At 35.5% G+C, this 288,358-nt stretch overlaps 12 protein-coding genes and 1 pseudogene across 13 annotated transcripts; 6 read left to right on the top strand and 7 right to left on the bottom strand.

The window, feature by feature from the left end:
- Window positions 1-3,192: 3,192 nt before the first annotated feature.
- On the bottom strand, window positions 3,193-16,013 carry LOC117334379 (double-stranded RNA-specific adenosine deaminase-like). Its single transcript, XM_033893971.1, has 13 exons — window positions 15,847-16,013; window positions 15,543-15,669; window positions 14,724-15,100; window positions 13,703-13,844; window positions 13,204-13,346; window positions 9,673-9,820; window positions 9,133-9,307; window positions 8,722-8,815; window positions 7,626-7,781; window positions 7,273-7,358; window positions 5,309-5,500; window positions 4,630-4,894; window positions 3,193-4,323 (listed from the first exon to the last, which is right to left on the bottom strand). Exons 1-13 carry the CDS (start codon window positions 15,969-15,971, stop codon window positions 4,071-4,073), a joined length of 2,283 nt encoding a protein of 760 aa, XP_033749862.1. The 5' UTR covers window positions 15,972-16,013; the 3' UTR covers window positions 3,193-4,070.
- Window positions 16,014-22,972: 6,959 nt separating this feature from the next.
- Window positions 22,973-26,091, top strand: LOC117334378 (double-stranded RNA-specific adenosine deaminase-like). Of its 2 annotated transcripts, XM_033893968.1 has the most exons (6): window positions 22,973-23,302; window positions 23,630-23,744; window positions 24,125-24,462; window positions 24,786-24,939; window positions 25,422-25,573; window positions 25,840-26,091. In XM_033893968.1, the coding sequence occupies exons 3-6, from the start codon at window positions 24,128-24,130 to the stop codon at window positions 26,042-26,044; spliced, it is 846 nt and encodes a 281-aa protein (XP_033749859.1). In that variant the 5' UTR covers window positions 22,973-23,302; window positions 23,630-23,744; window positions 24,125-24,127; the 3' UTR covers window positions 26,045-26,091. The 2 variants fall into 2 exon arrangements, with proteins under 2 accessions (XP_033749859.1, XP_033749861.1); XM_033893970.1 differs by lacking the exon at window positions 23,630-23,744.
- A 133-nt stretch (window positions 26,092-26,224) lies between these two features.
- On the top strand, window positions 26,225-33,782 carry LOC117334377 (double-stranded RNA-specific adenosine deaminase-like). The gene is made up of 7 exons (XM_033893967.1): window positions 26,225-26,423; window positions 26,902-26,995; window positions 27,212-27,367; window positions 28,233-28,330; window positions 28,817-29,008; window positions 29,594-29,852; window positions 30,028-33,782. The coding sequence occupies exons 1-7, from the start codon at window positions 26,255-26,257 to the stop codon at window positions 30,305-30,307; spliced, it is 1,248 nt and encodes a 415-aa protein (XP_033749858.1). The 5' UTR covers window positions 26,225-26,254; the 3' UTR covers window positions 30,308-33,782.
- Window positions 32,122-49,976, bottom strand: LOC117334376 (PWWP domain-containing DNA repair factor 3B-like). The gene is made up of 15 exons (XM_033893966.1): window positions 49,877-49,976; window positions 49,590-49,665; window positions 48,438-48,535; window positions 47,909-47,979; window positions 47,006-47,549; window positions 46,168-46,259; window positions 45,806-45,873; window positions 45,222-45,307; window positions 43,889-43,949; window positions 43,511-43,646; window positions 41,740-41,872; window positions 40,700-40,763; window positions 38,266-38,394; window positions 37,906-38,013; window positions 32,122-36,819 (listed from the first exon to the last, which is right to left on the bottom strand). Exons 2-15 carry the CDS (start codon window positions 49,662-49,664, stop codon window positions 36,562-36,564), a joined length of 1,923 nt encoding a protein of 640 aa, XP_033749857.1. The 5' UTR covers window position 49,665; window positions 49,877-49,976; the 3' UTR covers window positions 32,122-36,561.
- A 31,712-nt stretch (window positions 49,977-81,688) lies between these two features.
- On the bottom strand, window positions 81,689-89,959 carry LOC117334374 (zinc finger protein 474-like). Its single transcript, XM_033893964.1, has 6 exons — window positions 89,878-89,959; window positions 88,436-88,755; window positions 86,709-88,011; window positions 85,795-85,945; window positions 83,946-84,126; window positions 81,689-83,058 (listed from the first exon to the last, which is right to left on the bottom strand). Exons 2-6 carry the CDS (start codon window positions 88,749-88,751, stop codon window positions 82,901-82,903), a joined length of 2,109 nt encoding a protein of 702 aa, XP_033749855.1. The 5' UTR covers window positions 88,752-88,755; window positions 89,878-89,959; the 3' UTR covers window positions 81,689-82,900.
- Window positions 89,960-90,129: 170 nt separating this feature from the next.
- Window positions 90,130-102,809, top strand: LOC117334375 (serine/threonine-protein kinase ULK3-like). Its single transcript, XM_033893965.1, has 15 exons — window positions 90,130-90,279; window positions 90,777-90,917; window positions 92,162-92,282; window positions 92,672-92,776; window positions 93,398-93,541; window positions 94,449-94,531; window positions 95,088-95,243; window positions 96,258-96,363; window positions 97,221-97,261; window positions 97,608-97,713; window positions 99,377-99,444; window positions 99,877-99,952; window positions 100,700-100,740; window positions 101,523-101,634; window positions 102,126-102,809. Exons 1-15 carry the CDS (start codon window positions 90,169-90,171, stop codon window positions 102,143-102,145), a joined length of 1,431 nt encoding a protein of 476 aa, XP_033749856.1. The 5' UTR covers window positions 90,130-90,168; the 3' UTR covers window positions 102,146-102,809.
- A 3,337-nt stretch (window positions 102,810-106,146) lies between these two features.
- Window positions 106,147-125,070, bottom strand: LOC117334372 (m7GpppN-mRNA hydrolase-like). The gene is made up of 9 exons (XM_033893962.1): window positions 124,948-125,070; window positions 113,606-113,757; window positions 112,464-112,591; window positions 111,906-112,004; window positions 110,388-110,540; window positions 109,591-109,700; window positions 108,414-108,756; window positions 107,560-107,626; window positions 106,147-107,281 (listed from the first exon to the last, which is right to left on the bottom strand). The coding sequence occupies exons 1-9, from the start codon at window positions 125,022-125,024 to the stop codon at window positions 107,010-107,012; spliced, it is 1,401 nt and encodes a 466-aa protein (XP_033749853.1). The 5' UTR covers window positions 125,025-125,070; the 3' UTR covers window positions 106,147-107,009.
- A 198-nt stretch (window positions 125,071-125,268) lies between these two features.
- LOC117334373 lies at window positions 125,269-128,254 on the top strand. Its single transcript, XM_033893963.1, has 2 exons — window positions 125,269-125,465; window positions 127,012-128,254. The coding sequence occupies exons 1-2, from the start codon at window positions 125,317-125,319 to the stop codon at window positions 128,231-128,233; spliced, it is 1,371 nt and encodes a 456-aa protein (XP_033749854.1). The 5' UTR covers window positions 125,269-125,316; the 3' UTR covers window positions 128,234-128,254.
- A 3,017-nt stretch (window positions 128,255-131,271) lies between these two features.
- On the bottom strand, window positions 131,272-133,550 carry LOC117334075. The gene is made up of 3 exons (XM_033893513.1): window positions 132,754-133,550; window positions 132,356-132,498; window positions 131,272-131,546 (listed from the first exon to the last, which is right to left on the bottom strand). Exons 1-3 carry the CDS (start codon window positions 133,453-133,455, stop codon window positions 131,399-131,401), a joined length of 993 nt encoding a protein of 330 aa, XP_033749404.1. The 5' UTR covers window positions 133,456-133,550; the 3' UTR covers window positions 131,272-131,398.
- A 65-nt stretch (window positions 133,551-133,615) lies between these two features.
- On the top strand, window positions 133,616-143,974 carry LOC117334495. The gene is made up of 6 exons (XM_033894152.1): window positions 133,616-133,709; window positions 140,016-140,143; window positions 140,417-140,684; window positions 141,517-141,620; window positions 142,746-142,878; window positions 143,620-143,974. The coding sequence occupies exons 2-6, from the start codon at window positions 140,039-140,041 to the stop codon at window positions 143,796-143,798; spliced, it is 789 nt and encodes a 262-aa protein (XP_033750043.1). The 5' UTR covers window positions 133,616-133,709; window positions 140,016-140,038; the 3' UTR covers window positions 143,799-143,974.
- Window positions 143,975-146,466: 2,492 nt separating this feature from the next.
- LOC117334494 (BDNF/NT-3 growth factors receptor-like) lies at window positions 146,467-249,450 on the bottom strand. The gene is made up of 13 exons (XM_033894151.1): window positions 247,845-249,450; window positions 187,639-187,713; window positions 176,500-176,571; window positions 173,018-173,086; window positions 165,551-165,720; window positions 161,160-161,432; window positions 160,204-160,497; window positions 157,894-158,024; window positions 157,064-157,337; window positions 152,558-152,864; window positions 150,586-150,823; window positions 149,735-149,893; window positions 146,467-149,418 (listed from the first exon to the last, which is right to left on the bottom strand). The coding sequence occupies exons 1-13, from the start codon at window positions 248,057-248,059 to the stop codon at window positions 149,233-149,235; spliced, it is 2,463 nt and encodes an 820-aa protein (XP_033750042.1). The 5' UTR covers window positions 248,060-249,450; the 3' UTR covers window positions 146,467-149,232.
- A 10,456-nt stretch (window positions 249,451-259,906) lies between these two features.
- Window positions 259,907-270,086, bottom strand: LOC117335136 (heat shock 70 kDa protein 12B-like). The gene is made up of 4 exons (XM_033895071.1): window positions 269,763-270,086; window positions 264,569-264,784; window positions 264,185-264,344; window positions 259,907-262,396 (listed from the first exon to the last, which is right to left on the bottom strand). The coding sequence occupies exons 1-4, from the start codon at window positions 270,084-270,086 to the stop codon at window positions 261,306-261,308; spliced, it is 1,791 nt and encodes a 596-aa protein (XP_033750962.1). The 3' UTR covers window positions 259,907-261,305.
- A 12,262-nt stretch (window positions 270,087-282,348) lies between these two features.
- Window positions 282,349-286,294, top strand: LOC117335199 (annotated as a pseudogene).
- Window positions 286,295-288,358: the final 2,064 nt, after the last annotated feature.

Raw genomic sequence — 288,358 nt, 5'->3', positions numbered from 1 at the left:
CATATGATATAACAAGAATAGTCAGATTATAATTCATCATTATACAGTATTAAATAATATATAATAATCATATATAACAATATCTATCCAGTCCAGTTCATCAGAAATTAATATTTATATTATTGTTGTTTGATTATGATATACATCATGATATACAATTGTATAGTAGCGCTATGCTTTCACTCAAGTAGTAGCTGAGTGTCATTTTTAATATTTAAGTTTACGCTTAAGTTGTGAAGATTATTACACATCAAATTTTTCAGTAAGGTGTCGTTTTCATAATGCAAAATATATATCAAAGGGGGGGGGGGGGGTTGCCAATTCTGCGGCCCCTCAATGATAAGCATATTCTACTTTCATATCCGCTGCATACGGTATCCAAACCATCAGTTTTGTCTGGGCTCATAGAAAATTCAGGGTCAAAGTTCACAGGGTGTCAAATTCAAATAGGTGATAAAAATTCAATATTTGAGTAAAAATATTTTTTTAAGTTTCTGTTGAACAAAAGTTACGGGTTTAAAACAAATGTTAAAAAATGTCAAAATCTGCAAAAAAGTAGGTTATAATGCCCTTATCTAGTCCTGTCTGTTTTGGTCGCAAATACTTCAGAACAAAATAACCAAGCAATACTCATATACCACCCACTAGTAGCTTTGCAACTGTGATCATATTCCGCATTGGGGTCATAATCTGTATTGGAAAGTTACTGACCTTCCAGAGCCTTTGGCCTAATGGAGGGTCCCCAGAAGGGGCCATTTAGTGTATTTTTAGATTTAACAATATAATCTTTGTTCATGAGACCGCAAGTTTGATTTTAATCAAATAAGGTAACAATGTTTCCGGATAGATGCAGCTGCGAGTACATTCCCAGCAAACTGTTTAAACTCGATCCAAGGTGCCTTAGCGACGAGGAGACGGGATTACCTAGCGCATTTTCAAAAATGATCAACTTATCCCTGTATGTAAATAGTAACCAGATAGAAATATACCATATTCTTGCAATGATCTGTATTTTCATTTTTGCAGGTGTAATTATTTCTGTCAAAATGGACGAAGAAAAGAAAACCGAAGAACAGAAAGTGGTGCGCAGGAGGAAGTAGAAAAATTGAAAGACCAAGTAAGTCGCTTCTTTAGAGATAAACTACTTTATTCTTGGAAATACTCATGGTTAAAACAATGTCACATAGATAGTTTTTGCAGCGTGTTAAACATAAACTAGCAACGTTTTATTATAGAATGTACTTTACTACAACTCATAAAATATACAACACATTTAGGACAACCAGTATTCCTAATTAGGTATTTCAGGAACGAAACCAGAATTAGATCATGGTCATATAAAGCCTTGGACATTATTCCCGGGTTTAACAGTACTTGGTGCGTTAGCTGAGAGCTGGATACTAGTATTCGCAATGTGTTTACTGAGTAATTCAACTTCATCTTTGTCGATGAAAACCATAAAATCGAGACTTTGATTTCCGTGTCAGCAAAATTTCAGAAAATTTGAAAAAAAAAAATGTAACTGTAATGATATAATTATGATGTCAGTTTTAAGAGGAAGTTATCATAAAGTAAGATTATTTCATCTTCTTCGACCCAAGTAGTATTGATTGGTAGCATAAATACAGTGACAACGTGTTTACTACAAATTTTGAAGAAACGCTGGCAAAACTAGTCTTTTAATATCGGTTTGGAATAGAATAATACTTATAACAATAGGTAAAACAGTTGTTACAAAAACTCTGCTAATATCTCAATTCAGCCATTTGTTTATATCTCTTCCTAGTTCTGAAGATTCATTTATTCAACAAATAAACAAGCTACTGTACTGATTTAACAACCATTGGAATTTAGAAGCAGAAAAATGTCTGGCAAGCAATATATACAAGACAAGTGTTAGTCCAATATGGTTAAACAATGAAATACAAATAGATAGAATATATATATATAATAATGCATGGTACAAAAGGGGGTCATTTTTATCTATAACATTATTAAAACAGATTAATTTTTATACAGGTTTGAGAAAAGGTTGGTAAAAAATTCAACGTTCAATGCTAATTCATTTAGCTATACATCACCTTATTAGTAAGAACCGCCAAACTTTTATTTCAGAAAAATTATTACAATATCCTATTAATATATCAATCTTAAAAGGAGCCAAAATAATATATATATTGTTGATCAAAAATGAAGATAAACTCATCGCCCAAATATTAATGGAATCAACATTTCAATATTGATCAATAGGATTTCGTCTGATATTACATTTAAAACAGAATATATAGAAGTCAATTAGAATTATATCAATTCATTAAGTAATTTTCAAATATCAAAGTATGATGAAACTGATTAAAGTTTAGAATGCCAATCAGTTTAAAACATTAAACATTTGATAGCATTGCGAGATAGTAATCATTTTGAATGCATACATCATATAATGAAATTCAGTAGCAAGCTATTTGTAATACAGGCAATTTCCAATTGAGATATGTGGAAAACGACAGTATTTGTAAATTCTAGGACTATGATATATTTCTGGTTGCGTGCATATACATGTACATGTAACAGGTTTGGGGTATGCGAGCGTGGTATCTATTGTTGTTTTCTGTTTGTTAACAGGCTGAACTTGAAGGGTTACATAAATATCTACGATAGTTGGAAGAATGCTAGGGTGATCCAGATTTTGATGAAAGCATAAATGATTGACAGACGCGCGTGGAATGAAAAAAATGAACTTGTAATGCATCGTATTTATAAATTACATATCGTGTTCCTACCAGAATGTGTAACTAGTTTGTTGCCAATTGAACAGCATATTCCAGCTCGCATTTTGAACGGAATATTTAGCAAAACATGATGGAACGTTTACGTTTACATAAAATATTCAAATCGAATTTAATAAATAAAATCATACATGTGAATCAAATAGGTTGTTCCGTATTTAATTCCCAATTAACTCGAATTGGTAATTTTGAATCCGAGTTGTAGCAAAACAAGAGTGTACATCATACGTACATCAAAGTATTATGATGTATTCTATAAAATTAATGGCATTATATAATATAAATACACTGTATACGTCACGCAATAAATATTACGTACGAGAGCAAGATAACATTTTAAATAGAATTCACAGCACGTAATGCTTTTCTTAAAAATATATTATACTATTGCATAAACGTTTTATTTTTAAGATAGGAAATTCTTTTACATTATCCGATGTAACATATCAGAGATACAATTATATGAAATCGGGAGAACTGAAACAGATAGTTTATCAATTTATTGTAGCTTCTTGGTTCCTATCAATTTTGAAAGGATTGTACTTAAGCTAACATACTTTGAATGGGGTTAGGGGCCGAGAGTTGAATTCCAAATGTTCTTAACAAATACAAATCGATCTTATATCAAACTATAGAAATAGTCACGAAATATATTACATGTACTCCAAAACACATAAGGACTTTATTACAAAAAGCTTATTGGAAGACCGAAAAACTGGTATCTGCTAAAACAAATTGTTCAGAAATGTTTTCTATAATGTTTGAACAACCATAACGAACATTTATAATTATTATGTGCAGGACACACCATTAAAATCATTACATGCAGGATCATATTTCAATCGATACTGCACCATTAAATGTATGAAAAAGTATCAAAACGACTAATGAATTTGAGATATAACAAGGATGCTCCGATTGTTTTCCGCGAGAAATGCTGTTAAGAAAATATTATCCACAGAATAGTACTCTTTCAAAGTTTTCAAATGCACTGTCAACACTGAGAAGTAATAAGGTTTTCCAATTAAAATTTGTTTTTAATGAATATCGCATCTGTTTTTCTTAGATGACATCAATAGATAACAAAATGGTGTATTATATTACGAGTATGCGAGTACAATCTATGTCCAAGTAATGAATGAATAATGCTGTTCTGTAGCGCCGTTATAACCAACGACCTTCAACAATTGACGCCGTTTTAACGACGGCCACTAACTGACACAGCCACAATGCCTTTTACCAATGCGAATAATCAATCATTGTATTTTAATTTAGACCGATCAACTAGATGCCGCATACGACGGAAAGTGGTTGGGGAGACGTTGAAAATTCCTGACATTCTCTCGGAAGTCCTAACCATGTCCCATACCCCTGGCTGTGTAAGGCTGCATACAGGGATTTCTTGCAGCGCTGGTATTGCGTAGATGTTTTTTTAGTCTTAAGGTAGTCATTCTTGACAAGGGTCCGTATGCCTATATCCGTACAGATTTCCTTATAGGACCGCAACAGCTCTTGTTTACACAGTCTTGATTTGGTCCTGAAATTTTTAAATCAACAATAAAATATCACATACGTCTTCTGTCTCACCTACTGTTATCACAGTAGAACATTTTGCCTGTATAGTCAATCGAAACGGAGCTACCAACTCTTTCTTTATTTGAATAATTGGAAGTTGTAATGTCATATCTCCTATCTCATATCTAAAAGTCCGACATGTTTCACATTTAGCATTCGAAACATGCGCGTGACGATGCTAAACTTTATTTTATTCGTTTTATTAGATATCAGTTGATATTCAAAATTACAGAAATGGGTATCGTTACCATATTGAAATATGGCTTACTTAGTTAACGTTGTTCTTATAAATCCATTGTTGTGTAGTAGACCTGTTGTTCCATCAGTCATTTCAGGGCAATCGTCCGCACTATTCCAGTTAATGCTATGTGCAGTCGATTTCCCGACACTTCGCTTGGGGTCATCCTTCCGAGATACAGCACCAAGTAAGGGATGGTTTACCTTATAACCGTGCGGTAAAGATTCAATTGGACCGTTCTTTTCCAGCCTGCAACACATAGCTCTTGCCATGTGTCCGTGGTTGTAGAGAGTTCCTTTAAAATTAAATAACCTAAACGGTAATGCCTGCTTCTAAAGAAATTAAATGGAGTGTATTGCAAATGTGGTTACTTATCGAAATCGTATGAATGAAGTATCTGCATAATACGTTATATAAGTTGTGGAGTACGTTGGCATACCTCAAGAGATTTGCTGTGTATGAAAATTAAATGGAAATAACAAAACAAATTTAACAAAGAATAAGAAAATGCAAGTCACTTGTCGAAATCGGAAACAAAAATCTCTAGCATAAGTTATATAAGCTGTAGGGTATGTTAACATACCAAGAGCGATTTGTTGTATGTGAAACTTTAAAATGTATACCAAAACAAATTCAACCTTTACGTAGGCATACATACTATTGTTTGGTGAAAAGAATTAACATGAAGGATACATGTTTTCGTCTCTACCTAAGGTTATGGAGCTTAAGTACACAGGTTCCATCATATTGGCCAGAAGCGCTCCTTGCACTCCTAAAAAGTTCCACTTGCAGAGCTTGTCACTACAAGACATGACACGCAATCGTTCCCCACATCTTACTGCATCCATACTCTGGTACTGGTGACTCACTTGCTTCTTTTTGAATGGAATCTGTCCTTCGCCTACGCAACAAGGGATTATTCTTAAAATTTGGTTTAGCTTGGTTTATTTCGTTTAACGTCCTATTGACAGCTAGGGTCACTTAAAGACGTGTCAGTTTTTTTAAGTGGGAAAAGTCGGAGTACCCGGGGAAAAACCACCTACCTACGGTCAGTACCTGGCAACTGTCCCACGTAGGTTCGAACCCGCAACCCAGAGGTGGAAAGCTAGTGATAAAGTGTCGGGACACCTTAACAACTCGACCACCGCGGCCCCTTATTCTTAAAACAATACCAGAGGAATTAGTTTCCATTTTCTTTTATGCTATCGGAATTGAACTGCGCTGTCTTTATTCTAGAAACACGTCGTAATATAGTTCACATAGTGACATATGCTATATTAGTGCTTGCTCAAGGCAAAATACTGCTCCTGTTAAAGAACTATTACAGTAAAAATAATTGGTGTATTTCTGCAATTATCCGAAATATCGTAACATTTCTACAACATAAACGGTGTAACGTCACAGCATTTGCCAATTGTTGTTGCTTTTATTTATAATCCTTGCACTACTTTACTACTCTTGTTAAGAAGTCAGCCATGCCTCTTTTAAACTTCAAAAATTGTGGAAAATTTGCATGCATATAAATATATAAACAAGTATCCTCATCAATCCTTGTCTAAAACATAGTCATTGATTGAATATGAATTATGACATATGTTGAATGTTGATGGTGACCAATATCATGTGGTTGAATGTTAAAGAGGCTTGCCCGCAGAGAGATCAGAAAAGTTGGCTAATAGAAAAAGATTTTTTACACATGACAGATTGTTGGAATTGTTGAGTTTTTCATTTTATTTTCCTTATAAAACGCTGAAAAGTGATATTAAAACCTCATTTTTAATATTATTTATTTAATCGCAACCCGCAATAAGTCTAATTTGATTGACACATCAAAGAAACAAGCACGTGCACAGTGCCGCACAGTGATAACTTCAAAGGCAGCGGCGATTTACAAAGAAGATTTGCCGTTATATTCCATACATTTCCCTCTCAGGTTGAGTTTTAAAACGTCTTTTAAATACATATTCTGTAATTGTTTTCAAGAAATAAAGTCGGAAAGCCTCTAATATTGTCACATAGAAACGTGTACTGAAGTTTATTTAGTGATCGGAGATGTGCCGTTTACCGGTCCGTCTGCGGGTAAGCCTCTTTAATTAGTATACCACAACCTCGCTTATCAATACGGTACTTCCATTGAAGCTATGCTAATCCACTAGTCTCAGTGATGTGTATATACGTCTATAATTATATAACATTTGATTGGTTGATAAGTTGAACTTTGACCGGGACAACTTCTTCGCTGAAGTTTGTGTCTAAGATAAAATCAAAAGATTAAATGACTCTACTAAAACAAATACCATATAAAACACCTGTTCCATTAAATGTATGGGTGTTTTGTATTGAAATAAAAAAAAAATCACATGTTAAATTCTGCCAATATTCTTATCTTTCCGTCATCATTCAACATATGTAGGGCACGTAATGTACTATTGAAATATCGTCAGCTTATTCCAAAAATTGTCTTTCCTATCATAACTTCTCACTAGTGTATATATCTAACTTCTCTAACAATCTAGTACTTCTTGGAATACATTTATACTTTATCATCAGACACAGTTGTGTGTTCTTTAAAAACAATCTATCATATGTTGCTATCAAATTGATGTATATGTATTCCGCAAATGTTCCAACGTATACTATATATGCAAAGGATGAATACAATTCTGTTGTTACCTTGTTCGATTTTTGTCCGTAGTAGTCCCTGTTTGTCGTTATCGAATGTTGGGTTATGACCGTTTTCTTCTACTGACAGACCAGCACTGAAGTAGAATTGGCATATTAAACAGTCAATCTTTCTGAAGGCAACAGAGATTGGATGCGTAGGAAGAGGTGAAAAAATATTGCCAAACTCAAACATATGATCTTTTCTTAGATTAAATAATAGTAATAAAGTCAAATAGTATTTCTCATGCAACAATTTGACAATTTTTATCTCATACATTCCACAAAATACACAAGCGCCTGATAAATTACTTTATGAAAAAAGCTAATTCCATTGCATGATAGCTATTAATGTCAGTTGTTACCTCGGCGTGAATGTTGCCCCGTCTCCACAAGGTGCGGTAGATATGTACAGGTGAAACTCGATGCCAGATTGTAGCTCAGCCTTTCCCTGTCCACGTCTTTGAAGGACATTCGACTTTTGCCCCATGCAAAGCTTTTTTATATGGTGATAAAATAATCTGTATATAAAGATTGTTTTGATAAATATAATAACGAAAAAAATAATGATACATATAAATATATATGTTGAGTTAATATGTCACTACGTCGGGTTAGTATGTATTATGTTAGGTAAGAAAGTCAAGTTTTTGGGTTGATACGTTATGGTGTTTAATGGACATTTTTCTCGATCCCATCGGTTGCTGATCTGCCATGTCATTACGATGTGTGGCTACTAAGCATGATATGTTATTCAGGGGTTTCAATGTTTTTGTGATAGTGCTGAAAGCAGTGTCCTCCCTAAGACATGATTTGACCTGAAATAACCTGAATGGGTTTCAGATAACCACAGGCGCTTGCATAGAAAATGTGAATTTTAAATGTTTTTGATATGGCAGTGGTATGTGTATTGTGGAAAGTACAAGGCTAGCAACTCCTCCACGAGCGAAACGGCACTCAACCACACTTTAATCGACTAAAAAGCACATTTATTCACACTGACACGAAGAATACTATATACTATCATATATAGAAACATTCATCTTTAACCTACCATGTCCCTCAATACAAATTGTTACATCCAAAACACAATAACCCATGGAAACATCGCCTAATTCCTCCTTCGGTAGTATTCGTATGCGCCGTTTCAGTGTGGTGGGGTACCGTTACACTCGTACTATCTTCTTTTTTTTTTTAATCTTTTGGTGTTTTTTTTTTTGGAATTCATATTTTTATGCAAGCGCCTGTGTGCCAAACTGGGCGGACCTGAGCGGGATCTAGTGGACCTGAATGGGCTAGAACAGGTATACAACAAGCTAAGTTACTGCAATATATATTTCATGAAAGTTGTTATCTTACTTCTCTTTCAATTTATGTATGAAATGATATATTTCAAGGCTCTACATGCTTGTAGACTGAAGTTGTTTTCTGAAACTTGTTATATCTGCGTCTGAAACCAACCTCTTCATTCCCCGAGAAGCAAGGATCTCTGCGTGCGAGTCAACCAGCACTTGTCCGTCTGTTGTCAGTGCGTCTCCCCTGATGAAGCGATTCCCTGAATGAAAATATTTAACATTGAAAAGAATTATATAAAACAGGAATTATGCCATCTTCGCTGATGTACGAATGATACAGACGTTATCATTCCGGTGGATCATATTCTAAAGTTGACAAACAAGGCTTGCAAATTAATACAAAACAATCTTAAATTTTGTACATATATGTTCATTACGTTATTATGAAAAAAAAACATTGGTAACTAATGGGCGAAGAGAGGAGATGATGCTTTTTAAATTTAACAATTTAAACACTTTTCAAAATGAAATTTAAGGTACTGAAACATATATAAAGTATAGGGATAGGAAAACATACCAGATGCCAAACTGATAATTTCAAACGTCTTGTTACTTTTTGATTCCATGACGACTCCAGCTATAACCTTACGACCAGCAAGGTTATCAGGTATGTCTGCTACCACTGTGTCAAACTTTTCATGACAGAGTTTAGCGATTTTGTCATGGAAGGTTAATGGTTCACTCATTCTGAACTGTAATCATAACCATTACGCAACTAATGAAATCATACAATTGCAAGATATCTAAGAACCATTAACTCTTTTTCCAAGGTTCAAAATATTTTTGATGTTCATGCATGAAGTTCAGCTCATAAACGATTTTTTTTAATCGATCGAGACAATGATTTATCAGCAAAAATGAAAACGACATATTCGAATTAATTTACACACATGCACAAAAATAAACAGTATTTTTCCTTCTATTTCGGAAAAATGTTTTCCTGTAATACGCTTATTTCAAATGTTTACACAAATTCACTTGCATTTATTTAGTTTATGCGTTTAAAGAAAGATGTCGTTGAGTTAGGACTAACAGGGAACCAGCCCACACTATTTACCGTAGATAACCCAGGCTGGAAATTGTATAGCTTCTTCCGTTTCAATGACCTCAATGCGTTCCTGCATGCCTCTCGCTTTGCCTCTTTCTTTGTGCTCTCTGACGCTCTGGCATATTTCTTATTTCCAATCTTCGCTTGATATGTAAATCTACAGACAGAAATTGCTGATTAACAATCGCATTCAGATGGATATTAATGCTAACGTATTTGAAGTTTCACGGAGTGCTTATATCATTTTAAAACTATTCCTGATTCAATCAAAATTAATTTGAGTGTCTGGATACTGAATAATTAAATATTGCTTTGGACTACATAGGGCCGTGTATCCAAGGACTGGTCTCATTTGGTTAGTTTATATCGACGAGGTAGCATACAATAAAACTGAAGGGGAGTATGTTGGAAATAATAAAATATGCCCTGTAAAATTCAAATCCTTCAATATGAGACTCAGAACTTATCAGTCAGCTCTCGTATAATGTGTTTGATGTGTGTGTAAATTTGTCATATACATGTAGTTGCATTCTTTGAAATATGAATTGGCATGTTATGTACCCAACATTAAAGCATCTTCATTTAAGAAATATTGTTTTTAATTAAGAATCAGAAATTCAGTCCTTCTTTTCGACAAAATGATGGTTGATTCTTATAAAACAATGACACAAACACACAAACAAAAATAAAAAATAAAACTAACAAAAACTTACATAACTAGAAATTGTCATAAACAATTTGACGGGCTTTCACGACTTCCTTAATCTTGAAAGACAGTGATAAATTGTAACATACTTCGCAGCCCTTCTTCTTAGCATGCTACAGACTCATAATAGAGTATCTAGGCCTCTTGGTTTTTGTGAAGGTGTTATTTGAAAGTTTTTGGAATATTTGACCCCTGTGAACTTGGATTAAGGTCAAGGTCATTTATCCCAACAAACTTTGTAGCCCTATATCCCAGCATGTTACAGTCCAATTATCAGGTGTCTAGGCCCGTGGTTAGTGAGATGTCATTTAAAGGTTTAGACATATTTGACCCCTGTGACCTTAGATGAAGGTCAACGTTTGCCCTTTTGCACGTTTGACCCTCCATAGTTTTACAGAAAAATGTTTCCCAATAAAACTTTTCTATATGTTATTCTGCATAACATACATTAAACCGTTAACGAGTTATTAAAATAAAAACCGGAAATGAGGTAATAGCGGCCATTTTGTTTTTTCAATGATGAGGAAACTTGTATTAAGAGTTTAAGGGCAGCTTGGGAAACTTGTCTGTCACAATGGTTAAAATTTAAGTCATCCTGATTGACGTAATTCGACTTAAATATTTTTGGCGGGAACCAGAAAAGATCAAAGGAAATTTTCTAAATTTGCTTATTCGGTAACCGGAAGTGCTATTGAAAAACCAAAGGTACCAAAATGATCAGACGTAATTCGACTTAAATATTTTTGGCGGGAAACAGAAAAGATCAAAGGAAATTTTCAAAATTTGCTTATTCGGTAACCGGAAGTGCTATTGAAAAACCAAAGGTACCAAAATGATCAGAAAGACATAATGCATTCATATTTTAAATATTTTTTGAAAATAAATAAAAATTTAAAAAATCTAAAAATAGCAATTTTTGACCTCGGCTATGTTGGCCATCTTGGATTCCGGACCGATCCAAAAAATAACATAATTTAGTCAGGAATATCTGAGAATCATTTCAGCCAAAGTTCAGCTCAATCAAACTGATAGAACTCGAGAAAAAGTTTAAAACGTGTTTTTTAAGATGGCGGCTGCGGCATTCATGTTGGATTTCGGACCGATCCGAAAAATAATAACTCTTGATTAGAAATATCTTTGAATTAATTCTGGCAAGTTTTGGCTCAATCACACTGTTGAAGCTTGAAAAAAAGTTTGTTGAATAAAACAAGTTGAAAAATAACTCATTTGAACCCTGTGACCTTGAATGAAAATCAAGGTCATTTCTGTTAACATACTTTGTAGTCCTTTACGCAAGCTTGCTATAGACCAAATATCAGTTCTCTGGGCCTCTTGGTTCATGAGGAGTTGTCCTCTAAAGATTTAGCAATGATTGCGCAATCACTCAAACATTCAAGATGGCGTACTGCCTTAACCAGAAGAGATATGGAAACACAGAAGGTATGAAAATGATCGGATTGGCATACACCATTGATTTGTATAAAAAAAAAATTAAAAAAATTACAATGAAAAATGTTTAAAAATAGCATAACTTTGACCTCCAGCGAGCTTTTTTATTTGACCTCTAACCTCAAAGCCGTAATAATGTAAAAGTTAGGCCCAGGTGAATCCTACATGAATATACCTTTAACTATTTTTGACCTTATACCGTTTTTGAGTTGTGGCCATTTAGGCAAAATAAGCTTTGACGTCATGACGGCCATTTTGGATTTTCCGACCTACTTAATTCTTATTTCCTGCAACCCTTCAAATCATTCTATAATAAAGGCTGTAAAAGAAATCTGAATAACTTCAACCAGTTTGGCGTTACAGTTTCGACAAAATGAAATGCAGAAGATTAGGAAGAATAATAACATGAAGAAGAAACAGAACAAAAACAATAGGTCTTTTCACCACAAAGTGAAAAGCCCTAATTAAATCAAAGAAATACACATTATTACACTACGTATACAGTTAACAGGTCATCTTGACTTCACTAATTCATAAAACGACCATTCTAAGTAACATGTTTAAGTATGATATAAAAGATATATTGTTAGAGAACACTTAGATAGTATAAGGTATTTAACAGTTCTTGATATTAAGGGTTATCATGTAAAACAATTTTTTGTGTTCATAATTCAAACAAGTTTTTATACCCCAACAGAGTTAGTAAAAGGATACGTTTGTGTATTTCATGCCTTTAACGTTAGTATTGTTTATTTGTTTCATCAAACTACTCTGTCCTCCAAAAGTTCTGTTACACTTGGAACGTTTAAATCGAATGGCTAGCCAACAAAATTTGAGAAAAAGTGTTGTAATATCCGTAAGATAGTCCATTTGTAAGTGACCATTGTAAATTATTTGAAAAATACCTCACTTCTTTGAAATTGCAGGGAGAGGGAATGAAGGGTCCTATTTTCCATAATATTCAAAAATGAATAAAAAGATGGGGTTTTTTTACTGACACAAATAAAAGTAATTGGTTAAATGATTAGCAGTTAAACAATGTAAGAAATGCACTTTTTAAATTTATATCTAACAAAGAGGAAAATTTCCAGAATGTTGCATTTTGAGGATTTTCATTGTAACAAAACATATGCACTGTTGAAAAATGAACATGAACATTTGAAATCATGAACAAAAACATTCTAAGAAGTTATGATTCTAACAAATTGCAATAAAGACTAAGAGATTAACTTCGCTGTATTTTATGCGATAATTGTAACAGGACTTTTCGAGGGCAGTTGATATGGAGGATGAAATGTTGATACAACATCGCGGAAGTACAAAACTTTAATGTATCTGTATGACGTCGCCATCAAACGCAGTGATTTACATGTCTGTCAACATACATTCTTTCGTGATCTGGCCCAGTAACATCCGGATCAGGAAAACTCAACTCTAATCCCGACTTCTGAGCATACTCATTAAGGACACTGATTGGATCAAATCCAGGAGGACAGGGTCCGTCGTTCTTGTCGATGGGTTCTGGAGGCTTTTAAACACAGTAATGGGTCAGTTACAAATAACGCTAGTCATCGTAGAATATGTCAATACAAACAACGTAAACAGGCTACAATGCAACACATAACTGACTGATCACTAAGCAAAGGTATACTTCTCACATTACATTTTCATCTAAGATGTACCATATCTTGAACATTGTCAAGACGTTAAACGCTTGCTTTATACATCATAATTTAACATGCATATTGCTTACGGCGGTCATTCAAGATGAAATATGAGTACTGCAGACAGTAATGTTCTGCATGCAGTTTGTTTTAGCATATCTAATATTTACACACAACCAATCGTTAAAATATCGGTAATGCAACATATTTGTATTCTTACCGATATCCTCAAACATTTACGTGATGGTTGACCCTCTAACATATCAAGAGATGCCTCCGCGGCTTTCCTTTTCGCACCGTCTTTGCTGCCATCAGTCCCTTCAGCTAACATGCTGTCCCCTATATAAGCCCGCATTGTGTATCTGAGGCAGAATAGATCATATGTATCACAGCATTGACACCGTAATATAACATTGAATCCAACACATTGCGATCTCTAAAACATTGAAACACTAAGCTGATGTGGTAGAAAGTTACTATACTTCATGCGGTGATCGCGTGGTTGCTAGGAATGGGATAGATAGATCTAACAAGGGGTAGAGGAAGACACTAGGCACGCGCCGCTATGACGTTGATCACAATAGCGTAGAATCATCTTATCATTTGATGTAGCCTAACCATGTTATCGACTTTTGACGCAAGTTACATGGCACATTGATGGTGCAATAAAAAGGTTTCGCAACTTAAAAGCACCATGCAATTTGTTACGTTTTTAAGAATGTGAGAAAAACAATTAAGCGTGGGCAATTAACGTCGACAGAGATATCACAACCCTTGCGTAAGAGTTTACCTGCTAGCACTCGAAACAACTCGTGCTTGCCAACTGAACTCGTGCGTAGGGTTTAAGATATCCGTGTCCACGAACCAGGACCATGTAAGATTATATTAGTCCCATGTAATTACAATGCCATTCCTTATCCAAAAGCCAAAAATCGTTGATGCACTTAGGAATTTAGCGAAATTAAAACTCTCGCGAATATCAAAAACCATACAGTAACAGATATTATCATTTCTTCTTACACATGGAAATCCCATTTCGAATATTTTTTTATCGAATGAACATATCTTTTTCTTTATAAATGATTTCTATTTTATCCTAAAGTAGATAATGAATATGTTTATCTTATATCATAGTTAAATAATGGATTTAATTAGATGATCTAATCATCAACGGTGCTAGCTAAGTAAACTATAAATACATAAGATAGACAAAACTTTTTTGTGTGAAATGCTATACGTACGTCGGACAGTGTGGAGGGCCCAATTTGGCTTCCTCCTCAAATCTTGCAACTTTTCTACGAGCTTGTGCATATTCCATCAATGCACCGACGGGGTTTTTCATCACAGGTTGTTGATCGTCCCAGGCTGGGGTGACGGGGCGACGGGTCATTGGAGCGAATGAGGAATATTTAGCGACGGCATAAGTTGAATTTTTCGGTTCAGTTTCATACTCTTCCGAATCAGTTTCATGCTCCTCCGAATCAGTTTCATACTCCTCCGAATCAGTTTCATACTCCTTCGAATCAGTCTCATTTTCTTCAGTATCACTAGACCTCCTATGTTGTCTGGTGTATAAATCATCATCTCTTCTGGAAATCGGTAACGGATTCAGCGGATGCTGCAAGATTATTTTATTTATAAAGATCATCAAATCCACAAATTAGATCCTCACATCAAATCCATTTACTACAGCAAATATTGAACATATAGGACCAAAGTAAAAACATATATCGAAGTTAATGATGTGAGAAGCTTTTATTGAAATATCATAGAATTAGAAAAGTGTGTTTATGATAAATCATAGGTTATCAAACATTTCAAACGTCTGATCAATTTATATGTGCTGTTGTTGTTGTTGTTGTTGTTGTTGTTGTTGTTGTTGTTGTTGTTGATGTTGTTGCTGGTAATTTACTCATACTGAACTATTAAGTTATCAATCCATATATATCAATAAAATATCCACAAATATGTCATTAGTGTTACATTTAGAATATATGCGTCCGATGTCTAAATTAGAGATAAGATACTTATAACGTTGATTATTTGAATGAATATTCCACCTGTCTTCTCCCGCTGTCTTTATAAAGGAACCGAAGAGCCTGGTCCGCTGCCGCCTCTTTCGCTTCCTTTACCTTTCTCCCTGTCCCGCTTGCAATAAACTTCTTGAAACTTACGTCGCACCTAAACCTGAAATACCATAAATTGCCTCTCATATAGTTATTTTCAAAAGTATATTTACTCTCAGTTGTTCAAACAATCATTCAGTTATTGTTTAAAGTATATTGGGTGTCATTTATAAAGAATCGAATATTTTCTCTCTTAGCGACTAATAAAGCCTGATAATCGCTGGGTGTATACATTTACCCTCCATGGCTTGAAATTGTGTCCTTATATTCGACCTCTAATCCTCTTTTGGCGGCATATTCCTGAAGTCTACTGATACAATTTTTGTTCATATTTTCCAAACTTTCGCGCCACCTCTCTGCCATGACCACTGTTAGGAACGTTCACTTTACACTTTCTTCGATGATCCGTGCCTACAACAGAGCATACGGACGCTTAAGTCACATCGTAGTTTAAAATCAAAACCGACATAACGGGAGGGGGGATACTGTACGAACTAAACGACGTACAAGACTATTGAAAATATCATAACATAAAATGGACCCATTTAGAATTTCAAGTGCGACAGATATATAAAAGTATATTTTTATTGGTATAGGAGCAATATACATACCTAGCGGATTATGACTTTTGTTGTCCTATCGCAAACGGTGTTTGAGATAGTACCTTTAAAACAGTACCCTACGCCGTTTTCTGATCTTGATCAGTAGCGCGCCCACTCTGGCTTTTACTTTCCATAACATTAACCACATCAAGGTGCTTATTACCCTTTGCGGGATATTATTCCACTGCTCAATAAGGGCCTGTGTGAGTTGAGCGCCGTTAAATGGGACGATGAAGCGCTTCCTAACCCTCCTGTGTAGCTCGTCCCTCAAATGCTCGATTGACATATCTGTATTGTATGGCTCCCTATCAAAAATTAAAACGCTGTTTCGAGCCAGTAAGTCACGAAAAACGCTAGTAATATGTGGCCTGGCGTTGTCATGTTGCAACGTAATGATACGTTGATGGAAAAGAGGAAGACGTGTGGTCAAGACCTGATCCCGATATCTTGCTATAACATTACCATCGAAAAATACTGGCTGTGTTTTAACCCCTTGAGATATCCTTGCCCATACCGTAATGGACCCTCCACCGAATCTGTCTTTTTCCGTTATGCAAGCGTCAGGACATCGCTCACCACGACGTCGATAGACACGTTTTATACAGTGAGACTCGTTAGTGAACAACACGTGTCTCCAATTGGCCAAACAAAACCGATTAGGTGCATGTACAAGCAGCCACTACGTAAATGGTGGACAAACATAGAGACGTCGTGGCTTTAAATGAAACTCCCGGAACCGATTTCAAACCGTTCTTGTATACACTGGCCGACCATGTGTGCCGACTATTTGACTGGCCGTCTCCGTCGCCTTCTCAAATTGGTTACGGAGATGCGAGTGGCATATGCCTCTTTATTACATTTCTAACCAGTGAAATATCAAAAATTATTCATTCTATAATAAATACGCACTCGTGAAAAATATCAAAATATTAGCCCCCCTCGTGAAATATATTTGATATTACTGAAGACACTGTTAGATATCCTTTATATCTTGACGTAGCGACATAATGTGCTGGCATCCGCTCCTAAGACGGTCATCTAATCTCTCTGTGACTGTGAGACGCCCAACTTTATGAGATATTGTTGTTTCATGTAAAACACATTGCTGGGCTACATGACGTTGCGAATGCCACTGAATTATCAGAGCAATGGCCGTACGCCTTTCGACTTTAATCAAACGCGGAATTGCGCTGTGCAATCGCATCGAAGTAAAAATGTTGTGTAACTGATCAGTACTGTTTCAATGTTCGATTTGTGATAATTTACCAGTACATATGGTACAGGAGTACCCCAGATGCACGCTTTCTTAAAAAATCTAATGAAAGCATGCAGCATCAAGCGTCGACTAAATTTTAATTGAAGAACATTTTACATCCCATTTACAGATTATTTTATTGTGTTTAGACCACGTATCTTAACGTTATATTAGGAAAACTTAACTTGCGTTTCTTTTTTCCGCTAGTATATTTACCGCAGATACTGTCTGTTTACTTCCTGTTTATAAAACTTGCTTCTTTTAATAGCTGAAACGTTACTTCCTTCTCGTCGTTTCATGGAAAAAGAGGGAATTTTTCTCTGCTTCGCTTTCGTATATTTTTTTAATTGACTTCTGCCATGAAAGCAATCGTGCCAGTTCAATGCTTTCTTAAGCAATCAATCTTCTGTATACTTAGTTATGCATAGCTTCCCTTACTACATCTGCGAGACTCGTTTTACCTTTTATTAGAAAAATAATGATACATTTTGGTTTTGTTTTCCACTGGCGTCTAATGATCTAATCAGTGCCTAAAATTCGGACTGTTTCGGACAGTTGATACACATTATAGTGTGGGTTAGGAAAGATGGTCAGGAGTATTGTGTCGCACAGGTGTATAATTACCAACACATTAATCTGTATAAATATGCACACATGTATATGATTAAGACAAAACACGTTACACACTTACATAGAACTCCTTTAAAAGTTTGATATTTAAAAATTGTCAGCACTCAAACAAGACCAAATATTATATCAAGTTTGCTCAGTCCTAATATGTAGGTAACGTCTTAAAACGATGTGATTTACAGTTACTTCCCACGTCAATCTAAGAAAATGACTCTCTTTGTTTGTTTTTTTTTAATTATAATACATTTGTAATTTTTTATTGATATTTCTTTTTAACTATTTATTTTGGTTTGTGTTTTTTTATTATTATTACTATGCATATCCATCACAAGGACATTATATACTTTTAGTTAAATATATATAGATATTTTTTATTTTTTATTATTTTTATTTATTTATTTATTTGTTTGGAATGACATTGGAATTATTGATTTATCAATGAATATGGCAAATATACGGCAACTTTAGCCCCACGAAATTGTTCTTGATACTAAATACACTGGAAAACTCGTTCTTTTCTATGTAACCAGTGGTCAGTGTAATTTGATAGTCGTCGTTATATATCAACACTAGATAATGTTATCATACATAGATGACTGTGTCGTTAGTCCTGTTAACTTATCAATTGACAGATAACACACTATCGACATGAGCTGTCTGATAAACATATAAGTTGTTACACTTGTAACACTAATACTGTTAAAATCAAAATTGTTGTATCTCTGAACGCCAGCATTTAAAATTTTCATTGAGGGCAGGTTTTTGATAGGGATTCTTGTCCTTTTTCCGAAAATGAGTCCCCATTTCAACAGGTAAATTTACCTATAAAAGTCATCTATTAGCACATAGGTACAAGTACATGTATTACTAATATGAAATTTGATATATGTGCATTTTTCATTTTCTTATTTTTTTTATCTAAAGCTATAAACATAATACTATTGTACATATGTATGTAATTATTTAGAATAACTTTTATTACATTTAGTAGCTTATTTAAGTCAAAGTAAATTTTTTATTTACAATTTAACTTAACATATTTTCTTTCAGATATTCCATTCCTTTTATTATCTAATTTCCATTTTGATCTTTACCTTGTTTTCAGATGTGCTCAATTAATACTAACATGTATTTTATTTGATAATGAGCCTAAGTATACGCATTTGAACTTAATTAAGTACTTCAATTTTTTTTCATTAAATCTCGGTTGCCTACTCGGATACATAGCAGAACACAAAAAAGACAAAATGATGGGAAGTACACTATACATTATTAATATATTATTTATATGATTTACTATGATTTCAGTTATGTACATTTCGCTTTGAAAACACTTATGACGTCAGCATTTCATTTTTGTGTCTTAAATCAATGTTATATTTGGGCACACACGCTTCTGATTTGGATCAGGAAACGGGCTAGGATACCTTTGTTTTAACGGTATAATCACTCAAACACCGCTAGTGATAAGACAACAAAAATCATCAAAATATGTTCAGGAATGATGAAATAATCGAGACACCAACATCATAAACACATCATAAAATATAATATAATAACTATCGAAAATAAGCTCGCTTTTAAATACTTACCGTATTGGGAGATAATTTCTGTTTACTTTCGTTATATGAAACAAGTCTATCTTTTAATAGCTGAAACGTACATCCTTCTCAGTCGACATTTTGTGTCCACCTTCTTGTAACAATTAATGCTCTGTAATTCAAGCTATTTATATCTTATTATTTCCACGAAACCTTTTTCACATTTATTGGAAAAATAACGATGCATTTCGGTTTCGCTTTTCACTCGAATCTAATATCTAATCAGTGCCTAAGATTCTGTTTTATACATCAGATTGATACACCTTAAAGTGTGAGTAAGGAAAGTTGGTCAGGCGAATTTCGACACAGAGGTGTATAATTACCTATCCATTGATCTATATAAGTATACACATATGTATATGTTTAAACAACACATGTGACAAGCTTGCTTATCAACTGACAAATAGTACACTATCTGATATACCACAGGTACTCGGATCGCCCCTCGTCCGACAATACATCCAATATATAAAATTGATATTATACATTTGGTGTATGAATGGACGAGGAGAATACCTGTGGATAAACATAGATAGTTGTTACCACTGTTACACATCACAATATAGATTAGAATCGAATTAGTTAAAAATTAACAGATATCCATTATCTGTATTCTATAATCCTCGATTCTCCACTAGTTATGTTTACTTTGTTTTTCTTCGTCCGTCGCAGAGCTGAAAATTAGTCACTACCATCTTCTATGTAAAAATAAAAGACTAAATTTATCTATGTATGTCGAGATCATCAAATACCGTCATATAGTGGAAAATACCGTCAAATACCGTTAGATACGTCAAATATCGTTAAACACCGTCAAATACGTTAAATACCGTCAAATACCGTCAAAACGACCGACAAATCAAATGTCAGCTCGTGTGCCTAATCGTGTACCTTCGATTTTTACATAGTTTCCCGGGGATCAAAGAGCAAAAGTGAACTTAACCAGTGAATGTGAATATGTAGCATTACACTACAAATGCTGATCCAATATCAATAGCAGTTTTCATTTCACTACAATTTCAATCATTCTACTTACCTTTTCAATGTTGTCTCAACAATACAGCACAGAACGATACACCAGGATATCAGTCTGATGATTGCCTGTGATGCTTAATTACGTTATATCTTTGTTGACGGCTGATAAATGTGAACTTATGTTTATTCATATCTTTTATTATTTATTTATTATCATTACTTTTAGTATTTTCATATAGAACCCTTGATGATGATATTGAAAAGAGTTTAATATATTGCACGAAATCAGACCGGGATTCGAATTAGGGACATCCTGGCTCTAGAACGACACTCTAACGATTTGATGCACCTAGCCATCATCGCTCAACCCAACCCACGTCCACCTCATATCTCCCCCTTTCAACCACTTCGAGTCTGGGCCTAATTGAGGCTCCAGAAGGAGCAATGCAATTAAGTGTATTTTAGTGTGGGTGATGTTGCGAGTATATCAACACCAAACTGGCTAAACCCGACCCCAGGGGCCTGAGGGCTGAGATGACGGGTCACCGAGTGCGTTTTTAATATCAACCAACATATGATGCTGTTATTTTACCCCTCATTTGTAAGATATCAAATTTAAAATGTTGAAATTGCCACATAATGATATTGTCAACTTGGATAATATATTTAATTTGCTATATTATGGTTTTCCTGTATAGCTATTTGGACGGTACTACGCCACCACTGCACACTGGATCAGAACGAAGCCGATTTACACAGAATAGATTTACCAGTGTAAAAAATGAACGTGATCTGTGGCCGGTTTACAGAATTGATAGAATTAGGCAGAGTCCGCTGTAAGTTAGGACGGCGTTTCATAAATTTTGTAAGTATATAATACCTATGCCAGCCAAGCAACCAGTCATGCCCAATACCACCGACGGAGAGTTATGTGACACGATCTCATAACCCCTACCCCCGCACCACAGAATGTGTTGTTTTCTTGTCTTCTACAATGGAAACAAGGAAAGCTTTCGATTGATCATCTACTCGTATTCCAGCACAAGGTTCATTCCCCTTTTTTCTTTCCTGTCTACTAGGCTACCTTTGTTTTAACGGTATAATCACTCAAACACCGCTAGTGATAAGACAACAAAAACCATCAAAATATATTCAGTAATGATGAAATAATCGAGACACCCACATCATAAACACATCATCAAATATAATATGATAACTATCGAAAATAAGCTCGCTTTTAAATACTTACCGTATTGGGAGATAATTTCTGTTTACTTTCTTTATATGAAACAAGTCTATCTTTTAATAGCTGAAACGTACTTCCTTCTCAGTCGACATTTTGTGTACACCGTCTTGTAACAATTAATGCTCTGTAATTCAAGCTATTTATATCTTCCCTTATTATTTCCACGAAACCCTTTTTACATTTATTGGAAAAATAACGATGCATTTTGGTTTCGCTTTTCACTCGAATATAATATCTAATCAGTGCCTAAGATTCTGTTTTATACATCAGATTGATACACCTTAAAGTGTGAGTAAGGAAAGTTGGTCAGGCGAAATGTGACATACAGGTGTATAATTACCTATCCATTGATCTATATAAATATACACACATAGTTTAAACAACACATGTGACAAGCTTGCTTATCAACTGACAAATAGTACACTATCTGATATACCACAGGTACTCCCCTTAACAGCCACCCGTAGCTATTGGTGTCCCCTAAATAACAACCCGTAGCAATTGGTTTTCTGCTACACAACCATCCGTAGCTATTGATGTCCCCTACACAACCACCCGTAGCTATTGGTGTCCCCTACGAAACCACCCGTAGCTATTGATGTCCCCTACACAACCACCCGTAGCTATTGATGTCCCCTACGCAACCACTCGTAGTTATTGGTGTCCCCTACACAACCACCCGTAGCTATTGATGTCCCCTACGCAACCACTCGTAGTTATTGGTGTCCCCTACACAACTACCCGTAGCTATTGGTGTCCCTTTTATAACTATCCGTATCTATTGATGTCCCCTTAATAACTACCCGAAACTATTGGTGTCCCCTACACAACCAGCAGTAGCTGTAGCTAGTGTATTAAAAAGATGCATTTATAATCCTATTAAATTGTTAGCATGGCCATCCGTGTCATAACAGGAATTGTAATAGTATAGAGAATCAGTCTTGCTCTGATTGTTTACAGTTACTAATACTTTTAACGTTATAATATAAAGTAAACAATTCAGCTATGCTATAAATAGAACAGATGCATAGCTGAGAGTTGACTTACTACATTCTACCTTGTGTGTACAATGTTCACCTGGAGTCAGTACAGTGTATCAAATATCACTAATCACCCGTCACACATATAATGTTGCCCGGGCAGGCTCCATAACGTCGCGCTGTAGGTTACAACCCCATTCAGTCTAGTGTATGTATCCTTCATTACTTCAAGCTTCAACTTTGAGTGCACAAACATTTTAACATTGACCAGTGTTAGATGATGGCAGATGGATGGCGAGAAAGCTAGGATAATATAAACAAAAATTGCATAAGCACACTTCAAGAGTATGCTGCAAAAAGGGGATTGGGCATCCGGTATGAGGAAACAGTTCCAGAAAATGGGAGGTAGTATGCTTTTATTGATATTTCAAGTTAGTGCAAAGAGGATATTTACTTACATTTGTATACACTCTGGTTTGTATGTTAGGGCATCAGCTAATGTGTTGTTTATAGAAAAATAATGCAGCCACAATGTTCAATTATAAATATGCACAGAGTATTTAACGATTCCAATGTATTTGTTCAATTGATTTTACTCTCACTTTTGGTTACATACGTGTATAAAAATGACATAGTAGTATATCAGTTTACTTTACGCCTGACTTTTTAATTACTTTTAAATATATTCGTAATTCGTATTTCGTAATGAGAACCAATAACTTCCATTATCAGGTTTGGTTATGAAGTATACCTTGTCAGATTAATTGCAACTGGAAGCGGATGTAGGAAAAAGGAAGCAAAAGAAGCGACAGCGGACCGTGCTCTCCGGACTATCTATAGTGCTAATGTAAATAATAAGGCTAAAATGAAATCGTGTTGGAAGTGATATCATTAGGCCTAATGCAATTCCGGGGAATATTTAGCTCATCAAGCAAAATCTGTGCTTTTAACCAGATGGCTGTACCATAAACTATATTCCAACAGTTTTGTAACCTACTTCTTTAAAATAATACATGTTAAACCACATGTTTGCATACGGAATCATTTCTAGGATGAAATGAAATTATGAGATAATGCATGAAAACACATTGAATGAGCAAATAGTTTGAAATATACATGTATTATGTTAGATACATACACATGTGATATGTGATGTGCACAAAAATTTAGAAAGAAAGAAAAATAAATAAAAAAAAATATTTGTCAATAATCTGATAACATTTTCAGTCAATGTTACAAGACCAGCAACTGAACGACTACACAACCCTTGGTTCCCAAGACACCTATCATGGTTTTGATGACAGGACAGATTCGAGCATCTTGACGCATAGCATTGATACATCGCCATGCCCCCTTACGAGAGAGGACAATGCAAATCCTTTTGTGGGTCATCCTGCCTCATTAATGTCCGTCTGTGAAACCACTTCAAATTGTCATAACAGCACTGCTTCTGTGGTTCCCGAGGGTAAAAACCCAATCAGTGAGTTTATGGAATATGCACAAGCCAACGGAAAAGTAGGAAGATTTGAGGAGCAAGCAAAGTCTGGTCCACCTCATCGACCAACGTATGTATGATGTTGCACATTGTCTCAAAATAGAACGCGAAACAGATTAAATAATTATTTGGAAATGTAATGAACGTCATAAAATAGCATTAGCTATAGTCTGTTATCGTAAATACATTTAAAGTGACGAAAATTACATTTACATTGAAGAACAAAAAGCATGCTTTAGCACATGCTAATGTTTCATATAAATCTTTCAGAAGTAAAATCGAGAAATATTTTCCTGCCTACAAGTATGTATATGTCAAGTGGGTCAATATCATACAATACAGATATGGCCAGTAAATATGTGCCCTTACAACGTACATGTATTTTGTGTTCAGATTTATTGTTTGTGCCTACATGGGGACTAGCAAATTAGGGCAAGGGACGAGTGGAAACAAAAAGGCGGCTAAAAGACAGGCAGCAGAAAATTCACTCAAGATGTTGTCCATGTCTAATTGCTCCACCACAGCTTCGGCATTCGGGGCGACTTTGGTATGATAATATCTAAACAATATGACGTTATATAAGTGGGAAATTAGCATTATTGATTTGTATTATACAAACAAAAAGTGACAGTCTGACAGAAATATGAAAACGATCGGAATACATATTCATTCAAGCAAAATTATCACAATTTATATATAGAGGGTTGAACAGGATATGTTGTTCTCCATTTTACTCAGATATCGCCATAAAAACAGGTTTATATACATGTACATTTTCATCTTTATACCTATGACAACCTGTTATGGGACATACTGAGTACTGCGGTAGCCGAGTCGTTAAGGTGTCCCGACAAGGTATCACTTTTACTCGAGTTTCATACCAACATTGGGCAGTTGTCTGGTACTGTCCGGCTTTCCTCCACCTTCGAAACCTGACACGTCCTTAAATGACCCTAGTTGTTAATATGACGTTAAACAAAATTAACCAACATACTGAGTTACAGATAAGAAACTATTGTTTATTCCTAGACCACGCATTCACGAACTACGACAGACAAGAACGCTGGAATCTGTCCCGCCGGTGCTGATCCAATAAGTATCCTCAATGAGTATGCGCAGAAATCTGGAGTTGAGTTAACATTTCCAAATCCTGATGTTAGTGGAGCGGACCACCAAAGACAGTACGATTGCAACTCCTCTTGAAGAAATAAGCGAACGCATAACGAGATAATTAGCTTTATTAACAAAAAAAAGTTCACACAAATATTTTCAAATCTCCCGGAAAACTTTAATGCTTTTCAATTATGTTACTTACCATCAGAAACGACATCGTATTATCACATCCAATTCAACTCTGGGTGTTCCAACGCAACCAACGTACACTGTTTGTGATATGCCAGAAAGAGAGAGTCCGATGGTTCATCGTTGTTTTCCCTTACTTTTATAGGTTTACGCTGAGTGCGATGATAGGAACAACCAGCTTTCCAAGAGCTACAGCCAGCACAATACAAGAGGCCAAGCGTGAGGCATCGCGGGAAGCATTGAAACAGTTAAAACAAAACAAACAGTATACGCCCGGACTCTCTAAGGCATACACTACTTACCAAAACATATTTACATGTTCAGTTTTTATAATAATGACTATTAAATAATTGTATATGTTATCGTCAGGAATTTTATAAATGCATTGTTAGATATTTTTCCAAATTCTCTAAACAAGATTTAATTTTATAACCGATTTATTATTGTTTTTTTTTTATTGAAGGATTGTAGAAAAAAAAACAAATTTAGAGTTGATAGAGTTGATATATTGACCAATATTGCATTTAAGATTCTTATTTCTTATTTAATTGCAGTTCACTATGAGTGAGCCATTAACCTTCCAGGACAGAATCGCTAAACTCTGTCATGAGAAGTTTGACACAGTTGTAGCAGACATACCTGATAACCTTGCTGGTCGTAAGGTTATAGCGGGAGTCGTCATGGAATCAAAAGCTAATCAGAAATTTGACGTTATCAGTTTAGCATCTGGTAGAGTCCCTTAATGGTTTGGAACTATATAAAAACATCATATGTAAACGAAATGAGATGTAGAAGTAATATGTGTTTTGTGAACACTAGGCGAAATTCTAGAGATGAAGGAGTAATTATGTTTTGTAAGCACTACGCAAAATTCTAGGGAAGTGGAAATAATATAATTTTTATGAACGATACGCGAAATTCTACCTGTTTTGCTATAATGTTTTTCAAACTAAATATTTACATTGTTAGAGACATTTGTATCTCTCGCTCATTTGTAGGACGACCTATTAAGTTGTTAAACAATAAGATCAGATATATTATAAAAGGAAGCAACAATAAAATTTGGCTTCAAGGAAATATATTAGTGTTAGTAATTAGTAAATCCATGCTGGTCCAAAGATATAATGTAAAATCAGATGTCTATGACTGTCTTAATATGATGAACACATGTAGACAGTTATATGATAACAGTACTTTCACATTGAAGGAAACCGCTTTATCAAAGGCAATATGTTGACAACAAACGGACAAGTGCTGGTAGACTCGCATGCTGAGATCCTAGCAAATCGGGGAATGCGAAGGTTTGTGTTGGTGCATGCGTGAATAACCTCACCGAAATATATTAGTATGATAACCTAGATGGTATTTCACAATGACATGCTTCATTTGGTAGCACTGGTGTAACAAACACATATTTCTTATTGTAATATAAATATTGTACAATTTCTTTTAATCATAAAACGTTTGCGATAACAAAATTCCCAAATCGCCAATTAACGGTTTATGTAAATTTACAGGTTTATTTACTGCCAACTAAAAAAACTTTGGAAGGGAGAAGAGACTAGTGTATTCCAGAAATGTGAGAAAGGGAAGGCCGCGGTAATCCCGGATGTCAAGTTTCATCGGTACATATCCACCGCGCCGTGTGGTGATGGAGCAATATTCACACATAGGTACACTTGTAGCTACGGACAGTTACCGTACCAATGAGTTTTACTGATTGAGTACATTGTACAGGGGTTGATACTAACTTAAACGCCTTGGCAGACCACTGGGCTGCTAGATTTTGAAATAATGCAGTACGGGACATCAGCGGTGAAGCCCCTCTTGGGGGGATATGGGGACACGTCCTTCCCGTCCCTAACCCCATTACTGACGAAAAAAATGAATTCTACATGGAGTTTCCTACATTTTTGTTCATTCTGAATTAGATATTACACCAGAGGGTTTCAGAAATAGAATTCTGAAAAATACAATTTTAAAGGTAAATAAAGAAATCTTGAAAAAGCTAGACATCTTACATTTTGATGAAAATGTTGGCAACCCACAGGGCTGCTGATCTGGACATTTTGGCTGCTCGACGTGATTCCTGGCAGCTCAGGATTGCCTGGTTACTGTTAGTGTCGATCCCTGTAACGGATGTGTCGAATTAACACGTTTCCCTTCGAACAAAAAGCCGTTGAATTTTCAGTAAGGCATATGTAATCGTAACTTTAAGGTGTTACAAAGTCACAAAACGCACAAAATGATTGGACCATATTATCTATGCAACGCCATCTATTTTACGAAAAGCAATTTCAGATAAAGATGCCGTTTCTTGACTAGATCTTGGATACATTTTATGTATAGCAAAATTCGAATGATTTATAATTTTGATTACTGAAATTTGTATCATAGACGAGTTCATTGGTCGATGAAGTATAATGAAATTTGTTTTGTATTGTTTTAAACTTTCCTACGCACTAAATATTGCTTTTGTGTCCAAGTTACCTTTTATTTTATTCGAATTCATATATCGTTTTCACATGTAACATTCAGCACTGGAACTTCCTCAGCCTTACACGACGGACATCATCATCATCATCCAATATTTGACGATACCAAACAGGGACTTCTCAGAACCAAGGTTGAGCAAGGTAACTTCAGATATATATGATATAGGATCAAGGTAGCAGTTCCGTTCAGTAAAATATACTCGATACATCGAGGAGCAAACAAACGTGGTGGATATTGATAAATCAATACATGTCCCCCACGGGCCCCCGCTAAAAAATAGTAACATTAACCTTGACCCAAAATTCCTTAAACTCGAAGTCGATCTGTAGCTACTTCTTCTTAATTTGCATATCAACTTTCACCAACATAACTTTGAGCATGGCTGAGAAAATTGTGAAAAATTGAGTGGACGGACAGATGGGCAGGGAGGAAACCTATAGTAACCCCGGTTTCACTAGTAGGGGACAAATAAGGGGATACGATTATACAATGAGGAAACAAATTATTTATAGAAGTATATGTGATGTTAATTAACATTGGTGTAAATACTCAAACTTATACATTTTATTCAATGTAGAGAACAGATGTTCTAGTCATGTTGATCAGGTTGCAAATCTGTTTAATAGGTGAGGGTCAGATCCCATTCAAAGGCGTGGACGGGGTCGTCAGTTACCAGGGCCTGGATGTAGTGAGGCCAGGGGAACGGTTACGCGTCATGTCATGTAGTGACAAGATCTGTAAGTGGAACCTCCTGGGAATGCAGGGTGCTCTCCTGGCCAATCTCATGGAACCTGTATACTATACCTCCATCACGCTAGGTACGGAGCTTACAGTCATTGTATAATAACCGCGGGACTGTTTGAAGGACAGCACATTATCTATTTTGACAAGTTCTTTTTCGATAAATGCGTCATTCGAGAGGGGACACGCATTTTTCTTTTACGGAGCTCTTTTTTATCTTGTCAATTCTATTCTGTCTTCTGATCAGGGATAACTAAAAGCTAAGAAACCAAAATTGGTCTGCCATCCCGGTCCAACCCATCGTCTACTCTTTTCTCTTTTTTGTGCTCCACTTTTGGTGCCCATTTACACGTCAGACTTCATGTGATCGTCTATTGTGAGGATGTGACACTCTACACAAACTCATCGAAACCAACAAAGTTCTCATGACTTCATTTTCAGTTCACTTTACCTTCGTTCTGCTATTCACATAATGGCTCGCAGCAATCATTTATCTTGTTTGATTGAAATGAAAGCATTCATAATTAGATATCAAAGAAATATTTGACTTCAACATAGTTCGAAACTTTCTAGACTTATCTTCAAACACAGACAGTTCCATTACAAATTGAATAGAATAATGCCGTTGTTTCAAATTAATTGACTAGGATTACATTTTATAGGAACCCTCTACAGCCATGGACACATGGCTCGGGCAATGTGTTGTAGACTGGAAAAGTCCAGTAAAATTGAATCTTTACCACACGGTCATAAGGTAAACCATCCCTTACTTGGTGCTGTATCTCGGAAGGATGACCCCAAGCGAAGCGTCGAGAAATCGACGGCACATAGCATTAACTGGAATAGTGCGGACGATTGCCCTGAAATGACGGATGGAACAACAGGTCTACTACACAACAGTGGATTTATCAGAACGGATAGGTAAGCATCCGCGAGATATATGATTAATAGGTAATTAAAGAAGTATATTGAGTTAATCAATTAAAGTATTTCATTTAAACAATGATATACATATTGTAAATATCACCATTTTTTCGACGGACTCGTTAAGATTCATTGTTTTATATGCCTATATATACGTTACACTGGTTTTCAGAACTAAGTCAAGACTGTGTAAGGAAGAGTTGCTGAAATCCTTCAAGGAAAACTGTGCAAATGCAGGCTTATTGAACCTTGTCAAGGATGATTATCTAAAAACTAAACAAACATCTACAACATACCAAACCTGCAAGATTATCCTGTATGCAATCCTCAATAGTCAGGGGTATGGCACTTGGCTGGGGTTGCCTAGAGAATGCCAGGAATTCGGTACTTCGACCACACCCGCTGTAGGTAGACCACAGAGCTACTCCCAAGTGGTCCTAAAGAAACACTAAGACAGCGCAATAAATACTTCAGCCATATAAATGATTAAATCAGCATATGACTCCTAAAGGGTTTGTTCATATGATGTTCCACATCCCTAACAAGATTGCATCTACACAGGATTGTGGTTTAAAAGTTCTGCAAGAAATGCGTGCCATTTGTGTAATGCCAAATGGCCCCATGAAAACTGCTTTGTCATTCTACAACTGCATATACATGTAAGATACAATCGGATATCATACATTCTCCTGGACGTAAACCGTCCGATAGAGCTTTTGTCAGTTTCACATACATGTATATCCTCGCTCTCAACCTATATGAATTTTTCAACGACCATTCACATATGCATTTCCTCAATGGTAATGAGTAAAAATTTTAAGAAATTAATTCCTCCATTCAGAAAATGTGCGACCATTTTGTCAATTGATATGTATATATTTCGCGCTGTTGACAACAGGCATGAACGTCAAAAGACCTTTGAGTGTTCGCGCGATAGAAGGCACGACTGTTTTGGAATGAGGCACGGAAATTGCAGGTGATTTAATGATTTGTCTGGTTATATGTAAGAAAGGTGTTTTTCAGAGAAAACGTCAGGATGTTGGTGAAATAATCGACAAAACCAGTACGTTGCGAACAGCCAATAATTGTTTGTTGTTACCACCTGGGATGGGTTCATTGGAAGCACTACGGACTTTCACCAAGACGACTGCAGGTCAATTTCACGATCTGACAGCACATCATCGATATGTGTACATTGTAAAAAGCATTGTAAAAAGCTTTGTTTCCGATAAATGCGTCAGTTGTAAGGGGTCACAGTTTGTTCCTCTAAGGAGCATTTTTTAGAAAATCTGTTAATTTTATTTCACATTGCATTTGGGGTCAATGCAAATCGTAAGATTTTATTCTGTCTTCTTAGCAGAGATAGTTAAGAGACAAAAATTGGTCTGCCATCACGGTTCAACCCATCATCTACTCTTTCTTTTCTGTGCTCCTCTATTGGTACCGCTTTGCACGTCAGACCTCATGTGGTCGGCTATTGTGAAGATGTGCAACTCTAAACATTAAACACATCGAAAACCAACAAAGTTCTCACGACTTCGGTACAGTTCACTGTGTCTTTTTTTATTTTTATTTCTGCCAGAAGCAAACTCGGAAAGTCACGGTAAATCAATAATTAGTTGAAGACTAGCAAGCACTCCTGACTTTCACAAAGACGACTGGAGGTCAATCTCTCAATCGGAGTCGAATGATTGTTGCTACCTTTCCGACATGAGTTTTCTTCTGTGACTCTGGATCCACTACAAATTTCTTACAAGCTTACGATGATATATATAGCCCAGAAGGATGAAAGGGTTAATACACATTCTACGTTGACCGGGACACGAGGTGGATAATTGATTTAAAAAACTGATATACTGTTTTTGTTTTTGTTTTTTGTTTGTATTTCAAACGTGTCCTCATTTGATTAACATAAACATGTATGATTTTGTCGAGTTCTCAGTACTCTTGGCAAGGGGCCAAGTGGTTAAGGTGTCCCGACACTTTATCACTAGCCCCCAACCTCTGAGTTGCGAGTTAATCACGAAATCCACGTGGGGCAGTTCCCTGGTACTGATTGTAGGCCGGTGGTTTTTCTCCGGCTTTCATACACCTCCAAAACCTGGCACGTCCTTAAATGACCCTGGCTGTTAATGGGACGTTAACCAAAATAAACCAAACCAAAGTACTCTTGGCAAGGATGGTGTTCATAGTACAGTAAGATGGCATATCTTCTAAAGCCAAGAACTAACTGCAACACTCGTCATATAAACGAAGACAAAGGAAATCTGATGCTGTTTTTTTTTTTATTTAATATCAGTATGTGAATATAACTTTCTTATGGTAATTGTCTACAAATTCGCCAATATTTTCTTTACAAAATTACCTGTACAAGTTGTCATGAACAAAAAAAAATGTAACGATAAAATACTGTAACTCGCTCATGATCTTCACTGAATATCTATACGTGACAATTCTTCCATCAAAATATATGAAATACAAGACAACGTATCGAGTAAGAAAGATATGTCCCAACATTTCCATGATTCCTCAGAAATAAATAACAAGCTAAGCTAGTAGCTAAATACGAATAATCATAATTCGCAAAACAATCTCGTATCCATTTTGATGAAACAATCTGAACTATAACATACCCGATAAAGCTGGAGGGTAGAAATATCCTATAGAATGTTACCATTGTAAAATATGTGCAGTATATATTAAAATAAAGAAACTCTTGTACTCTACGTGTATTAGCAACTTTTCTTCAATTTTTTTTTATTATTTTATCACAAAAATAATCTAAAATTAAAACACGTTATACCGAATCAACGAGATCTTCGCGTCCATCCCCCACCATTGCATGACCTACCTTCATTTTTTCTTTGTAGTTTTAAACAAGTTATAGGAACCTGCACCTTAAAACTTCACCATTAATGCAAAATCTGTTTACCTTCCCTTATGATGTTTCTGGCTATGTTTAGTTCAAATCCGTTCAGTACTTTGCGACAAGAAGTGATTTATAGGACATCTTATTTCCCTTAGTGGGTCCCGCCCCTCTGGCGCCAGGGGGTCGGAGTTCCCATTTCTTTCAAATCTGTTTTCCCTTCCCTTTATGTTTCTCACCAAATTTGTGTCCATTTTCTATTCAGTGCTTTGTAACAATTAGCGATTTAAAGGACTTGCCCCCATTTCCCCTATTGGACACCGCCCTTCTGGCCCAAGGGGGGTCAGTGTCCCCAATTATGCAAAATTTGTTTCTGTTCTTTTATGATATTTCTAATAATGTTTGGTTCAAATCCGTTCAGTACTTTGTGACTTAAGTGATTTTTAGGGCAAACTCTCTTTCCCCTATTGGGTTCCGCCCCAGTTATGCAAAACCTGCTCCTTCTTCGCCTAAGGATGTTTCCCTTACACTAATGATGTTTCTCATCAAAGGTAGGGTCCAGCGCCTATGGAGATTTAACATTAGCGCAGACCCCCACTTCAATTTATTTTTTTAGTTTTTTCACCATATGCAGATACATCAAAAAGAACTATACATGTAATTGCATAAATGATAAGTTATTATATAATGAATTAACCGATATTCATGGTAGGACCGCCTTGCATAATAACAGGTTGAATGAGGGGATACCCTTACAAAATGGTAAATAATTTTCACAGGCTAATGCAGATTTGAAAATCAATTATAACATTTTACAGTTTATAGATTTACTATATACTAAATATTCACAAAATTTTAAATAATTTCAACATTGTCAACTTGAATTAGTATAGTAGTAATCAGTCTATATTTCATACTCCTTAAAAAACTTTCCTTTATATATACTTCCTACAGAATCTATTTGAGGACATTTTAAAACTGGTAAATTACATGCATATTTGTGAGATAGTATCGCTGCATATAACTCAAAATCATATATAAGATAATGCACTTTGTTTTGTTAAAAAAAAATAAAAATATATCAGTATTTCAAAAAAAAAAAAAACAAAAAAAAAACAATGATAATCAAAATATATTCATGATTATGAGAAATTATGCATTGGAATTGTTTGACATTCTGCTAAAAATTGTAATTTCCTGGTTTCCAAATAGACTGTATAATTCAAGTTGACAATGTTGGATACATTTTAATTTTTGTGAAATCGTTGCATGTTTGTTTCTAATTCAATGTATCACGACGCTTACTTCATCAATGCCAATATGACATATTTGGCATCAAAACAACAAAATAATCCTTCCAAAATCATCCAAAGTATCATGCTATCAGATATGACCTCAGCATGTACAAAGTTCGTGTATTTTGCTGAATACAATATTTTCAAGATTTAAAAAAACAAATAAAACAAAACCTGAGTTTTCCTAATTAAGACTAAAAAATATGCACATTTTGATCCATTTATATGAAATTAAAATGAAGTGAGTAGGGGTTGAAATAGAACAGAGTTGATTTAGACAGTATAGCTTGCCTATTGGTGACATATTTCTTGAACACTAAACCATTAATCAAAGATGTATACTCATCAGAATCTGCAGTCTAATGAAATAATTTAGACAGTATAGCTTGCCTATTGGTGACATATTTCTTGAACACTAAACCATTAATCAAAGATGTATACTCATCAGAATCTGCAGTCTAATGAAATAACAAGTGCAATCAATGATCGTGAAACTCACTGGCAGAAGCCATTGCAAAACATCTCTATGCCACATAGCCCAAGTTTCCTCTGGCCCCGACACCATGACTGGTCAGGGCCAGAGGAAACTCGCGCTATATGCCACATCAATGCATTTTATAAAGTCGCAAACAGCAGATATCTATGTGGAGTTGAATCAAGTCCAAAAGTAATCCTAACTTTAGATTTGATGTCCAACCATAAAATATAAAAGTCAAAATTTCCAAATCTCCATTGTCATTTTACCACACCTAGACCTATATTGATTACATACATGAGAGGAGTGTGGGGTATATACTTTTGGACTTAAAAGCCTTTAAAAAACTTAAAATTTTCAAAAATTCCAAAACATAATAAAATTTGAAAAAAATCAAAATATCTATATATCTATTTATGTATGTTGGAAGATTGTGGGTGTATACTGATGAACTTAATACTGTATAAGCTTTTCAAAAACCACTCGCTCTGGGGCAACAGCATTAGCTTACTGGTCACACTCACTCTGGGGCAACAGCATTAGTTTATAATTACTGGTCACACATAACTGGTAAGCTAAAAACATGTTGAAAACACATCAAAACTCCTCCTAAGAAAGAAAAACAACATTTCACAATGCTAAATGAATCACAAATCCCAAAACTCCCCTCATATCCAATATCAGCATCCAAGTTTACATAATACTAAACAATTTTTTATCAATATATGTAACAGTCAGAGAGCATTTAAATACCAAGTGGAAATGAAACGTTCACCTGGTAAATGCTGACACTAGGTTGATTATTTTAAAAGCTTACTTATTCTTTGAATGGGCGAGCTGAAAAGAATGTTGAACAACAAAAAATAAACAGCTATCTGACTTATATTAGATTTAATCATCCTTATTAAATGTTGCTGTAAAAATTCTCTGATATACAGCGAGACAAAAGATACTTAATATAATCAATGAACTTTGAGCTCTAATACTTGCAGTTAAACACTAAAACATAGGTGTTTTTTTTAATTTATATACAACCCAATTAAGATGTATTTACAATTTATAATTGTATAATGTACAATACTTTTATCTACAATTATTGCACATGTATCTGTGCAAATAAAATTTGGTACAATAGCAAATGTACAAATTGATATTTGTGAACTAAAAGACAATACACAATACCGAATGTCATTCTTTAGTAATAACAAGAGGCCAAATGGGCTTGTATCACTCTGCTACCAATGCAATTTGAAAACAGATTTATGTCATTTACAGATGTTGCTGCTAAGATCAATATACCTTTTCCTTCCAATATGAGGAAAATGTATTCATTTTGGTAATATTGTATAGCCCTTCAACCCAGCAGTTTGACACATTCGTTTAAACAAGAGACCTCAAAAGGATCTTGGTATTCATCTTAAAGTTTGAATTACTTTTATCGAATCAATGTAATACTGATCTTTTTCTCTCTTTTTCCCATCTTTTCTCTTGATATAAAATTTAAGAAAGGTCAGTGTAGAACTTTCTGAGAAATAGAGAAACTTTCACTATCAAATTCCAGTGGTCCATCAAGAACTTTTTGAAAATAGCAATGCCAATTTTAACAATTTTTAACAGTCAAATTGATAATAGCCACCATCTTATTGTCTATAAGCCTCAAAAAAAAGAAAGTCTAAAAAGAGATCTGAATCAGACATTTAATGTCATAATTCAAATGGACGTCTGTTTCCCATTTTTTCTGATCAGTCTTGAAATGCAATATGCACAACAAGACAACAAGAGACTAGGGGGGAGAGGGGGAGAGGGGTGTATATATGAAATTTGAGAATGATCAATGAGTGGATGACACACATATAACGGAGAGATCACAGACCACAGATAAAGGCCAATTTAAAAAGCATACAATTTGTGTTATCGTTGATGGCCACTTCATCGACCATTACATTCATGATTCCTCATAATAAATCATGCAAATCAACCTTGCCATTTCTCCAAACACTTAACCTTTAGTTTTTCAACAAATGTTTCACCGAATGAACAAACACTGTCAAACCACAAAGCCTTATTATTTTAAGGGTGAAACTGCTGTAGCTTGACAACTTTTGCTGGTCTTCGGCTCGGTACATTGACTCCCATTTCCTTCAACTGAATGTTCCTTTTTTCTTCATGGTTGATCCAATCTTCCCTGGAGATATGTTTGGCGCTTTCTATCAGCGACCGATGAACTCTCTCCTTTTCTCCTTTGGAAAGAATGACTCCTTTAGCAAATTTCTCTGTTGCTTTTCCACGCATGTATCCCTTGGCTTTAATGAGCCCTTGAATAATAGCCTGGTCAGAAAAAAAGGATATTGACATTTTTAATACACTCGTTATTTTCACAAGAAAATGACCTATTATAGAGAAAAACTGGCTGGGAAATACATTGGAAAGTTGTGGCAAAACGTCCAAGATCCAATGCCCTTCCCTGAGATCCCCTACCCCTTCCCCAAGATCCCCACCCCTTGCCCAAGATCCCCTCCCTTCCCCTGAGATCGCCATCCCCTTCCCCAAGATTGCCATCCCTTCCCTGAGATCCCTATCCCTGAGATCCCCACCCCTTCCCCAAGATCCCCTACCCCTTCCCTGAGATCCCCATCCCCTTCCCCTGAGATTCCCATCCCTTCCCCAAGATCCCCACCCCTTCCCTAAGATCCCCACCCCTTCCCCAAGATCCCCTACCCCTTCCCTGAGATCCCCAACCCTTCCTCTCAGAACCCCACCCCTTCCCCAAGATCCCCATCCCTTCCCCGAGATCTGCACCCCTTCCCCAAGATCCCCACCCCTTCCCCAAGATCCCCATCCCCTTCCTCTGAGAACCCCATCCCTTCCCTGAGATCCCCATCCCTGAGATCCCCACCCCTTCCCCAAGATCCCCTACCCCTTCCCTGAGATCCCCATCCCCTTCCCCTGAGATTCCCATCCCTTCCCCAAGATCCCCACCCCTTCCCTAAGATCCCCACCCCTTCCCCAAGATCCCCTACCCCTTCCCTGAGATCCCCAACCCTTCCTCTCAGAACCCCACCCCTTCCCCAAGATCCCCAACCCTTCCTCTCAGAACCCCACCCCTTCCCCAAGATCCCCATCCCTTCCCTGAGATCTGCACCCCTTCCCCAAGATCCCCACCCCTTCCCCAAGATCCCCATCCCCTTCCTCTGAGAACCCCACCCCTTCCTCTGAGATCCCCACCCCTTCCCCAAACCCCACCCCTTCCCCAAGATCCCCATCCCTTCCCTGAGATCCCCATCCCCTTCCCTGAGATCCCAATCCCCTTCCCTGAGAACCCACCCCTTCCCCAAGATCCCCATCCCATGAAATTGTTACTTTCAGTATCCATACATTTCCTACAGAGATATATAATTCTATGAAAATCGTTACCTCCGGTATCCATACATCCATAACATAGTCATAGTTAGGTAACTCATCAGGCGTCTGGCCTTGGACTTCTTGGTGCCACTTAATTAAGGTGGTGATGATATCGTCTTGCTTGAAACGAAAATAAACAAATCTTGAAAGTCACATTTTTTTAAATGTCATATTTTGACATATTGATTGAAGAAAAACAATGGGAGAATGAAGACCTATCCTTAAGAGAATTTTTTTTTAAAAAGTGGGGCTAAATTTGTTTTTAAAAGAGGGCTGAATAAAGTACCTAAGTGTAGCTTAAATTTTATTTATGAGGATCAAATCTTCTTTCTAAGTGAGGTGAATTTTCAGGAAATAGCATATATAACAAACCTGTTCTTCATCAGCAATCGGTCCAAAACCAGCATGTCTGATAGAAGCCTTCTCTTTTGTTCTAGAGCTGTGATACTTGGTGTGTCGTTCACTCCTTTTCTTTCCGTGGTATATCTGTTCTAGGTAATTCTATAGAATAGTGAAAATTTACAAAATCTTGAAATTTTTGGAAAACTAATGAATTTCTTTTTGCCCTGGATTTGACGCGACAGGTGGCGTTACTGGTCAAGATGAAGTATGTGATTGGTTAATGTAGCCATAAATGCAAAATGCAGATACAGTATGCAGTTAAAAAACGAAACAAAGTTCAGATTGAATGCAAGCTAAATAAGTGGATGTATCGTTCCAAGTGATATATTATAATAACAAGAGGCCCAGGGGCCTTAACGGTCATCTGACTCTAAATTAAAACCCTTATATTATTGTAGTATGCATTCTCTGTAGCAAGTATATATAGTGGCACTGTTGGCCATGGTGGCCATCTTGGAGTTCTGACCGACCCAATAAATAATAACACTTGATCTGGACCATCTAAGGATAATTTCTGGTAAGTAAGAGCTGAATCCCACCGGTGGAATTTGAAAAGAAGTTTGAAAAAGGTGTTGTTCATGAAAACCATGATTGCGCAATCATGTTACAAAATGGCCGTCATTGCTGCCATGTCAAAGTTTTTACGAGGGCGAAAAAAACAACAACACTTTGTTGGCCCTCCTTCCTTAACATCCTCACCAATTTCCAGCTCAATGGCACCAGTGGAACTGGAGAAGAAGTTTAAAATGTGTTTTTTAAGATTGCGGATATGGCGGCCATCTTGGATTTCAGACCAATCTAAAAAATAACAACACTTGGTCGGGATCATCTCAGGAACATTTCAGGCAAGTTTCAGCCCAACAGCACTGGTGGAACCTGAGAAGAAGTTTAAAATGTGTTTTTGAAGATGGTGGTTATGGTGGCCATCTTGGATTTCGGACCAACCCGAAAAATAACAACACTTGGTCGGGATCATATCAGGATCATTTCAGGCAAGTTTCAGCTCAATAGCACTGGTGGAACTTGAGAAGAAGTTTAAAATGTGTTTTTCAAGATGGCGGCTATGGCGGCCATCTTGGATTTCGGACCGACCCGAAAAATAACAACACTTGGTCGGGATCATCTCAGGATCATTTCAGGCAAGTTTCAGCCCAACAGCACTGGTGGAACTTGAGAAGAAGTTTAAAATGTGTTTTTCAAGATGGCGGCTATGGCGGCCATCTTGGATTTCAGACCGACCCGAAAAATAACAACACTTGGTCAGGATCATCTCAGGATCATTTCTGGCAAGTTTCAGCCCAACAGCACTGGTGGAACTTGAGAAGTTTAAAATGCGTTTTTCAAGATGGCGGCTATGGCGGCCATCTTGGATTTCGGACCGACCCAAAAAATAACAACACTTGGTCGCGATTATATCAGGATCATTTCAGGCAAGTTTCAGCTCAATAGCACTGGTTGAACTTGAGAAGAAGTTTAAAATGTGTTTTTCAAGATGGCGGCTATAGCGGCCATCTTGGATTTCAGACCGACCCGAAAAATAACAACACTTGGTCGGGATCATCTCAGGATCATTTCAGGCAAGTTTCAGCCCAACAGCACTGTTGGAACTTGAGAAGAAGTTTAAAATGTGTTTTTGAAGATGGCGGCTATGGCGGCCATCTTGGATTTCGGACCGACCCGAAAAATAACAACACTTGGTCAGGATCATCTCAGGATCATTTCAGGCAAGTTTCAGCTCAATAGCACTGGTTGAACTTGAGAAGAAGTTTAAAATGTGTTTTTCAAGATGGCGGCTATGGTGGCCATCTTGGAATTCGGACCGACCCAAAAAATAACAACACTTGGTCGAGATCATCTCGGGATCATTTCTGGCAAGTTTCAGCCCAACAGCACTGGTGGAACTTGAGAAGAAGTTTAAAATGTGTTTTCAAAATGGCGGCTATGACGGCCATCTTGGATTTCAGACTGACCCGAAAAATAACAACACTTGGTCAGGACCATCTCAGGATCATTTCCGGCAAGTTTCAGCTTAATCCCACTGGTGGAACTTGAGAAGAAGATTGAAATGTGAAAAGTTTACGCACGGCGCACGGCGCACGACGACGGACGAAGCATGATGACTATAGGTCATCCTGACCCTTCAGGTCAGATGACCTGATAATAAGATTATATTCATGATTCAAATACAGTCTTATTATCACCAAAAATGATTCAAACTGATATCATTTTGTTATCCATGCTGAAACGCATTAGTTCGTTAATTTATTTCACCAGCAGTTTTAACCACCAGCATTAAAACTACCGTTTTCTCTTTTTAAAAGATATTTCTTGATTATTATTAATATATTTTATTTCTATGTCAGTCTGATTTGTTACCAGTGTAGCTATAAATATTGATACTTACTTTCATTTCTTCTGATTTTATATATGCTATCAGATTCTCATTCCTTCTTTTCATTTTCTCATACCTGAAAATTACATAATGTATATAAAGTAGATTTGTAATTCTCAACATACATGTACCAGCTAGAGGGTACAGTATAAATTAATAAACTCAGATATTAATTAAACAATTTTTTAAAAATTGAATTATTTATTAATATTACTTGCAACATGTGATAAAGTTTAGCCAACTAATCTGATCAATTAGAGACTTACACAAGAAATTGTTATTTTAGATACACTCTATAATACTGTATATCAGTTATTTTTGCAAGGTGCAATCTGTTTATGAAAATCAAAAAAAAAATTTCATGATTTTTTTTTTTTACAACTTCAATATTTCATATTTCAGAAGACATTAAAAAGTTCACTTGTAATTCACACCGGAATCAATTGATTATGAGGTCTGGTTAATTTACAACCTGATGATCACACACTTGCACAGTCAATAACTGCTATCAACCTCAAAGTTGTCAGGGACATGTCTGATTTCAGATTTTCATAAATCCTAAGCGAGCTGCTCTATAACTGGGCATACCTACTGCTACTGCTGTTAAATAGGCTATTGTTTGATAGCCGGAAGAGATTTTACTTTGAAATACATGTACAAACTTTAAGGAAGAAAGTCCTACAGACAACCAGCAGTGTCAAATTTAAAGGTATTTCTAATTATTTTCCACTATTTTGATAGGTTTGCCAAATTTTCAAAAGAAAGTTGCAAAAATTAAAAAAATAAATAGACTACATGTGGTATTGTAGAATGCAAACAGATCTAAACTTGTTAGCAAACTAAGGATTGGTCAGTTTTTGTATATATAACAAAACCATTTTCTAATTATTATATATAGTGATTTATATAGTATAATGCTGCTATATTGCTGCATTGTGATTACCAAAACTGCTCATACATCCTTTCATATTAGGAAAATTTCAGTATAATGAAGACGACAGAATTCGTAGAGAAATCTACATGTTTCGTATTTTGCATCTGATGGAACTTACCGTTCCTGTTCTTTAGGGTTAGTGAGATCATCTAGAGGCTGTAGATCTCCCCTTGCTGAGGAACATTCACTCATGCTGTCAGACAGAGCAGGTCCATAGTCCTCAAAGTCGGGGATCTTTCCATCTTCAGAATCTGTTTGGCATAAAAAAGAACTTTACAACTAGGCAAAGTGAGTAAGACTGAATTTTGGTTACCATATCAATATTTCTGGAAAGTATATTTAGTCTACAGTAAAAGAATCGCCTATGATGAGATGAGAGCACAAATGAATTGTCTAGTTAACCTCAATTTTAATCCGGTTCTGATGACAGCTCGCCTGAGTCATAACTTGTTAACAACTCTCTGCATTTAAATTCTGAACTAAGGAAGAACAGCCGTATTTAACCCGAGTTTTCTAATGAAACCTTTTGTATACTATCAAATCCACAGTAGATTTCAACAGTTTCTAGCTTGAGGGACTTTGCATCCAACCCCCAAAGCATTAAACTGGAAAAGGTTGAAGGGTTCATGCGATACCAAATTCACAATGCTTTTATTTCAAAGCTGGTAGGTATGACCTGCAACTTTCGACACCATTAACTTCACTGATGCTATATAGCTACAAGACCATGAATACCCTTACCAGATTCACACATATCTGGGTGACCAGGAATACCTGTACCAGATTCACACATATCTGGATGACCATGAATACCCTTACCACATTCAAACATATCTAGGTGACCATGAATACCCTTACCAGATACACATATCTGTGTGACCATGAATACCCTTACCAGATTCACACATCTAGGTGACCATGAATACCCTTACCAGATTCACACATATCTGGGTGACCAGGAATACCCTTACCAGATTCACACATATCTAGGTGACCATGAATACCTGTACCAGATTCACACATATCTATATATAGCTAGGTGACCATATCTTGGTGACCAGGAATACCCTTACCAGATTCATACAAATATGGGAGACATTAAGGAATACCCTTACCAAATTCCCACATATCTGGGTGACCATGAATACCCTTACCAGATTCACACATATCTAGGTGACCATAAATACCCTTACCAGATACACATATCTAGGTGACCATGAATACCCTTACCAGATTCACACATATCTAGGTGACCATGAATACCCTTACCAGATTCACACATATCTGGGTGACCATGAATACCTGTACCAGATTCACACATATCTAGGTGACCATGAATACCCTTACCAGATTCACACATATCTAGGTGACCATGAATACCTGTACCAGATTCACACATATCTGGGTGACCAGGAATACCCTTACCAGATTCACACATATCTGGGTGACCATGATACCCTTATCAGATTCACACATATCTGGGTGACCATGAATACCCTTACCAGATACACATATCTGTGTGACCAGGAATACCCTTACCAGATTCACACATATCTGGGTGACCATGAATACCCTTACCAGATTCAAACATATCTGGGTGACCAGGAATACCCTTACCAGATTCACACATATCTGGGTGACCATGATACCCTTATCAGATTCACACATATCTGGGTGACCATGAATACCCTTACCAGATTCACACATATCTGTGTGACCAGGAATACCCTTACCAGATTCACACATATCTGGGTGACCAGGAATACCCTTACCAGATTCAAACACATCTGGGTGACCATGAATACCCTTACCAGATTCAAACATATCTGGGTGACCATGAATACCCTTACCAGATTCAAACATATCTGGGTGACCAGGAATACCCTTACCAGATTCACACATATTTAGGTGACCAGGAATACCCTTCTTCCAGCGTCCTAATACTCTTTTATCCAGGTAGTCTTCTGCAACCTCACATGCCATGGAAAACTGTTTACTGTTCTCTTCCTGAAGATTGTCTAGGATCTGAAATGATTTAATTAAATGTGGACATATTTAACTGAAAGTAAAAAGCTGGCTGAAAGAAAAACGTAGTTTATAATAGGCATATAAATTAATAATTTTCTCGAACAACTACGGTATGTTCCATGTTTTTTGTGGCGATATTGCTATCACTTTTGTTTTATCATAGATTATCACTTAATGAAGAGGAATAATCATTTTATGCAATTGTTTTGCTATCTTCATTTTCTAATCTAATAATTTACCTTTTTCTTCTCATGTTCATTGAAAGGGAGAGCAGTTTTTCTTTTGTATCGCATTGTTATCCTAGAAAAGAAAAAAATCAATATAATAGCAAAACTAAAATATACAGGAGACATGGTGGTCTAGGGAAGGATGTAAAGGGCCACCACTTCAAGACCAATATCACAACAAGAGGTCCAGTCAATATGGGCCATAACAGTCATCTGCTTTCCATTATTACTGCTTTCAACTTAACTAAAAATATAAAATATGTAATAGACAGAAATACATAATCTGTCGATTATAGTTAGGGTGTTATTCTGTATTAGTTGATTTGTTGCTGTTTTATACACAAATAAATTCTGCCACTAGATGGGGTAGGAGTTAACTTACATAGGGTCACAATTGCCAATGCCTAAACTATAATTCTAAATAAACTACGGAGTAAATCAAACTTTACCTCATCCTCAAGACTAACAAACTGGGGAGAGCAGTATAGCTCTGAATTTCACAATTTTTATAAACCCCATTAATCAACTCCTAGTTATCTAAGCATATTAGAACTGCCTTCTTTAGACAATGTGGAGCAAATGGAAATATATAAATATGGGTTACAATAAATATGCCTGTTTTCCAATAGGTGATAACCCAAAATATTGTATCACATAATTCTGATAAAGCACCGTTAGACCTTTCCATTTCTGAACAGTAATTATACATATCCCTTGTACCACTGTTGTCATGGATATAGGTAAAGGTTTGGTTTGGTTTGGTTTATTTTTTTTAACGTCCTATTAACAGCTAAGGTCATTTAAGGACGGCCTCCCGTGCGTGCGACATGCATGTGTGTGGTGAGTGCATATGTGTGTTTTGGGAGGCTGCAGTATGTTTGTGTGAAGTCTCCTTGTGGTAGGCCGGAACTTTTGCCGATTTATAGTGCTACCTCACTGGAACATACTGCCGAAGACACCCAGCAGGACACCCCACCCGGTCACATTATACTGACAACGGGCGAACCAGTCGTCCCACTCCTTATATGCTGAGCGCTTAGCTGAAGTAGCAACTACCATTTTCAAAGACTGTGGTATGTCTCGGCCAGGAGACAGAACCCAAAGCCTTCCTCACAGGGGCGAACGCTCAACTAAAGGCCAAAAGTGAGGCATTGTCAAGGGAGACATTAAGAAGAAGAAAGTTTGCAAGAAGGAGAAAAGATAAGATCCCAAATTCAGTCGCCTCTTACTATCATGCAATGGGGGCAGCAGGTACAATTCTTACGCCCTACCTGCAGGGTACATAGGTAAAGGGTCATAGCAACAGGCCCTGATAACGAGAACTAGACAACAAGTCAATACTCACTTTTCAACAGGTGTATTTTCCATTGGCTTTATAAAGATCACTGAAATTCTCAAGACCTGTTGTCTTTTCCAGTAGATTTTCTTTACCTGATGAAATAAATATGAAAATGTGCATGGTTTCTTTTGTTAGAATTTTATATTTAGTGTAATCCTGATTAGCCCTGCAAGCATGTACCAACTTACAGTGGTACACATGACGAATGTGTGCAGTCAGGAATGTTTTTCAAGATGAAATTATTTCATTCTACATTAAAAAGACCACATTGGATCATTGAATTAGGTGGATTATCTGGCTGCAGTGATTTATTAAGTGTTCATATAGTGTAAGGTAAGCTGATACAGAATTAACAATAGGAAGCTGGGATAGAATATAGGCCATTCTTTATATCCACTATCCCAGCCTCTTATTGTTTTTATTCAATATTCCTCCTGTTTGGTTTTTTATTCAGTTCAAGCACCAATTGGGCAGGCACACACTTTACATTTCAAATTATAAAAGAGCATTTTGAATTGCAATATCTGTTATTAAAACAAGTCGAAATAGAAAATGAACAAAGATGTCAACACAACACTTTCAAAACTTACATAAGCAGGCCAGAATGGGTACCTTTTCCATCTGATCAATATAATATCCTTTTCGGAAAAAGGTGGACCTAAATGAAGAAGAAAAAATGAAAACAAAATAATTTATAAATTACAGTCCACCACTAGATGTGAAATTATATGCAAAGCATGCACTGATGATGAATTAAGATAAAAATACACATATTGTAGGTCAGAGTGACCTACTTTTGATACATGATACACTGCCTCACTAAGGTTAACCCATATCCCAAGTATTAAGTTCTACTGACAAAAATTGCAATTTTTAGTCTTATTTTCCAATCAATAATTATGTCAATTAGTTAAGTCAAGATTCTCATAGGCTGCTTTCCATCATTCTATACCTCCTACGATCGGGGATAGTCCATCAGGAAGTTCGATATCACTGTCTGATGAATCACACATGTCTTTCTGTAAATTAGGATCAAAGGAGAGTCTGAAATTGAAACAAAAACAAAGGATTATTTTTAGTATGTATCTACAAAAACAAATACAAGATTTAATTGTTAAAAAATTCTCCTACAACCATTATTCTGAAATTGCGGCAATTCCTGGATCAGTAACGGTGTGGCTTCTTTGAATGATTTCCACTTTAAACATACAAAATTTGTTATCAAAATAATTGTATATGAAAAGATAATTACAGCAAATTATTCAAATGATGCTACATTACTGGTAAATAGAGCTGTGTATCACAAGGTGGATAGCGATACGATCTGTATCGCTATACAGGGGTCACGATATGATATACGTATCATGATATATGAGAAGCTCATGACCCACCAGATATCTGGTATTCAATCGTACAGTAGTCATGTCTTGTATGTGGTATTTCTGGAATATTTGTCTACATTCATTACCAAAAATATTTTTCCCACAAAGCATTCTCGAATTTAGATAATTTGGATTTGAAATAACTTTAAACAGGCAGCTACATGTACATAAGCTGCTAAAACTGCATTCTAAGTCATGTTGTTTACTACAAAGCATAAGCTTAAATTCGTCAAGGGAAATAACTACAAATTTTGAAGTATCATGATGCAAATCAAGGATAGACAATTTATTGATGCACCACTCTGCGATCCAGTACATTGATGCATCGGTTAATCGCTACCTCACTACTGGTAAATATTTAACAATACAACATAATCAACACATGAGAGTCTACAATATCAGATTTACCTGTTACTGACAGACCCACTGCGGTCCGCTGGTGTCGGTGTGGGTAAGTCAAAGGAACAGCTGTCAAGCAGATGTGACATTGGTGACAAAGGAAAAGTTGGAGACGAGCTATAATCACTGGTGTAAAATGGCAAAGACTCTCTCAAAGGAGTTGTGCTGCCCCCACATCTCTCTATTGAAGATTCATCAAGGCATTTTAATTTCACACTTTTCTGAATGGATTTTTTAATTGTTAATTTTGTCTGTCCTGTTTTCAAACTTTTAGAAGATGGTTCGGTGTTAACTTCAGGCGACACATCTGGAGAACTGTCAGATTCAAAGTTAGGTAATACATTTATTTTTCTACTTGGAGTTGCACCAGGAAAACGTTTCTGTGTTTTGTTTGAAATGTTCTGTCTTCTTTTGCTCTCATCTCTATCAGCATCCTTCCTCTTATTGGTGCACTTTCTGTTTTGCTCTCTGGGAAGTAAAGAAATGCCACATTCTTTCTCAGCCAACTCCACAGCAGCCCTGAAGGCTTCTGAGTAGGATTTTTTAGACAATCCTGAAAAACATATTACAAAAATTGTTATCCAGGTGTAAAACAAGCAAATAGAAAATATTACCACAGCAACATTTCTTTCTTGCTTAGGATTTTCTTTCATTTGGTGATTTAGAAGTGATTTACAACATTTGTAGTTTTTTTAATAAATCACGAGATCTATGCAAATCTACAAATATATAATTATTCAACAGTATTTCCGGTGAACATTATCTTCCAAAATTTGCATGTCACTCTAGAATAATTCCAGAAAGACTTCAGATTTTGGGTTATTTCTTCTTTTATTACAACGCAAATACTGCGAAAACAAATGCTACAATGTAAGGAGATATATGAAGAATTGTTCCCAGATTCAAAACTACCTTTATTGGTCAACAGCTTTCCATCTGGGCAATCCAGTCTCTGTATTGACTTCAAATCTGTGATATCATCACTACAAAAAAAGACCAGTAAATCATCATGAAAACATATAAAGTCAACTTTCATTATCTTTAACTCTGATAACGTCAATTCACGAAGTACAAATTCAATTATGACAGTAAAACTTAGTAAATTTTTAAGATATTTCGAATACCTAGGATATTTCACACCTTCTTTATGACTCCAATGATTTTGAGATAAATTAATGATGTTCAAGTTTTATAAAGATTTGCAGTCATAATTCCAAAGAAAGACTTGAAGAAACTAATATTGTTTCTATTAAAATACCATTGTAACAGGATATGGCTGGAAAAATCCTGAGACCTGTAGATTGATTAAATACCTCTTATCATGGTAAACTGTTCAGTTGATGTTTGTAAATTCTCAACCCACCCCAATTGCGTAAGCTGCTAATTATATGTCTTATATCAAGTATCTGTGAACTGACATTCAATGCAATTTAAAACTTACAAGGATATTTCATTCAAAAACTTCACATGAGCCAAAGTTCTCTTTTTCTTTGCACTGACAGGACTGTGATAAACAACACATTCCTCTTCTGGGATAACCTAAAATGAATATTATTATTAATGTAAATTGTAGATACATGTACACTAATAATGTAGGAAAGACAATTTGTATATGATGTAGAACTGTCAAGCATATATCCAATTAATGAATTATTAATCAGACATGAAGAAAACTGACCATGAGAACGCATCAAGTTATCGAAACGTCATTTACACTGGGCTTAATCTTTCCGATAAGTGAACTCTTCGACATTTAACAATTTCAAAATTCAAACATGAAGGGTAAAATGAATCTAGATCGTTTCGCGCTACTTCATCCTAGGTTGTTTTGCCCTAAACACAAATTTTAGGGTAAGTCATTGTTTAGTATTTTCTTTTCATTTCAGATACTTTATAAGTCATGATCACATATTATTGAACTTTCATCACAATCAATTTAATGTTTTGTTTTCTTGATAATGTAGTGATAAGGGGAGGGGGGATTGTAATTCCTTTGGAACTTGCTCGGCACACGAGCTGGAGGGTACGCTCCTTCTATATAATCTTGGTGACGGAGAGCTCTTTTATCCTGAACTCCAACTACCAGCAGATGTGCAACGCGAGTATATACCTACATCATTGTATTATTTGTGTTTTGGGATACAGGATCCCCTGGAGCTGTCATAAATCTTCTAGAGAAGGCTGGTGACACAACACACCAGTTTTCTCTGCAATATTAGACCTATAATGTGTCCGTTCTCGGCTTCAGTGTAATAACTTGTTTAATAATTTGTACAAGAACGACCCGTCACCAGGTCAATCGGGGCGAATTAAGCATAACAGTATATATATATATGTCCTTACAAAAACATGTCACAAAGTTAAACAGCGTAATTATAAAATATAAGTGTGGGTTGGTGTCAAAAGCATACTCTCATGGATCAAATGACTGATTGTCATAGACATATACTATATGGCGGAAACCTAATGTAGGCCTAGTAGGTATTTTTGTTTGTGACCAGAAACATTTTTGTTTACATTTATATATATATATAAATATGAAGTTAGCTCTATGAGAACTTACAAATGTTTACAGTTATTGAGAAAGAATTACCTGAGCTGGCCACCATGGGCAGCTGCGAATCTTCACCCAAACATAATCGCCTGGTTTATATGGACATTCCTCCATTCTGTAAACATATAAAATTGTTCTTGTTTGAATATGACAGCAGGTATACACTATATTATACCTCTACTCAGTACTACGTACTGAATCGAGTACAAATCATTAGGGTATACCGAAAGTACAGATTAAAATCACAAACAAATATTGCAATCAAACTGCAAAAATCGCTATACACAGCTGCACATACATATAAATATCTAAATCCATACACTTACGCTAAAGTCCGAATATATGGAATTCCATGTCCCTTAGAAGAAACACATTACATTTCACTCTAGCGACTGTACAGACGCTTACTACGAACTAACTGGAACGGAAATGACTCCTGGAGCATGCGCACTCGACACGAAACTGATACCTGTACAGTAGAGTAGCTGAGTAGCTCCCAGCTGTGGCACTGACATCTCACACAGGTGACTGTGATTTGAGGTGTCAGATTTACTGATGAGTATAATAGCATACTAACTGGTTAATCAATTATTGAGTATCTGTCAAAAAGAAAATATTGCACAGAACCTATAGGCCGAGTCACAGACCATAATTGATTTGTAGAATACAACAAACAGTACATGTACATGCAAGTCTTATTAGGTCTTTTAACCTATTTATTTTATTTCAATACCAAGTCAAGCATATGATAAGAGACTTGATTCAAATTCAAAACAAATCTAGCAAATCTAACAACTGCTTCCTAAATAATAGAAGTTCAAAAGGGGAAACAATCCAAATATTTCCAACTGTAGCGAAATCTGCGGAACTGTCGAATTCGGAGTCCCGTAGCCCTTGGTAGGTATCTTCGTGCAGGGTTAGTTTAGTTAGTTTAAACATATTTTTATTGAAATATTCAACTTATATATCGTCCTTAGGGTTAGTACGGGCCTTGAGAAAGCCTTGAATTTCACTTTGGGCCTTAAAAAGCCTTGAATATAGGTTTACAGCCTTGGAAAATACTTGAATATTAAGGTCTCATAAGGAGAACTGAAACCCTGGCCAATAATCATTTGCATTCAACTTTGTCTGTGACACCTTCCCTAAAAACGTTACTGTTTTAATAAATGTTTATAAGAATAATTACCATATCAAGTTGTATTTTGATCAAGTGGATAGTTATAAGTTGCTTTTTTGTTCTCTTGTTCCCTCTCAAGATGACCTAGATGACGGGTAAAATGGGCCTTGGATATATATTTAATTCAGACATTGAAAAGCCTTGAAAAGGCCTTGAATTTGGTTTGTTATAATCCGTATGAACCCTGTCGTGGTAGCGTCAGACACCCGTCACAATACCTGAGTTTAGAGAAAAGGTAGAGTGGTTCGTCGAGAAAACACAATTCAACACAATAGTGCAGTTCCAGGCTATCTATATTCAGCTACATCAGCTGATAAAAATGGCATCGTGACAGTTTACAGAGTAACTCGCAACACCGCTTCCGCATTTAAGAACATTTATAGGCAGTAAAGCTAGAACGCCCCCCCCCCCCCCCCCCCCCCCCCCTCTCGCTCTCGCTCTCATCCCTTTTTAATACAGAAACCCGCACCCGCAGGAGTTCCAGTAAAGCCGAATTGAATTGAATATACATGAATCTTTCAACAGTACCGGTGGTCATAACATAGCACGACATGTGTTCTAGAGTTAAGTTAAAAGTTGGAATTATAACGATTATCATTATACTCAGATAGGGGTTGATTGACGAGGATTAATTATCCTTGCTCCGGTTATAGCCGAGCCTAGGACGATCTCTCAGGGGTCAGAGTTCAGGAGCTTAACTACCAGGGAACTGTGTTCAAACCACACTTGGTCCCGTTTGGAGACGTTGATCCAACTATTTAGCAGTCTTCATATATAAGGCAAAACATTCGTGACAGTGTTGGTGTGCAAACCTAATGATTTAAAAATACATTAATTTACTAATTTCATTGAAGATCAGACAAAGGGTACATATATGATATCAAAATCTGTACATTTGAAAATTAGAGTTCTGTGTCTATCTGCGTTCAGAAAGCTGTGTTTCATTATATTTGATAACATTCCTAAGCATACATATAGTAACGCTACCCAACGTTTGAAAGCAAACGATTTCCTTAAAAGTATTGATTCATTTCTGCATCTTACCAACTGTCATGTAGTGAGGAAAATTCCAATAGTGAATTTTGTTTCCGGTTGTAAGTATTCCTTTATAGGAATGGCAACAAAGAGAGGATGGTGGGCTAGATCAGACCCCAGAAAAAAATTAAATGTTACTATGCCCAAATTTTAAATCATATTTAAATGAGCAATTTAAATATGTAAATGAGATATTATCTCGAATTTTCACTATTCGCTCATTCACTACATGTACGTTTAACAATAGATGATATAGGCGCTTATTTTATTTTTCTTAATTAAGAAAGTATCAGATTATTTTTTCTACAAGTGTCATGCAATTTGTGCCGAAATACACACACACATATTTGAAAAAAAAAGTTTTTTCTCGTTGTGTATAATTGTTATACTGGAATGAGTTAAATTATAATACTATGTTTTATTGTGTTTCGGCATATTATCGTGATAACATATCTTATATAAGAATTATATTTTAAATTATATTATACATGCATGCCATACAGTCATCCTGTGTTCCACCATCTCAACTCATCTAAACATATATTAGTATCTAAATTTTCTTCTCCTCTCTATTCATTCTTTCTTTCCTTGTCTTTATTTCTCTTCCTTTCATAGTCAATACAATGTACTGATGATTAATTAAACAGTTAAAGATAAATCAATAATGTTGCTGAAATTAAATTTTTAAAAAAGAACCCTTTTTTCCTGTTATTATTATTTTTTTCTTTTTGTCTCCTTTCTTCTTGTATAATGTCTCTAGTGTCCTTTTATAAGTTATGTGGATACTAAAATACTGATGTTTATAACATATTTGATGGATATATTTATTGTATACATTAATTATAAAACATTGATATATTTCCTAATATATTGTGTATGTATATATGTAGTTACTCTACAACATTGATATGTCTTCTAGCATATTTTGTATGTATGTATGGAACTATGTGTAACATTGATATGTTTCCTAGCATATGTGTATATATATATATATATATATACAGTGTATGTGTGTATATGTAGTTATTCTAACATATTTTGTATGTATGTATGGAGTAATGTGTAACATTGATATGTTTCCTACTAGCATATTGTGTATGTGTGTATGTAGTTATTCTAACATATTTTGTATGTATGGAGTAATGTGTAACATTGATATGTCTTCCAGCATATTTTGTATGTATGGAGTGAGGTGTTACATTGATATGTTTCCTACTAGCATATTGTGTATGTGTGTATGTAGTTATTCTAACATATTTTGTATGTATGGAGTAATGTGTAACATTGATATGTCTTCCAGCATATTTTGTATGTATGGAGTGAGGTGTTACATTGATATGTTTTTCAGCTTAGTGTATGTTTGTATAGAGTGTGAAACATTGATATGTTTTCCTGCATATTTTTATGTGTGTATGGAGCGATGTGTACAGGATTGTTATGATTTCTAGCAAACTTTGTATGTATGTATGGAGTGATGTGTATAAGATTGACATGATTTCTAGCATATATTGTGCATGTGTATATGGAATGATGTGGAAAATAGTGATATGTTTTCTAGCATATTTGTATGCATGTATGGAGTGACGTGTATAGTTATAATGGATGATAAAATGACATGTATTACAGATATTGGAAACATGAATGTTTTTTATAGCAAAGTGTTTGAGGGTGGGTGGGTGCATTTATGTGATGCAGTGTGTGATTGATTTTGCAGTAACTGACTTGGTTTAGATGTGTAGAATTGAACAGTAAATATGAGCAAGTCATATATATAATGTATGTACATTGTATTGCTTAAAAACTGAATAAAAAGTAAATTATAAAAAAAATTAAAAAAAAAAAAAAAATTCTACAAGTGTCATGCAATTTGTTCCGAAATACACACACACATATTTGAAAAAAAAAAGTTTTTTCTCGTTGTGTATGATTGTTATACTGGAATGAGTTAAATTATAATACTATGTTGTATTGTGTTTCGGCATATTATCGTGATAACATATCTTATATAAGATAATACATTTTAAGGGATAGTAGATCTAAAAATGCTATATAGCTTACATTCAGCACGAATCTTAATATAGCTGTTAGATTGTCTGACATGCGTAAAAGAGCTTTCAGATACCCCTTTTCCTCGCGGAATCAATTGAAATCTACTAGTACTTTAGAATCGATTATAAAGCTCTTTAAAAAAAAAACTTTTCTGGTTGTTATAATATTATAACAACCACAAACGGTGTTTTTTTTTAAATAGCTTTATAATCGATTCCAATGTTGTATCGGTGCATAAATAGACAAGAAATGATGTTACAAATTAAAATTAGACAATTCCATTATAACTTTAGTCCCTGACCCAATGTACCTGTGGAAAAAAGCAATAAATTAAGCGACGAGTAAATGTTGACCCTGTGTGATATAGATATGGACATCGCAGGAGTCCCCAAGATTGCTGTACCTATCTACATTAGATAATAGGATTGGAAGGCGATAAAGTCTCTCTAACAGGGGGCAATACAACTGAAGGGGAGCCATGCGGACGATTAGTGCCACGGCCGTGAAAAATTAATTACTTCACGGATTAACGGCCCGGCGTGTTCCCCATCTATTTCCAAATGCTACATAGCATATAGGATTCCAAGATACACATATCATATAACAATTCAGGCATGCAACAGACAGATGCGCTATTAAAATACATACAACAACAGAGACCTATATTAAGTATTAAGTATAAAGGTCTCTGACAACAATAAGTGTATAGAATGATAGAAAAATACTACAAGAATATAGAAAAAATACTACACAACATTCAATTGTCATTTTATCTATACACATGTAATTAATTATATCATGGATTTTGAGCAGAGACGTATACCTCTCATCATATAATCTGTGTGATATATACGTCTCTAGAGGAGCATGGTTGAAAACTAATGGACTCATGAGCATTTGAAAAGAACTTTTTAAAAGTGAGTTTTGATGCAAAAAGTCCAGTCCAAAACGGTAAAAAAGAAAACAAATCCAATTGAAATCAAATCAATTAACATCTTCTCCGGCCTAGACTTAAAATGAATGTGCAGGCATTTATGAAAGTGGAAAAGTGTGAGTTGTAAACTTCTGAAATTAGAAGTCTTCCAATTTACATGTTATCTCGGCCTGGTATCATGACTAGATTAATTAATTATCAGTAATATACATGTGTGATGTTTTATTTATATTATATATATACTTCCCGGATGTGATAACATAAACATGATTATTTAAGATATTTTCAATTATTTACCCTCAAACATCAATATAAAACTTTTTGATTATTAAGGTTGGTCACATATGCTTGCCACAAATTCGAAAGCCGCGGTCAATATATCTCTCTGATTACATTGTATGGATCGTGGGTAGGGAGTTTGTACGGAAGCGTATAGGGGACACGACATACTTATTTATAATACTTTATGTATAGTTATCATATCCCGTTTTACACACATATTTACTGTTATCTTGAGATAGATATGTCGACATAACATACTTTATCTTCACATTTTACAGTTAAATAATCCAACTTATACATATAAAATCATCTATCTAGAGTAAACATATGTCGATATACAAAATGTCATTATAAGTCCTTATAACACTATCTTGAATTATCCATATACTTAGTTATTTCAATATCTAATTTGTTGTATTAGAGCCTTGTACTTTCACATTTTAACTTAATGTTTGTGGTTTTTATAGTTTTTTTTCATATCTCAAAATACTATAACTCGTGTTTACGAAATATATCTTGCCATCCCAAGAAAAAAACCCGGTAAGAATAAGGTATAACATTTGAACACGATTTATATTATCTCGAATTTTAAGTTTGAAAGTTCATGTTCGACGTAGGTGTTGTTGAGATATTAACTTATACTCGGCTACATTTAGGTAAACTTCTCGACATGGCAAGTTAAATCTTAATTGCTTAATTGTAGTAAAAAGATTTGTCTGGTTATTACAATATCTCATAATGATGTATTTCGATTTAGTACTGTTGATGTTTTCCTCTACAAAAGCACAATAAAATTAATAAGATACAAGGGCATTTGCATGGCGTTGGAAGAAGGGAGAGCTGCTACTATTGAGTGTGGACGTACAACAATAATTTTGGAATATGCTGCCACTGAAGCAGGTAAATATAATAAGCAATAATTATTATATTTTTTAAATTATCACGGCACATGATTCTGCCTTGGATAACCTCTGAAAAATCTTGGAAGTTAGAGGATCAAATTGAGACTAAACAACAGAGTTGCTGAATCAGTACTTTATACCGGTTTGGCCTCTCAGTTAATGGGTGAAAAGAAAAGTGGGCTAAAATAGATGGTATCATACAAAAGACCGGCTGATTCAAGGGCGAATCTAAGACTGGGGAAAAAGGATTTTGATGGCCGAGAGCGAAAATAACACTGGACGAAATTTCCTTCAATTGCATTAAATTTATTTGTATAATCGAGAAATGCTAATGAATTATTTTCCGTAATGCATATCCAATGCATAGACATTGGTATCAATTTTAATTATTCTAAATAAAGAAAACTTACTGGAATGTTATTATAAATAATAAGAACAATAAGTGTCTTTTACCGAGATGTTGAAGTTTTCAAGAAGATCCATTGCGAAACATGTTTACACCAATTGTTATTTGAGATAGTATTGTGGTCATTTTGTATTTTACAGATTGTACTGGTGTTGTCAATCTTCCTTGTGGTGGCAGTAAACGGCGCAGATGACCCTGACATATTCATAAATGATGATTCAAATCTGGACGAAATGGTCACGTTTTACTTCAATGATGGTTATACGTATTATGAAATCCTTGGATTTCTTTTGATCCATCATGATGTTGTTTTGAGTTTACGGCAGCTAAAAAGAATACTTCGTAGACAACGACTGCGTCGTTCTAACGCAGGAGCCCCCGCTCGAGATGTCATACGGGGAATCCGAAGACTCCGGGATGCAGGTCTAATTGACGTCGGGTACAGAACGGTATGGAAACTGCTGAATACTAGGTGTGGATTGCGTGTTACACAGTTAATGATTCGACATGCACTACGACTAATTGACAATGAAGGCGTAAATAACCGCAGAAGTCACAGACTACGGAGACGGTTATACTACAATAAGGGACCGAATTTCCTGATGCACATCGATGGGTTCGATAAGCTTAAACCTTAAGGTATTGCGATACATGGTTCAATCGACGGATTTTCGCGACGAATTGTTTGGTTGAAAGCTTGATTCACCAACAACAACCCACGATATAATGCACGATTTTATATAGATGAGGTTTTACGAACCATGACTGTTCCTAGATGTATTCGTTCTGATAACGGTACAGAAAATGTAATAATCGAAGACTTGCATAAAACTCTGCGATCACGTCATCCGGATGCAGTAGCAGGCCAGCCCGTATTTCTGAAAGGACGTTCCACAGCCAATCAAAGGATCGAAATGTTTTGGGGTTTCCTTAACAGCCTTGTAATACAGTTTTGGAAGTCACTTTTCAAAGACCTGAGGGATTCTGGGATACTGCAAGATACATATCCTAATTATATTGAGTGCGTAATATTCTCTTTTATTGGCGCAATATAGAGACAGCTTGATGAGTTTAGATACATGTGGAACAGGCACCGCTTACGACAACAGCATTTAAGTGACTGTTACTGTGGAATACCAAATGTACTGTATTTCCAACCAGAATTATTTGGTTCAATTAACTATTCTCTCCCTGTTCCCTTTGAACAACAAGACGTGGAACGTGTTGCTGATATTTATACCGTCCCATTTCCAAAGTTTGACTGCAATGACGATTTTCTGCAAATTGTGGAATTACTTTCAGATACAAATCGCGACGAGCTTGTGCAACCAAGGACGGCCAATGAAGCAATAAGAATGTTTACAGCTTCACTAGACGTTTTGAAGTAATATTGTCTCCCAAAGTCTAGACTAATGAAACTGTGGTAACGAGTGACTATTTGTACATACTAGTACATGGATAAGTACAATGTCGCGATACTATTTAGTACTACAAAGTGTTTACTTGTATACATTGTGTATATTGCATTAAAATGAAACAAAATAAACTCTGTTTCAAATGCGGTGTTGTTTTTAACATTGTGCTTTGACCATTCTGCTGAAAATATCTTTGTTAACGCCTAATTTAAAAATCTTAACAGTAGGTACAAATGTACTGCCTAATTTCACCTTTGGTTAATAATATAGAAATGAACATTTCAATAACATTGTACATCAATGTTCGTCGCCGCTATTAACTGATCTGACACCGCATGTGAGCAAGATATTTGGCTTATCGACCTAAATTATCCTTTGAATAATCACTGAGAAAAATGAATTTAAAGAAAACCGGACACTTTATCATAATTATCATATTATAACGACAATAAAACACACACACTTTGTCCAAAAATCACACTGATGAAATCATTACATTTTCTAAAAATTCATCATTGTTGCATTGTACATATCTTATAGCCGATATGCTGATGTGCTTTTGAAGCAGAGCCCATGCACAGGGTAATAAACTGCTCAAGATGGTTAATGTTCAAAAACAATGGTATGATTAGATCATACATATTTTTTCAATATATCATTAAAGATATAGAATACCTCACTAAAACACTATCGCAGGAAGGCTTTTGCACTAATATACGGGTCCGCCGGATGTAAAACATAAACCTAAATTCATAGACTATAGATATGCTCCGATTTTCCTCAATTCTCATTGGCGAAATCCTAGTCATGTAGATGTCGATATTTTGATATCTAAAATATTGACTTCGGGCTTCGCTCTCGGCTAATATTTCACTCTACTAGGTCGGTATAACACTATATTGACCTCATCATAGACTGATATATCATTTCCAAACTCAATAGCTACCATGGCCTATAGTTCAACTATAGGTTAGTAATAGTTGACATCATCATTATTACGACGTTATAATTGTAACGTTGGAGACCACATACCCTGATGGACGATGGCTGTTCCAACTGCACAATCACAAATGATAAAAAAAAAAATAAAAAAAAATGCAGTGATTTTTTTATGTGATGAACATATTGCAAAAATTGTAAATATAAGCATTGTTCTTGATTCGTTGGATTTGCCTTTGTCTAGTTGGCATTCATATACCCATTAATGGCAACTGAATGCAGTTCAATGCTTAAGCAACTACTGTTTAATATAATGAAGCCCACTTGCTAATTAAATACTTATGAAAATATACTGAAAAATAGCAACTGGAAAGACCTGTCCGCATGGTCACACTCACTATTACCAATTCTGTCAAGTCTCTAATGAGGTTTAAATACCGATGTTTCACTGAATTAAATTGATATGTTGTATTGCTGGGCTCTTCATCTTATTTGGAAATTTTCTATACCATTTCGTTATTTGAAGGGATAAGATTTTAAATATGCTCATAAGATCCCCATGATTTATACATGTCTAGGACATTAACTTGGGCATGAACAAGATTTATATGACGGTAAACTCGGTAGAACCTTTCAACATGATTCATAAGTGAATTTACATGGTTATCTGCCCTTGTTTATGCATCCCCATACCTGGCACATTTCCCCCATTCGAGCATGTTTAGCAACACTGCGCTGAAGATATATGTAGTCTACTAGTAACATTTAAAAAGCTTTTGTTTTTGAATTGCCGTTTGTAGAATGTACACTGTACAGCTTAAAATGTAGCCCATACTTTACCCCGTACAGTGATTGTTTTGTTGAAATTATCACACATGATGGTTTTATGGAAGCAATGTTATTACTTCGATTCAATCTGTACTCAAGTTCTCGTCGAATAGATAAAATTACTGGGCGTTTCTCGGGATTCTAATATGCAGACATTTAGCCTCTTACTGGCTTTAGCCTTTCAATTTTACCGGCCAAAACTATAGCCATCTCACTACCAGGATCATACACCTCCAATACTCTTTTGTAAAGCGTTCTTGCATCAGGAATTCCCTGACTTATCCTCCGACTATCTTGTTTGGAAACTGCTAAGGTTAGATGATATTAAGAAAAATATTCATGATTTTCAGAGGGGCGGAGCTGGGCGTCTGTCAGTTTGACACAATTAGAAACTTTTATTCCGACACTGAATTTATCGGCATTTAGAACTGATAATGCTCAAGTATCGAGGAATTCCGAACGCTTTAGGCCCGCGTTATCGTCGGAGGATGTGGCTAAAAAACACATTGACAGGATTCGAAAGAAAACAAGATCAAATACTAAATTGTGTGTTTCGATATGGAACGACTGGGTGGTTCACCGGAAAACGTTGCCGGAAACATATAATGAACAGTACGCACTTTCCTTTGATTTGAGTATGACCGATACAAAAGCATTAGATTTCTGGCTGTCCAGATTATTATCGAAATAATGAGGAAAGACGGAACGCCGTACCCTCCCAACACTCTAGCTCAGATTGGATCTGGAATTTAGAGACATTTGCGCGACGAATTGAATCGTCAGGAAATACATTTGTTTCAGCGTAACAGTGCTACATTTGATAACTTCAGAAAATCACTGGATTCCCGTATGAAAGAGCTTACTTCTTTTGGAATTGGTGTACACGTTAAAACAAAGGATTCTGTGTTACCTGGAGAGGAGAATACATTCTGGGAATCAGGAGTGTTTAATTTCAATACGGCGGAAGGTTTATCAAATGCAGTATTTTTTTTACAACTGGAAGGCATTCGGAATTAGAGGCATAGAGGAGCACAAAAACTTGGAAGCGGAACAGTTCAAAATTGAAACGGATCGTGAAAACGGACAGGAATGCATTCTTTACGAATCCAGAGTAACCAAAAATACTGAAGGGGGACTGAACCACCGGAAAGTAGCACCAAAAAAGGTAAAACATTTTGCTAGTCAAGAAAATCCTAGGTGTTTGGTAAAATTGTACTCATTATACCTGTCCCTTATTCCTGGAAAAAGGAAACTTTTACAAGAAACCATTACCATTGTCTGACAAATACAAATATCCTCGATTTGGTGCCGCAGATATTTCCGAGAAAGACATGAGAAATAGGATGAAAAAATTCTACAATGAGGCCGGTATTGATACAAGTGGTAGATATATTTCCAATCATAGCGGACGTGTCACATGTTGTACTACACTCTATAACCAGGGGTTTGATGATAAAGCTGTAACTTCAAGATCCTGGCACCGCAGCTCTGCTGTAAATCTATACAAGCGCGAACTCACGCATATGCTCAAGGATATCAGTAACTCTCTGAATCCCCCTGTTAGAAACACAGAAACCAGAATATTGAAAACTCTGTTGCTTTACAATCAAGTTCAAGTACAGGTGCTACCCCTAGTTACTCCTCAGCGATAAAGAACCCGGACGACGGATCTAAGGAAAATATGTTTGAAAATGCAGTGCCAGTGAACTCGAACGACTCTTTAACCATTCATGTTCCGGACAGTGTCGGTATGGTCATCGTCGTAAAGAACGGCAAAAAGGTTAAGATTGAAATTTAAGTGTATGTATTTGTAAAATAAAGTTGACCTGTGTGAAAAAAAGTTTTTGTGTATTTTTATCGTCATGATTAAGATTTGTTTTAAATGTGGAAACCCTTTTCATACGAAAGAAATCCCAGGGACTTGGCGCGATTTCTTAGCCTACAATATTGTTTTAACACGAATGTATGGATCGTAAGCTGGGAAATTAGTCCCTGTGAAAGAAATCTGAGCGTCTACTCGACTGTGATTGGGCTTTTACATCAGCCAATCACAATCGAGAACTCCACCTTTGTATGAAGAAGTTTCCTCATGGTTAAGACTAATCTTCGTCATGAAGATCACTTTCTATAAGATTATGTTTGGACCAATACTTGGCTCCGATTGGCTAATATACCAGCAATTTTCCAAATCGCCGTCTAAACCTAGCTACAAATGTATATAAAGAACGCCAGGTAATCTTCTCGACATACATTACAGTACATATATTATTCCCGTATTATTTTATATTTTGTGTCTGTTTAATGAATTTGACTTACGTCAACTCAACTTGTCATGATGTTGTAGAATTTCTCGAAATGTCAAACTCGAATTGTTGATATAGTTGTTGTAAAAACGATTCCACGTTACTCGAATAGCCATATTGCAAGACGATTTCTCGACATCACACATCTTGATAAAACTAAATATGTCACGAAAACTCGATAAAAAGATTCAACTTCAGGGAAAATATATATACAGGTCGATTTCGGTAAAATTAACATATTAGATATAATGCAACAAGTCAAGATAGTGTTATAAGGACTTATAATGACATTATGTATATCGATATATGTTTACTCTAGATAGATGCTTTTATACATTATTGTATGTACAAGTTGGATTATTTAACTGTAAAATGTGAAGATAAAGTATGCTATGTCGACATATCTATCTCAAGATAACAGTAAATATGTGTGTAAAACGGGATATGATAACTATACATAAAGTATTATAAATAAGTATGTCGTGTCCCCTATACGCTTCCGTAAGTTTGTATGGTGGCATGGATCTGCCATCACATAACGAAATAATTTTGTCAACATAGCGAGATAAATATACCATATAGCGAGATAATAAAACGACATAGCGAGATAAAACAACCGACATAGCGAGATAATTTAATGCGTTTACGAAGTCGCTATCTCGACATCTCGCCGATTTTTTTTCTTATCAACGTCACTTGACCCCCATTCGGAAGTTCAGCGCGCCAGTGCACACGAGACTTGGACAGGGAAGCTGAACGGCCCAGCACCTACACCAAACAGGTAAACTAAGCATGTTAGATACCTATGGCAAATGTTACGATACTTCCGAATGGAGGTCACGTGACGTTGACAAGAAAAAAATCCATGTCAGTAGTACTAGTAGCATCTAATGCGGCGAGATGTCGAGATAGCGACTTCATAAACGCATTAATTTATCTCGCTATGTCGGTTGTTTTATCTCGCTATGTCGTTTTATTATCTCGCTATATGGTATCTTTATCTCGCTATGTTGACTGCAGGTAGGGCGTAAGAATTGTACCTGCTGCCCCCATTGCATGGTCGTAAGAGGCGACTAAATTTGGGATCTTATATTTTCTCTTCTTAACAACTTTCTTCTTCCTAATGTCTCCCTTGACAATGCCTCACTTTTGGCCTTCAGTTGAGCGTTCGCCCCTGTGAGGAAGGCTTTGGGTTCTGTCCCCTAGCCAAGACATACCAGAGTCTTTAAAAATGGTAGTTGCTACTCCTGCTTAGCGCTCAGCATATTTGGAGTGGGACGACTGGTTCGCCCGTTGTCAGTATAATGTGACCGGGTGGGGTGTGCTGCTGGGTGTCTTCGGCAGTATGCCTCAGTGAGGTAGCACTATAAATCGGCAAAAGTCCCGGCCTATCACAAGGAGACTTAACACGAACATACCGCAGCCTCCCAAAACACACATACGCACTCACCACACGCATGCATGTCGCACGCACGGGAGGCCGTCCTTAAATGACCTTAGCTGTTAATAGGACGTTAAACAAAATAAACCAAAGTAACCAAACCAAACCAAAATGATCTCGTTATGTGATGGCAGATCCATGCCACCATAAGTTTGCACATGCAATGTCGTATTAATTATTTTAATATGTCTCAAAAGATAAGTTGTCAATACGTTATAAAATTGATTGATAGGGTTTAACGTTCGCAATTACGGCCTTAGTCTTTCAGCTGGCGAGTTGTGTATAGCAGTCTAGATTACGTAATCTAATCCGCGTCCTTTTGATCAGTCAATAGGTACCTGTCAATCACATGTGTAGTGGGATGTTCTTGCATTTGATTGGTGGGTGTTCCTATCAATGCTCCACATGCACTTGGTACGAGATGTATCAGACAGGCGTGACATATTTATTTATTTATTTAACGGGTTTACGTCCGGACGTAAAACCCGTTAAATAAATAGATAAATAAATATTGTACAGTCATTTGCCACACCCGTCGTCAGCTGAAAGGTCGTAAGGCCGGTAATATAGCGGACGTAAAACCAACTAATAAATAAACTCCAAAGAAGAATTAAGAAATCTGATTTATATATCTATAGGCAAACATAAAAAATAGATTATGGAAAAACAACCCGTTATTTAGGAATGGCATTCATTAAAAAAAAATGACTTTATTGTGATTTAAACATATCTTATTGTCAAAAATGCCAAAATATAAGAGACAAGTTCTTCAAATTACGAGCCATTCTCCATAAATGCAAAATACATAATTGAATTTACATCACGTGATATACATTGGTTGTATTAACAAACAATAACAGATATATTTTGTTTTTAAATCCATTTTGAAAATTGTTTCAGGAGAAAATAAATGAGAGATAGGAATTAGAACATAATCTAAGGGAGAGAGAGAAAACGCATTAAGGTACATTGAGGTATACATTCAGGTATCAAAACGATTTGTTACACGTAGAAACGTTTGTACAGATTTGACAATACCAGTGTTTGTTCCGTTTGTATAACTGTCACCATTTCCCCAGAAAATAACTTCAAAATTGAAGTTTACATTTACATTATGTAAGGTATGAACAGAACTCGCCTATGGTTAACGAAACTGGACATAGAAAAAGATAGCGGTACGCATCTTCAACATACGCCATTGATCTAACCAGTTCTATAGACATTGTAATTCGTGATGGTTTTTATAAAGAGAGAGATTGATCGCATGCAAAAAGTCTGACAAATATTTCTTTTGATCATCGAGGTCATCTTCTTCGCTAGCCAAGACTTCTGATTACGTTACACTCCACTAACGAAGATGCGAGGTCATCTATATTTAAAAAAAAAAAAAAAAAAAAAAATAACAGGGACCCAAGTACAGAACCCTGGAGAACTCATGCGGAAACTGAAAAAGATGAGACGCTATATATAACTGATTGTTATCTGATACTTAAATGATTTGACAACCATGGTAGAAGTTCACACCATGTCCCTATTTTGTCATCTTCGCTAGCCAAGGCTTCTGATTACGTTCGTTCGTTACGTTCGTGGAATGTAACGTAATCAGAAGCCTTGGCTAGCGAAGATGCTATTTTGTTAGTAGGATGTTAAACAAAATAGAACAATCACCCCCTATGCCATAATGATTAAGTTTGAATAATAAGCCTCTATGCCAGACCTTGACACAATGCGAGTATATTTGTTTCTATAAAAACTTTTTTTTGATTTCCCACACTTTTCAGTTTTGGCGGATGTTTGCTTTTTAGTTATTTTGTCTTTTCGCCTGCAGCTGGGTTCTTTTCGTTTCGTTGCCCGCGAAATGGCAGACTAAGTCAACAGAATTTAAAACCACATCGGATCTTATGTTTAAGTGTTGAATTTTCATTTGAAGCACATTTTGATTTCTTTATTTTCATCCATAGTACAGTGGTGACCTATTATAATATGCCCTGTAAGTATGGCGATAAAACAGTTTCTGCTCTTGCTTAGCGCTCATCATTTTAGGCGTGGGACGACTGGTTCGCCCGCTGTCAGTATAATGTGACCGGGTGGAGTGTCCTATTGGATGTCTTCGGCATTATATGCTTCAGTGAGGCGGCACTATAAAGTTAACACCAGTTTCACGCGCAAATATGCAGCAGCCTCCCAAAACTTACGGGTCGGCACTTCATTGTATATGTTTTTAACTATTCAAAACTGTTGTGAATCTATATTGAGCCCCGTCGCGGGAAGAACTTGATATTGACTACGTTTTTCCGCGAAACCACATACTGTTACTTACCGTGACTTAGTTTCCCATAGCGACCGTTGTTATTTAATCTTGTACCAAAGTCATTATTATTATCGTTCTGTTTACAGACGTATTCAGTCATAGTCCTTGTGTAGATGTTATAGCTATTAGCATCGCGTTATATTAAGACGTCTTGTCTGCTTATCGTAAGCCTATTCGTTCTGTTTTGATAGTTTGTCACTTCCGGTTTAAGATATATGACGTCATAGTTTGGGAACGACTAAAGTCAGTTGGAATTAGAACGGAGACTGGAGAAGGTGAGTCCTAAGTGGCAACTAGCCATACGGTCTCTACTGAGGTACCGGCACTAAATATTATTGTAGGTTAGGTAGTAATTGTATAAATAGTATTGTTAGGTTAGCTAACGATTATACAACTATTAGGATATTAATATTCACAGGTTTTTCCGGTATATTATCGCTATTTTTCATAGGTTAGAATCCGTACGAAGTACGACTCATTACTATTTAATTCTACGTTTTGTAACTTGTAAGCTTGACGCAATATTTCATTATGTATATATTGTACCTTTGTAATTGATATAACTTGCTTGCCAAAGTAATAAATATCTTAATTGCATTATATTCAACTCTGCCGTGATTTCTTATATAAGTTTTCGGAGTATAAACTACATTCGTAATACTGGTGGCAGCGCTATTTTTGTATTTTTAATACATTTTTATTAGAACCCAACTCAACGCGTTACTAAATATGATATGCATGTTTGACTAAACATGATAGGCATTTTTGACTAAATGTGTTAGACATTTTTGACTATTTTTACAGAGCATTATTTTGTTGAATACCATTATGTCATAAAATCTTAGAAATAGGAATGTTCCATTATCACTGAATTTTGTTAGGGGGAATGTTGGGGAAGATGGCCCTATAACAGAGGAAATTTCCATATCTAATTCAAATACAATCTACGGTAACAGTTACTTCCGGACAAGATTCTATTTCTGAAATGTCTACTGGTAGTACAGCGAATTCAAATTCTACGGTAACAGTTAGTTCCGGACAAGATTCTATATGTAGTTACTTTAACTCTCATGTTGGGGACAGGTTTGTAGAACATTCAGGCATATCCTCTCGTAGTTTGAGATCACAGGAGATGGAACATGAGCCAGATACGGACATGTCTAATTTTAGATCACAACCTAGGGGATTTCCTTACAATGACGTAAATTCGGCAAGTGATTTTCGTTGTGGGTCTGGTTTTGTATCACAAGGTAGGAATACCGGGGACGGGGATAGAGTAGATTTGCTCCAAAGGCAGATAGCGGAGTTGAGGCAATCCCTGGAGGAGGAACGACAGAGGAATCGACCTGTTACGGATGAACACCAGGGAAGATATCAACAGCAGGATATGCAGGACATGCACTCAACGCAATACGGATATCCACAACTGGCCGATTATTTTTCAAACAGACTCCCGCGGGACGCACGGAACCGTTACGAAGGTAATTTTCATCATGACAACAGATCACTACGATCGAACAGTTTCCCACATTCAAGCGGTAGCAACTCGGATGAACCAAAACCTCGTTTACCAGTTTTTAATGGTAAAGGTGATTTTAACGCATTCTGGATGCAATTTCAGGCGATAGCGAGAAGGTACGTATGGGATCAAAACTGGCAATCAGAACAGATGCTATTCTGTCTAAAGGACGACGCTTTGAATTACGTGGCGGAACTTCCGGTAATGGTCAGAAACAACATGGATAAGTTATATACAGCGTTATTCCAGCGGTTTGGCGATCATATGTTACCAGAGACATATCGGGCGGATCTTGGAAATATTAGAAAGAACACCAAGGAGACTGTTCAGGAGTACGCGTCACGGGTAAGTTTACAGGTTCGTATATATAAGTCTTATCCAGGTCTTGTAAACACACAATTATTTCGGGACATTTGCATAGAACACATGCTTAATGGTTTGTCAGATCAGAGGGTCGCCTACGACGTGTTAACGAAAAAACCACAAACTATTGAAGAGGCAATAAACTTGGTAAATTGGCATACCTCATGTAAGAATGGATTGGTGAAACGGAAAAATGTGGTAAGACATGTTACAGTATCTGATTTTGAACAAGACACGGACACAGAAACACCGGATCTTAGACGGGTTAATCAGAAAAGATTCGTTACAGAAGAACGACTGCAACAATTTGGCAGAGAATTAAAAGATTCTATTGTCAGTGACATCAAAGAGGTACTGGAAGAAAAGAAGCCCGATCGAAGTAGTCAGTCGTACACATCACAGTCACAGGCACAGCGACCGTCTAGTAAAAGGAATCTGAAATGTTTCAACTGCAATAATGAAGGTCATTTCAGCCGGGATTGTCCAGTTCCACGTCAGCAAAAGAGTGATGGAAAACAGGGATCAAACTCTCATCGAAACGTCGGTGGTCAACAACAGACAGCTTCAAACTTACCTGGTTCTAGACAACTTGCCAAGAATCATTTAAACATGTAGGGGCTGTAACTGTTGACCAAGGAACAGCCCAGGAGATACAGAACACTGTTGTTTTATCAGAGAAACATACAACAACCGAATGTCATTCTAGTGTGGAAAATGTTTATTGTTGCGCTGATTCGGGAGAACGTATGAACTCAGGAATGGAGTATTCTACGGAGACTGTAGAACTTATGAGGACCATGGACCATGATGATCTTGAGCAAACGGCTGGGACATCGGATGCTAAAGGGGATAGTAGTGCTGAACCGGAAGAAGAAGAATCAATGATTGAGATTGAGATCAACCGGGTAAGAGCAGTGACTATCAAGGCGCCAGTTATGGTAGAAGGTCAGGAAGTACAAGCAGTGGTGGATACAGGAGCTGAGGTCACCGTCATCAGTGAAAGGTAATATAAGCAGATTCCAGTGGAACAACGTCCGGCTCTCCGACAAGCAGATCGTGGATTGGTGGTGGCGGAAGCTGGAAAGAAAATGAAAACCGAGGGAGTTATTGACTTGAATATGAAGATAGCAGATAAAATCATAACTTGGCTTGTTTCGTTGCACCTATTAGAGATTGCATACTTTTGGGATGTGACATTATTGATGAACTTGATATAACCATTAACACTAGAAGAGGTTTACAAATCGAGGGTACTTGGTTGGAATGTCATGTGACAAGAGCTTTGGATAAGATAGCTAGGCTAACCTTACAGGAGACAATAACTATACCTGCTAATTCTGAGATGTATCTGTCAGGCCAACCAGTCAATCCGGAACTCATAGACACACGTTTTTCGTTGGTGGAACCGACAGTGGAGGACAATCGAGGTTTTATCATAGCAAGAGCCATGGTGGATCCATTTAAACAGACTGTACCTGTTCGTGTAGTCAACACAGGGATGTCTCCAATTAAATTGAAAAAGGGATATCCACTGGGGGAATTGCAACCAGTCGAAAATTTTGAGGAAATTCCGGACACGTTAAAAGACGAAATGAACAGGGAATCTCAAGTGTTTAGTACACACCATTGTCAGGAAAAAACGACGAAAGGAAGCAGACTTCCAAATATTCCTGAAGAATGGTCAGCGGATCTTAGAAACAGAAAGCTTAGACAGGTTAACACAGTTAATCACAGCGGAGATCATAACGAGAATATACCAACACATCTCCAGGAGGTATATACGGATACCTGTAGCACTCTAATGAAAGAGGAAGACAAACAAAAGTTTGCGGATTTACTTATTAGGAACCAATGTGCATTTGCTGCAAGTAAAACAGAAGTAAGTACCTGCAGTATAATCAAACACAAGATTGACACGGCTGGAGCAGCACCCATTCGACAACCGCTAAGACGGACACCTCAAGGGTTTGAAGCGGAAGAAGAAAAGTATCTTAAGGAAATGGGAGTAATTCAACCGTCTAAATCAGCGTGGAGTTCTAATGTTGTTTTAGTTAGGAAGAAGGATGGGTCAGTGAGATGGTGTTTAGATACAAGGAAACTCAATGATGTGACAATTAAGGATGCATATCCATTACCAAGGATCGACATGTGTATTGATTGTTTAGCATCGTCTACTTTATTCACAACCCTTGATCTTCAAAGTGGATACTGGCAGTTGCAACTGGAGGATAAAGACATGGAGAAAACAGCCTTCATAACCAAATATGGTTTATTTGAATACACCAAGATGCCGTTTGGTCTGTGCAACGCGCCTAGCACATTTCAACGATGTATGGAACTCATATTTCGGGGTCTTCAATGGAAAATTCTTTTAATCTATTTGGACGACATCATAATCTATAGTCGCAACACCGAGGATCACTTTGCGAGACTGGAAGAAGTATTTCACCGTCTACAGAATGCAGAATTGAAACTGAAACCATCAAAATGCCACTTTCTGCAATCAGAAGTACTATATTTGGGACACGTAGTAGGACGCGATGGTGTACGACCGAATCCGACGACATTAGATGCAATTGCAAAATGGAAACCGCCAGCAAACGTAAAAGAAGTACAACAATTCGTGGGTCTTTGTAACTACTACCGGCAATTCATTTATAAATTCAGCGAGATAGCCGCACCACTGAACACTCTGACCGGAAAAGATGTAGTCTTCAAATGGACAGATGATTGTCAGAACGCATTCCTACGTTTAAAGGAAGCACTTACCTCACCACCTGTACTTGCATTTCCATTTAGAACAGAAACATTCATTCTTGATACTGATGCATCCAACATAGGAGTTGGTGGTGTCCTGTCGCAAGTACAAGAAGGAAAGGAACGGCCGATCGCATTCGCATCGAAAAAGTTGGACAAGCACCAGCAACGTTACAGTGTAACGCGTCGTGAACTACTCGCAGTAGTAACTTTCGTTCATCAATTTCGACATTATCTATTAGGGAGGAGGTTTTTATTGAGAACAGACCACAATTCTCTGAGGTGGATGTTTGATTTTAAGGATCCACAAGGTCAGCTCGCAAGGTGGTTGGAAACTTTGTCACAGTACGACTTTGAAATTCAGCACCGGGAAGGGAGGAAACACATAAATGCTGACGCTCTTTCGCGAGAACCAATAGACGATGATTGGAAGACATTTCAGAATGAAATTGATGATGTAGCGAATCTCAATGACAAACTTCACGACAGAATAAGAGCCATAACGCGGAGAACAGTCGTTGAAACCAGTGCGGACCCAGGTTGTGGATGGCTGAAGGGATACAAATTCAAGGAAGTAGAACAACTTCAAAAAGACGACGAAGACATTGGTCCGATACACAATGGAAGGATCAGGAACATTGTCCAAATAGGGACGAAATATCAAGTTACAGTCCAGCAACAAGGAAGCTTTGGCTAAATTGGGAGAATCTTGTCAGACACCATGGAGTGCTGTATCAAACTAAACTTCATTCTGATAAATCCACAAAGAAACAACTTTTAATCCCTAAATGTCTAAGGAAGGAAGTACTGCGTTTATGTCACAATAGCATTCTGTCTGCACATTTCGGGATACTGAAAACATCACAAAGAATCAAGGAGCGATTCTATTGGTATAGGATGAAAGAGGACGTGGAATCACATATATCTCTATGCGAAATCTGCAACAAATGTAGACATCCTTCAAAACGCCCTCAAGCGCCACTGACTGACTATCGCGTGGGATACCCCATGGATCGTCTAGGTATCGACGTAATCGGACCATTACCGAGGAGCAAACGTCACAACCAATACATTCTGGTGATTGGTGATCATTTCACAAGATGGATGGAGGCCTACGCCATTCCTAATCAGAAGACAGAGAAGGTACTTGCTAAATTGGTACATGAGTTTATTGCAAGATTTGGAATTCCACTTGAAATTCATACGGATCAAGGGACAAACTTTGAGAGTGACCTGTTTAAGGCAATCTGCAAGGAACTCGAAATCCACAAGACGAGGACTACACCATACCACTCGCCTTCCAATGGACTCATAGAAAGATTCAATCAGACCTTGGAAAAGATGCTGAAAGGATTCGTTAATGAAAACAAGACAGATTGGGACTGCTACTTAAGCCTTCTGCTATCTGCTTATCGGAGCACCCCTCACCCTGCTACAGGATTTTCACCCAATATGTTAATGTTTGGGAGGGAAGTTAATAGGCCAGAAACTGTATTATTCCCATTACCCCATACCACATCCGATAGGTCTAAAGAGCCAGAGTACGTAGCTGAACTCAGGGATAGATTAGAAATGTGTTATCATGCTGCTAGAGAACATCTCAAACAATCTGCTAGACGGCAAAAACGTGACTATGATACTAGGATGTCAGAACAAATTTTTGAAAAGGGTTCTTTGGTTTTTAGAAGAAACCCTATGGCTAGAAAATTAGAATCTCCCTGGTCAGGCCCATTTGTTGTTGTTAAAGCTTTGTCAAAGTCTGTCTACAAAATCAGAAACAAGCGTAAGATTATCAATATTCACCATGACCATCTCAAACCGTTTACATCTGAAGTAGTTCCAGATTGGGTTAACAAAGTCAGGATGAAATATCCCAAAACTAAAAAGTTATTGTATAAACAATAGGGTGTATGTATTTACATATTACAGCTAACCATGTCGCACACCCAACAGTTCGAATGTACTCATTGTGGGAAAAGATCGACGAATAAAAGAGGTGCCATCTCGCACGTGTTAAAAAGCCATGCAGATGACGAGGAAGTGCCATTCAGATGCAGATTGTGTGGTTTCCGAGCGCAGCGACTACCAGTCTGGAGGAAACACTTAAGCAGCTATTCGTAATACTGTTTCACTTAATATTTACGTAAACCAAGTACACTATTTTACCTTACACATGCACTTATTATCTACATCAAAATCACACACTCATCTTGTATTTTTTCAGATACTATAAATTGTAGCAAAAGATAGCACAGTTTCATGTGGCTACCCAAGAAAAGGTCAGCAAAGAGCATTTAAAAGCCCACACAGAGTAAAAATGCAGACAAATTATATATTTTGTAATAATTGGCGATAATGAAGTTCCCCAGTTCATACAAAGCCATTACACAAGACAATACAATAACTTATGTAGACTGCAGGTTAGACTTTGTACTCTTTGTCTTACTTAGATTCTTATAAATAAGTGAGTTTACATCTTAATGTGCACTACTACCTTTTGTGACCATCTTCGTCCGCCATCTTGAAAAGATATTCTCTGACAGGTACACGACAGTGGTAGTGAAAAATTGTTTACGAAGTCACCTTTAAGTATAGCTACTTGTAAGCGAAATATTGCAATTTCCGGCTCATTATTTAAGAAAATGAGTTAACTCGTGATGAATAAAAACAAGGAAGAAATCTACCAAAATATAGATTTACACGAATACCATTGAAAAAGTACAGGGGTTAAAAGACTAGATACCCGGATGAATGAGAACCGAGGTTTGTTTGTCTTCTTGGTTTATCGTCCCCTAACAACCAGGGTCATTTTGGGTCCGGTCTCGTTGTAGTAGTTGGTGACTACCTCACTGAACAACATACAGGGGGACCGTCGCATGCCATCCACAGCAATAAGGATAAGGTGTCTTACCCAAGGACACAACCACGACAGCACAGATCGATCTTTATCTCAGCTTCCTGAGAAACTCAAACCGACACGGACAAGGAGCGTCGAGTTGCCTAATTACTATGACCTCTAATTTAGGTTCCAGCTGATAACTAATTATTCATAAATCGATTTACACGGAATGTAGTCATCCATTCACAAGCTGAGGTCAAATGTCAAGTTCAAATGTCAAGGTCATTAGACCCAAAAATCAGGTCAAATTTTGTATCTTTGATTTAATAAATATTTTTGTTATGATATTCTGAAGCAAAGTTGGCTGAAATTATACAAGGAGTCGATTGACCAAAGATCACTGTCACTTGGTCAAAGGTCAAGGACAAATTGATCTCTGACAATGACTCTGGTTGTTAGTTAGTGGCGGCGATAAAGGCTTATAAATTACAACTATGACGGTATTTCCCTTTCCGTTAGCCCACAAAATATGTAAGCGGATAGCCCGAGTTTCCTCTGGCCCTGACACCATTGCATGTCTAGTGTAGGAATGGTGCATGTCAGGGCCAGAGGAAGCTCGGGCTAGTAGGCGGAAGGAAACACGAGTCACATCATATTGCATGTACATTGTGTATAATGCATATTTTACTTCCTTATGATTGTTTATTAAGTGCAAATAACAAAAGTCAACCTTAACAATATGGCCTCTCGACGAGGATAAATAACCACACAACAGGGCCCTGGCTGACCTGTCGGTTTTCTATATGTTCTTTTCGTGGCGATGGATCAGATATAAGTTACCCAACTTTTAAAGTGAATTCAATGCATCATGTTCTCGGTTTTGCTACTCTCTGGTGTAATCTTGACGAATCCATACGTGTCCCGAAATTCACATGATATGCACACCTTTGAACATGATATCATTATAAGTACATTTCTATGGATTAAAATTATCCTCGATATATGAAGGATCGAGGATAATTTTAACTCTGGTGTTAATTACCACATGCAAGTGCCTATGGTTGAAACTACAATCCTTTATAACTTTCAGCCTTACTGCCAATACGTATAAAAACCTTATCCCTCCGCATTCAGTACAGGCCTTATATCGGCACGGATTCCAATCTCACGGTCCATATATATTGGCACGAATTCCAAGCCCATGGTCCATATATATTGGCACGAATTCCGAGCCCATGGTCCATATATATTGGCACGAATTCTAAGCCCATTGTCCATATATATTGGCACGGATTCCAATCTCACGGTCCATATATATAGGCACGAATTCCCAACCCACGGTCCATATATATTGGACGAATTCCCATCCCACGGTCCATATATATTGGACGAATTCCCATCCCACGGTCCATATATATTGGCACGCATTCCCATCCCACGGTCCATATATATTGGACGAATTCCCATCCCACGGTCCATATATATTGGTATGAATTCCCAACCCACGGTCCATATATATTGGACGAATTCCCAACCCACGGTCCATATATATTGGACGAATTCCCAACCCACGGTCCATATATATAGGCACGAATTCCCAACCCACGGTCCATATATATTGGACGAATTCCCATCCCACGGTCCATATATATTGGACGAATTCCCATCCCACGGTCCATATATATTGGCACGCATTCCCATCCCACGGTCCATATATATTGGACGAATTCCCATCCCACGGTCCATATATATATATTGGTATGAATTCCCAACCCACGGTCCATATATATTGGACGAATTCCCATCCCACGGTCCATATATATTGGTATGAATTCCCAACCCACAGTCCATATATATTGGTATGAATTCCCAACCCACAGTCCATATATATTGGACGAATTCCCATCCCACAGTCCATATATATTGGTATGAATTCCCAACCCACAGTCCATATATATTGGCACGAATTCCCAACCCACAGTCCATATATATTGACAACCCAACCCACAGTCCATATATATTGGCACGAATTCCCAACCCACAGTCCATATATATTGGTATGAATTCCCATCCAACGGTCCATATATATATTAGGACGAATTCCAAGCCCACAGTCCATATATATTGGCACGAATTCCCAACCCACAGTCCATATATATTGGCACGAATTCCCAACCCACAGTCCATATATATTGACAACCCAACCCACAGTCCATATATATTGGTATGAATTCCCAACCCACAGTCCATATATATTGGCACGAATTCCCAACCCACAGTCCATATATATTGGCACGAATTCCCAACCCACAGTCCATATATATTGGCACGAATTCCCAACCCACGGTCCATATATATTGGACGAATTCCCAACCCACAGTCCATATATATTGGCACGAATTCCCAACCCACAGTCCATATATATTGGCACGAATTCCCAACCCACAGTCCATATATATTGGCACGAATTCCCAACCCACAGTCCATATATATTGGCACGAATTCCCAACCCACAGTCCATATATATTGGCACGAATTCCCAACCCACGGTCCATATAAATTGGACGAATTCCCAACCCACAGTCCATATATATATTAGGACGAATTCCAAGCCCACTGTCCATATATATTGGACGAATTCCCAACCCATGGTTCATAATACATGGGACATGGATTGGATTGAATGTTGTACCAATTTGTGTAGCGGATCTGGCCCCTGTTTAATCACAGGCATCTGCCTCTGGTTAGTACTACGTAATTTAAAAAGAAAAAGAAAAAGACCCTTATTCATACTAATCATAGTAAGGTAGGGGCTAATAACCCCCCCCCCCCCCCCCCCCATAAATACTTATACCAGAAGCAGACCTCTGTCTAAAACAATGTTCCTTAAGTCAGGTGAATATCTTAACATGAAATTTCCCCTTGGAAAGCATTTCAGAGTATAAGAAAGGTTCTTCAGCTAGGAAGCGCTCTTTAAATTTTGTATGGAAATTTTCATGTGCCGAGATTTCCTTTTGTTAAGGAACGTTGATGCATAGGTGCTCTACACGTTTATAAGTCAAAGACTCATCCTCATCATCATCATCATATCATCATCATCATCATCATCATCATCATCAAACAAATTAAAACAAAACGAAAATAAGGAATTGTGTGCTGTTTTATTTCAATTTCTTAAGTGGATTCTACAATCTATTATGTTTTTTATTTATCTAACTATTTCTTTTTTCAAACTGGAATTGTGATAAAGACCTAACAGATATTGCTATTCAATCTTGATTTCAAGGAGGTGAGAAACCAATATACTATATATAGGATCATACACTTGTGGCTATGTCATTTGGAATTAAACAAGTTCAATAATACGTTTTCAGGCTGGTGGCATTGATAATCATTTATCAAGTTTTCTTACATTGTATTAAATAAATTATATATGGTATAGCCACAAGTGTAAGTTTCTCTTTGTCACATATTTATAAAAGTGATTTCTTTATAAGATAGGTGACAACCAAGTGACATTATCTATTCATTGTGACCTTAAAAATTATTGATGACGTCACAATTGTTATTATGTGACCTTCAATATTCATGGCTGAATTACATGGTAGAACAAATCAATGACGTAATAATAGGAAATTAGGTTTATAGAATCAAATGGAGCCATAACACACATTTCAGCCCTAGAATTGCATCTCAAAACTTGTATGCATTTCGTTATTGGGCTCATCCTCAAAACTCCAGGGGTTACGATCAGAAAGGTATATGACCGTAACACATGGAGTATTGTAGATAGGTAATGCTGTGTACATCCATTGCAGCCCAAGTTTCCTCTGACCCTGTTACCGTGTCTTGTGTAGGGGTCCTACACCAAACACGGTGTCAGGGCCAGAGGAAACTCGGGCTACATCCATTGTTGTGTCTTTTATTAAAATTCAGAGCTGGAGTTATCCGTGTCTCCCTACAAACAAAAAGTCACTACCTGTAAACAATGGACAGAGTCTCTAATAATTAATTGCTGATAATTGTAATAATTAAGTAGTGAACAGTAAGAAAACATTTATTTAAACAAATTGTACATCAATTTAAGAAAAAAACAGTTAATACTATGTAATACAAATAGAACTCACACAGAAATTGGGCTATTTATTGTGAAAATTTCAAACTGAATACAAAATTGCAGATCTAGACAATATTTTCTGGCTTACAAAATGAGCGTGAGATCATCTAATACCTAAATACTAATAACTGAGATAGGTTTCGTCCTTTTCTCTATGTGGTAATTGGTGGTCATCATGAAAGGTCATTCTGGTCAGTTATAAACATACTTTCCATCTTCCTGTGCTTTCATCCTTTATTTCGAAGTTTACAGCAGACTCTCCTTCAGTACTACATCTAGTTTAACTTGCTTAGTGATATTTAAATTCTACGGATACTTTTAAACTTGACACACACTATTCAATTTCTAACATGAACAGTCTAAATAAAAAGAAGTGAATTTTCCATGGGGCAGAAATACTTTCATAAAAGTTTATATCTTGTAGATTTTTATTTGTCGGATAACTCGATATGTTCAAGATTTTGTAATACATTACACAATATTAATAGTAACACACAAAATAAAATATTGACTAAATAGCACCGTCAATAGTTTTCAAAATATCCCCAAGATTGCTATACATGTACCCTAAAACTGATGTTTGCAGAGCTAATGTTCTGATTATTGTTTTTACTTTAACTTATAAGAATCTTTGAAAACTGTTGCTTTTAAATAACATGTTTGGTAGATACAGGTCACTACCGGACTTAGTCTGGAAAGAAAATAGATATGTAGATACATTTATACCAGAATTTAAATGTACGAAAAATTCATTTTTTTTTTTTTTTTTTTTTTTACAGTAACATGTACAACAAATAAGTTTCCAACAGTTTTAATTCAATTTTGTTCAATAATTTAAGCATAATTTGTACTGAAAATTTAAATTCAACACCATGGAGGAAGAACAAAAATTACAGTAGCAATTTAACTAATATATAAAACTCTGTTCTGTTATTAATAATGATTAAGATTTAGTTGTAATAATGTGAGTAGCGTACAATTAAAATCATTCTGATTAATCAGAGTTATTTCCCTTTATTTCACTCTTGCGAGTTGTCAGTGTACAGGTAATGCAACTCACTGATGTTGACATTATACCATTAATCTGAGAATACCTCGGTACTATTGGAATTATAGATAAAGCTTAACTACCAATGGGGGCTGAAACTGATTTCAAGGAGGAAACATGGTATTTCACTTCATACAATAAAAAAAGTGTTTCTTATTTCATCATCGCTGTATACATAAAGTTTGCTTTCTTACAGTTTTCAATTTGTAGACAATATCAATTCAATATAAATAAATTCAACAGTGGTTTTTAGGGAACATATTACAAGTTAAGATCAGATGATACAAAATTGGTGGGGTATTCAAAGTGGATTAATTATACACTAAAATATCACTTTATACTACAAAAATCATCTCCAATAATATTAAAGATTTATCACAGTTTAAAAAACTAAACTTTTTTTTTTTACAATACATTTGTATATTATAATCAAGCACACAGTATAACAATATAATGTAAACAATAAATATTAATTTCAACATGATAACTTGGGTAAAATTAACAACATATAGTCATATATATGTACAATAAATTAAGTGGATAACATATCCAAAATTTACTACTTTCATTAGAAAAGTGTAGTAAATTGTATTTCATTTTTTCTTTTCTTTTTTTTTGGGGGGGGGGGGTGGGGGTGTTAAGATTTTGCAAGTAGCAAGTATCTTATATACAAATTGTAGCTGATTTCAGGTCAGTAATATGGAGGCCGAGGGACACATGTCAGACTATGATTCACAAAAGTCAGGCCTATAATTTTGTCCATGCATTGTGATGCATTGAAGATCAGATCCTTCCTTAAATGGTCAGGTCAAGGTCAATCTTATGTCAAGTCATGGCTAATCTAGGAAAGATTTGTCAATCTAAGGTCAGGTCATGGTCAATCTACAAAGAGGTCAAGGTCAACCTAAAGCTGGGTTATATCTAATATAGAAACAGGTCAAAGGTCAATCTAATGTCAAGTTATGGCTAATCTAGGAAAAATTTGTCAATCTAAGGTCAGGTCATGGTCAATCTACAAAGAGGTCAAGGTCGACCTAAAGCCAGGTTATGGCTAATCTAAGAACAAGTCAAGGTCAATCTGAGGTCAGATCAATTTTTGGTTGATTATCGGGTATTCATTTATTAATTTTCTTTTTAAATTTCAAATATTTCATTTCACATAAACTTTAACTTTCATGTTCAACAAAAACAATTGATAAAACCCTGTCAGATCAAATGAAATGTAAATAACATCTTGCAAAAATAATATGATACAATTTTCAAATGACTGTCAGAACATGCAGGTACAGAAACTAGATTTAAGAACAAAGGCTTTAACATATAAAATATACAGACATTATAACAATTAAATTCAACAATAGGTTTAATTTACTCAAAAACAAAAAAATGTATATCACATTTTAACATTTCACAGAAATTATGTCATGACTAATTTCATTGTCAACATAGCTGAAAGATAGGGTATATCTTCTAGTATATATTTGATACAGCCAAGATATAATTACTGCTGGTCGTATATATATGTTGAACATACTGTAAACGTGATTATTTTCATGGGGGTGAGGGGTGGGGGTGTTAATTTCGCAACTTCAATATGTAAACTATATGCGTGGGGGTAGTTCAGGATTACGCAAATTGGTATCAAAATAATATACGTGGGGAGAGTTTTCGCAAACAAAAGGAGACCATGTAATTAGCGTAAATTTCCCCCTCGCGTAAATTTCACCATTTACAGTAGTTGCTATACCTGGGACATCCAGTAGATCCTTGAGAGTATGTTAATGACTCCCAAAATCAGATTTGACTCTTGGGTTTGAAGGAATGTTTTGACCCTTCAGATTTCTGAGGAACAGTGATTTGACCTCTGAAATTGCTAAAAAGTCAAGGGTCGACTGGATGCCCTTATACTAGAGAGTTCCAGGCTGCATATACAGATGTATAGACTCTCGATAGTCGCTTAATACTACAGAGATCCAGATGGCATATACAGATGTACTTTCAAAATTTGCTACGCAACAGAGATCTAGGCAGCATATATATACAGACATATTTTTATTCTCGACTATTTTAGCACTCCAATAATATAAGATTATTACAAACCTTTCAGAAAAACTTAATTATTTGAGCAATGACATGTTGTCAATTAACATTCAAAAATATCTTATACCAAGGTCAAAAATCATGGCCATTTTGACCTTCAATAACCATGTTCACCTGTATGGGGAACTTACAAGTGTAATACTCAGTAATGATGATATCATGATTGCTTCACAAAGAGAAAGGAATTGTCAAACGGAATATATATATATATATATATATATATACACATGTATAGTACATCTCTAATTTGAAGATGTCATGAAAAGTTAATTTATTTTACATTTTTTTCATATGCACCACTTAGAAATATTGTTTCCAGTAATTTTGTAGGATATATAGGGTGAAGAAATTAGATGAACACAAACACTGCTCATATGTGAGTGGATGCTTTGGGAAGCTCCCTTCTTGATAATGAGTGAACCAGGAACAAATTGAAGTGGGCAATTAAAGGAAAGACATTTATCAAACTTCAAAGCAGAAATTTGAGTATAGATATAAAGCACTAAGATTCAAACTGATGATAAGTTATGAGATTGTGTATGGTGGCAAGGTAATTTCAAAGAAAAATTTCATGACTTTGTTACACAATTTGTGAATTATATATACATTGTATTTTAAGATAATAACTTTTTATATTATGTGAAGGACTTTGAAAAATAGAAAATAACTTCAAAACAAATATGTATATATCAACCACTTTTCCAGCTGTCCAAATGCTGAAGAGCAGCATTTGAATAGCTATGAAAGGCTTAAGCACCACCATTTAAACACATACCAAAGTTCTTGGGATATTAGCAGATTTGTTTTGAAGTTATTTTTTTCTGATAAATAAATGTACATGTATATAATTTATATACAGGTACCATGTATAACCATATAAGTTACTATCAACGTGATATTGCTTGTTTTAAGAGTTTTCATCTACTAACTGATAATAATTAAATCACATATGATAGAACAGTATTCTCAGCATTGAAGGTAGACAGTTAAGACAGCATATAAGATAATTTAAGCACTTTAACCAAGCTTATAACCAAGCACTTCAACCAAGCACTTTGGAAGAATTTGAACCAGCCGAATGTTGGATCATCGAGCTACATTATGAATTAAAAAAAGTTCAGATATCATTTTGCACATATGCATATATTTACCATTGTATGGCACTGCCACTAAAATATATAACCCTACCAATTCAGTTGCGAGTTCACCAGCTTATAAACTGCCAACTGAAATTTGAATTTGAAAATTTCAAAAAAAAAATTGCACGACAAATAAAAAATCGCAGATGGTAAATCTAAGCATTGAACGGCTTTCAGTTGGCATTCATAGTCAATATGAATGTCAACTGAAAGCCGTTCAATGCTTAAGTAACTCTTAGAACTGAGACCATGGCAGCACATTGTACTCTACATACCAAAGGATGGACACACCAAACATACTGTAGACTGGCCCCTTTATATTCTAGAATATTGAAATCATAAAATATACTTTATTTTTCTGATTTTAATCTCTAATTTCTGATTTTGTGATGCTTTTCTGATTTTGTGATGCAAAGTTTCAATCTAGGGGGAGATAATCTAGTATTAGAATTTAGCTGAGCAATTCCTCACAAAACACTTCGGGGTTGGTGGCCAGTGTACAAAGTGTAGTACATCTAGTTTAAGAAGTGACGGTATGATTTCATGTAGAAATGATGGTACATTTGTATCATTAAATTGGCTGATGTTTTCTATGTAAATTTCTTTTGTATTCTGAAAAGTAAATCTCAGGTTTGTGTATATTTCATTCAATTTTTAAAAATACACTGTACAACTTATTGATAATTATAATTAATTACTGCGTGATTGCATAGTTGTAATGTTGGCGATATATAGACGAGCGTGAACAATAGAAATATAACTTTTCTTAACCAATAAATATAAAGATTCCTGTTAAAAATTAACTACGATGTACAGTTTAAGACTGAGAGAATTATCACAATAGGTAGCTAATTATTGTAACACTAGACATCAATCAGACTGCAGTCTCGTGTAACTTACAGCTGTACGTATATGTACATTGTGGATTACTTATATTTACAATTAACTGATATGTATACATTTTCAGAGATTTCTAAATTGCAGATCATCTTCCTAAGTTTTACAAATATACAAATTTCTATCCGTCAACAAAATTTTTAAACAATCAGTTGAAAAAGGAATTTATATTTATTTCATCATAGATTTATTAACATTGTACTATGTAAACATAGTAAAAACTTGATGTCACTTGTCCATTTTTAATGCCCTTTTTCATATTCTGGAAATATTTCTGTAACATTGATTAATTATATCAGTAAAGTTACATTTGTCAATCCTCAACAATTGTTACAATGCTCATGTAGTTACGTAACATCGTACATCTATTTTATTACATTACATTAACTACATGATATCTGTTTCTTCAATGCCAACAGCAGCTACAGTCATGTTAAATTATAGTACCCATCAGGTTATTTGAAATTCAAAAATCTTATCCAATCATTTATGCAAAATCTGTTATTCAGACCCTTTATGCCTCTTCCTCAAATCAAATTCTCTGTTACTTCAGTCATCCTTCGGTGGCTTGGGCTTACAGCTTCTCTGATGGACAGTGAGGCGATCTGGCATGAACGTACGTCCACAGTTATCACAGGGGACAAGCTGAGCCTGAGCACTCTCCCACGCAGCTTGGTTAAAATCTTCAATGTTATATGATCCAGTACCTAGATGATAGAGATTGGTAATAGATATACAGATGTACATTTATTATATATAAGTTACTATATATATATGTCTTTTTTTTTCTCAATTATTTAGTCATTGACTATGGTATGTCTAAAACATTTCCCCAGAGGTATGTTGAATTCCTTTAAATTTTAAGATAAGTCCAAAACCTTTCATGTATTTTTTCCAACAGTTCCTCAATTTCATAGAATTTTCACAGCAGATTTGTTAAAAAAAATATGCAAAATGTTATGACCATATCCAAATTCTCATCAGAGTAAAGAGAGAGAAAAAAAACCCCACCTATAACACCTTTTCCTATTACTATTATATTATGGATAAGAAAGAAATTCAAATTTTATTTGTTTGTTTATTTGCTTGGTTAATCTCCCATGAACAGCCAGGGTCATTTTGAGGTGAAGTCTCCTTGTAGTAGTTGGTGACTACCTCAATTAGAACAACAGACGAGGCGCCCGTTGCATGCGATCCTAAACAATTAGGGTAAAGCGTCTTTCCCAAGGACACAACCACAACATCACAGACTGGCCTATTTCTCAGTTTCTGAGAAGCTTTAAAATGACACGGATCTTCACCTGAGGTTATGTGGCGGCACTCTTAGTCAAACTGAGCTATCGTGGCACCAGAAACTCAAAGAGCTAGTCTAGATTGAATTGATGTTACAGCGGTCAAAATTACAATCATGGTGAAATCTGGGGCAGCATTACAGGTAATATATTTAATGTGAGTAGTTAGTACTAGTTACCGTAAAAACTCTTGTATTTTGCACAGTTTTTTTTGTACTGAAATAAAGTTTATAGTTGAGGGTGCGCAAATTATACAGGTAGAGACGTTTTCAAGTTTTTTTAAGTAAAATAATGTTACATACCTGAAACATTTTGTACTTCTGGTTTCTTGGGTAATGGTCTCTGTTGGTGTCTAGGCAGCTTGCTATTCTCAATAGACCATTTCTGTAGACACTGGGGTTCGTGTATAGAGATGGACTTACTACCAAAGTCACGGCCACAGATATAACACACCATGAAGTTAGGTTTACGAGGAGGTGCAGCCTGTAATTAAGATAACTAATAAAATTAATCATTAATATCTAAGGCCAATATAATTTTATCACAACATAAATATGAAAACTATGAATTTCAATCAGGATTTTACATAGCAATTATTCAATTAATGTACTAAGCTGTGAAATGCTGAATCAAATCATGAAAAAGAATCCTAAACATATATTATATAAATTTTTCAATTTAGAATATACATTAGCATTGAAAACATTCAAATATAAATTGAACAAGAATATTCCATAGCAATTAATTAATCTACTAAGCTCTAAACTTTATCAAATTATGAAAATGAATCTTAGACATATAACATTATATCAAAGTTTTCACTTGAAAATATACATTAATATTAAAAATAATAAAAAATAAATTTAATCAGAATTTTACATAGCAATTCATGCCCTAAGCTCAGGTAATCTTGCTGGTAACAATATGCATGTCAAGCTGGGGATAAGTTTATAAGATTTTGATAATGGTATTAAAATAATGAATTTAGCCTACCTACAAAAAACAACATCTACCATCATACTTTTTTTTATGTATTAATATTGTGGAGGATTAACAATGCTTATACCACATTACCCAAGACATCATCATCAGAAGTGTACTTTGGTATAAATATTTTTCATAACTGAAATTGTGATTAAATTCCTCAGGAATAATCACCTTCCATTTTGATTACATATAGAACCAGGGTTAAAGGGACATCACGGTAAAAACGTTGTAATTTTCAATGAATGTACGTGTTTTGTTCCTTTCCAGTTATGTTTCTGTGCTGTCCCAATGTTCACAGTCGATCCTCATGTCCAGCTTGACCATTTGATTTAGTTAGGAATCCCCCTCTAAATTTAGCGCGGAAATTATTTTTAAATCATCACGTAACTGTTTTGAAGTCGAGGCAACACAAACACACGATAGTTTACAAGGCGAATTGGATTAGTTGGACAACGATATTATACAGTGGTTTAAATGTTAAAGAACACGTTCTGTATATATTCCGGCACATATATTTATGTGTAAATAAGTGTAAACACCGTACATATAGTATAGTGACAGTAGCGATGTACTGGTACAGACTGTATAAATATTACCGAGTTTGTGTAAATATTACCGAGATTGTCATGACCTACTATCCAGCAATCAAGCAGAATACGAGCAGCGTCCGTATTACTGCTGTTTTCATGTTTGAACTGTATTGTACTGCTTCCCCAGTTTAATTCTAGGATTGTGTTTGACCCATTTTCCAATTATTCTCTTCATTGCGGAAGCTGTTATCGTTTTCAACCGCAGTTGATTCACATTGGAAGCCATTTTTGTTTTCAGGTGTTTTAGTGTGTTGTGCGCATGCGTGTTATCGTATATGTCACAAAATTTGCATATTCAGACTATTGATCAACGAATTGTGATAACCTTTTTATAATTAATAATTGATGTTTTTTATATACATATATCATCAAATTCGAATGGTTATTGTTCATAAGGATACTTTTTTAAAGATATACCCAATAATATGAAAAAATACAAAATAAAAATTGGTTTACCGTGATGTCCCTTTAATAAATATGGTAAAATGTTCTGTTTCAGTGAAAACTCCAGACAACACATTGTGTCCTTTTATACACTGAAGTTTTCCATTGACTTGGAGGATGAATCGTGTACCTGTTTCATTGGTTTAGGTGGACTCCCATCCTTAGGTTTACACGATCTCTGATGAACATCCAATCTGTCTGTGGCAAATCGGCGTCCACAATTTTCACATGGAATCAACTGAGCTTTGGCATTTTCCCATGCTGCATCATTCATCTGCTCTCTGTGTAAACAAATGGAACCTCAATAATTATATATCTTACAATAAGCATCTCTATTTTGTATCTTAATCTTATTTTAAAAGGAATTTTCTATCTTATAATAAGCATCTCTATTTGTATCATAATCTTATTTTAAAAGGAATTTTCTATCTTATAATAAGCATCTCTATTTGTATCTTAATCTTATTTGAAAAGGAATTTTCTATCTTATAATAAGCATATCTATTTTGTATCTTAATCTTATTTTAAAAAGGAATTTTCTATCTTACAATATGCATCTCTATTTTGTATCTTAATCTTATTTAAAAAAAAGGAATTGTCTATCTTACAATAAGCATCTCTATTTTGTATCTTAATCTTATTTTAAAAAGGAATTGTCTATCTTAAAATAAGCATCTCTATTTCGTATCTTAATCTTATTTTAAAAAGGAATTGTCTATCTTACAATAAGTATCTCTATTTTATATCTTACAATAAGCATCTCTATTTTATATCTTAATCTTATTTTAAAAAGGAATTGTCTATCTTACAATAAGCATCTCTATTTTGTATCTTAATCTAATTTTAAAAAGGAATTGTCTATCTTACAATAAGCATCTCTATATTATATCTTACAATAAGCATCTCTATTTTATATCTTACAATAAGCATCTCTATTTTATATCTTACAATCAGCATCTCTATTTTATATCTTACAATAAGCATCTCTATTTTGTATCTTAATCTTATTTTAAAAAGGAATTGTCTATCTTACAATAAGCATACTTTGTCAGTGGGGCTCCATCCTCACTTGTTGGTTTCTTGGGAATCGGACGTCTTCGTTCCTTTGGAAGTTTGTTGTTTTCTGTCTTCCATTTCTCCAAACACTGAGGCTCATGGATTGGTAGAGACTTGGTTCCAAACTCTCTCCCACAGATGTAACAAACCACAGTTCTCGGTCCTCCTTTAGGGGGTGAAGATCCCCCAGGGTTTCCGCCCATCATCCCACCGGAGGTCTGGCTAAGGGGTGCAGAGGTAGGAGAGGCATCCGTCCTTGCTGCCCCACCCTTGGGCTTACAACTTCGTTGGTGAACAGAAAGACGGTCTGGTGCAAATGTTCGTCCACAGTTTCCACAAGGTATCAGTTGGGACTGTGCACTGTCCCAGGCTGCATTATTCATGGCCTCATAATCATAGCTTCCCCCAGCAGTTTTCAACACTTCGGGCTTCTTTGGGACTGGACGTCTCTGTTCTTTTGGTAATTGGTCATTTTCAATTTTCCACTTTCTAAGGCATTGAGGCTCGTGGATATCTATGGATTTTGTTCCAAACTTTCCACTACATATGTAACACAATACGAAGTGAGGACCAGCTGGCCCACCTTTGGGTTTAGTTGGTGACTTTTGTCCACCAGAGCTCCCAGTGGATGATCCACTACTTCCTCCCCCAGAAGATGCTGACTGTTTTGCGGCTCCTGGTGGTGCTTTACAGGCTCTCTGGTGAACTGTGAGACGGTCTGGGGCAAAAGTGCGGCCGCATCGGTCACAAGGAATAAGTTGGCTCTGAGCACTCTGCCAGGCAGCTTCATTCATAGCTTCGGCGTCATAGCTACCTCCAGCTCCAGCTAAAATCTCTGGTTTTTTCGGTGGTTTACGACGTTGGGATTTTGGCAGTTGATCATTCTCTATCTTCCATTTTTCAAGGCACTGAGGTTCATGGATTGCAACAGACTTTGATCCAAATTTCCTTCCACAGATATAGCATAAAACAAAGCCGGGAGCTGGAGGAGAAGCCTTGGTCTTTGGAGGTTTCTGATTTGGTGACGTGTACGTTCCCTCGCGTTGTAGGCCAGGACCTGCGGGTGTTGGAGTACCAGTGTCTTCAGAAGATGGTGGACTGGTGCTTCTCCTCTGCTGAGGAACAGTGTTGTCTCTTGTCGACTGTTTCTCCAGATCTACAGCATTTGTTTTATGCAAGACTTTTGGGGCAGAGAGTTTGACAGTTTTGGGGCGAATCAGGTCATCTGAATTAGAACCATTCTTGTTAGATCCTGAGCCACCTGGTTTAACTTTCAACTGCATTGGGTTATCTGTAAAATTACCATAAATTAATAAGAGTATTTGAAGAAAAAATTTAGTGTTTTTTTTTATGTTATGATTTTCTTCATTGCAACTAGAACACTGATGTAAATAAAAAAGGTTCATATAATATATCTTCACAGAGTCCTTGCTGTTGTTTTGCAACCTTGTTAACCAACAGAAACAAGGAGTTTATTCTACTTTCTGAATCCCCTGGCAGCTTTGCTAATTTGTCAATCTAATACATGCTATCACTACCTGTAACCATGGGGGTACCGTAATATCAAGAATCCAGCTGTAATATCACTGCATCATACTGTGAGGGAGAGGTGTCATAGTTTATATATGAACAAATTTATACAAATTAACATTGAAATAAGAAATGTATAATCCCATGAAACTCACATATCAGTACATGTATAAGAACTAAGATACCTGTTTTGCATCCCTTTTGGTGGATTGGCAGTCTGTCTGGAGCAAAGGTTCGGCCGCAGTTTTCACATGGCAGCAACTGTGATTGTGCACTCTGCCAGGCTGCTTCATTGAAACGCTCCCTGTCATTCGCATCACTTCCAATGGATGGTAAAAACTCTGGTTTAACTGGTGGTTTTCTCCTCTGGCTTTTAGGCAATTTGTTGTTATCGGCATGCCATTTCTTCAAGCATTGAGGTTCATGAATGGAAACCGAAGAAGACCCAAACTCTCTACCACAAATGTAGCAGACCACAGTCTTCTTCACAACACCTGGCATATTTCTGTAAAAGGGAAAAAATATAAATAAATAAATAAAAACATAACATTAGAAAAAAAATGTGCTTTCACCACTAAAAATGGAATTTTCAAAATTGTATTAACAATATTGACAAGTTGAATTAACCGTCTCCAGATAATGTTTTAATTACATTTTAATTTCTGGACATCATAATCATAAAGAAAATATGTTAATGTTGATTAACGCTCTTTCATGGATAAAAAGTATAGGACAGGACTGTTTATTTCCAATTTTATAGCAAAACTTTAACCAAAACACATGACAACCTCATATTGTTTGAAAAAATTGAATTACAGAAACCCATACACTAGTAGTAGCTCTTTTAATGCAAGAGTTGCCTGCCTTTATATATTAGTATTTAATTGTTTGGTCTCTGTCTCTCAGCTGAAAGATGCTGTTTTGACTCGGTTCATATGACATATAGCCAGGAATTATCAGGCAAGAGACTCTGGTTTAATTTCTGTCGGGCTGGCCCGGGCTCAGTAATCAAGTTTTCTCCTGCATTCTTTCATACTGCCATCAAACGAACCATCAATATGGTGTTAAACTATGTACATAATTATGTATAATGTGATGGTACTAGATTCTATATGGGTTGGCGGCTGCCTTCTACGTAATGTATACAGTCTCTATAGCTGTCACTTGTTTAGGAACTTTTACTCAATATTTGGCTAATTCAATGTCATTTATATCATTAACATACATCAGCGTATTATGATATCATAAGAAGAAATATTTCTATTGTAGAATTACTGCCAACATGTACATGTATTTTAATTCAACTAGTATATAATGAAAGTGTTTTTCAAGTTCTCGAAAAGCTGAGGTGCAACATTTATGATATTCTTCAAACGTACCGATGGGAATTTGGTATATAAGACACTGAAACTTGTATAGCCTCTACGTGGTAGATATTTTATTGATGATGTGCCAAATTTGACAGGTGTCTGGTGAGAAAATCGAAATGTATTTGGTAGCCTAATTTTGATTAGAAGAATGTATTGGGCAAGTCCCCATATTCATTTATAAACACACTCATCAACGTTATATTTAGCATCATATGGTTATGTGTCAAGTCAAAGATAAATAAGTTTGATTCACTTACAAAACAGGCGATGTAAACAACTTTCCCTAGTTACAATGCCAACCTTTGCCGCCATTTTTAAACAATATTTCTGAAATCTCGTTTAGACGAGTGGTGCAAATTTATATTAATTTTTGATGAAATTTTTAAAGGTTGTAAAATACATGGATATACCATGAAATTGGGAAGTTTTGTTTTGTTTTGTAAAAGAAAACACGTCGTAATGTGTAAACGAACATTGAACGAGCACCTGTTGCGGAAATCTTCAGTATTGGAGATAATAAAATCGAATCGAAAATAACAACATGGAGAATGGCTCGACCGATGTCAGCTTCCATTTCGCAACCTAAGCTGAACGGATACGTCTTTACCGAGAAGCTTGGCAGTGGTTCCTATGCTACAGTGTATAAAGCTTACAAGAAGGTACCTTCACCATTTTGATTTCAAGTGTACATGAAAGAAATTAGTGTTGTCTGTTGACTCATCGTCACCTGTCAATGTTGCCGATAACTTGCATCGTCTGCATTGCCATTAGTTAATTGGTCGTTGAATTTATCAAAAACGATTTTGCCAAGAACATCAAGAAGAAACTTGCTTGTTTGATATTATTTTCTTATATACATTTACGTCTCTGGATACCTTAATTAAATATATTAAGACAATTCTGATAGATAAATTTGCAAAAAGTGTCATGCGATGAAATCAACCGCCCAAAACTTCAGAAATATAAAACGAGCTATGTCAGCGAATTCTTAGGCTTGATTCATGATCGGATTTACATAAGACATTTAACAATTGTAAATCAGTTAAAACTTGTAGTTTGCATTAACAAGTCATGGGCCAAAGAAATATTGACTTTATACATGTATTTAGGTTTTTATTTTATTAAATTAAACTATAAATATTAAATATTTTTGCAGCATGGTTCCAGGGAGGTTGTAGCAGTAAAGTGTGTTTTGAGGTCGTCTTTGAACAAGGCATCATCAGAGAACTTACTGCGAGAAATAGAACTTTTGAAAAAACTTAAACATGACAACATCGTGGAACTCAAGGATTTTCAGGTATGTATTTGGTCTTGATTTCAAAACAACTTAATTCTATGTCTATGTCAGTCTGTTGATTTAATTTGTTGCACATCTTTTTTTTTCAAATTTTGCCTGAAAAGTGAAATTTTTAATAATCAAGACATTAAGTAACTACTTATTTCAATTGATATTATCATAGTTAAAATAATAATGTCTTCAGTTATGCTTTATTTAAACCTCTCACTATCCTCGTGTCATTTCACAAACAAAATTGGTTCAGCAAAGTTAGCAATAATTGTCATACTCAGTTTGAAGGGATATCCCGTCAAACTGAAATAAATCAGTGTTAATTATAAAATTGACAAGAAATAAGCCTAAATCTATGATCCACTACCCTTAAAGTAGACCGACCCTTCTGTGACGTCACAGACATGAGTCTGGCGATCCGGTGTCCGGCGATCCGGGCCCTTGATGATATTCATGAATAGTTACATCTGGTTTAATTTTCAAGTCAGCTGGGAGATAAATGTTTAGGCCTACAACAGGATGCGGTCAAGAGGTAAAGGGGGTCAGTTTTGTAAAACTAAAAGACTAGGTAAGGCTGATGCTTTCAATGAAGTGAGAACATAAAGATGGTCCATTGAAAACCAGGACAGCGCCGATGTATCACATAATTTCTCAATCTACTATGCAAGCATTCTAATTTCATTATTGGCTATGGATATTCTATCCCATTTTGCTTGCCCCATCAGACCACAGGAAATATGTTTTTATATATGCTGACAAAAACTTTAAATGTCATTAATAGATAAAGAAATAAAGAACAGCTGGAAATTTTCCAACTTGTAGGGAATATCCCTTTAATGACATCACAACTATACATTTTTATACTTATATTTTACTCAAAAATTAGAAAATTCATGGAATATAGGTAAATATATGATAATATATGCAGTGAGTGGGGATAATTCTGATGTAAGAGCTTTGTCGGATACCCACGGTCTATTCACTGCTACACTACACTTATCAGTGGGTGACAAGTATAGCGTACTAGCGGTAGCACAATCAACCGTTGGGTCTGATGACAGTGTAGGAGGGAATTTTACACCTTTATGTTTTTTGCTGAAAATCTTGTTAAAATTCTCAGAATATATTATATAGGAAAATCTCTCCCAAAACATTACTGTACTCAACTTAGATTTATCCCTGTCTAACAGTAGTATTGGATGTTTAATTAATGCTGTCAAAGCATTCATGTTCATTGTTTTCCATTGTTTCAGTGGGATGATAAGTGTATCTACCTTATCATGGAGTACTACAGTGGAGGAGACTTATCCCATTTCGTACGCTCCAAAAGGGCCCTGCCCGAATATATCGTCAAACGCTTTCTTCAGCAAATTGGTAAGTAACTGTTTGTAGCTCTCAGCTAGTGTAAATGTTAAAATGCTAGAAATGTTACACAGGTTACTAAAGTAATCTAGAGGCAGTCATTTTGTGTTACATGTATTTGATAGAATTCCTGCTATACAATGTACATATTAAGGATACATATCACTTATCAGAAAAATGATATTGTTGCTGCATGGGAAAAGTTAATTTTTCAAAATGTGAGTACTTTCCTGAAAAATATTACTACATTTTGTACTTTCCTTCTCCATACATTTTGTTCCATATATACACACATTGATTGGAGAAAATATCTCTCTGAATATTACAAAAAGAATTTAAATTATAATATTTGTAATTGATTATCATACATTAGACTGGTAAATATTTGTTTCAATTTTCAGTCAGAGCTATGAGGTACCTGAGGGAACACAATGTAGCACACATGGATCTAAAACCACAAAACATCCTATTATCTTCACCTACAAACCCATCCCTCAAAATTGCAGGTGAGAATTTTTTTCACTTCAAGACACAATCGCAGTCCATATTTAGGTAATGGGCCACATATTTCATACTAATGCACAGTGCAGTGTAACGAGTGTACAATATAAGTTTACAATCCTTTCTTTTATAATAATGTATGATATATACATTGTGTATGTTATAAAACATTCTTTTATTTGACTTGTGTTTAGAGAGTTGGCCACTTAGTCTCAGGTGTAGACCCAAGGTGTGTGGTTCCACGCTCCCTACCATTGTAGGCTATTGTTTCTCGGGAAGCTGAGAAACAGGCCGCTTTGTGCTATTGTGGTTGTGTCCATTGGCAAGACACTTTACCCTAATTGCTCTAGATGGCATGTGGTAGGCCTCCTGTATGTTGTTCAGTGAGGTAGTCATCAACTACTACAAGAAGTCCCCATCTCAATTTGACCCTGGCTGTTCATGGGCTATTAAACCCAGGAAAATAACAAAGACTTGTGTATTGTAAGGAAATTCTCTCACATGTAAGGATACAGTACAATACTATGTATATAGCCCCAGAATAAATAATCCTGTACTTTTTCTATGTAATTAATTCATGTTGCCTTAAATATAATTCTATAAGTTCACATAAATTTATATTTTAGATTTTGGTTTCGCAAAGCACATGTTCCATGGTGATGAGCTACATGCAATGAGAGGTTCACCTCTGTATATGGCTCCCGAGATTATCTGTAAAGGAATTTATGATGCTCGCGTCGACATCTGGTCTATAGGAGTCATAATGTACGGTAAGCATGAGAAATGATGTACAACCACAGGCATCTATAGTAAGAGTAGGGTCTATTTTTTTTTTCTATCAGTACTAACCAGAAGCAGGTGCCTGTGGTACAGCTATAACATTAGTGTTTTCTATCTCCATAATGGATCCCAGATCATTTTCTGAGTGTTTTCTATCTCCATAATGGATCCCAGATCCACTTTTCACTTAAAAAATGTTTATATTTCCAGACTAATCTATTTCAAACAACAAACTTAGTCTTACCTTCACCTATTTATTATTAAAAAAAAAAATTTATGGGATGCATATAATGTAATTACCATTACCAATTAAAATGTGGGTTAATGTATGTAATTATAAGTTTGGGTAATTAATTTAGAAACCTTAACCAATACAAGTATTGTTTGTAATTGTTATGTTTTATGTTGTTGGTGTTTTTTTTGTGTTTTTTTTTTTTTTTTTTGAGATTCAGTTTGATTTAAAATATCCAACTAAACAATGAAATTACATGATTTCACATTTGACTTGTTACACAATTTTGAAAAATGAAATTGTTTTTCTACATGTTTTGAAAAGTGAAATTGTTTTTTCTACATGACAGGAATAGATCCAAAATTAGTGTTCTTAAAACATTTTTTGCTAGTGTTGACATTTAGTAATCCAGTGTGCCCATTTAACAAGGTAACATTATTTGTATCCTGAAAATATATGATGTTAACACTTGATTATCTGCAGTATATATTCAGTAATTTAAGCTAGGTCATGTTAACTTTGGTCGTAGAACATAACACAGGGCTTTGTAAAATTATTTCAGTGATACTGTTTTTGGTAAATTTGGAAAATACATTACATCATTTATACTGTTGCATATAAATTATATAGAAAAAAAATACATTTAGGTCAAATTTTATTAACAGAATGTCTATTCGGACGGGCACCTTTTGCCTCGAAAAACTTGAAGGAACTTGAGGTGAAGATCTGGGATTCAAAACCAGTAGAGGTTTGTATATATTATCTTACCTCATTTTTTGATTCGTTAGTCCTAGGTCTTTGTAAGATGTATCTATTTATAAAAGATACCAGTAGAAAGCAGTAAGCTTTCAACATCCACACTTTCACATACAGGGGCGTAGCTGGGTCCTTGATTAAATGAATTCACAAGTGCCGTAGGAAAGTTTTGAAAATATTAAAATGGAGTTAAAACAAAGTCGATGGTCCTGCTTTTTCCCCAGTAAACTTTAATTTTCATTTCTGTTCCCGATGTGTCAGTGTCACTATATGGTTCTACTATGTATACAAGGTGCATTTGACTTCATATTGATACATTTTTTTTTTTTAAGAAAATTTAAGTGGATTCACCAGCGTACTTGCGTACAGGCAGCTATATATGCGCCTGACATACAGTGTATGTATTGCTCCTTCATAATCATACAAGTACAACCTATAATATTTCGTATTACTTGATTGATATGATATTTGATTTTCAATTAATTTTCTTTAATACTTCCTTTGATATTTTTTTCCAATTTTTCGAGCCTGGTGTTGATGTTTTTCAGCTTCCATATGGTGTGACAGTTTCAGACTCATGTAGAGATATTCTGCTTCGGATGCTGAAGAGGGATCCCGATGAGAGAATAAGCTTTGACGACTTCTTTAATCATCCATTTGTTGATCTTGACCACATGCCTAGCAACCAATCCTTAGATAAAGCAGTAAGTTAGAAAAATTCTACAGCCAACTTTGTTAACGGTGAATACAACATAAGATATACTTTGGTTTCTCAACAAGATGCTTTAATTATACAGTTCATTGAGTGGGATTCAGTTAATATTGAAATATATTTACAATATGATTCTATATTTGTAATATTGTAGTGTATTCAAAGGTATAGAATTCTGATGAAGGGTTCTGTGATTTCAGCAGTAGCTGTGCTTGTAAAACTATACATATGTGGCTGTGTTATGATTTACTTACAGGTAGCTGTAGTGTGGGTTGCTGTAATATACTGTATTATAATCCACTTACAGGTAGCTGTAGTGCAGGATGCTGTAATATACTGTATTATAATCCACTTACAGGTAGCTGTAGTGTGGGTCCTGTAATATACTGTATTATAATCCACTTACTGGTAGCTGTAGTGTGGATCCTGTAATATACTGTATTATAATCCACTAACAGGTAGCTGTAGTGTGGGTCCTAGTAATATACTGTATTATAATCTACTTACAGGTAGCTGTAGTGTGGGTCCTGTAATATACTGTATTATAATCCACTTACTGGTAGCTGTAGTGTGGGTCCTGTAATATACTGTATTATAATCCACTAACAGGTAGCTGTAGTGTGGGTCCTGTAATATACTGTATTATAATCCACTTACATGTAGCTGTAGTGTGGGTCCTGTAATATACTGTATTATAATCCACTAACAGGTAGCTGTAGTGTGGGTCCTGTAATATACTGTATTATAATCCACTAACAGGTAGCTGTAGTGTGGGTCCTGTAATATACTGTATTATAATCCACTTACAGGTAGCTGTAGTGTGGGTCCTGTAATATACTGTATTACTATATTTGTAATATTGTAGTGTATTCAAAGGTATGCAGGGTTCTATGATTTCAGCAGTAGCTGTGCTTGTATAACTATACATATGTGGCTGTGTTATAATTCACTTACAGGTAGCTGTAGTGTGGGTCCTGTAATATACTGTATTATAATCCATTTACAGGTAGCTGTAGTGCGGGATGCTGTACTTTCAGACCAGAAAGGAGATTATCCTGATGCAATAAAACACTACTGTAATTCTCTCTCTCACTTCATTCCAGCCATCCACCGTGAGTATGATAAATTAAAAATCAATTCTATCATAAGGAAAAATAAATAATTAGCAAACATATGTAGCAACAGTCATTAGAAATGTGTTTCTTTTAGGTTTAGTCTAGTTTTGTTGTTATTTAAGGGTTAACTGTAATTCGCGGTTTATTCAGAGTACACCCCAGTTTTTTGTGTTATTGCTCAATAACGTATATTACAGTTAACCCTTATAATTTAATTAACAACGATAAGAAACATTTTCATTAAGTTAAACATGTTTATTTTGCTCCAGATATTTAAAAACACATCGATAAATACAAAATCCTGTGAACAACGATTACTCCGCTACTTCCGGTATAACTGAAAGTACATGTAGTTCCTTTTATTTTTTTTATGTTATGAGATGATAACATAATTTTTTGAGCCAATGAAAATGCTTGTTACAAGCACAATTAAATTATAAAATAGCCACTAGCAAATATTTTTGGACTTAAATTTTGGTACTGTAACATTTGATTTGTTACTGCTCTTCCTCAGAAACTACAAAGCGACTGAAAATGAAGCTTTGTCAGGTCATTTAACCAATCTTTACAAGTATTAATTGATAAATTCATTGACAAGTAAGTATGAATATATATCCCTGTGTTGATATCTAGGCTAATGATTTTTCTGTAAAACTATTTGTATTCATAATGATAAATGCTACAATCACAATTTTTTGTAAAATTATTCAAGTTAAAATGAAGCTGAATTTACTACAGCATTTTTTTTTTTCATTTGAATAAAAAGTTTGAAAGTTCTTTTCATTTGATTATTGAAATAATAAAAATGATGCACGGATGTAACATTTTCTGTTTTAATTTTTTACTGTCTTCAGATGAAAAAGACAGGGAAAAGAAAGAAGTACTGAGAAGAAAGGTAAGCATGTTTTCCTAATTTATACACACAGCCTGTTGTTATACTTCAAAACCAATAAAATATTTGTAAACAAAGTGATGTCTGACTTTTATGAATTCAAGTTCAATTAGATATTTACCATATAGCATTTTGCCTCTGGTTGGTCCAAACTTCTTAAATTGAATCAGACACCTTTCCTCTCTACGACTGTTTCTGTATAATTATGTCAACTTGGCATTTTAAAGAAGCATTATCATGGAAAAAATACTGAAATACCTCCAGCTCAGTCTGTCACATCAGTCTTCTTGCTTATGGTATCTTAGACTACTTGATCAGAAATATGTGATTATTTCTTACAATTTCTAAGGTTAAAGAGTACATGGATAGAGCTGAAGAATTAAAGACATTGATGAAGCCAAAAAAGAATGAAGTTCTGAAAAGGTCTTGTTCTACAGATCCACTGCAACAACTTTGTAAGTCCAACCCACACCAATTACTTTTGTAAATTATGTGACCTTCAACCAACCTACACCAATTACTTTTGTAAATTATGTGACCTTCAACCAACCCACACCAATTACTTTTGTAAATTATGTGACCTTCAACCAACCCACACCAATTACTTTTGTAAATCATGTGACCTTCAACCAACCCACAGCAATGACTCTTATAAATCATGTGACCTGAGACCAGCACACACCAATGACTTTTATAAATCATGTGACCTTCAACCAACCAACAAACACTAATTTTGTATATCAAGTGACTTTTAACCAACCCACAACCATGACTTTTATAAATCATGTGACCAGAGACCAGGACACTTCATAACAAACTATGAAACAAATTATGCGAGTCTCATCTAACTGTGACCTCTAATGATGGCTTCCAAGTTCCATCTAAGGGTCTCTCGTTTCATTAAACCTCATCACTTTAATTGTTTCTATAACTGCATGCCATGATTTGTGATAGTTGATAGGAAACAAAAATAATTGCAGCAAAATAGCTGGATTTTGAATGTTAAGTTTTAATTAATTTCTCACCTCAAATAAGGATTACATGAGGAACTGCTGCAGGGACTAAAACTTACGATGTATAATAACATGATTCCCATACTCCTCCACAGCTATTTTATTATGCAGAGATATAGTATTGTCAGTGCCAGTTTGGTATTTCCCATTGCAAAGGGGGCCATGGTGGCCGAGTGGTTAAGGTGTACCGACACTTTAACACTAGCCCTCCACCACTGGGTTTTTCTCCGGGTACTCCGGCTTTCCTCCACCTCCAAATCCTGGCACGTCCTTATATGACCCTGGCTGTTAATAGGACGTTAAACAAAAAACAAACAAACAAACAAACAATGTCCCATTGCATCTTGTCCAGTTCCATGTCAGTCCCTTACAGAAATGAATCGCCTCTGGCATATACACGTAGTTGCAGCAATATTGCTGCTTTTGGTAGATTTTATATTATGCTAATTAGCATTGCGGCGCTAAGGTTGTTGCACGATAGTTGAACAATAGTAGCACATTACTGCACCACAGCTGCAAACTTAAGATTTATGGACTGCCTTTTGGACAAATATTAAGAAATGTCAGACACTACATTGTATGTCCAATTAGTTCAATACTTTTGCAATGTTTAGACATGTACTTATCATATATTTTGAGCAATTATGTATTGCCTATATTGAAAGTGACATCAAATTACATATAGCCATATGATGCAGAATGCTGATTTATTGTATATAGCAATATGGATTGTGTCATATCTTGAGAATGGTCAGAGAACTCCTCAAAAGGTCATTGATCAAACTTAAATGGTAAAAAGGGATGCAATGTTTCATAGGAGTGGGGGTATTATGTCTTCATTTTACAAGTTGACACCTGCATTATGTACAATGTTTGAGAAATTAAGAGAAAAGCACCGGAATACCAGCAATCAATAAACAACGGTTTGAGTGATGTTTCAGTAGCGACACCAAAGTGACTCTCTTCGAGTTCCCCTAATTAATTTGTATGCTGTCTGGTGGTGTTTCGCAGGTGTAGTTTGAGTGAAGTATCAATTTACATATGGATTGCTTGATATTAATTTGCATTAGGTTAGTTGTCTTAAATAAAACATTTATTCTTGCAGTGAAGATGTATGAAAACACTGATGAAATAACAGCAGCATTAAAGGTGATAAAAGGAGCTGAGATCGAGGTATTAATCATCCTTCCTCTCATTAATTAGTCAAGATTACATTGTGAACACCTCCATCAACTGATTTTGTTCGTGTCCAAATCATAGTGACATTATTTTAGTGTTACCACCTGCTTAAATTTTGGCAGTGATCGGTCAAGGCTAAAAAGGTCAAATGTCACTCTTTTAAAATAACCACTTTTGGAAAAATGATAACCGGTAATCAAAAGTATACATATTGTGACATCACAAAATGACACTCAAAGATATTTTTTGGTATAACTTTTCAAAATAAAAAGAGATTGTTATCATTTAATGAATAATTCTTCTAGATCTAACAACTAAATTGTGTTTTGACATATTCTATAAATCTTCATTTTAACATTTGATCCTCCTGCTAAAGACTTATATCTTGTTTCACACAACCCATTACTTGTTTTGTTTTGATTTTAGCATGCTGCAGAAGATTATGAATCAGCACTGGGTCACTATGAGTTGGGCTTGAGAACTGTAATTCATGCCCTGAAAGGTATATCAAAATTATTCATTCTTGCTTTGATAAAACATCTTTAATTTTATTCGGTCAAACACTGAAATAGGTTGTTATGGTGACATTTGGTCTGACAAATTAATCACAGAAATAAGTTGCCATGGTGACATTTGGTTAAACAGAAATAGGTTGCCATGGTGACATTTGGTCAAACAGAAATAGGTTGCTATGGTGACATTTGGTCAGACAAACAAAAATAGGCTGCCATGGTGACATTTGGACAGACGAACACAGAAATAGGTTGCCATGGTGACATTTGGTCAGACAAACACAGAAATAAGTTACCATGGTGACATTTGGTCAGACAAACACAGAAATAAGTTACCATGGTGACATTTGTGCAGACAAACACAGATATAGGATGCCATGGTATGTGACATTCTGTCAAACACAGAAACAGAAATATGCACTCAATACTGCTTAATCTTAAAAATAGTCATTCAAAAGATTACTTAAGTTGTTTTTTTTGATAATTTATGCATGTACTGTTATTAGAACTCATAATATAGGTTGCATATACAGGTACATGTATACATATTATTCTAATTGGTGTATTTCATGTCTCGGATAATTAGATATTCAAATATGGTACAAGTGCATTGAAAATGTTCTCTGTTGAAACATACTGGTAGGTTCTGTGCTGTAACTTCTTGTGGCCATATGAAATTGAGAGAAAGAAAATACTGCAGGGATAGTGGAGAATAAATGTTTCATATTTTCTTGCAGAAGAATCAAAAGGGAAAAGAAAAGACCTTTTAGGGAAACAGGTAAAAAAAACTTAATTCATAGTTATTAGAAGCTCCCCTGCCCAAAGAGCAATTAAGCTTATGCTGTCGTGCCCTGTTTGTCATCCTCCAGGCATCAACCATACTCTTTAAACAACATCTTCTCAATAACCAAGAGACTTGATATTGGACATAACGTAGCATGCTGGGTTGAGGGGCTACCATGCATGTTTATATAGATAACCTTGACTTACATTCAAGGTAACAGGGGTCAAGTATGCTGAAATCTTTTAAATAACTTTTCCTCAATAACCAAGAGATGCAGAGACCTGATATTGGGCCAGCACTATGCTGGGAAAGGGCATCACAATTTGTTTAAATGAATACACCTAGCCTACACTTATATTTGAATTAAGTGGTAATCAGCTTAGAATAGATCAACTAAGTTGCATTAGAATCAGATTAGCGGTATAGGCCCATTGGGCCTCTTGTTTAATTACCCGGTAAGCCAAACTACAAATTACAAGGAGACTTATTATTGTCTTGTACACAAATGATGATATATTGAGCTTTCATGTTTCACAAAAATGTTTCCACTGTTTCACTTTGTACAAATAGGAGCTGGAAGAAAATCCTTTTGGGAAGGTAGGGATGAAAAAACCTCATCTTCAAAAGTCATGTGGAGCATGGAGATGTCGACTGATTTTTTTCAAAAAATTAATTTCATTTTAGCTTTGAGAATCAGCATGTAAATCAAAGCAAAAATATAAGTGTTGCTTAATAATGTATATCGTTGATAAGGAATTTATTAATATTTTGAGCAGACTCGTCTTTGGATGGAAGAAGCAGAAAAGATCAAGACATTCCTGTCTGTTAAAAAACTCAATACAGCAGACACGTCAACACAAGAGGAAGAAACGGACAATAAATATCTCGGTAAGATGAAATGTTATCACTGCTAGTAATTGATAGATTGTTAAACAAAAAATTACTGTCAGAATGTCAATGATTGATTTGTACATGTTTGCAAAATATTAGTCTAAGAACACTCTTCAAATAGATGGAGGGAGAGGAGAGTTATATCTAATGTGTCATTTATGGTATTGTTTACTAATTTGAAACAGCCTTAATTAGTTATTAACCATTTCACCCCTACTGATCATATTGGACTTCAAATGATAATTGAATGGAAGAGTCCACTAAAGTTTCTTAGGGTTGAAAGGGTTAAAATGAATATTTTTTGTTTCATCTTTTTTTCTTCATAAAAATGAAATTCATTTATTAATAAATTGAATATTTAATGAAGGTTTTTGCACAGAATATTAACTGATATTTCGATGATATCAAACATTTGAAATGCTATCAAAATAGGGCAGATTAAGTTATTGCTTAGACATTTGGATAAAACATGTATTTTTCAATTTCAGGGCAATGTTCAATTCAGTGAGAACATCCATGTCATGACCGTCTGCCAGAAAACTTCAAAGTAGTATAATCTATTCAAGAATTAATTTTGTGGAAAAGTGGTGAGAAGGAAGCATTATTTTGTTGAAGAATGATTGTCATATCTCTGTAACGATGCCTCATAATACTATTTCATTAAGTTTAATTTGTACTTGTTTATAAAATTATATATGTATACTGCCAGTCAGTTTTTGTACGATATTGTGATCCGTGCTATTGTCGTGTGAGAATGATCAGGGATACTTTTTACAGTCAAAATATCTGCCCATGTTATATAAAGCATGATAAAAAAAAGATTTTGAAATGTGTTTCATTAGACAATATATTGACGGAACAAGAATTACTCATTTGAAATGTTGAAGTGTTTAACACAAAGCAGGCTGTGGTGTCTTGAATAAATTCAATTCAATATAAATCTTGTAGAAATATACTGTAAGTTTTTCGAAACCATTGCCATTTTCTATTTTTAGTATCTTCTTCAAACCTTGCTTTTCTGAATTGGGAATCTTTTGATTATATACAGTGTGTAAATCTAAAATGTTGTGTAAATGAAAAAAATACAAATTCAATATAAGTACTGTATATACAAATACATATCTTTGTTTATTCCTCTTGTACGAAGTTATTAAACTTTCTTTTTGCTTTCATGATAATTGTTGGTATTATTTTGAAATTTTAGAAATATAAACATGCCTTTCAGAATTATTACAGTACTGTACATAGTACGCTGTGACTACCATTATGTTGTATCATAGTCTGTAAATGTATTCAGCTGATCCCATCGGCAGCTGGTAGTTGTGATTTTATTTTCGGTTGATGCCCAGGACTGTAGATGTTAGATAGTCCATGTTACATGTAAACCATGACATTTCCATTGAGCTAAACCTGAAACTGCAAGGTTTTTTCACAGTCTACTTTGTATGCTTGTTCAACAATTAATACAATATACCATTCTAGTTTTGTGATGATTCCATTTATTCAGTTTTTTTGATGGAGCTGTTTAAAGTATAAACTTTTTTTTTGCAGTTAATCATGCACTAGCAACAGTTTTCCATGATAAAAGATCATCAGAAATTAATTTGTTAATTGGTAGACTGGAAATTGTTGGCCACAAAAAACATACCAACAAAATATACATTATTGCTTATGACATTTACCTTTCCATAATTGTATGTTAATTTCTGCAGTTCTGGTTGGATTTTTAAGATATCTAACTCACATTATAATTGTCATAATCACATTGATATTGCATAATCTTATTATTTATGTTTATATTTTCTGTCCGATTTTCAGTATTCGTTGGAATTTTAAATATCATAACCGTACTGATTTAATCCTGCGATGGTTCAGTAAGTGCCAAGATTACATTTTGTTAGTGCCAAAAATGTTTTTTGAGGTGCCAATTTTTTCCCAAATACTGTTAGCATATTAATTTTGGCGAACTTAAGTTTTAACATTATTTGCTATTATAGAAATGACAAAAAGAAAGTGTACTTATATTATACCATACAGCTGTAAATTCTTATGGTCAGATTTTTGTAAGTCGGAATAATGGCAGAACGACAATTTCATTTAAATATAGGGATTTCAAAGTATATTTGTGTAAAATGATTGCCCTAATTAAATCAAGATTAATTGTTTTTTCGTCATAGCCGTATAATTTTCTTTTGGCCCCAGATATTGATGTGACAGGTGGCGTTACTGGCCAAGATTAAGTATTTGATTGGCCAATGTAGCGGTAAATGCAAAATGCAGATATGCAGTTAAAAACAAGCTGAATAAGTGGATGTACCTTTTCAAATGACACATTAATAAAATTATATTCCTGATAAAGATGCAGTCTTATTATCACCAAAAATGATTCAAACTGTTATCCGTGCTGAAACGTATTAGTTCGTTAACTTATTTCACCAGCAGTTTTACATTTTAATCACCAACATTAAAACTATGCCGTTTATCTTTTTTAAAGATATTTCTTGTTTGAAATCATAATAGACCCTATTCTGTATACTGTACCTGTACAATATCTGTATCTGTCTTTAAATACCATTAAATATATCCTGTCATACAAAGATGTACATAATTTATATAATTGGTAATAACATGTAATTGGGCTTTTTTTATTTTGTTCCGTTTTTATTTTGAGATCTTTTATTCTTTGAAAACCCACCAAAACATCATGTTAGTAAATATAATATAGTATCATAATTGCAATAAGAACAGTATATAACACCTGTCCATTGTCTACTTTCCTTCCAAATGCCTTTACTCCTCTGAAACTAAAGTTATCTTTGGTCTGGGTCATAACTAAGCTCAACAACATTGAACTTAATGTTTTTAAGCGAAGGTTGTGCCCTTCCCCAACACCTCGCCATTCCTGAAGGACAATTTGGATGGATAAAGTGAGAAAACTAAATGATTAAGATATGATATAAGTACTGAAAATTCCTGTTTGCCTTTGGAGCATTATTACAAATTGGGAAAAGAGATATGTCCTATTTTGGTCAATAATATACACATGTAGTTGTAAAGTTGCATAAATTGATGGATGGCTCAATGCAAGAAGAGGCATATCAGAAAGAGGTAATTATTCCACTTCCTACTCTTGATCAGGAGCATATTGAATCAATGTACATTATTTTTGTACCTTGGTAATCACCATGTATAAGGAGATTGTACCGCAAGGGTATATTTAGAGGGCCAGATCCCTCTGTTCAAATACAGTACAAGAATTTTTGTGCGTGAAAAGGTGGTCTGATTTTTTTGTTGACAAAGATTATTTTGCTTTGTGAGGAAGCGTTGCTGAGTTTGATATGTGATGTTTCATCAGAAATATTTGGATTAACTGCAAGGATGCCTTGCTATCAGTCTGTTCTTCCTTTACCACAAAGGTACTGTAACAGTACTTTAAATTTGCCATCAATCAGCCTATGAGGGCTTTTTCTGGGGGCTCTTTGGGGCCGTTAATGAGCAAAATATATTTGTCAATCCCCTAGCACTATGTCTTGAAATATTTTCATTAACATCACATTCTGCATGGCTAGTTCAATGAGGGTACATTACGTTTATGCTTATTCTCTTTTGGTTCTTATTGTACTGTTATGATGTTAAATGTACCATATTTGATACACGAGTTGCTTATTTAAAAGAATGATATGCTATTGAGGCCATTGGTGTAAAGTTGTTGAATATTTGAATGGAAGAATGTATGTATCGTTATAAATAAACAAACAATTTTTTCATTAAATTGAAAATTATTTTCAGTCTTCTGTCTTGATCTATTAATTATTAACTGTTCTGTTTAAAGGACCTGATCTATGAGCAGAAATAGATTCTATGGTTCGACAGACAGTCATATACTACACTCAAATGAACATGTGGGTTTTCTCCTACATGAAAAGTCTCATGTGCTTCTATCAATGTCAGCTATAGCAGAGTGATATAAATAGAAGTGAAATAGCTTATTTCACAATGGATGTATAATACATTAAAAGATAAAAGTGCAGTTGCACTGAAGAAAAAAAATAACTGCATAATTATCATGTGGATAAAAGGTGTGGCTTCTACTCCCGATAGATTGACGACAAAATCGACAATATTGACGTTCCGATGTCAGCTGTGAGGGATGAAAACCCATGTATGCGCTGTTGGTAATACAGCATTTTAAACGGGCTACGTATACATGCTTTCTAATTACAACTTGCAACAGCACCTGCTGCATCGGGAGAATAAAATCCCTGGGGCATTTCTGATGATTGAATAGTGGATTCATAAATTTAGCATTTTGGGTTTTTTCTTCAGAATTATTGCCTAGACTGTTGAGCTCTCCATTCTCGATCTGTTGATGCTGATGAATTAACTGTATGAGTAATTAACTGCTTTCAGTTAATTGTAGTTATAATATGCAGTGTTATATATGCACCACATTGAATAATAAATATTTTTTTACTTCAGTAGTGTATACACTGGAACACAAATACCATGTCAAAGGTTTTGAGATTTATTTATTCCTTGTATCTACAGACAGGAAAACGTAACTTTTTCATTATAAACATTGTACTGATATGGACAACAGTGCTAACTTAAAAACACTGACTGAGAAATGATGGAGACTGCTCATTAAGCAAATTTTATTTTAAATACAATGTATTTTTATCTGAATAATGCCAGTACATGTACATATAAGCATCTTATATTTGATATGCTGCCGAAAATTATTCAGATAAAATATGTACTAAATTTCTTTACAAATTACAAAGAATATCAAAGATTTGTTCCTTACCTACATTACTGAGAATATCGGAGATACTCTCTTCACACACTGTGTATCTATGAACACCATCATTACTAAATTACCAGAGTATGATAAATACTTTAAAGTCTAGCTTTCATCAAGTCTATCAAATTTGCCACATTCCTTCGTGTCTAGAGTTGTATTAACTTTATTCCTTTAATGATAATTAATGTACAGAATATCGAACACACCATACATACTACCAATAATATCTGTCCAATACTATCATTCTTTACATTTATGCTACTATCATAAATGTCACATACACTATCTAGCGCTATACACTTTTAGGAATGCTATCATGGTTGATTATTACTTTCTTCAAGTATCATATTATATCAAGAATGCCATCATGGTAGATACCGGTAATTATTTTCTTCAAGTTTTATAGTACAGGAATGTCAAATTTATATTTTCTTTATCCACTCATAACTGTTACATAGACATAATTGTCCTGTTTGTCCATATTTTCAGCAGCAATCTGGCTCACATTATCACAATCAATGTCGTTTTGAAGTGAGGTCGAACAACCTTTTTACACACTCACAGCACTTTACTGAATACATGACATAATGGCCGACATATCAAAATGAAAGTTAAGCCAAGTCTCCGACCCAAGACCATCAGGGTCTGTTATTTTGATATATTTGTTCTTCTTTTGGGTGAATTGTCCTTTACTATGAGGAGAGTTCGTGTTATGAGAATTATTGGAGTTCGTCCTTTCGTGCTGGGATTTCACAGGGAGGCTAGGTGGAGGTTGTGTTCTATCAAATACTACAGTCGGAAGTCTGCTTCTGTTATCATATGGCTGTCCCTGTTTTTGACCTGTGAAAAATCTATAGTTAGTTTTTGATATATCATTGACAATTTTTTTTTTTAAACAGAGAAGTGTATACAGTTTATATATTTGTATGGACACAGAACAAAATACTGTAATGTATATGTCATGTTTGAAAGCATGCAATAAGTTTGTACATTGATATAGATTATTTTTGTGTAAATATAAATAATTTTGTACATAGAGTATAACATGTATATACATTTCAAATACCAGTTATTTATGATTGTGATAACATGGACATCTATGAATGATAAATCATTACCTGGACTGTTTTCAAACTGTGGATTTAAACTTCTTCTGGAAGATCCACTTATCGTACCATCCCGATTCTGAAATGTAGATTCAGATTATTCATATATTTCATAAAACATATGTTTTAAATGTTGAAAAGAGAAATTTTCTTTCAAATATTTCATGACTTTTTTTTACTTGGGCCAGCACCAGACGACAGCTCCTTTTTCTTCAAATTATCACAATTACTACTGTAGACTAAGAGTAGCTCTCACAAGCTTTCTTGAAATGATTGTGACTATATAATGATAATAGTTTGCCAAACTATTTTGGAGTTTTGTATACTGCTATATCACAGCCGTGTCAATGTGTGTTGGGCCTTAACAACCAGCCAATGTCTTTCTGAACTCCCTTGGGAGCATAAAGCCAGAACTGCCATTTTGGCGCTAACATCTTACACACATCATTTCTTGCACTGCCCTACCACTTGCTGATCTACAGCCAAGTCAACTGGAACACAGAGGAGTAAAGTATCTTGTTCAATGATACAACACAGGATCTGTGCGGGATGCAAACTAGCGACCCATTTAGCCACGTACATAGCCCTGCGTTCTACTAGACCACTGTGCCTCCATAATACCATAAGGCTGATTTATTCATTGACAAGTAGTACCAGGTATACCGGGGAGGTTTCATGAAAATCCAACAATTCCTTGTAAAGTGCAAGATAAGGTAATCATGTTAATTATGTAGTTGGTATTTCATGACTTTTCCTTTTTGTTAGACATCTACCTCAAACTCAAATCCAGTCTAAAATGTACTTCATCAAAGAAAACATTAACGTAAAAAAACTAATTAAAAGGAAAATGACAACATAAAACAAACCATGATATGATATCCTTTTTTGCCTTGGGGTGGTTCACTATTTTCCAGATGTCTTCCCTTGTTATAAGGCTCCTTGCGTGGCGATTCTGAGCGTGATTTCATATCTTTATTAGCGGACTCTGCCCTGGACTTTGGATCATTTTCCTTTAACTGCAAGTAATCCTCATACTCCTGCTGGTTTTGCTGGGCAAAGAACTGCTGTAGTTTCTGTTTCTGTTTTTCACGATGGTGTCGCACATCACTACCTCCACCTTTCTGTGTTTTGTGTTGTGTGGAGGTGCTGTACTCATTAAGGTCAACATCTAACAGGTTCGGTCTCCCAGCAAGCCATTTCCTAAGTGGTCTAAATAAAAGAAATTGACACATAATCATTTTTAAGTTTATTTCTTTTAAATCCTTTAACATTAAAAAAAAATCCTTTTAAATCTTTTAACGTTCTATATCTGTTGGAGCCATTACATGTTCAATCTAAAAACAACAAATGATATATTGTCTTTTTTGTTTTTATTTCTTTAATATTCTTCATGACCCTGCAGTTGGCTAACATTTATTGAAAGCCACAAACTTTAATGTTCAATTTTGATATGAAGATTGATATCGTATACATATATAACTGACTTTCAATCATTTTGTCATATCCAATCAAATTTAAAACGTATGACTCTAAATATGCAACAGAAAGTGTTGGGTTCTAAAAATCTAGTCATCTATATAAACTATTAATGTGAGGGACATGCTGATTAATCTGCCTCAACTGATTTACAAGTTACCACAGTTGGTACCCTGAAAACAGCAAGATCTACCAGATTCTTTTATCAATTTAATGTCAATAATGCAAAGTCACTGGACATATAAACAATTTTCGTTTTTCGAGAGTATTTTTTCCCACTGTAACAAAACAAGATTATGACTGGTATGTAAAAAGTGTGCCAATATAGTAACAGGTATTTCTTCCATAAAATTGAAACTCTAATATTCTAGTTCAGTCCCTTACATCAGAGGTCATTCTACTGTGACAAACAATCAACAGTTTCTTATCATTCTAATAAATACATTCAACAATATCCGATTACTTAATTCTGATATCTCTTTTGTTTTTGTTTCATTTTTCCTTTCTCATATTTTCATGTTTACACTTCCTTACATAAAAATAAAATATATATTTCATACAACTTACTTGATGAATGGAATGACCATGAAGAAGTTGTTTGGATTATAGCCTAGTTGTTTTGGGGTCTGGTCATGTTTGTGAGCTGGAAGAGCTTCGATTGGAAACCACTGCAAACTCTGGAAATCAATTTGGTTGCTCAATGAAAATTTGTTTTCTTAGAAGCACTGACAGGGTCTTTTATGAAAAGACATTGTAATACAAATGATGTATAATGCTTTCATAAAACGGGCCATATCAAGCAGTTTCCAGTCCCCAACACCTGGTACAAAGATAGTGGCCAAATTAGAAACATGTAGACAAATTTCACAAAATGTCTTTGTTGTGTTGAGTTGCCTTTTTGCTGTAAAGAATTTCTGTTGAATCCTTTAAATGAATCCATCTGAGGATACAACTGCAAAATGCTACATTAGGAGTGTTGGATCACCCTTTATCTTTTTATTTCTTTTTTTTTTCTTTTTATTAAATTTAAAGATTGTAATTATGTAACTACAACACTAACATAGGTCAAGATTGACAAGCTGTCTAAATTATAAACAATATAGTCTATGAATCAATGTGCTGATGTTCCTAATTACCTTAAAGTTTCCATTTTTACCTTTTTAATTTTCCACACACACCCCCCCTCTCCTTTTTATGTCCCATTCCCTTTTTCTTTTCTTTTTATTTGCCATCCCCTTTTTCTTTTTTTATGTCCCATCCCCTTTTCTTTTCTTTTTTTTTTATTTCTCGTCCCCTTTTTCTTATATTTCCCATCCCCTTTTTCTTATATTTCCCATCCCCTTAGGTAAAATTCCACTCCATACCTTGATTTCCTTTCGTGTCTTTGGCTGGAACTTTGTGTTAAGTGGAACTCCTGGGACAATATATAAGCGTGTTAGCTGATCATTAAAGTGGTTCTCTAGGAAGGCATTCTTGTCTATCAGTCTTACTATATCAAATCCAGTTTCCTCCTCAACCTGCAATGAAAGAGTCCAATATATATATCTATACAAGAAACCACAATAAAGATGTCATAGAGGGTTGGCAAGAAAGTCAGAATATACATATATATGTACTATCAAGCAGTCTCTTATTAATTAATTTTTTAGGTTTTTTTCAGTAGGTTTTTAGTACAAACTTGAGCTTAATATACGGTAGGTATATGAATCAGTAAGAATCAAAGAGAGCAGTACTTAGGCAGTCGATTAAAACAACACACGTTGACGGACAGATTGGGGTGTGAAGATTGATTACAGGGGATCTGAGAAGTCAGTCTAGATGCTGACAGCATGACAAAGAGCAACCAATGGTGATGAATCACCTGGTTGGGGTTGAAAGATATAGCAAACAGGTGTCCCTCCAAAGCTAGCAGGTTTATCAGTCAACATGATAAGGAACAATAACAGTTATTAAAACTAGGAGGATGAGTAGAATAAGACTACTCGCACATGCAATTGGATAATCATATGCACAGTGGGCATGACGGAACAAGGAAGTGGGCATGACAGAACAAGGAAGTGGGCATGACGGAACAAGGAAGTGGGCATGACGGAACAAGGAAGTGGGCATGACGGAACAAGGAAGTGGGCATGACGGAACAAGGGGAAGCAAACAACTATAAATTATATTGAAATGTCAAGGGAAAATGTAAAATAAGATAGATAGCTAAAGTTACACTGGCCTACGGAAGGAAATAACTCTCCTAGAAGGGAAAAAGGGAACTCCCATGACAGAGTATAGGGGAACTCTCATGGATTGGAGATACAGAACTCTAATTTACAGGGAACAAAGTACCTTAATGAGAGTAATGTAAAGAGAGAGTGAAGGGAGAACAACATTGTGGAGAGATGGACGAGGTGAGGGATTTTATATAGCTATGATATGTTTATAACAAAAAGTAGTAATAAACTGTCAAGCAAATTCACATCCACATCAATCATATAGTACATCATAATAGAAACTGAAAAAAGTATCGTACTTCAAGGGGAAAATGCTGTTGAAATTTGTTCAAGAGTAAGCCTCGCACCAATCAAGGCAAATCTAGTCGACAAATAATTTCATAAAGAGAAGTACAATGTATCAAAATTACTGGTGACACTTGAGTTTGTTGCGATTAATGCCTTCTGTTTATATACATGTACATGTATATATGAATGGAGTTTTGTTACAAGTAGCTATAGCTTTAATGTAATAGATAGGTAGCCTTCGTACAACAGTTCATTTACTGGGACTTAGTATGAACTGAATTATGATCACAACCGAAACAAGTGGCCTAGATCTTTTTTGGACAGGTATCTGTTACATAGGCATATTTGTACACTCTTGCAGGCAATTGCAATTACCTCTCTCACAGCACAGTCGTGCGGGGACTCCTCCTCGTTCACTTTGCCCTTAGGGAAACCCCAGCTACTCTTCGTCCAGAATCCTTGTACTAAAAGGACCTAAAATAGTAATAGATTACTTAACATGCTGTGTTCTGATGTCTTTCTCAAATACATGTACATGTATACTGTACGCTTATAGTAAACTGAAATGTATATCTAAATATCAAAAAAAAATATATATAAATGTATGACATTTTAACCATTTCTCAGAGGAAAATAGGTATCAATAACATTCGGCTATTTACCACATTGTTAAATTCCTCTTTTTTCATACAATAATTTACACAAAGTTAGGAAAATAATTGCACAGAACAAAATTGAAAAAAAAAATCTCTACCTGTACTTTACAAGAGATCCCAGCGGGATCTTGGTGTCCAACCTTCCAATTGTTCTCAAGAAATAGTATCAACAAGGGCTGTTGACTTACAAATGGGCCACAAGTGATGGCAGGTGGGCAAAACAATCAAGGTAAAGGAATACCCTAAGAAGTTCTACCCTGATGAAATATATACTCACATATTTTAGTTCTGGATCCAACATGATAGCACCATATGTAGGAACACTCATCTTATAGGACCGCCAATTCTCAAGGATCTTGTCCACTTCACCTGCATGACCACTCAAAAATGGACAATGCTTGAACAGTAGAATGGCTAAGGAAACAAGCTATGATATATATATGATACTTAACAAAATTCTGTCTGTTTTTATGAGTATTGACAATTTTGAAAGTAGGGCAAAGGCCAGGGTCAAGGCCATCAGGTCAACAAATGTTAGGTGGCCATCCGGTAAACAAATGTAGTTCCAATGGAAAAGTCTTGTCACCAGGAACATACGTCAATTATGAAAGCCCTATCTAGATCTCTTATGGTTTATTATATACTGTGGTGCATGAACAAAGTTAAAGTTTTCAAAAGTAGGTCATAGTTCACCGCCAAAGTCAGCATGCCGGTCTGCAAAGGACTTACACAAGGAGACACATCAAAGATAAAAGCCCTATGTCATAATTAAGGTTAACATACTGTGGCCACGGTTGAAGTTTTTAAGCAGGTCAAAGGTCAGGGTCAAGATCAGCAAGTCCACAAATGTAGTACCATTTGAAAGGTCTTGTCACAAGGAATACATGTGTAAAACACCTAAGCTGTCCTGTTAATAATGTTTTATAAAAACTTTAACCTTGCAGTGTACGGACACTGTTGGCACTGCAATACATTTAGTAGTGTAACAAAAAGTTTCTAGGTTGACAAAGCTTTCAGAAAAACATATTTTAGTGAAACACTATATATTTACCTTGTCCTTAATTAAATCGCCAATAAATAAAATATTTCAAAATTTAGTGATTAATCAATTTTGTCGAATTAGCGTATTATACTCAAGTTGGAGTTTTCCCCAACCTGATAACGATGTGGACCTATATGGTTATATACCAACCTGGTTGAATCAAATTTTGACCACCGGCAATCTAACCACTAGGTCATGATCAGTATATATATATATATATATGTAACTCCCTACTGTCCTCACCAAAGGTCTTTAATTAATAAATACATATATTAAATGTTCTTTTTTATGTGAGGATATAGTGTTTCCAACCAGGTGATTTATAATGCAACAGGCTTTATGGTTATAAACAGTTCATTTGGTATTTGAAAGGATATCTTGTGCAGAGAAGTCTTTTATTCCACATGATCGGAGTTCCTGGTTTTCTGCACAATAAAAATCCAGATAAAACCAGTGTGCCAGCTCTATCTGGAAGAATATCCGGATTAGGTCCTGTCTTTCTTCATCGGGGATGTTGATTATAAATCGACTGTGAAAATCAATCAAAATATTAAATCACAGATATAATTCATACTATACACAGCAGAGCCTTATGTTTTATTTGGGTTGGGGTATTTACCGAAACGGACCGAAACGGAGATGGAATTACCGAAACGGAGGAAAATGGGGCTTAAATAAGCATTCTTTTCAGAGAACGGACCCGAATATATGTTCTACAGTGCCTAACTGTGTCATATGTAAAATATCGGGGGTTTATTTGACCGAGAAGTATTTTAATTCGATTTTTTAAACATTCGCGATTAGCGGCCCGATTGTCGTCCGGGTTGCATTACCGAAATGGCCGATAATGGACCCGAAATCGATATTTTTACAAGAGAATGGACCCAATAGAATAATATTTGGTGTGTATAGATGTCAGAGGTAAAATATTTTTTATTTCTTTTGCCTAAAAGTATTTTAAAATAATTATCAAAATATCCGATCCACGACCCCATTGCCGTCATTGTTGAATTACCGAAATGGCCGATAATGGACCCGAAACCGATATTTTTACGGGATAATGGAGCCAATTAAGTATTCTTTGGTATATACAGAAGTCATATGAAAAATATTTTTGATATGTTTTCTCTAGAAGTATTTTAAAATAATTATCCAAAAACCCGATCCACGACCTAATTTTCGTTTACGCATTGGTCATGAATAAAAAAGGAGCCGGAAAACAGAAATCCGGATATATTAAAAACGAATCGGACAGCTTCTTTATTAAAAAACAACAACAACAAAAACAACAACTTCCACCTGCTTTATGACATGATTTGGACTTCAACATTTTTGTGTTATTGAAGATATCTGAGATTTTTTAGCTATGTATGAATGATGTCAGTTCAGGGTGAGTAACACAAATTAATTCCATCAAGTACAGTACACAATATAAATCTTATTTATCCAATATTTTAATTATTAATTGACAAACATTTGAGGGAGAAGTTATGTTTTTTTACAACAGTTCTTGGCCTACAGAACATTTGATGAGATTATTATGATATACATTGTATATTGTGTTGTCGTTCTATACTTATTGGGAAATTGGTAAGGCTTTATTATCAAATTATGTTTCCATGAAAAAAATTGATTTGACCATTTTTGCAGTCTACTGCACATTGTTTATTTCAGTATTTGACTTTTGTCTGGAGACCTCCAACATGTTTCAAATGATTTCTTTAAAACTTTTAAATATTTAACTTTGTAGTGTAATTAAAGGTGAGGGTTACAACCACTCATAAGAATTTCAATGCAACATTATATGACATCAGATGTGTGCCATCCCTTGCTACTCTTGATGTCAGTACAAAAGCTTCTCATCTCTGTATGGTTCCGATGTTTATAGTTTATGCAGATAGATTCAGCAGCCACGTCGGTCAAACGTGCCATAATAATTGTGTTGGAGATATCAATATGACATTCATAATTATAAATCTTGTCGCTTTCATTCCCATGATGATAACTAGAAGACATTGTTGTTCAGACCTATCTTTGGTAAAAATTTTGATTCAAATTCTTAAACAGTTTTCATTAATGAAATGAAACATGAAGCATAATACATGAGCATTTATGTTTTTAATTATCTTTTGAAAACAAAATTAAACTTCGTGCTTTAACCATTGTTTATAATTCAAATAATTGAAACCTCAACAAGATAAGACAAATAATTACTTTTCACATTTTATTGAGCACAAAGGCAAAGACATGAAATAAACAGTTGGCAATATGAAACAAGTCAAAGTTATAGAATAAATGTTTCCCTTGTGAGATATCATTTTTTGAAAACTTCACCCACTAATGGAAAATCACTCAAATAAATCTTTAGTGTAAACAGATAATAAAATATGTGTTCTATAACTAATGAATTTAGCACTGTAATACTGCAAATTTAAAGCAAGCACTGTATTTTGCATAAAACCCCATAATTGGAATAATAAAAAGGAGACTTCCATAATTATTTTACAAAGTCATGTATTCACTGCAAAAAAGGTAGCATATTACAAACAGGTATATTTTTAAGTAAAATGAAAAATACAAAGATTAAATTTTAATAAAAAAGAAAATGAGAAAACAAATGTGCAATATAATATCAGTTGTATAGGTATGCATGGACAAAGTGATAAGCACAAAGAGAAAAAGTTATAATGTAAATTTCATTGGAATATATATAACAGTTACACAAGAAAACAATGCTTCTAACATGCAGTTAGCCTTATATAGTTAACATAGGATGATAGAAAATATTCCCCTCAAAATATGTTAAAAGCTTAAACACTTATGAAAAAAATAAATCAACTTTTTGTGTGAACAAATAATGTAATATATATTGTATAACTGATTTTAAAACAAGCACAGTTAAAGCATAAAACCCATAATTGGAATAAAATACAACAGAGATTTCAAAAAAATATTTCACGCAAACATGTCTGTATACTCATATTTCACTGCAAATGTAATATACCAACAAGCACTTTAAAAAAATGAATTAAATTAAAAAGATCTATCAACAATTAAAAAAAAATCAGCAGCTCTATTTCCTCTGCTCTTGCTTGTTGTTCTTTAACAGAGATTCCTGGTAATCCCAGTATTCTGAAATAAAATGTTGTTACTTAATTATCTGACATATAGTGTTATTCTAATAAGATAACAAGATCCGAGAGGGATCTTGGCACCCACTATTGAATAGTATTTATTGGTTCAATAGCAGACGGATCTTATCTCTTCTTTTCCCTTCTTTCCCTCTTAATGTCTCTTCTTTTCCCTTCTTTCCCTCTTAATAATAAGATAACAGAAACAAGTGGAACCTACATGTGAAGTTTGAGGAACATCCTCCACTTCTTTTCAAGTAATAGTGATGACAATCTTAAATTCTCCAAAATCAAGATGGCTGCTTGTCAATTTTTTTTGTTTTTCTTACCACAAATCTTTACTGAATTTGCACAATTAACTAATCACCAAGGGGAACCTACTAATCACCTTTGAGAAATAATTCTCCAGTACCTATCAATAATAATCTATAATTGCCATTTATTACAATATATGTTTAAGTGAATGCTGGTTTTTCGAAAAAGATGAATTTTATTAGGTCACCTGAGACGAAGTCTCAGTTGACCTATTGCAATCGCCTTTTGTCCGGCGTCGTGCGTCGTCCATCGTGCGTCGTAAACAATTTACATTTTCAACTTCTTCTTAAAAACTGCTGAACCAAATTCAATGAAATTTTACAGGAAGCTTCCATGGCTGAGGGTGAACCAAAATTGTGAATTATATGGTCCCCACCCCCCAGGGGCCTGAGGGGCGGGGCCAAAAAGGGTCAAATTGACTAAAACTTCAAAAATCTTCTTCTCTACTCTCAGATAAGGTGGAATCAAACACTCTTCATAGATGAAAGGGTCTTAAGGTGCTTTACCAAAATTGTGAATTTCCTAGCCCTGGGGTCTCGCGTTTGCCCCATGGGAGGGGATAAACTTTACTATAGTTATAGGGAAATCACATTTTTGACTATCATTTGTTTTATTTGTTTTTAAATTCATTCTTTCATTCAAATTTACTGAAATATTTCAAAAATCAGGTGACCGTTAAGGCCCATGGGCCTCTTGTTTAAATGGTTATTGTAAATATGTATTCCCAAGGAAAACTGGTTTTGATGAAAGTAATGTAATCTTCTATAAAACTGCTAAAAAGTAAGATGTCTTTAGTTGAAAATATACATGTAGCATAATGGTAAAAATTTGAAGAAAATCTAAAACATAGCTAGTTTGTGGTTTGCTATTTTGCACCTGAAATCAGTGTTTTCTCCAAAAATAGCAAATTTTGCAAGATTCCATAACAAGTTATAAATCAAATATTAATGTGTACATAACTGGAGATTTCAATGCCAGAACTTATACCAGACCTGATATGATGGTTTGGTTACTACTCAGAATATAAATGAAATGAATAATTTAGGAAAATATCTGACACTTAGTTAAAAATATTGTACTTGAATTGTTGAATGTATATTTCAGTTTATCATAGGTAATAAGATAAAAAAAAATTGCTTCTCTTCGTTGTATCTGTCTTTTTTTTCCCGAACTGCTCGGTTAATGGAAATTATGTAATATTCTATGAATCAAAGGGGGTAGATATGTACTTTACAAGGATGTAATATTCAATGGGGGTAGATATGTAGGATGTGTAATAATCAATTGGGGTAGATATGTACTTTACAAGGATGTAATATTCAATGGGGGTTAGATATGTACTTTACAAGGGTGTAATTATCAATGGGGGCAGATATTTTGAGAAAGATCCCTTCTGTACTTATGATGATTTCTGAAATAGCGACAAAAAGAATTGTTTATTGAGGGCCAGATTTCTAAACTCCCAAGTTTCGACAAACAATAGTTTTTCTGTTAGAGAATTATGAGTTTATTTGTCCATATACTTTAGAAGTTTAGAAACTTAAGCATAGACAGGCAATTAAATTATAGTTTTAGATTTTAATAGTTGTTAAATTATCATAAATAACTTATACATGTAATAACTGAAATATCTTACACCTAGTACAATGTAACATGTAGAATCTTTATTTGTAGAGATAATGTAGGTATGAAGGATGGCTCAGATATTTAGTAAAATTTTGCAATTCTGTTTGATGCATTCAGAACAAAAAACTCTGATATTATGAAATATAGAATTGTGTCATTTCTTCAGTTAAATGACTACAAAAGGCCTTATTTCCTTCATTCTTACATGTAGAACATAAATATGTAAAGATATCAAGGATATTTAAGATATTCAGTAAAATGTTACAATTCATCATCGAATAAATATCAAATTCTTAATTGCTTTGGGGTTTAATTGACTCAAGAAATTCCAGCAAATGGTCTTATTTTCTTTGTTCTTTTATGCTCAATATGTAAAAGTGATAAGGACTACTCATACATTTAGTTAAAGTTTTGAATCCATATTTTTTCTGTTTTACACAAGGGCTATATATTGTCCAGGTTTTTTTTTTGTCCGTACCCCATCCCCAGGGGTCACTCTATGATTGCCATCCCCTTATGATGTTTCAGTACAAAATTTGGTTGTAATCCACTAAGCACTTTAGGAGGAGTAGGGTTTTAAAGCAAAATAACAGCAAAGTTTCCCTTTTGGGGCCTTAAACCTCTAGCCTCATTTATATAAAAGATAACTGTCCTTCCCCAATGGTGTTTCTGGAAATAAAACACTTTGGGGTTAAGGAGGAGTAGGGTTTTGAAAGAAAAAGTCTAACGGTGGACCATGGATTGAGCATGATACATGCCATAGGTCATCCTGACCTGACCTAAAAACTATAACTTATATCATATGTTATGAAACACTCTGATTTCTTTATTCCTTATATATGGTAGATATCTACAAATTGTCTTACTTTCTTTGCTATTACATGCAGAAAATACAGAGGTAAAGATATCCAAGAAAATCAGTAAATTCTATCATATCAAATTTATCATATGAAATGCTCATTTCTATAGCCATAGGATTTGTATCCCCCTAACTTCTGTAAGATATGCCCAATATATATATATTTACCGTAGCTGTAGAATTTGTATACCCCCTTCATTATGTAAGATATGCTCATTCTACAGCCATTAAGGATTTGTATCCCTCTACTTTATGGAAGAAGAAGAAAAAGAAGTCAAGAAGAAGAAAAAAAAGAAGAAGAAGAATTTCCTTTCCTCTGTCCAATATTAGCAGTTAAAAGTCTAATATTTATGGGATTATGAGTGAAAAATTCTAAATTTAATAAATGGCATGATCAATCCAATATTAGGAGTTAAGTATGTCTAGGATTTAAGGTTTTCTGATTTGGTGACAGGATCCTTCCAACGTTAGGAGTATATAAGTGCCTAAGGAAGTAAGAGTTTGAATTTTTGATCATCAAATGATGATGTTTGATTTTTTTTTTAAACATTCAGGAATTTAATAAATAGTATGATCAACCTATAAGATGTTTTGCAGCAGATTCCATGACTGTTATTTCTTCTACACCTGCATCATCAGTCTATTTTGTTTAAGATTTAAGAATTTAAGTGTCTGAAAATTAAGAATTTTAATCATAAATCATCAAGTGATGACATTTGAATTTCCTCATCATCAAATGAGTATGTTTGAATAATCTTAAAATATCAGGATTTTGACTATTAACATTTTATTTGACTTAATGATAATTTATGATATATTTGTACAATTATCATTACATTTTGTGGTATCTGAATTTTCTTTAAATATTCACGAATTAAAACAATATGTTCATTAATTTAGATATTGAGGCATCTCAAATATGGAACTAAAATTTTAAAAGTTTAACAAGTTAAAAATTAAGGTCTATGGGTTCAAGAATTAGGATTTTTTACTTATTGGTAAAGATTTGTGAAGAATTGGGTTTTGAATGCAGGATCCATCCAATATTTAAGGACTTTGATATGCATACTATTTAAGAGTTTAAGAGTCTGGGAATAAAGAGTTGTAATTTTCTCATCATCAAATGAGTATGTTTGAATTACAGTGTATATCAAAATATTCAGGATTATAACTAATATCATTTTACTTGACTAAGTGATAATTTATGATATATTTGTACAATTATCATTACATTCTGTACCATATAATAAAAAATGTGTTTCTTTGGTCCGACTAAAATATCTCTTAAATATTGACGAAAGCTTCACTTCAGGAGTTTATTATAAATGAACTAAAAGTGTTCATTTATGCTGTAAATTTTTCTTATGCGTGTATATTTTTGCTTAATAATCAGTTTTAATATCATAACAAACACAAAACTGATCTTTTAAAAACTTATGGATATTTATGTTTTATTTCAGTTAATTATAGAAAAGGTCTGAATATTATAAGTAATTGAGGCAAAATGCAATCTCTCAAATAAAATTGAATAAAATTCATGTATTGAATATTGTGTTCGCTTTGATTTTATTTTGTATTTAGATGATTGGTTTGGTTTGGTTTATTTTGTTTAACGTCCTATTAACATCTAAGGTCATTTAAGGACGGCCTCCTGTGCGTGTGGTATGTATGCGTGTGGTGAGTGTGTTATGGGAGGCTGTGGTATGTTCGTGTTAAGTCTCCTTGTAATAGGCCGGAACTTTTGCAGATTTAAAGTGCTATCTCACTGAAGCATATGACATGCCTACTTCACAAGGAAAAAGCATATTAATAATGGAAAACATTAAACATACATGTTTAGTACACTTGAAGTAGAATCTCTTGAAGTTTTCTTATGAATTCAAACCACCTAATGGACCATAATTTTAATCATATCTTCACTGTGGCAAATTTGAAATTTAGAAGCCCATCTGAATACACAACTGATGGTCTTTTTTAGGGCCTCCATGGAATATACATAAAATATTTTGCTTATATGACGCCCTCTTATCAGTTTTTTATTTCTTTTTTTTAAATTAAAATATTTTGGAATATTGTGGTTTATTATACAGTATATATATAATCTAAGGTTTATCATGGGTTTATAAGATATATTCTTATTTTGGTAAAATGTGCCATAATCAAAATAACATATGTTTTTAATATTGCTTATGTAATATTTTAATGTTATTATTGAATATTTAATGTACTTAATATTAATTGCACAAGGCACAAAAGAAGAGTAACAAGCTCAGTACCTGATACAATATTTTTAATTCATACTCAACTTTTGAGTTTTATACTGATGTTTAATGAACAGTTTAAGATTTAATTTATAACTGTTATATTTAAATCTTAGGAAATTAACTCTTAAATATATCTCGCAGGTGAAAAAAAGAGGTTATAGGACCCCCCCCCCCCCCCCCCCCCAATCTCTCTCTCTCTCTCCACCTTCAACACAGGTGTGTTACACCTGGACAGTTCAGTTATAGCCTAAGGGGATCTTTCAATACACTGGTCAATTAGTGTAAGTTACACAGGCGTGTCAATCATCTCCCAAGGTGTGAAAAATTAATCTTCAAATATTTAGAAATAACTTTCATATCTGAAAGTATTAGTTGGCTAAAAGGGTGATGTGGAGTAATATGTAAAATTTACGTATCGCAAATTCATATTGTCAAGTAAGTAATTCATACAGAAATTGGATCCAATTAAGTAGTTAACTATATAATGTTCATAATCATATACTCTTCACCAAGTTAAGGTAATAATATATAGCAATGTCATAAAAATGGAAATGATCATAATCTTCTTTGTCCTGCACTCGCTATTTCTGGCATATTGGGTAATAGGTATTATCATGCAATGTAAATTCTTATTTTTGCATTATACAATTTCATGTGTGTGAATTTGCTCATCATAATGAGAATGTTGGAATTATGAAACATCAACATGGTAATTATAAGGAGGTACGGACAAAAACATCATAATTTATTGTACAAACTTAAAGAGATTTTGTTTTCAATGATAAGCTTTCCTGATTTTTTTCTACACTCAATTATAAAGTATCTTAATTATGAAATGTGTGTGAATGAAAGTTTATAAGATTTCTAAAAGCCAAAAGGTTTTCAATTCAATTCAATTCAACAACTTTTTTGTTGATTACTGAATTTTAAAGCAGCACAGTATACATGTTTTATAAGGAAATAATTAAAATAATGTGTTTGGTTGCTAGGTTTCCAATGTTTCTAACAATATCTGCATGATCCTACAGAGTATACGTACACGCCTTTCTGAAAATGACAAGTAAATATTAAAAATCTTTACAACAAGATTAAGGGTTGTACAAATGACACAAGATATTTATATCTTTCAAAATAAATTAAGATATAGATACAGTATAGCAAAAATCAATTATAATTGTTTTGTCCTAATTAAGACACCTGAATGATTCTCAGGGACTTAAAGTGATTAAAAGGACCCGAAAGCGACCAAAAAACTGATATCAGATCATCTTATGTAAAACAACTAGTTAATCAAGTATATCTAATCATCATATCATCACTACTTATATACTTAGTTAGAAGTAGCTAAATATTTCCTATAACTTAAAAAAGACAGAATGTTTTAAGTAATTTATTCATACAAAAAAGAAAACCTACAGAATAAAGATTTTTGCTCACCATCATCAGATGGAAGTACATAAACAATTCCTTATAATTCCCATTTTTTGAAAAGTACTGCCTAACAAATTCCCTTGATCCCTACTTTTACCTATTTATCTTTGAGTCTGATCAGGAAAACAAAATGTCTTAAAGGCAGTATCGATAGTTAAATCTGTTATTGATACTTTTCCAAAAGTTTTTCTTAAGATCTAACTTAGACTTCATATGTAGGTTTCCCATATAATTAAAAGAATTAAAGTAAGAGGGGAAAGAATGGAAAAGTAGAAAAGAGATCAATCTCAATGGTGGATGCGTAGATCCCTCTGGGATCTCTTGTTATACATACATGTATACAGCTGATGGATTATGAATATTCTGTTGATTTTTTTAGAATAGATATTATTCATGGATCTGATTTTTAACAATAATGAATTTTTACTGAAGTTACACTGACATGTTGATTTCATTTAGAATTCAATTATAATAATCCACTTATTGTTCTTGATGAGTCTTAATCTAAATTTGATAACATTCGATCATTCTAAAGTTATAAGAAAAAAGATCTGTTCATATAACAGTAATATGCATATGTACCACTATCCACTGACATGATTGGGATTACTGTATACTACACTCGCTTTTTTTGACAGGCTATCATATTTTTATGTTAAATTTTGATTTTAGAATTATAATGGAAATTTTGTGACAGCATGGCACAAAAAGTCATCTGGACACTTTTTTGCAGTTTATTAAAAAAATAATAAGAAAAAATATTAATTCATTGCCTTGACTCAATTCAATTAATTAATTACTTCAAGTTTGAAATATGGATTGGTGAGAATAAAAAATTACTATTTTTATAAGTTGTTAAAATAAATTGTTTTAAAAAATACCAAAGGTTCCACAACAATTTTACTTAGAGAATCAAACACGGTATTTCTATAGTTAAAAAACCTATAAAGAACAACTTAGAGAATAAAACACGGTATTTCTATAGTTAAAAAACCTATAAAGAACAAGAAATCCTTTTATTAATTATAACTAAATTTATAAGTATTTTTGCATGTGTTTACATAATCCGGATTTCCGTTTTCCGGCTCTTTCTTTTACTCACGCCCTATGCGAGCGACTCTGTGAAATCCGAATGTGAAATCGCGAGTTTTAAAAAAAATAAATTAAAACATTTCCAGATCACATAAACCCCTAATATTTCATACATTATTCAATTATCTACTGAAGAATAATATTTTGGGCCCTTTCTCTTCAAAAACAGAAAATTTCAGGTAAATTTAATTCCATTTCGGTAGTTCGTCTCAATCGAAAATTGGGCCATCAATCGGGTATTTTAATAATTATTTTTAAATACTTCTAGGCAAAAGAAATAAAACATATTTTACCTCTGACATCTATACACACCAAATATTATTCTATTGGGTCCATTCTCTTGTAAAAATATCGATTTCGGGTCCATTATCGGCCATTTCGGTAATGCAACCCGGACGACAATCGGGCCGCTAATCGCGAATGATTAAAAAATCGAATTAAAATACTTCTCGGTCAAATAAACCCCCGATATTTTACATATGACACAGTTAGGCACTGTAGAACATATATTCGGGTCCGTTCTCTGAAAAGAATGCTAATTTAAGCCCCATTTTCCTCCGTTTCGGTAATTCCATCTCCGTTTCGGTCCGTTTCGGTAAATACCCCAACCGCCATTATCGGCCATTTCGGTAATGCAACCCGGACGACAATCGGGCCGCTAATTGCGAATGTTTAAAAAATCGAATTAAAATACTTCTCGGTCAAATAAACCCCCGATATTTTACATATGACACAGTTAGGCACTGTAGAACATATATTCGGGTCCGTTCTCTGAAAAGAATGCTAATTTAAGCCCCATTTTCCTCCGTTTCGGTAATTCCATCTCCGTTTCGGTCCGTTTCGGTAAATACCCCAACCGGTTTTATTTACGTCTGTGAAGAGAAACAACTGCAGAATCCATGTGAATGACAAAAGGAGTTTGCCCAAATATGAGATCTAGAAATTATAATGTTACCTTCATATGAGAAAATTTATAAGTTTGGTAAAAAATGAGACCAAACCTGCATAGATCATCCAGAACATAAAGAGGAATTTGAAAACCCGATGTTGGTGTTGACTTCGCTGTGTTGGTGTCCATCTTGGTATATTATAAATTTTGAGGCAGAATATTCGGAACGTCTACTATAACCGGACCAGCCACTGTATATATAATATCCAGATATTAATACTATATACAATGCCGTGTGTGCATATATATATATGTAGAATATGTTAAACCTTAAAAATATTGGATGTTCATGGATCAAATACTAGTACAGAATCAAAGAAATGCTAAACATAAGCTGTATCAATAAATAAAACCGGAATTTATATTCCGGCTCCCTTTCGTTGTTTATCGCCACAGCATAACATCCGTCCGATTCCTCAGCATGTTGAGGTTGAAGCCTTTGGTGTGCTGTAACCAAATATCTCGTTTCGTTGTCAACATTTCCATCCGCAATAACCACAAATGGTTTGAAGATGATGAATTCCTTCTTGATGAAGAGCCAGAACTACCGACTCGTGCTGACATTACCAGGTATGAGAAGATTTTCGCCCTTTTCAGGGGAAATAACTCGTACTATGCATAGGAATTTTGCCTAAAATAGCATTGTTAGCATAGCTATCATTATTTTGAATAAATTTAACAAAATAGGCTTGAAATAAAGCAAATCATACATGTCTTCATGTAGGCATTATGCTGAAAATTTAATAAAAATGAACAAACTATGGTGATAATGTTACAAAATTACTTAAAATATACAGTACTATGACAATCTGTAACTATCAAGCATAAAACATTTATTAATTTTACCAGAGACCTATATAATATAGGTCTCTGATTTTACCAAGTGAATAAGACAGGACAGTTTCTTAAACAAAAGTCAATCATGACCTGTGTTATGCGTTTGAATTTGAATGATAAAATTGAAGTTAATGGTTTCTCATCCCATGCAGCTTCAAGTTCACACATTCCTAAAACAAATCTCAGTTTATGTTATTCTTAATCAATGCTTTCAACATTCTTAAAGGTATGTTGTTGAAAGTTGTCATGTAACAGTGTGAGTAGCTACAAGTCGAGTTTGAGTTTCAAGGTTTTTGGGTCAATGTCAAGGTCAAAGTCACTATTTTTAGTGGAGTTTGGTAGGGGACATGTAATGCTTTAGCAATACATAGCATATTCATGCTTGTTTCAAATAGATCTAGAGATATCTATATATAAGTATTACATATGTATGAAAATACAGGAATCTCTAATTATAACGCCTAATTTAGTAATGGGGTTACTGGTATATATATAGTAATCACATTGTATGTCCATCTGTCGATGCTGCTGTCTGATAACCATGCATATATGTGGATATCTCTATTAATGAACCCCTGGACAGATTTACATGTACATTTATGTAGTTCATAAGTTAACACGATAGCATCACACCATCAAGCTCTGCAGCTGATTATATTTTATTGTTATATGGTCATTGGTCAAGGTCAATGTTCAAGGGCCACTCTTGAACACTTTCAAAGATTAAGCTTGTTCACATGATAGTTCATGAACTCCTGGACATGCAGTTTTATTTTATTGATGATTCATGAAAGAGGTAGGGGTATATCTATGCAAAACCCTGATCACTTAGCATTTATTCAGATACGAATACACATCTGTATTTATGTATGAAAACTTCAAAAAGAGATATCTGCAAATACGAATACACATCAGTATTTATGTATGAAAAAGAGATATCTGCATTATAAATATGTATAAAGATATATGAGTTAAATATTAATGGGTTACAACCAGAATGGCTTGCCATACAAAATGTATGTATAGCAATATTGCAAAATATAATCTATCCGTTACTGCAGATACTGTTTACATCCTCAAGTCTTTGTACAATTTTAAATTTTAAAAATTTCAATAAGAATGTCCACTAGCTAGGACCACATAAAATACAAAGGACATGTTTAACAGCCTCCGGAAATGAGATGAAAGCATGGAATTTGACATGTAAACATCAACTTTAAGACATTTTAGACATCTATCAATTTCTGAAAAGTTATGAATTATCGCTCATATATTTCAGAATGCAGAAACAAAACAGACAATTTGTAAAGCAGAAAATCATACAGAAGAAGAATTTTCCGATGCCAAAGGAAGCATTTGTATTGACCTGGGAGGCTATGGAACAGATGAGGTTCCTCAATAAAGAATTCCCAGAGGAATGGACATTAGACAGAATCACTGAAAGTTTTCCTGTTAGTCGACACGCAGCTGTACGAATTCTTAAAACAAGACGGAGTAAACCTACAGAGGCTGACATAATTAAACATAACTCCATAGTAAAGATGAATTTGGAAGCTCTGAAGAGTGGTGATGTAGATGGGAATGAACTTTTGGCAAATACCTTAAGATCTTTGACGGAGGACAACAGACTGTCGCTATTGAGTAACTCTGGGGGAGTGAAAGGTCTTCCCATGCCAACTAGTGAACAGTCTTATCCAAATATTGACGAAGAGCTTTCTTTTGAGGAACAAGTGGCACAGTTGAGAGTGAGGCCTTTCACTAGCATTCTGGCGAAGTATAATCGCTTGATACCTGATACGTCTTCAAAGCAGCAGAGTAAAGATGCTAAAGTAATGCTACCCTCAACTACGACACAAAATAAGGGGAAAAAAAGGAATAATTTTGATAAAAATTCAAAATCAGAAAATTTACAAAGATCAAACTCATGTGATTCCTCAAGGTCAGATTACAGAAAAACATCAAGGTCAAAGTCTGATAACTTACCTGGGGAATTAAACTTTGCTGATTTGCCAAGAACAAAATCTAGTGATTCACCAAAGTCAAAATTTGATGACTTACCTAGACTAGAATATGGGGATTTACCAAGGAGAGAATATGGCTCTTCATCGCAAGTGAGGTTAAGTAATTCATCAAAGTCACCGCATGAAGATTCACCAAAATCAGAATCTAATTTAAGTCCTAGGACAGAAGATTCACTGAGGTCAAGGTCCCATGTTTCTTCAAGATCCAAGTCTCATTTTCAAGAAAACTTGTCGTATGATGATATTGTTTCAGAACTCCCTTCATTAAGAGATATTGGGTCTGACAGCATGGAAAGTCTTTACAGTAAACAGGAGGATGACAATGTAGTGAATTATGAAAACAGAAGTAGCTCTAACAAAAAATATCTCAGTAGGAAAGAGAAAAAGGAACTGCAAAAAACAAAAATCCAACAGTTGCCTAGTTCTAAGACATGGGATGAGATGGCTTTGTATGGTACAGGAAAAAAACTCGGAAATTAAATATGTAAGGTGTTAAAAGTGTTTTAGTTTTGTTTCCATTGATTTTCTGTTTATTTAAAGCTGTAATCATGTTCTTACTCAGAATAAAATAAGTATACAATAATGATAGTCAGAATGTAATATTTTGACCTCGTACCACTGGAAGTACTAGTATGTAATATTTTGACCTGGCGTGACAGGAAGTATATGACCTTTAGACCTGGTGTACATGTGTCAGGAAGTATGTTATATTTTGACCTGGTGTGACAGGAAGTATATGACCTTTAGACCTGGTGTACATGTGACAGGAAGTATGTAATATTTCGACCTGGTGTGACAGGAAGTATGTTATATTTTGACCTGGTGTGACAGGATTGAAGTATGCAGTATTTTGACCTGGTGTAACAGAAAGTAAGTAATATTTTGACCTGGTGTGACAGGAATCATGTGATATTTCTACCTGCTGTGACAGGAAGTATATAATATTCTGACCTGGTGTGACGGGAAGTATATAATATTCTGACCTGGTGTGACAGGAAGTATATGTAATATTTTGACCTGGTGTGACAGGAAGTATGTAATATTTTGACCTGGTGTGACAGGAAGTATGTAATATTCTGACCTGATGTGACAGGAAGTATGTAATATTCTGACCTGGTGTGACAGGCAGTATGTAATACTTTTACCTGGTGTGACAGGATTGAAGTATGCAGTATTTTGACCTGGTGTAACAGAAAGTAAGTAATATTTTGACCTGGTGTGACAGGAATCATGTGATATTTCTACCTGGTGTGACAGGAAGTATATAATATTCTGACCTGGTGTGACAGGAAGTATTTACTATTCTGACCTGGTGTGACAGGAAGTATATAATATTCTGACCTGGTGTGACAGGAAGTATATGTAATATTTTGACCTGGTGTGACAGGAAGTATGTAATATTTTGACCTGGTGTGACAGGAAGTATGCAATATTCTGACCTGGTGTGACAGGAAGTATGTAATATTCTGACCTGGTGTGACAGGCAGTATGTAATACTTTTACCTGGTGTGACAGGCAGTATGTAATATTTTGACATGGTATGACCACAGGTGCCTGACTCGTTTTATAAAATAATAACATATAGAGTACATATAAATGAGATATATGTACTCTATATATGTTATTATTTTATAAAACGAGTCAGGCACCTGTGGTATGACTTGAAGTACGCAATACATACCTGTTGACTTTTTAGATTATGAGCAACGTTAAAGCAACTTTAAATGTATATTTCTTAATCATTAAACGATTATTTCTACTTGTAATTATGAATAATGAAACAGGTTTAAGATATAGTGATATACAAGCCCATACATGATGCATGGAGAATTGTCAAATAGAGGATTCAATTGATTATTAGCGTGAATAAAAGAGCTCTGATATATATCAATTGTGTTAGCTGAATGGATTAGCTGAATTGTACGTTAGAATTTCCTTCCTAACGCTAACCTAGGAAAATTACCCACACAATTTAAATCAAAGTGCAAATGAGCTGATCCCATGGTGCGTCGTCAGCCGTCCATATCACAACACAACATCTGCGTTTTCCTTAAAACGAATTCTCCTCAATAGCCAAAAGGTATAGAATAATGCTATTTTGCTGGTAGGTTATTCACAAAAATAATGTTATTGGGATAAAGTATAATATAACTGTTAGTATGTGAAAAGATAAGGTTCAAGGTCACAGGGCTGAATTGTTGTCTAGGGGCTTGTTCGTTTATGCGGACAAACCGGTTCGTCAGTTTTTAAACGTAATATTTCTAATATATATCTTCACGGACCTGCAAATGTTAACGCAGGTCTTGGAAGTCTTTGTCAAGGCTCGTCTAAAAACAATATAAAATCATTAGGTCCGTCTTTATTCCATCAACAAACAACACAGGTCTGTCCGTTTGGACCGCAAACTCGAAAACGGCCTAGGACTCGTGATTAGATGAAACGAAATGACCTTAATTGACTCTTATATTACTCAAGTTACTAGAGTGGGTTTTTTTCTATTAACTGAAAGGCTGAGAAACTTCAGAATCGCGAAAACGATGTTCACGATTGCTTAAATCATTTTTTTTTATTCCTTGTCGCATTTGTATATAGACTTGTCCACTTTCAGTCTCGTAAGGGAACATTGCCACTACAAACAATGGAAGATGATGTGTGGTTATTTAAGAAATAATTAACGATGATTCGTGTATTATTGCAGGATATACAACGAGGACAAGGATATTTTGCAATTAAATTAATAACGAAGGCCGCAGGCCTGAGTTATTAATTAAAATTGCAAAATACCCGAGTCCGAGTTGTATATCCTGCAACAATACATGAGTCAAAGTTGATTATTTCTATTCTACCATGTACTGTTTAATCCTGAGATCGACCTCTTTCTAATAGAAAAACAGCAAAGAAACCCCGGGAAAACCTTGTAATTTATTTCTTGAGTATTGCATTATTTGTTGATGAAATATACAGGCAATACAGTACTACGATCAAGAGCATCTATCATATGGCATTGATTTTGAAAATTTAAAAAAAGGAGAAAAAAAAAGAAAAAAAAGTGGGGGCCTCCGTAGGATTCGAACTCGCGTCGTGATAGCAAACATGGTAGAATTCGAGTTTTATAAACTACAAGCAGCTCTAATTTTCATGCCGCTCGTTCAAACGTGAAAAAAGTACTCGGTTCCAAGTTCTAAATTTCACACGGAATCCCAATAACTTCGCTAAATTAGTGTAAATATGACAAATATGTTAGCACGAAAAAGATGTAGAAAGAAAAAACTTGTATTCTTTGTTATTTTCGAAACTTTTCATCCTGGAGATCTTTGATATTATATTGCAGGAAAACCGTGTTTGCTGTTTTAAAGGGATTCCACAAATCGCTAATATTTGATAAAAAAGGATGAAGACGATATATAACTGATGACGTCAGTTCTAGATCATGGAAGCGGTGACTGGATTTACCATAAGTAAGATATCAGTCAAACTAATTTAGAGAGAAAAAAACAAACAAAAAACGCATGTACACGAGAAAACAATAGAATCAAATTATTTTAATTGATCAATATATGGAAAAAGCGGCGTATACTTAGTAATTCTTTAAAGATATTCGGTATCATTCAACCTACATGTATATGATTCATAAATGTTGAAAATTTAACTCTGTTCCTGCCCTGAATCTGCTTCATCTGGGGGAGGACTGCGAGGGCTACTTGGTATTCTTTGGAAGAAAAATTCTCCTGATTTGCCCGTCATTCCCGGATGTTCTTGGTCATATTCTGCCGGCGATCGGGACAATTTCTCTCTGAATGATGGAAATTATTTCTTATTAATATTCATGCATATAGTTAGAAGCTTCAAAAATCATTTTATTTCAATAGAAGAAAAGAAAGAAAGATCTTGATTTCAATTCAAGCGCGTGGCCTTGGAAAGGCATTGAATAATTACACAGAAGAAACCAATTAAGGTGATGAGTCGGAGAGGCCAACGGCCTAAATAAAATATGACATCGACGACAGGTAACGGGCAACAGAAAATGAGCATGGAGAATCTAATTAAAATCATATGGTGTTCTTCTTTACCGATTCCTTCCGCTACGTAGTTTACGAAACAGAAGCGTTAATCAAAATAGGTTTTTAAGTTAATCCAAATTGGAAGAGCGACACTTTTTTTTTTGAAAATTCGAGTCCGTAAATTCAAAGCTGGTCGCTCAAAGGAGAACTGATTATGTCTCAAAATATAGACCACAGGAAAGGACAAATGGATAGTTTGTTTGCTGGGTTGATCGCTCCGTCAACATTTTGAGACGAGGCCTCCTTGTAGTAGTTGGTGACTACCCCACTGAACAACATACGGGATCGAGGCCCGTCGCATGCCGGAGCAAATTAAGGTTACGTTACTTGCTTAAGGACACCCAACACATCATCACAGATCGGCCCGTTCCTCAGCTTTCCGAGAAATACAGTCCGACACGTGCACGGTAAGTGGGCATCTAACCCCGCACCTCAGATCTTCACCTGAGGTTACCTGGACGGCGCTCTAGGGCCTGAGCTATCGGATTGCGTGGTTGTTTATCTAAGAAGAGTTGTTACCGGTCTTAGTATGGTTTGTTACCTTTTCTTTGGGACAGGAGATCTGATGAGGGTCGGGTCGATCGGACGATCGCCCTCATGGAGGTCAGGGATGAAGTCCTCGAGAGAAGATTCGGACGACGAGTGTTTCGCCTCGCGCCACCACGTACCATCATTGCTATCATCCTTTTGGAAAAAAAATAGAAGAAACACGTATTTATTATATGTACAAAGTCTTGCAGATTACAAAGCTTGAATTCTGAAAAAAAAACATTCCAAATGCTGAAAAAAAAAGTTTGGCGGGATTACAATCTAAACTATAAAACAATGACCAATGTTACTACAATCAGAGTTAAAATACACAGTGTCATATAAATACAAGTTCAGCACGATTTTTCTAAGAGTTTCCATAATACGCGAACACAAAAGATTTCGACCTACCGTATCAAACCAAAAGCTCGCGGATATTTCTAGAGAGTGACTGATATTAACATCCCCATGTGACCTTCCCGCCATCGGATCCAGCAGCTGACTCGCCTCTTCCAGTTCCACATCCTCAGCTATCGGCCGGAAACGGGGATGATCCGAATGGATACTATGTTGGCTGGTTTCCTCGGCGATTTCTATGCAACAATTATCATTTTTCTCTGTTCTTAACCATGTCAATCTTCTCTTGCGAAGACGCCTTGCTGATTCGGTTCTGGTCATGCAACTGCGCACGCCGGTCTGGTTTAGGGCCACTTCGCTATCTTCACCTTTCCCGAAGAATTGAAATGGCGAAAGACGTATATCATGCCCGTTTTTATTTTCTATTTTGTCTAAGGTGGTTCCTAAGAAATTAAATGGTGATGGAGACCCCCCGGAATCTAGACCTGTATCCATAGTATCCGACAGATTTTCTACACCAGCTTGTAGCCCCTGTCCCACTGTTGTATCCGACTCGGCCATGGTTTCTGACTTGCTGTCACCAGTTCGCTTCCTGTTCTTTCCCCGATTATTACTTGTCTTATGCAGCCATTCTCTTGAATCTTTTTTGTACCTCCGGCCGTTCGTTAAAATTGGGAATTTCGCATCTTCGGATTTATCGATGAATATTGGTACTTTTCCGTCAACAAAACACCAAATTGGCTTGTTTCCATTCATTTCCCTCCGGAACAAATGTAATTTCGACCATCAACGTTAAGTTTTTAAGATCCAACTCAATTGTAGACCTAACATCGATGGTTACTAATGAGGCAAATGCTGTATTATGACTGTTTTGAATTGTGACGTCATTCCATTTACTACGTAACAAAGACACTATGACGTCACACATCTTCATTGTTGCCGGGGAAATCTCCATAGTATCTCTGGGAATCAACAATATGGCGGAAGTAAGCGCGCTTCATAGCCACGAGGTAAGATTTTATTTATCTTTTCTATTTATTGTCTGTACATGTATCGGTAATGTACAGTTTCTGAAAGTAGTTTCCCTGTCGTTGTTGAGTATTTGCATGATTTGTACACACTATATATTTTCTATCCCATTTAAAAGGATCACATAGAATTTAGTTACTAGTTTACCACCTATAAATTTATATGACTCCGTCTGTGGCTGTATGTTTCGTGTCGATAAAAGAAGATCTCGCTAGGACGAAGCTAGAAGCCGAACATACAATCAAACCCCGTCTCAGAAGAAAGGAAAAGAACGTGTAATTCCCATTCTCATTGACAATATTTTCCCATTGTCCGAATTGAATTCATGTACTGTGTTCAGGGACCGGCGAAAAGCTACGAAGTATATTATTCCATGATGATACTCTCAGCTATTTATTCCCGTATGGGGTTACGCTGGCAAAACGGCTTCTAATAAATCTAAATAAAAAAGTGACCATCCCTTGTCCGGATACAAGTTGCCAGCCATATAGAGGTTTGGTTCTCTATTGCAGTTATTTGTAAGGACGGCTACCCATGTGTAAAGGATTCATGCGTGTGGTTTTAGCGTGTTAAGTTTATTCCGGCGTGATTCGTACCGTATATGTACATATGCAGTATACAACACTGATAGTATAGTATACGTATAGTCTGTTAAATTTCGTTGAGTTAGACTAACAGGCAAATTGAGAATGTGGTCGTATGAATTATAAGCCAGGTCTTGGCGTGTATGTTTTCGGGGTCTGCGGTATATAGAGAATACATGGTCAGTGTCTTAAAATATAAGCTGTATTTTGGCGAGGGTAAAGAAAGACAAAAGTGGCGAGCCTTGGCGCGCCACTTTTGTCTTTCTGTCCCGAGCCAAAAATATATATTTATAATAGTAAAACGGCGCCCCATAAAAATACAGCTTATATTTTAAGACACTGACCATGTATTCTATTTATCCTGCAACAGTCATCAAAATAATCATCAAAAATAATCATTTTGAAGTGAAACGGTGTCAAAAATGACAGAAATATGTTCGCCTTTCAAACGTAGTTTCACTTTGAAGTAGGTCAGTCGAACTGACACACGTGCTTAGATTCCAACATACAGCTGTTTTCCGTCACTGCCGCATACAGCTAAAATATATACGGTGGGTGTATTCCGACAATGCGGTGGCAGTTGCAGGATAAATGTGTGTTCGTGTAGGTGAATGTCTTCTTAGCTGGACGTAGCACGGATCGGATGCCGACTTACTGCAAAAACACCCAGCAGGACACCCCACCCGGTCAACCGGCTAGTCGTCGTACATCCAAAAATGATGAGCGCTAAGCAAGAGTATCAACCATATTTTATGGATATTGGTGTTTCTTGCACGGGACAGAACACAAAGCCTTTCTCCCAAGGTCAAACGCTCAACAATAAGTGAGGCATTGTCAAGGGAGACATCAAAGGATAAAATAAGAATAGAAGGAGGAAAAAATGATAAGGTCCCAAATTTAGTCGCCTCTTATGAATCGTGCAGTAGCGGCAACATGTAGATGACTCCAGGGACTATAAATATTGAATAGTTATGTGGTCTCCCTATAGTAGCAACCATTGAGGCCATAAGTAGGGCTCACAGGGACCCGGTTATTTGTTACAATTTATACGCATTTGGACATATTCGAGTATGTTGTCTATAAAACGTTTATGATGTCTGCCGCTATTAACTAGGATTGGTTGGTACGGGATGGACATGGACCTAATACAAAAAATATGATATTTGGTAATGTGTTATACCGTATACATAAACATATAGTTTTTGTTTGTTTTTTTGTTTTTTTGTTTTGTTTTGCTTTTTTTTTTTTTTTTTTAATTTATTTTGTTTTGTGTGCTATTTCAGTTAATGATAGAAGGTAAAACTTTAGAAATTGAGAAAACGCTCTCAATACTTCAAACCGTAACAAGTAAGTTAAAAAATACGAGTCACCTCCCTTTATACAGATGATATCATAAAGTAGCAATATCCCCACATCCAACATCTACCCCAAACCCCGCCGGAGTATATGTTTCAGTGCTGCATGAAAGGTTCGCAAATGGACTATGAAAGGAGGAAGAACGGAGGGATCAGGACGAGGTCTGGAAACCCCAAGCTTGGAGCAAAGGATGGGATGCCTTTCGATTAGGATTTACTGTCGGGTCTTATATATTGTTGGATGTCTTGCAGTTCTCAAATTAGTCGTGCCTTGATTCTACTTTTTTTTCTGGAATATGATTGATTGGTAATATTGTCTTCTGGTTTTGAGTAATAGCAGGGCCAGCTCTTTAGCATCCTTGACCCATGCCTCGAACCTTCGTCTCTGGCATTGTGATACTCCATCATCCATGCTTATAGGGCACTTGCACACCAAATGTGAATGCTTTTTAGCTTTGTTATTTATGTATAATGATTCGAATAAATCGCCACGTACTCAATGAACGATCTAACAATAACTACCGGTATGCTATTCTACTTTATATGGCACAGAATTTCCTCGTAGGAATCCCAGCGTTGAACTAGCTTTTTATACTTGGTGATGTGCTTTTCTATTTGAGCTCGAAGATTTGTAATTCCTGTCATATATTTGATCAACATGGTCGTTCAATGTGTGGGTTTTTTATACTGAGTATTTCAACAGATTCCGGCAATGAAACACATTTCCAATGTTGGTGCCCATGTTTCCAATCTCTAAATAATTCTGAAGTGTTGAGTGCTCTTAGTAATTGTTAATCTATCCCTTGTGCAGCAAACATGCCTAGTCGTCATTAAAACGTGCGGATTTTACTGTTCCTGGTGTGTTGTTTATATGACACAGGGAAGGTGTTGGACTTATCCATCCTGTTCTCTGTGGCACCCAGCAGTCAACAGTAGCCTCATCGTGGTGTTCCTCTACTAATGCCACAATATCCGCTTTGTCGTGCGGCTTCCGGCATTTTATACTTAACACAGAAGGAAGGGCTTCACGCTATTATTGACGAGTAATCTATTCCGGTTTTCATGTTTATTACATTACTTTTAGTAGTGTTATTTTTTTTCTTTCAGTCTAGGGACTGCGCGCGTTGGCAGTGGTTAGTGGTTACGGTGTCCCGAAACTATAACTAGCCCTCCACCTCTGGGTTGCGAGTTCGAAACCTACGTGGGGCAGTTGTCTGGTACTGTGACCATAGATCGGTGTTTTTTCCACCTCCAGATTCTGGCACGTTCTTAAATGATAGGACGTTAAACAAAATAAACCGAATAGGATGACTCGATTTGCAGTGATATTATTGTCCTGACTACTGTGTAGTAGTTCGTTGTTTTTTTTCAAGGTGTTGTTGATATCGTACCGTTTGCATTCATTTCTTTTATTCCATGTTTTATATTATTTAGGCATTGAACTGCTTTCACTTGGCAGTTATGGGCTGATAATGCCAGCTGGACAAAGGCAAGCGAGTTAGCACTTCATGTTAAATTTGTTTTTGTCCAGTTGGCATTATCGGCCCATAACTGCCAACTGAAAGTGGTTCAATCCTTATACATATATACCATTTGCGATTTTAAAACACAAATCACTTAAACAAATGGAATTCTGGGTATCGTTTCACAAAGCTTCGTAACTTACGAAGTTTTCCGTACATGGAGGTTGATGATGACTCTATAACAGTAACACAAGGTTTCCGTACATGGAGGTTGATGAAGACTATATACTAGTAACACAAGGTTTCCCCCGTACATGGAGGTTGATGAAGACTATATAACAGGGCACTAATTAAACAGTGGAATAGACGAAATATAACTCCGATAGGTAGAGTAACCGTAATAAAAACACTGCTACTACCAATACTTACACACTTATTTATAGGATTACCATCACCTAACCAATCTACTATGAAAGAGATTCAAAATATGTTCAATGAATACCTATGGGGAAGTCCAATAGCAAAGGTCAAAGGAGATATTATTGTGAAATGTTATGAAGAAGGTGGCTTGAAAATGGTTAATATCCAACATTTTGAAATGGCCTTAAAATCAACATGGATTAGAAATTTTTGTCTTAAAAGTTCAAATTGGCAGACACTTCTTTTTACAAAAATTAATAGAAATAAGTTTTTAACGTTAGGAAATAGATATATTGAATATAATATCAAAAATGTACTTCATAACAAATTTTGGATTGATGTTTTTAATGCGTGGAATATATTAAGAGGGAAAATTGAAATATTTATGCCAGAACAAATATTATCTCTACCAATTTGGTATAATGATTTAATAAAAATAGGTAATAATACTGTATATTATAAGCAATGGTTTGATAAAGGTGTGATTTTTATAAATGATTTACTTAAAGAAGATGGCAGCTTTCTTCAACAGAATGAATTTAATGAAGCTTTTAATTTAAATACTAACTTCCTTGATTATAATGGTATTATATTGGCAGTCAAACGATTAGGATGGAATTTTGAAAAAAAACTTACATTACCATTGATACCACTGTATATTGATATTGTTATTAAAAGTAAAAAAGGTACAAGAGATATGTATAATGTATTGAATAAAAATAATGTATTGCCTACAGGCCAAGCAAAGTGGGACACCATATTTGGAAATATAACTATTGAGGAATGGAAAAAAATATACAGATTGCCTTTTGACACAAATAAAAATTCAAAACTACAATGGATGCAATTTAGAATTAATCATCATGTCTTAGCTACAAACACTTATTTGAAAAAGATTCATTTTGTTCAGTCTGATTTGTGTAATTTCTGCTTCATAGAAAAAGAAACAATACAGCATGTACTTTGGGAATGTAATAAAGTCCAAAATTTAATTATGGCTTTCCAAATTTGGTTGCAAGCTACTTGTAATGAGACATTTAATGTATGTAAAAAAGATTTCATTTTTGGTAAAATAGCACAAAACCCACACCAAAATAACAGAGCAGAAAATATTATAATACTAAATATGAAGCACTATATTTATTGTCAAAAGTGTTTAGGTAAAGCTCTGTACTTACCCACTCTAATTAGTAACCTTAAAACTTCATATAACATCGAGAGATACTTAGCAAAAAAATGTGACAAGGAAGCTACTTTTATTGAGGATTTCAGTGCTTACCATTCAGCTTTTAGAAAATAAATATAACCATTACATTAAGGTAGTGTCTTTCATTATGAAATAGATTTCAATCTACCAACGTAATTAATTTTTATATTTTTTCAATTTGCTTGTGTTTTTGTTGGACTCGTTTCTTTTCCATTAAATATTTTTATTAGCAATAGTCAGTTATTTTTTTGTCACCCTTTCAGAAATTGCCTTTGCTTTCGTCGGAAATCTCGTTCCCTCTTCTCTTCTTCCTTTTATGTTTCCTTTCTCTCTTATCTTTGTATTTCCTTTTCAAAATCAGCTTCTACTTTTTATCCAAACTATCCCCCAATCCCATTTTTCAATTAGCTCCAGGCAATATATTTATTGGTTGATTGTTTTCAGTTCTACATACACTATACTGCCCAATAATTAAGAATGTAATAGTAGATAAATAGATTTAAAATACACCAAAAATGTAGGAGTATTCATAAAAATTGATTACATGTACATAATTAAGAGAGTATTGATGTATATGTTTGTCTGGAACTAATAAAAAAAAGAAAAAAAAGACTATATAACAGTAACACAAGGTTTCCGTAGATGGAGGTTGATGAAGACTATATAACAGTAACACAAGGTTTCCGTAGATGGAGGTTGATGAAGACTATATAACAGTAACACAAGGTTTCCGTAGATGGAGGTTGATGAAGAATACAGGAAAGTTTTATGGTTGACATCGTGCTCTCATTAGGAAATATTCCTTTTTCTTTGCGATATGGAGTAAGACGCAATAGATGCTTGTCGATATACCTTGATATTCCGCTGTCACCACCCTAGTTGAGAATATGACTTAAACTGGATGTTTCCTAGATTTGTATGACGGGTGTCGTCGTGACCTAGATTTGTATGACGGGTGTCGTCGTGACCTATATTTGTATGACGGGTGTCGTCGTGACCTAGATTTGTGTGACGCGTGTCGTCGATGAAGCAGAAGACGCTTACTCTTCCGGATCACATGGTCTTATTTATCATTCTTGTACTTTTTTAAGGGTCTCCATGAACCCTTATACTGTCCCCTGTTTCTGCCCGTTATTACTTTTTATCTTTTGAGAAGCCACGGAAGTGACGGAAATATGGAGGGTATTTTATCCGTTTTGCTTATGTATTTTTGTGTTGTTTGATAATGTTAATATGAATTTTGACATTATAATTCCAGTCAGGGAACCAAACATAGATTTTATGTCGCTAAACGATAACTTTAACGCCATAGAGGGCCAGAGATCGGAATCGTTTGTAGAAGCAGCTCTTTCCCAGGTCTCTTTCATGGAACTCGAAAATGTAGAGGTGAGTTGAACAGTTTTAAGATAAACGCGCTAACGCAGACCATGTAACTTTCCTTAACCTGATAGATTACCCGATCAAGTCAGCAACATCCTTGCCTGTTTCAAGTACATTTGTACAAAGTTCACAAGTGTTCACTTTACTGAATTTGATTAATCAAAGAAGGTATTTGTTGATGCAAATGGTTTGAGTATTTATTACCTTGGTAATTAGGCTGCTCATAAGTTTTTAGAAACATCATGTGTATTAAAACGTATATGCTCTCTTTTCATGAAGGAGATCGGCCGACCTGTTTCGGTCCATGATATATGTGCCAACACGGACGTATCGCGACCCACAGAGCCCGAAGCCATGGGAAGGAGGGGTGACGTGTTCGATTCCGAGGGAGAGGAGGAGGATGACGAGGGCGAAGTGATCGTTAGGTCTATACAGATAGACGTGTCAGAACAGTCCCACTCCACAATGGAACCAATACTAGAGGAAGAACTCTTCACATCTGTTGAGATCGATCGCCGAGCTTCCCATCAAGAAATTGCGGCCAATGGTAAAGCTAACCTAATGTTTATAGGTTTCTGGAGCATATCAAAAACAGAATCATCCTTAAAAAATGTAATAAAATATGTCAAACTGAGATTATGACTTAACACACACACCAATAAAGCAATTGTATACTTATTTCCTGCTGATGCGGGAAATAGTCTGAAATATTTAATTCTGGGTGTGCAGACCAAACCAACGTAACATTGCCTGAAGTCGAACCTTCGGCCGCGGCAAATACGATTTGGATTCAGGTGCAAGAACCCCTGAATGTTATTAACACTTCCAGTGAATTTTTGATAACTTACATCATGCATTACGAAGGCAAACCATTTTAAGTCTGATAATGAACTGTGAATTTGATATACAACTTTAATGACTAGATGAAATGAAAATTTTAAAAGGCATCACAGAGTTTGATAGGGAAGTGGATATCAGTTTCGTTAAACTGAATTACTATCAACCCCTCTACTATCCACGTTTCAATATCAGCTGATCGCCTTCATTTTGACCAAAATGGTACACGCTCGACCTACTGTTGCAAAGAAAATTCAGTTAGAGTAAAAAGCCTTGAATGGTAATTTCAATAAACAAAAAATAAGTCGGTTTGATGGCATACCTAGATCACATGGTCTGTATTTGTAAGCATCGGAATCCTTTTGTTTTCGCTTACAATCGTGACGTGTTCGTTGCATCGGTATCTAGAACTACTGTTTCGTTAGCGACAGTTGTGCTTTTGTAGCCCACGGATTCTTCAGCTAGATTCATCTTATTATGACGTGAAAGATGGGGAATAGGGAACTCTTTATTTCTTTGGACATGTATCTTTATGTTTTTAGGTCCGGAAGACGGTGCAAGACGACTTGCCTTACCCAGAGCAGCCAGTCACAGTGGAGTGGGCACTTCTAGTTCCGTACAGAAATTCATCCAGAAGTTGTCGTGGGTAAGTAGTAACACAGTTCATGTACCTAATATCCGACCGCTCTCAGCTACAGAGGGGTCTGAACAAGTACTCGTTTGAGTAGAGAGGCTTATTACATGAGGATCCAGTGCTTTTGCAGCCAGCGTTACACATGTCTTTTGATATGAAGCATTTTCTTCGGTTGGTACATATGTACTGTATATGAATAGACTTTCGCACATCACAACCAGTATTGTATTGAATAAGTGACCTTTAGATTTGGTTTTGGTTTCGCCCGGTTACATTATGAATCATAATGATAACGGGTGAACCAACCGTCCTACTCTCAAACATGTTACACGCTAAGCAGAGAAGCAACGGTCAGCGAAAGAGACCAAAGCCTTCCTCACCCTCACAAGGACCAACACTTAACTAGAGACAAAAAGTGAAGGAGTGTCAAGCGATACACGAGGTAGAGGAAAGTTGTTTAGAAAGAGGAGAAAACATGATATCTCAAGCTATATCCCTCATACGATCGTTGTGCTCTTTCTATAGGACGACCATCTTCATTAGACAAATGACGTCACACACGGACGTTTATTTACATACATATCAAAAAATGAATGTTATTTAGCTTGCTGTTAATTTTGAAGCAAAAAACAATAAAACAAAAAACAAAACAAGAACCAAATGTGTAGCGTTTCTTTATTGCGGTGCCTCCCGACGTCTTATTTTTCTATTGACATATACAAAAAATTGCAACCGTTACGTAGGTTAAACTCAGTCTTTCTTTAATGAGAACGTGCTTTATTTCTTCCCATTTGCCTGCATACTCATTTGAAAGAATAACATTTTTAATCAAATTTATTTCTGTGATTGATTCACACCTTATCTGACACTCAGTTCAATGCGTTGTCGTGATGAAGATCAGCGTAGCGCCAAAATGTCTTCATAATAACGCAATTGTTCTCTATCGTAATCCTCGCAGTTCGGTTCATCTATAGCACAGTGTGAAGCATTTCTCTGACATCTGCCTGCTCATAGAGGCAGTCCAGATTAAAAAAATAGATGATGAGAGACTGCTTAGCCAAATGTAGATATAGTATATTCGACTAACCTTTACGAACCATGAAAACTTATTTATATCCGATAACTTGTCTTCAATAGAAACGACGCACAAAGTCCGATACAAATAGTCCAGGAGACATGCCCACCCTGGACGAGGAGGCGCCGAAACCAGAACAGCAAAAGAGACCAGAGCGGAAAGGGTTATTTGGGCGCAGAAAGCAGAAGGATCGAAGTTTGTATTATATTCCGATATATCAAATTACACACTCTGTGTTATTATTGATTTAGTTTTTGTTTTTGAAAAATTATAATTTTTTCTTCACGTGTAATTGCAATACATTTCAAGATCATACACGGAACAGCAGATCGGGAATGATAACTCTTTATTGTCGTGAGTTAGGTCATTTGGATCGGTGTCCAAAGGCGTAAAAAGACTAGATGTCATGCGTAGAAATCTGTCAAGCTGACGTGCATCCGCCTTCCTAAAAGTATAAAACCTTGATTTTGTGTATCCGACCGGTATATCAGAGAGAACACGCACAGAGCTAACTGCACTGTACATATAATATGTTAGTCTTCTTATTTCTGAGATTCATATACATTCGAAGTTTTTTGGATCTTTATTATGAATGAACAAATAATCATTCGTGGACTAATGAGTATTCATGTCTGTTTAAGTGTGGAGTGAAGTGAACGAAATGTAGGAACGTACGCATTCGTAAGGAATGGAATATTTTACAAAAGTCTACAAATGACTTTCCGTGTACAACTAAACAAATCCCTACCATCAACGTTAGAATAACTACAAGGGTCGGATATGTCAATCAATTATGTGGTGTTCGCTCTAACATATATTTTGGGAAGACTGGGCATGGTATCCGACTATCATCAAGCAATTATGTATATGACCCGACGAAGGAAACGTTTTTGTGAGTGTCTGATTGATTCTATTTGCAATTGTGTTGTATTTCAGGCCGCCAAACGGAAGCACAACCAGCAACGCCTAATGCACATCTCACAAGTGGTGAGACAGCCCCTGCCATGACTCCAAAAGTGTTCCAGTCTTACTTTCATAATGCTCTAGACGGAAAAGTGGATACTCCAGTCACCACCGAGGATGACACCATTGACTATTCAGCATATATCTTATAATTCATATTAAAATCTCTAGGGAGGCTTATACAACTTATTATAATCCCGTCAGTTGTCAGTGTCAGACTGTTTACATGCAGATTATACATATTAAGATTTGTTTGTATCAAATATTCGAACTTATTTTTGTATGAGTTCACTCGTACGTTGTATCATATGAATACACATTATGATGATTTTTTTATTTGTTTTAACTTCATAAGATTTTCCTCAAGGGTGAAGTCATGTGACAAGAGAAGTTAATGACGATTGGCCAGCTCGTTGGGTACCATATGGTGTCTCCATAGTATACAATGCACATACATGTACTTTACAATTCTCATTTGAAGACAGAAAAAATCCTATTATCACTTATTTTCTGTAAGGCTTTTGAAACAACTCTAAGCTTTATTTGCTGAGCATGGCGCACGTTTGGTTTGGTTTATTTCGTTTAACGTCCTATTAACAGCCAGGGTCATTTAACAACGGAACAGGGTTTGAAGGTGAAGGAGAACCGGAGTCCCCGGAGAAAAACCACCGGCCTACGGTCAGTACCAGGTATCTGCCCCACGTGGGTTTCGAACTCGGATCCAGAGGTGGAGGGCTAGTGATAAAGTGTCAGAACACTTTCACCACTCGGCCAACGCGGCCCCTTATACCGATATGTGCAAGTGAGAAGTTATGATAAGAAAGAAAGACACTCGTACTCCAACTCAATACGCAGATGTCGTTTCAACTAGGGAGTACAATTAAATCTTTATCTTAATGTTGCCTTCATCCACCTGGGAACCAAGTAATCTACCGGTAAACCACTGAGTCAAGGTCAATAAAAGAATTAGCTGAAGGACCACGCCATCAATCACATTGTTCACGCCGACACTTGTTATTTGTCTTCTGTCTATCGGATTTTGTTTGACTGTTAACGTGTGTGTACGATGACAGATCGGTAATAAATATACCGTATTCCCGACATCTATAAAAACGCATGACTGTCGAAACCTCATTAGGGGTATTCTTTATTTTAAACGCCGCAAAATCACTACTCAGCTAATGGTATACTGTGTGTCTATAAACCGGGGATGAATTGCCTTTGTCTGTTTCTAGTGCACCATCTGATTATGGTGGGCTTTGTCCGTAGTCTGTTCGTAAGCAATGCTAATAACCGCGGTTTCGTAAGAAATACATTTATTTGTATTTATTGAATATCGAATGACTTGTTCGTATTAAATAGTAAGATCATTAGAACAAAAAACAAAAAAAAAAAAAAAAAAAAAAAAAAAAAAACCGAAATAAACAACAGGCGGTTTATTTAGAATTTGACTATCGAAGTTTCATTGATCTTTTACAAATTCCATATCTTGCCCCATCTTGCCATAGAGTAAGCTGGTCAAGAAATAAAATTGTTCGATAGGTAACCAACTTGTATATTCTAAGGTGAACGTTGCTACCGGGCATTTTCTCGGAAAGTACTTTTTATATATTTAACTTTACTTTGTAGGCTATTCGTATGTAGCTAGGGAAATGTGGAGCCTATCAGAAGAATAATAACACAGTTATCTTGTCAATACAACATGTCAGTAGAACAGATTCTGCTGTGTGTACGTGGGAAGACGAAGAAAAAGTGGAGAAAAAATCAAGCTTGCCTTTAAGCTATCAAATAATTAGACGGTTGACATCATCCATTTTATTGCTTATATTTGTCTTCCCGGCCAGTAACATGGAATATTTGCTGTAGACCTACTTGTATATATGTTCGTGCTTATTCTGGTTGTATATGAAGATATAACATGAAGAGATAATACCTTTTCTCTGGGAACAAAAAGTGGCGGCTTCCTTCTGGGTCTTTCTGTTTTTTCATATTTTATGATGTTTTATACGACTAGTTGTATATGAAGATATAATATGAAGAGATAATGCCCTTTCTCTGAGAACAAAAACATGGCGGCTTCCTTCCGGATCTTTTTATTTTTTCATATTTGATGCTGTTTTATACAACTGAATGTCGACATATGTCTATAATGTATCGGATGTAATTCCATTATGAGAGTATTTGTCGATTTTAATTACAATGGCTGATTCGTTAGCTGTCATCATACTGTAATATATGTCGCGAAATCATTACATCATTATCATGCGTAACACAGATGTTTATTAGATGTTAGGACGAATATCTGTAGATATATTTTGTCTCCTCGGTAGCAGTGATATGATATTATCAGATTAAACTGTGATGTATGTCGCATATTTTTGCAAAAAAATGTTGTAGGAAAGTAGATACTTACGTAGATCTATAGTGTAAATTGAGTTAGTGGTCATATAAGTATAATTCAAACACTGTTGCTGGCTTTTCTCGTCTTGTTGGAGGTTTCGGATCTCTATGTTCCAAAACAGAATTGAAAAAGATATGATGATAAAAATTACCTTTCCGAGGGGACGAGACATCTGTATGGTGTAGTTTTATATACAATATGTCACCGAATTAATATTCAAAGACGCTATACTCTTGCATGTGTTTTGCGCTTTTTTCTTTTCTTTTTTTTTTGTGTGTGTGTGATCCAAAACGATGATTTGAGATATTTATCAACTGTATGTTTAATGTGATCCAGGTACGAATGCCGATTACGTATGATTGTCGTTTCTTGTTCACCAAAGACAGATAGGACTGATATGAAAAAAGATACTAATAAAATAAATAACAAAACAAATTTAATATAAACCTCCACTTTATCACAATAACATAACAATGATTCAACAACACGGACATGTATAACTTCACAACGTAGATGTATACGTCAGTGAAATCACACAATAAAGAACAAAACAATTCATGAAGTCAGACATGAGTCATGCACGTCAGACACCATTCATGAACTTCTGACACCATTCATGAACGTCAGACACGAGTCATGAACGTCAGACACCAGTCATGAACGTCGGACACCATTCATGAACTTCTGACACCAGTCATGAACGTCTGACACGAGTTATGAACTTCTGACACCAGTCATAAACGTCTGACACCATTCATGAACGTCAGACACGAGTCATGAACGTCAGACACCAGTCATGAACGTCAGACACCAGTCATGAACGTCGGACACCAGTTATGAACTTCTGACACCAGTCATGAACGTCTGACACCAATCATGAACGTCTGACACCAGTTTTCTGCCGTATCAACAAGTTTCCCCAACTCAGATTTGATTGGATAATTCTGTACAGTGAGTGGATGCTTAACAATGAGATGATGGTTTGGACAACGACTGAATGTTTTGGAAAATGAAAGAATGAATGACAGCCTATGGGAGGATTGTTTCAATTGTGAGGGGATGATTTCGACAATGAGTGGACTCATTCGAAAATGAGTGGATTCTTTCGACAATAACTTCGCACTAACAATAACAAATATTTATTTCAACCCACGCCATACACCCTTCCTTTTCATCATCATCGTCGTAGGCGGGATACCAATCGGTGCTGATTAGTCATTCGTACTAGACAAACCAACCCTTTGTCATAACACAATAGATCACGATGTTGCTATAACCAATATCATTCCCTTTGGTATTGCTTTCAAACATGACCTTAAAAAACTTCCTTGTTTGTTGAAACCTTCTTGTTTCTACTAATTGCTTGAATGTCGTAGTAACAAAATATTACCTTTACGCAAAATCGCAATCTAATTAGAATTAGACTTGTTATTACCACACCTCTACGATACTTAACGATACACTGCAACACAAGATCTAACAATATCCCTTATATTGCAATGTATCGTAGAGTATCATAGAGGAGCGGAATATTACAAGTCTAATTTTAAGTAGACTAACAGGATCGTGAATAGAAACCTCTGTTAAACACTAAATCTAACAAAGTAAACTGATGAAAATATAACTCTATCGTTCTAAGTTCAATTAATCAAACGCTCTGATATCAAGATATTTTTTTGTTTAAAACAAATCAGCCCTTAATTACATATATAAGTACATGGATCGGTGGTTGATATTACTTTCAGCAGTTGCTGTGCTACGAAAGCGGTTTCCACGCTTCACGCAGGACTAGTTTTCAAGGATATTCAATATATCACAGCCATTTATTATAAATAATGGTATACTTCGACACTAAACGATATATATCAACACTCAATGGATCAAAGAACCGATTTCTACAAAAGTGTCGAAATAAAGTTTGACATGCAATTTTTTTCTTTGAAGAGTGAAAATACCATAAAATACAGAACATAACGCCCTCAGCCTAATGTCAGAGATGTGTACATATCGTCCCCTGTGTATACCCTATATTTAGTTGTTCAATCGCATCATTTCATATCTAATAAATACCCAATAAATAAAACTACCATTCGCCAAAAGCTTACCAAAATGCAATCTTACATGAAATGGAAACCCATGCATCATCATGTATATAGACAATTGAAGGGCTAATTCTTTATTTGCTATCTATGAAAACACTCGAAACATCAACGATCAGACATGCAAAACATATTCACTGTATACACACGTCTTTGGATATCATCAATGTCCTATTCAGTAAAACTTTTGTGAACAGTTTTGCCATCACTTGAGAGGTAACGACAATTTAATCTTCGGAAATATCGAAATTACAAAATAATGAAACGAGATATTCCATCAATTGTTATCCGATTCTCTTATATATGTATCTATATAAAGGTTTTGTTCAACTCATTAACATTTTGCGGTAGAAATAAAAAAGAAAACGACTAACCAAAGTATCAAAACATCCACTATTTACCAAACCGATCTAATATAGGAGGATATCTGTATTAGCAGTTTATCATCTCTTTAGGCCTATTGTAATTTCCCTAGCCACTTTGCTGGCCAATGACATACTAGTTTCACTGACGAGTCTTAGAATGACGCAACAGTTTAATTATTCACTTATATATTCATTACTCGGTATTATATATCGTCTACAATTGATTTCAAGCTTAGAAGACGACTCGTTCTATTCACCTATTTGTAGTCAGTGAAATCCTAACGTTTACTCCAGCTGGGTTTCACAGCGGTTTCACCTCTTCATTAAAACAAATGCCCGTGAAGTGCACCAATGACGTTGATTGAATTATATCACGTGACCAGATTGACATACACATATATATGGTAACCAGGATCATATAGCACAACCAGTGAAGCGAATTTAGTTCGATGACTAGTACAATATGTACTGTCATTTGACAACAACCCACCATTGGTGACCTAGTACGTACAATAACATGTGAACATGTACGAAATAACAATTGAATGGAAAATCGAGGTCAACCGAGACAGATGTTATCCAGGTTCAACTATGTCATCGCCCACTCATTTACAGGAAATCCTGTCCATTGGAAACTATGTTTCCTAGTAACGGTAGGCTTTACAACTCTTTTGGTATATTTATCCCTTCAAATATATCCTCCATTCTTCACATACGCAGATCAAGCTATTAAGTCAAGGTAGGTTGGCTGACTCATACATAATTTGTCCAACCTATTTTTGATATCTTTCATACACAGGCGATCGTGAGGCTGGCGCTCCCAGCATCCCTGCATGATGCCGTAAACCTCATCCGTGCACGTGCTAGGATTCTCCAGAAGACTCCCGTCCGTAATATGGCGGATAACCTGCCAAATATGCATAACACCATTAAAAACTGAAACAATGATGACGATGATGATGATGTATTTTAACCCTTTAATTGTACTTAAATTGGTATTTAAGAGAGCAATTTTATTTTAGACGAATGTCGTTGCAAATCCGCTCTAATAAAATCTATGACCAAGTTAGTTTTCTAGTCAATTCAGCGACCCTTTTTAACGTTTTCCATTATTTGTATGTAAGGTGCGGATGAGACAGCAAAATGTATCTGCTGTTTTTCATGAATACTTATATAGCCAGAAAGCATAATGATTAGATAGTATTCGGATACACTACTCTTACCTCATGATTGGAGAGTTCATACCAAGGTTGTCTCCCATATGTAAATATTTCCCATAACACAACTCCGAAACTCCAAACGTCGGACTCCACCGTAAAGGTTCTGTATAGTAATGACTCCGGAGGCATCCACCGGACAGGTAACATCGCCGAACCACCGACCTGTTATTGATAAACAAATTTAAATATTGATTTCACGATTCCTCGTTAATTTACTTTAACTTCATGATATTCTTGTGGTTTGACACGTGTAGCTTTAATACAAATGTATACTCTCAAGAATTTACTCCCGAGACAGAAAGTGAGAGATTTGTAATGCACTGTTGATAGTCATGAGAAGGAATAATATATTAAACATATCATTCTATCCTTGAACTATTTTTGTAACGCCATCCCGATAAATGACGTCTTAATATCAACTGTGTAAAAGGTATTCCGATCAAATGCGTCAACAAAGATAATAATCTGTATTCTAAAAACTTCAAGGCATTCCGCTAAAATGCGTCCTTATGCGAACCCGGTACCAGTCTGTCTGTATTGTAAACGTCCCAAGGGAATCTGATTAGTATATACATAATTATATCTACCCTGTAATAATCTATGCTGTAAACGTCTCGAGGCAATCCGATTTTATACATCATTATACAAAACCTGAAATAGTGTGTATTGGAAAAGTGCCGAGACATTCCGATTATTATATACATCATTATATTGACCCTTTGATAATTTGTGCTGAAAACGTCCGGCAGCAATCTGATTTTATACATGATTATGCAAAACCTAAATAGTATATATTGCGTAAGTGCCAAGAAATTCCGATTATTATATAAATCATTATTATAAAATACACTGACCCTATAATAATCTGTACTGTAAACGTCCCGAGACATTCCGAAGTCGCCTATTTTCACGACAAGCTTGTCCCCAACCAGGCAATTGCGAGTGGCTAGGTCTCGATGGACGAAGTGTTGTGACGCCAGGTATTCCATGCCAGTGGCTATCTGGTTAGATATATGAAGTAGTTCTGTTTTGGATAAGGTATCTATACTTCCTGATCGCTTCGACATTAACTTTGCGTCTGGTCCGTGACTCCTAAAATAAAAAGGTATATTACAAATGATATCTAAATTACGAAGTACCATAGCAGATGAGACAAAGAAAAAAAAGACATCTGATTTGAAAACCAATCAAATTATATTTTTGCTATAATTCAAGATACTGTAAACGTGGTTATTTTGGTAATTTAGCGATTTCGATATGTAAACAATACGCGTTGGGGTAATTTTTGCGATCGATCCAACAATTTGTAGTTCGAGATTACACTTACCGATATCCAAATAATACGCGAAGGGGAAATTTACGCGATCAAAAAGACTCCGCGGAATTAGCGTAAATTTTTCCCTCGCGTAAATTTCCACGTTTACATTGAGGAATAATATCGATTTCAATTCTACAAAAATGTAATACCTGTTTGACGACGTCAAAGCAAAAGTTTTAAATTGTATTGATTTTACTTTGATAGATATTTATAATTAAGGGTCTTGAATGATGTAAAACAAAACTTGACATTTTTCAAGTCATTCTGTTGTTGCAAAAGTTTACAATAAGGATAAACTCATCAATGTATTTAAGTTTGATCTTGGTGATTTCAACACTTATAAATAAGCAAACCTTGTTATGATGTCTTTTCGCCGTAAACCGACATATTCTCATCAAATCGAATGTTTCTTTAGTTTCACTATCATTGATTTAACCTTAATGCCGATTAAATGTCACAGAAGGCTAATACAGCTGATGGAGTTATTTATAATACACTCCGTTTTTGTGTCATTGCTCAATAACATGAATATATTAATGTTAATCCTTATAATTTAATTTACTATACACAATCCCTGTTGTGGAAAACCATTTTTATAGACTTTGGTTTGGTTTGTTTTTGTTTAACGTCCTATTAACAGCCAGGGTCATTTAAGGACGTGCCAGGTTTTGGAGGTGGAGGAAAGCCGGAGTACGGAGAAAAACCACCGGCCTACGGTCAGTACCTGGCAACTGCCCCACGTAGGTTTCGAACTCGCAACCCAGTGGTGGAGGGCTAGTGATAAAGTGTCGGTACACCTTAACCACTCGGCCACCGCGGCCCCCCTCCTTTTTTTTTTTTTTTTTTTGACGGGCCCTTTTCACTTAAACATTATTGTTACAAGCAAGATTGAATTATTCAGTATTTAAAATTCAAATTTAAAGATGCTTTTTACCTGCGTGTATATTGCAAACTCCTTTAGCACCTTAATGACTATGAAAAAACGACTTCACTAAACAAGTCAGGAGAAGGCCTATGGGTGCCTTTAACTTTTTAAAGACTCTGACGTAATCAAGATATTATTTTTATGTGTCTCACTGTAAGTTTTAAAAGAGTCTGACGTAATTCAGACATTAATCTATAAGTTGTTTTTGTTGTTTATTTGTTTTATTCCCAAATTCTCGCACGAAGACGGTATTTAAAGATGATGATGACACCATGGAGACCCATGAAAGGCTCAATTGAAGCCTCGTCATACTGAAATGTGACACTGTGGACACGTTGTATGTACATGTACCGGGCCACCTTAAGCAGATAACAGGCTAATTACTCCTCATTTCAAAGCTGAACGTCATTGAACAATGATTAATAATGTTACAAACTTTGGTGTCGGTTTGAGTATCATATCATTGCTTTGACAGACACATAATACTTGAACACGAAAACCCGTATCCATACCTGTAGATATAAAACGAAAACAAAAACTAAAGAACGAAACAAAATAAAAGTGTACTGAAAGTTTGACATACCTGAGGTAATTGTTTAAATCTCCATTTTCCATGTACTCGAAAATCATCATGAAGTTATCTCCTTCACAACATACTCCGTAAAACATAACGATGTTTTCATGCAAAATATTAGTCAGCAACTCTGCCTCGCGGTCAAAATTGGCTTTGCAGTCTTCAACCGATGTATCCTTAAGTGTCTTAATAGCTACTGTGGTCACTTCGGCGTCCGCTGTCAGATTGAGACACGTGCCAAGAAATACACGTCCGAAGGCACCTTCACCAAGTTCATGTAGAAACGATAAATTATCCAGACGTATGTGTCGAATAGCTGAAAAAAGTTAAAACGAGACGATAGAAAAAATCAAAGACATCTTAATGGTGTCATGGTAATAAAAATCATGATAAAAGTATTATGGCTACCATGTCTTGGTAATAGTGTAATGGTCACAGAGTCATGATAATATTGTCGTGGTAATGGTGTCATGGCAATGGTGTCATGGTAATGGTGTCATGGTAATGGTATCATGGTAATGGTGTCTTCGTACGCAAACGCATTTGAAATGTGTGGGTTTTTTGTTTGTTTTTTGTGTTTTTTTTGTTTTTTTTTTTGTTTTTTTGTTTTTTTTGCTTTATTTGTTTTCCCAGTTTTGTCTTAAAGGGCAAACCAATATAGCATACGGAAATGATGGAATGTTTCTTTAACAGCCAATGCAAAAATTGTCATGCACGTAGCTTCATTATATAAACATTTGCTCTGCATTGTCATTGTATAACACTACCAAGGCAAGCACTGTGTTATGAGACAATAACACAGGGAAAGTAATAAGTAAACTACGTGATGGTATTAGCAAAGCTTTCTCTTTTTCTCCAAGAAAAAACGGCAAAACTTTTGTTATCATATGACAGAAAGAATAAATATTTATTATTGATTGATTAAATATTAGAAATGATATATCAGTGTCTTTGTCTTTTTTCAGGCACTAGATTGTTTTGCAAAGGAAGTCATGAGACAAAATTCCATCGGCAATTCCGTTGGCTGTTGAATTCAAGAGTTACTTCCAAACTATAATTCGAATGTTAAAAAAAATATCTAAAAGGTACATAAGCATTCTGTTCAATGTTATGGTGCTATAACACGGAGCAGGATTGTAGACAAATATTGCTAACACGCGTTATTGAATTTGTCTGCAGTCCCGTTCCGTGTTATAGGACCATAATACGGAACAGAATGCTGTTTAATACTTGAATATATTTCATCTGTATTGCTCTTTGACTGATTGCAAGTTTAAACTTTAAAAAATGGTTTTGGCTTTATCATGTTATCTGTTTTTTTTCTCTGAATGATGTAATTGTACTTAATTTAAGAAGTAATTGAATATACATCGAAAAATAAATTCTGTTCCAAATGCCTGTTTGTGTGGTAATTTTGGCATGACAACAAAAATTGAACTACTAATAGTTATATCATTTTTTTTAAATGTAATCACCTGAATTGTACTTTTATTTTTTTGATGAACAAATTGAATATAACATGAAACAAAACTAGACATTTGTATCGCTTCAATATTCACGATAGGGCATTTGTTTTTCATTTATATATTACATTCAACACGTTCAGGATATGCAATTTTTTTTTTGCTTAATACATGATAATGTTAATTTGTTTTTTTGTTTTTATTGCTGTGAAAAAGAGCATTCTATTACTATCTAGATAAGTGCTGTCGTTACTATTACTTTTTAAAAACAATCATATAGATTCTGTCATATAGATTGTGCCGGGATGTGTACTTTAGTCGCTTCCTATACTTCTCTCATACACTTAAACAATAGCATAACATGAAAATAGCTATAAGATTAGCTTTGCCACTATATCGTTTTGTGATATAAATCTTCTTCTACTTCTCTTCTACACTTGAAATTCATTATGACATGACATCAACTCTGAAATTAACTATGCCATCACTTCTAAGGAAGACACGACCGTGTAGCATTGATACTTCCAATCATTCAAAGTAGAATTGGAATCTCTGGAAACATTAACAAAACCAGAACGTGTTCCAGGCTATGTTTTGCAGATATATTGTTTGCGTCCAACGGCAATTTGTCAATGAGATGTCAATATCCCAGAGGTAAAGTACATGTTATATATTGATATCGAGTGTAGAACATTTTGAATACAGAAATGCTGATTTCTATATGAAAGCCAAATCATGAATGCCCTCCATACCTAAAACGCTGCAGTACAAGATATAAAGCAGATCTTATATAGCTTTTTATTCAACCTGTCTGTGAGGACGACCTACAGCAAACCACGTTCTCACTAAATTAGATAAAAGACTTGAAATATCACCCAGAAATATCACTGATTTATTCACTCCATTTGAATTTTAGTGATGTTTACATTTGCCATAAGATAAGATAATATACATATATACCTAATTCGAAATGTGATTATGGATACTCATTGGGGAAAATTGAACAAACATTCTGTTAAAATGGTCCATGACTTAATGTCATGCAAATGAAAGCTAGGTTTATATCGTTTTCAGTTCCATGCGTTATTTCTTTTAAAAGAAAACGACATATTTCAATTATTTGTCAATTTGGATTTCCCATCCAGTGTGTACCGTGTTTCATCAGAAATGAAGTATATTTGTTTGAAAATACACACTTTCGTTTTAATGATTAAAGAAAACGAGCAATACTTTGTTTCAGAGGCACTGATAAGTAGCCTGAATGAACAGTGTGATCAATATAAGAGTTGGACAATAGTTTATATATATTTATATACATATATAAATTTCAAAATGTTTGCATGTATAGAAATCTACAATATGAGGGGTACGTGTGTATATTTTTGACGTATGTATGGATGTATACAATTATGCACATACTGAATCATATCAGTGATAGCCATCTTCATCTCTCTCCCGCCCCCTTCCTCTCTCTCCCAACCCCTTCCTCTCTCTCCCTTCCTCTCTTTCCCCCTCCTACTTTCTTTTTCTCTTCTCCTTTTCCTCTTTACTTCCTGTATTAAAATTGTTTCATACCTCATTGTTATATTCCTTTACATTCTTTGTTTTTGTTATCATGTCTGCAAAATGAGAGGAGCTTATGAGTTTGTATATAAAATTTAGATAGACTTCATAAGGTGTCCAATTAGTTTGGTTATTTGCAATAAAATATAATCTGTTGTTATCATTCAAAGAGAATAATCATTTTCTTAAATCACAAAAATATTTTTTTACGAGATCCTACTTTCATTTTCATGCATTCTGTGAAAAAGTACCTCATATATCCACGATGTAATTAGGATAAAGACGTGAACTTGAACTTGAGTAGTAACACTAACGATTTTAAGTACAAGGTTGACAACAATATGATTGCATTTCACTTTATGGTATGATTTGTCTGAGATTGTATATCGTGCCATATCATGTTTAATCTCTCCACTAATGACAAATCATTATAGTGTGTGTGTCCATTTTCCTCAATCATGTATGATCTATTTCAGTTCACGATTAATCAGCGCTTGACATTACTTTTGTCGTTTGTAAATTGTTTTATCTCAACTAGAGAATGGATAAGAAATTATGTTAGGTTCACACAAAACCATGCAATTTATTTTAGACATGCAATGCGGCTTAAAAAAGATCATATGAAAATGTCATTAACGACCTAATGATCTCATTTGGGTTTCATCTTTTGCAATATGAAGTTAGACATGTTTGATGCCTTTTGATACACGTATTGGTCCCATCAATAGGAGACAAATTGTGGAAGAGAAGCAATCATAATGGGTCTTCACAAATGCCATACTCAAGGGTAGGTGCATAAACACTGTATTTTTCCTATTTTTTTTTTATCTTAGAAAAATATATCACATTTAATTGTGTTTAAATGAGTATAAAATATGTTTATTCTGAACTGATTTCACTTTTCTTAAACGTGACGTTCAGGGCAACGGCACACCTCAGGATGTCACAGACAGAACCTACCACCAAATTATCCAAACAGACCGTCAAAGTACATACTAGATGAGTAATTAAAGGGTTATTCCGCCGTGGCCTTTCACTTGCTAAAATATCAATGTTATCTTTAATAAGTTCATCTTTTTTGAGATGAAAATATATTCTAACATATGGGATAGGAGGATACGCGAAAAATCATGCCGGTCGTCATCAAAACTATCACGACAGATGTAGATTGTATTTTGTGGTAAAACAGTTTGATTTACCTTGCATTTCTTATACACGATACTATTTCAAGGAAGAAATGTCGTAGTGTGCCCATAATTATCGACCAATCAGACTGTCTGTTTTAAAACGGCTCTAAGATAGACACCATACTTTCGTTCTATAGTCGGTGCAACATCTAATCGTTGAGTGTTAAACCTAATTGATATAGTAGAAGTATGGGTTAATGTTTTTTTCATCTATAAACTTACCAGGTGAAGGCCCCGTGTATAGTCAAAACACTTTTTCTCAATCTAACAATTTAGTAAATATATATATAAATATAACGTACATGATTCATTTTTAAGCCTCACGTTCTTCTGACCATAATGGGGATTTTCTACAACTGTATGTGCCCGGATTGGCATGGACTCCTGTGCAACCACGCGTGTGTGTTGGTAGCTCTGGTTCGTTGTTTGTAGCAATGGTCGGCGGGATCCATTGGAGGCGAACTGTGTTTCCGTCGTCTGCCGAGTCAACTTCCGCCGGAAATTACGTATGATGAATACAACGATAACAACAAGAACAGATACCGCCAGCAGTGCTGATCCAGTTCCGATGTAAATCTGTTGACAACAATAATGAAAAGTTAGTTAAAAGCTAGACAAAGATAGCGTTTTATAACATTTTACCTGGGAAATATCGGAAATTATTCTTTCTATAAAAGTTATATTTTTCGCTTTTTCTGATTTGACAAATCAAAACACTGCTGATGAAAATAAAAAGCTGACTAGATATATTTTGCTATGAAATGTAATAAAAAGAACATTTAACAGTATCTTCAGAAGAACTAAATATATCTCGTATATGTCGTGGGGCGAATCCTTTTTAAAAAATAATTTTTACGAGTGAGCAACACGAATGAAAAACATCAAAATATTAGCCCACTCGTGAAATGTATTTGGTATTACTGAAGACACTGTTATATATCCTCTATATCTTATCTTATTGAACGTATAATCTATATACCTATTACACTCTGTAGTTCATTGTATATTAGCACTTTTCAATTAGTTCATCGACAATGTGCTGAAAATGCTTACATAAACACAAAATAAATAAAAAAGACTATTTTGGAAAAAAAATTTTCGTACATTAAAAAATATCTATGGATATACATACAATAAGTGTATCGTTGCTGGCCGTTTCCAGTTGAGGCCCGTTCTGGATTTCTTTGTCGTTATAGCTATCAGTTTGTGGCGGCTTCATGTTTAACGGCGGAATACCTTTGTAGGCGCCGCCATGTTTGGACCCTGAAAAACGATAATCCCAATAGAACAATAGTTAAAAGTACACTTTATATTGTCAACAACTCTATGTTAAGTATAAGCATTGAATAATAAGAGCGATGTCAATTTATGGCAGGTTCTAACCTTGACCCTGGCTACTAGTCTGATGAAAAACAAATTTGATATTCTTTGCCTTATATTCATTCGTTCGCCTCATTGGTTCCACGATTCCATATGTGTTCTCCAATCTTCCTAATAAAGCACTTATATCACGTTTCGTCAATAGGAATATAACACCGGAACTGGGTCACACAGTAGGAAGCACCGTAATTACAATTTCCCTATGTAATGTGCTAAAGATTAATATATTATTACTTTTTATTATTCTTTAAAAAAGTGATAATTTTTTTAATCTATATCAGCAATACTATCAGTACAAAGACAGTTGCAATTCCACCAACAGGGACTTAGCACGAATTTATTATCCAAGGTCTGTACGTTATATGTATAATGGGTATCATACATTTACATGCACCGTGGGTTGAAATTCATGTCAAATCCCTGTGCTTCAGTCAGGGGAACCTAATACCTTAGATAATGAAACATATTGTTTCCATAGTAAAGAACATGCCGTGTTGAATACCGTACCCGGTTCTCGCAAATTCAAAATAAAAATTCATCAAATACAACACATATTCCTTCACCTTGAATACAGTTTTTCAATTATTGCGTTTTGACGTTTCAGACTAAATTTTATCCTCAGAGCTGTCTATTTTGCACACATAAATGAGGACCAATTACAGCAAAACACGTCCTTACAAGCATTCTAGAAAAGATGACAGAGTTGGAAAGCAACCAGACAGATTTAATTACTGTTTCAGACAAAACGGAATTACCTAGGGCAAAATGGCGGAAATCATTGATAAATATACGACTGACCTTTCATTAAGGAGCCTCGGAGAAAAACGACAAATTATGTGGGGGCTGGATATACTGACTTATTTTTATATAAGAAGCTCTAATTAAGAAAAAAATATATTCAATTATCCGAATTATAAATGTTTTGATGAATGTCCGGGCTATTTTGGACTCACCATGCCCAAAAAAGTCCCAATTTCTCACATTCATTGGCAAAACAATGAATAAGATGGTAATAATAGGATACATTAGACCACAAAGTGCTATTATTTATGATGTTTCATTGTCCCCATTTAGATGCATACGTGCCAAATTACGGATATCATAAAGGATTCATACAATAAAATGTCTTTGTGAAACTCCAAAATAAGATATGGACGTGCTAAAGAACCCGGTTGACATGTCATTATCACGCTAACAGATTACAATTTGGAAACATAATGACGTAGATGTGATTTTTTCAAGCTAAATAGTGTCAAAATAGCAAATCTATATAAAGATAAAATTATGAATTTATCAAGAACATGTGTCGTTCTAAATTATCACTTGACAATACATTTTCAACATTTTGTTTTATTACAAAATGTTTGGATACTTATGTTTGGATACTTATGTTTGGATACTTATGTTTGCCCGTCTTGTCGTTGACATTGATTGGTTCTTGTGTTAGTGTACAGGTCTAAGATTTGAATGTATACTATGAGAATGATTAACAATTAAACACTTGTAGCGTCATTACACATCTACAATGGACGTTTGTGTCGATGCCAAAAAGCCAGGAAAACCTTTTCGTTTATCACCCAGTGTCTCTCGAAATAGGATGGTACTTTTAAGATTTTCGAATTTATGCTTCGTCGACTTTCTGCCTAAATCGCACAAGATACTTTTTTTTTTAATTTTGGAATTAATGTTTCGCCGACTTGCTGTCACATCGCACAAGGTACTTTTAAGATTTTAGAAATTTTGTTTTGCCGATTGCTGTCTAAATCGAACACAAGCTACATGTAGTTATAAGATTTTAGAATTCATGTTTTGCCGACTTGCTACCTAAAAATGGCACAAGGTACTTTTTTAGATTTTGGAATTCTTGTTTCGGCGACCTGCCGCCTAAATTGCACAAGGTACTTTTTAAAGATTTTTTTAATTTATTTTTCGCCAACTTGCCATGTCGCTACATTTAAGTTCTTCCAAGTTTCTTTTTACCTTATAGAACCATTATCTATCCATAGTGTTTGGAGTCCAGAAAACCCACAACGAATTTGTTTGTATTATTTTTTACACTTACCTCCAAACTGGAAGTCAGCATCGATGTGTCGGGAATCTTCTCCAAATTCATTGGTTGCTTTTAATGTATACCGTCCGTTGTTTTGAGGAGCTATCATCGTGAACGTTAAACAACCAGTGATGTTCTTCATACTGTTCATATTTTTATTATCATCAAACCTATTGTCTGTCATGACGAGTTTTTTTCCTCCGTGAAACCATTCCACTTTCGGTCTGGGATATCCTATGATTTCGTATTTTATACAGTAGTAGAAATTGTGTTTTGGTTGTGTAAGCTTCGTGATTTTTGGAGCAGCTGAAATATCAAAAAATAAATACGCTTATTATGGTGTTTGATAAAACAAAACAAAACAAAAAACCCGAACATCTCCACTTATTTCATTATTGGAAGCGTTCTTATCATATATATATATATAGCTTGATGTAATTTTGTTAAACTATTTAGTTATATTATCTATTTACTTTCACCATCTGTACACCACCTAAGATGTTTTCTAATTAATTATGATAGGCCCTCGGTGAATTAATTATCGACCGAGGGGATCGTTTTCACAACATAACGACATAACGATATTTTTCGTTGTTTATACTCACGATATTTGTGTAACTGTTCCATGTTCTATGTCTATATGCGATCGTTTATAATTTACCTGGGTCTTGATAAAGGGGCAGATTGTCTCGAAAATTCGACAATTTACTTGTCTATACTATCGTTACTACTACTTGACAAATAATATATAGCTTGATACATGTATGCATATAACTTGATCATCCAACTGTTTGTGCTGTATGCAAGTTATAATCAGGGGCTGGTTTTATTCACTGTTATTAATTGAGTCGTATTTACTACATTGTGATACGTTGTTATTCAATCGAGAAGTCAGAAAATTGCGAGCAATCCGAATCAGTCAACCTCGGATAACCTTCTGTACCAACACGCAATACTGACAAACGTACAATTGACTTTGAATCTCATTTCCACTGTGACTTTTCCCGCCACATTTCTTGAACTGCACGGTATGCCCCCAGTGTCCAATGGATTTGCAGACAATATTGTCAGGTTCTGGATATGTCCGTCTTCTGACGTCTGAACAGTATAGTTGGATTTAAGGCGTGACATGTCCCATTCCACAATCGGTTGAGGCTGACCTTCACCTCGACAAGTCACGTGTACAGAATCACTCGTGTTTACAATAATGAGTGACTGAGATATATCAACCTTTGGCAGATCTGTCAAAAATATATAAATAAATAAATAAATAAATAATGATAGATTATTTATGGACAATGGAATATCATATATATATACATGCGTGAAGTCATACAGAGTTAATACATTTATTCTTAAAGCATTAAATTATGATAAATGCGTATTTTCAATTAAAGTCTCCTTGAGCTGTATCTGACTATTGTATAAGGGAACAACCAACCAATTGAAACAATATATTTTTGAAACAGCCCCTGTGTATAGAAAGTTGAGCCAAGGATAAAATGTCTGGCAGCCACTGATTGGCCAGTATGTTACTAAGCGAGAAAATAGATATGTAGCCTGATAGGCAACTATCAATAAGAAATGTTGATATAAATTTCGTAATTCCGATTGATTTTTTCCCCAAAAGTTCAGGTAATAATAACTAACAGGTAAACATTTAAGATTTTTGAGAATTTTTACTGCGAAATTCGTCCCATTTTCAAAATGGCTACCCTGGATAAAATTTGAGCTGAAGGACACAACTTGTTTTTTGATTAGGTGTTATATGAGACCCTAAACTCTTGTTATAAACCATACTTGTCATATTGAATTCAAGAGTTTGAATGAAATACTCCAAAACGTTAACACTAAAGTCTACGGGAAAACAATTGGTTGGTTGGGCCCTATAAGGAAGCATATATTAAATACAGTACTTTTAAGCCGACTTTGTCGGAGAACAATGCACCTTTATGCTATTCATACAATAATGCTATTAAGGAATTGTGTGAGAAACCATGTATTTCATCACCATGTCAACACGAGCCCAATACAGCTAATCCGTAATACAAGGGTGATGCAGATATAATTTCTAAATTAGGCATAACTGTCAGCTCTTAATGGTGTGGTATTTGTTTTGAAAGTGTTTTTAAATAATCTGCTTCCTGAATGACATGACGTCAACATTTGTTCAATGTGTACTTGTATCATGAGCTGATCAAATGTATCAAAATCTTCGTATGTGTGGGTAGTTGTGCGTATAAATTGAAAAACATACTTCATTTGCTGCATTAAACAATCAATAAGATATTTTTGGTTCTACAAGTGTATTAGTTCTCTCTGTTATATGTCCCATGGATTCCATTAGTTTCTGGCCACGTTTGTTTATTTATGTAGCATAAAATGTCCATCTCCCTATAACTCACACTCACGACAACAATCATGTTTAGGAAAGATGAAAAATAATATGAAATGTGTTTAACGTTTCTAAACAAACGTTTAATTATAATAGAATGTCATCTTCTTATTGTATATAACTGAATGTTGTATGGGACTTGTGATTTAAGAATACCGCATCCCTGTTACAAAGATGTACAATATCAATTTTATGTGTCTAAGGTATACGCATAAACTATAATTTGAATTATTGCATTGCTAAAATGAACGGTCAAGTGCGAACTATTGAACACCGCGTGAAGTTTCGGGATTTAGTCCCACTCTTTCAAAGTTATAAGTCTCTCAGATATCAACACTGCCAGACGACAGTCATGGTGACCTCTTGGCCCATAAGAACGTCGACATTTCAGTGGTTTCAGTGTGTTTTAGTGATTATGTATTAAAACAAGTATAGTAAAAAAAAACATTGGTCGAGTATCAGTACCGTTGGGTCAAATACTTTGGACTATTACAAAGACATCCATACTGTAACTTTTTATACTATGACTCCTACAATGTACTTGTTATATATATATTGCAATGTGTATAATCTCCTCGAATTCATAAAATACCTGTTGGCTCAGATAGATACTACCCTTTCCTTCACCACTCCTTAGTTTCATGAACAACGATAATTTCAATTCATGCTCTGACATGTGGAGGGAATCTTACTAGAAAGGTCTTTATAAAACGATGGAAATTGATGTCAACCAGTTACGGGATCGGAAGACGTGGAACGGTTTAAACTCATGATACGAATGTCTTACCATATAATTATCTGATGGGAAATCCACGTACAAATTATATCTTGTTTAGACCCACCGATTATCTATCGATAAGGCTTCGAACGTAAATATCGAAAACCATTGCGTTTTTTGTTGTTGTTATCTCCTGTTTAAGTCTTAATAGACAATATGGGTACTCTGTCGGAAGATTTTCCGAGTAGTATTAAGTCACGGGGAAGAGAGGGGGGTGTACCTTCCCTCAGCTAGGCATTTCATGGTATGTTCTCAACTATCCAATACCGTTGTATGAATACAAAACATATATATCTAAACATTCATCATTTTCGACATACCTGACCGTACAGACATATATGTTAACATACATAAACATACCAATCGACTCATTATATAATCCTAATACGAGTTTCGAAACAATTCGCGGCAATAGTTGTAAAGTGAACCACGTGATCAAAGTCTCAATGAAATTATTTTCAATCACGAGGAATGACACTGTGTCACGCGAGATCTCGTCAGGTCACATGAACGCAGTCATTACACAAATGGTTGTTAATTATTTGAAAACTTGGAGAAGTAGAACTTTGCATCTAGAAACATATTACCTTATATATAAATACTGTTCCACATTGGCTCGTTCTTGGCTTTTACAACTTATCGTAAATTAATTAAAAATCTATTGCAGTATTGTACGCGTCCGTTTGATTTCTTACGACACCGTTTCCCTGTCTGTTTTCAACAATCAAAGCCTGAATAATTTTACTCGGGTGGTGACCTGAAATGAATCTACCCACACATCAAGCCCCATTTTAACTTGATTGGGTAAACGTCAGTAATTGCATATGTTTAGTGTTTGTGAAACTATGATATTTCTGAAATTTAAAATGAATACAATTAGAGTTTTTAACGTGGTTGTGTGTCTAGACAAATATTTTAAATGGCGTTTTGAACAAGACATGTTGTGAAATTTAAATAACGTTCTAGAGAGAAAGCAACTAGCCAATTATCGTAGCATCCTGCACTAATTATGGAAACGTCAGCATTCTGTCGGCGAAACAGACTAAAAACATGTGGAATAGGTGTTGTTGTGCGGATGTCAAATTTTGAAACGTGAAATGGACGGGAAAATCTGCCCCGCTGGAAAACAATGATGAGAACCTGAGTGACAACATCAACGTGTTACACAACCGAGAGAAGATACCATACAACAGCCTATTTGTGATTAAACTAATATACAATACAAAACAAACTGAGCATTGTACTTATTGAACCATCTTTGAAAAGGTAGAAACAGATTTGATCGTACACAGAGCAATTCATCTGACATTATACTTCTATGGTTTCTTTGTCCTTTTGCGATAACGACTTGCTTGAATCAATGACGTCTCAATCTCCAACTCAAGCTCAGCCAACCAATGACGTCATTCTTGGAAATCATGTGCAGAATTTCATGACGCTATTTTTGATTGGTTGAGCTTGAGTTTTGAGTTGAGTCGCTTCAAACCCAGACCCAAGCTCAACTCTCAGCTAAACCAATGAAAACTGCCAAGAGATCCTTTTCTTGTCATCTTTACCAAGGGAGTCTTCAGTCAACGGTAATTTGGAGCATACCAGACTTCTCATACTGTTGGCAATGCCGTAAAGAGAAACCAACTTTCCTCAAAAAACTAGTTTGCTTTCTGGATACAAGTGTATGTAAGTTTAATACAACACAGCGGTAGAAAAAAAAATAAAACAAAAAACTTTAAACACGAAATGTGTTCGATGACTTGTTTCTGAACAATATATTTCAACTGAACAAAGTAATTTTCTGAACAATCAATACCATCCAACCTCCTTTCGTCCAAACCCACGGTGTTTTTAACTATCTTTAAGTCTGGAATGACTTTCTTACAAAGCACAGCATAAGAAACTTGTACACAAAATGTATTTGAGAATATCCATTAACATATTTGTATTGTTTGTATTGACGAATTTTGTCTTGTAAAAATTGTTTGAACCAAACATTTGATTTACTAAACGAAAAACCCCAAAATAACTTATTTAAAGCTTAACCGGGTATTCTTGTTTAAACAAAACTGACACAGCAAAAACTCAATTTTGAAATGTGTTTAACTCTTTGTGCACTTGCTTTAAGAATTCATAATCACGGTTGTATTTCTGTGATATAATACGTTGATTAATCCTATGACGTATACACTCACCACAACCGGTGATGTCTGCCTTTGAGAGATCCATTTCTGTCAGCACGTTGTCTCTATTCTCAATACACGTGATGGAGTTGCCAGTGGAAACCAAAGCAGACTTTCTATTCAATAGAAATTGTAGCCAGATACTTGTGCAATTACAGGGCAGGGGATTGCCATCCACAATCCTGCAATCAAATAAAACACATTGGTCATTATGGATATACCAGGAAACATAATTCCTACGCAAATTCTGTAGTCATAAATGTATTGGTTATTCTAAGGCAGACACAAGTTAATACCCATAATAATAAGTCCAATACACAATCCCGGAATAAAGTTCCAACCTCAGTCGTTCGTCAATCTGTGCAAGTCATGGCGACCTCTATAACTTATCCAAGTCATGGCGATCTCTATAACTTATCCAAGTCACCGCTTGGATTGCGAGTGTATAACATTCTAGGCTTATTGGCTATGCATATATATATGCTTTCCGTTTCTTTGAATCTAAAAATTAAAAGAAGGGGTTTTATTCAGGAAGTCATTTAATTGTTTAGGATAATAACCTGGTAGTGACTATATGAACAATATAACATGTACGTTATTGATATATCGAACTTACAACTACTGCTCGACAATTTTTTAATGTTTAAAATTTGATAATAGATTAATAGAATTTATTGTAATCAACGTGTTTCAGGCCTTCACTCTGGCTACAAGAACAAGAAAATACTCAACGTAAACCATGTATTTTATATATAGCGTAATGTCATAAGTAATTCTTATACTAATTATCAAAGACTTAAAAAGCCCTAGCACTTGTTTGTTATGCACAACAATACCTGCTATAAGGCTATATTATATCTTACGGAAGCACACATAACGTAACATTCTGATAGCATGGACTTACTTTGCTCTGTTAATGCCAGAACCTAGTTGTTCAAAGGGTGATTATCTTAATTGATTGATTAGTGAAAATCTCATTTCCTTTACTTCAAAACCCGAGTGTGTATAATCCTTAAAATAGATAGGAAGAAAGTGACTGACAAGTGTTGTATTCTTATAGGTTTTGTCAAGTTAGTTTAACGAGAAATGATTTTATCATAATGTTAAATTTTTGTTAAACTGTTAGAGTTGTTAATCTGTGATTAGCCTAATTACCTTTGAACACCTGGGCACAGGTTGCGAGGCGGTTGATACCCCAAAGTCAGTGTTAATATATCATATCGCTGATGTAACAACAGTCTGTCATCTGCAGTTAGTGTTGAAGGCATGTAACACGCACTGAATTTAGCATGTAGTTAATTAGGGTGAGAGGAGTAGTATGTAGGAGGGATGTAGGATGTTGATATGTAAATGTATCTTCCTACCGCTAGACACACGGGATTTTAGTTATGGCCAATGTGCCTAGAGCGTTTCTTATAAAGGTATTATTATGAAATATTGATTCTTAGAAACTGGAAATCGGTTGAAATTTGAGCGGATTGTCTGTTGAACAACTGTACTTACTATCTGAAGACAAAAAATGAGACGAGCTTTATGTTTCGTTTTTTATAAGTTCATATTAAGCAACATAGCACCACGTACAGTTGCAAAGTGAATGACACCGTCAAATCTGATAAGGGATATGAAAGAGGAACAAGGACCATAAAACACCTACAATGGGTCCCGACAAATACGGAACGGGAAATGCATGTGTTTCTGGGGAGTAATATACCTGTGATACACACTTTGTATCCATGTCGATACATCGTATGTCTAGCTCAAAAACGTCCAACGTCTTAGCTACAGCCGGGGTAAATTGGGATTTGATGTCTTTAGGGACACCATCAGCAGGAAACGAACGCGGACAAAAATTTACAAAAAAAGAATTCTAAGTGAATGCCGTTGTGACAGCAGATATATTTGTCTACTAATTAGAAGAAAAAAAAGGGAGAAAAAGCCAGCCCCAAGAGGGACAGAAAAGGCATTCACCTTACATCAATAACGTCTGCTTTTAAACAATCTAAAGAACTTTTGACAAAAGAAATATCTTGATGCTTCACTAAGTAAATCTGATTTGATATCCCCTGTTTATTCGTACTAAACGTAACTGATAGGTAGACGCAGTTTTTTCTATCAGTAACGTGTTTTCTTGACACATGGGATACTGCGATGTACTCATCCAGTACATATGATCGCCAGTGAATTCGGTGGTTTTTGACAGGAGTCGGTATTCGTGTATTTGGACGAGTTCCATGTGCTGGCACTAATGGAAACTAACGATGAACGATTCATATACATTGGTGCCATGGTCTTCAACATATACTATTGCTATTTCTGACTAACGTAATAAGCTGCCGTCGGACTTTATGTTAGATTATCTTAGTGAGTTAAATTATATTAAACAACACTTGGCTGTTCAGTGAATGAAACTCGTAGCAAAGCATTGCACAATCACTATCACTGACATCAAACGCTTACATGATCAAACACTGTTTCCGAAGTCCCGCATTGAACATTGAATTTATCAGTGCGTTCCAACGGTGTACAGCGAACATGCTACTATCACAGTGATAAGGTCAAGTGGATTTACAACTATTGCGGTTTGTAAGATGGACACTGGTCTGTATACCACAAATACATATCTGTGTAACGGTGTCCTGAATAACTGTGTCCGATTATATTTTCCCGTGAGGAAATAATCACACTGAAGATTTTTAAAGCTTTAGGACATGCTCACACTTATCTTATCAACTTAATTTCACGTGTTGATAATGATATATAATCATTAAAAGAGAAACACTTCTGTACCGTGGCCAGATAAAAGGGCTTTCTCCGTTAAATGTGACACAGAAAAACGAGTCTACAACTACATGGCAGGCTATACTTTGACGATAGAAACGATATCTAATTATAGGTAGGTGTTTAGATATCTATCTAATTATAGGTAGGTGTTTAGATATCTATCTAATTATAGGTACGTATTTAGATATCTATCTAATTATAGGTACGTATATAGATATCTATCTAATTATAAGTACGTATTTAGATATCTATCTAATTATAGGTACGTATTTATATATCTATCTAATTATAGGTACATATTTAGATATCTATCTAATTATAGGTACGTGTTTAGATATCTATCTTATTATAGGTACGTGTTTAGATATCTATCTAATTATAGGTACGTATTTAGATATCGATCTAATTATAGGTACGTATTTAGATATATATCTAAGTATAGGTACGTATTTAGATATCTATATAATTATAGGTACGTATTAAGATATCTATCTAATTATATGTACGTATTTAGATATCTATCTAATTATAGGTACGTATTTAGATAATTATCTAATTATAGGTACGTATTTAGATATATATCTAATTATAGGTACGTATTTAGATATCTATCTAATTGTAGGTACGTATTTAGATATCTATCTAATTATAGTTACGTTTTTATATATCTATCTAATTGTAGGTACGTATTGAGATAGCTATCTAATTATAGGTACGTGTTTAGATATCTATCTAATTATAGGTACGTATTTAGATATCTATCTAATTATAGGTACGTATATATATGTATATCTAATTATAGGTACGTGTTTAGATATCTATCTACTTATAGGTACGTATATAGATGTATAACTAATTAAAGGTACGTATTTAGATATCTATCTAATTATAGGTACGTATATAGATGTATATCTAATTATAGGTACGTATTTAGATATCTATCTAATTATAGGTACGTATATAGATGTATATCTAATTATAGGTACGTATTTAGATATCTATCTAATTATAGGTACGTATTTAGATATATATCTAATTATAGGTACGTATTTAGATATCTATCTAATTGCAGGTACGTATATAGATGATATCTAATTATAGGTACGTGTTTAGATATCTATCTAATTATGGGTACGTATATAGATGTATATCTAATTATAGGTACGTATATAGATGTATATCTAATTATAGGTACGTGTTTAGATATCTATCTAATTATAGGTACGTATTTAGATATCTATCTGATTATAGGTACGAATATAGATGTATATCTAATTATAGGTACGTATATAGATATCTATCTAATTATAGGTACGTATTTAGATATCTATCTAATTATAGGTACGCGTTTAGATATCAATCTAATTATAGGTACGTATTTAGATATCTATCTAATTATAGGTACGCGTTTAGATATCAATCTAATTATAGGTACGGGTTTAGATATCTATCTAATTATAGGTACGTGTTTAGATATCTATCTAATTATAGGTACGTATTTAGATATCTATCTAATTATAGGTACGTATTTAGATATCTATCTAATTATAGGTACGTATATAGATATCTATCTAATTATAAGTACGTATTTAGATATCTATCTAATTATAGGTACGTATATGGATATCTATCTAATTATAGGTACATATTTAGATATCTATCTAATTATAGGTACGTGTTTAGCTATCTATCTTATTATAGGTACGTGTTTAGATATCTATCTAATTATAGGTACGTATTTAGATATCTATCTAATTATAGGTACGTATTTAGATATATATCTAAGTATAGGTACGTATTTAGATATCTATATAATTATAGGTACGTATTAAGATATCTATCTAATTATATGTACGTATTTAGATATCTATCTAATTATAGGTACGTATTTAGATAATTATCTAATTATAGGTACGTATTTAGATATATATCTAATTATAGGTACGTATTTATATATCTATCTAATTGTAGGTACGTATTTAGATATCTATCTAATTATAGTTACGTTTTTATATATCTATCTAATTGTAGGTACGTATTTAGATAGCTATCTAATTATAGGTACGTGTTTAGATATCTATCTAATTATAGGTACGTATTTAGATATCTATCTAATTATAGGTACGTATATATATGTATATCTAATTATAGGTACGTGTTTAGATATCTATCTACTTATAGGTACGTATATAGATGTATAACTAATTAAAGGTACGTATTTAGATATCTATCTAATTATAGGTACGTATATAGATGTATATCTAATTATAGGTACGTATTTAGATATCTATCTAATTATAGGTACGTATATAGATGTATATCTAATTATAGGTACGTATTTAGATATCTATCTAATTATAGGTACGTATTTAGATATATATCTAAGTATAGGTACGTATTTAGATATCTATATAATTTAGGTACGTGTTTAGATATATATCTAATTATAGGTACGTATTTAGATATCTATCTAATTATAGTTACGTATTTAGATATCTATCTAATTGCAGGTACGTATATAGATGATATCTAATTATAGGTACGTGTTTAGATATCTATCTAATTATGGGTACGTATATAGATGTATATCTAATTATAGGTACGTATATAGATGTATATCTAATTATAGGTACGTGTTTAGATATCTATCTAATTATAGGTACGTATTTAGATATCTATCTGATTATAGGTACGAATATAGATGTATATCGAATTATAGGTACGTATATAGATATCTATCTAATTATAGGTACGTATTTAGATATCTATCTAATTATAGGTACGGGTTTAGATATCAATCTAATTATAGGTACGGGTTTAGATATCTATCTAATTATAGGTACGTGTTTAGATATCTATCTAATTATAGGTACGTATTTAGATATCTATCTAATTATAGGTACGTATTTAGATATCTATCTAATTATAGTTACGTTTTTATATATCTATCTCATTGTAGGTACGTATTTAGATATCTATCTAATTATAGGTACGTATTTAGATATCTATCTAATTATAGGTACGTATTTAGATATCTATCTAATTATAGGTATACGTATATATATGTATATCTAATTATAGGTACGTGTTTAGATATCTATCTACTTATAGGTACGTATATAGATGTATAACTAATTAAAGGTACGTATTTAGATATCTATCTAATTATAGGTACGTATATAGATGTATATCTAATTATAGGTACGTATTTAGATATCTATCTAATTATAGGTACGTATATAGATGTATATCTAATTATAGGTACGTATTTAGATATATATCTAAGTATAGGTACGTATTTAGATATCTATATAATTTAGGTACCTGTTTAGATATATATCTAATTATAGGTACGTATTTAGATATCTATCTAATTATAGTTACGTATTTAGATATCTATCTAATTGCAGGTACGTATATAGATGATATCTAATTATAGGTACGTGTTTAGATATCTATCTAATTATGGGTACGTATATAGATGTATATCTAATTATAGGTACGTATATAGATGTATATCTAATTATAGGTACGTGTTTAGATATCTATCTAATTATAGGTACGTATTTAGATATCTATCTGATTATAGGTACGAATATAGATGTATATCTAATTATAGGTACGTATATAGATATCTATCTAATTATAGGTACGTATTTAGATATCTATCTAATTATAGGTACGGGTTTAGATATCAATCTAATTATAGGTACGGGTTTAGATATCTATCTAATTATAGGTACGTGTTTAGATATTTATCTAATTATAGGTACGTATTTAGATATATATCTAATTATAGGTACGTTTTTAGATATCTAACTAATTAAAGGTACGTATTTAGATATCTATCTAATTGTAGGTACGTATTTAGATATCTATCTGATTATAGGTACGTTTTTAGATATCTATCTGATTATAGGTAAGTATTTAATATTTAGATATCTATCTAATTATAGGTACGTATTTAGATATTTATCTAATTATAGGTACGTATTTACTATTTAGATATCTTTCTAATTATAGGTACGTATTTAGATATCTATCAATTAAATGTATCTTTTTAATTATAGATACGTGTTTGCCATTAGTTTCATTATATGTCACCAACGATGGCCATTTTAAATTTCTATACATATTCAATTTCTATATATATTTCGTTATTTTCTGTTTGCAGGAATTGAAAGGAAGATGATCTAAAACCTTAATTTATGCTTACGAAAACTAAGAAATAACAAATGATACCGATTAAAGTTTGATATTTTTTCTGGCTGAAAGTAATTCTTGTTAAGTTCATACATGTGTTTTCTACAATTTACAGTGTAAGCTCCCTTGATAATATACATATGTCGTTAAAAAGAAAGTAACCAATTTTGGACAATTGATTGGTTATTTTCTTATTGAATGTTAAAAGATCTTCCCGCATGAGCACAATTAAGCTTCACTAAAGACAAAAGTCTTGGTCGAAACATAAGGAGTAAGGTATAAAACGGTTATTCCTGTAACATACTTGTGTAAATTTTATTAAGATTCTAATCAATGTGATGTCTTTGAACTATGCCATGGGCATCATTAAATGTCACCAAAGATAACCATTTACAATGTATATATATATATATTGTGTTATATTTAAGTTGGTAAAGCATCAATAACATCAAACTATATAGGCATACTTCGACACAAGGATACGTCACTACTTACAACTGATGAACGTGTGGGCCGTCAATAATTTCCCAGGAAAGAGATTCAATCTTATTTCTCCTGAGCGATCTGAAAATTTCCAAAATAATGCACTATTAACTATTGCAACAACAACATTGCCAAACACTTGTACGACAGTGGAAGATTTAAGAACATAATTGTAGCGCAAAATCAAAGCTGACGAAGTTTTAAAATGTGAACAATATTCTACGACTGTTTATTATCGCAAGGATAAAAATGCACTTCAGGCCAACGAAATTGGCTACTTTAGCATACTATTTAGCCAAAACCATTTCTGAATAGGAACCTGGACAAAATAAAACGTATTCAAAACAAAGAACATTTGGCAGTAAGTTAAACGTAGCTATTTAAGTCGTTTATCTGTAGGTAAGGCGTCAGAATAGTACCTACTGTCCCCATTGCATTTTTTCGTAAGAGCTTGTTGACTTAATTTAGAACCTTTTCTTTCTTATTTTTTTCTTTTCGTTTTGAAATATTTATATTTCTTCTAATGTGTAACTATAATCTCCATATTTGGCCTGAAGTAGGGCGTTCCAACTGGGAAGATGGAGGATGGGATCCGTTCTCTGGCAGAGGTATACCATAGTCTATATGATTGGTAATTCTAATTACCTGCTTAAAGTTCAACATAAAATCAACGACAGGGAGTGATTCATCGATTGTCAGTATAATGTGACGGATGTAGTTTCCAGCTATCATGTCAGGATGTGGTATTTCAGTATGATGGCACTATAAAGTGTCCGTCTGTGTCTCTGTCATTAGTAGACACTGGCATTATATGTTTTGTGTCAATAGAGGGTCAATAGAGGGCAACCCGTTAATCTATTACAGTTACACTTTTTGTTAATGATAATTGTATACATAGATAATTCATTTCAGTACTGGTAATCAGGGGGAAATATTATCTAATTAATTATTAACCTAAAACGGTTAAAACACAAAATGCAACCCCGTCTTCCTTTGCTAAACAAAATGCATGCAAGATTAAAAAAGATTCATAACCATAGTGGAAAACCAGATATTTCCAATATCTAAATTCCTTCATTGAACCCCAAATAGACATCAGCTTTAAATATCATTAACTGAACTCCCTCTAAGCATCCGTGCTATCAAAAATTTGTGATCAGTTTCCTTAATGGTATTGTAATTGTGATGCATGCATATTCAAGTGTTACGACTGAAAAGGCACCGTGATAGGACTCATTAAACACATTACTACCATTAAACGTACTCTCATTGGGTCCTTAAATGACATAACCATTAAAAGCTATTGATATTGATGCTTCATCGTTATTCCTTGAAATAACGAAATATTTACAACAGTCGACAACCTGGAAATGTTTTGGACTTCTTGTCGTAAGAAGAAAACGATTCTCTTTCCGAACCAATTGCTTTACCTACACATATTTATCGACAATAAGGGAAGCTGGTGCAGGCAAGTGAAAATTGCGACCAAAACAACTTCTGTTTTATTGAAAAATCGTTATTTAATGCCAAAATACCAGTCTTAACAAAGCCGTTTCTAATCCATAGATAAATATTTCATCTTTCCACATTATGTTACGTAACTCACAACAGATTTCGATCGGAAGCTGTCGCCATGCAATAGTAGAAGGCGTGAACCTAAGCTGATGTAATTAGTCTGTATAGCATCGGGATTGAGGGCCACCAATATGGTAAAAGGATAACGGAACGATTTGGAAACATGAACCGAGTATGGGGTATGTATTTCCTTTATATAAGTCATAGAAATACTGCAGCTAGTGACGAAAGTTGTTTGGAATCAAATCAAATGATACTGAATTTCTATATTTAATTTAAAAAAAAAAAATGCAAATTTGCACAATTCAGTTGAGTAACTTTCCCGTGGTGGCCCCCTTATATCGCAATGTAGCTCATTCTTTTGGATTGACACGAAAGACCATCCCGGGTAAATAATTGATACCATTGGAACAAAAAACAGCGACTTCCTAATGGCATCGAGTTGGACGTGTCTACTGTGACGTAGGAACGATTTTCGAAATATGTACTGATCTGTCTGTATAGTACTGTGTTAGTAGCGAGTTCCTGTTCAATGTTGTAATGAAACTACAAAAATATATTTTTTTGTGAATCTGTTTAGTTGTGTGAATATATAAATAAGGATATTGATATAAGTAAACAAGTTTGTAAAAATAGCTTTATCGTGTGTATATTACAAAGTAACAAGTTTGTAAAATAACTTTATTGTGTGTAGGTTACAAAGTAACAAGTTTGTAAAATAGCTTTGTTGTGTGTATATTACAAAGTAACAAGTTTGTAAAATAGCTTTGTTGTGTGTGTGTTTTTATGTAACAAAGAAATAATTTCTGATTCGTTTTGGTTGTTGTATATCACAATGTAATACATTGTGAATCTGTTTGGTTTATACATACTACAAAGTAATAAGTTTGAGATTATATTTGGCGCATATTACAAAGTAATAAATTTGTAATTATAATGGGTTTTGTTTGTAACAAAGTAATAAATTTGTGATTATATTGGGTTTTGTATGTTACAAAGTAATAAATTTGTAATTATATTTTGCTTTTGTATGTTACAAAGTAATACATCTGTGATTATATTGGGTTTTGTATGTTACAAAGCAATACATTTGTGATGTTTGGTTTATATACATGTATGTCACAAAGTAATGAATTTGTAATTATATTTGGCTTCTGTATGTTACAAAGTAATAACTTTGTGATTATATTGGGTTTTGTATGTTACAAAGTAATAAATTTGTGATTATATTGGGTTTTGTATGTTACAAAGTAATAAATTTGTAATTATATTTTGCTTTTGTATGTTACAAAGTAATACATCTGTGATTATATTGGGTTTTGTATGTTACAAAGCAATATATTTGTGATGTTTGGTTTATGCATTTTACAAAGTAATCAATTTGTAATTATATTTGGCCTTTGTTTGTTACAGAGTAACTATTTTGTGAAATTGCTGTGATGTGTGTATGTTACAATGCCATTTCGTTTTGATGTACGTAAGGGACACCAAGGACAATATCAAACAGACATAAACTAAACTATACATATCATTATACTATATTAATTATATGTACCTTCATAAAACACTTGCAACTATACAAGACTTGATGTTCCGAAAGTTTAAGCTCAATTGGTTACATTAACGATACCACAATGAAGAATCAAGGCCAAATATATCTGATGACGCATTACCTTCTTCCCGAAAACTTTGTTCGGGTGATTAAACCTAGGGCTGAATACCCAAAACACATATCTATACTGTAGGCATGTTCACTTATTTCCTAGAAAAATATATAACAATCTATGCTAGGGAACAATCTATTATATAAAATTGATTAGGGAATGCTGTTAAGAACTTCAATTGAATCCTATTGGTTAGAAAACCTGGCACGGTTATCAAATGGTAAAATGACGGTTATGGTATAATTGTTTACTTACATACTCCTGAGTTCCTTGTTCCGTTTAAGAGCCTCCGGTGATATATACTGCAGCCCAGAGTTTTCAATTGTTCTGCAAAAATTAAAAAAAGAGACATAACATGCATTTATTTACAGAAGTTTGTGTGTACATGGTAAAGTTATAGTAAGGACAGCTAATGCACTCCAGTGTTGTCATTAAAGCTTATGTATTCCAATAAACATGAAAATGGAGGAAATCGTTAAAGTAATTGTTTGTGCATCTAACAACCTTTTAAGACTTGCCAGACATTTCTGAACCTTCTCACGTTCCCAGAACATATGCACGATTGTCTCCCTTTCTCTATCATAAAATTTGCAGTTATATAATTTTGTAATTAATTCGCGTAAGAGATAGTTGTTAGAAAATCACCCTCATCCTCTCTCTCACTACCCTCTCCCTCACTCCATCACCCTCTCCATTCCACTTTCTCACCCTCTCATTGCTCCCTCTCACTTTTTCCCTTCCTCTCCCTCAACATATCTTTAACTCCTTCCCTATCACTTACTCAACTCCCCCCTCCCTCTCCCTCTTCCTCTCTATCACCCCCTCTCTCTCACACACACACACACACACACACACACACACACACTCTCTCACGTACCCTCTCCCTCTCTTCCTCTCCCTCGCTATCTCGCCGTCTCTCCCATCCTCATATCTCTTAGGACATCTCCAATAAAAATGAAAGCATAACTGCTATCAGCAAAGAATATCCAAACAGAGGTGCAATACTACCAAAATAGGAACCTTCGATGATGGAATGTTGTAGCAGTAGTGTGCTCATTCAAAGAAGCATTTGCATATGTAGATGAAAGTGTAGTGTTAGTACACTGTATCAACCTATATTCGCACAGGGGCAAACATACGGGAAGGCCAATACGGGCTTAGGGGACCTTTGGTTACACAGCGGTACATATTCGCACCCGTGTTTGAAAATCAAAACGCATTCTGACTTGCAAAAACCTACCACTTTATACCAAATTAAATTAATTTTCCTATCTTTACATTTTTTTCCCACATCGATTTTGTGTATCGCTACAACCGATTCCTGTTTAACAGCTTAAAAACGTTTCAGAGTATTCTAAACATAAACATAATAATCTTGTTTTAAAATTTTAAAGTTAAGCAGGCTATGCATTTTATTTCAATTAATTTCTAGGTAAGCATGCCTGAGGAAACTCTTGATTTGTCTCCTCAGGTAGAATGCAGTACAGTTCACCCCTCCCCAGTACCGCTACTAATCCCTCTCTTAGCGAGCAGCACTAATCCCGGGAATCATCACCGCCGGACAATCCTATCGCCAAAGTAAATGATGACAAAATACCATTAGTACTCGATGTACACGAAGTATTGATTATTCCTATGTTCTACAGTTTCAATTTCATATCAATTTGAATTTTCATGTTAACTACAACTAGAAAAGATAGGGAGACATCTATAAATAATCTACACTATGTTAAAAATAATACATTTCCGGTACATATCTCGTAAAAACCCCGTATACATGTACACTTACTTACATAAGGAAATGACATTAATGCTGTTGATGTATCTTGTGCAAAAACTTTTACTTTTGTCAAAAAAGATAAGCGCCTTTTGAGATAAGCATGCTTTAACACAACCATCCAAATCCTCTGTTAAATAATGATATCGCGTCATTGTAACATGCACCAGCTATTTTATTAAAATTTCCAATACGCGATAAAGACTCAGGTGAGGATCACGCAAAAATACAACGGGGTCATAAACATTGCACTTTGCATTCGCTGGGAAATACATGGCGATAACTCTCAGGGTAAGTTCGATCAGAAACTAGAGCTCACTTTAGTGTTATGTAGAGCGCATGCGTAGAGTAACAGGTAATAAAGACGAGCATGTCTAGACGACTATGGGGTTGATCGATACCACCTGTTTCTGTCTGTTATTTTTATTCAATGTTGTTTAGTTTAAACTGGTCATATACATGTATAATCATATTCGTATTTCTGTTGTGCACAATCGATCATAGATATTTGGGGCATTGCTAAGGATGTCTATAAATAGCGGATGCACGTGTAATTTCGGTAGACGACGTGTTACGGTACCTACGGCATCGTGCCACTAAGGAAAGCTGAAGTATATTACGTTTGTTTTTTTGTGACTCGTCAAATCCCCACAGGGCGTATAAATGTTTTATTGCATGTGTACTTTTTTTTTTATTCAATTATCTTTTAATGCTAGAGAATACTGAATACAGGACCTGGGTTAATCATACTTATATCACGAACCATAGTTCAGGCAGCCACCTGTTACGACTTCTACTACAGAATAGAACTGCAAGCAACAGGGCCACAAAGAGCAACAAGACATCTGCGCATGCGTCTTCCTTTGGAACCATGGCGGTGGCTGGCTTTGATTTATCGGTATATTTGTCATCAAATTACGGTGAACCGAATGTTTTGAAATAGTAAAGGTCGGTCAAACGCTTTTGTACGTCTGTTTCATGTTCGAGTTAACTATCGACAAAATCAAATTCACTCTAATGCTTGATGTACAATAAAAACCACCCTTGTATTTGAAATAGGGACACATTCAAAGTCTCTCATGGTATTTTGTTTTTAATGTTTTTCACAATAGGTGTTTACGCTTGGTAAAATGGAACACATAACGCAGTTAATTGTGTTAGTCTCAGCAAAACATATCGAAATACATATTGTGTCATACAACAACTATTTACTCACATATGTTGTTAAAAGTTTTAAAAGAATAGCATTGCATAGTAAATGATATATACGAATGGAAATACTAGTCCGTATAATTATTATCTTGTTGCAGAAGAAAATATGTAGGGTATGGGCGTATCTTGTTCAAATCAAATCAGTCAAATACCACATCGGTATCTTGCAGATTGAAGCAAAGCAAGACTTCGTTACTTGTGACACAACATGTAGAACAATTAGTTCACAAAGAGGCTCTAACGAATATGTTGCCTTGAGAATAATCAATGGGGTTGTTGAGCACTCGTGCTGTGAGTTTTATGTCAAATTCTACCAATGCCGATGCATTAAATCAAGGTTAGTTGTTATCGCTGTGCGTCATATGACCATTATTATAGGCCAGCTTCTGTTTGTTTAAGGCTTGACGTCCTTGCAACGACCAAGGTCATATTTGGACGGTAAACACAAATGGCAATTCGTGGCCAATAGAAACGAGCAAATCAGGCCGAATACGACGATGTTAAATTCACTGATCAAAATACTGCTTCAATGCCGCAATTCCAGGGCCATTAAAGGGAAATTATCAGCGTTGAACAAGTTGATTGTCGCAATGAAACAAGTTGTCTAGTTTGATGTACAAACTCCACAAAGGTCTTTTTTATTTGCTTCACTTGATAAAATGTCAAAGTGATAGCGTGAAAATCTCGTCTGTATTATTCCATCATTAAGTTGTCGAATCAGTTTGTAAATGTTGACAAGGAAATCCTCGTCTTCTTTCGAGACATACAACCATCAGGACAACCTTTTATACAGTAACACCACACAACAACGCTCAAATTGAACTAATAAGGCGGTCGAGTCTAGGACGTCTACCTGATTTACATATTATACACGGAATCAAGACGACGGCAGAATTCCATACGTCTGTCAATGTATAAATTTGGTGTCAAGCACCTAATCTATATAAATGCCAAATGTCACTCAGATTGTGTTAGCGTCTACGCTTTCACCAGTATGGTGAGGGCACCTAACACACGACCTACTTCGATCCTTCTGAGGGGGATACATTAACCAAATGAATTAAATAAATTCCGTGACCACTTTCTTATGTTTTATTTAAAACAACCCAGGAGCAATATTTTTACACTGTTTTGTTTTACTATTAAAAAAACATCCGTTTGAAACTGAATACATGTACTTCTAAAAATGTAAATTATATCTATTTTAGGGAAAAAAAGGGAAATAAGTTATTAGATATTCATTCATATACATCACTTGTTAAGCCCTGAACTAACGAAGGGATCTTTGTGTTAGAAGAAACCAGAGTACCCCAGGGAAAACCTGCGTGGTCGGACAGGTGAACGAATACCTTTTCACGTCCGATCGAGGAATCGAACTCCGGTCGCCTAGATAAAAGGCACCCGACCACCCAAATACGTCTAAAAGGAAGATAAACTGCTGACAGAATACTGTACACAGCGTATAATTGGTTTGTATAGTGATGTAATTTTGAGCTTGGTTATGGTATTTGTATTGTATGATGTAGGTGTGATCTGATTGTTTGTATAGTCTTTAACGTCCTCGCAAGCAACAGTCGGGGGTCGAAACATATTCGCTTTAGTATCATATCACCACTGTGTCCTATATCAATCACACAACAAAATGTTTGCCTGTGGAATCCAGATTAAAAAGCGAGTTTTGGCTGTATATGTTAATGATTTGAAATACATTATTTAAAAGAAACCATTATAGTTATACGAAATCGGGTTAGAAACATGGTGACCATGACCATGCCTGCATCTCCTGTGTGATCCGTACACTCGACAGAGGTAACTGTTTCTTTCTTTGTACATCCCGCACATCTAGAACAGTGTCGCCTTACGTGCTGCCTGTAACCACCATGATAATATTTCATCCCATAGCAGTTCCTAATTATAGTTATATTATTATTATTGTCAACATATTTTCATCATTTGCTTTTTGTCGACGATCTCAGTCATTAAGAGCCAGCCAGCTTTAGTAAAGACGCTCATCAAACTGGAAAGCAACGAACTCGAACTAAAAAAGTGCGAAATTTTAACAGGATATTTGTTTAGCAAATTAACTGTAGTACATTCTTGAGTTGTTATATAATCATTTGTTTAACATGATCAGAACGATTATATAGCGATGCTAATTTTTTATCGGTATCTTATTTAATATCTGATAGTGAGAAGGATGTGAACCTACCTCGTTTTTATTGAATTCCTAAACTTCATAAAAATCCAAAGGCTTATAAATTAATCTAATGCCCGGATGTGTAGTTGTTTAACTAAACATCTACTTTAAACAAAATGTGGAGCGATAGGCATCATGCTTAGAGACTTTGGATCTGCCATACCTCGACCAGGGTAAAGAACCCAAAGTCCTTACAAAGGCGAACGCAACTTAAGGCCAAATGTGAAACAATGTCATGGGAAATATCAGAAAACGAAATCTAGTTGGAGAGAAAATTATCCCCCCGAATAGAGTTCATGAAATTTGGGTACCACATACCCCTATATGCAGAGCAGGCAATTCACAGGGTCTGTATAACAGGGAGGGATGACATTCAAACGTGCTTGCGACATTGCATTTGAGTTTATGGTCACTTATATTGGCCAAATGAAAGCGGGTATCGGCCTTTAAAACATAATGTTAAAAACAACTATCTAGCCAATACTTTAAATTAGCTGTCATGCAACCCAAGTCACCGCTTTACTTCCACATAAACAAATAAATAGGCCCTGATAACCTTTTGACCCAAATAACTTGCACTGTTTTGTTTTATGTCAGCTCGAAGGGATCCTGCGATCATCTGATAACGGTAAATTATCAGATAAAGAAAACTAAGGAGATGTTAGTATCTTCTTAAGGATTTTGAAGTTGGCGTCTTTGTATACAATTTTGTCGATTATTGGATTCAGACAACCAATTAAGCATTTAGAAATCAAGCGTTTTAAGCTAACTGGAGTTGTATCGGATGCAATTTAGTTTTGTTCCGCATAGAAAAATATCGGTCAGGAAACAACAGCTAATCTGTGAGAACAGTCACGTCAAGGAATACTTCCTCTTCACGTCGTCTGTGATAATCCTTTACTAGCTTAATGATGTTGATGTAGGTCAAGCACAGGCTTAAATGAATCGAGGAAAATATAGGACACTTGACATTCTCGTAACAGCCAAAATATATCGCAATTGAGCATCAATTATACCAATAAAGCACCTCTGTAAATAATGCAACATTCAAATTGGATTTGGGACCAAAAGTCGAAGCACCGGCCCACTATACCAATCCATTAGTGGGGAAGTCATATATACATACATTTCGTCATTATGAGAATATGTGCGTCTAGAACCTTCTCTTCGTCAAGCAATACACAGAAAAAGGCATAAGCAATATTTTCATTAAAGCCAATGTAATCCATCAACAAAGAGCTTTAACGAACAAATTCCATAGTGCATGAAATGTACTATTGGAAACTATATTAAATGTTATGTTGCTTTTTCCAGACTTTGTTCTAACCGATATTTCGTAGAGCGCAGGATTGAGAAAGGCTCTGCTAAGTAGTGCATCGCCACAGTGCAGGTGATAATCACAAGGGGATCGTCACTCAATAATATATTGTCACGGACATAATCAGATTAGTATAAGGATATATCGCCTCCTCGCCCACACACAGCTAGACGGAAGTTCATTATACTAGAGGAGGTTTCCTGTGGTGATATAGACACGCAATGATAACGAGATTGGCGTACATATATAGATTGTAGATATATCCGAAAGGTAAGTATATTACTACAGGTCTGTGCCACGCTTGGACTGGTATCATGATAATATGTACATATCATTAAGTTTAATGATCAAACATACTACATATTAAGCCAACTTTGCGACCATTGTGTCATATATTTATGACTGTATAAATAAACTGACATCAATGCTCTTTTGTTTAAAATTGACCAACTGGAAAATTGCAAAATTTTAAATTTGAGAACCGAACAACAATTCCAATAGTTCTGATATTTAAAATCTATACAGATTGTTTTCTCTCTCTTAAACTTGAAGATATCAATAACAGTGTTAAAAATCAGTAAAAATGTCCATTAATATGTAACATATTTATTTAAGACTGATTCTAGCAACTATTAGTCTAACCTAGGAAATCGAGGACATTTTAGCACATATAGGACTGTTTTGAGCCCTTGGGCTTTACACCTCTGCCTCATTGCAGTCGGTCAGGACCGATATGTGCATTACCACACAACTACCATTCCATACTGATAATTATGATCAAAAATAAATCAATTCAAATCGAAATTCAATAAACGACAGTCGAAAAATGAAATGGATTAATATAAACTTGTTTATAAAACCCTCTTAAAATTTAACTTCATAATTTTATATGCATATTCATGATTAAATGCAAAAATAACAAACAAACAAAAAATATATATATTGTTCAAACTAAGCTATAACAAATTTACCCCATTGCCATGCAATTCCCAAATTTGATAAATCGCCTAAATATAATTCAATCTATTTAATTCTACTGCATCTGAATAATATGGCCAATTTTAGTTCTGACATATTCATACTATCGAACTGCCATCACACACTGATAATTCTTACCAAGTTTATATAAAAAAAAAAAAATATCTAAAATAACGTATCCTATAGAAATTATACTAGAAGTTAAGTTTATTCCCTCCCCGAAACGGGAAACCGGACATCCAAGGGTCATGAGGAATCAAAAATATCGTAAAGCACCTTACGATCCTTCAATCCACGACGAGTATATATGATTCATAGGCAATATCAACCCCCTCGCTTTGTATTGCCCTTAACTGCCGTCAATTTGCCAATATTATGCAAACGTGACAATTTGCCTGTTCATGGCATATATTCACATCATCCATACCCTTATTTGTCCAGTTTGACTGCGGCTTATGGTCATAAAAACATTACGAGTAAGGCGACTGACACACGTTAATTCGAGCTGATATGAGAATGTTCATGTGGCAAGCGTACATGAATGCATGCCCTTTAAAAGGCTGAGCGAAATATGAAAATTCAGATTTGCCCATAGAACAATATTAAATGAAACAGACAATTTATCAGGTAGATAAAAACAGGTACAATATGTATTCTATTATTTGACATTTCTGATATGATTTACTGGTAAGTGTACTTGTTATATCAGATATTACGATACCGTAAACGTACATATTTTGACGGTAATATTATTTTAGCGATTTTTTGCACTAATTGTAGTTTATCTATATTGTTATAAATGGCAACCTTTGTTGCTGCGGTAATTCATCATTTCGCTTATCTATTTCAATTTGATTTTGTGCTTAAATTTGAGCTCGCCAAAATAAGCACGTTCACAGTATATAAACGATCGCTTGAACTGACAACCTGAATATCGAGTTGGTGTAATTGTATACGGCAATAAACCGTAAATCAAAAAAAAATAACGGGTTTAACTATTTCTAATCAATCAAAGGTCCTTACTAGTTTCCTGGATCAGATGACTGAATACGAATAATAACTATTTCATTAAAGTAAGCTTAAGCTGTCTTCTTTGCCGGTGTACAGTAAAACGATATTTTACCACCGCCGACAACATATCAATTGATTGTTACAAAAGTGCACAATATGCAGTCAATGGTATGGAAATATAACACACATAGGATCCCATGGTATAGAAATGCATCTAGTTAACATCCATAGAGCCGGAAAATGATTGAGTATCTCAAGGATATTATTAGTTTTATAGCTTGTTAGTGACATGATACGGACAAAAAATTGGGTCTAAAAAATGTATCAGGTTCTTGTGCCGGGTAAAGCGAAACAATATCGGTATCCGGTATTTCACTATATGAAATAAAAATTTAACAAAGTATTTTTGATTTCGAACCGTCTGCCTTCCGCGCGTCAACATAAAAATGCCACAACATTTCCGCCAACCTCACCCCATCAAACGTTTCAAACATAGTTTCATGATTAAATATTCTTGCCGCTTTGTCATTGCATTTTACAATATTTTCCGAATTACTTTTAAGCGTTTCTCGGCCAATTCATCGTCTGTTGTGTCGCCGAAGCGTTTATGATGAGCAGCCATGATTATTATTGAATGGAGAGTTCTTTCAGGAACGATAAAGATTTCAAGTGACGTGATACAGATTTTTAATAACCCGATACGGGATCATCCAGGACATCATGTGATGTTGTTTCAACGAATTGGGGTGGTGAGATTTTTGGCATCAACGACATAAAATTTATTATTTCTTTCGAATTCACGTCGAGTTTAAAAGAGAACCTGACTGTTTTTGAGTTGGTTATCGCGTAACGTTTATATTTTTTAGCATTGTGTGAATATCTAAACAATATGTTCCTGTTTTCATGTTTCATTGTTATTTTGGAGGGGGGCAAACATCGTCTAGATATTTTGAAATTCAGTACGTCGGCCACTCATATATAAGATTTCAATGGATTCCAAGAAAAGCACTAGGATGGCGTTATGGATTGAATACATCCTTGGCACATATATTGGAGTGACGGACAGTAATAAAGTTGTTTCTAAAATTGAACACAATCAGCTACATCATTCACCCCGAGAGAAATTCGATGGTGGTTGTTTACAGTACAGAGTCTGATAAAGTACGTTCATTGACACTAGATGGTTCTATAGCTGGACGAACATTGGATGTTATTTAATCATCTCATTTCTAGACAGACAAATACATGTAGACGTAAATATATAACAGCTAGCCATCACGAAATCGTTCAGAAAGAATTTAGAAAATATTTATGTATTCTCTTGTATATTTGTGTGTGCTTTGGAAATAAATGCAAAAAGACAACGTTTGGTAACGGAATAACACCAATTAAAACGCGTTACATTTACAAGAATTTAATTTAAAAAAACCCATTGTGGATAGAAGTGCATTTATTGTAATCAAAGAAATCAAAAAAATGGTTGTGTAAAGTTTCACGTAATCTGTGATATATATAAAGTAATACATTGTAAACTGCATACCGACATAAGTCCTATTTGCAGTCTCGGACTTGACCAACATTTGAACATTAGAAAAAAACGTGAATATACATCTTTACTCTCATCCTCGATAGTCGCTCGCTGCATCCCTCTAAGTAGGATATTACAAGGGAGCGACATCAAAGTAAAAAACCAGCCAATATACAACTAACGGTATGACATTCGTTTGATGTAAATCAAAGGATTAATGTTGTCTTCTAGTTTTATCCTCAAGGTCGCGATGTCTGAGCCTTCGAATTTGCAATGACATATCCAAGGGATGCAGAAAGCGGAAGTGAATGCTAACCCTTGGGAATCGAGAATGACCATAACTGGACGTTAACATCAACTCAATTAAATTGTTTTGAATGTTTTACAACAAAAATTGCATTTATGGAAGGAGATGCGTAAATGTGTGGGTATATACGGACATTTGTATCTATGTTGTAATCTGTTCAAGGAATGCTGTTGTTAATATGTCTAACTATCCCCCCCCCCCCCCCCCCCCCCCCTTTTTTTTTTTACATTCACAACCAATATTTTACAGCGTCTATCGTCTGGAGGAAATTTAATTATTGGAATGTTTATACAACTGTACGGACACATACATCTAGAGAGTATACAATACCCTACAGACCATTGTAATAAGTGGGGGACTGAATAGAATTAGCTTATCTGCAGTAATATATATACACTGTAACACTGTAACGTAATTGTGGCAACGTCAGCTAATTCGTTTTGGCCAATCATGACACTTACTTCGACAGAAATCGATTGCATCTGTACAACTTAAGGACTTGGAAAATTGACTAAACTTACACAGCAATAAACGGCTGTGTGGTAGCCGTCGTAAATAAATTTACATGTATTAGTTTAGCGAGTTCCTTCTCCTTCAGAAAGGAACATGTTTTTAAAATGGTTTTGCATTTTTAGCATGCTACCGCACGATCATTATTATTCATCTTAAGACAGCTTCGCCATTTGCTTTTGGAAGCAGACACTAAAACCTATAGTGCATGACTATTTTTTAGATCAGGCCTTAATTAGTTGTATGCACATGTATTTATACGATTGGTGTCCTTTTGTGCATTTTGGTGACAAGAAATGTTTCGCTGTCGATACTGTTGCAAATGCAAGAATGCTTGATTTAAAAGCGGACTGCAGACGTGTTGATCAAAATAGTTATGGCAGCATTAAGTTTTTGTTCCGCCAGGCGTGGACACACAAACCACGCCCTTTGATATACGAACTATTTAAAATTCTAGAATGTCAAGTAAGAAAAAGTTGACAACTAAACGATTATTCTTTTCTTTTTGTCTGGAGGATTATTAATGGCATTTGGAAAAAAAGAGATGGTTACTTACAATTTCTGTAGGTTTGGGTAAAACTGCAAGGAGGCATTGGTCAATTCTGTGAGCTTTGCTTGGTCCTCAATTATCCTGAAAAGAATGAAACAATTGATACAATAAATCAGAATATATAACTATAATAAAAATTTAAAAACAAAAACAAAAACAAAAACAAACATGAAATCAACAAAATGCACCCAAAGACATCAACGGAGATTGTAATATAAGGGACCATTTGGTCAAAAAATAAATGATAAACATTAAGTAAATGACTGACGCAGGCAAAACATATGCCTCCATGTCCATATCTTTAGAATTATGGGTATGAAATTGATGATTAAAGTATCTTAACTTGTAATTGCAATCATTGGGTTATTAGATTATATTTTTTTATGAGTATAAATTTAAATCATATTCCTGCTCATTTCAATTAAAGTTATTCGTTGGTTTAGGTTGACGCACAATTCCCCTACTCCATAGTGGTTCCCGAACTCGACAGATGAGATTTTATGTTTCTTCCTTTTCCTTCGTTCTTGCTTCATTATTATTGTCTATTGTTTATTTCTATCCTCTGCCTATTCTAAAGAACACACGCACTCATGTTTTGAAGTAACAGGGAAATGAGATGTTAACTAACCAATCACAGATCACTTCCAAAGAATAGTCATAGTTAGTTACATAATGTTGACTTAACATCAATTTTGTATGATATCTTATGCATACACATTTTCAACTAGAGATTCAAAAGAATTAAGATGCTTATTAATTTGAATTTCAATCATATAAAGAATATTTCATTCCGCATATACCGAAAAGAGCCAGTTTCATAACGCCAAGTGTAAAGCTGGTTTGCTATTGCTATACGTACTATCTACACGATAAGTTCCCTTAAGGACGATGTTTATGAATGGACTTTAATTAAATGTGGAATTCATAAGAAATTAATAAACGTCTAACATTGTGAATTCAGCTTTTGGAACTTCTTCAGAAAACCTCCGTTGAGGAGACGATCAATAACATCGCAACTATTATTGATATGGCTAAAGTTAATGTATATATATATATAGTATATATAAATATATATATAGTATATACCATCGAATACTTAACTTTTCCGCCGTGGATCATGAAAATGTATATGTGAACTGTCTCTACATTGCATATAAACGAGAACCAATGCAATTAAACTCTAACCCAATGGGGTCCGAACATTACATTCATATATATGTTTTTCTGACAAATATTTATTTCTTTGACCTTGATGAATAAGTACGTGACTGTGCTCGAACACGCCATGTTTCTCGTTTTAACTGTACATGGATACCGCTTTTTTATACCCCAGACTGTCTCCGGGAGAGCACCACCGCTATTCGTTGCTCTAGCAGACAATCTATAACTCTTTCATATCCTAGTAATTTTGGCGTCTCTAGACTTGTTCAGTTAAATGATATTCACTTCCGCGCCAATTCTGTTTGTGACGCTTTTGTCTTCGTTATCGTGTAAAAAACATCACTCTAAGGGAAATATTTATTACTTCGATAATTGCGCTGGTGTTTTTAGTGATTTTGATCATGGACATTCTGGGAATGAACAGACTATTCGCTAATCGTAGTTATCATGTATTTTTAGGGTTGTGTAGTTGATAGTTTGCAGTGATTGTACAAGCAATTACTTCAATTTTCTGAAGTTATGGAAGTAACTTCAACTTCGCAACAAATTCAGAAATGTTATGTTATGAAAATGTTATATGTAACATTTTATTATTTATTTACAATATTTTTTATTTATTTATTTTATTTTATTTTTGTTTTTGTTTTATTTTTTGTCCTTTTTATTTTTTGAATGTTTTTTGTTTTTTTCATTTCAGGCAGGCTAATATGAACGTTATTTGGCTTGTGTTTGATTTACGAAAAATAAATCAAAATAAATTTCTATTCTCAAAATACAGATAGATTAACAGGAAGGAGAACGATTATTTTAAATAGCGACTGAAAAAAGATCATATCTTTATTTTTCATTCCTTAACTTATTTTGTCACTAGAGGGAAATACTGGTATGTGAATAAAAACATTTGCGAAGCAAGTTATATTAACTTATATTAATCATGTTTGTTAGCCCCATGGAATTTGGTTAGTTTTGTTTAGCGTCCTATTTACAACAAGGGTCATTTAAGGACGTGCCAGGTTTTGGAGGTGGAGGAAAACCGGAGTACCCGGAGAAAAACCACCGGCCTACGGTCAGAACATGGCAACTGCCCCACGTAGGTTTCAAACTCGCAACCCAGAGGTGGAGGGCTAGTGATAAAGTGTCGGAACACCCCATGGAAGCGCGTGAGGGTTTTTAGTGTGGAAGGAAACCGGAATACCCTGAGAAACCTCACGTGGTCGGACAGATGACCACTAACATTTTCACGTCCAGTCGGAGAATCGAGCCCAGACCGCCCTGAGGAAAAGCAAATGTGTTACCACTCTCCCTTCAAACTGGAAGCTCGCAGTTAACACACAGAAAACCAAAGATATTGATAAAATGGAAAAGCAGTAAAGGCAGTCGTCTTCTCTATTTGGAAGAGCTGAACTTGAAAAAGAAGATATACTAATGCACTTTGGACTAATAAGAAAATAACGGCAAATACAACAGGCACCACAACCATTTAAGTTATTTGCAGCACGTAGCAACAAAATTAGTTTTATAATATATGGTGCAGATATATAATAATTCAATTAATTATAGTCAATTGAAATGATTCACTTACAGTTTTGTTAGAAGCTGTAAAATCATTTTTCAAAAGAAACAAATAACACTCGCTAATATTCACGTTTTTTAACTAAAAAACACTCTTAATTGAGTGAGATATCCAACAACCGTCCGTTATGTAACATCTATGTACATGATTATACATTTGATTGTGAACAGTTTGTATAAATGTAATGCTGATTATGACTTTGTACAAACGAATGCGTAGGTGATACTCGTGTTTTATTTTTGTCAATTCTAATCCTAACCAGAAGTTTTCCTCCTCTGCATATGTATCAATACTATGACACTCTCTATCTCTGTGTGAACTGTGGCTTAACACATGGTGACGTCATGACAACGCATGATAAACATGCACGAGGAGTTTCTCTTTAAGAAAATAATATGATTACCTCATCCTTTTTCGATGCATCATTGCGGCAAAAACAGACCTTAGAGCCAGACGCAGTTTTCTGCATTGTGAATCAATTAAAACTGATTGCCAATGTGCAATGTTCCGACTTTAACATAGTCTGTTTCCGCTCATTGTCAATGTTGCAGGTCTACCAACTACATCCACATAGTTAAATCACCTGACAGGTTCTCCAACAAAGCTACTGGAGATAGGATGATCAATGTTTACTTGATTAGGCCTTATACTTTTTAATAATTGCCGTGACAGTCCTTTTACTCAGTATAGATCCCCGGAAGAGAGCTCTGACTGGTTACTAAAAGCCCTTCCCATTCGCGTCACTGTTTGTATGGCATTAGCTTGAAGACGTTATTTTCTTCATGTTAAACAGACAACCGGAAAACATCGTTTGAATCCTTTTCGTGTAAAGAAAATTACAACGCTGAGAACTGTGAATCTTTTAAGAGCAAGGCATATCACAATATTGACAACTGTACTTTTAAGAACACAAAATTTCACAACGCTAAAACTATATATGAACATCTTTTTACACAACGGAATGTCACCATATCGAGAATTTTATATCTTCTTGAGCAAGAAATATTACAACATTGACAACTATTAAAAGCAAGCCATCACAATATTGGCAATTGTGATTCATTTTAGAGCAACGAAAATCAAAAGATTAGCAAATGTAAATCTTTTTAGAGCAACGAATATCGCAACATTGACAACTGTACTTCTTTTAGAGCAAGACATATCACAACACTGACAACTTCCATCTTTTTATATCAAGGAATAACACAATATTGGCAACTGTAAATCCTTTTAGAACTAGGGATATTACAACAGTGAAAACGATACATCTTTTTAGAACCAGGGATATCACAACAGTGAAAACTATACATCTTTTTAGAACCAGGGATATCACAACAGTGAAAACGATACATCTTTTTAGAACCAGGGATATCACAACAGTGAAAACTATACATCTTTTTAGAACCAGGGATATCACAACAGTGAAAACGATACATCTTTTTAGAACCAGGGATATCACAACAGTGAAAACTATACATCTATTTAGAACCAGGGATATCACAACAATGAAAAATATACATCTTTGTAAAAACGGGATATCACAACAGTTTGAGAACAAGGACTTTCAGAACATTGAATAATGTTCAGTTTTTAGAGCAAGGAATATCAGAATACTGACATCTGTACATCTTTTTTAGAACAAGGGATATCACAACAGTGAAAACTATAATATTTTTAAGGCAATGAGTATCATATAATTGAAAAATGTACATCTTTTTAGAGCAAGGAGTATCTCAACATTTACAATGTTGATTAAGGTTTGCATTCTCTTTTGAATTTCTATACTTCGATAGTTTGATATTGTTACTGTCGTAGTACAATAAGGTAAGTTAGGACGGTTTAACGTATAGTCGAGCTACTGGTGGATGTCCTCAAAGTGCTACCCACTGAAATGCCACACCTCACCTGGTGACGTACTACTGACAATGCAACGGGTAAACTTATCCTTAGATCCAATTTTGAAACCGCATATAAAGCGGAGAGCTACAATTATCAGAACATATAACCTCTCTGACATGAACGAATACTCATCTAAAGGCTAGAAGCTGGATAGCGTCTTAGGAGATATTGGACAGGAACTGTTTTTTTTTAAATGAAGCAAGTATATGTTAGATTTAGCCGGCTCTTGCATCCCTTGGTGTTAACAGGTGCAATTCATTTTTGCTTCGTACACACGACATACATACTTGTTATTTATTTGATGCTAACCTCTTTGCCTTTGTGAAAACTATAAATGACTTATATTGATTAAGTAACACTTCCCTTAGGCGGTGGTGTCGTTTTTGTCTTTTATAAAGTCTTTGATGTGCCGACAACATGCAATTTGATAATTAATGGATTTTGAAAGTTCACGAAGAAACTATACCATAATCTTCAATTCCAAATGATTTCTTCTTTAGGAGTAAACGAGGAAAACAACCTTCTATACCAATTCCTAAATGCCTCTGTTCATCGTATATTGTAAGCTTCGACAGAGCATGCGCAGAAAGAAATTCCCGTTTCACAACCGTTTTTGAAGTTATGGACAACCATTTCTCATATCAAAAGACAATCATATCAGCTAAAATTACTACATTATATTCTTTTTAAAAATGCTCTCTTTTTTTCTAAATCATCGAATTATTTTATTTCCGGTAGATTTTTTGTTGAATTGTCATATCATATTAATGGAGATTTAGTAATGAGGTGGCTTATTGGAAAACAAATTTATAGTTGATGATTATTCATGCTCATCAAAGCAAGTTGGTATATAATTTGCTATCTCGTTAAATTATCCTTAAAATATATCGGGATCTTATGCCGTTTGTTAAATTAATAAACGTTTTAACGGAACTAGCATAGAAGTTGTAGTTTCCAGGTCTTGTTCAATATGCTGACGTTAAAACACTGAAAAAGGCCATCTGTAGGAAAAGTCGAGATCAATATTGGCAGTATTTAGTTTTTTAGTTTTGACTCAAATGCGACGATATAAATCATTCGATAATATATAAAGAATAAAGAAAAAACAAAAAGAAAACACACACACACACATATAACATTGTCACTGTACACTGGGGAAATATCTACATGTATAAATAACTCGTTTCTTATTTCTTTGAGGTTTAGCAGCCGATCGATAGCTGAGATCGGTTATAGACAAAAGCAGTGTTTTTTGTAAGAACACGGCTGTGGCCTAAAAATGCTTAAATTCTATATAGGAGGCCGTGTGTCTATATACCTGTTTGTGATAGCGTTATATCTATATCAGTGTTTCACAAATGGATTACAATTGGTGTCGCAGACATTTCTTGATTCAATCCTTCATTATACTTTGCTTTGCTCTAGATACTCTCGTTACCTAATGCCTCCATATATCACTAACTGGTAATTGACATAGTATATTGTATCTATATTCCTATACAGGCGCCATATCCCATATGAGCAATAACAGTAAGCCTACGTGTTCTGAAAACAAATATTGTTTCTCATCAACGCATTAATAAACGCCAAAGCATTGCACCAAGTACTCGAGTGTCAGCTTCGGGCAATATTGACATCCGGAAAATAATTATTGAGATTGGGAATAGGATGTTTTCACATTTTTATTTATTTTTTTACTTTTCTATTCAGCTCATTTGGCAGCTGGCAACACCAGAGGTCAAAATAAACGATACATTATTTATAATACAGCACTGTCATGACTGTAATTGCACAACAATTGATGAGACGGAATTAAACACTTTTCATCTAGTGTTATTGAATAATTGTTTTTTTTTGTCAATTGTTTTAGATGAAAGTGACTTGATCCTATACAAAGCCTGCCTACAGGTTGTCTACATTTGTGTTTCCCATATATGTTTATAAGTCCACGGGTTGTTTGTCTGACGAAAGCCAACAAGGACAGCGACACTTATGTTTCTTTGTGATTTAATGTCATTTTGATAACTAGGGTCATATGCGGACTGATTTCTCGAGGGGGGCCCCAACAGCAAGAAGGCAAAACACAGAGGAAAAATTGAAACTGGTTTTCCTAATTATTAGCACAATTAGGAAAGTTTCAGTTGCCTCCTAGGTGTCAACACATCAGGCACTGCGCATCACTGACGAGTCCTACAAGGACAAAGCAGCGTAATGATGCTTCTTAATTCATTTGAGGACTCTAGCATTGAATTTGTTTTGAAATGTGCCATTGTCTTGATGTGTTTTCTACGTTCTTTTGTTTCACAGTTCGTCCCTTTGAGTGTTAAGCTACTCTCATTTTAACGATTACAGAATGTTGTGTTCTGTGCACAGAAGCCGTAGTCTTCTACGAAGTGGCGAACGCTAAACAAATAGTCAAAAGTGGGGACGCTATGACAGAAATATTAGGGAATCAGGGTGACAAGAGATCAGGATTCCAAAATGAGTTGTCTCTTCTTAATGAATCATTTCGGTACAACAGGTAAAATTATTCGTTCACGCTACAGTAACAAAGATACAGAATAAGCATTTAAGAGAAAGAAATCACAGCAAATATATTAGGTCTTGTAATATGGTATGTTTAACGTTTACCGAAGCAGAGGGCAGAAGAAAACCACCGAATCCGTGGGACTTTGGTTTGGGTTTGGTGCTCGTCTTAATAACACCACTGTATGAGTTAAGGCCCAGGAATAATGTGGCATCTGACCTACTCTTATAAAGTACAATACGAGAAGAGATAGCTGTTGTTCTGAACAGAAATGCAACGTGTGGGCATTGGTTTGGTTAAGGACATTTAACGTCCTATTAACGCGGACTGGATGCTGAACGTATAGTGCTGCCTCACTGAAAAGACAACTGTTTCTTGTACTTGATGGTGCACAATTTAACCAAGACATCTTCGGAAACAATCATTGCATCATTCAGAAGACATATTCACTCGGACATTACCGAAGCATCAATTAGGAGCCTATCAACCCATATAATATCACAACATCATTCAGTAGCCCATATTAACCCGGATAATATCGAGGCATCATTCAGGAGCCGTATAAACCCAAATGATATATAAACATCATTCCGGATGCCATATAAACACGGACAATATAAAGGCATCATTCGTGAGACCATATACACCTTGAGACTATCGAAGCATCATTCAGGAGCCATATTTACAATTATATCTTTACTGGGATTTTAGCCGTTGGCGGGAAGCAACCTTCTTCCTCTCCAAAACCCGAACAGTAATAGAAACAATGTAATAAGTTGTGTCTTTACATTAACTGATTCTGATAAATTGGTTATACTCTTGCAGTATTATTACTTTTTTTTTTTTTTATTCTTAAAGTTGTTACTATTTGTTGACAACTTCTTTAACATGAGAAGTAATGAACTTTTACTTCCGTTAATAGCCTCTATAAAACGGTTAAAGTACAGCCACCTCACGAACATCTGTAAAGACTTCGTAGTTGAGTTGTTTACCAATGATAACGACAAATCGACCGGTCTGTCAAGTGGCTTCGTTATTCCTATTTCCGTTTTTACGTCAGGTATTTTGTATCGTAAATCAGTCTATAACACGTTTCAACATCACTTTTAAAAACACGCGACTCGTTTTTCTAACAAAACATAATTGATTTTTCGCGCGCCAAACATCTTAATCATTTTGAAAAAAAGAAAAGAAAAATGCTGATCTTACGAACAAAATCATCAAGTTTCATATTTTCATCAGCTGTGATTTAGCAGCCGTTTCTTTAATTATTTCGGATTTTTTCTCACTATGATTTTATTTATTCTGGGTTTAACGCACTTGCCAGCCAGTCGAGTCATAAAAGGCCGAATACCCCGAAGAAAAGTTTAAGAAAATGGTCAGATGCTAGAGGCTTGCGATGTCCAAGAGAGACATTCCAGTGAGGCAACACTGAGAGCACCGTATCCCTACTATAATGACCTGATAATGTTAAAGTCGGTCGTCGCCCACGTTATACACTATCGGTTTACCTCCGATTGTCCTTTCCTACTTTCACCGACTTTTTCATTAGACAGTCTAGTGTCCAGCATTCTATGAATTCTATTCCCGGATATCCGGAAGACGAATCCGGTCAAGTTCAAGTTCTCGAAGTGAGATGTGTATTGAAAACGGAAACATCAAACACCACATAACAGACACACAAACAAAATGGATTTTTTTAATTTGATCATGAAATCGAGTCTTGTGTTGTCAAGACCTTAATTATCGAACCATCTTGAAGGTTTGTTTGTTTTCAATACGAGGCTGAGTACATGGGCTGACGAGAACAACATATTATCAGATGCCCAATTTGGTTTCCGTTCAGGTATGGGAACAGTCGACGCAATATTTGCGTTGCACTCTATTATTAACAAATTTATTAGTAATGAAAAAACGACATATTGTTTTAACGTCCTATTAACAGCCAGGGTCATTTAAGGACGTGCCAGGATTTGGAGGTGGAGGAAAGCCGGAGTACCCGGAGAAAAACCACCGACCTACGGTCAGTACCTGGCAACTGCCCCACATAGGTTTCGAACTCGCAACCCAGAAGTGGAGGGCTAGTGATAAAGTGTCGGGACTGCAGGACCAGATTACAAATATTTTTCCGGTAACATGACACCAATATTCGTGGACGTCTAATCTGAGGACTTAGCCTAATCGACATTTACATTCCATTTGATGGTTATTGGATGGTGTTCAATTTTATATTTGTCTTGCTTCAGTGACGGGACCGCCACTGTATTTATGTGAAAATTACACGTATGTGAATTATGTGATACGGAGTTGATGAGCTTTTTATACCTCAAACTATAGTGAGTTACCAGTATTGCTTAATTATAGATTAAACACGAAACTTAATACAATAACAATAAAACGGATATGATATATAGAAGTAACGTATTTGATAATTAAAAAGGGAACATCATGTAGAGGCCTTTCCAGATTGTGGAATGCGCAGTTTCGTTTCTGTAGGCCTATTGAGATCTTCTGAAATTAAGCGTTTCGAGTTATATGCATATAAACGCCCAATGCGTAACAGGGAAAAAAAAACGTTTTTATGTAATTTTCATGTAATACAGTTGTCGTTCATATGTCTATGACCCGAAATGGAATATAGCTCAATGCTTAAAATATCAATACAGAATGATTTTTACAAAATGGTAACAGGCCGTCGGCACAATAGAATTCAAGCATGTTATCTTCTTCGGCGTGTTCGACTTAAAGGTAACTTTACTGAAATGTTATATAAGCCAAAATCATGTCACAACTGCATTTTTATGGCATATATGATTGTTCAATATACTGACACCTCAAGTGCCATAAGCGTTTCTTGCCCAGTGCTGAACTTCGGAGAGGGAATATCAAGTAACATTTGTGATAACCTTTCTATGCCAAGACCATCTTTCTCAAGGGAGCAGGACGTGAGTAGGAATTATAACCAAATCCCTCATTGCAAGGTTTGTCCTGAAGTAGAGAGTAGATTTGGGATATTTGTCGCCTTTATTTTTCCTTAATGACATATTCTTCATTAGAACGTTTGCGCTTACTTCATTGGTACTCAATATCTTTCAAGCGGAAGACTTCAGTAAAACACTAAAATTACCTACATAATAACGAAATTGAAATTCCAACTCAGAGTCGATATAACGAGGACAAAATCAACGGAAAAATCCGACATTGTAACGAAATCGTAAATTTAACTAAAAATCGATAAAACTATTACAAATTATGACGAAAAACATAGATTTTCATAAAAAAAAACCTGTTACAGTAGAGTAAGTATCTAATGTCTCACCGGCAACATCTACGAAACAATTCTAGGTCAAATAAAGGTTACGTCACTTTCTCAAAATGACTACTAGGGTGGTGACAACGGAACCACTAGGCATATCTGGGTATTTGCTGAAGCAATACATATCTTCCATCCCCTCGCCCCCTTAAAAAAAGATAACAATGAAATTGACCTTAATCCAAAAAATCGTATGAAGTTAAATGAAAATCTCTTGAGGAATGAAGCCGCTTGACAAACTTTGGCTTTACCCACGTGAATACTAAGTTCGTTCGTGCATACATACATCCCCCCAGTATAACCGGTAGGGGACTAACAAGCATTGAACTTCATATCGCATAACGAAATAGAACTTTCACGTGGTCTTCATCAAACTGCATCTCTCGAAGCCTTGCGTTGTTAATTTCTCCGCCAGAAGTCTACTCCTGTCACGTACATCGTGATAATGGGAGGACCAGGTAAAGCAGAAGTAATCCGCAGGGTTTAATTGGTGATCGCACGATTAAGATGAATTTGTCTTCCCAAGGTCTTGCCTGGCATGAACAAAAATCTGGATTTATTTATTTCTGGTATAATATATTTCAGCACACCTTTGCCAATTATACTTTAACGCCAAGGCGATGTCGACGACAGATTTAATTTCCCTCAAGATTTAATTTTTCCATCGTTGGGCATATCATGTTTATTTTAAAGATAAAACTGTTTATTGCTGTTTGGTCTAAATTGGTAATTTATGGTAAAGTGTATAAATAGATTAGCTTCGCGAAAGTTATATTTTTTCGCAGCAAGCATCAAGGTTGTGTTGAAATTAAAACTGATTTCCTCGCAAATGAGTACAGACATTATGCGTTCCAGAAATATATACTGAAAGAACATTAACTTCAACTACATATTCGACACTGCTTATGGCGGTTTATATAAGCTAACATACTAAATCTAACACCTACACTATCATTTGGATAGTGTAATAAAAAGTCACAATAATAGCAATTCAACAAAAAAAACCCACTATAACAGTAGACAGATTGAAATTACCACGCTACTTAATTCCACCATGTAAATGACACAGCTAGAATAAATGTCCCCACCTAGTATGCACTGTATATATTACAAAGTCTTAATCAACTTACCTACATTAAATCTGCATTGTTAATCTAACACAGTTTGATTGAACCTTTCTACCCCAAACTTCAATGTATATATGACACAGTTCGATTTCACTTTCTTTCCCCAACCTGCACTGCATGTATTACACAGTTTGAAATCAATTTGAGCCAAATTACGCTCAAAGACATGTAGGTGAACAACCATGAATGTCTCATCCATTGCCTTCCACTATCATTCCTCCTGATTTTCAACCAATCAAAAAATACTTTTTTCTATCTTCGCTATATTCCCGCATAGTGCCACAAATATGAAATGACATTGTTCGCTCACATTGTGACTGTCACACGACTATAAAAGTCGAACCAACACGTTTATGTTCCCGCATTGGCATTAACACTGTATTATCCGCAATAATAAACCAACTGCGTCTTCGCGCTCACACGCTGTGTAGTGTGTTAGGAGAACGCATGGCGACAATTTTTCTTCATAAAACAAGTTTAAATGGTATAATTCATACATATCAGAAACCCTTGATGTCACAGGAACCGTAATGGCTGCCTGGGAACGCCAATATTGAGTTATTAGTTTGTGGAAGTAAATTCTGATGTGAGAAAGTAGACTTCATCGCCAATTCCAGTATCACTGGGACAAACTCATGGCGCTTTAATCAAATAATTTTTCATCTTTAAAAGTATATATTTCTTCGTTAAACATGCATATCTTTCAAATTTTAGCATCTTTGATCAACTGATATACATTTCAAAATCAGTCATAGAAATATAAGGAACCGTAAAAAATCTTGTGGGCCGCCTGATATAATTTGATAATGTGAAATGGAGGTCATAAGAATTAGTTTCGAAACACACATAAGCCTCGCAACATTACAAGTCTTATTGAAACGGTTCCACGGATGGCCGGGAAACTAACAGTATTTAATATTGCCTCCAGCAGGAAAATGTTTCAGCTAGGCCAACTGGATGAAGGTTATTTCACGTTTGTGATATAATTTATATTGTGATAAGAAAATGTCAAACGCGGAAACTGCAAAAAATGTGCGTAAATTGAAAAATGATTCCAAGATTTCCTAAAGCAGAAATTAATAAAGAAACTGATTTCCGTGTAAAATCTCTGTCCTATTAATAATTTCAGTCCTAATGAATGGTAGTTTTATTTTAAACACATGTAATGAACCGAGATTCCATCTGGGCCAAGATATTGGAATGCTGCAATACTTCAGTCTAAGGTATATGGATATTTCCTATCAGAAAAAAAATATTTTCGAGATAGTATGGATTTGGATACAAACCAGTATTAGTGCCCAATATGAAGTGTGCTTTGTTGAATTAAAACAAACCTCAACACTCTTTCTTCTGAATGTTTTAATAAAGTCATTGTTCTCTTTCTATACAACTCTTTTATTCCTTTAGTACCAGTTGCAAGAAACTATTTGTAATCACCGAACTACCGTGAATTCAGTTCCTACACGTCACACTATGATAATATATGAACTATATTTGAATGGTTATAACCATGTCAAAAGCAAATACGTGTAGCTCAATTTGAGTATTTAGGTTATTGTTCTTATTAGTCCAAAATACGCAGTACCTCTAAATTAATTTTCTTGGTATTATCAAAGCTGTCAGAACTGTCAAACCCATTTCAGAGGCATTTTCCAAACCTGCCTTTTTATTGTTTTCCACAAGTTTAAGAGAGTACTTTTGCGAGCAAATGCCTATCATGCTAATGTTGACACGAAATGATAATTCTGTTGGGTTATCCTAGTACGTGAAACGTTTTACTGAAGCCGTTAATGTTATTAATCTACAGAATTATTGCAAACTTTTGACAAATAGCGGTACTGAAGTACATAACTGCAGGGAAAGGCGATTCCTAGCTTGGATTTGAGAAAAATATAAGTTGGGAATTATCTTATTCCAATTAACTTAATCTAAATTTAATCAGAAACATGGTTACATAAATCAAAGGCCGGAAGCTTCGGTTGAAATATCGTTGTGTTATTAAACCAATGAAAATTGTCCAGTAGTTGCAATGCGTGACCGCAGATTATCATTGATGCTGAAAAGAAAATTAAGCGTTGGTATTCGTAGTCAGACGCATTTGTATTCAGAACGCGTCCATATTTTCCAATATTTTAATTAAAATAACCGTCGGCCTTTAGGGATGATTATATTTCAGTTCGGTTGCGTACGTATAAAATGCAAATGACAATGGTTAACAACATGCAGCTGCTTAATATCTATTAAATACGTGCTGTCAAAATTTTAAATTGAATTAAATGGACGTTTCTCCGAGGAGATCTATTGACATATCAAATGCATTTGTTTCATGCATAATTTGTCAACAGGCTTCTGGGAAAAAGTTCTTAAGGTTGGTCCCAATACCGAGGCGACATTCTATTTAATGTTGACACTGATATTGATGACATGAAAAATATATATTTACATGAGTAACCCAAAATAATCAGATATAGCCCATTTAAATAATAAAATAGGAATAACCTAGTTGAATATATCCTAAAACCGCCCTGAAGCAGCAAAACTGTTAAGTGGCTATCGATATCAAAAAGATGCTTTATTATAACCATTTGAATGCTTGGCGCGTCAGATATTAAACGTCAGCGTTTGATTGCATGCTATGATTTCCTAGCTATTTTCCTGGGAATTAGTTGAAAATACTTTATTTACATTTACATAGAGAATCGGATAACAATAAATATTACTCACAACAAATTAATTCAGCATGAAATGCTAGCCGGGATGTGTACGTTTAGAGAATAGGCATGGTGTGCCTAGGTTGACATCGTAATAGATGATTGTCTGCGGGGCCGGATCCTTAATGCTTTCTCCAATTGTTTACGTTTACGTAACACTGAGCAGCCTAGCATTAGTGTACTCTGGTTTCTGTTATTTACCTAGGAATCATCTAGGTGACTTACCTCCGACTGCTGCCATGGCATAACTTCTCTCCATATCCCCCCCCCCCCCCCGCCTGTTTTTTGCTGTCTTTTATTTTGCTCTCCTCCTAGACATCCAACTCAACAACAAAGGCGTTCGCATTGTACCTCATACTATTTTAAAATAGGTCATTTTTCTTCGTCATATCTTCATCGGCACTGCCGTTCAGACATTGGAATATATTTGCAGCTCAATATGTCAGGAAGGGAAGCCAAAATATCTTTGATTTTAGCTCAGTAAACCTGCTTCTGGTATGTTCTAAAGGAATTGTCATTATGAAGGTTATTTTCAGGATACATTCATGGATTGTATGAAATGCTAGAGAAGAGACAAAAAAAAGGGGGGGGGGGGGGGAGGAGAGAGAAAGAAAGAAAGAAAGAAAGGGAAATAGCATCATTTATTTAAAAATAGAAATGACCGGCAAAAAAATAATAAATAAAAAAAGAGGGGGGGGGGGGGGGGGGGGGGGGGGGGGGGGGGGGGGGGGGGGGGGGGGGGGGGGGGGGGGGTCATTGAGTTAAATGTATTTTTTAATAAAAATAATAATAACAAAACAAATAGATAACTCAACATATGAGATTTTTGTGTTAAATGCTATCCGCCACCAAAAATCAAGGAAATTGAAATGTCGCCGTCCGTGAAAAGGATATAGACTTTGCACTTTGAAGTCTCTACTTTACACTCAACTTGAATTGTTGATTGTTACCTTTCGACGATGCTATTACTTGAATGTGGCGAACAAGGATGTGATGGACCATTGTCAGCGTGAGAGGGGTTGTGATGTCATGATACCAGGAGCAGATATGACGTCATAATGTTTCCTTCCCTAAAGAGTCCTTGAGGGCCCCTTCACCCGCTGACAATATCCTTATATTTGTTAGAACCCAAGAATATCCAGATACATCACAGAAGTAAATAACGCCAATCAGGTACTTTTAATCAAATTTACGACTAAGAATCCAGCCAAACATTTTTTTGTACTTTCTCATTACTAAAAACGTCCCCATGTCTTTGATCTCAGAAAATCATGATGCTTCCACTTGCGTGAATCGATTTATATGTTCGCAATCTAAATCAAGTCCCGTTATGTTCCCGCTATTAATCTCACAGGGCTAAAGACATACGGTACGACAAAATACAGGGATGCGTGTAAGGCAGCGCGATGTCGACAAAAGCTAAAAACCTGTTCATTCAATTATTTCTCTTACAGACAACTAGGTAAAATGCATTGAACAGAATATAGTGATGGATAATGTCACTTTACGAACGTCACATTTATATTAGAGCGATCTGAAGATTCTCTAGACAATTTGCAATGTTCGAATAATTTCCTGTCAGCAGGGAAAATATAATTGTGGTCATTTACCATCTTCCATTAATCATTTTCCTATGCGGTTGATCGAAGTGGATTTTTGTCTTTTCCAATGATGGAAACGTACGTTAAATTAGCTTTCGGATCACAGTTGATATGAAATGCCGTATCCGAAGTTAGTATTTAATGTTTAATAGAAAGGATATCTTCAACCAGCATTTTTGGCATCGGTGATTTTTTTTATAAATATGATGTGCATAAGCATTAATCACTTGTAAGGATTATATCATATTTGTTATCTACGATATTATTCTACTAGACAATAAAGGGATACAAAACAAGAGCGTTATTACCATATAATGCTCGTGTAGGGGTTTTTCATATTGACCATAGTATTGCAATCTCTACTCATGTTTACATCATCGGTTGGGGTAGCGTGTCAAATGTTTGATTTGTCCACATAAAAACGTATATGACATATAACTATACCAATCGTCGACGACAAAGTATATAATATCTATATGAATCGCCATTTTGTTTTCATTCTGTTGCGTTGTTCATTTTGTAGTATACTGATGAAATATATTCCACTTGTAGATTAATTTGTTAGTCTTTTATTTATATATTGCAAAATTGTCCTGCATCGAGGGTGTAAGACACAAACCTGCTGCCCTCATTGCATGCTTGATAAGATGCATCTTTATTTGTGATCTCATCCATTCCTCTCTTTGTAAACAACATTGTTCTTCTCTGTTGACAATGCCTTTTGAACTTCAGTTCAGCGTTCGCCCCAATCAGGAGGGTAATGGTTTTATACCCTCGCAAAGACATGCCGGTCTATATTTTGGTAACTTATGATGTGCGTTTTAACTTAAATTTTGCGGTAACGACCGGTAAGCTTGATGTCAGTACAAATATTACCGGTGCGACATTACAATGGGAAGCTATTGTGTTTGGTCCGTTCCTTCTTGGACACAGTCACTATATGTAGTACTTATAGTATATAAATCAATCTAAGCCAAGCCTAGACATAACCAGACCTATACCAATCTAAACCAAACCGAAATCAATCGAAACCAAACCAAAACAAACCAGGCTGAACCAAACCAAATCAAACCAAACCAAACCAAACCAAACTAAACACTTCAAAAACAAACCAAACCAAAACCACATCAAACCAAACAATACCAAAACAAGCCAGGCTAAACTAAACCAAACCAAACCAAAGCTAAATCAAACCAAACATAGACTAAACCAAACCAAACCAAGCCAAGCCATACTAAACTAAACCAAACCAAACCAAAGCTAAATCAAACCAAACATAGACTAAACCAAACCAAACCAAGCCAAGCCATACTAAACTAAACCAAACCAAACCAAAGCTGAATCAAACCAAACCTAAAACCAAACCAAACCAAACCAAACCAAACCTAAATCAAACATAAACCAAACCAAACCAAAGCTAAACCACCCCAAACCTAAACCAAACCAAAGCTAAACCAAACCTAAACCAAACCAAACCAAAGCTTAACCAAACCAAACCTAAACCAAACCAAACCAAGCTAAACCAGGTCATGTCAAACCAAAATCAGTAAAGAAAGGAAACCAGTCAAGTTACATTAATGTAGAAAACGAAGAAACTGATTAAAACCATACACGCACAAAACCTGTCCAAAAGATTTCGTTCGGGGCGCATGTTCGATTGCATCAAGATATTTTATACTTAATTATAAATATGCATGCATGTTTGTCACTTAGATGGCTTACATTAAACAACAGCCTCTGTTATAATGTCTCGGATGATTCACCATGACTGCAGCATAGCAGTTAATAAAACAAACGATTTCATCGCATACTATCAACATCTAAATCAATTTTAAATAACGCCGATTTCTTCACTGGAACGCTATGCTGTTCACGCTATAAAATTAAACTCCGTATTATGCGCTTGAAGTTTGCTACATACACATTTAGCAAGGTCTTTTAGCGTTTCCTCTAGTTATTCTGTGCGATCCATTCAACGACAAATCGGCTGCTTCTTCATTCCCTTTATCTGGACACACACTCCCTGGTTTACAGATATCACTTTCCATCACTTACACGTACCAAGCCTCAGTCTGTGCGACATCTTACTTTGCCGTTTTACATATTTTTGTTTATTGTTGAACTCTTCTCCTTCGAAACTATGAATGTGGCGTTACGCAATACAAACAGTGTTTTAAATATGAACGATTGGTTTGTTTGTTTTTTGTTTAACGTCCTATTTACAGCCAAGGTCATTTAAGGACGTGCCAGGTTTTGGAGGTGGAGGAAAGCCGTAATTCCCGGAGAAAAAACACCGGCCTACGGTCAGTACCTGGCAAGTGCCCCACTTAGGTTTCGAACTCGCAACCCAGAGGTGGAGGGCTAGTGATAAAGTGACGGGACACCTTAACCACTCGGCCACCGCGGTCCCTATAAATATAAATATGAACGAGTTATGAGCACACAGTAATATGACGTATTGATATATTAATTAGCAAGTATCACAGATTTAACAGTAAAACCGAACATATTCATGTTGACTTGTATTTTTATTGCAATAGTGACAGATTGCATGTAGCTAATTCAGCTTTTCCCTACAGAATTGATTGCAAATTTTCGTTTGTGTCCGCGACATATGACATTAAGCCGACCACAATTAATTTGCCGCATCTCTGGTTATGGGTTGTCTTTGATGATGGTGATACAAGCGTGTAGTCTGTATCACAAAATTAGACTGAGTTTCTTTTCACTGTGTTTACGTCGATGATACGGGTTGTCTTTGATGTTGATACACTACGTTCTGTCTGTATAATATTTTCTACCGTATTACGTTCCCTCAAACAGTGGCTAGTTTTTGTTTACATTTAGTGCTGTATTTGCCTATATGTCGTTAGGAATCCAAATTCAAGTTAATATACAGGGAAACGTAGATGTGTATACACGTGCATCTCTCATGTTTAAAGTCTTCTCCGTTCATTATCGTAGAATAAATTAATAAATATTTGTATTCATTTATTGCCATGTCATTATGTTATCGGACATAGTGTGGTAGACAACCAATGGAAAATGGTCATTTATGTTATTGCATGTGTCAAATAGAAACACTGTTAAATTGAACCGCTGTATAAGTCGATTTCCGAATTTTACTTTATACTGCAAAGAAAATTACAGTAGGTCGGTCAGTTAAAAACATCTTAAACTATTTAATAAAATAAACAGACAGGCCTGGCGATATTTCCGCTATCAATAACTCCGAAATGTTATTTTACTTAAATTATAGTTTTTCTCTAGAGATTTAAGCCATTTTGAGAATTGTTCAAATCTGGAAGTCATTCAGTTTTGTAAAAGCTTTCTGCTATCGACACTGATCTCTTTAAAAACAAATGTTCCTATGATTATTGTCACCCAATGGAGGGAGTTTTTTTTTATTTTTTATTTTTGTGTCACAAGTACGATCATCCGTGGACATCGTCGATTTATAGACGACTTCATGGCCTCATTCGGAAAAATTTCATTTCCGTATGCGATATTTCAGATTTTGCCTTAGCCCGGATTAGATCTTGATTTAAAAAGCTGATAGCGTCGATGAAGAAAAGGAAGAAGACGCTTACTCTTCCGGACCACTTACTCTTACTCTCCTTGTACTTTTTATATATCTCCATACAAATCGATATATTTTTGCCCTCGTGTCGCCGATTTGCCTTTGAAGGTATTTAGCCATGCCTTCACCATTCACAAAGTAGTATAATGAAAAACTTTGCCGACATCTGGTATTTGATTCACGAGACTATCAGTAAGATGCATCAGGGGGCAGCCTGGAGGGCAAAATCCATATAAAGGACTGATATAAAGAATAAGGTGGATGGAAAACATATATGGTGTGACCAGAGACAGTATATCACCGTGCTCTGAAGGCAAAACATATTTACGTAAGATTTGAAATTAACCCTTGCATTAATTTCGCAAGAATATGGTATTTCAATCATGTTTTGCAAACGAAATCGATACCATGTATATATCAGAGAAAAGATTAGAGTTCGACATTGCTTAAATGGGACCAGGTTTATTTACATTATAAGCAAGACAAAAGGCAAATATAATCCCTTCATTCTAATTTCATATCTAGCCAAATGATGTTTGTTCCGATTTGACGTCGTTAAGTGACCGTAAATGCTGATAAAACAATTAACATAACATGCTTATGATCAAATTTGGCGTCCTTGAATGACCTTAGATGTTAATGAGATGCAAAACAGTACAAAACCAATGTTTCGTTTTAATGACGTCATCAATACCAAACACTGAAAGGAAAAAAAAAATTGCATGTAATAATTTCTCGAATAATTCATTGAATTAGGTTTAATAATTCGTAAAATTGAATATATTTTGTTGTCTGAACGTTTTGAAGACTCTTTGAAGTTGAGGAGCATGAATTGCAGAAGTTCCATTAAAGCTGTTGATTGTGCAGAATGTTATTTAGGATATTGCTGTCTTTCCTCAGGCGTCCTTGTAAGACACATAAAACTCGTGATACACGTAATATAATGATGTCATTGTTATATGTTTCCCTTAGATTATAGCAATTTCACGTTCCATGGATACTTCAGGACATATGTTTTTCGTAATTTTATGTGTATTAACGCGGGTTATACGATTTTAAAAATTAAAATAATGCCTTCTGCGGGCGATCTGACGAAGCGGTCTACCTGACAAAATGCGGGCTTTATAATATTTGTCGCATCCAAGGCCATTTAATCTAAGTTTAAGGCAAAAAAAAAGCAAAACAAAAAAAAAAAACAAAAAAAGGAAACAAAAACAAAAACAAAACAAAACCAAAAAAAACCCAAACGAAACAAAACAAAAAACAACAAAAAAAAACAAGCATACAAATTGATTTAATTATTCAACTTGTCTCTCACGACCCGTATCTAGACGAACCGTAGACTAAGAAATATATTCATTATTCAAGACAATGTATTTACGTGTTTGAGCCCTCTGATACCCGAAACGGCAACGTAGTGAGGAGATTTCCGCGATAGTGTAAAATTCATTACATAGAAAATAACCCGCGGGTAATATCAATTCATACAACAATGATTTTGGCTTGTGCGGGCAACCGAATGTAGCGGGCAATACACAGAAAATTACAGTTGTTATTATTTCATGTATTGTATATATCAATGGGAGTTTTATTGAGAAAAATCCCTCGATCACATGTTACTTTCTGACAAATACATCATGATCCTAACAGTTTCACCAATCTTTTCTTGGGGAATATATAAATGGATTCCACCAGTTACCATGGAAACAAAACAAAAAATCATCAGTTATATCTTTTCCGTTTACAATAAGGCGCAAATGAAATAACTATATCATAAGGGTGTATGATCCTTCTAAGGGCCTAAAGTAGTCATAGGAGGAGACAAAATCTCGAAATATGCAAAAATGAAATGTCATAATCTGGTTGGGAGGTGTTAAAGAGCAATACTTTCAATTAGTTTTAAATATTTGTGATTTAAATTTTGGACTTCTAAACCATTTTAAATATTTATGTATATTCTGAACAGTGTCACTATTCAGATGAATTAAAACGTGACAAGCAGGTTACTATAAGCCTCATGAACTATGAAAAACACCAGCAGCGTCCACCACCTGCAATCTCAAAGAATTGTACAAATGACAAAAAGTGCAGGTGCCTTATAAAACAACCGTTAAAGACATCGCCATGACAATTCATATGTACATGAACCTTGAAAAACATAAGTGATTTTATAGTGGAAATTTCATTTACGATATGCTCCCCGTTACACACTAAAAACACCAATATCTTTGTTTCCGAAGCATGTCACTAAAAACGCTAAAAATCACAAAACATTCGGAGCACATTATCCTTGATATCTAGCTGTGCCTTTTTATTATTGCAGACATTTTATTTTCGAGTTTGTAAAGCATGGAAATACATATATAGAATAAAAGATTTTGGAGTTTCCAAATCAAAACCTGAATGATAAGATAACCTTCTTAATACTTTGTGTATATTTATCAATTTGACGACCTGGTAGTGTCTGTTTACAGTAGAAATGCGGATTCGCAAATGGGACTGAGTAGGGGAGATGGTTTAAATGTTTATACGATTTTGAACTAAGATTTCGTATAAGTCGATGTCGATTAGGAGCACCTGCCTTTCGTCGAAACAAAATCAATAAATAGGAGAAAATGTAGAGGCCGCCGAAAGTAATGACGTCTTACGGCATTTGGTTTTGAACCAGGTACTTGTATATTAGTCAGTATGTTCATGGCGGTTTAATGTTAAATGTGACATACTTTCATATTAGTTTAACAATGTAAGGGTATTCGATCTATTATCCCTGACGTTCAAACTCAACACGACTGCAAAATTGAGTGAAAAGGTCAGAAGAGAAAGTCATCGTGACTTTGTAGTTTATATTTCCGAATGGAATATGACCACAATATGTATGCAATATTATATATATTTTCCAATTATATCAGGTTTATATCAAACACAGAACAGTGGGTTATAATACTTAGATACTAGACACGCCTTTTACATCACTTCATAAAACATTCATCGCCTGATACTGGCGCAGGACCAAACCAGGTCAGCAGCGTCTTGATCTTGATAATATGTCTTTATTACAGTTGAAATGGCAAGGAAGACAACACAGCCTTTGACATTTACAAAACATACATCTTTTGGCTAAGCCTGTTATCCTGGTATCATTGTCATTGATTTTATGATAGAGTGACCTATTCTTAAACTCCTAACATTTTTTTGTCATTCAATCTATACAAAAACCTTTCTGAATAATTAGTTATTTATATATAATTTAAACTTTCCCTAAGATAGGACAAATTTTACAATGCATTATTGTTTTTTAGTCTTTACCTTTTGATTTTAGTTACGATTGTATGTTTATCATTCCCTTCCTGGCTTTTGTTGGTCCCTAAAGACTATTAAAATTACAGATTGGCCATAAAAGAAAAAAAAAATAGGTGATTAAAAAATAATGATAGAGCGATTGACAATGGTAATGTGACGCATGTAATCGCTATGGTCTGATAATACAAATACAATTATAACACTCAAGCTTACAAACAAAATAATTCAATACGCATACGCATCCTGTTTAAGAAATTAAGGAGTGCCTATCGGGATTATATAGACTGCATATAACAATTACCCAAATTAACTGCTTGATTGATAGTAGTTACAATTATGGTAATTGGTATCATATTTTAATTGTAATTTGTGAAGTTAGATTTAAATTTGTGCTACACAGTCAATATGCGAACCTAGCAAACTCTGTTTCAGGTTACAATATTAGGAGCGAAAAAACAAGCAAGTCACACTTGACTTAAATTGAACGAAAAGTGTTAAAAAACGTCATGTCTGTTTTAATTCTCGTTATTTTATCAACTTGTATCAGGTTTTGAACTGAATTGATTAAATATGTTGAAAAATGAATAGAGTGATCTGCCAATAAAGGATTTAATCATTTGCTATCTGCAAAATACGATGTATCAATCCTTGTAATTATCGGCAATGCTCAGTATCATTTCAGTATCGCCGGCTAAAGTATCATTCTCACCAAGCTGACATGATATATCTGAAAAATCATTTTCATGAGAAAGTGCATGAAAAGTTCCCGTCGCAGGAAAGAGGCGTAAAGAAGAGCATATATTTTTATTTCATTTTCTGTTGTAATTATATTATTTGAATATCATAAGTGCTGGAAATGTACATAGGTATAATAATGCTTCTATCAGACATTTTATTTACATATATGCTTGTAAATGCATTCCGATTCAGGTCATAGGCTATAGAAATGACCATTGGATTTCGGCTGGCACGGTTCATGCCATTTTCCTGAAATTGCGATGGGCGTTCATTTTGCATAATACCGGAATCGGAACGCAGTTCAATGCTAGGATATTGTCTGTTCAAAGGATTGTAAACACTACGCACAGCCGAGTATCCGATAAGTTTGATCTTGACGCTCTTTGCGACACTTTATATTCCCCTAACGTAATTTTGGTGATGGAGTATTTCAAACAATGCAGATAATTGCCATTCTATACCAAATCTAGAGGAAAGCTATTGGTCGGTCACTTTTGTTGCAAGTCTCTTTCAATGTTCTGACGTAGTACTGCCTATTTGACCGTATTGGTATCAAATGCCCAGTAGTCACGTGTCAACATATATACCTTAATTATACATCAGCAATAATTCTTGGTGACGAACTATCAATGTTGACAGTACAATAGGTAAACAATATCCGGTATAAATAACAATATTATTCAAGGGTTAATTAATACAGCAAACCTCTTTTCAGGCCGTTAAACACATTATAATATCAATTGTGTGCTATAAACAATATCCCCATTCAACGGTTTCCAGGAGACAGATGTATGATATTTTCTCACGCATGCCCAATATAAACTTGAGTCTGTAAATCAGATAATTTCTCCCCTGGTTGAATGTCAGAGATAAAGCAATCTAACTTGGTCACATTTTTATTAGATTTAGGTTTAAACTGAGGTAAGGACTAATTTATCCATTGTGATCGGGAGGGGTGTTACACTGCTGTTTAAAAGTGTTACACTTCAAAGTGGCGGTATTATAAAATCTTCAATAAAATCGTCAGCCAGTTGCCCATCATTTGCCGACACCGTTCTCACATGACCATGTTGTGTTAAAAAAGGACAGCAGCCCGCTTATTTTGTTTTACGTCAATGTTAACAGCTAGGTCCATTTAAGGACGTGCCAGGTTTGGAGGTGAGGGAAGCCTGAGTACCCGGAGAAAAACCACCGGCTTACGGTCGGTACCTGACAACTGCCCCACGTAGGTTTTGAACTCGCGACCCAGAGGTTGAGGACTAGTAATTTAGTGTTATGACAGCTTAACCACTCGGCCATCGCCCCCCGCAGCCCCATAAACATAAAACACTTAACCAATTACGAAATCATGGCTAATTCTCAGTTAGATTCGTCTGTAAATAATTAATATTTCTAGTATCCTCTGGATCCTTTGGCATCATTGACAATTACTCCTCGGCGACGACAGCTGAATAAAGAAGTTTAATCAATTACAGTTCTACTGTGAGTTACTCTTATTTTATATCGAATGGTGATATCTTCTCCAGAATTTTGTACATAGAGGATCTTGCACGAGAAGCTATGTCAAATCGAATTTAATGAACGAAATTAATGAATCTCATACGACATAGTCACGCGTTTAAGATCATATTTATCACATAATTCATACGCAGAGAAAATTGTGCGACACCACAGACATCAATTTTGACGTCATAATTTTGATGACGTCACAGTTGTGTTTCTACTGTTTTACAATATTTATGACTTAGCTAGTTATGTAATGCAATGTTCTAACTGACATGCGACTATACTCATACGACGTGTATGTAACAACCATGTTGTTTGAACTATAGAATTTTATTATACACTGTTTATAGTTCCATCTAATCCGGTTTGCGTTCGCCTGTATCGACCGAATCCCATATACTAGACTAGTTATCATGGTGTGAAGCTATATTTTATTTATGATACTAGGCCGTCAAGGTCCAGCTAATGACCTAATTTACTTAGTGTACATATATGGTCAACTAGATATATAGTACACCAGTGTCTTCTGATTTTAACCCTGCCGCCCGTCGAACCTGAACCAAGGACGCCTTTGATATATCCGTGAATACAGTACCGAATAAATACTCTCCACATTACAAAAAAGGCTTTAATCATAAATAGGAGCGAGAACCATTATAGTTTTCCAATACGGTCGTTTTAGTTTGCAAGCTTTCAACTTGATGACCCCCTCCCTCTCCCCCTGATGACGTGGTGTTATAAATCTCTCAAAAATACCATCAATGCTGTTGATATTCTATACACATTCCAGCAATTTCCATCTGCCACGATAACCGGCAACACAAATCGCATTCAAAACGTTCAATACGTGTTAATGTTGAGGAAAAGCTTGAAGCAACCACTAGTGGCACAAAATTTACGACTTAAGTAAATCAAATATGGCCAATACAACCAGTAACGGGGCATAATCGACCCACTATCTAATGGCAGAACAACCGTCTGGCAGGAGAAAGTGGGCGATCTCGGTGTAACGAGGTCGATAGCTGATAACCCTATTCACTCTAATGCTTAAGATATCGTATTACTGAATTTCGGAATTTATGTCGACCATCCAGTAAGGATGTCATTGTGCCTTTCCTACGGTGCTTTGCGAATTGAAACATATCTTTAGCCTACAGGCCTTGTTCGAACGAAGTTACACGGTACTGTCTGCTTGACAATCTGGTATTGCAATTGGTTGAAAGAAATGATTAACTCTGACCGCGTGATGTGACAAGCTATGCCGATGTGTGACTTTTCAGTATGATAGCACTATAAAAGCATATTCCAGTTGCCTCGTCGTTCTTGAATGTCATGATTGAATGGTTATAAAAATAAAACAAAAACAAAAACAAAAACAAAAAACAAACATTAAAAAAAAAAAAGCAAAAAAAAAAAAAAAGTTGTCATATTCAACATGCGTTTTTACAAGAGATAATTCATTCCTATATTTAAAATACGTGCACATATGCACAAATAACATGGGTTTAAATACTTAGTTTGACTAAATGGTTAAATGTCCGATCACCGCAATGTTGTTTACGGATGATGCAGTAGTATTTGTTTAAGTGGAACAAGCTTAGGTGACGCTTCATTGTCTGTGATGCCATGTACTCATTTGGCATACCATCAAGAACATTTCTGTAAGCTGAAAAATTGCCAAATGTTACGCATACGGTGTTAATCTTAAATCTGATTGTACATCTACCGTCAGAAATAGGATTGTGTATTTGTTTATTACTGAACGTCAAAATAATAATATCATGTCTGGTCAAAATCAATGACAAAAAAAAAGATTTTTCAACTTAACGTATCAAGAGAAACCATACACGATGGAAGCATGTATGTACAGCAAGATTTCCGTATAAACTACATATATACGTTTGTTTTCATGTGATGAAACAAAGAAAGAAAGATGAAACAGGCAAGTGTTGATGATGTTCTTTTCTGTCTTCATAGAATATTCAACAAAGCGGTAGAGTTGCGAAATTGAGAACCAAACTTCTCACCAGATCGATTAAACATGCCAGCACACCATTTCTCCTAATATAGGATATTGATTGTGACACTTCGCTGGAAGCTTAAGCTAATAAAACATTTTATGATGAATAGAAGATTTTTTTCCTCGAAAATCCGTAATAAACTGACAAAACAATCTTTGGTGAATTATATTCCTTGGTTAGAAACCTTGTTGTTGATTATCTACTTTCAATATCAAATTAAAACTTCTCGACTAAACATGCCAACGCACCATTTCCCCCTAATATATAGTGCTCATCGATAATAATACTTCACTCGAAACTAAAGTTAATAAGGTATATTGTTATGAATGAGATTTGTTAAGATGGGTGTCGGGGAGAGGCCTACCGTTTTTGTGCGCTGTTGTTTTATGTATTGTGTTTTTAAAACTTTGCAATATGAATGATGACAACACTGACGGATCTTTTTTGTTTTTGCAGCATCACACTGACGTATCACACCTTGACACAGGAGTGTAACACAAGACCTTACAACAGTATTTTAATGGCAGACAGGCGAGACCTTACATCCATCTCTAAAGTAGAGATTTAAGCAGGGCAGCACGTGCCATGCGGCTTAAAGTAGAAATTATAGAGACAAAATAAGTTAAGGTGTGCGTTTCAACTGCAACACTTCTTATATTTGTATTTGCCTGCGCTTAATGTCAACACCATACCAACAAATAGACTCTTGATTGTCTCGACCAACGGATATAACTAGTGCATTATGAACAAAGGACGATAGCGCATGTGCTAGGGATCAACTAATAAAGCGTAAAATGTGTGTTCTGAACCATGTAATCACGTGACTACTTGACTTAAAAACCCTATCCCAAGAGCAAGGCTGACGCACTTGTCATACATTATTCTACTAAAAGTACAATACCACTACAGTTGCAAATGGTTAATTGCTTTTCGAATTAATGTTTTGAAGTTTTAAGTTCCATCTTGACATTGAATAATAAAACCTTTCCGTCAAAGTCTGAAAATTGTTGTGTCAGCCCTGAAATATGACGATGTGATGTTTCCGGTTATGCGTCGAATAAATATCATGTTTTATGTGTCACTAGGCTAATCTTTGCAGCATCGATAGTTGCTGCACCGCATCATATGTCGAAAGAAGTAATTAATTACCGCTTCCCGATGTTTCTTACTAGCAAGGAAGAGAACAAAGGAATTCCACTGCATTCTGAACACAGTATGAAGAGGATTCATGGCTAAGGTGGTGCTTCTGGCAATTTCCAAAAGGGGTCAGCCTAAATGTGTGTTTACACTTAGAGGCCACTCACCGAAACATTGCTTTGTGACATCAAAGTTGGTTCCCTTGGCTATACATTTAACCTAAATTGATCGATGAAACACTTGCCTAATTAACTGATTACGTATCTTAAGTACTAGGTTAAGAACACAGATTGTCACAAAACAGGTAAAAAATAATATAAATTAAATACCAAAATACTAAAATAGTAAACATACTGCCGATAATGTTTATTTTTTAAGTATTTTGATAAAAACGTATTTTTTTGTGACCAAATGACATTTTTTCTGTTCAGTCCATTCAAAAATATTTTGGCGTATAGGTAGCAGTGTAAAGTAAAATGCCCAATTCTGAAAAATAAGGCACATGTTTTAGATATGTACACTTGATCGGATGACACCATTTTTCGCTGTAGGCAAAACTAAATTTCCTGTGTAAACAAACTTTCGGAAAATCCGGACCAATTTTTCATTTTAGTTTTAACAAATGTGAAGCCTGTATGTTCTATTTCATAATGAATGTTCCAATTTTAGTGTACATTTATTTTTCCATTTTTATGCATATCATAATACCGGAGTTTTTTGCTTAACAAAAAAATAACTCATGACCAGACAGTATTTTTAAATAGAAGAAAATATCTTAATTGCGCAATGGACAATTTGGAAGCAATACGTAAATCTACCATTAAATAATGCAACAATATCACGTACTTAACCGGTCCAACATTCCTCGTCAAATATAGGAGCACCTTTTAGAGCTCATATACAATTTGCCTCCTACATACTCATAGTAAACAATAGACTCTTAGATGGCGGAGAAGGTAGCCAAAGCATATCTTATTGGCAGTGTATCCTCTCGCAACCGTCTGCCAAACAATACTTACATTTTCGCATCTGAAAGAGTTGCAGTTGATCGCTTGAGGCGAAATAGAAAATAACAACATTGATCAGGACTCAAAAGTACCAAAAGATTTAGAACATTGTATTACGAAAAGTAGATTATTGCATCCATAGAACGTTAATGGCATGCCACTAATCTTGTTTTGGATTCATTGAAATAAAAAAAAAAGTTGAAAAGACTGCTAAAGCAGCACTTGATTTACAGTTAAACGATCTGAAACTGCCGTAATCCGATTTTAAACTAATGATAACGAATCCAATTAGGCTGAATTGGCAAGAGCATTGGTTTCTTAGTTTTTAGTAGCTTAACGGCCTCGAAACAGTTAGACATTAAAAATACACGCGAGGTTTAACCTGACATTGGTCTGTGTGGTAAAAGTAGAACAAACAGTCGAGTGGAAGTTGTCGTCTCGCGTTTGCTCATTGGCTATACATACCTCACAAATGTTGATGTTTTACGAAAAGAAAATTATTTTACTGTCAAAAAATTTATAATTGAATGCTCCGACTTCAAACAGATTCGTGATACCTTTTTAAAGTAACGTCTGCATCGTTTATATTTGATTATCTACACACTATAGACCTCTATCATAAGTAGTAAGGTATTGTATAGTCTTGTTTTGTGATGGGCTGTAATATATTACAATGTAATACTATATTCGGGTTATCAAACGCAAAAAAAAAAAAGATCCATTATCTCCATTAGAGCCACGGCATGGGAGTGTTCCGGTTCCATCTGTTGATTTTCACCTTGACATTCTGACCACAAGCAAACAAACAAACATGTTTGCGCTGTTTTTCGGTTCGTTTCCCTTAGATGTATTGTGTTACAATGCTTGTGACCGTAGGTGATTAGAAGTTGGATTCATGAAAAACCGGTTTACCGAATTATATAATGTTAATGGCGGTTAAGGATCAACTGACATGGAAATATATATTCGGTTGAAATAGCTTTATTTCAATCATCAATATCTTAAAAAATATTTTTAATGATTACTATTATCGATAAAAGAAAGAAAATTTTAATGTTAAGACATGCTGATTGGTTCTGTTTTGTAGAAATGAAAATTATATACTGTAGTAGGTATCTTCAGGTAAATACACCTGCTTGACAAAGACAGGTCGAACTCCTGTCTTCTCTACATGAGTACTTGTTGATGAGGACTTGAATCTACGTGGGCGCGTGTATTATTGTCCATATGAACCAATCCTCGTTAACTCTTTATTCTGATCATTCTTCATCCGCTGACAGTGATTATACATGTCTGATTATCAACACAACTGTTGCAATCGGACACCAAGTAAGCAGGCCTTGTTAAAACTGTGTTCCCGAAAGGTTATTTCAATAAACGAATCACTAAACAGGATAATGCTCAGATGTTCTAGCTGCAACGTCTAGTTATATGTATTATATTGCTTCATTATAGCCCCGCGACGTTAACGCTGCGTTGCATTAGCACTAATTATAGATAATATATATGTAATCATAATGTTACATAAGAGCCTTAAGATGCATCATTATCCTGTAGGTAAGGTGTGAAAATTGTGCCTTCCGTCCAAATCAAGATTAACGAGGCGACTGAACTTGGGGTCATATCTTTTCTCTTATCTCTAAATAGTCTGCTTACCAATATATCTCCTGATGGTTGCTCTACCTCGCATTTGACCTACGTCATGCGTGTCGAGACCAATCAAAATCAATAAAATAATGATGATAATGATTTGTGCCAGAAGGCTGTCCGCGGAAAATGTTTTCTGGTTGCGCTTTATCAACTGTGCTATTGAAGTACTGAAGTGTAAACTGATATTTTACTATAGAAACATAAATCTGAAAGGGGGGGGGGGGGGGGGGGGGGGGGGGGGGGGGGGGGGGGGCATAAAAAGTCAAGTCCTACAAATACTTCATAATGTCCTTGCACATTTTCACTGAGCGGGGGAGAGAGATAAGGAGCAAAATCTTAGTTTTGTACCCTCTGCTGTATGGCGTTATGGAATAAACATCATAAAACGACCATCAAACTATGATCAGAATTGATCCTCTGTCACCATTGCAACACTTGGTGCCTGCTCTTCTGGATCTTTTGTATCTCCAATCTGATATCAACCCCCTTTCGACCCCGGGGAAGACGAAATGAGGATAGTTTCCAAAAACATAAACGACAAACTTGAGATTCAACTATTATTGTATCATACTACTTTCACGTTTTTGTTTTTACGTTCTAATAATTACACATTAAAATGTCACGCACAAGCTTTAACATGACCTAGAATCGCTAGCACAGTTCTCTAGAACTCATGCTGTTAATCAATATCCATTAACATTACACTATCTCTGCTATCTTGTATGGGCGCTATAAAAATGTCTCTTCTGGTTCAATGACAGTTTTACCGGATTGTATAACAATTCACACATTTTTATTTCCTGTTCATCCTTCACAAGGAATGACCACGAAGTAAAGCCTTTTCCCTGTAACCTAACAATACGGCAACCTGATAATGTAGGACAGAGAGATTTCTTAATGTTGATAGCAATGGTGAATTGACGCAGTGGTGCATTCAAACAGCCGCATATGTGAAATGCACGAAGTCTTGAATGAATAAATCTCAGAATGAACATTTAACATCACAATAACAAGTAACCAGTACCTACGAAAACCAGGAAAGGACCGATAATTGAATCTGACAATGATTAGTCTAATATTCAGCGGTGACGTTCGACTTCGCGATGACGGTGTCGTCTTCGAATATTTTGAGCGGAGTTATTTAAACAAGTTACCTATTAAAACATTACACAGCCACAGGGACTTTCAAACTAATAGTTCGTTTATAAAATAATATCATTTACAAATAAAGTAAATAAGATATGAGTCGTGCATCTAAAATGGATTATAAGCTTTCGCTCATAACGACCTATATTTTGTGATTTGGTTCACGGAATTTAGTTGTTACGTTGGGAGAATTTGAACATGACTGGCTTACATTTGTAATTAAAGAAGTTATGGGATAAACAAGTTAAAGCTCGCTAAAGCTCGTGTCTTTTCAAAATTAAAAAAAATAACTAACTCGAGCTGGATAAAAATGATAAACAATCTCCACTCGTTGGGGAACCTCTATATCTCATTCTACATTATAAAGAGAGAGAGAGAGTTGATACGCCTAGGGGTTTCGTTGACGACACCCTGGTCCTAAACTGTAGGATATTATGTAACCTTGATTTTATATAGACTTACATGGAGGTTGTCGACAAAGCAGACTACGCTTATTCCTTCTGAAAAAGGTCTTATTGTCTACGTGCCTTTCTAGCCACTTCATTTAAATCGAATTTCTTTTTAAGATAAAAAAAATGAAAGGTTTTTATTATACCTGTATGTCTCCTAATTATGTAGCTTTGTAAAGTGGAGAACACAGGTATATTCTCACATGGGTGGTATGAAATTAAGAACGTTGTATATGGTTGCTCAGATGTTAGGATAAATGCATAAAAATGTGAAAAAAAAACCTAAAAAGTTGATGAAGAACTTTACAGCACTAAAATCTGCAACACAAGGTTAGCGTGAAAGAAAATAGAAATTTCTACAATGGCAGCATCAACTGAAGGCAAGGTTTTCAGCATTTGATTGACAGCATTTGAATTTTATTCTCAGTCATGACTTAACGAACTAGCACCACAAGGGTGTCGCTATTGTCACCAACATACGAAAACAAAAACATAAAAACAGATAGGATGTTGCAATAAGAACAATTTTTCGAATTTTGTTTCGTTATAAAGCGCAAGGCTTTACGTATGTTCAATATTTACCGTTATTCTATCAATGTATATGTATATGTATCAATTTTGTTTGCCCTGCTTAAGAGAGAAAAAATAGAAAGCACTTCATATCAATTGAATTCTCTTTTGATCACTGTTTCAAATACACAAACATGAAAACTAATAAAGAATTTGAATTTGGCTTGGGTTTTATTAGGATGAAGGAGATAATTATCTACAGAAAAGAAAATTATACATGAAGTTCTATTTTGGTTTCCATTTACTAGGATATATTGTTGAAATCTCCTATTTAACAGGGATCTACTTTTAGAGGACTTATACCATCAGTATGTAGTAAGACCGAGCGGGACTAATTCTTAGGATTGATGTTTTCTCTTCAACAGGAAACTTCGAAGAAACCCCGTTAGCTAGCTAGTCTCTCAAAGAACTGTGGCGTCAATATTAGACGTTTTAATGTTTGGTTTATGGAATAATCAAGTAATTTATTATCGTTTTGTCAGATGTTCTGAAATGTTTTGAATGTCACTGTTTCATATCAAATTGGTTTGTATTGATTTGAAATATTATAAAGCATCACACAGCATACATATCAATGATTCATGGTACGAAATCGAAAAAAACATCATAGAACGACCAAATGAGTTATCCCGGCTCACATATATGATTTTAAAGGCTTATCATTTTTGGCAGGTGTCGACTACCCACCAAGAGATTTCTCTCCTCTTTCGGATACAAACTTAAGTCCATGAAATTAATACTGTTTGCTCTCTATGTGATGATATGCTCTATGAGTTTCTAATTTTTTTATTTTTAATTATACAGTTTCGCTGTATCATCTTTCCTATCGTGTCTAAGATAGTACAAAAAGGTACATCGCAAACGACAGGTATATTTAAATGTGTCTTTATTAGCAACTTATATTCATATCGATTAATGAATGATTAGATATAGAACAGCATAATGCTGGTCTTTAGTCCTTCCATGACACGTCAGTGATACTAGGGGCAAACGTATGGGTATCGGTGAAAGCCAAAATGGGCCTATAGAAATGTTACGATAAAATACAGTAGTCTCTCATCATGCAATCTGTGCTTGTTTGGATTTGAATCGTTGAAAAAAGGGACAAATACTGGTAAGAAGTTTGTCATTTCATTGTGATAGCGCTATACAGAGGCAAACGCGTGCGAAAATCTGTTACAATAACCTCAGTAGTGGAAAGGAAGTTTCTTACAAACGACATCAGTGGAGCTGAAACTAATCTAATACAAACGTCATTACCAGGAACTGTCCAATAGGTAAAGAGCACTTTCTGGTATATATGAGGAATAAGCAATTTAAAAGGATTGAAGAGGCCGTTTGTGTTTCACATTTAACACACATAAAGATCAGGAAAATCACTTAAACCTTATCATTTATTGTTCGTGACAACTCAGAAATCAATTAAATGTTAGAGAGTAGAGAAGCAGAATTAGTTGTTAGTTGAGCGTCACGACTGTCGGCAAGTACGCAGGCAGAAGGCTTATCAAAGTTACGAACTTTTAATTGGATTTGCGTGTTTGGTAGAAATTCCACCTACTGTTCATCTCAACTTGGAAAAAAAACCATTTCGATCAATATGGACTTTAAAATAGCTCACCACCTGAAAGCCGTATTTAGAGATTTGGATTTTGTAAGTCGGTGAAAACATTGATTATGAGCTCGTAATATTTTTTTTATAAACTAGACAACTCATTAGCATGTCTGTTATAACTACATGTATCTATTATAAATGAACTTAATGGCAATTCAATACCGTACCTTGGTTGGATTTGTTACATCTTTGATTTGTGTGAATTCGAATTTCGAAAACAAGTCAATATTAAATTAAAGTTAAGACGAACATATATGTACTATTTGTTTTTCCCCAGGACGATCCAGGTAACAATTTGACATTAGGAATATTTCATGAATTTGATAAATTCTATGTTATACGAACAAAAATAGGTGACTATATCTAATATGCGGTATTTATTATTAATCTAACTCTAACTCTAATCCTAACATGCCGTGGATGACATTCTGAACAGCCAAGAAAAGGAGTTCTATAAAAATGGCATTGAGGCCCTAACAAACACCGCTGGCAAAATTGTATAGATACTGAAGGGGATGATGTTGAAAAATAATACAATATGTCCAACAAATTTAAATCTTTCAACATGAGGCTCATAACTTATAAATCAGCCCTCGTATATCACCTCAATTCAAACAAATAGTTATTGAAGATTCAAAAGGATATATTGTAACACGTGTTTTTTGGTGTTTGATCATACGACATGTAAGGTGGTGCTCAGTTCATATCTTCACTTCCATTGTCACTGCCTCAGTTATCATTTTAGAAAGAGAGTTTGATTTCATCATTATTTTTCATTTGTTTATTTATGTATTGTAAGTCGGATGTCGTCAATGAAATAGAAAGCTTTTGATAATTTGAAAGTCCAAGTGTTATTTTCGTGTGCTTCCTCAATCGCTGGATAAATTCTGACCAGGTTTGTTTGTGAGAAAATGTAAGTCACCGGGGTCGCTTACACATCACAGTTTTGTTAAGCGGCAGTATAAATGTGTGCAACGTTTTGGTATAAATTTAAATTATAGTAAAATAACAATAAATAAATAAAGGGAAAAAATAAAATCGATGAAGAAGTTTCTCTGAAACCATCAAAAAAGGAAAATTACGAAATGATTGATGTTCATATTATTACACCATTATGGTTGTGAACATTCTTTTTTCTGTCTAAATACGCCATGACGAATAGCTGTGTTGCAAAATAGTCCGTTTTGTACCCTGAAATGTTCGGAAAAAATAAAATCGATGAAGAAGTTTCTCTGAAACCATCAAAAAAGGAAAATTACGAAATGATTTATGTTCATATTATTACACCATTATCGTTGTGAACATTGTTTTCTGTCTAAAGACGCCATGACCAATAGCTGTGTTGCAAAATAGTCCGTTTTGTACTCTTACTGGCTGTATCATTATATAATACATATATGAAGCCATAATTAGTGTACGACAGTATGAATGTTGTTGTTTAAAAATTCAGAAGCCAGCTATCATTGAAGATTCTTCCACTGAAGAACGCTAACACTACAACAAACAAATTGCGTTTACCAAGAAACAAAAATCTAAGCAAAGTTTAACAGGCACAGCAAAAATTCTCAATGCACTTAACTGTTTAAACATGCAAGGTTAACGTGTCTACCGGATCTGTCTGGCGTGATTTTATCACTGTTTAAGTAAGAAACACAATTGCTTCTGTTTAAGCAGCTCATTGTTTATTTTTGAATGACCTTGGCGAGTCATTCTTCTTGTATAGCTAGTAACAGAAAGGAAAGCAAATTAGTATTTACTAGCTCTTGGCAATACATTCAAACAAATTCAATCAATTTGAATCAATCAATGTTGAAGCAAAAATGAGTCTTAATTAACAACAAACCATTTATTGTTGAAATCAACAACAACATGAGACCACAGTGTTTCCTACAATAGTGATCTGGCCTATTGTTTTATCATTGGGTCTTGGCAATTATGAATATATTAATATAAATATTACATGTAATTCATAACTTAGGTAACCCTATAAAGTGTATGTCGAAATTGAACAAATTGAAGGACAGAAAACCCATTACCGTGTCGAGTATATTTGCATCTAATTCAGTTACAGTTATATCCATTAATAAAAGACTTAATGATTAACTTGAGTATATATATATATATATATATATATATTGTTAAGGAGTTATAACGCAAGAACGGAATGTACTTTAAATAAATCGCGAGGCTACAGCTCCATTACACAAACAATATATTCAATTTAATGTTAATAATGAATTTTACTACACACGCTGCTTGTAAAAAATCCGCTTTATTACGCCTCGGTATTAGCCAATCAAAAGCGACGTAACAAATGGCGACGTCATTTTTAGGTTATGGGCTGATAACATGGTTTATATGTTGATGGAAATGGTTTTTACAAGCACGTTTGAATTATAGTGAAACATATTGAGTATTCCAGACTAGTCGTGGTACACTAACTTCATTTGTTACAACGCACACTTAAGCGACCATCACCTTGATTGACCCTTTTCATGTAAAAAGACGTCGTGCATGTTCAGGCAGGGTAATTCAGTTTGAAGAAAAAATAAATAAAAAATTTCATTACACAGTCATTCGTGAAGACCGACTTAGTATAACCGTAGTTCTTGGTTCTTGATAGAACAAACCATTCCTCATCAAAACTGATTCTAGATGAGCGTCCATAGTCTCACCAAAATACCTTCATGAATTCGGGTTTAACAGTGTCCCCATTGTGTTTTTATTCAATCCCCTTATTCCTGTATACTTGAGACATGTCTATAGAGTAAACAGTAATGGTTAGTAATGGCAAATAGTGTAGAAACAAAGAAATGAAGCATTGTTAGACTAAAATATGTTTTTTTTCCGAGAAAATCAGAGTCATCTTTTGTTTCTTTGTGAATAAAGATACTTTTACGTACCAGTGCACACTTTTTAGAATATTAAAGCTGGGGTTAAATCGTTAGCTCAGACAAAGCCTCACATTAGCGATTAAATTTTTTACTAAAGTGTCAACAAACAGGATAATATATTAGACAGTGAATTGCCGGCGTGAACAGATTTCTTTTGCAATGTCTAATCCTTCGGAAAAACCGCCTACATTATCCGTTTCAAAGTGCATCCAGGTATATATGGATTTATTTCACTGAACGAGATGGGAGTTTTTTTTATTCCATCACTTATATTTTAATGCACTTGTAAAAGAGCTTAAGTAAGGTACTTTACGTCAGTTACTTTAATCATTCAACTTAATATCTGTGTAGACACATTTCCGACTAAATGTCGTTTGCCGCAACACTGCCTTATTTTTGACATGTCACAGTAATCGGAAATATAGGGAAGAGAATAGTGTTGCTTGTCTATACGGGTTTGACGTCCACGCAGTGAAGACATCAGTGAGGAAAGAAAGAAAAGACATCAGATCCCAAGTGTTGCCATTATGGCAGAAGATGTCTTTTGGTATCTTCAATGTCTCTTACATAGAAGACATTAAATGTTTTTATTTTCTAATTTTTATCATAGAAATATCATAAAGTTGTGATTTTCTAAATCATTAAATATATCTGTCAGTGCGTGTATTAAAATATTATTAAACAATTGGTCGAAATATGTTATGCTTAGAATGAAATTGTTTAGTAACTTTAATACTGAAATAATACACACAAATTGGCCGGTCAGTACATATCAAAGAAGACTGTTAAAAGTATCCATTTAAGGACATCCCAAACCTTAAATTACATGAAACTCGCTCCTAAAACAAAATGTAAAGATGGTTATATTGGATTTTATGCGTCGTTAAGGGTCATCTTTATACCAGAATAATATTGAATTTCAAACACGAATCAATATATAAAGATTTGCACAAAAATAGTCATATGATATACCAAATTGTTTGTTTGGACATGTAGCTTCTTACAATCACCAATAATTTGCTGAAGATGCTATCAGTTTCTTCTATAGAGTAACGTTGTGGTAATATGTAGCATGGAATAATTCTAAGTCACGCAAATGACCAAACCTGTAAAATAGCCAAGCTGTTATGTGTCTATAGCACAGGGTAGGAACATCTGTTTGACCGGATTTTACTGTATGTACATATAAACGCCTATTTTGTTTTGACCTTGAAATGCTGTGGGTTTGTGTAGATTAGTTTTCAGCTTTCTACATGCAAAGGATTGTATAAAAGAAAGAGCAACACTTCCTGCAAAATACAAAATGCAATTACACTTCGTAACACACTTGTTTCGTCATTCTAACACTCATCAGTGAGGCAAAGTGTCTTAAGAGGTGATACCAAGGAGAAGAAACAAATATGTCGAAAGAAATCGAATCGAATCTCGGCCGTTCTAGGTGTCTGGTGTGTCTTAGAATTTCATTTATTTTAGGTTCTGTACAGCTTCGTGAGATTATTTGAATGCGGTGTCGCTCCCCGTACCACACAAGTTGCGGTCTGGATTGTAACTACTTAAACTACACACGTGACGATTCCCCCGATCACCTTACATTGACATTCGAATGACCATTCATAGCTGGACACCGATAAGACTGAACTTTAGTCTGAAAGGGTTGTCTCGTCTACGGGTCAAAACCAATAAAAGTCTTCGCCTGAGCGGACGTAAATAAGCACACGGCAGTCGGAGTGGGGTATTGCCAAGTAAAATATTCAAACAAAAAGCATTGGTCACCCAAAGAAAATCCCGACGCTTGTCCATTTTCGTCTCTTTCAACTGCCAAATGTAAGAGGCATGTATCGAAATTCTTAGTGCATAAGTACTTAAAAAGCAAGGTTCTTTGGGATCTTCTTTTTCAAACGACAAGCGACTATATAAAAATCCGGAGCACGATTGATAAGGGTATGCATTTATATTGCAAATACACCGAGTTGTGACACCCGCAAACGTCATAGCATGGCACTTCAAACAGTAGAGTTAGATACTGACGAACAGGCGATCCATATCTTACCTCATCAGCATTAAGAGCAGTAGGAACCAGTCTCATAGAATTTGGTTACATTGGTAAGAATAGCCCCTTTCAGGCAATAAATATCAACCAATCAAATGACAGGATCAATCAATGGATGTAGCTACATACATCATTCAGCATTGAATGGACAAAAGAACAAGATACATTAGGAAATACCTTCAATGACTGACAAGAAATCGAAGTGAGCGCCTAACATTTCTAATATAATGACACATACACATGTCACAAAGAGAAATGGGGTGTATCAATGTTTCCAATGAAAGGTTATTTCCCTATTTATTACACGGTGTGTATCTTTCGTTAAATTTATCCCGAGGTAAATTGATAAATACGTCATTGATTTCTTGTTGCTATGTTTGTCCCCTCATCAGACAACCGTCGTACATTGCTGAATACCTATTCCAAACAATAAGCATATGTTCTAACACCAATATTGAATTTGTTTGATCATGCATTTTCATTTGTAAAACATTAAAATCGTGATCAAAGAAACAAAGATACCTATAGGCCTAGGGCCAACCGAGGTCTATGACGGAGTGTCTTGTGTTTCCAGGCATGGCTGTGTGACAGCACTATATAAATGGTACAAATCAAACAAGCTAAAACTACGGTATTGCATTTTTTTGAATAATTGTTCTTCGTTTCATTATGTTTGAAGCCATTAACTACATTTTAGTTTTGTGTCGCAACATACTAGGACCAACAGATACTCCTACGTTCAGGGATAGTTTAACAGTATCATAATGTATGTCTAAGGCGATTTCTGTTCCCTATGTTCCCTACTGGAATTTTACATGTCTGGTCTCTACCATTACTGACGAGACGTACAAGGACGAAACACCTGTATGATGTCCTTAACATCACTAACGAGTTCTAGAAAGAAAAAATAGCAGTAAGATGTCTCTAAACAATGCATGTTCCGAAGGACCAAACAGCTGTGTGATTTATAACATCACTGATGAGTCCTAAAAGGGCGAAACAGCTGTGTGATGTCTCTAACATCACTGACAGTTCTAGATGGACGGAAAACAAGCATATGATGCATATTTATATTATTCATTTGACTTTTACTTTATACATGACATATTTCATATTTGAAGATACTTGCTAATTCATCAAATGACGGTGCCTATCTGAACATCCAACCTTTACAGTTCAAACATCCAATATGATGTAACTATGAAGGAAAAAGTCAAGGAATGAGTCGACTCATACAAAAGTTCAATACGTAACAGTACCTTTATTCGATGTGCAATCCCAGACGTATGATGAGGATTGGAATTGCTGATAAATGTGCTATTTGAATAAAGCGGCTATTCATTCGCGTTGAAATCCTTTTATGCTTAGATAATAACACTGCTTGTGTTTCAGAGATTGATCGATACATTGTTATTTTCTTACGAAACCAAATAAAGCCCACTTCAAAAATAAGATGATTTGTCATGTTTACAAAATTTGTCGGATGTTGTTGTCTTTTCTAACATTTTACAAATCAATGCTGTCTATGCTTATGATTGCACTTTGTAACAGAAACAATTAATCTAAAAATAGCATTAGATTAGATTTCCCTTCCGTCTGATCTGACATAGAAAATTTCATTTCACTATGCTTTATTACACTTCTTCGACGGGTTCGCTGTTTGTAATCGGTATATGTACCAGTGTATTTCGCCGACTTTTATTCTGCGAGCATTAAATATTCATTTTAGCATCGCTTCTTATTCGATTGCAACACTGGTTCGAGTGTGTTTTATTAGCTTCACCAGTCAGAAATCGATTGTAACGTCAAAATATTAACAATGGCGTAAAGTCATGAATTGAAAATAAAAAAAATGTCTGATTTATCTGATCAAAAAGTATCTGAAATTCGTCTCGAAATTTGCATTTTTGCCAAAGCTCGAAAAAATGAAACTTCGTTGACCTCATTCATAAAATCTCGTAAAAATATAAACTTCATTCAAGATCCTATATGTATCAAAATGAATGCCACTTTCTGAGTGTTACCACGCTACCAACTGTCTGGTAGTTTATCAATTTTACACAAAAGCAATTAAAATTGACAGTAATATTATCACACCAGAGTTTATTTGGTGGTAGCCAATTGCCTTTTAATGTAGACGAATAGTTTGCATAATTTTATGACAGCAGATAATAACGAAAAGCTGAAACCGCTTTTAACTTAGGTAGACCAAATCAATATCGATTCCACATGTTTGATAAGGGTTCTGTTTATAGGTTGTTTTGTTTAATACACACAAAAAATCTATATATTTGAATTCTCACTAATTGATCAAGTTTGAGATTTATTGCAAGGATCAATGACAACCCCGAAGAAACACTTGGTAGATAACGGTAGTATGTAGCTGTGGTATGGGTATCGACACAGGCGATTGTAAAACTGAATTAATGACACCTACCTTGATACTTCTTTTTCCTTGAGAAACAATCTTGCGATGCATGCTTGTACGAAACTGCACAGGAAAATGCCTTTTTTTTTTACCTATTTTCAGCAAACATATTGTTTCTATTCTTCTTTTTTTTTAACTATTTTCAGCAAACATATTGTTTCTATTTAATCTATATTTTACTTTTTTTTTTAGTTTTTTAGTCGTATTCCTATAACCAATCGATGGATAGTTGATGTCTTGCTAACTTTGTACATCATACCAATACATGGGCGTTCATCCATAAAACCCCATTTAACTACAGTTGGGAGCAAACTAAACTTGGTACCAAGTGCACTTCGTAGTGCACACGTAGTGAACAACGTAGTGCACTAGACTAAACATCGTAGTGCACTTGAGTTCACTACGATGTTAACTCCAGTGCACTACAATGTTAACTCCAGTGCACTACGATGTTAACTCCAGTGCACTACAATGTTAACCCACGTGCACTATGATGTGCACTTCAGTTCTTGGGTAAATGTTGTTATGAGCTATATGATTTGATGTGTTGTATATTATGTGTGCAAGTCAAGTTTTGAAGGTATAGCTACCCATGTTCGTGTATGTAGCACAATTAAACCTTCTGACTCAGTACTAATTTAGACTTGCTGACAGAGAGATTTCTTATTTAGACTTAAATATAATATAATATGATATATTCTGTCAAAATGTCAGTCTTAACATATAAAGGCCAGAGGAATTCAATCCATGCCAGATGCAGGAAATGTGTATTTTTAATACTATGCTAAAACAATATGAAATATTTAAGTTCCATCTTGGGACATTCTAGTGGTTTGATTTTATATTTATTTCATGTTTGTAAATGATGTATTAATGAAACCTGACTACAGGTACATTAATCTTGTCAATTATTAACTTACATATTATGAGAGGATACCTATAGTTAGATAAGGTATCGGTATAATGCCTGCTATAAATGGACCCCCTTGGAGTTAATTGGGGAAACCGGCCTGATCAGGTGTGACCCACACCACACAGGGTAATTAATATGTGACAGGTATGAATGGCAGTGGTCTAGGGGCCCCAATGGCACTGGACTGGTATCAGTCTCTTGCAGTTAAGATTTTATTAGGATTTAGTGGCACTATATAATTCATTGTGTGTAAAAGTATGTAGCTTCCCCTAAACTCATGTTAATTATTTGTTTTATATTGAATAAGCAAACAAGTTTATATATTTTCCTGAAAGCTTCACATACAATGTTATAATTATAGTTATATTCATGATATATAAATGATTAATTGATTAGGGAGTATATACCAGAGACATATATACAGTATATATGTCTCTGTATATACCTTTAATTATGTATACATATTAAGTAATCTCCATTGAAAGCCATGAATTACTTGTTTGATATTAGATAAACAAACAAATTTATTTATTTTCCTGAAAGCTTCACATACAATGTTATAATTACAGTTATATTCATGAAATATAAATTATTAATTAATCAAGGAGTACCTAATTAAATATATATAAGTAATCTCCATTGAAAGCCATGTTCGTTATAAAATGAGAAATCATTTTACAAAAGCCCCTTCATAAAAAAAAAAAAAAAAAGATATTTATTTTTTGATTGATTTCTGATTGCTACATATACATATGTCATCAGTGGCTTCGGCAAAAGCCCCTTCATAAAAAAAATGATATTTATTTTTTATGACATTTAATTGCTACATATACATATGTCATCAGTGGCTTCGGCAATGTAAACAACCGGTTCCAACAACAACTACTTGAACTGTTACATAAACAATAAGCTGTTACACAGGTGTTTGGTAGGTTTATCATTGATGTTGTATTCTCCTGGAAAGAAATATGTCATAAATGGCTTCATTGTTTCTTTGATTTTAATCATTCCTAAAATTAAACGTATTACAACACAGAGCAACATGTTTGGTTAGGTACTTATTATATTATAATTTGAGACACTGCAAATAGGGATCAAAATTTAATGTTTATTGCTTTTGTAGACATTTCTTTGATTATCAATATTTGCAGTATATAAGGAAGTCAAAAATTATGTGTAATGACTAATGAGTAACAATTTGTTCATCATGGAGAGCTTTCCTGAAATTTTTAGCTTACTTAATAATATAAAGTTTAAAAAAAAAATGAATTATGATGTTTAACCACAGACATATAATGCTACATTGACATTGAACCAAGGACCTTCATTTTCCTCACAATTATTCTCCAAATTTCAGAGACAAAAACAACAATATATATATATAGTATGTTTTTCAAAAGTATAGATTTATATAAAGTATATCAGCTAGATTTATAAAGAAGGGGCTTTAGTCCGGGGGGCTAATGTCCGGGGGGGGGGGGGGGGGGGCTTTCGTCCGGAGGGGCTTTTGTCCTAGGGGCTAATGTCCGGGGGGGGGGGGGGGGGGGGGAGGGGGCTAATGTCCGGGGGGGGCTTTTGTCCTACACTCGGCTTTTCGGTTGTACCTTGTTGTGCCCATCTCCCCCACCAAAAAAGAAACTCAAAGTGAATAATCCAACTTTAAATGTAAGTATTAATAAATTTGCATTCTTATTGATCAATATACGACACCCAGCGTTTACCAGGTAAGACATTCTTAACTACGATACCGGTAAAGTATTTTCTTGGTCAGGTGAGACTACAGGTGTGAGAGTAGAACAATAGGGGATAATTACAGGTAAGGTCTAACCAACAGATCAATTTTCACACCTTGGTCTTGTATGGTCATACCTGAGTGACCACCAGGTAAATTCCATGTAAAAGTGGTCAGTCAAGTGCAACATTTTGTAATCAATAATTTCAGCAAAATAATAATGATAAGTAATTAACCTCCCTATGGACATTTGAAAAAAAGTTCATTTGTTTATAATCTTATAAATATAATAATGTAATAAGTAATGAAAAAAGTAATCAAATTATAAACATGTTTGTTTTACCTATTTTTTTTAAGATCTAGTCGATGCAGACATTTGGTCTAGCATGACTGTAACATCAATTTTTGACACTTGGATTTGACCCATACTCTAATACACACAGCTTGGTGACACTTATCAAAACGACAGGTAAACTCACAGTTTTTGTTTGGATTTTTAAAACCTTTATAATATTATCTCGAAAGTCTTAATATAAACTTGCAAACCAGTATTTTTATTTCTCAATAATAATCAATAATTTTAACGGAGAAACTAATTTATACACTTATTAGGAACATACGATAAAAATTAGATTGGGGACTGATTATATATAATTACATGAGTGTTTAGGGGAGGGGTAGCCATGCATGACTAGTACAGTACCTGTACAGGTAAACCCTTAATTAAGCTTAATGCCCTTTGGCCATGCCCAGAACAGCTGGACTCCTTGTGCCAGATTCCTTGGCCGTGTTTTCACACCTTTCAACAAAATAACAATCATAATCCCATTTTGTGTGATTTACCTGATCTGGAAAGACTATATACCTGACGGTATACAAACTATAACATTTATGTTGCATGTACAATATATGTTTCAATGGAGGCAGAATCAATATTGCTTGATGTTGATCGATTTAATTTTTATTTCAAAACTGGTATTTTCCATGCTTCCTTAATTATAATTAATCTTAATTAGTGTCAATGCATGGATGTAATGGGTGGAATTAATGGGTGGAATTAATGTAATATGATACCTGTATTTTGTCAGTTTTTGTGTATATTCTATTTACCAATACGTGACATGTATTATACTTATATACATGTATTAAACATATCTGGAATAAAAGTCTAAAAATGTACACACCATCATGAACACACACAATATACATGGACTAGTCCCTGTATATATATTTTTGAAATTTTGTTTTAATGAAACATTTATATGTTCAAGAGATTATGCATTGTATATCAAATACTTTGTATGTATTGACCCTAGTGCACTACGATGTTCACTCCAGTGCACTACAGTGTTAACTCTAGTGCACTACGATGTTAACTCCAGTGCACTACGATGTGAACTCAAGTGCACTACGATGTTAACTCAGGTGCACTACGATGTTAACTGGAGTTAACTTTTGCAGTGCACTGAAGTGCACTAGACTACCAAGTTTAGTTTGCTCCCAACTGTACGAATACAGCGGAGACTTAAATCAAATAGATATGACCTACGGTAAATCATGAAGAATATGTATCATCATGAGGCTATTTACTATATGTCTTTTTTCCTCTTTTGTTGTTTTTGATTTGTCTCCTTCAATTCTCATTTAGATTTCCTCACTGGGATTTTTGTTAAAGTCCTAAAACAATTCAGTGTATATAGCATTTAGAAATTACAATATATACGTCAAATCTATTCCACTTTACACTGGCCTGTGTTTGCTAGGCTGTCGTAGGTCGATATGATCTCTCTCCAGACAGTTAATGAACCCGTGTTTATTGATATTGAGCGCTGTACAAGACTTGGCACCATCCAGTGGTTCGCTTGTAAAATAACGAATAATCATTGAGAACTGGAATCCGATTCGGTATCACACCACGTAATCTGTACCAACATCTGTCTTCGTGTTAGTCTCAATCGGTTTTGAATATCGCGTTGTGTTTCGCAATTAGTATTGGTGTGTAGTTCGGATAATACTGTTAGTGTTTTACGTAAAACAATTGTGATTAATATTTTGTTCTCATTTTGCCATCGTTTTGTCAATTTTAATTTAGAATTACGGTTTCATTTCATGGTCGATATTCTCTGTTTATACGGATTGTAAACACTCACTTTTTATGTGTCAACATTAGATTTTTTCATTGTTATCCAAGTCGATATTTTCCGTCAGCTGTCATTTTGCAGATTTTATCCATTGCTGGTATTTGTCCACGTTGAGTAATAACATAGCATAATGTCTAGGCTTAAACGATAGCAAAATCGCCACTTAAGAATTTAAAAATCATCGCTGATTATATCATCTTCTTTATTTATATTCGGGCTGTCACAAGGCCATTATGTAGGCGTAAATATTTCCGTTTTCATTCTTTCCGGATAACCGTCCACTGGACAGGGTTTTGTTGAGAAACAACGTTTGCCTCGTGTCACAGGGAAAGATATTTTAATCGGAACGGTTGTCACTACTGTAGCGATAAGGTTATGAAGTTCTGAGTCAAGGAGCCCAGACAAGGAAGGTCACGGATTCTATCCTATGATCGAGACAGAGAATGAATTATCACTGCTCTCTACTTGACAATTGTTTAAGATAGCCAATTATCAATATAATGTGATCATATGGGGATTGGCTTGGTTTTGCTTTTTGTCTTATTTACGAAAGAAGGGCATTTAAGAGCGTCGTTCACCAACGAACGGGCAACTGAAATACCACACTTAGAAATGGAAGCGTGATATCCTACCTGGTCACATTACACGAACGACGAACGAGGTATGTGGGCCATAAAAAGAAATCAGGCACAGCAACCACCCAAGGAGACTTCGTCGATTGTAACAATTAAAAATGGATGACACAGATGGGACGGTATTGTTATAATGGCACTGATGTTACATTATTATGATAATACTGACTACGAGATGTAAATAGTCATTGTGTACTACATGTAATATATGTTTTGACAATTTCTTTACAAGCAAACAAAAAGCTCAACGCTCAATCCTGGTGCATAATATTTTTAAGTAACTCATTTGAAATGTCTATCTTCAGAGAAGTTCGAATTGATATTCGATAAAGAATTGATACAAACTATGTGGTGATTACACAAACGAGACTGCTAATTGTTAACAGCTGCATGCACGGGTGCTGGCAAAAACGTACCAATCACCATGCAATTACTATGTTGATATAATGAACAAAAACAGAAACATTCTATCCAGCTTTCAATCAAGTGCTATAATCTTATCAGGGCCCCGAAGACAGGCTGTAATAATTGTATCAGCCTATTGTTCAGCTTACAGGTGACGGTGACAAATTGCCCTGTCAGTGTTTGATCTGATTGGTATTATCCTTCCAGTTCCAAATTTCTATGATGGCACTTACTCTTCTTATGATCCTGCATGTATCGTGGACGAAAAATTCTATTAAACAAATCTACCCGATTGCGTGCGTTGTCTTTGCTATAAAACGTAACTATTCTCCTTATTATAGCTGTACGGGTAGTGTTGGCTAATATACTGGTATGTAAAAGTTTGTATACAAATAATTTAGAATGATGTTTGAAAGACAAAATCACAAAAATCTGTATAATTATGTTTTGGCACGGTTACCAGTATACACACGCCAATCGGTAGAGTGAACCAGAATGCCAGGAATGTGTGAAATCCCTAGTTTTGCAACATCGATGTCAAGTGATCCTTAACACGAATGATGCTGTTTCGCTTACTGACATATGTTTTCAGCTAAAACGCGTATAAACCTAGCTATGCAGAGCTGTTAAACAGGGCGGTAATTTACGTTTTTTTTTAAGTCTAAGTATAACTCCCAAACCGAAACACATATGTTAACAGACTAGGATAATATTAGCGTGTTTGCTTTGATTGTACGACGGAACAAATGGCAGCCTTTCATAACTCAATATTAAGACAAGAGTCAATATATGCCGACACTGTTGTCACATTGGAAACGTTGAGTGTTCTCTTTGAATGGTATGGGCTTTGTCGCCTGAGGCAAGCGAAATACTTTAATTCAGTTGCATGTCGCTTTCTTGATATAGAACTTTGATTGACTGACGATGACTGATTATCCCCCTGTAAGTATAATGTGACCGGATGGAATATCGAGCTATCGTGGCAAAGCCATGGTAATCCTGATTGATGACACTCCAAACGTAGCCCTATCTTTCCTTTGAGAAGGAAAATCTCAAACAAGTATTTTTTTATCGTGACTTTCTAGACTCTCTAGACAGGCAAGGGAATATAATGACAGGTGTCTATAGAACAACAGTCAGTCTCATATCATGACGGATTCTAGAGGGACACCAACAGTCAGGGTCATATAATGACGAATGTTTAGAGTGACACCAACAGTCAGTGTCATATAATGACGGATGTCTAGAGGGACAACAACAGTCAGGGTCATATAATGACGGATGTCTAGAGGACAACAGTCAGTGTTATATAATGACGGATGTCTAGAGGGACACCAACAGTCAGGGTCATATAATGACGGATGTCTAGAGGACAACAGTCAGTGTTATATAATGACGGATGTCTAGAGGGACAACAACAGTCAGGGTAATATAATGACGGATGTCTAGAGGACAACAGTCAGGGTCATATAATGACGGATGTCTAGAGGACAACAGTCAGGGTCATATAATGACAGGTGTCTAGAGGGACAACAACAGTCAGGGTCATATAATGACAGGTGTCTAGAGGGACAACAACAGTCAGGGTCATATAATGACGGATTCTAGAGGGACACCAACAGTCAGGGTCATATAATGACGGATTCTAGAGGGACACCAACAGTCAGAGTCATATAATGACGGATGTTTAGAGTGACACCAACAGTCAGGGTCATATAATGACGGATTCTAGAGGGACACCAACAGTCAGGGTCATATAATGACGGATTCTAGAGGGACACCAACAGTCAGGGTCATATAATGACGAATGTTTAGAGTGACACCAACAGTCAGTGTCATATAATGACGGATTCTAGAGGGACACCACCAGTCAGTGTCATATAATGACAGATGTCTAGAGGACAACAGTCAGGGTCATATATTGATGGATGTCTAGGAGGACACCAACAGTCAGTGTCGTATAATTACAGATGTCTAGAGGGACACCAACAATCAGGGTAATGTAATGATAGATGTCTGAGGTGAAAACAGTCAGTGTCATATTATGACGGATGTCTAGATGACAACGGTCAGTGTCATATAATGACAGATGTCGAATGGACAACAGGTCCCATTTTAATGACCTCTGGGTAACGAGTTCGAAACTTACGTGGGACAGTTTCCAGGTACTGACTGTAGGCCCGTTGTTTTTCTCCGGGTACTCCGGCTTTCCTCCACCTCCAAAACCTGGCACGTCCTTAAATGATTCCAGCTGTCAATAGGACGTTAACCAAAACAAACCAAACCAAACAAACAAAATGACCTGGGTATGTCACGGCATAGGAACAGATCGGAGAAAGAAGACACCATCTTAATCTCACTGCATGTGCCAACTTTGTCTCCGTTGTAGGTTGGGATATTTTCTCCTATCTTGATTGGACATTGGAAAGATAAGGTCAGGACCTTTCCATTGAATGTTGATCAAAGAAAGTGCTGAACCCCATCCAAATCAAAGGTTTCCCATATTCTATATAGACATTGCAGTGACAACAGTTATTTGCTGCTCATGTTCTTGATATCGAACACGATCCCTCCTTTTTGCTATGTAGAATTCTGCCTATGCTTTCTGTTCTTCTCTATGCGTCTCCATGGCAGCCGTACACACGTGACGATTGCTGATGGATAGACGCAGAACTCGTTAAATGAACTCCCTGAGAGGAGCAAACGTTCAACTAAAAAGGTCAAATGTGAAGTAGGGTTCAGGGAGATATTAAAAACACAACCTGATTAAATTGTACTGTTTATCACCAGGTTTGATAATAAAATGTTGCAACAGGTTCGGGAAAACGTGACAAAATCTATACCATGTGGAGATACTATCCATGTCTTTAATATGATTACCAACGTTTGACTTATCTTCAGTATATGCAATAAAACATTTTTTTGTGTACAATGCTTTTGCAGTATTTGTTTAGCTGTAGGTTGTGTTTTAGTAGTTTTACTTAGTCAATCCACCAGATTAAAATTGTCGACATGTCGTGAACAAATCGTACAAAGTGCAAACAGTGTACATATCTGTTGAAGCTATTTGCGTGAGACGATAAATATAGTTTGAGATATTACATTTCAAATTGTTATCACAAAGCAGACCATAAACAAAAACACGGCGTTTGCTGGTGTGAGGACAATTTCTAACATACGAATGGGATTTCCATAGACAACAGGGCCACATTCAAGTGTCAATATATGGCAAATTGTAGTGAAAGAAGTTATAACACTGGACACACAACCACTGCCGTTTAACCGATGACTTTGCACTGGTTACAGCCGACATTCATATACAGCCATGGAAATGCCAACCACAACGATTGGTCAAATTGTCAGAAACTGCAACGATTGGTCATTTGTCATAAATCACAACGATTGGTAAAATTGTCAGACACTGCAACGATTAGTCAATTGTCATAAATCACAACGATTGGTAAAATTGTCAGAAACCATAAAGATTGGTTAAATGTTATAAACCACAACGGTTGGTCAAATGAACAACATCAAGGCTATGTCATTTTTTTTACCAAGCTTAAATCTCAAAACAATAAAAAAAAAAGAATAGACAATGTTCTCAAATGTTGCGACATGAGTTCTTGTCAGATTTGAAATGAACATTTAATTCCCAATGCAGGCGGAAACTCAAATATAAGTCACCTCTAACAAATCGTGCATTGGTTACAAACATGTAGATTCATCAACAGAGTCGAGCACTCCCATTTTAAGAGAGTTTAATGTTATTTCTCAGGGGAGGAGGTTTCATAACTTGTTTAAATATATTGACCCACTACAACAAAAGTACATTCAGCTAACCCGTTCATCCTAAAATACTTGAACATCATCAAGAGAAACAACGTTTATTTATTTTCTGTATGAGTTGTCAGTCTCGTGTAAATGAGAGGCGTGTGCGGTAGACTCTGGTTAAGTGTCGGTACGTGTGGTGCGAAACATTAAACGGATCTTGAGTAGGTACAACACGTCTGTTCTAGGTCATTACATTTCGGTATTTTAAACGTGTTTTTTTACATACTATTACCTCGACGTCAAGTGATGGGCCGTAAACATGTCAATATATTATTGTTGTTTTTTATGTTTAAGTCTTATCAGTAACAAGAAAAAACATTTTTATTGACGGAAGTGTTGTAGTCATACATCACACAGTCGTGTGACAGGAAGGACATAGTTTTACTTCCGCCATACGACTTCCATACTCCGTCATTCCGACGGGTAAGGGAGGGTTTTATAGCAGTGGGAGATAATCAGTTTCATAGACTACCTTCTGTGTGACAGATGCATGTATAAAATCGTGTGTAGGTGTGCTAGAGGAGTGTTTATTGGTGGATGTTAATGTGGGTAAGAACTTCAATGTATCAGATTTGGGGTAGGGGGACGCTAGAGGAGCGTTAATCGTTGGGTGTAAATGTGGGTAGGGCCTTCAATGTATCAAATATGGGTTATGCTACAGGGATGTTCATCGGTGGGTGTAAGGGTAGGTAGGGCCTTCAATGTATCAGATTTGGAGGTTAGCTAAAGGAGTGTTTATCGGTAGGTGTAAGGGTGGGTAGGGCCTTCAATGTATCAGATGTGGGTGTGTGCTAGAGGGTTGTTTATCGGTGGGTATAAGGGTGGGCAGGGCCTTCAATGTATCATATATGGGTGTGTGCTACAGGGATGTTCATCGGGTAAGGGTAGCGAACATTTTCAACGTTTTAGCTATATAAAAAAGAGCTGAACCTACGCGGGTGTGATTGAGGAGTGTTTACAAGTGAGTTAAGGGTAGGGTTCACCTTCTACGACTCTGCAGTTTAGCTATGTAAAGGAACTGAACCTATCTAGACGGGGTAGAGGATTAGTGTTAACCAGTAAGTTAAGGGTAGGTTTGGTAGAGGAGGGGTCATCGGTAGGTGATTTACCTGGTATTTGTGGGTACTCAATGATGATGAGTATTAGTGTTTGTAACATGTGTTCTTATATTTGTATTAAAACCGTGCGGTGGATGCGCTTTAGACAGATCCCATGCAAGTTTAATCATTGATACAGAATGCATCATTAATGTTACTATAAATCACAATTTCAAAATAACGCTTGTAAATGTACGATTTCTTCATCTCCTTATCCACATCAAAGAGATAGTTTGCACATACATCAAATGCATAAAGAGTTCGCTATCAAATTTGACGTCTTAAATATACTGTAACGATTCTGCATGACTAGTCCTTCTGTAATACAGGAATGGTGCCGAACATTCCCAGAGGCATTTGCTCCGAGCTTTTCTTTGAAATTACTGTCATTACGATGGACAGACATGCGATGTAGCGATCTACCATGGTGATTACGACTTCAACGAGTTTAGTTAGGGTCAACATATTCTGAAACGTATTTGCAGCAAATAGGATCCACGCTTAAATGTGCTATTTTCTTTATTGGATAATCGATTTGGCGGCATGAAAAATACTGTTTTGTAGGAATGCAGAATATTTTGTATTGTAGAATTTGCTTTTTCCTGATTTGAGGTTGCATCTAATAGCCGATGCTATGTATGAGGAACATTACAAAGATGACAATTTTATAACTTTGTTTGTTTGCTGGGTTTATCATTCTGTGGACAGCTAGGGTCATTTTGAAGTGGAGTAGTTAGTGACTACCTCACTGAACTGCAAAGGGAGTCCCGTTGCATGTCATCCAGAGCAATTAGGGTAAGGAGTCTTTCCCATGGACGCAAAAACGGTAGCACAGACCGGACCGTTTCTCAGCTTCCCGAGAAACATAATCAATACGTCTAGGGAGAGTCGATCCACGCACCTCGGATCTTCACCCGAGATTCGGACGGCGCTCTAACCAAACTTATCTAATGTCAGGGTTAGCACCGTGTGGTGCAGAGGCTCGTTGGTTAGTGAATTCGCATGTCAACAAGACTGGGCCGGCGTCTGATTTCTCTATGTACAGGTACCCTATATAGTTCATCCCGGTACCCGGTACCTCCCTCTCTATGGAAATAACACAATGTGCATTTTTTAGACACTACAAATTAAAAAATGGATGCATACATACTAAACAATGAAATTAAACTATAATGGTTTATAAGAAATTTGCATGAGCGCCGCCATGTTTAAATAAGATCTTCTTGCCAACTTCATATCACGTATTCATTCTTTGTGTCCTTGGTTTATAAGTTATTTTTTTAATATAGAAGAGATCTATAAAAATAATCCCTAATAGATTAAAGACGTACGAAGGGAATACAAATAAATGCGTCATGTGACACAGACATATTTGGTGTCGCATTCCTCACATTCCCGTGATAATTTTATCCATTTAAACAGTTGTTTGTGAATTCTAGTTTAGCCTCCCGGCAGTATATTCTATTTTCTTTGGAGCCTTTTAATCTCATCAATAGATTATAAGTGCGTTACAGCAGTGTCCCTGAGTGCAGATGAGATTTGTATAGGTATATTACTTATAAATATATATATATATATAATTGTATTGTGTGGGTATTTATGTTCTCTTACGCCAGCTGACACTATGTAACACTGAAACTACTGGTATACTTACCCAGTGTACCATACCACGCCTGTTTTACACAATACTAATTGAAAATGACATGAGCTCAAGGCTATGTTTATTTCTTGCTGTGATTGTCGTAGTCACAACAATATATATATATAGTCGGTATAGATTGAGATACAATGTTGACTACATGAGCAACATAAGGTGGTATATATATATATACATGTATATACATACACACATAACAACAGATGAAGAATTTAAATAGTCACGAATTTTTTTTTCTACAAACCAGACGTCGACGGTAGTAACCGACAATTGAAAGGAGAACGCGGAAAAGAAGGGTAAGGGAAGAAGAAAGAATAAATAAGATATATATCTTTATTATTGATACACAAATGCATACACACTGCAGGGCACGACAAATATGTATGTACTGTTTATTTGCTTTATATATAAGTTTTACTTATATTGCCAAACCCATGTGTATGCTTATATTGTGTATTGACCTCAAATGATTTATATATGATAATTTTTGGAAATAGCACTAATGGAGACCAAGAGATGAAAAATACACAACTTTCGTTATGTTGTTATTTTTATCTGTACCAATGACGCAATGTTTACAAACAAACAAACAAACAAACAAACAAAAACTAAAACAAAAACAAAACAAAAAAAAACAAAACAAACAAACAAACAAACACAAAAACAAAAACAGTATCGGAAGGTGAGGTACACATGTGTTTATAAGAAAACAACATACTTACATACAAGTGCGTACATGTTTTTACACACACCTAAAACCCTATACACAGCTAAGATCTGTTTCTTCTCTGAACTAAAGGATTAAAATAAATTGAGTTTTCGTTTAAGTGGCGAACCGCATCAATAGTTAATTACATTTGTGAGATACTGTATCAACAATACTTGAATAACAATGACATTGGGCCACTTCTAAATAATTACACTCAAGTCTAAAAAATAAAACGGGATTAAGGCTGTCGATAAACACGACTCGCTGCACATCCTTTACATTTTAACTAGAGCAGAAATCGACGAAGAATAATCCAGTGAAATTATGTACGCGAGAACCCTGCCGTAAAACACCAATCTAATTACGATGGGTGCCTAAGTGTAAAACGCTATCCTCCATCTAATACCAAAGTCGTTATTCCTTCCTATTTAATCAACTTTTAAACTCTGGTCTCGATGAATTGATCTCTCACATCTGTGTGGTATTATGACACTTGTTTATGTACGTCAAGTACAAAACCATGGAAAAATATACCGTGTTGGTACGTAGGAATGTCGACACATCGTATACAAATGTATGGTCCAACTCACATACATAAGGATGTTGACATAATGTTTATAAAAGTGTTCAACATTCGTGTGAACAGGTAAATCTAAGTGTTTTTTCCTATCCTGCCTATGTCACTATAGAGTCTACAATTTGTTGATATTAATATTATGATTGGTTCATATATTACGTATATCATTTACTGCTTGTAACAAACCTCTAATATATGACATATGAATAAGAAACCTATAAAGTTCAGGAGTGACCCGATGAAGGATTTAAGGAATGTGTTTTTTGTGGACAATGGATAAGTGACGTGTATTGGATGTGTGGCTAGAATGTGCCATGCATTAATTTTTAGTTAGTTTTATTTAAGTGTATTTAAAGTTATATATTGTGTACATCTTTTATGAACCCTTATTTTAAGTACATCTTAATGCAGCAACATTCATCTTACTCTTAGATCTCTATATTTCGTCCTGTAATTCATCTTTGCTTTTCTGTCTTTATAATCATTATAAGTATACTGTGTCGCTATCACAATCTTTGTAAATCTTGTGCCTAATTCAATTGTATCTAAACAATGAAATACGTTCAAATCCAAATAAATGTATGGTCCTATCCACATATATCAGAATGTTGAAATATTGTTTACAAATGTATGATCCTGTCCCCATATATAAGAATGTTAAAATACTGTTTATAAATGTATGGTCCTATCCACATTTATAAGAATGTTGATATACTGTTTATAGATGTATTGTCCTGTCCCCAAATATAAGAATGTTGAAATACTGTTTATAAATGTATGGCCCTATCACAGGCGCCGCTTCTAGTTAGTATTTCTTTTTAAAAAACTTCGATTCACTTTGAATTTAAGTTCAATCCGACTAGAATATGAAATTCACACAAACTTCAGTAACGACATTGCCTTAAAATCCTTAAATATCAATGCAAGCTATTCTTTTGTCGTGTGATAATTTTTTAAAGCAGACAAAATTGCCAATATAGTAAGAGTATGGGCGAATTTTTTTTTCTATAAATACCAACAAAAAGCAGACGCCCGTGGTCCTATCCACATAAATAAGAATGTCGGCATAATGTTTATAAATGTATGGTCCTATCCACATACATATATGTTGCAATGCTACCATACTGTTTTAAATGTACGCTCCAATTCTCGTACAAGATTTTTCATATGAGGATAATGCCTTGAACATGTTAAAATCGTCTATCTTGTACTCGTCAATGACGGTCACTACGAACACACAGACGGGAATACAGACGAAAATTCAAACGGGAATTCGTGATGGAGAAGATTTAAGTAATAGAGGAGGGTGTATTGGAATCATAAATAAAACCAATTCCTCTTTCTTAAGATATGGGGTCATTTTTAAAGGAACATTGGCTATGGTTTGTAATCCGAGATGTAAACATGGCATCAGGGTAGTGAAGTAAACTTCCTGGTTGCGGCTTGATGCAATATCTTTATCATTTCCTTGAAAAATGTATTGTTTTTACCAATGAGGGAAAAAAGGCACAGATTTCATTTAATGCTGATATACCGGTGTGAGAAACATATATGTCTTAAATTCGACACAAGCTTTCCTTTTAATCGGATTTAACAATGTAATACTTTAAATTATTGATTATAACACGGAAAGGAATAAAAGGCTAATTCTATGACACAAGCAAATCTTGTATCGCTTCAATAAATACAAATGTGACACTTCGCAGTAAATTATACTCATTTATCAGCTGCTGACAGTGACATTGGTACCACCCATACAAATTGCTTTTTTTTTTTTTTAAATTGTAGCTTGATGCATGTAGGATGGCTAAATTATAGGCTTTGCACATAAATGGTAAATGCTGTCTGATCCAAACAATATGGTAGACAGAATCAATAAAGCAATGTATGATACTTCAGTTACATTATAAAGGATGAATAGGGATAAAGATATTAAAGTATTTTGAATGGCAAATCGATTCCTTTACTAAGTTAAACACATACTAACCTAAAATGAATATTTGGACGATCATTCTTAGAACTGGGCATAGCCCGACCCTATTAATATATTTGTGAGAAAATTCTACATAACTTGTGTCCTACAGCACGACCCTACAAAGTATATCCTTAAGAATATTTGAATCTTACACGACCTAAGTGAGAATAATTCCGACTTACATATACATATAGCACTGCAATTATAGCCGTGGAATGCGCCTCTTTAGCCAAGTCTGCAAACCATAGCCACTAGATGCACTTCTACAGCCCAATCGACAAACCATAGCCACTAGATGCACTTCTACAGCCCAATCAACAAACCATAGCTACTAGATGCACTTCTACAGCCCAATTAACAAACCATAGCTACTAGATGCACTTCTACAGCCCAATTAACAAACCATAGCTACTAGATGCACTTCTACAGCCCAATTAACAAACCATAGCTACTAGATGCACTTCTACAGCCCAATCAACAAACTATAACCATGATATGCGTTTCTATAGCCCAGTCTACAAACTATAGCCGTGAGCTGGGCCTCTATTGTCAAATATACAAACTATAGCCGTGAGCTGGGCCTCTATTGTCAAATATACAAACTATAGCCGTGAGCTGGGCCTCTATTGTCAAATATACAAACTATAGCCGTGAGCTGGGCCTCTATTGTCAAATATACAAATTTTAGCCGTGAGCTGGGCCTCTATTGTCAAATATACAAATTTTAGCCGTGAGCTGGGCCTCTATTGTCAAATATACAAATTTTAGCCGTGAGCTGGGCCTCTATTGTCAAATATACAAATTTTAGCCGTGAGCTGGGCCTCTATTGCCAAATCTACAAATTTTAGCCGTGAGCTGGGCCTCTATTGCCAAATCTACCACTTTTAGTCGTGAGATACACACCTCTATTGCCCAGTATGTAAACCTTCGCCGTGAGATGCGCCACTAAAGCCTAATCTACAAAATATAGCCTTGAGATGGGCCTCTATACCACAGTCTACTCAAGCCATGGAAACAATTTTATATAACGCGAACCTACATGTATACCCAAACTATATAAACTATATTTTTGAGAGAACAAATCAACATTACTTGTGGCTTTTATAAGAATCGTAAGAGGCGCCTAAATTTGAGATATTATCCTCGCTCTTCTTTTTAAGCAACTTGTTTTTTCTTTTGGTCTTTTGACGAGCGTTCGCATCTGTGAGTAAGGCTTTTGGTTCTGTCGACTGGTCGAGACATACAAAGTCTATAGTTAAATGGCAGTGGCTACTCCTGTTTATCGCTCAGCATTTTTGGCAATGTGACAACTGGTTTGCCCGTTGTCAGTACGTATGACCGGGTGAGGCGACCTGCTGGGTGTCTTCGACAGTACATTTGTATGCTTCAGTAGCAAGAGTAGGTCGTAAATGTATGCATGGAGTCACCTGCCCGACCACGTGGGCTTTATCCGGGTACTTCAGTTTCCTCCCACGCTAAGCTTCCATCCTTGCCAACAAGCGTGGTTTATATAAGTTGATATATAACGTGTTTCGCAATTGTTATAAAATAGATAAAGCTTACTTTATATCTGTAGGAATAATTCAGCATTATGTATCCCTATAGTCCGACCCTATACATTGCATTATATTTACGAGGGCCATTAAACATAACGTGTTCCTATAATAAAAGTCGGATATCCAAGGGAATTATCTCCACGTGTAGAATAACAGGAAATTCACCCGATGTCCTGGAGCATGTGCCTGGACGCAGTCAATGAAAGGCATATGGGACAGAGCGGCGAGTCGGTGATCCATCATCCTTTAGAGAAAGTTTCAGCTTTCTATTTTCGTGTCGTTCTTTATATAACCCATGATTATCATCGACATCAAGATGTATACAAGCACAGGAATGACTAGATCGATACTCTATTAAGATAGCATGGATTTATACAACTATTGCGATTGTTGCTCTCAAATGCATCAAAATCTCCCTGTCAAATGACTGACAATCTTGAAAGTAATTCAAAAGTCAGCCATATACGATATTTTTATGTCGTTGCGATGAAAGATTTTAGAAATTAAAATACAACGATACATTTTCAGAAGCGATATATTTCCTGTTATCGATTTGCTGGCAGAGAACTATTCCACGAGTAATTATTGCTATATTTTCAAGTATGAAATCATTATGCAGTCCAAATAAAATTCAGTTGATTTATTGATAAACAGATGTTCATAATATTGGAATATATTCATTTTGAATTAAGCACGAAATGAAATATGAAGAAATGTTGCTGTCAACATAAATTCTCTGCATATCATACAGTATTATCGAGCTGATGTTTTTAAAACGTCCTACTTGTGACCGTTAATTACATTATATTTCGTCAAGTCAATTTAGAAGGCAATTTGTGTAAGCGTACCGAAAATTCAAAACCCGGGACAGAAAGCTGTGGTTTTTTTTTGGTCGAACGTAACACAAGCATTGCTGGTTTAGACGTAAAGTAATTTGGCCCAGTGCCCCAGTAACGCACGTGCAGAAGATAAGATAATTGTACTTACAACTCTTCCACGTTTTCCATCTCCTCCGTTGATGACATGACTGGAATGGAGTCGATTGTGTTTACTAGTTTACATTCCATGACGATTTTGTGATTACCAGCTTCGACATATCGACACTGACAATGTTCGGCACAGTCGAGTAATGTTGATCCAACTATCGAAAGTAAATAAAACCATAACACACTCCTAAGCTGTTTTCCTGTGTACGTATCCATCACGAAAATATGACACACGAATATTTTTTGATTAGTAGTATGTGTTTAAAAAATAAACGTTTTCCAGTGTGAAATTCCTCTTACAGCAAGGTTAGCGGCGATTACGTGTGTAGTCCTGAAAATTTAAGAAAAGTTTAAAATGTACGTTTATAAAAAAAAAAAATATTCTTGTAAAAATACACATTCCTAATATCCTCGTAAATCAATGGTAAACGTTCGGCATCAAATGAAAATAAGATACGGTGCTTCTGTCAATGGCGTTTTAAACACATCTTGATAAGTCGCTGTAGCGAAATGTTTGTAAATATACTCGCTTATACACATGGAATGTTCGCGTAGTAAAACTTCAGGCGAAAGCTCTTGTATCCTGCGGTGAAGCAACACTATGATTGTATGTCAAGATATTGTTCCGTCAAGGTACAAGCTGACCACGGTCAGTGGTAATACAGCTCACAATGCTGTTACTTATATACACCTCAGTAGAAACTCCGACAGCTGAGCGATAAAGGTGTTTCCATTTCAAAGCAAACACATGGAAATTATGTATGCGACTGATTGAACTATGAATATTCAATTAGTTGACTTTGAATGAAAGACTTTCACTTTTTATATATAAATCACCGGTATATCGTCTGATCACACACTACGTATATATATAAAATATTGAAATAACAATCACAGATATGTTGATTTAACTTATTTACCAGGGTTTGTTGTTTTGTTTGTTAAATTCCAGTAATATAAATATCACAGAGATCCATACATTACACCACACAGCCAACAGTCGACCATTTTAATTGATGTCTATCTCCAACCCTCAGACTATTATCTGGTGGCTGTTCGGCCATGCTAAACATCTGGGGTCAATTATAACAGGATATCGCCCTCGGGTTACCGTCATTTTAAAGCCAGCTCCGGACGTTTGTGTTCTGTCCATTACACTGCACCCTTGTGACAGTCCGGATTCAGGTTTCAATCAATATTGGATAGCGCCATCTGTTGGCATGGCGAAACAGGCGAAACAGGCGAATTCGACATTTTCTGGTACAGGATGAATGGGAGCAGAGGTAGGTTACGCCGGCTCTCTCGATAGTCATGCGTAGATGTGTATTGATTTTTACATCATTCTAGATGAGATCTTTCCAGCTTTCATCCCAGATAACGAAGGACTGGTACAGTTTATATAGTGTAATCCATTCACCGTGACAGACAGTATCATCACCATCAAGTAACTTCATAAACTAGAGTGTGTCGTGGACGTGGAATGCTCTCTTCAAGTCAGAATTTCGAAATGTTATCCAGATACTGGGAACACTCTGAAATGGTCAACAATATGCCTTGATATCTCAATTCTAACCAGTATGATTTTGTATCGATCGTTAGTATCACAGAGACCAATATCTTGTTCTCTGTCAATTTCGGTCAAAAATGTATGTATGTATATTTAGTAGTGTTACTGGTAAATCAATATTGTGTCGGCAGCCATAAATACTGCCTCCCGTTCTCACACCCACCTGTCTCGGCAGTCAACGCGATACATCTCGGAAATGGAGTAGTTTAGGAAATTGTGTATCACGATATAGCAATATTTTGATAATGCTTGTTTGTAACAGATGCTTGATGATAATAAACAAATAAACATATAAATAATCTTGTTGACGCACCCGTATGCGGAGGTTGCACATGTCAATCTACGCCAACATAGGCGTGATGAAGATAGTAGTTATCTGAAAGTGTATATACATGTTAAGCCCAGCCCGAAGTCGTCTACTGGGACATAGTCTGGTGCATGGCCATAACATGGATTAAAGAGGTCATACGGTGCTTTTGCAGACTTTTATTGTACTTTACGACATCACAACATTTCTGTTCATTAGATTTTATCATCAACGGACAACTAAGGCAGTTAGAACACTGGTGGCTTCCATATGTTTGTGTTTGACTTCAGCTTTTATAGTGCCATCCTGCTGAAATGTCGGAAGCATGTGAAGCGATACCTAGGGTGTCGCTCTTTTACAAATACACGGCGCTCTCTTGATTCATAATCATTACTTGAGTCATTTAAAACTGTAGGTCTTCAGTTCAGGCCATCTACTACCGAAACATTATATGTTTTTTCAGTTATTTAGAAGAAATGATTTTTTTTTTTTTTTTTTACAAATGACCCCTTTTACTTTGGCTATCGGCAAAGGTCTGTAAATAGAGGCATTTCTGTTTATTTATATGAATCATTTGAGAGTTTCAATAGTCAAGACCATTTGGACATCACGCTTTTATCCCAGAAGATTAATAAGAAACCATTTGAGTGTTTTAGTAAACTTCACCCATGTCAACCCATTTTAAAGCCATTTATTTCGGAATATTTGGCTCTTCGTCATTAGGAAGATAATGTCGAGGAGGAGGGGGGTGGGGAGGGGGTAACCTCACGAGGCGGCTGGCCAGCATCCCGTCCGGGGACTTAATGGTGCCTTTTGTTCGTATTTAGATAGGATAGTCCTTCCATGATCTATCATTATTCCAATCATTAACACCAAAATAATTCACGCTCAAATGTTTTACTTCCATTTTGTCACGAGAAATCAAATCATGTATCTGGATTCGTCATTTACTGGTCAGTACGTCAGATATTCATCAATTTTTTTTTTTTTTTTTTTTTACTTTTTATCACATTTCACTCCGATGGTGAGTATTGAGGTTATTGGTTATATCACTTTTATGACTTTATCATTTTTTGTTTGTTTGTGTGTTTTTTTTTTTGTTAAGTTTTTAACGACATTATCCTTGTTAGTGACAATGCATGCACACAAAACTTCAAACGTACTGGTCAGTACATCTGACGACTGAAAAAGATACAGAATTCAGAACAAATATTGAATATTAACATTTCTTGACTTTAAAAACATTGTTCACATACTTCAGAAAAGTATGTACAAGCACGTGCTTATGTGCTTACACGCCATTTACGGCACGCGCCTGGTGGCAGTAGTCCGTGAACAATTTAAGGAGGCGCCTAAATTGGTACCTTTATCTCTTCATTTTTTCTAAGCAGAATTTGCTTCAAAAATATCTTCTTTAATTGTATGGGTGAGTGCATAACTTCTTTGTAAAAAATTGGAAGTGTCAAAAGAGACCTTTGGAACGAAGTTGTAGTTTGATGAGAATAGCATTCAAGGTAGGAATCGTGGAATGGGACTAGCAGGCACTGTTCTTACGTCCTTCCTGTAGGAACAGACCAGAGTAAAAAAACGCCTTTTAATATCAATCGTCCGAAATTAGGGGCAAAAAGTTTGGAAATCAGAACGGAAAACAATGGTTAAGACAAGAATAAAGGGAAGTGCATTGATATATATTTTTTTACCATTTTATTTTTTTAACGGAAGTTAATGTATTTGAATTAAGATGTTTCTACGGCATGTCATTTTAAATGTGTGATTGAGTACATATCAAAAATACATCAAATGCATACGTAGCAAAAATCCCGGAAGCGGATTTTTTTTATGTTTCCTGGCGATGGACAATGAAAGTAAGGCGATAATGAATCCCGACGGTACATACTGTACTTGCTCTGATTCACTCATTCGGATAATATCAGGAAATAGCTCAATTGTTTATCCGCACTTGCATGTCTGATAGGTTTATGATGCTGGTCCCATGGGAAGGGCGGACAGTCGTTTTCCTATATAAATGTATGACAGACTGCCCGCCGTTTACCAATCCTGATGAAGTAAGTTTATAATACTTGACATTAGTTCCCAAAGGGCCTATAAAACAGTGTCGTTCTATTCTGTTAGGACCAATGTGACTCAAAAGTAAATATCGCCCGTGTGACGTCACAGTCCGGAACATCAATATAGGATCCGCCAAATTAAATCAGCCTCGTCATGTTATAACAAAAGACAACACACCTTGTTTTTCAGCTACCGTCGTCAATATTTCAAGTTGAGCATGAGTAACAATTCAGGATTGACAGAAGCACAAAGGTTACAAAATATATAATTCATTAGATATAGAGTTTAATGATATATGAGGCTTTTATTGTTTTCATACTCAACAACCGGAAGGGGATTGTTTACAGGAGAGCTAATTTTACAGAGAAGCCTGCCCCGTTCCATTTTTTATTAGCTCTACTACCATATTTTGTATGTTCTTTACTTTATTTCAACCTTTTCGCACATAGAAATATTATAATTTTTGGTTTACATAATTTCCGTTTTGGTTGTAGTTTTTTAAAGTCTAGACTAAGGGTCAAAAATTGAAAAAATGGCTCTTAGTTATATTTCTCATAATAAATTTATTATCTTTCCTGTTAAATTAAAATAGAATAAGAAAAAAAATCAAATATTTTATTACAAAAAAAACTGCATGTTACGTTAAAATGCGGATGTATTACATTCCAAGCTTAAGAAATGAGATTTCCCTAGCTTAATAATGTTGGATGCAATACACATTTCTCCTGCCCAGTCCACCCTTCAAAGATCCAATCTGCATATAGCAGCTGATGGTATCGTCTAGGCATAGACCTGGGTATTCCCTGGTGAGTATGTTCATATGTTTATCTAATGAAATTCTCCATTAATCATTCAAATGCGACACTAATATAGGCGTAAGACTTTTGAATCCATGACCAAACTCGGGCGTTTTTTTACTATTTATTTGTTTTAAATCAAAAGTAATAAAAAGTACATTTTTAATGTTTGTTTACCTAAAAACAATGTTATATGTTTCGCTTTAATGATTATTCCTTCGTTTCGGTATATGTTTTATTACATAGTATAACGTAGGTTCGTGTTAGTTAATTGGCCTCGACATTTTATTATACATTATATACTATGTAGTTCCGTTATTGACAGTAATTGTCCAAAGATAGAACATAATACACGTGTACAAGAAAAAATGTAAAAGTAGAAGTACAAGAAATGTAAATAATCCACAATATAGATGGCTCTTAGTTTACTTTAAACAATATTTTATTAATATTCAAATACTTACACACAACATCACAATACCAATCATATATACATATAGGATTGGAAACAAGTTAAAAGCTGATACTAGTTTAGATGGTTCTTGTATACACTGATTCAATAATGGATGATGTCTGCAAAGACAGGACAAACACGTACAGCCATTGGTCAAAAGAGTTGCATAAAATATCTTCGAAAAAGAAATCAGCCCGAATAAGAAAAATGTCAATAACCAGGGGGAAATGAACCACCGCAAACAATGTTTTTGTTGACAGTTCAGGATGTAAGGAATTGATCACACAAAAATCTGTCTGTATCTCATCACATTTATACCTACTGGGACATAATCCTTGTTGTTGCCAAAACATGCAAGACGCCACCTGATTACTCTCGCAGCCTATGGTGTCCTGCTTCATCACGCGCATACTCCAGTCACCTTATTGGCAACGACTTTAATCCTTGTATAGAGGTTGTGCTAGAGGGGCGAGAATCATTTGATTCTCAGTTATCTACAAAATGGTCTGAAATAATCAATGACCTGTTGGGAGTGTCGCATATTCTGTTACAGAACCAGTCAGGATTTGCCCAACGCCTTTCTCCTCTCTAGGACTCCGATTGTAAAATGAGGACCCCTGGGCAGGTTGGTCAGAAGATCAGGCCTTCAAGATCCTTCAAATACCACATATGATGCTTCATTGCTGTCTTGGGTAAACAAAAATAAACAGATTTTTCCTGGAATCAGTGTTCACTCTTTGGTATTTCCAATTCTTGTTATTAAAAACATTTCGCTTAATAGTACAGGCATTTGACAAGACTACTACTGCCATATTGCCCAGTCGGTCAAAGAACGATGGAAATGTGTAAGCAAACACCCAGCAACCTGAATTCCCTTGGATATTACAGAAAGCTAGACAATCCTAAACCATTGCAATCACGAGGATACAAGTTAAGATAGAGCTTGAAATTGAATGAAGTACCTGGTTAATATAGAACCTTTGTCGATCAATTGTTTGGAACACAACTTCAAATCTTGATCCCTAATTGATGTGACAGTCATCAGTATAAGGATATATAATCTTGTGTCTTCCTAAAGATTACACCTTTCTGCCTAAGCTGTTAAATGTTAAATGCACAAATGAACCTAAAAATAGTAACACGCTAATTTTGAATGACGAATAGAAGTTCGTAATCGACAAAATGTTCAACCAATAAGATCTTACGGTGGCCATCTTGGATTTTTTAAAAGAAAAATATTTTCATAAATCTTTTGTGTTGACTGCCTTCATATTCCTATATATATAGCGTATTTGACAATGTTGTTGTTTTTGTTAGTTTTGGCATATCATCATGAATGTAGGCATTTTAATAATAAGGTCATTACATCCATATTCATTATCAATAGTTCAATATGTAACATTTACAGGTCAAATATTCTGTTTATCCAACACTCTTAAGATAGTTTTTTACTGCGAAAAACTCAGATCTTTGTCTCAAAAGTTCTGACTAGAAATTACTTTTTGTATTTGTTTTATCTATATCTAGAATTTCATGTTAGAAACAATTTTTACGGCAAGTTGACTAGATTATTAATTGTAAATCTAGCAAAAGTTGTTTTTGTTTTTCTCTAAAAATGTAACATTTTCTGTCATGTGTCACTTTAATGCGCCATAAGAACGAAAGTGGATGTTTAAATAAATTTTACTTAATAAAGTTGTTACAACAACGGTAGGGGCACACTGCCAAAAGAAAATTCACAACAAATGGGAAGCCATTTTGGAAAACCAACCTTTCAAATGAAACTAATAAAAATGGGTAAGCATGGTCTTTTTTCCGTTTTGAATCTATGCGAGGACAGCTTTCTCTTGACGATGTTTCTGTCTTGGATAGGATGTTGTAAATTTCAGTTGTACTTTTACAAAGTTTGTTGCTTGACTCGAGAGACCAGTTTTGCTGCCACTTAATTTGAATAGCTGTACAAATAACATGTTTGAAATCTGTGAATGGTAGTTTGATATTTGTTGGCGATTTAAAGCATTTTTTCTTCCCTGTCAACAAGTTCGTTGTCTTTAATTCAGACATTGCTCGGAATCCATGGTAAAGTTATTTTGCATTCCTTTAAATGAAAAGAGATATTAAAAGACAAGGTTCGGTACGAGTGGTCGTAAGATACCATTACTTTAGAATTTGAAGGATAGATAGAGAGTCAGAACAAATAATTAATAAGGTTGTCTTCGATATCGCCGAGGGCCAACCAAAAGCACGTGCTTCGGCGGAAATATGGAGGCGCCCTCTGGTAGTCGAACTAAGGTGGAAGAATTAATAGTACCGCAGACAAAAAACCTATAACTTTTACAAGTATTGAATTTGTACACATTTTATGGTATAAATCTTTTTATTCCCCAGTTAGACTCATACTAACGTTTTTAGTGCCTACTTACGCATGTCGGGCAGTTTTTCTCTTCTTCCACATGATTTATATATCGTTGGGGATTTCACCACGTTTGTAATCACTTAAATATGTCAGTTTTATGCCAATGGTTTGATAAAGTTTCCAGTTTTTCTCGCAATGCATTTTAGAAGAGTAAGCAATGTCCCATAAGGATATTATACATGTAACCATTACTCGTGACAAAGACAATGCAGCCATATAATATTTATTTACTCTAGAACATGTCTGGCGGCTGCCACCTTCTTTAAAGTCAGGGTTTTAAGGCTTAAACAAAGTTTCTGCCAAAGTATGCATTTGTAAAGTCTTAAAGGTGAGTAACACATTTGAATTTGTGAAAATCTGTAACAACTGATTCCAGCCAGCAGTGTCATCGTCGGTTGGTTGTTGTCATGACCGGTTGTATGTTACGGTTTAAAATTCCGACCAACATACATATTGTATCTATGCCATGTTAAGACGGATGTTTGACTATGGTCTTATATTGTTATTTAACTCCTATCAACGACTACAGTTATTTAAGGACCTCGTCCATATTCCTAGTGATGGCGAGAGCTGATGTCTGCTTTATAGTGCTACATAAGATGGTCGGGCGGCACAATTTCATTTCACCTAGGCGGCAGGAGTTCGATTCCCAGACCTGACTTGAAAACATATAGGGTCACCTGCCGAACCATAGTAAGACCCCTCAACTGCTTTCATCTGGGACAACACGAGTGATGAATATAAGTTGATATAACCTGTTTCGTAATTGTTTTCACTGCACCATACTGCCGAAGATAACCAGCAAGACACCCCACCTGGTCACATTATAGTAACATGTACAGTGGGCAAACCAGTTGACTGCTGAGAGATAAGCGAGAGTGGTAACCTAGCTACTTAGATCCAGTAGGGCTAGGCGTCGCCTTTATAGAGTGTCTCTTCACTACCGCCTCATGGCACAGACACAGTGGTTTGACAGGTATCTCGCCTAGGAATAAATAACCGAACCCAAAGTGGGAAATCGAAAAGGAAGAAAGTAAAAATGAAATAGTATGGCCCTAAATCAAAATTTAAATGTTAAAGGACAGATACCTCAACCCCTTATTTATGTTTTACATGCTGAACATTGTGAAACTTATTGAATTATGGGGCTATTTTACCTCCTGTGCGGTAAATTGTGTGAATACTGGAAATAATGAAATTTATTGAATTGACAGACGTTTTAGAGTGACATCATACGATATCGTCTATATCGTCAGTCGGCTAACTAACCGACTTTATAGGTGAAGGTAATGTCTGGACCCGAATTTGTAGACTTAATTTGGATGGACGCTTAGCACCTAGGTCTAAAGCGAAGCTGTGTTAAGCGAAACATTATCGGATATTTCGCTCCATTAATGTAAATTTTCCCAATGTGTTGCCCGATTTGTTTTCGTTTTGAATCTTATTGTTACCCTGATTTGCTTCTTTTCCCAGCGCAGACCAGTAGTTTTCGGACAGCAGGCACAGATTTGAATTTTCCATCAGCTCATCTGAAAAAACTAAAAGAGACAGTAAATAAAAAAAAGGAAAAAGAGGATGCGCGATGATGTAAAAATCAGCACGAATCAGAAAGGTTGTTAACACCGACAAGAACGTTTGCCGATCATTATTCTTTGAAGTTCGTGCGTCATATTTAAGCTTTACTTTCTAGTAGAAACTCTGCCAAGACCCTTATTGTTGCCGGGCGGTAAAGCTTTGTATCGACCAAATCAATAGAATAAGTCCCCTGTGAGGAAGGCTAATGGTTCTGTCACCTGGTGTATGGTGCTGGATACTGTCTGTTTCACGTTCAAGTTGGCGGTAAGAACTGTTTGGCCCGTTAACAGTACATTTGTATATTCTGACAAGGTGAGGTGTCTTGCTGCCGTTTATGTGCAAAATTTATTTCTGATACATTAGCTGTACAAATATGTCTATCAGTGACATGAGCATTCAAGAAAACAATTGTTAAATGACCTTATTACGTGTATAGGACGCAATTCAATACCAAACGAAATTCCGTTATGATACCAAAACAGTTATATAATAACATCTACTTTTAACGACAAGATTTTGCGATGAAACATGTTGTTTGGGTGTGATATGTTTGAGACAAGCAATTCAGCATGCCATACATGCCACGTACAGCCAAAGGGGAGTAACTCTTCTCGTAAAAGTAAACATAATCTCTTTTTTGTAGTTTTAAAACAATTGTTGTGCTTGATTGATTGAAATCGGTTTTCCCAATCTCTGCAGCAATTCCATTGTTAATTTTAGGCAACACGATCTAATTATTTTGGCAGAGCTATCGCATTATGTTATGATACTCAAAAAGTATATTATTGCATATTGAAACCTAATCAAAAGATACACGGACTGTATCTCATTTTGGGCTTTTATATATACACGTTTTAATGTCAAGAACCTATAAGGTCCTCTGCCGTTTTAGTTATCAATGAGAACAGTTTTGAGGGACTGAGGCTGATCCTGCCAATGGCAGCTATCACAGCTATCCAAATTATGTACCTTCCCTGTTTCATATAGTTTCCGTTTTGCCAGTGTTATGACGGTCGCTGGAAGCAATTGGTGGATCCTTACTATCTACTACTGTTTTTCAGTTTACAATAAACATGATTATTATTGTTGACATGTCAGGAGTCAATAACCACATGTTAGGCATTTTCAATTATGGCATAAGTGTAACAATTTCAGTCACATTGAATGTTAATTTACCTATATCAGACAATACCCAATACCCATCGATACTTGGCCTCCTGATCCGCATACTGTTGATACGAAACTATCATTACTAAGCTAAACAAGATCGCGTCATGCAAGCGTGTTTATCACGTTGCCTGTATTCGGCTTTCAAAAGGCTCATTCAAAACAGTGTATGTTTATTGTTAGACACAATAAGGTCTTAATACAAAGTGTGCAAGTACAGCGATTGACTATGTTTTTGGCTGTCGAGGTAGGAAGCATTATTATCTAGCTATAGGTTGTTAGACATGACATGATCGTTGATAGAATGAGCCATCAACTTGGTCATATTTTTACACACGCTGTTAACATATTAGTCAAAACTTGATAGCTAGTATAAACATAGATATCATCATTCTATTGTCATTGTATTAGCTCACTAGTTTCGAGTAACAGCGAGTTAATTGTTGTAATGCTGGCATCTATGTAAATGTCTTTATTTTGGGTAGCCTTGTATATTGTCTTTGAAGTGTTTTAAAAGGTAGCACATCTAAAAAGTATAAGCTTACATCAGTTCCTATTTTAACCCATTACAGGTGATTGAGCGATTTCATAGCTTTAAAATTGTTGGGGAAAATTGCCATTGTGAGAACTAGATCATAGTATTGACCCTCTAATTGGCATCAATTGAGATGCTTGGACACATAGAAACATCTCGGACTGGCAGCTTTTCAAATGTTTCTTATGTTTCAGAATCGATTTTCTATAGGACTTGAGAACATATCTTCAAAACTTTGATCAGCGATACGAGCTGCTTGATTTGATAAGATTCATATAAACCTTAGTGTCAATACACACCAGCACCTATGATGCTCTTGAAGTTGAAATTGCTATATCTATGGAAAGTGTGCTTAATTTCATATCACGATTTCCCGACCTTGTCGTTGCCATGGCCATTGGCCATTTTATTTGTATCTAAAGTTCCTGACTAGTTGTCACTCATGGACTTCTTACCATCAGCACCGAGAAAAGTTTCTCAAAGAAACCCAATATTTAGTTTCGGAAAGTTATTTGAAAAGGCGTAAGAGAGGCACTATCCGTTTGCATCATACCTACTGGTACACTTCTGTTGAAATGCACTTGCAGAATATATTCCCTATTTTATTTGACTTCACTTTGACAAGTAAGAGAAGAATAAATCAGTGTTGTTTTTGATACACGTAGCAGACGACTGCCGATAATGATTCCAAGTTGTTGTTGTTGTTGAGAGTAAGTTAGTATGCAATGTAGATTATTATTGAATTAAGATGTAACTCCATAATTTGAAGTCTTACAAAGCAACCGTATCAAGAATGTATCGTTTTGTTCTTAATTGGTAAATTAAATGCTGATTACTTTAGCCGAGCCGAAACAGATTTCATACTGGAAAAAATCTTTACATTAGCTAGAGTCTCTACATCACTGTGGGACGTGAACCTCAGCTTTCACACCAATAGTCCTTGGATCGTATATGTAGAATACATCCACGTACTCTACAGACAAATGTACTATTGTTGGACTTGGCCAGCCACGGTATTGCTTTTGTTCACGCCCTCACAACAGCAAGATCCATAGAGACGAGGAGTCGTGAATGACTCCGACAGAAGAAAATTAAACACAGAAAGGAAAAGTTTCTACGAGTCATTGTTACAGTTTTACACTATACCTTTATTGTGATCTTTGTTCAATATCCATTGTCATGTAAATGATATTGGCTCACCTGCAATGTTGAGGTTGCATACATGTATATGGAAAACCAAAGTATATCATGCGCCAATAAATTGACAACCATCAAAATTATATTGTTCTTCAGAAAAAAATTGAATTAAACTCAATATCCGTGTCGAATCATTTTCTTTTCGCAAACGTTTGGCAATTTTTGTCTCAGGAAACCCATAAAAGATACATGTATAAAATTGTACATTGTTTATTTCTACGAATATATGATATCTCACAATTATTACAATTTGTATTGATCTTAAGGAAAAGATTGATGTATGTAAACTCAATACCCGTGTCGAAACAGTTTCTTTTTTCGCAAACGTTTGGCGATTTTTGCACCAGGAAACACAAAATAGATACACACATCAAATTGTAGTATATTGTTTATCGCTACCAATATATGATAAATATAAATACAATATCTCACAATTATTACAATCATCAACTTAACAGAATTAGTTTACACATAGAGATGGCAGTTTTGATCAGGACTGACTCTTTATTAGCTTAGAGGTCGACCGCCATTATTCTGAACAATTACTGATTTCATTTGATGAAAATGAAAGTACATGGTGGAATAATAAGTTGGATAGATATTCCGACTTGAATGACGAAGAATCACACTGGAATAAACCAGGGATTGTTAATGAATCAACGATTGACGAAGTGTATGGCCAGAGTATATAGTGTCATATAATACTCCGATAGACTAGTTAATTATTTGTTATTTTGCTCAGATTACGTTGTAGGATCTTATTCTGTCCTATACGACCCTCTTGTTGATGTTGATGTTTATGTTTATCTAGTTGGCACAATGCTCTTTTTTATAATTTAATAATAAGCGCAGTTCTAGCTGCTATAGCATCACAGATTGATTGACTGCGTCAAGGCCAGGCGAGCAAGTGAAAGAGAACATTCCTTGTACTTTCGCGTAAGATTTAACTTTAAAAGGTAGCCTTCTACGACAGCGCAATTCTCAAATAGCTTAAATGGGGATAGGTATTGACCGGGAACGACAGGACCACGCTTCCCAGGCCTTAGGTCCCTGCAATTGACCCTTGTTCCCTATATGCCAAACTAAATATGGTCACATCTTTTTGAAGGTTCTGAGAATGGTTTCAGATTCACCAAGGCCTTCTGCTTCTTGCATTGGTACAGTTTATTTTAGATGCAGGCACTTTTCGGATCACTTTATTCATAGATAAATGGTACTTCTTGGAATTTTTTTTTTAAAATAAAATAAGAAAAGTTTCACTCACATAAAGATTAATTTACTATTCCATGAATCTATGCTTCAGGTCTTGCAAATACAAAAAAAAATAGTTTAGTGCAGTATAACCATACAAGAGGCCGGCCAATTCACATAGTAATTTCATGAGATGACACATCGAGAAGTCGTTTTTACTCCGGCCCTGGTTGTTGGTTGAGGGACGTGTGGAATCTCTTTTTCTTCAAGCAAATCAAACTTTGATTGGTATTCTTCTCTTTTTGCGTCATTGAAAACCCTAACATCAAACTCCGTTCTTCCAAAGTAAACCTCAAGGCAGTATTTGACGGAACTTGGCCATCCAGCTGTTGGTGGCATAATTGTTATGATGCCGATCTGCTGACAGCTTGGATCGGTCGTATATTTAGGATTATCCGCCGTAGAAGCAAATATGGGAATTGTCATTTCAAGATGTTTTCTGTTTTCCTTCCAATGTCCAGATATGAGAGTGTTCTCTACTCGCTTATCATTGATCTTCACAATTTCTCCCTTGGATACGATCTTCTGGAAGATATTGATACATACGTCCTGAAGATTAACATCACGGCGGTGTTCCGGGTCATGTTTCCCCTGAGCAAAGGGCTTCATTATGCGGATGCCGTATGTATGTCTGCACATCCTTGCTGATACAGTCCATGGCTCAAACCCGAACATGACAGCACCGTCCATGACAGCTACCTCAGCTTGCGGTGGAATCAGGACGGTTTGGTCCGGGAACGCTTCTTTTATCTGATTGGACACGAAGCCAGACTGAGAGTAGCCACCTACCATCAATATTAAATTGACACCCTCTACCTGGCTCAAGATTGTCTTTACATGGCCTAGTATCTTGACCGTTGAAGCAAAGAATGCTTTGAATTCTTTGTTTGGAATATCCATTTTGTACGAATTCCACAATTTGATATCTAAATTGCCTTCAACAATCAGCACCGGTGGAATATCAACTCTAATATCGTTTTCAGTTGACTTATTCAGTTTCCTTTTCTTCACTTCGAAATTGTTTTGTAGCTTCATCCAATGAGACTGCTTTGTCTTCTTTAGCTTTTTGGCATCTTCCTTTCCAATTTTGGCGTCGATGAAGTCGTAAAAGGCTCCGTCAACATTGGTACCACCCCAGTCTCCTCCCGATGATGGGATGATTTCTGTCAGAGTACCGTCGTCGGATACCTCATGGACAGCGATGTCCACAGTGCCACCTTAGAAATAAAGAAAGGGCAATGAATCAAAGGGATATTCCGCACAGGTTTCGATGTCTTTGTGCCCTTTCTTATTACTTTAAAATTATTTTCAGCATTTAAATATCTTTCCTGTGGTCATTTTGGACAAGCGATATTGGTTGGTATACCCAATGCCAATATAAAATTTAACTAGCTAAATATAGCGCATTGGGGAATCTAGAGCTGAAGGGTCACAGTATGATATATGTTTTGAGAAGTATTGTATATATACAGAAGTGTATACGCTGTTTACTTTAACAATTTCCTTTTGTCTATTTGAAAATGTTCGAAATTATTACATACGTTTCGGCTAATATAAATCGCCTGTTTTGAATAAACAAAGGCTATACGAACGTTTGCCAATCGATCTAGCAAGGTTTATATATAATTTTTACAAAATAACTATCAAAGTGTTGGTTGTACAGCCGATAATGCGGTGTCAGTGTGATGGAGAAACTGAAGAACCTGATTATAGTATCATTACATTGAAGTACCATGCCCGGATACGTTAGCGTATCTCCCTGTCACATCATACTGTCTGCTGTCAAACATCCATAAACGAATTATTGTGAGTGTAAAAGCATAGAATATCATATACAGTATTGCATTATAATATATTTGTCTTCAAATCAGATCCAATGCTTTAAGTAGATAGTTTGGTTTAATGTTCCATTTTACTGTTAAGTACCTGATCATGGTGAACTGGTGGATGATGTTTGATCAGTACGTAAATGTATCTACTATTGTTTAAAGGTGTTTTCAACTTTAATTTGCAATTTCATCTATTCCTCGGAAACTATCAATATTTAGACTAAACGAGATTATAAATCTTAATACATTTTTGCCTGTAAAATATTTATTAAAATATGTCAAACTGATTAAACTTATATTTTCACTGCAGGCAGTGAAAAATAAGATCGTACGGTGAAAATATAAGATTTTGCAGTGAAAATATATAAAATTTTGCAGTGAAGATATGTGGTTTTGCCGGAACTACTTTTCTGTTGTAAGATTGTCAGCTTACGCGATCGATTGCCAATTCGACGGATTGGTCTAGCTACTCTTCAGTAGGCAGGTAAAGAGAAAAAAGAAGCATTTTAAGGCCTCATTCGAAATGTTATAAAAAGAATATTCAATGGCTTGCCGTTTAATATCAAATTTATTTTACTCGTTTATTTTTTTTATATATTTCACGCGTCCGTAGGAGTATATACCGTATATCGGTTTTGTTAGCGAGTGTCCAATTTTCGCTAAATTCCAGACTCGATCGCGAATTATAAGATATCGCTAAAATTGATCACATTTTACAGTAAGAGTTAGCTCCCTTGTAGGGGTGTTGGCATGAACCGATCACCTGTTTACATATGCCGTATACAGGTGTGCTTAATTGGCTGTGACTCGACTGAACTGTTTTATTCAATAAAAATGTACTCACAGTTGACCATATGTTTTGTCCTTTGTATAGATCTATTTGAAATCATAACGAGAGTCGCATTGAACGATGAGGCATGATTATTCTGACGTTGTCCAAAAATAGGCTATGTTTCAAATTTTTCAATCGCCATTCGCCTGGAATTCCGAATTTTAAGTATACGGTTCGGATTTTCAAACGTATCAGACAAGTTGGTAGTTTAAAATTACGTGGGATTGTGATGGACGTTCTCATGAAATTTCCCCCAAGCAAATGTTTTTCAAGACAAAATATTCATTTGAGGGTGCTACCAAAAGATTTATACACGTATTGAGCAATAAAAAAATAATTCTCACCTCCCATGTCAAGGATCATATATCGCCCACCTGCCGAGAGGAATCCAATGACATCCTCTTTACTTATACCACTGAACGTCCCTTGTTTGAGAGTCCGGCAGTATATGGCTGCAGCCTTAGGCTCTAGTGCTAGCATCAACTGGTTCGCTGGAATCCCAGCCTCAGAACAGATAAAATTAAACAGAATATATTTGACATGTTTTATCATAATTTACATCCAATAACAAATGATCCTGCAATAGTTCAACTGTACTCTATAACCTAGTTGTTGCTAGGACACAATCAAATCAAACAACCAACCAACATGCAGCCTCATATGTCATTGCACTGACAGGCAACCAAAATATGTATGGATAATAATCTTAAAGACCCCAAAACGTTTACCTTTACTGCAGCGTCTCTCATGAATTGCTTGGCAGGTTCATTCCAGATAGCGGGGACTGTGAGAACCCAGTGAATGTCCTCTTCTGCTATAGGGTTTCTCTCATTTATCTCGTCAAGCGCTGCTTTCTTAAGGAATCTTATGCTTTCCGAAAACACGGTTTGAGCTTGGCAAGTTCGGCCTTCCTGGTCCTCTATCTCGAAGTTCCGGGTAAGAGTCTGAAGAATGAAAACAAAAACTTTTCATTTATACTTTCCATTTATACCGTGCAAGGGTTATGAGTTTCGGTGGTGGCAATAACGAAAAGAAATGTCATCAACATTTTTTCTAGTACATTCTCTATGAAGTTAGAAATGGGTCACTTAAAAGAATTCTTGAGCTTGTTACTTATATAGTTTCCGTGTGGAACGTTATGCTTCTGTATTAAGATCACAAGGGAATTCCACATCTGGACAAGGTTGCCTGATCTACAAACAACCGCTCAAATTCTGACAAAGAGAGCTAGCCACTCCTCGTCGACAACTTTAAGTTTTAAGCTACACGTCCATCAGAGACCAACAAGTATGGATTCAATTAGTGTCTCTCGGCTAGGGGAATTTCCCACATGAGCAAATGGTTAGCTATACGTCATCAGACAGTGTTAAGGTTTCATTGAGGAGACTATGAAAATGTTTAAAAAGAAGAGAAAATAAAAGATCTCAACTTTAGCCGCCTCTTGCGAGTACAATAGAATGACGCACCATGTACAATGTGACGTTACACTGTGAAGCCTTATCACATAAAGTTATGCTTACAATGTTATGTGTGTGTATGGACATGACTCAACACAGATCAACAGTAATACCAAACTAGTACACAACATCTCCCCTCAAGTTTCTGAGTATTATATATACTTCATAAAAGGTATTATTAAAACAAGTAAAACTAACTCGAAAGGTTACTGACTAGATATTTTCCTAATATCTGACACAAACTATTGCATTAACTAACAAACAACATTTGACTAGAAGTCTGAATTGAACTTGAACACATAAATGAATTACATATCCATTTTCTGTGGGACCTTCGAAACCCTACCACTGCGCGTTCTAACTACACTTGGCTCAACTGTCTTTGACACGTTAGGGCTAGACACACTGACACTAACAGGCTTCCCCGGGGTGCCAACTACCATCTGACTAGAACAATTTTTAGCAAAGGATTTTAGCACAGTTTGTTCATTTGGAAAATTATGCATTCCTTCTGGCTCATCGGGTTCCAGGTTTTCAGGTTCCAGCATTAAGTGACGACGATTCCTTCTAACTGTGCCAGAGGGGCCGTTTACGAGGAATGACCTGTCTGACACTGGTTCTCTAATGGTACCACTATATCCTCCTCCTGGGCCAGATACCCACACCATATCACCAGAGTGTAGCGGTGGGCGTTCCTTAGCCCTTTGGGACCTATCAAAGTTTTGCTTCTGCAACACGCGGTGCTCGCGTTCTTTGGCTCGAAAGTCTGTCAAGTCGGGCCACTTAGGTTCCAGATTATTTGGATTTTCTGGAAGAGTCGTTCTGATTTTACGACCCATTAACAGCTCAGCTGGACTGTGTCCACATCTGAGGGGTGTCGCGCGATATGCCAACAGGGCGAGATACGAATCCTTAGAACCACCAAATAAACGTTTTACCGTTTGGACAGCCCTCTCGGCTTCTCCATTGCCCTGGGGGTGATGAGGGCTGCTTGTTCTGTGGATGAATCCATACTTGTCTGCAAACTGTTGAAACACAGCGCTCGCGTACTGCGGTCCGTTATCGGACACTAGTGTCTCTGGTATGCCATGTCTTGCGAACATGGACTGTAAGTGCAGTACAATGTCCGGTGATGTTGTCGAACTCAATTTCGCCAACTCGATATACCTCGAGAAATAATCAACTACGAGAAGGTAGTTTGACCCTTTCCAATGAAAAAGGTCGGTGCCCAATTTCTGCCAAGGGCGTTCAGGGAATTCTGAGGGTTGGAGCGGTTCTGGAATGTCCGCCCTCTTTCTGATGCATGTAGTACAGTTCTGAACAACGTCCGCGATTTCACGATTCATTCCAGGCCACCATACAGAGTCCTTGGCGCGTTCCCTACACTTAACAATACCCTGATGACCGTCGTGTAGTTTCTGTAGGATTTCAGGGCGAAGTGACGTAGGAATGACTAAACGATTTCCTCTGAGAAGCAGACCTTGAAAGACCGACAACTCGTCCTTCACTTGCCAGTAGGGTCTAGTTGCGACCGAGATAGACGGCTTTTCGTATCCAGGCCAGCCGTCCTGACAGTAACTTAATATGATTCCACAGACAGAATCTTCACGGAGTTTTAGTCTTATCTCCTCCAACCGTGCTTCTGAAGCCGGTACGTTCATCAGTATACTGTCGACGTATGCTTCTACTTCCTGATGGAAAGATTCCTCCTCTGGGGGTTCTGATTGTCTTAAAGGGGCTCTCGATAGAGCATCAGCAATGTACAAAAGTTTCCCTGGGACATGGTTGATGTCATAATCATAGCGTCTGCAGATACCTTAGTAGGAGCAGCTGGATCATAGAGCGACAACACCGGGGTGGAACTTAATTCCTGTTTGATCTGTTGGAATGCTGAAGATTGTGGCGGTCCCCATAGCCAAGTCGTGTCCTTTTGTAGAAGGTCTCTGATAGGCTTAGATTTTTCCGCGATATTGGGTGAAAATCTTCCGAGTTGATCAACGATACCCATGAATCGTCGGACTTCAGACACGTTGCTGGGGGCCTCAAATTTCAATATGGCTTGCACTTTCTTTGGGTCTGGTCGAATCCCAGTAGAGTCGATGATGTGCCCTACGAATGTTACCTGTGGTTTGGAGAACTCACATTTCTCCTCATTCAATGTGACACCAGCTGTCTCAAGTTTTTTCAACACGCTTTCAAGTCTTTGGTCATGTTCCTCTTGATTAGTACCAAATATGAGTACATCGTCCATTTGGCACACTACTCCGAGCTCACTATCAAGTAACTGTGTCATGCGTCTCTGGAAGTGCTTCGGGGCTGATGAGATACCAAATGGTAAGCGGTTAAAGCAATACCGTCCAAAGGGTGTGATAAATGTTGTCAGTAATCTGGAGGTTTGTTCTAGAGGAATCTGCCAGAATCCAGCTTTCGCATCTATTTTCGAAAACACCTTAGCACCGGTCAGACTGTGTAAGGTTTATTCCACACTTGGAAGTTGATGGTGTTCTCTACGCACCGATTTATTCAACTGAGTAAGGTCTACACATATGCGAACTCTCCCATCTTTCTTAGGTACGACCACTAGACCGGAACACCAATCTGTAGGTTCCACTACTGGAGAAATAACGCCCTGCTGTTCCATTCTCTGAAGTTCGTCCTTCACCTTGTCGAGTAATGGTAAGGCTACCCGTCTAGCCGTTGTAATAGCATAGGGCTTTGCGTCCTCTCTTAATTCAATCTTGTATTCTCCATGAAACTTCCCAAGTCCACTAAATAGCTTTGGAAACTGTTTCTTTTTCTCTTCAATCTGGACTGACTGTTGATGTATGTCTGCGACTGTTTTAACCAGGTTAAGTTTCTCTATAGCAGGTCTACCTAGTAATGCTCTGTTCAAAGTTTTGATGACATACACTTCTGTTGTAGCTTGTACTCCCTTCTCTGTAGTGAGAGTGCTCACGAATTTACCCAAAACTCTCAATCGGTTTTTTCCTGGGCCCTGTAGTAGTTTAGAAGTTTTCTCTAACTCCAACCCTTTTAACTTGTTGAATGTCACTTCCGGTATGGCAGTGACGTCTGCTCCAGTGTCTATTTTAAACTCAACCGGCAGACCATCCATACATAAACTAACGGTCCATGGTTTACTGCTATCATCGATAGATCCTAGAAACTGGTATCCATCATCCTTGTACTGCTCAATTTCACTGAGAGTTGTTCTACACTTCTTCTCAAAATGTCCTTTCTTGGAACATTTCCTGCACGTGGCATTAAAAGCTGGACATTTGTCCTTTCTGTGTTTGAAACCACATCTCTGACACTCCTGGTTAGCTTGACCTTGAAACTTACTAGTGTGTGACTTATCATATTGTCTCTTACTGCCATGGTGTTTATATCCTTTCTTAGAATTCTTTGACAGTGCATCAACACTAGAACTTGGAGTGGTGGTAGTAACTACAGAGTCTCTGACGACTGTTTGCTGCTTTTTTACAGCTTCACTTTGTCTCACCTGAGCCACAGCTTTCTCCAATGTCAGAGTAGCATCTAGTTGGAGCTTTTCTGATAGTTTACTATCGCGTATACCTACTACGATCCTATCTCGTATCATCTCATCCCTGAGTTGTCCATATTCGCAGTGCTCCACCAGTCCGTATAATGCTGTGATAAAACTATCAGCCGCCTCACCTTCGTTTTGTTTTCTGTGGTTAAATTTGGCGCGCTCAAATATGGTATTTCTCCTCGTGATAAAATACCCGTTAAATCTAGCTGAAACAACGTTGTACTTTTTCATATCGGCAGCGCTCATTCCAAATGATTTCACGATATTTTCCGCCTCTCCTCCCATGGAGTAAATAAGGGTATTGACTTGAACAACTTCATCTTTCGTCAGTAGCTCAGACGCAATTCTAAAACGCTCAAAACGTTTAAACCAGGAAGTCCACTCTTCCGGCTTCGAAAATGTGAAGTTTTCAGGGGGTTGAACATGATATGAAGCCATGATTTGTAATATATGCAAGTCAACACGTACCCAAATGGCAAAAGTTCGTTCAGCTAGGCTCCTCTCGTCGAACACGTGGTTCAGATGTACGAACAGGACGATCGTTATTAACCACACTTTTAAACGGCATTCATCGTCAAACTGCCTCTGTGCTGTTGTAGGTTCATTTCTGACACCATGTTATGTGTGTGTATGGACATGACTCAACACAGATCAACAGTAATACCATGTATTCACTTGAGGTCATTTACATCAATGTGTACATGCCGCCATGCCAGTCGGAAGAGGCCAGAACGAGGCTCGCTATAGTCTATATCACATAAGTGATTGTAGTCCGTTTCAATAAACTAGTACACAACATACAAGACATCTAAATATAGTCACAGAAGATATTACATGTACAAGAGTGGCATAAACGGATTTTGATTTTTTAAAAACAAAACAAATATTGAAATAGCGCTCTCAACGTCTTACCATTTTATCAAAAAGCTGCATCTTAAACCTTGCGTAGTAGTGCCATTCGTGGTGTGTTTTTGCCTCTGCGAGTTCGGTGTACTTTTCCTCTGCGTCGTATCCGAAACTGTGAAAGGTCCCATCTTCTTCAAAGAGAGCCACAGTTGGTGCTTTCTTAGATAGATTTCCTGCTAAGCTCGAATTCCAGCTATTGTGAAATATCTCTCGGGCTTCATTAGACTTCTGGAATTCACTCCTGAAACTGTATGCGTATCCGGTGTACGTCGTACCGAAGTCAATGGCCACCACCGCTCCCGGTACGTAAGTTTCACCAACTGTCGCCATAGTTTATATTGTGGTGGACGCCAAGTGTTGACAATATTTTAGTGTCCCTGTTAATTATCAAAAGATCAATCCTTTTTAATTATTTGACATACACAAAATTATATAGTGTATATATAGTAGGAAGTTATATTCTTATTGGTGGTTAAAACAAAATGTACGAAAGTATTTTTCAAATTATTTTTATGTTGTGATGATGAAATAGCACAAACGTAATATGACAAACACAACATGCAAATACAACAAGGATTTATTTCTATAAGAATTCAAAACATAATCTTTAACAGACATTTCAACGTGACGCACAAACGAACGTCATTTAAGATTATCTTCAAAAATGCAGTTTACACACCAATAAAAAACATTAAAGAAAAGGGAATTATCATATATTTTCTTTTCTATTTTGACGGTACTTTTATTTATGCTAGTTTTTAAAGAAATAATCATCCTCGTTAAATGAACGTTATACGCACTGACGGAACAGCCCAACAATTGATGGAATTAAAAACAAAAAAACAGCTGATTTCAGTTTAGCGGTAAAGGCTGTCAACTACAGGAGGTAAACTGAACATAGTTCCATGATAACATTATCCTTTAATCCATTTCTGTGAGAAATTTCAAAACCTTAGATCTTCAGTTCACGTGTTATTTTGAATAGCTGCATAGTTTATGAAAAATGAATTCACACAATGTAAGAATTAGAAAAAACCGTGTTTGTCCATAATCGGGGCCCCGACCTCACTGTCAACACTATAATCTAATGTAGAGGTTAAAGTCTGTTGACTTCCGGAATTTTCTGTGAGGCCACAAGTGAGGTGGAGGAAATGTCTGTTGGCTGTCCGGGATGGACGCGGCAACAAATGATAGGACCATGGTGCTGGCATCACAACTCAGCCAGTATTGACAAGTGATGCAGAATCAATAAGAAACTACTACAAACTCAAAATGCAAATGGCAGTTTTTTAAGGAATGCAGTATTGATCATGGATTTTATAACCACTTGACACAGCCAAAACTAAATGGTGTCATGTTTCCATACTTATTTTTTATTACCAACTTTTAAAGTGAACATTCCATTTAATGCCATGGCAGGTCCAGCATGTCTGCTGTTTCTACGGTAATACTGCTGGTGTCTGACTATCTGTCACCCCAGTAAGTTCAGTACCTCTCGAAGGGAGGTCAATCAATTAAAATAAATATGTATCATAATGAGGGGTAGACGCGATTGAGAAAAAAAATGTTTGTGTAGATGGTGACATCACTACGAAATGCCATGGTGTCATGGGATGCATCATGAAGATGCCTTAGAAATAGAGATCGATTCAAGTAGAATCTTTGTCCTCTATGCTTCATCTTTATTTTCTATGTTTCATCTTTACTTTCTTTGTTTCGTCTTTACTTTCTATCCTCACCCTCCATTTCTATCCTTCACCCTCCATTGAAATAGCGCTCTCAACGTCTTACCATTTTATCAAAAAGCTGCATCTTAAACCTTGCGTAGTAGTGCCATTCGTGGTGTGTTTTTGCCTCTGCGAGTTCGGTGTACTTTTCCTCTGCGTCGTATCCGAAACTGTGAAAGGTCCCATCTTCTTCAAAGAGAGCCACAGTTGGTGCTTTCTTAGATAGATTTCCTGCTAAGCTCGAATTCCAGCTATTGTGAAATATCTCTCGGGCTTCATTAGACTTCTGGAATTCACTCCTGAAACTGTATGCGTATCCGGTGTACGTCGTACCGAAGTCAATGGCCACCACCGCTCCCGGTACGTAAGTTTCACCAACTGTCGCCATAGTTTATATTGTGGTGGACGCCAAGTGTTGACAATATTTTAGTGTCCCTGTTAATTATCAAAAGATCAATCCTTTTTAATTATTTGACATACACAAAATTATATAGTGTATATATAGTAGGAAGTTATATTCTTATTGGTGGTTAAAACAAAATGTACGAAAGTATTTTTCAAATTATTTTTATGTTGTGATGATGAAATAGCACAAACGTAATATGACAAACACAACATGCAAATACAACAAGGATTTATTTCTATAAGAATTCAAAACATAATCTTTAACAGACATTTCAACGTGACGCACAAACGAACGTCATTTAAGATTATCTTCAAAAATGCAGTTTACACACCAATAAAAAACATTAAAGAAAAGGGAATTATCATATATTTTCTTTTCTATTTTGACGGTACTTTTATTTATGCTAGTTTTTAAAGAAATAATCATCCTCGTTAAATGAACGTTATACGCACTGACGGAACAGCCCAACAATTGATGGAATTAAAAACAAAAAACAGCTGATTTCAGTTTAGCGGTAAAGGCTGTCAACTACAGGAGGTAAACTGAACATAGTTCCATGATAACATTATCCTTTAATCCATTTCTGTGAGAAATTTCAAAACCTTAGATCTTCAGTTCACGTGTTATTTTGAATAGCTGCATAGTTTATGAAAAATGAATTCACACAATGTAAGAATTAGAAAAAACCGTGTTTGTCCATAATCGGGGCCCCGACCTCACTGTCAACACTATAATCTAATGTAGAGGTTAAAGTCTGTTGACTTCCGGAATTTTCTGTGAGGCCACAAGTGAGGTGGAGGAAATGTCTGTTGGCTGTCCGGGATGGACGCGGCAACAAATGATAGGACCATGGTGCTGGCATCACAACTCAGCCAGTATTGACAAGTGATGCAGAATCAATAAGAAATTACTACAAACACTCAAAATGCAAATGGCAGTTTTTTAAGGAATGCAGTATTGATCAATTGGTACATGGAGTTTATAACCACTTAGCCAAAACTAAATGGTGTCATGTTTCCATACTTATTTTTTATTACCAACTTTTAAAGTGAACATTCCATTTAATGCCATGGCAGGTACAGCATGTCTGCTGTTTGTACGGTAATAATGCTGGTGTCTGACTATCTGTCACCCCAGTAAGTTCAGTACCTCTCGAAGGGAGGTCAATCAATTAAAATAAATATGTATCATAATGAGGGGTAGACGCGATTGAGAAAAAAAATGTTTGTGTAGATGGTGACATCACTACGAAATGCCATGGTGTCATGGGATGCATCATGAAGATGCCTTAGAAATAGAGATCGATTCAAGTAGAATCTTTGTCCTCTATGCTTCATCTTTATTTTCTATGTTTCATCTTTACTTTCTATGTTTCGTCTTTACTTTCTATCCTCACCCTCCATTTCTATCCTTCACCCTCCCTTTCTATGCTTCCCCCCCCCCCCCCCCTTTCTATGCTTCATCCCTATTTTTATATGCTTCGTAAGTACTGCATTTTTCTATCATTTACCTTGGTAATATTTCGCTTTTGCCTTAGTGTTCTTTCTCTGCGTGTGAAAGGCATATTTATGTTTACGTTAAACTCGACAATTTGTTTATCAATTTGGTGATTTATTTATCTACACGGGCCGTCTTGCTCGTAATGTACCACAATATCTCTGCTATATTACCACCTACATCAATTCAGATTATGTAGACATTTCGTTCAGTCTTCATACCTATACAGTGTGTTTTATAACCCATTAGCTATCATGTTTGTTTGCAGTCAGGGTCATATCAGCACAGGAACGAAATATATACACCGCTGTGATCTCGTCCACTTTTATTTGCGTACGATATCCACAGCATTCATAGGTATCACATGTAACTGTCCAATAAGTCACCTACTTGTGACTTATATTTACATGTACAATATGTTATCTGTAGCGTCAAAGAAGTTACTTGTACCACAGGATTCATAGGTATCACATGTAACTGTCCAATAAGTCACCTACTTGTGACTTATATTTACATGTACAATATGTTATCTGTAGCGTCAAAGAAGTTACTTGTACCAGGCTAATACGTTTTTTTTCTTTTATGTTCATATTGAAAAGTTAAAAGTAGTTTATTGGACGGCTTCAGGCAACATAAAGGACAGTTAAAGGAACATATCCGACAACTAACGGCAATTTATTGAACAGCTAACGGTAATTTTGTGAATGAATTTATCATTATGTTATACAATGGAAATATAGTAATAGAATACACGTAAAACAATAAATACATACTAGATATAACGCAGAATTCAAATATCAACATTCTTAAAGTATATCCGATATTTAAAGTCCCGTCTATTTCCTATGCAGTATATTTTTTCCTATAAAGACAGTTTGAATAACGGAACTCTCTTTTTACTTCTACATAAAACATCCATATAAATGTAAACCACGTAAAAATCGTGATTGCTTATTATGCCATAACGGTATTGGTGAATACCACTATTTATTTCAATGTAATAATATTTTAGTAACAGGGTTTAGATACAAGTATATTCCAAGCCTCGTGTTTGGCAACTTAAGAATCTTCCCCTCGGGTTGAGATTCCCCTGTGTCACCCCCAAGGGGGTGAAAGATTATATTATACTTACAATATCAATGTACCCAAGATGTCACAACTTCTCGAGTGAAAGAAACTTTGCAACTTGAAAACCCCGATGGAGTCCGTGTTGTGGAAATGGGACAATCAATTGCATACATCGAGGAATATACCTGCAAACTTTAAATAAAACCATTAGAAAAATGCGAAAAGTTGCTTACAATCATTCAGGTATTTATCTCGAAAATAGAAATGACGATATTATACAGGATTCATTTAATTATTTTTTTTTTGTCCTGAATATACACCCCAATACTTGTATAACGGAATTAAGATGTTCGGTTGGTACAGTTTTTCACATCTTTTTGTACCACAGATGGTACAGAAAGATAAAAAAAAAAAAAAGCTGTAACGTTTTTTCCATGGTACACTTTCTTCACATCTTTTTGTACCATGGATGGTACAAAAAGAAATTAAAAAAAAGTGTAACGTGGTACAAAACCTTTCGAATCTTTTTGCCGGTCGATACCGGCTAATGGTACATGTTAATGTTTAAAGCTGTTTTTTCCTGAGTAGTTTTTAATCTTTCTGTAACGCATCAAGTACAACATGAATTTTCACATCTTTTAATTCCATTGTAAACTTTTGTACGTCACAAAAAATTATTATAAAAAATGTACCACTAAAAAAGTGTTACAGTTTATTTTATTTCATTTTGCTAAGCTCTTGTCGGCCATCGTACCTTACTGATAGCGACATTGTACTTTATCGACAATGAAATGTAAATAGACAAGGTGATGTTGTAATCAGAATAAATTGTATGCTAGAGTTACGGGTTGAGAATACTTTTTCAATATCGATTTAAACTTTGAACCCAAACTGACGTTGTTTCTAGGAAGCAATTGGGTTTCCACTTCCCAAGTAAGTATAATGCTTGACTCCAGGAGAGGTCTCATAATTAAATGCAACATGAGAAACAATATAGAGCCTTGTATATTACTTTTGATATGGACATATAGGCTTACAGCCTGCGCCCATTATTTATCGTATTAAATCGTATTAAAATTGTCAGGTTAGCATTAAAACCCGGTAATCAAAAATGACGACGGACCCTGTTCTTCAAAACATGTAGTACACAAAAGCGATGATATACTTCAGTACACTTCCAATACAATACATATTTAAATAATGTATGATAATTTACCTTCTACTCCGAGTCGTTCGGTATTTCTATATAACGTCCTTCTTTGCGAGATATCTACCTGCTTATCACGGGACCTGTAACGTAATGCCTTTCTGATTGGGTACTAGCTGTACATATATAATATGTTATGTAAACATAGATGTGTATCATGTGTACGTCAATGTCATTATTTGTTTTAGTTTAAACATATTTTATTGACATTGAAATGACAAAGGGATAAGTCAAAATGTTTTACCAACTAATAAATGACTTCTCCCGTAATAATTACAAAATGATATAAATATACAGTAATCATGTGATGGCAATATATATAAATATTATAAAGTATAATAAAACAAAGACAAGAAAAGACAATGTAATAGGTATTAATTGGCTTATCAGAGAGAGAGAGAGAGAGAGAGAGAGAGAGAGAGAGAGAGAGAGAGAGAGAGAGAGAGAGGAGGGGGGGAATAATAGTTATTCGAATCTACTCGACCTTTCCAGGAAACGTTGTGCTTCCTTGGCGATTTTTATATTGTCAGCTGAAGAAATGTTAGGATCACCCTTACAAAGAGCATCTACGTTTATAGGACCTGATCATAATAGATCAGCTGTGAGTGTTCTTCTTAAATTGGCATACAAGGGACAGATTAGGAAAAAATTGACAATCAGGCAAATCTACGCTATTAGCTTTGAAGAGATCGTAATTTAATGAACTTTGAACGAGTTCTTAGTCGGCTGTGAAGAATTTCTAGTTTTCTGGGACCATAGATAATAAATTGTTTGTAACATATTTTATTTACAGCCATAGATTTGTTTACATTAGACTTGAAGGAACTTAGAGAAGGCAAGATTCTAATATTCTTATTCAGGTCGCTCCAAACATTTGAAGTAGAAGGAAAGAAAGAGTTTTTGAGTTGTAAACGAAATTGTTATTCTTTAACTAAATGTTCATTTGCAAATTATAAGGAACTTCACTACCAATATACATTGGCAATAAGTCGATGAGAAATCCGGGTGACGGATTATTAACTATGGAATAAAATAAAGACAGTTTTCGAGCGTCTCTTTTCTTCGCAAGGGGTAACTATCCGGTTTCTTCATATAAGAAACTTGTTTTTGTAAATATGGGTATCCCTGGTACTATTCTTGCAGCTTCTAAGTTTATTTTTTCTAATAACAAGGATTTCGTTGGACCGCAGTTGTCCCTTACTTCGCATGCATATTCAAGCAGAGGTCGCATATAGGTAACATTTTTTCTAGTGAATTTCTATTTAGAAAAGTGTAAGTTTACGAAAGGTATAACTATATATTTATTTACTTTATTAACTAAGTATTCTACATGAATATTCCATTTACAATCAGTGGTAAGGATAGCTCCTAATTATAAGTGTTTATTCTGGTTAGTGATTTGGATGGGGGCATTGGCAAAAGGCGAGGACGGAACAAATGGAAGTTGTCTATTATAGATAACTAGATTAAAAAAATGTAAACATGCTTATAAATTACACGCTCAAACAGTTTACCTATACAACTTAGTAAGGATTTCGATATGGGTCACGGGGCCGCTGTGGCCGAGTGGTTAAGGTGTCTCGACACTTTATCACTAGCCCTCCACCTCTGGGTTGCGAGTTCGAAACCTACATGGGGCAGTTGTCAGGTACTGACCGTAGGCCGGTGGTTTTTCTTCGGGTACTCCGGCTTTCCTCCACCTCCAAAACCTGACATGTCCTTAAATGACCCTGGCTGTTAATAGGACGTTAAACAAAAACAAACCAAATCGATATGGGTCTGTAGTTAGAGAGTATGCTTGTCATTAATATTCATTGTGGTGTGCCTATTAATGCCCAAACATTTAACTGCACGAAGGGTATAAACCATTTAAATGAATAATTAACGCCGTGTATTTGCAAATTGAAATTTTAGAACTTAGTAACAAAAGCGGTGTATTGTACATGTAGCAATAGGCTCTGCAACAGACCGAAAATAAGCGGGATAGTAAAGAAATGACAACAATATAGGTGACATTTTCAAACGGTGAAATGACAATAGATTGAAGTGAAATACAGTAGAAGTATAGGTGTTGATAAGAATAAGAAAGATGTGTAGACATTTGGTTGAGATATCCTTCAATGGAGGTGCGACACGACCTACTCGATCACCTATATATTGATTAAACAGAATCTTTGTGGGTTTTTTTCTCCTCGCGAAACAAATACTAGTGCATCTGGCACTGACCCCTGTATGTTCCATCCATCCGTCTCCGATCTACAGTCAATCAAAATATATTGGCTTTCGATCTTTCCTCATCGATGGTTCTAACAGCCAGGAATGCGACAGATGCAGCCTTAAGATATCGGCTTCCAAATGATGCTTCAACATTCTCTGTAAAATCCAAGGCTATCAATCTCACCATCGAACACATTAAAGTTAGTGATAGAACGAGAGCAGTTATATGTATGCCATACAGTCTAAGTAACAAAACTCTGGATAATATCTCTACGCGAAAAGTACTAATTTTACTTTACATAATCTTGCCATTAAATATCATATCACACTTTGCTTGGTTCATCGAAATACATGAAAAGGGAGAACCTAGTAATGAAAAAGCAAATCTCGCAGCTTAATCGGGATAATCACTTCTGCCAACTGATTTTAAACTTCACTTTACATGTATTAACCACAGTAGCAAACACATAACACTCGATTAAAGCCACTATTGGTGAACGGTCTCCTTGTTATAGAGACAAAGCCGAGACGAGGTTGTCCTTGCCCGTCTTAGAATGGGTCACACACATATATAACATATTCCTAATGATTGAAGGAGCCATTTACCGTTAAAACATGTTTCTGTTGATCTGGATGTATCAGGGACGATAATTCAGTCTGATGGCACTATAAATCCCATACGACACTCTCATTCGTGGACACTGCCCTTAAAATATATTCGTAACAAGATACATCCTACAACACATTGAATATACGTAATAGGTATGTTTTGTATGCATTACTCAGTAAATGGCCTTGTACAGAAGGAATACAAAGGAAGCTATCTTGAAGTCGATATCTAGCTAAAGTCATGTTTATATCATACCAATGAGGAATCACCATAACAATCATTATGAATGGTTGAGCTCACTTCCTGTGTGATCGAACAGCAGACCGGAAGTTCACTCAGGACATCGGCCGAATCTGTCATCAAGTCAAATCATTATGCGAATTGTAAGTGCCGGTATTACATGGGCATAAAATGTTAACTTCTGACCGTTCTTTATGCTTGACTTGACAAAGGTATGAAAGCAATGGAGATTTTGTTTTGATTTCTAATGCATTTAATTTGTATCGAACTTGAATTCAATTGAAAATCAGTCATGTCGACGCAGCTTTTCATAGTGATTTTTCTGTTCCCATCCACAGTTTCGTGTGCCGTTCAGGGAATGGCTTGACATGCATTGTGTCTGCTTCAAACAATGATGGACGTTTTGCTAATGCATCATTTCATCCATTCCAGAAATCAAGTCCGTCATTATTGAATAAATTCCACATCACAAAGACCTGTTGGCGTAGTCTTTGCTGCTGTGTTAATTTACTAACCTTGCAATGTTCAGCTGTGTGCTAGAGGCATCAATGTCGTTGGGAAAGTTTGTGTCACGTGTAAAGAAATCCGAAAATCACCCCTGGGGCTTCTTCGGCATTATAAAGCCTTATATACAGACCATTTCTATGGCATGTGTGTTTATTGATTTATTTTGTTTAGGTTGCACGTGAAATAGGTTACAGACAATGATCAGTACGGAAAACATATCACATGATCGCTGCAATTGTCATAATATGGTCTCGATACACCACTTACGCAAAAACCTCGTCCGGTCATATGATTCTGACCATAGGCACACCATTCATTATAAGTCGATAACATTAGCAACCAGTGGGAGCTATACTGGAAGAAAAATGCTTGTCTGGCCGTCAGTCTTTCTGAAATATAATGAACGGACAACTTATATTCTAGATTTGTTTGCCGATCTCAATTAAGCTTGAACATAATAAACTTATGTGTATCGTTTGGACAATCAATATCTTTATAACATCTCTTTTGACACTGTCTGAATTTGAAATGACAGCCGTTGTCTAAAGCTCGCCCATATGAGGAAGGCTGCTAGTTCTATGTCAGACCATGGCCTACCAATATCATATCGATGTGAGTTTGGGGTATTTTTGAAAAACAAAGCAAACAAAACAAAACAAAAGCCAAAAAAAAAAGCCAAAAAAAAAAACCGATCAAATCGACACAACAAACTGAAAAACAAAATGATAATATTATATATAAAAAATGCACCATTGCTAACCTGTATCAAACACATTTTTGATGAACGAATTTCATCACATATTTTTGAAAGTTAACAATAGCATATACGTATCATACGGGGTAAATGTAGCTTATAAAACGACATTAGGCATACTCTGACATTGTATCTAAAACGGAAGACTCCGTACAAATGTATTTAAAGGTAAATAATTAGTTATATACAGGGTAACACTTTCAGTTTTAAACTCATTTTAGAGTTTGCCAAATGCGAATTACAAGAAAATGCAATACATCTAACAAGAATTAAGCAATGTTGCTACAAGGTAATAGAGTCTTCACATCCATATTGGCAATGTATAAGCATTATAGACATGCCGTGCTGGTATTGATATTGTTAGCAAGAATATATCTGATAAACACAAACATCATGTCTTAAATACTGATGGATAAGTTTATGTAGTGAACAATAAAATAAAGGAAAATTCAATTAACTGATTACAGCGCTAACAGACGTTTACAGGGACAGCGTGTTGTTGAACCTCTCTAAGAGCCTGGACCAGTTCATTGTTCAGGAGTGTACAGAAGTTTACAGGGGTAAAGTATTGTTGAACCTTTAGCCTGGACCAATTTATTGTTCAGGAGCTCATTTGTCAAATCAGTAATGTTAATGTGAACATCAAACATTCATCTTTTTGATTGAAAAACAATTTGAGTAGGCATTTCCGGTAAGATAGATAGCCTCTGTATATTTGGCGTCTCCCTTGACAGTCTCACACGTTTGGCCTTTAGTTGAGCGTACGCACCTGTGAGGAAGGCTTTGGAATATGTCCTCTTAATTATAACGGTTTGGTTTATTTTGTTTAACATACTATTAACATCCAGGGCCATCTAATAACGTGCCATGTTTCCTACTCCAGCTAAACGCCAAGAATTATGGGAGTGAGACAACTGGTTCGCCCGTTCTCTGTAGTATAATCTGACAGGATGAGGTGTCCTGCTGGAGGAAATATGCTTCAGAGAGAGACACGTTGCGAGTTTTATCGGTCCGAACTTACGTTATTGATCCGAACGGAAGGGTCTGTCAAAGGGAAATGAATGTAGAGAAAACTGGTACAGTAGGGAATCACCAGTCATCTCTAGAAGACTAATGAAGTGCACCACTACCCAAAAACCCAACAGTGCAATGAGAACTCACGTTTCGCGACTTTACATTGTGGGGTTCAGGATCAAAGAGAGATGTTTAAATTACACCTCGTGCTGTTCAAGGGAGTTCCAATCAGGGGAGGCAACTACATATTTAACCGGAAACGATTTTTCTATCACTAGTCAGTTTACCTATGACACAAGCGCATAAAAAAGAGTACCCACACCAGCCGTGACGGTACAAGCACTATGTAAAAAGAGTTTATTTAGTAAAGGGACCTTGAGTTATTGGGAGGGAAGGGGGGATCTATTTACAATACACGAAGATATGTGTGAATGACTTCAGCCTCCAACATTTTCTCCCGATAATTGATCCCAAGCTGACATCCCTAGTACAGTCTCCTTGAACATGTACGGATAGACAGGGGCATTACATAATCCCTTTCCGATTTTCGACTCGGTGAGTGGGTCGCTAAATATAAGTCAGGATCAGTATCTTCGACACAGTAAACAATGTATTTGAACTTAATCTACAGTGAATCCACAATAAATACATTTCCAATGAAAATAAATTTGACACCGAAGGACACCGATATGTCTGTTGTATCCTTTAATAAAGTAACCATCTCAAAGTGTAGTCCGAGCTTCCTCTGGCCTAAACACCATGTCTGGTGTAGGCTACACCAGACATGGTATACGTGTTTGGGACAGAGGAAACTCGGGCTACTCAAAATGGTGTGCTAGTGCAAATTTTGGGAGACGTTTTTTAAACAGCTTATAGATTTAAAACTACAAGACAGACGGTTCTTCTCCTTCACGCAGACAGAACACTGACTATTTTAGGCGATACAAACTCAAAGAGTTGGGTAAAACCTAAATGACCCAGCAATAGGCGGAGTCGTGTGGGCAATAAACCGGTAACCTTACTACACAAAACAAGTACACTTCAGTACTTGCTTACGGTCGGTATACGTTATGTATATATGAGTATATCGACAGGGTATATCTGTTCAATGTGTGTGTATATTTAAATGCTCTATGTGGTGTCAGAGCACAATGGTCTCATAAATTGAACGGTATTTAACTTCCTCGTTTTATCTGATTGGCTAATCTACATGTGTATTACTTTAGTGTTTACTGGCTATGTTGATTGGTTGTTTTGTATCAAAGCTTCCGATATTTTTTGTATGTTCCTTCTTGCGCAAAACATTTATAAATGGTATATGTATACATTACAAAGTGTGTGTATATATATACAGTGTACCTTGGCTGAAAAGCTTGACTGTGAATAATGGCAGACAAGTGTGACTTCGGGACCGAAAAACAAACTAAAACCTCTTATGGAAATGTCCCGGGGGGAGGAGAAGACACCCATCGGCGCTCCCCCACGGGATCAGGAACAGCTGTCGTGGCTGCGATAGACTTTGGTACCACATACTCCGGGTACGCATATACATTCCGGAATGAGTATGAGAAGTCGCCTGGCGCTCGGGAGATATTTATTAACAGATGGTCCCCCAGGACAGGGGGACATCTCTCAGCCAAGGCCCCAACCACAGCCCTGTTCGATCCAGAAATGACCTTTCACTCCTTCGGATACGAGGCCGAGGAAAAGTACGCGGACCTGATACAGGAAAAACTACAACAGGATTGGCACTGCTTCAGGAGATTCAAAATGAAACTACATGACAGAATGGTAACATTAGCTTATTACGTCCCTATATGTGTTTGAATCGGTGTGCTCGTATACAAATGTATTAAAGCGCATTATTGAGTGCCGTGCTCTAAAACATGTATTAAAGATATCTAATGCATATGGTGATATTAAGAAGATAACCATGCTTATTTATTTATTTATTTATTTATTCTTGATATCTTATTTAACAATACACTTTAAGAGTTATAACTACGGAAATAGTTGTTTAAGTCTTCGACACGATATATTAAGGATTCCTGACAGACAAGCGTGTTTTTATTGATTAGGGTATATAAGTGCCCTTGACTCAATTATACGCAATCACGGTATCAAATATCCGTTTTCAAAAGGCATCTGACCGAAAATCATTCTACGTTTGAACTTTATTTACCTTCATCAGTTTGTTGATTTGTTGATTTCGTTTTCATATTGATAAATAGCTACCAATATGACGGATTGTGGTAAATGACATACTAAATGCCACTGCATTAAAGTCATAAGTTTTTAAAGCTTCTATTTGTACAATTCTGTTGAAAGTTAATATAGAAGTTCTATAACAAATAATCATGAACAATACACGACAATACTTCGTAGGTAATATCGGTACATCTTATTTACACGTTTTTATTCATTATTATCATTATTTATGTATTTACTTATTTACTTGGCTATCCATTTTGCAACATTCTTTTCACAGTTTTATCAGTGAAATACAAATGCGTGATCCCCGATAGTCATACACATCTTATGGATAGTTTTGCCGTGTTCCCAGATTTTGTATATATTGATTTGAAATTGAAGTCATGCAAGAAAGAAAAAAAAGAAAAGAAAAAAAAAAATGAAAAGAAAATTTCACACGTCAGCTAAATTCTAAGGATTTTCTTTCTTGCAACAGCTAATGACACACAATGGCACGCTGGGCAATCGATCAAATGTCAACGTCCGTTTGGAAGAGCAAGGAAAATCACAGCAATTTTGACCAAATTTTCTACGTGATCGATAGGCTATCAATCGATAGTCATAATGAAGACTGTTATAATGATGGTCTCAAATATCTCTCTATAATCGAGTCTTTTAATGAGTTACATTTTTTGGAATTTTATACAAAATTGTACAAATACTACAAAAAATGCGAGCTGAAAAATTCGTAGCTGCTTTGGTTAACAAACTTCTGAAATAATTTCTTATTTCTGTACTTTCAGACTTTAAAACGTGAACTGAAAATTGCTGATGAGGCTGGGCGCAAGTTTCCTGCCATGATAGTGTACACGGAGAGCATAAGATATCTATATAGGAAAGTGCTGGCTTCGATCAAGACTCACAGTTTAGCAAAAGATAGCGGAACAATTCATTGGGTACTTACAATTCCCGCCATCTGGACAGAGCCCGCCAAACAATTCATGCGCGAGGCAGCGATTGAGGTAGGGTAAAGCCTTAAGCGTTATTAAGACACCGTACTCTGTGGTATATAGCTACATGTAAAAAGAAGCTGAATTAGTTAGCGTGCAGTTGCATTTTAACTTTTATTTCAGTTTTAAGATTTAGACCGCCGCAGTTCCGGTCTCCAAACGGGTATTATTGAATCTGTGAAAGGTGAAATATCTATTCGTTTATTTATATTGTTTTAAGTACGAAAGGGGCATACATTAGCCATATCAATGACCTTCAGCTTGTTACAACAATAGCAGGGATATTATTGAGCAGAATGTTGTTTATTAATTTCTTTTTGTATAATATTGGCTAAGTGATTTTTACGTATTTTGGTACATCACGTATGTCATTTGAAATTAATTAACTCATGTTGAACACTGGGTCAGATGGATGAGCATATCCTTTCTATATCCTTTCTGTGCCATCTATTAACACAATCAGAAGAGCCACCCTTGAAATCTTGTGAATTGCAAGCGCAATCCTATTTTTTTGGTATAATATCGTCATAAATAATTTGTATTTACACAAGATTTGTTTTACTCAATTAATTAAAAGTTCCATCGAAACAATGAATAACCCATTTCAATTGCCTTTGATAGGCTGGAATCGCTACAGAAAATCTTCGGATAGCGTTGGAGCCGGAGGCGGCCGCCGTTTACTGTCGTTCTCTCATCCACGGAACTTTAGTAGATTCCCATGACCGCAGGCTGAAGGATGCCTTCAGACCGGGTGGATGTTACATGATAGTCGACATGGGAGGTACATTTTATATAATCTACTATTTACATGTATTCATCGTATTTGATGTAAAGTTGCAAACATCTTTCCGTTGCAGTAATCTCTTCATGTGTGCATTTTTTTTGTCATACTTTTTTGTATGTAACATGTTTCTGTAAGAATTATCTTTATCCAGTGATTTTAAATAAGAATGTTACACATGTATATACGTTTGTCTGTAGGTGGTACAGTGGACACGACGGTGCACGAGGTAGCAGAGGACGGCCGCCTGATGGAGGTTAGACAAGCGTCTGGAGGACCCTGGGGAGGCACCTCTATCGACAACACTTTCTATGATTTTATTGTCAGACAGTTCGGTAAAGATTTCATCAACAACTTTAGAGTGTCTAGAGCTTCAGACTGGATGATGATGTCGAGAGAGTTTGAGGCACAGAAAAGAAAATTGGGTTGTGATAAAAATTCAAAAATTAATATACAAATTCCTGCCTAGACTGATCGCAGAGAGCAAACTGGAAGTAAAGAGCCAAACAATCGATGATAAAATTGCAATCGACAATGACGACTTGGAGAATTTCTTCCGTCCTTCCACTGATGACATCGTGGCCCATATCCAGTCCATTTTATCTGAAGTGAGTAAAGTAGATCTAATATTACTAGTTGGTGGATTTGCTACATCCGGGTTTGTCAGCAATGCCATAAAAAGGACTTTTCCTGAAAGACGAGTTCTAGTTCCGCTTCAGGCGGAAGTGGCCGTCCTCTTTGGTGCTGTGCTGTTCGGATTTGAACCTTTTACTATTTGTGCTCGCGTGTGCAGACATACATATGGAATTGACAGTTTAGAGGTGTTCCGAGAGGGCGATCATAAAGTAGAATACAAAGTAATGGTGGATGGGTTGCCTCATTGTGACAATGTGTTTGGCATAATTGTGGCAAAAGGTGAGAGACTGAGCTCGTCTGAGATACGATCGCACGCCTACTCATCCACACATCACGGCGACCATAGGAGACACACCGTAATGGTTGTCCCCGTGTTTGCCTCTACTGATACCCACCCTGAGTACACAACAGAACATTCGTGTGTGGAGCTCGGCTGTATCCGTGTGGAACCTCCGACAGACGGCTGGCCACAAACAGTTTACTATACCATAGAACTGTTCTTCGGGCATACAGAATTTGACGTTGTAGTGAAAGATGACTTCACTGGACAAATTTACAAATCCATTTTTGACTTTTTGAAGTGAACAGACATGCCATATATTGGCTGGTACATTATTCAGAGGTCGTTATATACGCTAAGATATTTGGAAAACTAAACTTATACTTTTGACATTGCTCGGCGTTCAGTTATATTTTAAAGCTTTTAGTTTCCTTGTATACACCAGGCTTTTAGTTCATCCGAGACAAAATCGTAATTTGTCCGTCCTGGCTAGTTCAGGGTTAACACGGGCTTTGAGAAAACCTTGAATTTCACCTTGGGCCTTGAAAAGCCTTGAATTTCATTCTGGGCCTTGAAAAGCCTTGAAAATTGGATTACAGCCTTGAAAAATCCTTGAATATTAAGGTTTCATTAGGATAAATGAAAGCATAGCCACTGATCATTTGGATGCAACTTCGTCTTTGCCGCTTCCCCTACAAGTGTTAATAATTACCATGTCAACTTGTATTTTGATCAAGTGGATAATTATAAGTTGACTTTGTTCTCTTGTTCCTTCTCAAGATGACTTAGATGACGGGTAAAATGGGCCTTGGATATTTAATTAAGACATTGAAAAAGCCTTGAAATGGCCTTGAATTTGGTTTGACATAATCCGTATGAACCCTGTAGTTAGTCATTCATCGCCTCTCCCTAAACATTTTGACATTTTCGACCTAAATAAAAAATTCAACCACTTTTAACAAACGTTTTACAGGAACCTTTCATGGCCAAAGATGCGCCAAAAATGTAATTTATATGACTCCACGAAAATGGTGAATTTGGTAATTGTCCTGGATTTCTTATTACCCCCCTTTAAGTGAGTCAATTTTAAGAAGTTCACATAGGAAAAAGGAACAATTTACTTTTAGTGCATTCTGTTTATTTTGTTTTTGAAAGAAGTCAACTTTGATGGAATTATAAGCATGAAATGACGGTTTGATGACAATTTTGACCCTGACTGATCCCAGAGTGTGTTGGATGGGTCTAAATGGTCGAATTTGATTCAATTTTAACAATGGTTTTCTTGAGATCCTGATATTTTTGTATCAGATGTTCTTCATAGATGTTACGAATTTCATAACTCCCGGACCTAAAATGTTATACCGTTTTGTGCTGTTGCCTACCTTAACACCTGGACACGAGGTTTAAGAACGGTTTAAAGCTGTATAGTTACTATTATATCAATATCTGAAAGTCTGGAGCAGTTTTACAGCTAATAGACTTTCTGGGTTGTTATGGTTTTGGGCTGCTACTTTTAAAATAGTAACATGAACAAAAACAATGGTAACAGCAGAGAAATATTATCTTATTATTTCTGTGAAACTCAATAAAACATACTTGGTATTATACATGTCCTATATCGGCCCCCGATAAAAATAGTTAAAGTGACCTTGACTTTGTCCAAAAACCTTGAAACTCTTACTTGTCCGAGATAGCATGGCCCTTTATCATTATATGGACATTTGATCTAAATCCATCAAGGAATGAAGTCCCTATAAGTGTTGCTAACATTTGAGTTATGTATGTATACACCACTTGTATATGCATACAAGAAGGACGGAAAGGAAATCTATTAGTTTAACCGGAATGGGACTAATAAGCAGCTTTCGTCTTTTAATCGCCGAGCCGTATTGTAAAATATTGAAACAATTGCTATTTCATCAATTAGTTTTGATCTTTAATAGCTGGCCAGCTTTAAAGAATTATCAAAAACAGTAAAGGAAAACGTATCCGTGAGGGGATTCAGCATGACAAACCAACAATTCAACCTCATCCATCAATCTCTCCCAGAGTGCATTGCGGTTTCTTTCAAGAAGGGAACCGCAATGCACTCTGGGAGTGATTGCTCCTCCATAGGTCATTAAGGTAGAAACCAAAGCAAATGAAAACGGAGCAGATTGAAGAAATATCTACATGTACATTGTAAAACTGACCGAAATTGACATTTTACCACACTTCCTGGAATCTAGAGACAGCTGTTGTCAGAGAATTGAATTGCCAACATTAAAAAGGACCTTGCCATCAACATCAGGACGATTCCAAAAATCTGGATCTTTGAAAGGTGTAAAACCAAACCAAGGGTTGGGAGTTAAAAAGTGCTGAGATCTTCAAAGACAGCTTCACAGGCATTTTCATTAAAGATCTTAACGGGGATCTTCAAGTCAAGCCAAGCTATAACATCACCAAGAAACTGAATTCG

This window comes from Pecten maximus, chromosome 9, assembly GCF_902652985.1.
Source record: "Pecten maximus chromosome 9, xPecMax1.1, whole genome shotgun sequence".
Classification (NCBI taxonomy): domain Eukaryota; kingdom Metazoa; phylum Mollusca; class Bivalvia; order Pectinida; family Pectinidae; genus Pecten; species Pecten maximus.
This window is presented reverse-complemented; position numbering and strand designations above follow the sequence as displayed.

Excerpts from the sequence above, each read along its gene's own strand:
- LOC117334377 (XM_033893967.1), top strand. The coding sequence starts at position 26,255 with ATGAGTGAGCCATTAACCTTCCAGGACAGAATCGCTAAACTCTGTCAT. Across the intron at positions 26,996-27,211 it reads GCAAATCGGGGAATGCGAAG|GTTTATTTACTGCCAACTAA; the intron begins GTTTGTGTTGGT and ends GTAAATTTACAG. Across the intron at positions 29,009-29,593 it reads CTATACCTCCATCACGCTAG|GAACCCTCTACAGCCATGGA; the intron begins GTACGGAGCTTA and ends TACATTTTATAG.
- LOC117335136 (XM_033895071.1), bottom strand. The coding sequence starts at position 270,086 with ATGGCGACAGTTGGTGAAACTTACGTACCGGGAGCGGTGGTGGCCATT. Across the intron at positions 264,785-269,762 it reads TGCAGCTTTTTGATAAAATG|ACTCTTACCCGGAACTTCGA; the intron begins GTAAGACGTTGA and ends TTCATTCTTCAG. Across the intron at positions 262,397-264,184 it reads TATGATCCTTGACATGGGAG|GTGGCACTGTGGACATCGCT; the intron begins GTGAGAATTATT and ends TTTATTTCTAAG.
- LOC117334378 (XM_033893970.1), top strand. The coding sequence starts at position 24,128 with ATGTTACAAGACCAGCAACTGAACGACTACACAACCCTTGGTTCCCAA. Across the intron at positions 24,463-24,785 it reads GGTCCACCTCATCGACCAAC|ATTTATTGTTTGTGCCTACA; the intron begins GTATGTATGATG and ends TTTTGTGTTCAG. Across the intron at positions 25,574-25,839 it reads GGAGCGGACCACCAAAGACA|GTTTACGCTGAGTGCGATGA; the intron begins GTACGATTGCAA and ends TTACTTTTATAG.
- LOC117334373 (XM_033893963.1), top strand. The coding sequence starts at position 125,317 with ATGTTGAGGTTGAAGCCTTTGGTGTGCTGTAACCAAATATCTCGTTTC. Across the intron at positions 125,466-127,011 it reads ACTCGTGCTGACATTACCAG|AATGCAGAAACAAAACAGAC; the intron begins GTATGAGAAGAT and ends CATATATTTCAG.
- LOC117334375 (XM_033893965.1), top strand. The coding sequence starts at position 90,169 with ATGGCTCGACCGATGTCAGCTTCCATTTCGCAACCTAAGCTGAACGGA. Across the intron at positions 93,542-94,448 it reads TATAGGAGTCATAATGTACG|AATGTCTATTCGGACGGGCA; the intron begins GTAAGCATGAGA and ends TTTTATTAACAG. Across the intron at positions 99,445-99,876 it reads TAAAAGGAGCTGAGATCGAG|CATGCTGCAGAAGATTATGA; the intron begins GTATTAATCATC and ends TTTTGATTTTAG.
- LOC117334379 (XM_033893971.1), bottom strand. The coding sequence starts at position 15,971 with ATGGCAGAGAGGTGGCGCGAAAGTTTGGAAAATATGAACAAAAATTGT. Across the intron at positions 15,670-15,846 it reads ACAATTTCAAGCCATGGAGG|GTTTAGGTGCGACGTAAGTT; the intron begins GTAAATGTATAC and ends ATGGTATTTCAG. Across the intron at positions 8,816-9,132 it reads AATTATCAGTTTGGCATCTG|GGAATCGCTTCATCAGGGGA; the intron begins GTATGTTTTCCT and ends ATTTTCATTCAG.
- LOC117334495 (XM_033894152.1), top strand. The coding sequence starts at position 140,039 with ATGTCGCTAAACGATAACTTTAACGCCATAGAGGGCCAGAGATCGGAA. Across the intron at positions 140,144-140,416 it reads TGGAACTCGAAAATGTAGAG|GAGATCGGCCGACCTGTTTC; the intron begins GTGAGTTGAACA and ends CTTTTCATGAAG. Across the intron at positions 142,879-143,619 it reads CAGAAAGCAGAAGGATCGAA|GCCGCCAAACGGAAGCACAA; the intron begins GTTTGTATTATA and ends GTTGTATTTCAG.
- LOC117334376 (XM_033893966.1), bottom strand. The coding sequence starts at position 49,664 with ATGGAGGAATGTCCATATAAACCAGGCGATTATGTTTGGGTGAAGATT. Across the intron at positions 43,647-43,888 it reads ATGAACATGAGAAGAAAAAG|ATCCTAGACAATCTTCAGGA; the intron begins GTAAATTATTAG and ends AAATCATTTCAG. Across the intron at positions 38,395-40,699 it reads TAAAATCAGAAGAAATGAAA|AATTACCTAGAACAGATATA; the intron begins GTAAGTATCAAT and ends ACTATTCTATAG.
- LOC117334494 (XM_033894151.1), bottom strand. The coding sequence starts at position 248,059 with ATGGATACGTACACAGGAAAACAGCTTAGGAGTGTGTTATGGTTTTAT. Across the intron at positions 187,714-247,844 it reads ATGGAAAACGTGGAAGAGTT|GATAATTGAGGACCAAGCAA; the intron begins GTAAGTACAATT and ends CATTCTTTTCAG. Across the intron at positions 152,865-157,063 it reads GAGGCTTAAAAATGAATCAT|CTATTCGACACATACGTCTG; the intron begins GTACGTTATATT and ends AACTTTTTTCAG.
- LOC117334372 (XM_033893962.1), bottom strand. The coding sequence starts at position 125,024 with ATGGACACCAACACAGCGAAGTCAACACCAACATCGGGTTTTCAAATT. Across the intron at positions 112,592-113,605 it reads AAAAGACTTCTCTGCACAAG|TGTTCAAGCATTGTCCATTT; the intron begins ATATCCTTTCAA and ends TAGCCATTCTAC. Across the intron at positions 107,627-108,413 it reads AAAAAGGATATCATATCATG|AATCGGGATGGTACGATAAG; the intron begins GTTTGTTTTATG and ends TCTACATTTCAG.
- LOC117334075 (XM_033893513.1), bottom strand. The coding sequence starts at position 133,455 with ATGAATGGAAACAAGCCAATTTGGTGTTTTGTTGACGGAAAAGTACCA. Across the intron at positions 132,499-132,753 it reads CGAGCTTTTGGTTTGATACG|GATGATAGCAATGATGGTAC; the intron begins GTAGGTCGAAAT and ends TTTTTCCAAAAG. Across the intron at positions 131,547-132,355 it reads TCTCCTGTCCCAAAGAAAAG|AGAGAAATTGTCCCGATCGC; the intron begins GTAACAAACCAT and ends TCCATCATTCAG.
- LOC117334374 (XM_033893964.1), bottom strand. The coding sequence starts at position 88,751 with ATGCCAGGTGTTGTGAAGAAGACTGTGGTCTGCTACATTTGTGGTAGA. Across the intron at positions 85,946-86,708 it reads GATGGAGCCCCACTGACAAA|AGAGCAGATGAATGATGCAG; the intron begins GTATGCTTATTG and ends TTGTTTACACAG. Across the intron at positions 83,059-83,945 it reads AGAAGTACAAAATGTTTCAG|GTACTGGATCATATAACATT; the intron begins GTATGTAACATT and ends TCTATCATCTAG.